Source organism: Tribolium madens, unplaced genomic scaffold (genome assembly GCF_015345945.1).
Source record: "Tribolium madens isolate multiple individuals breed KSU strain unplaced genomic scaffold, Tmad_KSU_1.1 Scaffold_97;HRSCAF=244;Tcas5.2_LG3a, whole genome shotgun sequence".
Lineage (NCBI taxonomy): Eukaryota > Metazoa > Arthropoda > Insecta > Coleoptera > Tenebrionidae > Tribolium > Tribolium madens.
Window position 1 is genome coordinate 8,761,244 of NW_025401069.1, and position 274,447 is coordinate 9,035,690.

The window sequence follows — 274,447 nt, forward strand, 5'->3', positions numbered from 1 at the left end:
TAAAAAAAAATCGCATAACTCAAAAACAAGACAAAATTTTGTTCTCAAAATACGATCTCATTTATTTATATTACGTTAATTTATATTAATTATTATTTTCTGAAGACAAATGATTAAAAAAAAAAACGCTTAATTCCATACTTTATATTTACCCTGTCACTTAACGTAGTAAATTTTTTTGAAGGAGTTTGTTTCCTCTATTGAGATTGTGTCAGTTGTAATCATGATGGTTTAATAAACGAAAACAAAGTTTTTAGATGAACGTCTTCAGAGGCTGCTTGTAATTGTAATTTTTGTTTTTCTCTTCGTTTCTGTGCACCAAATTTATACTTATATTTAGATTTTTCCATTATTTACGCCCACTACTAATTAAAAAAAAATTTACTTAAATTAAGTAAAAACGATATTTTATATCGGTTGATTAAAAAATGCGTGGCATAATTTTAATTACGAATACCTCTCTACAATAGAGAATAGATAGTACAGTATTTATTGACCCACCTCAAAAAATAGAAAAATTACAACTTTCCAAAAATCGGTATGAAAAAATGATTGTCTGAAAATATTTTTGTTACCGTTTATCCGATTATTATTAAAATTTGCATGTTAAAGGACAAAAAGACACTCTTTGATTTGGTGTAAACGGAAGTCTTGTAGAAGCTATACATTTCTGGTAGCAATGAGTCCTCCCAGTTTTGGGATCATAACTTTTTTTCGGCTTATTAATTTCTGTTTTTGATACAGCCCAATCATTTTTTTTATAAAAAAGGTAGCTTCATATCGCCAAAATGTACCGTTCTCGAGTTATTTGAGTTTAAACTAAATTCTACACCGCGCTGCAAAATCAGAATTTATAAATTTTGAGCGTACCTTGGAAATAATCCCCTACGAATGAAATCGCAGTCAATGCTGTCATATTTAATGTAAATTTCATTAAATCCAAAGGAATATTTGTTTATTTCTTGATGATTATAAAAGCTCTAATTATTCTATTGCTTGACGAGTTGGATTAATAAATACCGTGCTATCTATGCTTATTTGTAGAGGAGTATTTGTGATTAAAATAATGACACACTTGTATAAATCCACGCGGAATTTTTCTTACATGCGTGTAAGACCTTATAAACATAATTGAGCTAAAATCATTGAAATTATAGTTTTATTTCTTATGATGGCAATTTTTTAATTCCCTTAAACTAAACACACTTAGGAAAGTTTATTTACAGATTTAAAATTATTGATATTATTTCAATGAGCTCTTGACATAATAAGTCTACCATAATTGGGGGCCCGTAAGACTCGAGTGCCCGGGGTGCTATGGCACCCCGGCACCCCTGGCCAGTCCGCCCCTGTAAACTTGTCTTGTGATGATTGGTCCCGAAATGAATTGGTTTGCAGATCAGCAGCCCTACGCAGTACTTCTGGTACCGCACGACTTTAATGATCTCTGAGGACATTAACAGTCCGGAAGTTTTCAACTGGAAGATTGCTCTAGCTCTGGTCGTGGCTTGGATTCTAGTTTACATGTGTATGATTAAAGGAATTGCCTCTTCAGGGAAGGTCGTTTACGTGACGGCGACCTTTCCTTACATCGTCCTTATAATTTTCTTTTTTCGTGGGATAACGCTGAAGGGTGCTGGTGATGGGTTAAGACATCTGTTTACGCCCTCGTGGCACAAGATTTTGGAACCGGTGGTTTGGTTGGAGGCTGGCACCCAAATTTTTTTCTCGTTAGGACTTGCATTTGGAGGCCTTATCGCGTTTTCTTCGTATAATCCTGTTAATAATAATTGTTATAGAGACGCCTTGATGGTGTCTCTAACGAATTGTTTTACTTCGATGTTTGCTGGAATTGTCGTTTTTTCGATTATTGGGTTTAAAGCTACGATGGTTTATGAGAAGTGCATGAGCACAAGGAATAGCACCCTTGCCGCATTGATAGGCAACAACGATTTTGATGAAAGTAGACTACCTCCGAAAGGAACCGTTTTCAATATTTCGAACGACGACGGTTCGATTATTAGCGTTGTGATGCCTTTACTGCCAGAATGTGACTTAGACAAAGAACTGGACAATGTAAGCATTTTTTTCTTTGTTTTGTTTTTAATTTTCGTCAACACGATTAAAAGGGAGAAGGCATCTGCATAAATTTAGCGTCAAATCAGGACCGGATGTCCTTTAAACTTTACGTATTTTGAGTTGCATTTACATTATCGATCCTCCGGATTGCAAACAGAATAATGTTTTGTGTCTTTTTTCAGTCAGCTTCTGGTACAGGATTAGCTTTTATAATATTTACAGAAGCAATAAACCAATTTCCCGGAGCCCAATTCTGGTCTGTTCTTTTCTTCCTTATGCTTTTTACTTTGGGAATTGATTCACAATTTGGGACGTTGGAAGGAGTTGTCACGTCCATTGTGGATTTGAAACTATTTCCCAACTTACCGAAAGAGATACTAACGGGAGGAATTTGTTTAACCTGTTGCCTTATTTCAATGGCGTTTGCTCATGGAGCCGGAAGCTACATATTTGTGCTTTTTGATGGCTACAGCGGAAATTTTCCGCTACTAATCATAGCTTTGTTTGAATGTATTGGAGTCGCTTATGTATATGGGTTAAAAAGGTATATAGAAAATAACTTGTCAACAGAGTAGGACAATTCCCTGACCAAACTCTAATTTTAGATTTGCCGACGACATTGAAATGATGACAGGACAACGTCCGGGCCTTTATTGGCTATTATGTTGGAAATATTTATCGCCTTTGGCAATGATGTCAATTCTTGTGTCCAGTTTTATCGAGATTGCTGTTGACGGTTCGAAATATGATGCGTGGGTTGCTTCTAAGGGAGAAACAGAAAAACATGATTGGCCTATTTGGTCTGTTATTCTTATTTTGGTTCTAGTTTTTAGTTCTATTGCCTGGATTCCAGGTGCAGCTATTGCTAGGTATTTCTGTTTCAAAACGGATTAAACACACTAAAAATTTGTTTTTACAGATTATTTGGAACAGTTATAATTGATGATAACGAAAAGGCATGGTTTCCAGCAAACGATTTGAAAGAATTTCATGGTATTATGCCTCATGAAGTGTCAAAAGCTGAAACTCTTTTGTTTTGCATACACGCGGATGGAACCGAAGGGCTATGTTGTCCAACGAAATATACAAATGATGATGAAGAAGACATTGACTAAATTTAGAAAAATTAGGATACAACAATATTTATAACCATTCCATATCATGTATTTGTATACTCATATCATTTTTCCTTGGGAAGCATACTGGATTAAAGTTCAGGCGCTGCTCCTAAAAGAGAAATATCACGTAGATTGATATTGGTCCGATTTATTTTTCAAATAAATTTCATCAATTTCAGCCGAAAAGAGACAATAAATTTTAGAAAGACAATACTTAACAAAAATAAGACTAGATGATTTTCTAAAAGAAAATAAACGACGTGTTCACTACGAAACCATCATATTTTTATTTGTTCGAACTAAAATGTGATATATTTGCACAAATATTTGTTTTTGTCCAAGCAGATTGACAGACTCGTCTTTGTTAATAATTGGCTCTTTGTTTTTTTTTTTAATCATTTCTTTTATCCATAGTGTTGTTACTAGTGTTGCTACTCTCTAACATATCCATCTAACGACATATCCTTCAATAACAAATAATACCTAAATCAGTATCAAAAATTCCACGCCATTTAGAGTCTGTCCTAAGTCTAGTCAATTTGAAATATACAATTAAACAATAATAGTTGGTAAGAATATCGGTGTTTAGCTTAGCAATTTAATGTAATTAGTTAATTTGTTGCTCTTTGTTGTTAAATAGTGCAAATTTGTTTCGAGTGTTGTCCATTCAAAAACTCTTAAATTGAACTGTTTTAAAAACTTCAGATGAAGTGTCTTTGATTGGATTCAACCATCGGGTTATAAAGTAATGTATGACAATAATTACACTTATGACGCGTGAATATCTGTGTTACGAAATAAAATATTTTATTTATTGCTATGCCGCTAGTCCTTGTTGAATACGTAATCATGATGAACTGTATAAATGTATAAAAGTATGTAAATACAAAATCTGTTAAAATGTGGAAAATAAAAATCTCAACTGTAAATCAAGCAACAAATTGTGTCTTATTTCATATCACTTCTGACAGCAAGTGTAAATTTTTGTGACAATGCCAAGTATCAAGGAACAATTGGAAAAGCAACCTCCTTTGAGAGTTCAAACAGACACTGAAATTCCAATCGTTACACTGTTAGCAGGTAGTTGGGAATTCCCTAGAATTTCAAGTATTACTGCGTAATTTTAGGTACTGTCGGAATTACGTTACTTCTTGTTTGTTGCTGTTGTGGCGGTGGTGGAGGCCGAAATCCATAAACTTTGTCTTTTCATTGTGTTAAAAATGTGGTTATACGTAATTGTGTAGTTATTTAGTTAATAAAACGTCCAAGAAAAATGTTTTTATTGTTTTTTTCTTGAAAAAAATACTTTAATCGTAGCTTTTATTCATTTTTTAGTTACATCATCCTTTTGTTTCATAGTACCAGTAGGTATTTTCTCATCTTTCTAAAGCAAAGATTTTTTAAAAATCAATCAAGCTACAAACTATCATTTCCGTGCTGTTATGTGACGTGAAACTCAAAATTTATTTGTTTTTGTGTTTTTTGTCCAAATTTCGTCATGAAGGAATTTTTTCTTTCGTGTAAAAAACATTCCAAGGCGGCGGACAGCGGCGGCGGCGACCAATCCGGCGACAATAAGTTGCTCATAATTTCACTCATAGCAGGTAATATTAGACTTTGAAAACTAAAAAAACCTTATAAATAACTTTAATTGTAAAGCTGCGGCTGTTGCTACTTTACTTCTTGCATACTGTTGCCTAGGAGGGAATGAAGGAGGTGGATCATCGTCACGAAGAGAAGAACCTCCTCCACCCCCAGCTGGTGGAGGTGAAACAGAACAAGCCTAATGTATGTTTATTTATTGTCAAAAATTATGTTTTGTGAACTAGAATATAAAAAATGTAGAATGTCTTTGCAATTAACTATTAATAATTCATTTATTTAGAAGCGTAAGGGACAACAATCTATGAAAATTGCTAATATAATAATATAGAATACAAAAAAAATTACTTCAAAACAACCTTCAAAACAATTAAATCAGAGATGATAAAAATAAAACAAATACGAAATGATAAGTTTATTAAAAAGTAATATTGTTTTCTTACAAAGTAATGTTGCAAACAATAGATGATGTAATGAACACATCCTTTACAGCACCTAACATTAATCCTTTAACTTTCGTTTGGCTTCTAGGATCAGGTTTCTTTCAAGCTTTAGTTAAATAAAAAGTTGTTTAAAAAATTAGGTCAGTAAAAACGTTTTTTACCATTACATTAATAAAATATTAATAATATTTTGGTTTAACTAAAGTTGTTGCATAGAAACCGGGTGCATTTGGTCACTGAACTGAGGTCAAGAACCCAGGAACTGACCTCATAATAAATCAATATATCAAACACAAAGTTTTTAAGATAGAAAAATACTGTCACAACTATTCACATTTCAAATGGAAAACTTTAATATTTATATCACAACACGGGAAAAACACGAATTGATTGTTTTGTGATTTTGCTGTAAACATTACGTTTCCGGGCTAAAAAACTATGTCAAATTTAATAAATAGGTATTTGTTATATCCATATATCGTTTAAAGCTACTTTTATCTGATTCGATGACATATCAATCTTGAAAACATTTCTGCAACTTATGCTTCTCTTTTATGAAGCTTTAAAAATATATAAAAATAAATACAGATAATAATAAGGTGACAAAGTTATTAAAAACTGTATTGAGTGAGTTGTTACAATACAACAAAAAAGTCCTAAAGAAATGTAAATGTTGGATTTGGAGTCGGAAAACCGACAACACATAAAAGTTTTGTGCTGTTCGGAGAACATCCATTTTTAAAATATATTCTCGAATGTCTGTGCCTGAATAAAAAAGAGTATCAACCTTGGATCTACATTGCTTGTTTTTGTAATAAAAGATGTAAGAGAATGGCATATATGCATGAGTTGTTAAATTCTATTCAATCATTACTCATTAAGGTACTCATGACGAAGAACAAATCAAATGGCTTTATTGTTCAAAAACATTTGTAATATTGATGCATAATGTCTTTATTAATGATTTGTAATGGTAATGGTAAAAAATAACATTTGTTGGAAAGAAAAAGAAGGCATTCCTAATTAACGGTTTTCTGGAATATTCAATTCTTTGGGGACTCTGCGTCAAGTGACATACCTGATACGTTATCTTTGAATGGCGGTTTTCTGTAATTTGAAAGTTGAATACTTGTGCCTTCTTTATCAGTTGTCACACCTTCGTTATTAGCCCTTACGTTTTTCTTATTTTTAATAATATTCAGATACTTTCTTGGAATCATTTGTGTAGTGAAAACACAAGCAGTCCACATGGGAAATTCTTCTGTTTCCAATGAATATCCATTTAAAATTTGTTCGGGAAATTCATAATTATCCTTCGAGGATAAAATTAAGTCTGCACTCTTTTTCAAATTATTGCATGAACCGAAAACGAATGTCTGGTGAAGCGAACGTATTCGTTTCACAAAAGCATACCTAATAAAATAAAATTTCATTAGAAGGAAAAGGAACAAAGTTTATTTATGCTTTAAAACCTGTTATTAATAAAGAAGTGGTTTGGTAGCTGCTTACGCCGCTTATGTAGTGCAGGACAATCACTTCCTTTGACGAAAATCTTGGCTGAAACTAAATATCCTTTCGGTAAATTTGCTGGCGTTGGCATACATGTGATGTTGTATTTCTGAAATTAGATATTTATAGAGCGGTATATAAAACTTGTTAGAGTTTTACCACGGGTTTAATTGTTCCATGACATATACCAAAATTGTCTCTGTGGAATTTTTCATTGTCTGGGTCCTCAAAGAAGTGCTTAGGGCCAGAAATCAAGGAGTTATGTTTGCAAACAATTCCATAGTGGTCACAAATACACAAATGTTTTTTGTTATTAGGATGTCTGTATCTCGGCCAATACGGCGATCGCAATACAATCGCCGATGGAAAAATTTGATCAAAAATCTCTTGAAACTAAAGAGAAAATTAGTTATTATAATCGATTTGGCAACGAAATGAAAACTTTGCTTTTAAAGTAGAAAGAGAGTTATCGACGATACAGTCTAATATTGTCTTGAGTTTGAACAACTTTTATCTAGTTGTTTCGATGGATTTGTAATTAATTAGGTTAACAACTGGGTGTAAAATGTTACCTTTCTTGGTCCGTAATTGCTGCGATATGCCCAATCGCATAAAACAAACGTAGCATCCAAACACTGAGAGAACAATTTTTTAAAAATATCTATATTTAAAATATTATTTTCATCAGCTTCCATTCTTGAATCACGAATGACCACTCTTTACGCTTACAGAGTTGCCAAAGAAATGAACTAAAAATCCTTTCGACCGTTAAAAGGGCGGAAAACGTCTTTGTCATTGATGCAGTTCCGCGAATTAGAATTCGATAGAACCGGTGTCATCAGAGCCTAATTATTTTTTGTGCAGAAATTTCCAATAGAACACGTGTGTGTTTCTTACAACGGATGTTTCTAAATCCAAATTCGCGGAATAACTTTATGATACATTACTATTTTTTTATGATACAGAAAGCATGAGACCGAAGTTACAAAAATCTATCAATATTAATGTTATAAGCAGACATGGGGGTTTCAAATTTGCACATTTGATCCTATAACTATTTATTTCTATTTCTTGTTACCGGCAGTTTTTTTAAATAAAAGCTGAAATAGGCATCCTCCTTTTTGCACCCTGTGCTTAATTCCCTATTTCCAAGTAAATGGTGAATAAAAATTGAAATAAATAATAATTAAATCATTTAACAACAATAATGTATTTCGCTTAACGTACCTAAGTAAATAATTAATGCCACTTTCAGTCCAAAAAGCGAGCTGAGATATGAATAAAATGAATTCTATTTTGCTGTGACATTCATGAGTCCTCTGTATAACGCAGCTTAACAGCCACAATTACAATTTAACTATGAAGATCTGAGTAAATGGAATGTATGCATTAAACCGTAGAGATATCTACATCTAGTATAATCAGAAACACATAAACATGTGCCCTGCTATTGCAATTTTGTTTGAAGTCAGATTTATTCAGATTTATGTATGTATTAAAATCGAAAAGAGATATAAAAGAAATTTAACACACAGCGAGAAACGTGCTTTAATTCTCGACTGTGATAATCAAACGAAAATGATTTAAAATTCTGAAAATGCCTTAAAAGGCTGTAGTTTCATGAAAACAAAATAACTTGGCAAAAACTGCTGCTAGGGAGCGAACTGAAATAGGTCGTAGCAAAAGTAATTTACTAAAAAACTGCTCTGTTTTAATAGGCAAATATGCAAAGAGCAATTGTAATAAATTAGAGCCGTAGCTATTCTAGTTAGTAAATGTAAACATTTTAGTAAGAATCGACCGCACTGCGGTCCAGTAGCTGATAATTTTCCCTCCGTAACTGCGTTGTTCATTAATTAATTGTTGTGTTTATCTTCCCTGGTTCAACGGCTGAAGAAACAACGCGAAATGTTCGCTAAGCATTAGCTGAACAAATGTTACAAATGCGTTCTGGTAAATACTATGAGATTATTAAATTAATTATTTACAGTAGAGTTAGAAACAAGTATCGGAAAAGCAATAAGTAAACAAAATTTTGTTGTTGATTTTGGTGCAAAAGGTTACAACTTGAAACTTAGTACCTAAATTATTATTATTATTGTCGCTATATATTTTTCGTTGAATGTAATACGAAGTGAATTGTTGCGTGTTAACCGGTGTCAGCTTACCTTTCCCTCGTAAGAGTAAATGTCACTGAAACAACATAACGAAGGGAAAATTCTCAGTATGCCAATGTCTTAATAAATTTCGATGTTTGAAACATTATAATGAATAGAAAACGTTATTAAATTTGTTTCGTGTTTATCGATTTGTGTTCTAACAAACAATTTTAGGAAAAAATTGAGGAAATCACAAAATACATATTTTCTTTGCGACAGCTTTATTTTCAATGCATTTTTTATAATAAATATTTTATTTAACAAAATACAAACAATTTGTAATAGAGGAAGTATCGTTAACAAACACTAAACTGTGCTAAATAACGTCGGGGCTAAAGCTAATTGATTCCAATTAATAAGCTTTTGGTTAATGAGCGTGTAAATTGGTTGTAGCACTAAAAGATGCAAGCTGAAACAAAAATATCTGAAACATTTATCGGTGTGCTTTACGTTTTATTAGTAAATAATAATTTTTGTATTATTATTTATAGTTAACATAGTTGTAAGTTTAGTACAAATAATTTAGGTTGTTTTCAGATAGAATGATGATTGTCGACAATTTTTGCTACTTCGACACAAGTAACTAAGACATAACGAGTTCTATTGATAACTACATCGACTCTTGAAAAGATCTAAATTGTGACTTGTGTTGCTGTCGTTACTTTAGAAAATTTCAGTGTATTATATTTTAATCAGACACAGATTATGTATTTGTTCAATAGGATTTGTCCTTAACCTTTTAATTATTAAAATTTCCATAGCAAATTATTTTTTAATCAGCAACTGGATTAACCTTTTCATGAAAAACATGTTCACGGAGGCTTGTTTTAAAATGAAAACAAATTAAAATTTACTTTCCCATAAAAAAATTAACGATACTACAACATTTACATTTTCATAAAGTCTGAAAACCGATCAATATCCTTGCGAGGACATCCACTGTCATTCTTTCAGGCTTTGAAAGTGAAATAATGATTAAACTGATTTATGATCAAGCTACATGTCATTACTTCGAGGTTTCCATCACAAACAAGAAAGCTGTTACTTTAAATCACGTAAAAAGTGCAGATTTTCGAGGGTTGCGTGGACTAAATTTAGATCACCATGTTTCTGCTTTCGCACAAATTAATGCAGTCATGCAATGAATTCCAAACGTCCACAATAAGACGATGAAAGCATTTTCTTTATCGGTGACATATTATTTCCAGAGTACGTTTGCTCGAATCGACAACCGCAAAGAATTGATTTCGTTCGGAAAGCTCGATTTAATCGCTTCCATTTTTCATAATATTTTTTCAATATAAGAGCTTGGAGCAATGCTGAGTATCTAATGTTTAAATTTTTTTTAATTTTAAATTTTTTCAACGAAAAACAAAAAGGTGCGGTTAAAGGTTAAAAGGAAGACGTTAGATTGGTGCTCGAACTACAATTGCTCAAAAATAACTTGTTTCAAAGGAAAAAAATTTATTTGCCTTCTACACACTTAACTAATAAGTAATAATATTATCTTCAAAGGTATTTCTTGCAGCTAAATTTATTTCCCTTTTGTGGTCCTCAAACAGGCCTAATGTAAAATTACAAACAATAATTACATTATCCAGAATATGAAAAGTTATTCTACGAAAAATATTTCTACACATAAGTTTGCACTGTTTGGAGCTTGATAATTTTTTTTCAAAAAAAAAATTAATTATGTAGCTTACCCCGTATGAAGGTTAAACTGTTGGTTAGTTCTATTGTACAATGCAATTTCCAAAAAAAAATTATAAAATAATAGGATTCATAATAAAGTTTTCTAAAATTTTATAACAAAATATGTTTCACGTACTATACAAGGTAAAGTATGGAACCAAGCGTTTTTAAATCACATAAAAAATGTGATCGTATTTTGAAAACGAGATTTTGTTTTGTTTTTGAGTTATGCGATTTTTTTTGTCAAAATTGCAATTTATGTAAAAAAAATTTTTTAGAAATTTAAATACAGGTGCGCCAGAACTCGCGCCACAGAGAAAAATTTCAAGTAAAATAAGATACCAGGAACATGGAAAAGTGTTTAAAAAATTTTAAAAATCTATAAAAAAAATTTGACATTTATTTTTTGATATTTGACATTTTTTTGTCTATTTAATGATACTGATGATCTTGTATACAGTATGTTCCCGGATTGAGTTTACAAGAGGAAAAAAAAATCTTTGATTTTACGCCAAAACTGCAAAGGAAAAAAAGTTTTTGCTTTACAGCAAATCTGTAATTAAAACTTCATTATTCTAACTCAGTATTTTGGACTTATAAATTGTAATAAATTAAATTAATTAATTAATTGTCAAAGTGGCATATAGTTGTCAAATAATTAAAACCGCTAATGTAATAAGATTTAAAAAGCAGAGAAAAATAAACTTTTCCTTCTACTGAGTTAGAATAATGAAGTTTTAATTACAGATTTGTTGGTTTCAAGTAAAGCAAAAACTTTTTTTCCTTTGCAGTTTTGGCGTAAAATCAAAGATAAATATTTTTTTTCCTCTTGTAAACTCAATCTGGAGACATACTGTATGTTTTTTTACAATTATTTAGGAAAGGTATAAAAATTTTGCCAATAAAAGCCACAAATAACATTAAACAGAGTTACAATGTAGGATACAGCTTCCTTGTTTCCTCTTCTAAAAGCCTGTAGTAAAAACATTTTAAAAATTATTTTTCCAACAGAAATAAATAGAGTCAAAGTGCCAAATTTAAACTCTCATAACTGCGAAATTTTTATAGATAAAATTTTTTTAACATTTTTTCCACGTTCCTGATATGGCATTTTTCTCTGGAGCGCGAGTTCTGGCTCATCCTGTATAAAGTAGATAGTTGTAATCCTTAGATCATAACCTTCATGATATAAATGGTTTTATAGTGGATTACCATTAAAAAAAAAATTGTAGAAAAAGAAAATTTTGAAAAATTTTATTTTTGATAACACTTCACATTTTTATAGTACTTTACCATTCATCAATTAGTTTTTCCAAAAAATAAATAGTTTAAGCAAAAACGTTTGGTTCCATACTTTTTATTCACCTGGTATGATTAAACTTATAGACAAGATATGTAAAAAATTTTGTGCTATGTTTTTCCATAGAATATGGTTTAGCAAGAGGTAAATACCTCACAGTTCCTTTACATTGGGGTGTGTTTGTTTTATTATACCCACTAACCCACTGAACTGAACTTAATCTTCATTCATAATATTTTTGCATCATTAAAATGTAGGTAGAAATGAGCGTTGATTGGAGTAAAATAAGAGTTTCCGCCAATGAGACTAATTTGTTTGTCGGACTAGGAAAATTCGCAGGAAAAAAATGGAAAAATGTGGCTCATAGCCGAAGAGCAAGAGCGGCGGTGGTAACGCTGAGCTAGCAATAAGCGTCTAGGTATGTGTACGGTTCAGGTGGTTCAGCAATTTTATGTCTGAGTATTAAATCGATCGGACAAAGCGCACGGGGTTGTACTCGTCGGTTGTAGACCGACTCAGTTTGTGTGCGTCCGGCTTCCCAGAAACTCGCTTTGCACCCTCTGTGTGTATCACTGTTCTACTACAACTACGTGAAAGCTTGCGGAATGCGTCCGAACGGTTTTTACGCGGATGTTAGTCGCTTCTTGTAATATTATTTTCGAGTTTAGATGTTTCGAGCTTTTTGTTGTTGTCCGGACTTGCGTTGCAATTTTTCGTTTATGTGTGCGGAATGGTGAGAGTGACCATGTTGCTATTTACGGCACTTTTTTTCTTGGAAATGTGCTGGTTCTGTACTTGTCTTGTGATTAATCCGGCTAGTTCCGGAGGCTTGACCAGCGGTGATCCCGCGCCGGGACGGTCGCCGGGGCCCCCGGATATTGAGCTCACCACTTTGCTTCTGCCCCAAGAAGTGAACGAGTGCGGACTTCAAGGGGATGTTAAAGTTCCAACGGAAAATTTTATCAACCTCACGTTGGGGCATAGACTTTTTATTACAGACCATTTAGTCGCAGGAATTGAGTACCAAGGTATGGAGACGGCAACATAAAGAAACAAATTTTACAGACCTAGTTTCATATCTTTTATTATTTATAAAGTAGGAGCTGTCTAAAATGCTTACAAATTCAGAATGCTTGGTGAAGTACTTCTCTATTTAGCATTTTTGACAAAAACATAAAACAAAAATATACTTATTTTATTTACATGTTAAACACGTTAAGTTTATAAACAAATACATTAACAAAGCTTGTAAAATTACTAAATATTATGGAAATTCTGAGGTTGCATTCGTTTGTTGTTAAAAAAGACAAGATAAAGAGAATAGCTCGTTGTCAAATACGACATGTCAGAAGAGACTCAATGAATAAAAGGCGAAAGCGTGCAATATATGGATCAACTCTGGAGCCAAACGAAGACTTTTTTATATTTATGATTTTGTTTTCGTTTTTTGTGGGTCTATTTCTGCACCCCACAGCCACTTTTGATACTCAAACTAGTCTAATTTAGAAACTTTAATTAATACAAAGCAAAAAAATGCAATTGTTACATTTTGTCAGAAATTAATTAATTAATTAATTATTCCGGCGCATCCACCATATTTTGCTCTCGCATTTAACACAAATTTTAAAGTGAAATCTATTACACTACTACTTACAATTTATATAACTTTATTGTCACAAATTTATTAACAAACAATGTTTTAGCTTATTTTGAAACAGACTGAAAAACAAATCAATATACCAGGTAGTGTCAACATATATAAGTTTTTACTCATTTTCGTTCTAATTATTATCAAAATAAGAAAATGAAACCAAAAATCGTTTTGTTTAATCAACAAAACAAAAGTCAGTAAATTTTCTTCGAAATTATTTAAAAATTTTGAAATGTTTTCAAATGCTTTAAATCATATAACACACAAAACATTAAGTGTTATTGTAAAAAAAAACAAATCATTTTGGAAACTAAGCACAATGGACTAATAAAAATTGAGCTTAAAAATATTAACGTTTAAAAGGCATTTTAAACGATGAAAAGGCTTTTTCTAAAAAAACATCATTTTTGGATTATAACTCATTTCAAAAAAAAATTCATGAGAAACGTTACTTTTTTATAGTATTTATTATCTTATTACATCGTTCATCAATTAGATAAAAAAACTAATAGTTTAAACAAAAATGTTTGTTTCCATATATGGAAAGTATACTTTCTGTTCACCTGGTATCTAAAAAGTCGATATTAGAAAATTTTTATTACTGAAGATAGTTTTTTGTAATCCCTTTTTATTTACATTGTTGAATTGACAAATATTTAAAGTGATATGCAAATATAGGGTGGGCCATCTGTTGGTTTCTTTTTAAGATTGTTATTAAAACTACACTGTTGAATATTTTTGAATGATTGTTGCTTTGTTCAAGAGCTTTGTTCCGATTATTTATGAAGAACTATTTCAGTTATTAAATGGCTGCCGCGGCTGGCTTGGCAGTAGCCCATTCTCTTAACCCAATTTTGCAATACATTGTCGATTATTTGTCTCTATTTCAGCAATAGCTCAATCGATGTTTTTTCTGAGTGCGTCAATGGTTTGAAGATCCTTGAAGTAGCAACGGTCTTTAACAATTTTTCCATAAAAAATAGTCCGACGGCGTCATATTGCATTTCGACCAAAAAATTTTTCTCAACTTTCGCACAGTTTTTGCAACATAGCTTTCCCTTTAAAAATAATTTTTCAATATTTCTCAACGTTATTCAACCGTAAAACAATTTTTTTTTAAACCGGAGGTTTGACACTATACCTGTCAATGTGTCAGGCGCGTCAGTGTTGCTAATGTGAACATAACACGCACTTCAAAAAGAAACTTACAAATGGCCCACCTATTATTAGAACTTTTTGCTAAATTAATTTGATAAACATCGGGTTTATGTTTGTGCATAAGTTCATTAAACATGAATGTGCAAATTTGTACAAATGAATTTTAATAAAATTGCACAAATAAAATCATTGGACAATCGTAAATCGTCTTTAAAGTAAACAAAAACAGTTATCTCGATATGAGTGTAACGTTTTTGTTGATACACCTATTATTTGTACCTATTACATTCTGCTTTAAAAACAAAGTTTTTACGGTATTCTCTGTTAAATAAACACATATACTTTTAAACATTTGATCAAGTAAATACTAATTTTTCTAAAAAATATGTGTTACTTATATAAAGTTCACAAAAGTCTCGCTAATTCAAACCTCGCTAATCCGGACTTCCGGTTAATCCGGACAAAACAAACTTAGCTCAAAAATTAAATAAGTTTATTGTCGGCATACAACCTGTTTTACAGACATTGTAAGGCTCATTCTGTTTAACCCGGACTTTCGTTGATCTGGACAGGGACCGATCCCGTCAAGTGCCGATTAGCGAGACTATAATAATGATTTATCATTATAATCTGTATATCAATATCTTAAAATAATTTGAAAAGTAAAATACTGGATATCGTAACTCATTTTAATGAGCCAAAAAAGTAAGTACCTAACTGATTTCTCTATGCAAAGGTAAATGCTAAAATTTTTATAAAAATAAACGAGGTTTGCCCGTCTACGAGTCCAAGATAGGTAGTCAAACCGCATAAAATATTTCTTGAATAAAACATTAAAGAAGTAGTGGAGAGTCCATCGTAAAAACGTGTTTGTTAAAAACTCAAACATTTCTCCTAACAAAATTCTAATGAGTTTCCTGCGACAGAAGAAAGCAGCTTTAACTAAAATTATCTTTTTCCAGCTTGTTTCAGCTTTCGATCTGCGAATTAAATTTCCATAAAGACAGTAGCGCAAGAGAAAGAGATAATGGTGACATGTTTTTCTTCAGTTATTGGTATTAGACGCCCTTCACTTCATTCTACAAAGAAAGCAAAAGCGCTTCATCTACATCCGAACAGATTTTGTTCTTTTTTATATCCGTAGGAGCTTAGCATTTAAGATGATGCTTTCAGACCCGATTTTTACTCTTTATTGTATTTTACATGAGTTGGAGCTATTGAGGTCTAATTAGCATTCCTGGTATGACTTTTTTTTATTCTGAACCAGTCACAAATTCATTAAATTTTCATCGATAAAGTCAAACTCGAATTAAAACCTCGATTAAAACGACGGACACAAGCGGATTTGGACTGCGCTACGTCACGTCATAACTGGCATGCTTTTGCGACGCGTATTTGTCACAGCCGACACTGTGTTAAACTTTTCCAAATGTTAGGATTATCGGAAAGCTATATTTGCATTCATTTAAAATTCTATTACCTTGAATTGTAGTCTTAAAGAATTTTTGGTTTATTTTGTTGAAAGTTGGCAAGTTTCGGGTTCGGATGTCCCAATTTAACAGGAAATTCGTTTGATTTTAGAACGGATATCTAGATTAACAGCAGTATTGGGAAAACTTCAAATTAGTTTTCCATGCAGGACCTCCACCATAATTTATCATTTAGACGTCTGATTAATTTACGGTATAGTTGAACTACTAATTGAAAGTGTATTTGGCAAATTGAATAAAATATGGTCTAAAACTTTTGGTAGCCACTTCGAACGATTAAGCAATTCATAAAACATCTTTTACATGTTCAATCTGTTCTTTAGTCATCTCATTCTTAATAATAATATTACCGCCACTTTAGTAGCTGTTGAATCATAATAATAGTTAGTGTTTTGGTACTGCACAAAAGTTTACCACTGTGTACTGCCATAACATTCCAACTTTTAAACTATTTAAGCAAAGAAGGATGCTTGGGATTTTTCCCCAAGAATATTTTTAAAGATTCGATATAACTAATTCAATCTTTTACTGGAGTGAGCCTTAAGATGAAACTTTGGTAGCATTAATTAGTTGGAAACGAGACCAGTTTAATAGACGGAAAAAGAGTGTATTTCAGTTTCCTCAAATCTTGAGTAGGTATTATAATAAAGTTTTATTAATATATTCAATTTACCACTTAAACGTTAGCACCTGTTACAGTGCTGTAATGTGCACAAWTCTCTAACCTGCTAAAATAAAATGTYAAYCAGTTTGWTCATTCCTTTTTTATACATAGAAAATTGTTTCTATAGATAAAAACCATTAAACAAAGCAAAAATATTATTTAATAAGTATAAACTTAACTTTTAACGATATTAAAGCTTAGTGCATGACATACTTGTAATATAAAACATTAGACATCCAAATTAACATTAAAGCAACATGAGCTCATACCAAGTTTCCTCCCTAGTCGCTTTGGCTTTGTGATTCTCTTTTGAAAGCAGTGCTGTTTCAATCCTGAAACCATAATATTTCACTTTTTATTAAAGTAATTATTCATGTTATAAAACAGCAGCGTCTTAGACCTTTGACGTTCCTTTTTGACACTTACATAAAATTAACTTGAGAAACAGAAATTCAGGATATGTAATATCACGTCCTGAATTTTAAACACTAATCTAAATTCACCAAATGCTCAACAAAACATAGCGTCTSTTCTCATAATCTGATTTGTGTMGTATGCAAAGAGATAACGTAAAAACTGTCTCAAATGAATTAGTTAACAGAACATTCCTGAAATTACATCTGTGCAATCAGAAAGGGGATGAACCGACCCTGTTTTACTTTAATTTATGACTTAATAACACAGTTCATTGCTGGTCACAAGAGATAATTTGTCGATCAGAAAACTGGGCGACAGGTGTTGGTGATTGTTTCTTATGTTATTTTGTTTCCTTCTTTTGTTCATACAAAGTTAAACCTATATTATCATGAAGCTTATTTCGGTGTTAACTAGTTCCCGTCAATTATCCCTCTCTGTCTTTCCACCCCTTACAATCAATGGAAAGTTCATTAAGTGTTGTTAGTGTTTTAAAAAACACGAACCATATGAACATTCGTACACTGACTAAGCCATCTTATCAAATTTATATCTGACCTAGCTTTTGAACAGGTAATACGAAACGAGGACAATTCCTAAACATGCAAAGACTTTTTTAAATATTGAATTTTAACGTCGTTTGAGTGCTCTCCACTAAACATTTCTTTATTCGGGTTGTTCATTGATTGAAATAAAATTTCTGGTATGTCGGTGAAGTGGAAAAATAAGCCGAGATATTTTTCCATGCCGTGTTTGCGGCTCTGAAAATAAACTGATGCGTTTTATGAGAATAATAAACCGTCATCTTTTATTGGAGAAAAATATTCACGAAACTTTGCAAAGTGGCACATATTAGCTTTGTTTAGAAATATACAAAAATTACAACTAGAAATAGACACGCGAGTTATTTTATTCAGAGTAGAAAACCGTTTTACTCAATATTCCAGACAGTTTTTTACTATAAATGGTACAAAAGTTTTGTAGCTGACAGTATGTTACAATGAAAGCTCGTTACCGGCTTGTAATTGTTTTATACAGCCGAGTTAAAAACTCGTAAATGTTGAATATCGCCACCCTGTTGAAACAAAGAATTTCACCAAATTATTATAACTTTATTAGCTACCACAATAATAATATTCAAGCTAACATGAGCTAATTAAATTGTTCTTCAATTATGCGATGGCTGAAACTGGGTTTTATGTATTGAGTCAGAGGTCTGCTTCCACTAAAAACTTTTGAGATAGAGCCAAAATTTATGATTCGGAATTTATTACAATAATGTATGCGAGCGTCTAGAATAAAAACAAAGGGTTGATATGTTGGCAAAAACAATTCTTTCTGCTAGTTTCGTGAGATTTTCTAGCTGAAAAAAAGGACACTTCTAAGCAGTTGATTGTGTTAAGTTTATTGGATTTCTTGATATCTATTGTGAGAGGTAAAAAAATCATAACAGTTAAGATTGTCGAACATTTATCCAACACGACACAGCGGAAAGTTATCATCCACAGCACATTATCCGACTCGGCAAGGACAGTAATCAACAGACCATCACAAAGCTTTTGTCTGGTGTGTTTTGTTTTCCAAATAATTAGCAATCTGTTTAAAAGATGGGGAGAAAAGAAAAAGAACAAAAGTGCTGTGTTGTCTAGATGTCTATTGATTTTGCTCATTTTCTAATAACTAATTTCCATGATTCACGTTTTAGTGAAAATGAGGATTTTTATTTAAAAAATATGTATGTATTTGACAATTCAAAATAGATATCTTAGTAAGATACGTTTTTCTATAGCATGTTTTTAAAACAAATCAAAACAAAATTTTCACAACAAATATGTTATAGCTAGTTACGTTCAAAAGAATTGTTTATAAAAATAAACACCTTGAAAAAAAACTCAACATTTCCTAGGTAACTTGTTATAAATGAAAATCTGTCTATAATAAATGCCGGCTATCACTATAACGGGCTGTGACTGTTGAGAAAGAATTACAAGACTTTTGAAAATATTATATCGCTGGTCTCAGCAACGTTATGGCATTACAAAAAAAAAACAAAACAAATAGAATGAATATTTAGATGTATTCCCACTTTTCATTTTATCGCACATTTTTAATTAAATTTGAAGAAAGTTTTTTCTTATTCTCTTGTTAATACTCAGCATAAAATTTATGAAAATAAAGAAATTTCATGTTCCATTTAAATATGCATGAACGTTCATTAGAACAAAAAGCGGTTGTAAATGTCAAAGTTTGTTTATGCATAAACTGAATTGTAGAAATTTATAAAGTTTAAGACCAAACATATTGATTCGAAACAACCGCAAGTCGTTTCATGCGAATTTTACTGATAAAAAATACTTGGCAAAGCTATGTATTTACTTTTAAGACGTAAATAGGATTTCTTTTCTACCAATATTGAAACACTTTTACCAATATTAAAACTTTTGCTCTCTGTTTGCACTAAAAGTAATCTTAGTAAAATTATTTTGAGCGAACAATTTAATTAGTAAACAACGTTCACCTACCTATTCCTCAGAGGACTATATTTAATGAAAATTCTGTTGATGCGTATTATCATTGTTTATCGCGTACAAAACGTTCAATAGAGAAAGGTCGGGCAAATTTCGTACAGTGAGATATTTTCAAAAGGTGATGCTCAATTGATTACTGTTTCAGTATATGTACATACATCAGAAGTTTCTCAGTGTTACTATTCATGATAACTGAAATTAGTTTACAATTAATTTTAAGTGACCTCAAATGAAAAGCTTCCACAAAAGTTATTTGGTTTTACGCTCACTATAATTTCGGAAATGAACGTTACGCATTTATGATTAGACACAACTGTGGTATAAATTCAATATAAATATATATATAAATATAAATATATAAATATATAAATTCCATGCCGTGCTAGTTATGAATGTTATGATAAAAACCCAACAATTCCGATTTGATAATTTCGCAGGATATTTACAGGGCGTTGTTATTTGACTAATAATAGAAAGTGCTCTATTAGCATGCAAAATATTAGTTTGGCCATTTCGAGTGAAAGCGAAGTCATTGAATGTAAACATCATCTAGATATTGATGTCACATTTGCTATTATTTACATATTTTGTAACGAAAATAGGGTAGCGTGTGGTAATTTCAATTTTTATATACATCCTTTTTAGATCGATATTGACTTTGCATTTTCGTTTCGTGATGACACAACCGTGTATTTACGACCTAAAAGCCATCACAGCCCGTTATTAGATTCGGTACCATAATCGTAAAACACCTAGGTCAGGTATATGGGAATCAAGTTTATTAGAAAATTCTTTGGTAAATTAATTTGAGGAAAAAAAAGCTAAAAAATTCATGGATCAATAATTTTCTGTCGTAAACAATTCAATTTCAAGAGAATTTATACAAATAACTGATATTTAAGCAAGCAACAAGTCTGTATGTTTAATAATTCAATATTAATTTGTGTGACTTTAAGAAGCACAATGTATTGGATTATTACGCAAAGGAAATGAAACTTAATTAGTACATTTACAAATTAATGAGTCAATTATCGTTTGCGAAAGTAATTGACGTATGAAAAACATTTTATATTCTGAATTCCACCGTGTATAAAAGCTGATCGTTTTTCCACTTTACCGAGCCTTCTGTTGTTCCCTTTCATTCTCTTATTATACTCAAAATTCCAATTTACGACATTTTTAACAAAATCACCAAGAATTCAATAAATTTTACCTTTGTAACAACTTAAAATATATTATACATGTGCAGAACGTTTGATAGATTGCTGATAAAAAGTTAGTTGAAGAAACAAATTTTTTGGTATATTATTACATTATAAATAAAAATTTAGATTGATTTATGTTTTTTTTTTTGCTTTTTTTAATCATTATTAAGCTTTTTAGGTAGTCTAACCACATTTAAAATACATTGAGTAAGGTCAGCACTAAAAAATAAGAAACTTGATGACTGTGCCCAAATTTTCATGAGTTTCTTCTTTATGGTTTAATTTGTTCAGAGCAATACAAGCTCTGTAGTGTTTACACTAAAGTGGTCTTTTTATTTTTACTACAATATCGTTTCTTTATAGCTGCTAGTTTTTTTTTATAAAGCAAGGAGTGTTTTTGTAACAAAATAATTAATGTGATTTTATAGCTTATTAAAATCAATAATGACTTAACATTTTATCACTACTTCCCGAAACTGTCAGAAGAGTTAGGTAAATCGGCTAAATTCAAACTTGTTTATTACGTTCGACCCAATTGACGGACTCCGATTCATATTTAGAAAGGAATAATTTATTAATGTGCCCACAGTAAACAACATTTTGTATGTACGTCACAAAATAATATTCATTCAATGTGAAGCAAAAATGGTGGATGCGCCGGGATAGCTTTTAGCAATCCTCACAAAAAGCGAAACGTGAAACTTTTTCAGTTAGCCACACATTCTCAAATATCGTAGCACTCCGTTTTCAATAATCCAATTTGCCAGGTGAAAGAATGACGTCACAAGTATTGACCAGCTCCAGCTACTAATCTACTCAATTATTTGTGGTGCTCATGCGTGACGTAATTGTAAAATATCGCGTCACGTTAAAATGAAATACTAGCGCAAATCAGATTTTGTAAGAAAAAGCGTTGAGGTCGACACTATTGTCCTGGTTTTAAATCCATTTTCGAACGACCGGAAGCAATAAATTACTCACAGGATTATGGCTCTTGCTTCAAACCCAACCTTTCCTGAAGTCGATCTGCTATGCAGAAACATTAGTTGGTAGAAAAAGCTTTCTGGGAACAAACACCGTGACGTTGTTACGTAAGAATATTGATCGATGGAATTATGAAGTCGTTTAACTTCAACCACCAGTAATTTTGGGGGCGATTTTGATCGAAAAATAAACGCGCGTTGTATTCACAAAAAGCTGGTTTTGACAGAGGATTTACCCGGCCCAAAAATTCACTTGCAAAAATTTTGAATATCTTTTGCAGACGCCTAAAAACGTGTTTCAAATTTTCTAAGGTGCTATGTATTTGTGCTTTCTTTGTTCCAACTTAAAAATAGGTTTTTCAAGAGGAAAAATTTAGTTGTTCTGGAATTGCATTTAACCCTTCGGGCTGTTGTCTATATATAGGTCAAGAGCTGCACTTTTGCCATTTGCATTCCGATTTTCGGATAATCGATTTAAAGAATGACGTCACGTGCTTTACTCTTAGTTCAGCGACCTGCCACAGGGGATTCCAAGTTTATTTTATTTGTATTGAATTCTGAAGAAGCTTTTTAAGAGCCTGAATATATATCTCCGAATCTCAGTTTCGACATTTATTGGTATGAAAAGAAAAAATCAAACTTGCGATTACTAATAAAATAACTTACTAAAAACATTGAGCCAATGTTTTAGTATTTTTTTTCGTGTAAATAGTTTTTTCGCTTGAGAATTTTCGTAATAAGACCTTTTAAAAATGATCCGCACCGTTTAATTTCGATCCATTTAAAACAATGGTTTCATTTCCTCATGTCTAAACAATGACATAAAAACAAATTTCCTAAACAATATCAGTTTACACAGAGCACAAATGTTTGTTAATATGGCAATAATTTTGCTTTTATTGTCGTCACGTCGGCCTCTAATTAAATTATTAGCTAGTACAGCATATAAATGAACGTATTTACAGGCTTGTATATTTAATACTATAAAACTCCCTAACATTGTCATTAAATTAAAAGTCTGATTTAAATATTATTGTATCAGACGGAATTCGTTGACCTTTCTCCACTCCAAGAACCCAACTAAAGCAGAACTAGGTCAAAAATAACCCAAAAATACTTCTCACGGTGCTTATATGACATATTTGTTGATTTGTTGACGCCATAGATACAAGTTTGGAAGCTCATAAAACTAAAAGCTTCAAGTTGAAATTGACACTATATTTCAAAAACTATTAAGGAAAGAGGGATATAACCGAATTCACGCGTCATTTATTTTAGGAAATTCTTAAGTTATGCAAAAAATTCGTTTCTCAAAGTTTCAAAGTTTAGCGATTTGTGCAAAAGATAAGTTTTAAGCTTTATTTAGATATTTCGTGCAGTATGTTACATGCAAGTGGGTGCATGATGAAGCGTGCAACATCAAGCACATTGAAGTGTGCGTGAGAAATTGCACACTCAGTGAAACAGAGAAGCAATTTGAGTCTTGTCCTAAAACAACTTTGATGTCTTATTATCAATAAATATAAAAATTAAAAATGATCAGCTTTATTTTTAATTTATACAAAAATGAAAAATGACAACAAATTCTAAAAGGCGCCCCACAGGTTGAGAATCGCTGATTTAAAGTCCCCCTATGATACGCCTTCTTTCCAGACCGTAGAAATCAATATAAAGATTAAACTTTTATCTCAAGTGTACCAAATGTGTGTGTTTTACATTAATTAGTTTAATGTGACAAACAAAAAAATTATGTTGTTTTCTAATAAAGCCTGCTTTTTGGTCACGTTATCGCAAATCGTAAATTTTAGTAGAAATTATATCACATTAATAAATTAATGTTAACTTATATGGAGCATTTATATTTATGATGCTCTCAGTTGATATATGATCTGCATCATTATTTTTCTAAAATGACAACAAATATGACATTACATCGGAAATATCTTTGAGTCTACTCTATTAAAGTTCATGTCATATAGTTGGGAATTTTTTTTCTCTTATATTTGCACTCAAATATTCAATAAAAAACAACTTGAGGAGCAGACACGATGTTTTATATTTACGTGCAAGCCCGAATTTTGAATAGAAACTCATTAAACTTTTCCACATCAGGCGTAGAGAATGGTTTGCACCATCTAAATCGAATATTTTAACCCAGATATGCTAAACGTAAACAAAGTAGCAAAAAAATTTTGATTAATGAGATCCATTACTGTTTACGAAAAGCCATGCATAAAATCCATCTACATTACTTAAGCTAAAACGCTTTTAAAAAACATTGTTTTGAAATAGCATCGATGTCTCATATAGAGCAAATTTCTATTATTCTTCGAATTCTCAAAGCTGTTCGGTAAATCCTAATCAGGGATTGTTTAGCAGCTCATTCAAGGTACTCCAGATCAAGTCGAGATTAATGGGCATACCCCAAACACCATCTATTCTGACATCTCACATTACTTAAAGTATTAGAGAATTTAACCGCCCAACAAAGAAAATTAATCAACGTTTTGGTTTATGACATTTGAGATTAACTTAAAAACAGACAAATGTAATTAAATAGAATAATTTTGCCATAAATGATAATCCAAAAATGGAATGCTGCAACAATTGTGGTGTGGAAAAATGAAGATAGAAAGAAATTTCAATTGCAAAACAGAATTTTGCGTTAACCTTGCGTTAACGCTTGAGGAAAGTTTAAATTACGATTAACTCAACTTATGTCGTTTTCATGTGGTTTAACTTTGTTTTCAAATAAAAGTGTTTACCACTTTACCATTTTGGCTTCTAAAAAGTTTTCGCTTTCATTTTGTTATGGCTTTTTTTACGAAGGTAACGTTGTTTCAGAGTTGAAACAAACAACCTAGATTTCAAAAAGTTAGATAAATTTGCCAATTGCCTAGAATTTAGCAACTCTAATAATCGTATTGATCTAAACTTTGCTTCCCTGATAGTGTTCTTGATGTAGAGCTTGTGTTTTAGCTTGTTTAATGAATTTAACAGGTTTGAGTTTACGTGGGTTCTTAGTTATCTGCAAAGCGATTTTACATATGATTTAAATACAGTTATCTCTAAAATTAAACTGCAAGAAATTTCTTAAATTAACTTAAATTGTTTCCGGTGCTTTAGGCAATGAAATATTTCAAACTTGTCTTGTTTAGATATAAATAATTAATAACACAATTAATATAAAATTTTCATTTTGCTGGTTATAATTGGCTCTTAGTGTGCAGAATTAATTTAATATTATTGATTAGAAATGTTTCAGAAATATTCTATTTAGGAGTAAAACTCACGCAAACTTTTCAAGCTTCGTGTCAAATTAACAAAGTTTGTTATAATTGTGATATCTTAATTAATACAAACTTTGTCTACCGTCACAGACACTCAAATCAATCTGGTATCTGTTATTATAAACTTATTTAATATTAAATTACTTTTTTAACAAATAAATACTACGCTAAATGAAAATTAACAAAATTCAAAATGTTACAACAACCATTTAACATATCACACAGATATATTGATCCTAATTACATTATTAAAACGCCCATTAAAGTCGTCCTTAATGAATAATATATTTTAATAACGGTAGAAAATTTGAAATGATTTGTTGGAAAAATTATTTAAAATAACAGCACTCCATAGGGTACTTTGGAATTTTTAACTATTTAAACTTAGATTTATTACAGGTAAAGTCTTTTCGGCTTCTTAAGTAAATCTTTATTCACTCTAAAAATGGCTCCGTAATCCCATGAACCAACTTTTCCGCTTCATGGTGAAAAAATTGGTGTCAAAAAGTATTTCACTGGCTTTAAATGTGACAAAGGATTACGTTTTGAGGCAAAGCTTTTTAAATTGGGTACAAATTACTCACATTTTTAAATATAAACTTTCAACAACATGCCTAAGTAGCTACTTAAACTTAATAATTTTATAAGATAAAGTCTCTCTCAACATATAATTTACGACAAAAGTTACTTTGAAGTGTTTCTGATCCCCCGAGTGTTAATTTGAAGAGCTATAAATCGATTTTATTTTCGTTGCAGTTAACTTGAAGAGGATACGAGAAGGACCTGTCATAACATTCACGATAAAATCAACAGTTGATGACGTTCCAAAGGGAAAATTTATCAACACAATCGACGAATTAAACTGTTGGCCTAACGTCTTTAAAAGTCACTTGAATGGGTCGGCATTAACGCTCAAGTGGACGATGGAAGACAGCGAGCAGTTCATGAAAACGAATTTAACTTTCGAGTAAGTGCCAGAATAAGTTCTACAAATACGAATTACGTGCCATTCCACCTGAGATGTTTAAAAAATAAGCTAAATGGAATTATCCAGTAGTTCAGTGTTTCAATATTTGCATATTTAGGCCATGAAACCGCTGGTTAACCGAAATTTAACAAGGATCTCGATTAGTGCTTTGGTTTAACTAATATGTCACGGAACGGTTTTCGGAGGCAGCGCCCGAAGAGATATGGAAATTGTTTCTGTTCTAAATTGTCAAGAACCGCATAACCAAACACCTTCCGTCAGAATTGTAGTTGGAACTAAACGATCTTAGTTAATCACTTAAATCTGATTTTAAATTTGTTAAATAACTTCATATTAATGTTTGATGAGATCTCAGGGTACTAAATAATGTATGCATATCTTCATTCTTGTTTCTTTACGTATTCAACATAAAATAAAAACATCTACGAGCATCCTCTCGCTGCACTTAATTTATGTAACTTCAGCTCGAAAGCTTCAGAGTTGTTTGCATAAAATTATAAATTACGCAAAACATTCAACTGTAAACAAGCTACTTTATATTTTTTGAAACGCTGGCAATTTCTATATTTTTGTGTCGATTACCTACTCTCGATAAATATTGTGCAATTAAAATGAAAGCTCACCGATTATATGTTGTGGTGATATCTATTCAATTTCCCATTTCTGTTATATTGGTATTAAAAGACAAGTTACACTGTTGGTTCTATCGGAGCAGCCAAACCCAAATATCGGTTACTCTGCTGACGCTTTTGTGTGAACATGAAAATTGTGTACCCACAACGTAGACCATTAAATATTTATATTTTCCTTTGTTTAATCTCAGAAGCATCCAAGATTTGCGAATCATCTCGAGTGTTCAGTAGCAAATTTCACAAATGTTTGGCAGAGAGTGCAGAGACATCTTGTCTTGTTTACCAAACATTAAGTTCCGCGAATAACTTTGCTCAACTAGAAGCCCCATTCTCAAATTCTCTGGAATGTCTTAGAAAACCATTAAGAGAAACTGTTGCAAAGAATTTTTGTTGTCATATTTTTTGGTAAAAAAAATAATAAATAAAGAAATTCAATTAAAGTTCTATGGATTCTGTGAGATATACTCATAACTTCGGCTGCTCTAAAATGTAGTACAACGTGGGACTGTAATAAAATACTCTACAATACACGTGCTGTTTCTATGGTTTATTAAGTTGTCACAATGTTAATGTTTTTATTAAAAAAATTATTAAAAGTTTTATTTTTAAAAATACACATATTTATGCAATCAATTACTAATTATTATAATTATAACTCTCAATTGAATTTCTAATTTTTAAGTTTTCTACACAAATTACAAAATATTTATTGTTTAAATACGAAGTTATTATTATTTATTTATTCATTCAAGTTACGATTGATTTGTATATCTTAACATGAAATATTATATTTCCTCTATGGTAGTGACACAGTTTTCTACATACCTAGCAATCAAAATTATTGACATAGATATGTGTCACATCAAGATCATGTTAGTTTTTTGTCGTTTGAGGACATTTCGAATTCAAGGAAAAAAAGTGGCAATCCCTTTGATTTAAAATTAATAACTTAAATTTTGCAAACGCGACAAAAGCCAAGTTATCTGTGGGAATGTATTTTCGGTTGCGTCTAAAAATCGATTAGGGTCTTTATTATAAATGATTCACCCTGTATATGTATAAGCGTTCACGTTCCACCATATTGTCGCCTACCTTCGATTATAAAATTTTACGTTCTATAACACTTTTATGATAGGTGACAGCCATTAAGGTTTAATGTATTCAGACCACTTCAAAATTCTAAAAAATGTATAGAGATGAACGGTTCCTACTTCAGAGAAATATTACAAAAAAATTTATTTCAAACATCTAAAGAACTAATTACATATTTTTTTTATAGAGTTGTGAAAGAAAACATTTGTAAACAAAATATTTGCTTGCTTTTTGCTTAGATAAACATCAGAGTGGACGACCATTTGATATTGAGTACTTACCTTGTTTAGCTTAAAATTGTAATCAAATAAATTTCATTTACAATAAACAACGAAAAGTTGTTTATAGCCACTTGGCAAGAAGAAAATGTTAGAAGTTTCTTTACATTTTTGCCTTCAAACGACTCTGTATATTAGTTAGCTCAGTATTGATATAAAGATTAGTTAAAGTGCATTCAAAGCATCTTAGAAATGTATGAAACCACTTTTGCCTAGTCTATGAATGTTCTTCTAACTACCCTCTATTTTTCAGAGTGAATTACCAAGTGTCAGACGATCCATCTGTCTACAGAGTGATATATTCTTTTCCAATAAGTCAAGGTACGAACGAATGAATCTTTCCCTTTCAAGATAAAATTCACTAAAGAATTTCATTAAAAGAGTGACCATCTGTGTAATTGCAACCCGCCTGTATGCGTTCAAATAAATTTATGATCAATGTGACGTGTGATGTAGAGGCAGAAGATATGAAGAAGAAGATATGAATACTTGATAATTTTTTGATCTTCTGTCACATTTTATTCAGCATATTTTTTAAAGTCACAGACCACATTGATAAGGAATTTATCTGAAAGCAACGTATTATTAAATCATCACCGGCGTTATTTCAACCACACGTGCCATAATAAAGGTTTTATTAACGCCGTTTCCGTCTTGATTAACGCTAAAACAGTATTTTATTATTCATTTTAATGCACCCTTCCCAATTGCAAATCAAGGACTTGTGTAAATTTACTCCACAAAATTTGGATGTTTCAGATTGCCAAGTCCGTTTGAAAAAAGAGGAAGCAGTGATAAGTTGGAGAGATTTTCCTCACTCTGTCAGCGACTGTCAAGTGTGGTTTCCCAGTCACGATACAGGCCACAGTCTCGTCATCGAACTCACTCGTCTCAACGTCCCCTGTTCCAAAGGCTACATCCACTTTTCCGGCCTCAACATCACGCTACATCAGCAGTTCCGCAGCCACCGGCAGGCGCGTCTCTGCGGAAAGCTCGAGGAACTCCCGGAGAGCGACCGGCATGTCTACTTCCCGTTTTCCCACACTCCTCCGGTTATGCACACTCATGGTAATCCGGTCTTCGCGCTCTCATACCATCTGGTCGATTATTGTTACAACGTCACCTTCGTGGCGCGAAACGGCTCCTTCGAACTCAAGCCCACGGAGGAGCTACAGTGCACTTTCAAAATATATTTGCCTTATGGGAACAGAGTGGCGCTAAATCTGCAGATCGGGGACAGCACTTCCACAGGTAGGGATATTCGCAGAAAAAGTTTTGTAAAAGTTCAGTCGAAAAGTTCATATCAAAGTTTTTTTTAATAAGATTTTTAAGCAAATAAAATATAGGAATACAAAAACTGTAAACGTAATAGAGTAATTCCATGTCAAAACAATCGCTTTTAAAACTCATTGTTTCTGATTTTTGTAAATTTGAGATATGTTATAGAACGTGTAAAAATAAGTGACACGTTTCTACCGTTTTTTATTTTTTCAATGTATGTTGAAAAAACAAGGATGTACAAAATTAAGTACTCTGTAACAAAAAGAATTTGTATCTAAAGAACAAATCAACATATTGAAACGATTTTTTTTTAATTATAGATATACGTAAGTAGGTACACTACGGACATAATAACACATGAATTCTAAAAATTTGTCATTAACAAATCATTTAAAACTATATTGTTTAAACAAAAAAATAAACAATTATGTAGGTTTTTAAAATTCTCAAAAAATTTATGTAAAAGTTTTCATATTTTTACTATGTCTTTACATAAGTTTCAAAACGGACGTTTTAAAAGTGGCTGAAAAAAAATTATTTGAGAGCGCTGCATAGTGCATGATCGCCTAAGATCGCGTTTCCTTGGAAATTAAATAGAAAAATTACCAATTACCGTCACTAATAAACTGTTCTAAAGAAGACACATAATTTCCAATAACTTATTAACATTTATTTTTCAAAAAATATCAATAATAAATCCAAATTCCTCGGTTGAGGAAGAGTACTCTCTATGTTTTTTTTAGTCTATTTTCTGATATTAAAATAAAAGTATGTAGATTTCGGGTACCTTTTATGAGCTTCGCTCGACTAAAATGATCATTTAAAAAATCGCAGTCTTTCAACTTGTCGATTAGATTATACAGGGTGTGTCAAAAGTCTCGAACTAATGTAACATGCCATGTAAAGTAAGATACTAGGAGCATGGAAAAAATGTAAAAAAAATAATCTATAAAAATTTCGAAGTTGTGAGAGTTTATTTTGCACTTTGACTCTATTTGTTTCTGTTGGAAAAATAATTTTCCATGTTATTTTTGCTACAGGCTATTAGAAGAGGAAACAAGGAAGCTGTATCCCAAATTGTAACTCTGTCTAATGTTATTTGTGGCTTTTATTGGCAAAATTATTGTACCTTTATTAAATAATTATAAAAAAAACATACTTACAAGATCATCAATATCATTAAATAGACATAAAAAATGTCACTTTTCTAAAAATAAATGTACAAATTTTTTGACAGATTTTTGTAACATGTTTTTCATGTTCCTGGTAAGATTACCTTACATGATATGTCATGTTGGTCCGGCAATTTTGAGACAGCCTGTATAGCCAAACGTAATATGTAAAATACTTGCGAAATATTTACTCAACCAAGAATTTGTATCTTATTATTGATACGTTTTGAATAATAAATGTTAATAAATTATTGGAAATTATTTGTTATCATTAGAACAGTTTATTAGTGAGGGTAATTGGTAATTTTTCTATTTAATTTGCAAGGAAACTCCACTTTCAGGCGATCTTAGAGGAAATTTTTTTCAGGCATTTTTAAAACGTCCGTCTTGAAACTTATGTAAAGACATAGTAAAAATGTGAGAGTTTTTACTTAATGTTTTTGAGAATTTTAAAAACCTGCGTAATTGTTTATTTTTTTGTTTAAACATGTTTTTAAATTAATTGTTAATAACAAATTTTTAGAATACATATATTATCACGTCCGTAATGTACCTATTTATAACTATTATTTAAAAAAAAAAACTTCGTTTCAATATGTTGATTTGTTCTTTAGATAAAAATTCTTTTTGAGGTACTTAATTTTGTACATCCCTGTTTTTTCAACATACATTGAAAAAATAAAAAAAGGTGAAATAAATACGTGTCACTTATTTTTACACGTTCTATAACATATCTCAAATTTACGAAAATCAGAAACAATGAGTTTTAAAAGTGATGGTTTTGGCATGGAATTACTCAATAAAAACTTTCGTGAAAGAGTTTCGAGTTTAAACAACATGAGTTTAGTTTATTTTCTAATCATGACTTCTCATTTACTTTCCATTTTTCATGCAAGAGTATTTTTAAAACTAAAAATTTTATCTTCTGGCCTAGTTCTGTTATATCCTCCAGAAAATTTGAATAAAGCTTTTTTCATGAACTTCCAATTTTAAAGTTTCACAAAACCAATTTACTTTTTGGCGTATTTTCGCAAGTTCTTAAAAGGCCGCTCACGTTTCAGGGACTCCCGCGACGGACGCCCTTTTGCAGGATCCAAAAAGCGGCGAGAAATGTGATGGTTTACTGACGCAACTCCACGACGGAGACAACACTTGGTCCCACTGCACTAAGCCCGGAGACGCCGAGCGCCGGATCGAAATCGTATCAAGGGGGAATAAGGTAGTGCTGCGGGTAAATGTGCGTAGTTCTAATGGGGGTTCTTTGGGATTACGGATGATGTATCATGCCGCGCCGATTGAAGAGATCGTGGGTGCGTGCGGATTTGGGTGGGTGACTCTTAAACAGTTTTGTGTGACGGCTGTGGAGGAGTTTAAACTGCCGTGGGCTCAAGCCGAAATGGAGTGCATAAGAAGAGGAGGACATCTCGCGAGCATCAGAAGCGACTACGCGCAGAACATCATAAATAATCTGCTGCTAAACAGGTAGGTTATCGATTTTAACTCACTCAGCTTAATGACAAATTATGTATTTCAATAAAAAAATCTGGTATTAAATTGTTTAATTAAAGTTATCATTGCATAAAGCATCATTAAAAAATTTAGAATTGGTTTTAGATAGTCAGTCTGATAGCTCCTAAATACAAAATCACGTATMATTGGTTTAYGTTATTATAAACTTGTAATGACGTTGTAAAAGTTAATGGTGTCTGAAAATGTTTTTGTTCCGGTCATACGTCATAAACATAAAACTAAATGCCAAAACAAGAATTTCATTAAAATGTTAATTTTTAATTAATTCTATTTGCAGTTGTAACAGCAATTTTGTAACAGACTGTATACATCATTGTAGCTAATATTATAGTCTGGCAAAGTTCACGCTCTTTCAGATATTATCCTAAACCTGAAACCTCAATTATGATGGAAGTTAAATTCCGGTTCCGCTTTCCGGACTAGTCCCAAATGCCGAAATTTAATGTCTTTAATCATAGTAACTGTCCTATCGTGTTTATCATTTGATATCCCATACCTATTATCTATAAGGTTACTAATAGGATACAAGGTAATAGTTATATTTCCGGAAATGTAATCAAAGGACCTCACGTCACGTTATTACTGTTAGTTATGATAAAATAATAAAAATATGAATCCAAAAAAGTTCAGACAAAGTTGTAAAGAATCGAAAATATGCTTATCACGGCAAAATATGGAATACTCTTTTTTATGTATTAAAACTGAAAATATTTTGTTTTGACAATAATGCTCGAACAGGTCAATTTTCTTATTAAAAAATACAAAATTCTCAACTTGATTTAAGATTGTACAGTTGGAGACAGAATACTTTGGTCGTCACTTTTCTGACACTTAAATGTGATTCAAGCTTTAATGAATGACAATTTCAAATTAATGACAGCTATTATATCTTTCTATCAAAAATATGTACAACTTGTCAACTATGATTGACAGTAGCTAAAAATAAGGTTAACAGTCCTAAAGCATGCTTTACAATTTAATGTCACTCAAGTGACATTGACGACCAAAGTATTTTGTCTCCAACTGTATGTTTGTTTTTTGTTGACATTATTATACTTTTTGTATGATTTTTTTTTCGAAAACTTTATGTAATTTTAATATTTTGGTGTTGTCATTTCGACAATGAAAACATCTATCGAATTGGCTAAAAAGATTAAGAGTCTTCATTTAAAAAAAAAGTGAAAAATTTAAATCAAGTTAAAAATTGAAATTTTTTAAGAAGAAAATTGACCTGTTCGGACATTTTTGCAAAAACAAAATATTTTCAGTTTTAATAAGATTATTCCATAACTTTGACGCTCACTGTATATTGGACTAGTTAGTTATAAACTTGATTAATTTTGCCGGGGTCTTGTAATAACGCTGCGGTTAGCAATGTAATAAAATTTAGGAGAAAAACCTGTGTGTCTAGAGTATTACAACTTCCGATAAATAAGTAGGTAGGTACTTCCAATTTTTTTGACAAGATGTTACACGTGCTATAAAAAATTGTTACTTAATTAGAGTTGAGTTTTGTTTAATTTCTTTGCTAATTCACATTCACATGCATTAAATTGTTAAAGTCGAATATTTTGTGCTTTCAATGCATACATGAATATAAAATTGTTGTTATCATTTTGAGATGTATATTACCATTACTCTTAGGCATGATAAATCACTTCTGAAAGTATTTTGCATTTAATTATAAGCCACCATTTTTTAAGGCAACCTAAACATTATATTACCGTTCCATTTTTTTAATATTCTACAAACATTTTGATTTGATTTATGATGTTTACCATTAACTTCCCTTAAAAGACCCTAAATGGAAATTTATTACGTTTATATACACGAAATAAGATTAATTTGCTTATTTTAAATGAGCTTTCGTCTAAACTGGTTGACTTTTTGCAATTTAAAATTAAAATAATTCAGGTCTAATCTAATTGCATTTTAAAATTGTTGAAATAATTCAAATGTGTCTCTGTTTGTGTCTTTTTGACTGATTATATGACAAACATTCAACTATGACCTTTACCTCGAAACATCAATTATCGAATATCCTGAGCTTTTCTTCACATTTGCGACATTTAACCATTCTACAAGCGAAAATGCTTTTAAGCAGTCCAAGTGCTTGCAAAGTGTTCTAACAAATCATACTCCCTAACTCTGACTCGCAACCTGAAGCCTTTAACTAAAAGCACATTTAACTGCTCCCATTTATTCTCCTCGATTTTTTATGAAGACAGTGAAATAAAATAGGTGCGGATAAGTCGCAATCTTGACCGCTTTTTCAGCCTGACAAATATTTTACATTTTTCCACATCCAATTGCCATCCTTTGTTTGCACCACAAAGCCTTTTATTTTTTTATGTTTCTAAAGGTTATGACCGAAGACAACCATTTCACGAATAAGAGGAGAAAGCAATGTGGAAAGAAATGGATCAATTTATAAAGTAACCGTATCCTCCACGCCCGTGAGGACTTAGACGCGACTACGACTCTTTTAAGCCCGCATTTTAACTATTACACTCACGTATTAAGGATTCTGAGATGCGATCAATTTTACTCAAAATAATTATTTCGTCATATCTTACTTTTGAGAACATTCATTCTGCTTCAACTCAGTGATGAGATAATTCATTTAAAAACATCAAACTCGGATCTCTGTTCACTTGCGGAAGTTTTTACAGTTGAATTTAAGAAAATTAGATTGTTCCGTTTGTCAAACTTTGTGAACAGTTCTCAAAATGATTCAAGACGAATTTACAGAAACATTACGCCCGTTAGAATTAGTTCAGGTAACAAAACATTAAAGAATCACGTGCTGGATTTTGTGTCATTCTATTTTATTTATCCTGTTAATAGTTAATAAAGTCGGAAAGTCCTAGGCGGACTTTGAATTAAGAAATCATATTCTAACTATTCCACTCATTTATTACAGCAGCGATACTTTGGTTGCCTATAGTAAAGAAATAAAAATGCTTTTTTTACAATTAACATTAAATTAATATAAGTTATTATAAATATCTCATTATTTACCTATCAAAAATATGCTGAAATCTTTTAAAAGACGCTCATCCTAAAGATAGATCGCTTTTATCTTCAAATTCTTTTGTTTACTTGGTCACAATAGCGTAGCCAAAAATAAAAAAATGACCTAGTTTCTAGATTTGCCAAAAGATTGAAACATATTCTCGCAATATCAACCACTAGTGATGATAAAGTATATGTGAAATTCTGATTTCAATTTCTAAATTTTGAGTCATAATAAGTAATTTTTTTGTTCTGCAGTGGAGACAAAAGCAATTCAAACGTCTCAGTTGGGTATCAAGTAAAACAAAGCTAAATTATGTTCTAAAAAATCGATKATAATGTGCATTCGGCAAGCATTATGTGGAATGGAAACATTTCGCAATACGGCAATACGCTAATAGCATGTTGTTGCGGTAGTTTCTTTCAAAATAGGTAACGTAAAAAAACAATAAGTAATTAACACAATTTTAGTATTTTATTCAGTTCATAAAAACTCATAAATTTTCCAAATTTCGTAAAATATTGTGTTCAAATTTGTAAAGTATACCAATTTATTTGAATTTAATTAAGAATTATTACAATAGGATTTATTCGCCGAAACTATTACAGACATCCCAAAGTGCCCAACACGTAATCGGCGTAAAACAAATCTCAAGTCGAATACCTCGAAAGTAGAGCTAGAGAAGGTTTTTTATTAGCGTCAAAATCTATCAGATAATATACGTTGATAAGAATTGATCAAAAAAGCCTATTTTGTTCAAAACTTTATTTTTTTTTATACAAAAATGGCAATGTTTTGAACCATGTAAATGTAAAATGTTCCGAAGAGTCGATTGGCGTTGAAACAATGACAAAATTCGAGATAGTTTTTAGATGTTATCGACTTCAGATTTTAGGTTTTGCATTAACTAATTATCACAGGACAATGACCTTAGCTTCAAAGTTATTAGCAAATACATATAAATGCTCCGAGTACCAAACATCGCCCAAAATTTTGACTAAAACTTTGGAAAACTTCAAAATTGATTGAAATGCGTCTAAAAAAACAAAAAAAAATGCATAAAACGCTGTAACATCTAAATTATAAAAAATGTGTTTAAATGAAGATATTGGATTAGAGCATAAACACTGGTCTCAAATTCTAATAAAATAAAAGAGCATAAGCGTAAAAGCATAAGCATGAGAGCTTTTTTATCGTAAAATTACTTTTCTTAATTTTTTTAAAATACAGTAAATTATCGATTTTCTTTCGACTAAATAACCCGTTTCTTAATGGCGTTACAGTATTTAATACCCTCGCCAGCTCACCACAAATGTCCAAATTATTATTATTAATAACAACTCGTTCATTAAATGGTTTTAATTTAATTTTTGTTTAAATTTATGTTCTTTATTAAGAGTTGAACTTATCTATGACGCGACGTAGGAAATTTGCTAGGTCTAACATTCTATTTGCTATGCACAAAAATACACCCCAATTAAATAATAATCTCTACCTATAATAAATTTAAAAATTTCGAAGTTTTCTATCTTCTATGACAACCAATAAACTTGCTAAAAAAATTGACGGTAGGGAAATATAAATATTAATATTTGATTTTAATATTACTATAATAACTACCTACTAATTACATTTACAAACAAAATGAAATATTTTAAAAGGAATTTAAAAGAAAAAAAATATTTGTGTAAATATTGGGGAAAATTTCAAAAAAATATTTAATTATTGTTTATTCCAGCCCTGGGTATCGGGACCACAACGCCTATTGGATCGGTGCGTCTGATAAAATGGTCGAGGGTGACTTCCGGTGGTCCGACGGCCTCCCCTTTTCGTTCACGAGTGAGTATATCGAAGATGAGCTTTTCTCAACTGCTKCTCCTAAATAAATCGTATTCTAAGAATAATGTAATTAACGCCCCACCCAAACGACGAACCAACACAACTCCTCTACTTATATAGTAAAATATGTTTGTGGTTATATTTAAACACCATCCGCTGGCCCGTCGGAAAGAAAATAGAATAAACTAACGTTCCCGTTTGATTCAAACTCGCAAAGCTTATTTTTGAACTAAATTCAACAACTTTAAGTAAAAAAAAAGAGATTTCAAAGTGATAGTAAAAGGCTTAGACGGAGAGATACGTTCTTTTTTGGCTTGGCTGCTAATGTAAATATTACCGAATACTGACAGATGTTGGCACGATTCCGTGCATCCGACTATTTCCAGCATGCGAGTATAAATACTTGGTGACGTATTTTTGTGTACATTCTTTAGTTACCTCCTGCTCTGGGAGATGTACTTATTAAGTAATATGTATTTTAGTACACAAATAAAACAATTTGTAGGGAGATGCTATCTTTAGAAAAGAACGAAAATAGAACGTTAGAGGGATTCTCTTTTAAGGCAGTTGGAAGAGTTTTTTGTTCCTATTGAAGGAATTTGATGCTTTAATGTGATTTTAATTATTTGAGAAAATAAAAGACAATTTGATTGAAAATCTTTTATAGAAATAATGCCGAAAGTTTATTTAAGTTAAAAAAACAATAGACATATTATAATATACTGAAAACATCAATTTTCCTTTTGAATTCTAAAAAAAATCAAAAATAATAGGCAGGTCTGTTACTAGATAGGGATTTATTTACCTGCCCAGTCACATGGTATAGTTACAATTAAGTAAATGATAACAAATTATAAATAAATATATTCAAAGATGTTAATTGACAAGATGTTCATATAAAGTCTGTCTGGCAGTACAACCACGGTCGCAACAATAATAAATCTGTAGATGTATTGATACAGGTATAACAACTTATAGCAAATAAAAATGCAAAACAGCTTAGAAGCACTTGCGGTGGACAATTCCAGGGCCGGATTCGTCGTATTCTTGCTTGGAGATCCACATCTGTTGGAAGGTGGAGAGGGAAGCCAAGATGGATCCACCGATCCATACGGAGTACTTCCTTTCTGGGGGAGCAATGATCTTGATCTTGATGGTCGATGGAGCGAGGGCAGTGATTTCCTTTTGCATACGGTCAGCAATACCAGGGTACATGGTGGTGCCTCCAGAGAGGACAGTGTTGGCGTACAAGTCCTTACGGATGTCGACGTCGCATTTCATGATGGAGTTGTAGACGGTTTCATGGATACCGCAAGATTCCATACCCAAGAAGGAAGGTTGGAAGAGGGCTTCAGGGCAGCGGAATCTTTCGTTGCCGATGGTGATGACTTGGCCATCAGGAAGTTCGTAGCTCTTTTCGAGGGAGGTGGAAGCGGCAGCGGTGGCCATTTCCTGTTCGAAGTCGAGGGCGACATAGCAAAGTTTCTCCTTGATGTCACGGACGATTTCTCGCTCAGCGGTGGTTGTGAATGAATAACCACGTTCGGTGAGGATTTTCATGAGGTAGTCGGTCAAGTCGCGACCAGCCAAGTCCAAACGGAGGATGGCGTGGGGAAGGGCATAACCTTCATAGATGGGGACGGTGTGGGTGACACCATCTCCAGAGTCCAAGACAATACCAGTGGTACGACCGGAGGCGTACAAGGAAAGGACGGCCTGGATGGCAACATACATAGCGGGGGTGTTGAAGGTTTCAAACATGATTTGGGTCATCTTTTCGCGGTTAGCCTTGGGGTTCAAGGGGGCTTCAGTAAGCAAAACGGGGTGTTCTTCTGGAGCAACGCGGAGTTCATTGTAGAAGGTGTGATGCCAGATCTTTTCCATATCATCCCAGTTGGTGATGATGCCGTGTTCAATGGGGTATTTCAAGGTGAGGATACCTCTTTTGCTTTGGGCTTCATCTCCTACATAGGAGTCTTTTTGACCCATACCGACCATGACGCCCTGATGTCTTGGGCGACCGACGATGGATGGGAAGACGGCACGGGGGGCGTCATCACCGGCGAAGCCAGCTTTGCACATACCGGAGCCATTGTCAACGACAAGAGCCGCAACATCGTCGTCACACATGTTTGATGTGGTTGATCACTGCTCACTAGACAGAAAGAACACAGCTAAGAGCTTGTTGCGATGCGACTGGATGCTGGGAACACAACGAATCACTTTTATAGGCTACACCGTCAGCGGCGGGGTCCAGAAATTCTATTTTTTCATTACGCTACCTACGTCCACATCTTACTATATTAGTTCCAACGATTCTAACCGTCTAACGATACTTATTTGAGAATTTACACTATCACGCCCAGCGAAAAATTCGCTCAAACCCTACATGCACATAGGTACTCAAACACATTCCTCTCATTACTCATTCAAACAATAACTGCACTTAGTACATTTTACAATTCAAATCATCCATTAGGAACCGAATTAAGAAAAAAAATCTTTAAAACCTTAAATCAAACAATGTTTATTCATCCGAAAAAAGCAACATACGCTTGAAAATTCCTTTGGTTTGCGAATTTTCCAAACAGGGAGTTATATTAAAGCATAGTCGCCGCCACTGGCTGAAGACGGTTCCCAAAATAATTCGTACCGTCCATGTATGGCTCGCTTCATACAGCGACGCAGTCGCATGGCGTCGCCCAAATAAGACATCCTTGTTGTTAGTGGGAGGCGCGTCGTCCGACGACGAATTTCATAAATGTGCTCGGTATATGAGCCATCCAAAATAGTACCGCGACCAAAAATGCATCTCCCTACAAAAATCTCGTATTCATCCCTTAAACCGATCTTAGAAAAGATAGAGATTATTTTATTTCAGGTGCCAAAATAAAAATTAAAATTTTATTTAATAAAAATAAGTTCATATTAAAACAAATTAGTTCTGCACCATTTTTGGCAAATTTTACGGTTCATTGCACAGTTAATTATCATGTCCAAAATAGCCTCGTTGGCATGACTTAAGTAAATTCCGGTTGAAAGTAATTACAAGTATTTAGACTTCAGTATTTTGGCATGCTTGAATTTTTCTAAAATGACTAATCCTGTTAAAATATAGAAAATAAAGCAATTTTTGGTTTCGTGGGTGTCAATATTTTGACTCAAACTATATGTTTGAAAATGTACACAATGGAAATATATTTATTTATTTGTTCGTTTATTTATAAATACAGGATGAGTCAATTAGTGTACAAAAATTAAATGTGTGCACACTCGAAAAGTACAAAAATGATTTATCTTGGCCTCAAAACAACTCTGTTTTGAACTAATTTCAACTAATTAAGAAAGAAGCTAACGATGCATAAACTCTTTCATTATTGTTTCATTTAGATATAATTAACTTTCCTTTATAGCAGTGGCACTTTAGAGGCTCTCTTATATAAAATAATTATGTAGGGTATCCTCGAGGGGGGACCAATTTGTTCAATAAAACCATACTTACAAATATTATATTGTAGTAAAAAAAATTAAATACACTTTAAAGTCCAAAAATTGAATTTTGTATTATTTTTTATTTCGCTGTATTTTACAAAATACTGATTATGTGTATAACCATTACACAAAAAAATCGCCCTAATTTGTCCTACACTTAAATAAATTTAATTTTGATTTGATTTTTTGAACAATTTACATTAACGCTTTTTTATCCCTTTATCACACAGACAAAGCATTTACATTTGTAATTGTTGTATAATTACACTTCCCAACGAAGATAAATAATTATTTTTTATGAAACTTTAATTGTTTTCCTCACTACAAAGTAACTTCAAAGAGATTTTAGATCCTTCCCTACGCTTCAAAAGTTTTTAACCTGCATCCATGAGCTTGTAGATACGTGTACTGTTACTGTCTAAATTTAATTTAATCTTCGTTAAAAGAATTGTACTTTTGTATGCAATAAAGTAAAAATTGAACTGACCATGTTTTGAATCTTATGTGAATCGATCAGTAGGAAATATTTTATTTTTTATGACTAAGCGGGCTATAAATTTTGTGCCGTGGAATTTTCTCCTCTGCCTACATATGTTAACTTGCGAGAGCAACATCACCCCTACAAGTTACCACGTTATAACATTCATCAGCCATGTACTCGAGGCGTTATCAGTCAAAAGTTGTGAGAGTTTTGGAAAACACATCGCAAATAAAATGTGCTAAACACATCTGCTTGAATATTACTAATCGACGCTGTTATATTAATAAATTCAATCCGAAATATTGCGCCAAATAAAAATTTACAGGCCAAGGTTGTACTCTCTCCCGGGTTTATGTTTCATTATTTTTAAATAAACCCTTGAGCAAGTTCCTTTATAAAAAGGAGGATGGTGCAGTGTCAATACGAAAGCTTCGCTAAAAGCTCTAAAGCAGTCGATAGGATGGCGGTTAGCATTTATCTGATTTAAGACTTTTTCTCTGCTTGTTTTTCTTTTAGTCATTTTTTATGTTCTAGATTGGTTTCTCGGATGGCCTCAGCATGGACACTACAATCGACAGCCTAACGACGACGGACTCAGCGAACAAGACTGTGTGGAAGTTAGAAGGATCTATTCTCTCCCTTCGGCCTCGGCTAGTGTGGCGTCGGCTTTTATGTGGAATGACAGAGATTGTGCTACGCCTAATTACTTCATCTGCGAAAGATTAATTAATGATGGTGGGTAGATTCATTAAGAAGCTGTTGTTTGTTGGTAAAACAAGTCACAACAACAAGCTGCAAAAAATTTAACAAAGTATCTTTACTTTCACTGAGAGAAAGAATGTCAAGCATTTTATGCTTCACCAAAAATTCAATTTTGAGAGTCGGATTTTGAGTCGGGACAATTGAACTTCATTTAAATCATTAATGATTCAACGAGAACACTTCTCCGAGGTATAACCTCAACCCCATTGGAATCAGTCGGTAATTAACCCGTCATTCCAAACATTCAAGAATAGGCCAGATCAAAGTTCTTAACTTCTTGGCTGCAGCACGTACTGCAATAAGTGAAGTGTTAAAACACGCAACTGCAAAGCACTCCCGTAATCAAATTACGAGAAAATGTTCCAGTTATCATCATTTCCAACATCTACGAAAATGGAAATTCAATTATTCATTTTTAATTGAAGTACGGTTCAACTTAGAACTTTCTTGAACGTCCATTTACTTTTTATGTATTTTGTCGTTTTCATAACAAAAAGATAAAAGAGACGTTTATTCGAATAACTCATGTGAGTAATGCGCATTGCAATTATTCTCTCGCTCTTTTAATTAATTAACAAGAATTGCGGAAAAAGAAAATGAATTTTGAGGTACAAAACATAATATTAAACTCCAAAATAATATATCAGCGTAGAGAAATTTACTTGTTTGGGGTGTCCTTCGACTAAATGAAACTACTCATTTTAATGCAACGCTTCGGAAACGTTTATTCCTTCTTCAGGCGTTTAATTAATTTAACACTTTGCATGATGGCAGTATGAACAGTACGAAGTGAAGAAAGTGTTAATTAATTTTTTCTTTAAGTAACACTCTTACACTAAAATTTTCTAATTCGTAACTACCCTAACAGAACAAATAAGTATTACACTTGTCACAAGTTTTAAGTAGATATATTTCATTAACGGGTAAATTCATCCTTTTCTCAAATTCAAATATTTATAGATATAACCACTCAGAGTGTTGATGACGATAATAAATTTGAATTAATTTAAACCGAGAGCACATATTCAATGAGATAATTGATATAATTAAAAATCTACTTATAAAATTAATTACTTCAGTTACAAAAACAGAAGATAAAACAATTAGGGCTTCATTTAAATTTCGATATTTCACAGTCAAAAGAAGAAATTATAATGACGTTTCTCAGAATACGATTATATTTTTTATAAATTCTTTATTCTGTAATAAAATGTTCAAAGCCATGCGTTGCCACGTTCACCAGTTATTTTCAGTTCAAAGCTTCGCTGAAAAAATATCTGAGATAGGCAGGCAATAATACGTTGAAGTAAGAATTGAAGAAACTAAAGATACAGGAGTATTTATGACACCAAAGTTGCTTTTATTATAAACAATTATTACAACTGAAGATTATATTTGAACTACGGCAATCTTAACTTTAGATTTCATTGTTTTAATCGGCCTTTATACCGTAATGCAAAAAAATTGAAACTTAGAAAAAACGTAAAAAAATACTAAAAAACAATAAAAATGCAATAAATGTAAAATATTTATGAGTACTTCTTTATTATTTTGATTTGATTTTAAATGAAATTACGGAAATCCAAATTTGAATGGAAGTACATTGTGTTTCTGTTAAAAAGTGATAAAAATATTGAAAACATGTTGTATGCAAATATACCAATCTTGTCATATTTATGTTTTCAAAAACAGAGCGTTTTCTATATTTAACTTATCTGCCAGTACCAGTGAAAACGTGATTGTTTCATATGCCCCTTTTCACAGCGTTGATGTTGATAAATGATGTACAATGGATCAAAAATAAAAAATATATTTAAGATCCATAAATTTCTAACCTCCATCTTCTATAGCCCGTTCCTTTCCCGAATACATTTCCTGCCATGAATCTTCAATGCGCTCAAGTCCGGATTCGCTCCGGACGCTAGTCTAAATTTAAACCTGGCACATATGGACGAAAACAAATCACGCCTAAGCCCGAATATGATTTACAGAGCCGTTGGAGGACAATTGGCCGCCAGATTGCAATAGATCGGTGGAACTATCCAGACAGCAGCCCCGAGCCGTTGTCTCTAGTCCCGGATTTCCACGTCATTATCCAGACAACACAGATTGTGACACCGACATCACAGCGCCTCCTGGTTATCGACTCGTTTTGGATTTCGAGGAGTTAGTTCTCGAAAATGAACCTTCGTAAGTATTCTTGTACTTCGTTTCCTTTTTTTATTAAAGCGAAGAGCGTATTGTTAATAAATTGATCGAGTGCTTTGAGAGGATGACCTTTTAGTGCTAACTCTCACTTTGCAGTTTATGATAGAGTGGAAAGGATTTTCATAGATCTATCAAAATGTTGAATACTTAACTTTTTTGTGGAAACATTTTCAATTGGCGGCTTAAAACCGTATAAGAAGTACGAGTAAAATCTTGAAATTCTTGTAATTTTACTACTTAATTAAAAGTTAGATTTTCTGAATAAGATAAGTACAAAAAATTAGCTGTTCACAGACAAATTTATTACAGCCACTAGTATGATTAAAAAGCGAAAACACATCGTTGGGGCTGTCATATAATTGATATTTATGATATCGGAAAAGGATATTACTCAAAACTCGCAAAACTCTTTTCAATAATAACACTTTTTTTCTAAGCGATAATTCATTTTCATTTTAAGAAGAACATATAACTTTCAATAAATCTGTACCTCAGCAATACTGATACCCAAAAAACAATGTGTAAATTTTAGTAAAGTTAAACAAACGAAAAGATATTTAAATAATTTTTTAAAGAAACTTTCTATTGCTCTGGTGCTTGAGTTTTCCCGACCATAGAAGCCCCTTGGGAATTCAGACCGTCTTTAAAATCCCTCAAAGACTGACACTAAAAATTGTCTATTTCTAAAACATGCTTTAAATATTTTTCTCTTAAAGGCAAAATGTAACGTTTTTGAAAACCCATCGCTATAATTCAAAGTTTTTTCACTTTAATAATTACAATCAGCATTAATATCGTAATAACGGCATCATAAATGTCATAATACTAATAATAGTATAAATAATGCAAATACATAACCATTTTTAAGCTAATTTTAAAATTGAGTATCCATTGATTTGTAATGATTGTAATTTCCATTAATTTAAATTTTGTTAAACTAGGATAGTTTTGTAAATATAATTTACAAACTACCCGTCCTAGGCCTAGATAATATTTTAGTTCGATTCAAGAGTCTAAAAATGGTGGATGCGCCGGGTTGTTTTTTACAAATATATTCACAACTACTGAAAACCGTGTTAGGTATTCTAAAATTCTAAAATGTAAAATGGGATGGATGTTATAAAAATTAAAACGTATAGTTTGTATTGTAGATAGTATTGTATTCACAAAAAGTACAAGTCAAAATCTGTGGTCATAATTTTTCAGTTAGAGATTTATAATTTACACTAATCACAGTCACAGTCACAAATAATCTTTCACTTAATACAATACACAAAAATAAACTAATCTCTTAAACTTAAAACCTTAAGATTGAAGAAAAATAAAATTGTGAAAAAATTATTTAAATTTAATTTGTTGTATTATTATTTATTTATTCAAAGTCAATAGTTCTCAACTAAGGCTGAAATTACAAAAAAAGTAATACAATATTTATTTATAACCATCTATTTTAAAAAGAATATTAAACCCGTAAAAGTTATGTTTATTTTGAGATATTTAAATATTTTCACATTAAAATCATTTATTAATAATCTACTGAGGCTGTCGCCTTTTATATGCATTTCATAATTAACGAGTAGCTTGTAATAATCCAGATGAAACGCGACTGTGGGCATTTGCATACATAACACAAAATACAAAATATTGCAATTTGTAAAGAAAATGTCGAATTTTATTAAATTAATAAACTAATTAAAATCAATCACTCAAACAAAAGGTGCTGTGAATACTTTTGGGTCCTCAGAAAAAGCATCAGTTACAAGCCAATGCAAATTAAGCTTTAACCCAAAAAATAATTCCCCATTGAGCATGTCAAAACATCTAAATCCCACAAAAAATTCTATCGCGCGGTCGATAAAGTTTCTGTTGATTTAATTTAAATGGAAATCCAGTCTGGTCCAGCGAGATGTTTTTAATTTTCTCCTTCGTTCCCCGCGGCAATAGTAATGTCCATTTTATGCAAAGTATTTTTTGTTACTTTGTTGAAAATTATGTATGACCATTTTCATGCACATTTATCATGTCGCAAAATTGCGGGCCATTAAAACACAATCAATGTGTGAAAGCTTTCAGCACAACAATCCAAACTTATGCTATCACGTTACATTGAAGTTAAATTTAGCCTCGTTTACATATCAACACAGAACACTTTATTCACACTCCCTTCTTTAAGTAGCAGCACTTATAAATTTTAATTTTTGCCAATTGATTTGCAGTTGCAGCTACGACTATTTGGAGATTTTAGAAAATAACAACGTTTCTTCGTCCATAAATTCAACTTCTGCGCGGCGTCTGTGTGGCGACTGGAGTTCCAAACTAAAATTGCTTCGATACGTCAGTAATGGGTCGAAACTGAAATTAAGATTCAGCTCAGATTATTCGCATCATTTCGGGGGGTATAAGGCGCGTGTCTCTATGGAAAGTGGTAAGTCAACTTTGAAAGTGAGACGTTTGAAAACGGCGTACAAACCCTCAAAAACCCCTGCGTTGCAGGTGGTTGATTAAACCGAATCGAACTAGATAATAATCTCAAATTAGTGTTAAGGCTCTTATTGCACGTTTCCTACGCAAAGAAGTTTCTCTGATGTGGGCTTCGCCGTTGGCAGTAGTTAACAGAATTAAATGCCCGCTGCTGTTTCCATTAGTTTACCCACAGCGTTACCTTCCATTTGGAGCAATTACAATCACATCCCCATTGTAAAGGGATTAATAACAGCAATTAATCCATGAGTAGGCGTACTTCTACAACTACCAGTAAATAAACAGACAAAAATTTTAATAATACCACGTAATGTGATCCATGATGCTAAAAAACGTGTGTTCTATATTCTAGAGTTGCATTAAAAATTACAAATCCTTACTATTTCGAAAAGCAGAGATAAAACCTCTGTAATATTTATTTCAATTTTCACTAATCGATATTTGCTGAGCAACATTTTTGATCCAAACAAACTGAAATCCAGGACCTTTGTCTGGACGTTTTCGTCGCCTCTAGCTGCACTTTATTAGAAAAAGCGTAGCTCGACATAAGCTAGATGTTCTACAACTCTCGCGGCAACAATTTCTTGCCTTCAGGAAAGTCGTTTTCTTTTAATAGTGCTTTTGCTCGTAATGCTCAAACTTATGCAATCAAGTTATCTCTTCAAAAGTTTGTTTTATGTTTAAACATATAATTAACCACTTACGTTCCGATACTTAGAGAGTTACATAAACCACTTAATAAGACTTTTGCAACTTGTGCGAGATATAAATCCAAGTCATTGCAAAAATCTTTTGAGCACAAATTTATTTTCAAAGTTTGGCGCTTCTCAAGCATTGTTATTACGGACAAAAGACGAACAGTTTTACTAACTCTCCCTTAAAACCTTGAATTTCAACACCAAAATAGATAGTAAACCAATATTTCAACAGTTTTTAATTTAATACTTGCTTATTAGTTAATCTTTTTTATTTTTTTTTACTAAACAGCAATTTTGTATTATTATTCCATTTATTGTAATTATATTTTGTTTCTCTCCGTATACACAGTGCCAAACAGTTAAAAAATTGTTCACAATCAAAAGTTGCATACACTTTTCTTAGGTATGACATTTTTTATTAATTTTGTTCTTAGTTTTCATTCTTGAAGTTTACTTTAATACCACTATTGTCCCTTTTACTAGTAGTCTTCCTACATAGCGATTACGGAGTAAACATTAACTTTACGGCGAACGGCGGTATGCTTTGGAGTGAAAAGTTCATTAATACACATTTTTTTCATGAAGCCAATTATCGCCACATTGCTTTAACATCTTTTGTAAATTTAAACGCCAAGATAATTTTAAACCACAAAAATTGAATTACTTTTGCCTGTTTTTTTCTGGTAGAAGTGGTCTGTAGAGCGCTCATGTTTAAATTTAATTAGTAGAATTGAAAAATCGGTTTAAAGTTTTGAAACAACAGACACAAAATTACGTATATACACGTTACAAAGACTGGATCTCGTAAACATTTAAATAATTTAAGGATTATAATAAAAAAAAACTGATTAGCAACAATGAAAAAATGTGTTTCTTTGCTAGCAACGCAATGCTCTGATGATCGCTTACAAATGTTCAACAACTCTTGCTACCTATTCGTAAGTTACCCTGAAGTGACTTGGTCGACGGCACAAGAAATTTGCAAGGGCAAAAAAAGCCAACTAGCGTCAATTCTAAGTACTGAAGAAGAGCGTTTCATCACAACGAACATTCGTAAATCTATCGATTATCGTACTAGTGCGCTTTATTGGCTCGGAGGTAAGTCCGAGACCGATTCTGGCTTTAAATGGACAGACGGAAATCCGATGCAATATATGGGTTGGCTGCCAGGACAGAAACCAGCTGACGATACAAACGTCAGGTACACTACAACAATCCAAAGAAAAAGATCGTCGAAATTGATATTATTTTCCAGATGTCTCGGAATTCAGTGGACTCCATCTCCAACACCGATGCTCCCTAGTGGATTTTACTGGAAGTCGCGTCGGTGTAGCACCCACGGTGGCTATGTGTGCAAAAAACCAAGTCAAATCTCAGGAGTCGGGATTAACTTTAACAAAACTGTAAACGGTTCAGAGGGTACTCTAACAAGTCCTCATTATCCAGACCACTACTATAACCATTTGGACTTCTCGGTGAGGATTATTGGCCCGGATAGGACCCGTCTCGTGGTGAAATTTTTGAAAATTGATATCGAGCACCAATTGGAATGTCTGTACGACTTCGTCCAGCTGTCAAGCGGAGGACAAATCGGCGACGCTGTGAAGTTTTGTGGGACCCATGACACCGACATGCATCGGTTCAACTTTGTGTCGGAGGGCAACGAAGCGGAATTGAGGTTCCATTCCGATTACTCAATATCAGGAAGTGGATTTTCACTGACGTGGCATGCCGTCGACGTTTCCGCATGTCCTTTGCAAACTCTCACGGCCAAGGAAGGAGTTTTAACTAGTCCCAACTACCCGGACTTTATACTGGCCCATTTAAATTGTTCCGTGACTATTTTAGCGCCAATGGGGAAACGAGTTTGGTTGGAGTTTCATGATTATGACATCGAAAGGACAGCGTTACGAGGTGAATTATTATTAGAAGAGTGATGAATGAATTTTCTTGTGATTTTTCTAGGAAGGGGCAAAAATGCGTTGCTCGAAGTGACCTTAGGGAGGGAGTCCCGACCCTTCGAACCCTTCGAATCAGAAACCTTACTCACCGAAGGCACTTTCCTCTCGGACGAAGAAAGATTAAAAATTAGTCTCCGCACCGGCGATCGACCCTTGGGTAAGGGATTCCGAGCAATTTACAAAATCATTACCTCGGCTCAAGAAGAGAAAATTATCAATCTCAAGCAAAATTCATCAGGATTGCTACTCCACCTTAATTATCCAAATAACCCTTCAATTAATATTAATTTCCTCCAACACTTTATCGCACCCTTGGGATGTACAATATCCTTGGAGTTTTTTCGTGTCAAACTCAGCGACAAGGAATGTCTGGATGGAAATGGCGCCATTGAAGTGTACGACAATTATTACGACACGAACGGAACCTCCTGGAAATTATGTTATGACGCAGATACGGAAGACGCTATCGCTCCCGTGACTCCAATATCGATCACTTCGTTCCTAAATACATTACATGTACGCCAGAAGAGTGGAGTTGTCGGTGTTGCCTTAAACGGAAGTCTTCGAGTTCAACCCGATCCAGAATTTAAAGCCAAACTCCTAAAACATAAAGATGATGAAGTGGAGTCATGTAGCCCAAATCCGTGCCAAAACCAAGGAAAATGTGTCACGAAAGAGCATCAGAATTTCTGCCAATGCACCGGCCATTTCATCGGTAATAAAAACACAAAATAAAAGACATCTACGTATTAAAAATCGATTTTTCCAGGACTCTTCTGCGCCTTAACCAAATGCGAATTGGAACCGTGTGTTTTCGGAACATGTCATTTGACCAACTCAAGTTACTCCTGCCAATGCAAAACTGGCTACATAGGACCAAACTGTGAACAAAAACGGAAACCCTGTGAAGGAAATCCTTGCGAAAGCCGCGGCGTCTGCATCGAACGCGGAGACAGCTTCCAGTGCCGATGCCATGCCTGGTGGGAGGGTTCTCGCTGCGAGAAACGAATGCTGCACATCCCATACAAACCTCTAAGTGAAAGAATGTTTCATGAGCCGTTTTGGCTAGGTCTAATGACCGTCTGCGTTGTGATGGGTGTTATCGGATTAGTTTGGTGTGCCAAGAGACACTTCCCCGAAAAAATTGAAAAACTATTGGCCGAAGAAAACGACCGAAATAGAAGCACAAGTACGATTTGTCGTCTTGTTTGCATAAAGGTTTTGAGTGATTTTTGTTTCAGTATCTTCACTGAGGAGTTCTTCGGTTCGCGAACAGCTAGCAGCAGCTTCAGGAGCGGCTTCCGTGACGGTGACCCCCAGCCCAGGTCCGACTGCGCCTCGATCCCTATTTGGCCGCCTGGGTATCCGCAAGCCATCCATCCTCAGCCTGACCAGTCCACACGCCAGCGGCTACGTTCCTGCCACCGCCCGAACGTTTAGTTTGGACGATTTGCTAAAACCTCTCCCGAGACGTAAGGCCTGGTGCCTGAGCTGTTAATGTCAACACACCTCTGTACTCTTATACTCGCTCACTCTCTATTTTTCTCTACTTCTTCTCTGTTGTCGTAGACCAGAATGCCATGTTCCTTTATCCTCACTATCTTGCGTGTGGCTGGTAGGTTGCACAGTATAATTCGTAAAACCGTGATTTCCGTCGCACCGACGACAGCTATTGTACATATAGCACAATACATGACTATTGTACATACATAAACTGCTTAAAAACACTGCAAAAATATTTAACTGACTTTACATGGGAAACAAACCAAACACAATTTACTCAAAGTAATCTTTTATTATAGCGCCTTAAATAAAAGTTTAGTACAGTCAATTAATTAACAATATTTTGCAATGTTTTGGCTTCTCGACGTTGAACTTGGTTACTGCTGGTGGCCAGAGCTTTATACAATAGTATGTGGCTTGTGTGACGATCACAACAAATATTCAAATTTTGCTGTTTCTAATTACTTATGTTGGAATGCGCGTAGGTACACCATCTCCTAAGAAAAAAAGGAACAACTCAACGCCAACCAAAAAGAATGCGGCTGAGAAGAAACAGATTCTCCAGCAATTAATATCGCCTGGTAATAAGCAATTGTCTCGCAAAGTAAGCCTCGGTGAACTAATGCAGATGAGCGAGAAAAAGATGAAAGACAGTGGCGAACACAAGCTAGACGCAGAGTCGCGAATGAAAGAGACGAAATTTGGCGAAGGTGACAGTGTTCAGAGTGCTTTGAACGATCCAAAACTAGAGAAAAAAGTAACGTTCGCGCGCTTATTAAATAAAGTCTCTGCTGAAATGAGCTCCGGTTCGGAGATGGAGCTTGGTATAATGCAGAGCAATCGATTAGGTTGCGTTTTCGCGCGTCCTTCGAGCACCCCTCCTTCGCCAAACGTTGATGCAAGATCTCCTAACAGTACGTCAAGTAACCAAGGTAGTGATTCGTTCACTAGCTCTGATCTCGCGATCCCGAGTGCTTTGAGTTCAAGTATTTCAGATTTTTTGAACACCCGAAAGAACAGTAGATTGCCCAACGGCAGACAAAAACCTGCAAGCGCCGATTCTATCCTTGCTATGTTCCGAAATTTCTCGGTGAGTTCAGCCGGGGCCAATTTACCTTCTTCGCTGAAGGTTTCCCCTTCTACGACACCCACCGCTTCGAGTCCTCAAGACGACATCGTCGGCGATGACGAATCGTCCACTTCGTCGATTCATACGCCGGTTTCGTTCTCAAGCGGGCCTCCTGAGAGTCCCGTCTTGCACCGACAAAGCCAGAGCACAATAGAAGTACCCGTTCTTGACCCTCTGAGCGCACACAAATCGTCTAGCAGCGGCAGTAACTTCCTGCATCCGCCCACGATACTCTTAGAGATACCGAGCACAATCAACAAGTGCCTTTCGCCCATTCGGGAGATGCCTACGCCGTTACCTTCACCGATACCATCGCCAGCTCTCACCCCCATTATGAGACGCAGTCACATCTCCTCCTCTCTGGAGGATGCTGCCGAAATGAGCGACGACAGAATGTCAGTAGAGCTTCCCAACATTTCCATCAGCGACGGCGATGACGAAGATATGCCGTGCACACAAGACATTGCTATCGATCCCCAAGCAGAAGACGGACTCATCTTGGAAGAAGCCGCAGCCATGCAACAGAACTCAACTCGAAAAGCAAAAGTAACTTCCCCAAAACACAAATCCTCAAATATAACAAAATTTCTTTTGCAGCATCGTCCTCCGCCTCTTAGTGAACCTACCGATTCTGATACCTCCCAATCACAACCTCTAGTGATTCCCTTACTCACAATCCAAACACCTTCTCCAACTCACTCAAAAGCGCCCTCACTTCTCTTCCCCGGCTCTCCTCCACCTCAAAAACCCCACCATCATGAACCTTCATTTCAGTTTCCTCCTTCAAAGCAAAATCGCAAACTCTACAAAGATTTGGACAAACCTAATTCTCTAGACCTGCCTTGTGCACCTCCCATGATTACAATAACATGCAATATGAGTGAAGCAGAATCAGATGCCGAGTCTATGTCTCCTGCTGCTAAAGCCGCAGGACATTTGGGAGGTGCATCAGCAGGAATGACATATTTAAGCCCTTTTTCCATTGCACGGGGCGAACACAACGCCTCAGAATCTAATTTAAGTTCTTCCGGGTATAGCTCAATGGCAAGTCCAGGTCCTTCTAGATGCGGTTCTAGCAATCCTTTGTGTCCCTCCGAAATGGAAGATCAAGGGCCTCCCGGATCGGGACCTTCTCATCGAAGACCTTCTCCAGTATTAAAAAACAATTCCAATCCTTCTGAACGGTCAGACATGGATAAGAAAACGGAAGAGCAAAGAAGAGGACGTTCTGATTCTGAAACACTTTCCGATGACCCTCTTTTAGAATCAAACGATGAAGGGATCGGAACTGATCATATCGAGGAGAAAATCGAAGAAGGTGATGTTAAAAGTGCGAAAGAACTCGAAGTCTTCATGGTTAGTGAAAGCGAAAATACTAAAACTCTTCTAGATTTGCCGCTGATTCCACCACCCACAAGACCAGGAAAGAGTATAGAAGACAACATGGAGAGGCTCCTCCCGCCTCCCCCTGCACCAGCTGGGAAAAAAACACTACAATTGCCATCAATAGTTGTACAGTGCGACGGCTCCGGATGTGAAAAACTGCTAAGTCCGATGAGTTCGCGTAGTGAAAGTCCTTTGAGTGATCGTAGCGGTTTAGATCGATTCTCCCCGCACTTCTACGGCAGACACAAAGATTTACTACCTTTCACGGATTCGGATGGACTTTACGACTTCTCCAGTACCGATAAAATGAACGTAATGAAAATGACGCAACATAAAAAGACGAGCAGGAAACGCGATAAAAAACTGGTGAGGCATTGTAAGACACCGAGTCCTACTAAACCCACAAACCCTCTTTTACCGCACAACCATCTAGACGTTCCCAGTAAAGACACCTTTTACAAAGTTCCGCCACCACGTAAATTGAGCCCGAAAAGAAGGGCGACGCGATCACAAATTGTTAGCTCAAGTTCTAGTTCCGATAGTATTCATTCGAATCGCGAAATTCGGATGTCTTCTTCTAGTCCTAGTCCTGATACTATAAGGTGGTCTTCGCCGATTGATTGGCTGGATGAAAAATGTCAACAAAAAGTACAAGAGGAAGACAATTACGACGTAATTTGAAATAATTGTCTTTTTTTGAGTGCATGATATTTTTTTCAGGATGCCAGTAGTGCGATGATACCAAAGCCGGCCGATGTTTCCAGGCATCAAAAGATAAGCAGATTAAGGGCAATTAGTCATCAAATAAGGTAATCAATTACACACAACTGACCCATTTACAGCAATGTCATTTGAAAAGTAAAATTTATAATTTTTTTCACTCTCAAAGATATTTAATATCTTTGAATCAAAATTTTTTAAACGAAAAATGCAAAATTAGTTTTTTTTTAAATAAACTCCTTTGTTTTCCAGATTTTTAAGAAGATTAGAACTTAGTTTAAAACGAAGAGAACGTACGGTCAGCCCGTCGGACAGTTTAGATAGCGGCGGCGACGACGATTCTCCCCGAGCGACGTCTCCTTTACTACAACAATCGAAAAGTGGAAAAGTTGAGATCCAAAAAAGTAGTAGCATAGGAAAACTTCATAGTAGTCAGAGTAGCAAAACAAAGCGAGGAAAATACAAGCGCGGTGAACTTTTACTTCCACAGCACGAAGAAAAATCGTGGAAAAGAATAGTTATAACAGGAAATGGTCATTCTGACTAAGTGTTTTAAGAAATGACACTAAAAAGAAAAATGTACTGATAGCTAATTAACGAAAAACGAATAAATCAATATATTCTAAAACATCGAACAATCATAAATGTACATTTTAACCTATGATCGCAATATTTTAAAAAGTGAATAAATCCTGAAGCTTGTTATACTTATAAACCATTTATCGAATTTACATATAAGTATGATTAATAATTTAATGCTCAAAAGCGCGTTGTTGTTAAATGTTGCACATTGTTTAGGTTTCATTCAGGCCCTAAAATTACAAAACGGCTAAACATGGCATTGATCGATAAACTGAAGCAATATTTTTTTAAATAAATTTGCTGTAAAAACCCCACTTCGAATTGTTATTGCTTTGGTTTCTCAATGAGTGCGTAACACGTTATAAAATTGTAATAAATGTAAATAATGTCGTCCATAACTTTCAATGATTCCAGCGAGGAATAACCACGGAAATCAAGCTAACCTGGTTCAAGACGAACACATAGAACGGCTTGTAAATGAGACTGATTTTCTACTATATTTAAATTTTAGCCACGGTTTCGTTCGTTACATTTGCACTATTCATGTCCAGTCCCACCCCCTACACGTTATTGTCATACGGGTATCGTTGTTTGTTGGTACCACTGTGATAGAACCATTACACTGTATGTAACTTCTACAGCAATATTTTGAAGGGAGCAAGAAGTCTTTTGGCACAAACGAGCAATTATGTAGTATTGCACACTACTACCTATTAATACTTTCTTTGTAACTTACTATAACTTTAAGAAAATGTCTTTCATTACGCCATGCGTCTACTCTATATATTTTCTATGTTGTTTATTTGCTGTATTCATCGAAATTTTAATAAATTGCTTGTTTTCTTAACAAAACATCTTTTTTCTCATAAATTCCTAACCCACTAAAACAATCTTCACAACAGTATATTTTTTATTCATAAATAAACATTTAACAACTTTAATAAAATAATAAAAAAGGTAACCAAATAAAAATAGTATACATAAATACTTTGGTTTTGAGAGAATAAACATTGATAGTTTTTGATTTTTGCCCATTCCCCAAAATTTTGTAACTTAAGTTGGTTTTGGTAAGTGTAATGTGACGCCACTTTTTTACTGAGATAAAATTTTGCGTCACAGCCAAAACAAAACTTTAATTACATTTTTTTTAGTTTAGATTCCACGTAAGTAATGAAGTCAGAGAATGAGTTTCGCCGTAATTTGTTGGGAACTGACAATACACACCGGTTGAATGGAGAAAATGCTTATCACACGTATGATTATTTCGATTATATGCAATATACGTTAAGTACATGTAATAACGAGAAACATCTCATGACGGTTAAAGGAATGATCATAATAGCTAATCTATTATAGAAAAATACGTTCTTTGCAGTAGATAAAAATAAAAACAAATTCACTAGAAATTGACTAAATAAATCTTCAATTGTCTTCGTCTGAACTCAACAACATAGTTTTTTCGGTGTAATTTTGCGATATTGTTGAAACACGAGGTCCTGCCGTTATGGGTGGTCTTGAGGGGTTATCTAAACTGTTGTAACACTGAGGCACCGTTCCTCCGCTAGGACTCATGGGATCGTCGGGGTCGTAAGTAGATAATCTCATACCACGCCCACTTTTTCCCCCTGAAAAGCCCAAATGTCATCACTTGTTTAGCTACAAAAACTGGACTAAGCATGCGAATGGGAAAACAGAACAGGTGCACACCAAACCATTTATTTAATAAAAAATAATACGTACAATGATAAAAGTTAAATAACTACAACTAATAAAAAGTAAATCAATAAGAATACAATACATATATACATTTTTAATACATAAGTACGTGAATTAGCACGGATTATAAATACAAGGTTAAGAAACTTAACGCGTAAAGGGGTAACGGTAAGCCTCAAGATCAACAACTAAAAATTATTCAACGATGGTGTCACTTTAAATTCGGCATGAATCCAATTCTTCACTCACAGTATGTACAAAATATTGAGTAAAGATTCTTCACTTCACTAGAGTCGTATTATTTAAAGAATAACTTTCACCTTACTGCAAATACATACTCGTAGTTCTAAATAAAAATATCACAACGTAACGTACAATTCTTTCGTACTAAAAATAAGGTCTTTTTTAATTTTGCACTCAACTGGATACATTTATAACTTTTTCTCAGAAAAGTATTTGTAATAGGAAAATTTACAAAGTGTTGTGCAGTTACAGTACAGAAATTACATCATCAAAAGCATTAACGATAAAATCCTTTATCTGAAGAACCCTGAGAGTATGAAATAGTGTATGGTGGGTACATCAGTGAGATGATATAGCTAGCTTAGCACCAGAGGCAGTCATGCAGCGGCATGCTAGCAACGTCACAGTCTCTCATATGGTTGGTGTGAGATGACCTCTGTAAAAAGCATTCATTACATGCAGCACATCTATTTACACATTCATGCGTCTATAAAAAATAACTCGTCAAAAAAACCTTTTAATTTGATAACAATTCATTTTTTTAATTGTAATATAATTCCAGAATACTTAACATTTTGACTACATTTTACATGCTATTTATGCAAAGTCAGTATTTACCTGAGCTATACTGTGTATATTGTTGGTACTGTGGATGGAAATTATGAATGGCATCGGTCATAATATCCTTGGGATTCATTGTTTCCTGAAGCACGAATATCAGAGTTAGACAAGTTCGAAATTGGAGTATTTAAACTTACTTTTAGGCTACTGGAAATACTTTGCATGGTGACTGATCGACCACGCGAATCGGTGACGCATCCTTGTGCATACACCCGATACGGAAAAGCGTACCTTAAAGCAATAGCGGCGCAAAACATTTCAATGCAGATCAAGAAATTTTGATAACCAGCTGAAACAGTACCGGCTGATGTTCGAGTACCGTTACTATCAATAATCGGAGAGATCACATTGGCTTTTTCCAAAATGGCTAAACCAACCCCTAAAAACAAACAAAAATTGAAAACAACTCTAATAAACATACATTGTTATTGTTTACCTTGCCAAAACGACAAGAAAATCACAGACTTGACTGTACAAAACTTCAAAACGGGCTCAAACGGCGTCAGAAGGTCTCTAGTGGCGAAGTAAAATAAAAACAGTCCATAGAGGGCAAGAGACACGGAAATATTATAAATAATTGTTACGTAAATATAGCCGCCGTCTGGACTCCAATCGCCGTCGTGATAGTGTCCCATACCTTGCAGGATTATTATAACGAAAGCCATTACTGGTTTTACTAGGCAGAATTGCAAAGTCGCTTGTTTGCAAAATCGGAGAAAACCGATCGTGTATGTCTTGCCGTTCAAACAACACGTTCCGTAAAGGCAACTAGAGCGAATAGGTTTGCCCCGAATTTCCGACATGATGTTGCCTTCACCTCCTAAGTATTCATAGCAAAGCGACAGGAAATTGTATATTACGAAAGCTGAAACGAGAAAACATTGCATCAAGAGAAGACAGATCACGTTTTTAGTTACCTTCATAACAGTCTCTCACGGTGAAAAAGTAGACATAATAGCTCTCCGAGTTGAAGAACAAAAGACTGATCCATGAGTACGTCGCGTAGATAGGTACTATAAATAAAATTCTCACTATCCATCGCTGTTCTGTTGGATTCGTGTACCATCGCAAATGTTGATAAATCTGAAAGTGTTCATTTTAAGTATACCAATTTATTTGAAAAAAAAAAAAATCATTTAAAAACAAATAAAAATAACAAAATGAGAAATATAAAAATCGAAGAGCGTGCCACGTCAACTAATAACAGAAACGCTCCAGAATTTTTGCTCACAAAATCAATAGTTATGAATACCTTCTACATCACGTACATGTTTCAAATTAAAATAAAATGAAGCACATGAAAACGATCCCAAACATTAACTTCCTTATTTACCAAAGCGTAACTGTCAAGGGCATTGCCAATGACGAACCAAAAAAGTGAGCCAACTCAAAATGGAATAAACAAGCTTTCAGTTTTCTCCTAGTTTCCAATAGAAAATGGTCTGAGGTAAAAAGAATTGTACAAAAAGAAGCATTTTATCCAACAAATGTGTGATATTTACTAGTAAATGATGCTGTTTTTTATTAAAATGATGAACTTTTTTATGCACAAAGTTCAAAGTTCAAATAGAGGTATAAATAACTTTTTCAACGCATTTCTTTATAAACTGCTTATTCAGTTAATATTTCATCACATCATGCGAGACATTACTCCTAAATGATTGGAAATACGTCTTATGTCATAGTTTCACTTTTCCCTTCATGTAGTCAAATTTCTTATATAACATTTTACTTCTGAACAAACACAGGAAATCCATGTCCGTTAACATAATCACCAAAACTGTGCGCCGTTAGTGGTTCTAAAATCGTGTTGCAAAAAACGACTCAAGTTTACTATTTCGAATAAAAAGAATACAAGGCGTTTGCTAAATAACTATATGAAATCCATTAACTAAATGTAAATATTTTGTTATACAACTTACCTGTGTACAAGTAACCAACAGAGCAGCCCATACAAATACTCCCGCAACGCCCTGAGCTAATTTAGTTTGAAGAAATATGGGTTCCGAAGGTGCCGAATGGACGTGATCTGTAGCCATAACGGCCCCTGCGGAATTTGTCACTAAACTAGCTAATGAAGATGTCGTGGTACTAGTAGTAGAAGTTGATGACGACATGCTGAAAATAAACAAAAAATCTCAACACACAAGAAATACTCGTAATGTACTCCTATAATAAATTGTTCAATTAAAATTTCGTTAATACTTTGCAGTAATTGTATAATAAAAGAAAGAAAAAAATTAAAAAGTATATCAAAACTGAAATACAACTTCGATAATAAATTATATACAAGGTGTTCTACACAATTTTATAAGACCCGTAATGGCAATAATTAATGTCAACATTCTTAGTGATTAGGACAGAAAGATTAGAATCATGCTTACACTTTCGTAGATTGAATACACAACATCTGTTTTTTTGAAAACTCATTAATGAAGTAATAATTAATTACAACCTTGACAACCATTGTCAAGGGTTTCTAAAAATAAGAAAAATAAATGTTTTTTTTTGCATATGTATATGTAGTGTTTTGTAACCATTGTAGTTTAGGGTGCATTAGCCACAGATCTTGTAAAATTATGTGAAACACCTTATATTATTACACAGGGTGACTCAGGAGTGTCAGTCTATAACTTTTTTGTGTATTGACATACCGTTTCCAACATCCGGGAGATCTACTTAAAGTGCACATTTTAAAAATACTTTTATTATACGCCGGGTGGTTAACCAATGTTATATTTTTTAAATAGTACATTCAATATATTTTCTGCTTAAAAAAACAATGAAACTTTGTGTAAACTATTATAGATCTATCTCTTTCCGATTCGAAATTATTCAACTTGTAATTTCAGTGGAAGCATCCTTTTTCTCAAATTGGGGAAAGGTAAATAAAAATTCTAAGTCAATCCCACAGGTTTTTAGTATTATTATTTATTCTTGGTAATTCATATTCACCTTTGTCATAAAAAAAACCGACCGATTAAAAAATCAATACTAAGTGGGCTATAATTATTTTTCCGACAAATTTGCGAAAGAAAAACTTGTAATTTTAGCAAATAGCCATGGCCCATAACGCACTTTCATAATCGAATTAAAGGAGCTTTAAATTAAATTTTGTTTAAATAGACTAACAAATTTTCTTGTAAATAAAAAGAACTTTTTTCTATTTCAGTGTCTAAATGAGCATTTTATGTAACTGAAAACAATTTCATAAAATGCAATTTTGTCACACTGTTTTTTGGTGACATTTCATTTTATGCATAACTTTGGCCATCATTGGCGTTGTTGTTCAACGTATTTCATCGAAACTAATAGGTCAAACGTCAAGAATTTTAACTCTCAAATATGTATAATAATAAATTTAAAAAGCGGTCAATAGCAAAAAATAGTATAAAAAACGCGTGTCACAATCTATCATTGTGAAACTTGTGCATTTGTAACACTCGCCACTGCGTACTCGTATCACAATGAAAGTGTTTGTAACACTTTTTTAATATACTATTTTTGTAAATCTCAAGAAATATTCTAAATTTACTATACAAACCGCATATCGTTAAAGAGCTTGTCAAAAATGCTATAGATACGTGAAAACAAATACACGGTGTTCTATTTTAAAAATAGTTATTCAACTTTTTGCGTGTTGGCACACCCTCTAAGGGTCTTGAATTGAAAGTTATGGACCGATTACGCACCCATTAAAAAAATTGCAGCAAGCGGACGTCTGCCAGTCGTACATAAGTTTTAATAATCTGTCATCTTGACAAGTGGATCAATGAATTAATCAAAGACATACAAAATATCAGTCTTAAAGCACTCTTAAGTGTTTTTTTTTATAAAGACATGTTAATTGAAAAAAATTTTGCCGAGCCACCCTGTACGTTTAGTAAATGTTTCATTATTGTTTTCGCATTTAATATGATTTGTGTTTATCGTTTATCTTTTGATATCACTAGAAAATCCCTAATCAAAATCGATGTAGTTTCTCTGAAAATGTTGCAATAAGGGTGTCTTCCTGTACATAAGTGTTCTGAGTTTATTATCATCTTAAAACTTCAAATTAAAGTTTAAAATATCATCTAATTTTAAACCTCAGAATTTTTGAAAAAATTAAAAGAAAGAGACAAAATCACGTTATGTAGAATCGAATTCATCCAATTCGAATAAATCGTCTGATTTACTAACAAACATAAAATACGTCTTTGCCTCTTAAAAAATTACATTAACTAACTCCCATTTTACTAATATTACTAACTAATTTGTATTTATAAATATAAAGAAATGAGTACTGCTGCTGGCTTTTTTTTCACATAATGTCATAATAATAATAATAATAATCTGTACGACATTCAAATGCTATCACTGACAATATTTAGGGACTGACCTCGCTTATATTAAGTCATTGCTGCTATAAATAAAACATAAATATGGTAATTGAACTTCTTTAATGTTGCACCGAATCAAATAATTATGACAAAAAAGTGCACTCTACCTAAACATTCTTTCAAATATCAATGAAATAACAATAAATTGTTAGACTGTAAGTAATGATAAACAAATGAAATCTTAAATAAATAATTTATTATAAATGAACCAATTACATAAACGTAAATGCATTGTAAATATTTATATTTCTAATGTTATGTCTAAATTCCATTATTACTTTAAAAAGTAGTTTAAAAGTACTATTCATTGACTTATAATACTAATTTAATAATAATAATAATAATAATAGTAATAGCTGATATCGTGCTTATAAATCTAGCAGAATTTTCAAAATCAAGTGACATGACTGTCAAGGACCTGTCAACAACAATGCATCATATGACGTTATTAATTTTAGTGAGAACGCTTCAGGAAAACGACTTTGGGTATTTCATTTACGTAAATAAAATGTCAGGCTGAGAATTCGTAATCCGAGACATTTCAATGATGGTTTTTCTGAAGGATATGAAATTCGAGGTTACGCCAATGGTCAACGATCTAATATCACTGTGTGAAAGGTGTGCCTTCACAAGATTTGCTGAAGTGTTCACATAATTCTTCCGTGTACGTATCATAATTACATCAAAAACGTTACAATCGAAATGCTTTGTTGTTACTTATCTATTTGTCAAATTTTATCTCTACTTAGTCACAACATAAATGACAAATTGAGGCACCTGTATTCAAAATAACGATTATTTAAGATAAATCTGCGTGCCACAAAAATAAATCACAAGGTCAAAGTTTTTATGTCGATTTAAAGGGTGCAATTACCGTAGCAAAGTTTGGCATATGGTTTACTTACCTGTACAAATTTCCAAACTGTCAAAAAGAAAATCTTGATGTCTGACAATTCTTACGATTTTCACCAATGTTTCTTTGACTCACGTTCAAATATATTATAACACCAAGAACACAAACATTGTGATATTAATTTAAGCCCTATAAAGGGCAATTTACTTCAAATCACAAATAACCAACACACTGCACACAACAGATTCCGCCATATTTTGCGATGCGATGACCTCTTTTTTTGCGCATGCGTTGCGCCAGCTCTTGTCAATACAAAGAAGGAAAATAAAAATTTAAAAATAATTTTTCTCATTCAATTAATTATTAGGCGTTTTCAGGTGCAACATTTACCTAAAAGATTCAAGCCAGAATTACAAAAAAAAAAACAGTCATCAGTCAACACTTTTGTGAAATATGGCATCTTTGATTGGGATCATTTCTGAAAATTAATGTCATGGTCATTTTGGTTTATGGTGGTCTAAAGGACATGTTTTCTGGTTTCATTTTTACACCACAAGGAAAGGTATATATTTTTTATTGTTAGCAAGGTAAATTGGTAAATTTTACATTGGTTTTAACATCTGTGCTCTTATTTATTGTGACTGTAGTACCTAGAGTCAAATTCAAAAAAAAAAGATCGGCAATGTCATTTCAAAAATTAATAATTGACAACAAAATTGATTTGATGACAAATTACCAAATTACCTAAAGCTACACTGGCGGACACAGAATTTGGACATCAAATTTATGTCAGTTCAAAAAATGTCAATGTAAGTCACGCTTTATTGTCATTATGATTGACGTTTGAAACTAAAATTTGAAAATCTTAGTTGTTTGGCATCGATTTTCCGAAACAATAATGCTAGCAATTTATATAAGTTTCAATAAATTATTTTGATTTATTTTTTTACATTTATGTCACTCGAATGAGAAATCGTCCAAAATTCCGTGTCCGCCAGTGTAAATAATTTATTTTTGTAAATTTAAAAGTACGCCCCTTTATTACATAGGAATAATTAATTTTATGAAAAAATGTCGCATTAACGAAATTTAAAGAGAATAGAAATATTGGGACCATGTTTTGGTGGTAATATGTACAATGGCGAGCATAAAATTTTGGTAGGTAATGTCATTTTGAAACTTCATCTTTTTGTCAAAAAAGTAGTTTCCCTGTGTAATTTTGTCAAGAGGGTAGGGAATGACATTGACTACTAAAATTTAATGCTCGCCAATGTGGAAAAATAAAAAACGACTTTAGAAATGAAATGGTAAATAAAGCATGGGTTTATGAATAAATTGTGTAACATCTTGTTTCTTTAAAAGTGATGTATGTAATAAAAAAGTTCTTGTTGAAGTATGAATACTTTATTTTCAATTATTACAAAGAAGTTTAAATCTTAATTTAAGTATCAAACAGAAATTTCTAATTCTAAAAAAAACGGTAACTCAAACTGGGTCACACCTGAAGTACGCGCCCCATTGGTTGGAATCTATGAACAGAAAATTGATATTTAAAACAATGTAAAAAAATTAAAACAAACATAGTAATTACAAAATCACACTATTTTTTTTATTGATAATAACGGCAATCACTGTTGGTGATTCGGAATGATTGAAGAATCCGCACTTCAAGTTTAAATTAGTTTTAAAATTTCCAAGGCACTTTTTTATAATTTAAAATTAGTCCTAAAAARGGAACTATAACAAAAATTTAACACACACTCTGCTAGAACAATRACACACTATTTATATTATTAAGGCACCTCTAGTTAAATCACAAAACATCTACACACGTACACATTCACATACATAATTACAATTAAGCACTTTCATACTGCCCGAAACACTTCTTTGCTAATTTCAATTTTAAAAAAAGTACTTTTAAAAAAGCTCCGTATGTAATATACACTTGTTAACTGTAAAACTGTTTATTTATAAAAAAAAAAATTGGTTGCTTTAACACCCAATTTAATTTCAAGTCAAAAAATCTACTGTATTACCAAAACTTATTATATTATTTTAAAGGTATTAACTATGCTGTGTAACAATTTCCTAGCTTTTTTAACATATTCGTGCCAGGTAATATTATTAATACGTTGTAGATTGTTGTTTCACATTGTTTCAGAAACCGTGGAATCCTGAAGTATAAATGAATCCATTATAATTCATCATGTTCATTGTTTGACTCCCAATGCATACTCCTTGAAGTTGTGACCTCATTTTCCGATAACCAGTAATATAACGACCAAATTTCCAAACTCATCAATTCCATAAGTACTTCACCGTGAAAAATTTCTTCGATCCCCAAGTCAATAACTGTTCCAATATTCCATGAAGGATGTTGATCAGAATCAATATTAAATTAGCCACATTCCAAAGTGACCATTTGTAAAAAAAAATATAATTTTCTGATGGTGAGTAATCCAATACTATTCAAATTAACAAATTTGCCATCTTCTTATATAAAAAAAAAGATTATGCGCCCCATATTTACGCAAAACCAAATTTCCAATTTAAAAAACCTTACTTCTGAATTAAGAAGACACCACTTTAGTAGCTAATAAAAGAAATTAAGAAGTTTTAATAGTCAGAATTTTTCAGGGTAATCAATGCAGTTCCACTAAACTTAATGTGTAGATCCAAAACAAGATTAGAGATCCACATTCACAAATATTGATTCGGAAGTCCAGGTGAAAATGAAAAATCCAAGTGAATTACTCTTCCTGCACCAAACATATAAAATGTTGAAATCTTATTCCTACAGGCAGTTGTCCCACCAAGTACAACAAAATTCTAACGAATCCAAGATGTCCTCGCTTTTAATATCAATTCCTTTTAGCAAATATTACCATTCCAATCTTCATGCAATACATCGTCGAATTGGTATGAAACACTAGAGTTCAAAGTTGTTTATCACTTTTATATTATTTGATTGCAATTCTATTTATTTTGCAAGTTATCAAATTTACGAAAATAACATCCTTGCGATTTGTTTTACCACATTTAAAACACAGCCAGCCTTTTGTTACTTTTTCAATAAAATACAACTGCTACTTTTTAACACTTACCATACACCAAATTAAAAGTTAATCTGTTAGTTTACAGAATGGCTCATAAATTTTTAGCGTGTTATTTTGTAATAACACGCATACATTCTTCTGGTTAAGGAAACTTTGTCCAACGATGACAGAAACCTCTTGTGCGTCGTTTGGTACAACAATCGCCTTTACACGAGCCTGAACAGAATCCACCTTCAGTACCACTTCTGTTTCCCCCAAAATCCGAACTGATCCTCCACCGAACGTTTGAATCCAATCTTCACTAGAATTCACGAGTAGTTTTAAGCTCCGTGCCTTTTCTTCTGTTACAGTCACAGTAGTGCATCCGGTATCGATAAAAGAATCCAATTCTTGACCATTAACCAGACAATTTTTAAAAAAACATCCATTGAAACCCTCATGGGACAAATGAGAATATAATACTTTATCCACCTTTCTTCTACAATTCCTCGCAATGTGTCCTCGATTCATACAAATAGAACACACCTTAGCAGCCAATGGAACTTTACCCTGGTGTTTGAATTCATTCCGCCTGATGAACCTTTTATCAAGTCTTGAGTGAACAGGAACAGGGTGCTTTGAGGGTGACTTTACGGATCGAGTCTCATCAAAACTTGCATTTCCTACATCGCGATAGTTGAATTCTTCAGTCCTTTCATCGTTCTCATACTCAAACATTTGTTCCTGAGTATTATTTCCTTCTTCATTGGCATCCTGCACACTTGGGGTCTCCTCTTGATAGTACCAATTGGTCAAAACGGCGTCCGAAGGAATTCCAGAGGGTGCGTAGTCGATGGAGTACTCAGGTAAAGCCATCAAAAATTGGGAATACAGCGTTTCTGGAGTAAGAAAATTTAGCGCTTTTGCTTGTTCTTGTATCGCCTGGTTGTTCAATCCGTCGATCAAACAGGAAACTGCGTCCTCTCCTGTGATTTTGCAGGCTTCAATGAGATACATCTTGCTAAAGTAGTAGGTCGTCATGCTTTCATCGGCTTGCTTCAGTCTTGTTACTAATCTCTTCAAAGTGGTCACAAAATCGGTATTGTCGGGAAACACTTTGCAAATTAAAATTTTCCATTCAGGCCATGTGTAGTCGTAATTGGGTAAACTGTTATACCACGCCTTTATAATCCCCGACATTTGAGACGCCATATATTGGATTGTAGTCTTCTCATCCCAGTTATTCTGAAATGACATCTCCTGTATCTTGTTAATCCACATGGAGGTTGTAAAACTGTGACGGCGTGGTTCCAAATAAAACTGCTTGTCAAGTCTTTCACTGGGTCCTTTTTCAGAAACACTTGGTGGTTCCACGTAAAACGGCCTGTCGCGTCTTTCACCAGATCCTTTTTCAGGGACACCTGGTGGTTCCACATAAAACCGCCTGTCGCGTCTTTCACTGGGTCCTTTCTCAGGGACACTGGGTAGAGCCTCTGGTGCACTGGTAGTGCTGGTACGTTTCATAAACTCCTCCAACATGGTCTCAAGACGCTCAAGTCGTTCCGCCGTGGCGTCGGAATTATTACTACTGACGCGGGGTTGCGTTTTGGACTCCTTTTGGTGATAGGCCTCGCTGTTTTTCTCATTTTTGCTCGACTTGTTTCCCGAGTCGCATTTCGAATTGTAAAAATTTGATTTCTTGTCCCTGTGCGTATGGTGTAAATACGATTCTTCGTCGGAGTTTATAGAACTCAAGGAGTCATCTTGATATTCGATTCCTCTTGATTGCTCCCGGTCTCGATCTCGCGGATGTTGACTGAAGCGATCGTAATCATAGGGCTGGATGTTATGGTGGTGGTGCTTCCGACTCATTTTAAATTGCAATCTCGGACTAATTCCTCAGTTTTTATTTGTTACATCAAAAAATATTTGCCACACTTACACAACTACACATCAACTTGACATTTAAGAAACTGAAAATTAAATTTCAAAACTGCCAATAGCAAAACGGTAATTCCCCATCAGCCTTAACATTTATTTTGTGACGTAATTGTAAAATTATGTCGAATAAATGTTAGCGGTTAGTAAAGTCGAGAATGTAATTTTATTGTGAATAATTTGCTTTATCATTAAACTTTTTTTTCTCTTCTTAAGAATGATAATTCTTTTCAATCATTGTGACCAACATCAAGTAGGAATTTCCCAAGTCAATAATTTGATAATGGGGGCTATTTTGACATAACTAATTAATATTGTTTTGTAAATAATCGTAGTAAAATTTCTTAAAATTGTTATATTTATTAAGTATTACAATAACTAAGACAATTTAGGTGCAATATTAGTGTCACGTGGTTTGCGCAGTCATATCTTCGTGGTGCTTCAAGTATTTTTACTCAGCAAATGCCAATTACTAACTGCCAGTTTAATGTGTATTTTTTTTATTTGAAGTGATATATCATATTTAGTCTAACAACAATGGCTCTTTTAAATTTAGGGGAGGATCCTTGGTAAGCCCTATAAAGTTATGAGACCCAACTGTAATCCAAAAACATTACTTTGTAGGTTGGTTGAATATGAGTCTTGTGAGAAATTATACAGAGATATCATGGAACAGCTAATGCAGCGTCAGAAGCTTTCCAGAACCAGTGATAAATATTCACATCTATCTGCAACAATTCGCTTGAGACTAAAACAATACAATAATGAAGTGGGACAATTAAAGCAAAAATTAGACATAACAACGAGAAGTGACTCTATGTAAAAGTGATGGTTTTGTTTTTGCCAAAAATTTTTGTTTTATTTTTTATAGAACCGCTGCTGAATCTGAAAGAAGAACAAGACAATTAGAAATATTACATTCAAATTCCATAAAAATGCAAAATTTATTTCAAAATCAGGCGTCAAGTAAAGCGCAAGAAGATAGAATAAGACTTATGGGAGATGCTGGGGCTTCTGCTTGGGGAGATAGTCAAACTCGTGATGAATTATCTAATTATTCAGCTGATCAGTTGAAAACGGATCAAAAACGAATGCTGGATGGTAATTGGACTAGAAATCAATAGGAAATAATGTTCTTAAAATTCCATTTCAGAACAAGAACAAGGTCTTGATAATTTGGCGCAAATAATATCACGTCAAAAAAATATCGCGCATACAATTTCAAATGAAGTTGACTTACATAATGGTATTTTTATATTTCTTTAAGTCGGGTGTCAAATTTGTTGTTTTTTTTTTAGAAATACTAGATGATTTGGGGACCCACATTGATAGAACCGATAACAGAGTTAGGACTGAAACTCAACATATTTCAGTCGTTGAAGCCAAAGATAAAACTTGCATTTATTGGGTTGTCATTATTTTATTATTTATAAGTATAATCGCAGTTGCAGCAATTTGACGCTTGAATACATTTTATAACCAGTTTTACTTACAATGTGATTTATATTTTATTAAACAAATACATATTCTAGAATGTATCAGTTTAGATTAAAACAGAATTTATACAACATAATTTATTATGGTTTTAACACAGCTGACTTAAGTTTACTTTAATTCATCTAAAAATGGTACAGTGCGCAGTTGGCCAACGGAAGCTATTGACAGTTTACCAGAAACAACTTTCTTGAGGGCCTAAAAATGAAACCATGATTATTACAACAAATATATCTAGAGTATAAACTTACAGCATTGACATCTGCTGTTGTGATAGAATCAATCTCTGCAACCACTTGACTTGGCGATTTCGCCGACCCCAAAACAGCCGCCTGACTTCCGAGAAAATCAATGGCGTTTGATCCAGACTCATTCTTCAAAAGGAGTGCTGATTTCAATTGATTCTTTCCTCTGTTAACATCAGCATCAGTCAAACTTCCGGCTTTCAACAATTTCACTGCAGCTTGAACAATTTTACCGGCAGTGGCCTCTGGTGCTGCGATCAACACACCAAAAATTCCAGCATCGCTGTAGCACGCATTAAACGTATTCAGTGCGTGTTTGCCATCTCCATCGCTACCAACAACCTTGCTCAACGCTCCGTTATCTACAGATCCCCATTTAACTTTGGGACCTCCACCCAGAGCTTTCTGTAGTACAGAAATTGCGAGGGCTTCCTTGGAGTTTTTCCAAGCAGCACCTTGACCAGCAATAGCAACGTACGCAAAGTCGCCCCCTTTATCTGATCTAATTTCGCCGCCAAAGTAAGGAGAGGCGTTGGTTGTACCTTCTCCACTTTCAAGGGCTAGCCCTTGGGCGTATTTAACAAGTTGTGAGTGGTCTACACCTAGACCGACAACTGCAGCGCGACCAGTAAGGAAGTTGCTGGCGACATAGTGTTGGAGGGTTTCAGATGAAACGTTTCCTAGATTGTATTTCGCGCTGTAGAGGGAGTTTCCAAGACCGCGACGGAAAGCGGCTTTGTGGACCAAATCAATTGCTCTTAACTAAAAATTAGGTATATTTTTTTTCGTAAATTCGTTTATGACGCAAAAACCTGTGGTGGTCGAATCGCAAGTTCAAGTCTTTGGCGACCCACATTGTCTGCCACTTCCCAAGGCTTGAAAACCTGTTGAGTTGCAACTTCTGTCAGGAAAGGTAATGTTTTTTCAACAGCCTTTCTGGTGKCTTCCAAAGTGTAGGAAACTATTTCGCGATCAGAAGTGGCTGTTAAACTGGCACCAGCTTGTTGAATATTACGCGTAATGGCAAACTGTGAGGCATTTTTCGTTGACAAGCCTGCACAAATGCGAAGAGTGTGAGTAACGCCAGAATTTTCATGGGTTTCATTGCGGGAACCAGCCCTAAAAGATACAAATTAAAAAATAAAGAAAATAAATAAGTGGACTAAACCTGAAAACGATGGAAATTCGCGAAATAGGGCACTCATTTTCGGCCGAAGCAACGACTAAATTGTTCGGTAAAGTGGTATTTTTTACTTCGTAATCGTGGATTCCTCCAATGGGAGCTGGTGGGCAGGTAGCGTAGCCACGTGCCTGCAAAAATCATAATTTTTAGGTAAAAATTAAAATGTTGTAGCGAGGGCAGTTTACATAACAGGTCAGGTAATTTTATAAGAGTAACATACGTACCGCTACAGCTCGAAGTATGGGAACTTTTGTGATATTTGCAGCCATTGAAATATGAGAGCAAATTGTTTAAATAAGAGTTTCGGGAAAAATATCTTATTAAATTTCGATTCCGAACATCAGCTAGACAGCGGCCACAACTGTCAAATGTCAGTTACGTAATAAAACAAAAAAATCCCTAACTTTCCAGATATATTTCACATTACAGATTTCTATTATGGCATTAAAGAGATATCTACATAATTTAAAAAAGAATCATGGATTGTTCAAGGAAAAGGTAGAATATTAAAAAATCTTAAATACATGCAAAAGGAAAATAAATTTAATATGTTGATAAGTAAATAACTAGTGAATTCAATTTCGTGCCGACAAAACGCTACTTGTGCCTGGCGCCACTGTTACTTCTCCAGACTGGCCAGACGTGTCCCTTTGAGGGCTCTAAAACAAAATATCAATAAACTGTGATAAAAATGTTGCTCCTATCATACCTTCACATGTATCTTGCTTTTTAAAACAGCCGCTCTTAAAATCAACATCCTAGTCCTCCTCTGATACTCCTTCCCCATCAATAAACTCCGCTCAAATGTAGTACTTCTTTGGTCAACATCCTTTGCAAATAAAATTTTATTATGTGAATCAATTCTAGCTTGAATTTGTCCATCCAATATCAACTGCATCAGTTCATCTTCCAGGGCAGGCACAGTTCTGTTAAACGCAATGGCCATCTTATGCATATCCGCGGACAAATAAGGACTAAAATACTGGATCAAAGCGCGGTTTCGTATTTGCGTATACAAAGTATTAATGTGTGGGGCGATATACATATCCAACAGCAAATTATCCTTAATTTCATCAAGCAATTTCAAACAAGACGCATACTTAGATTCGTAGAATTTAAAGATAATGTCTCGTAATTGAGGCTCCAACTCCAAAAATAATTTAAAAGAACTGCTAAAAATCACGTTCTTTTGCAACTCATGGCGATCAAACGTGGCCAAAGCGCACAATCCACCATACATTGCGACATTATTAGGTGAGAGTAATTCGGGAAAATCACAATGGTCCAAATTGGCTTGCAAAAAATGTTTAGCAGCTGATTTGTATTTTTTCGTGGCGAGTTCAGCCAGTCCTGCCGCACATTTCAGTTTGGTTACTATGACTTGATTAGAGTCTTTTGTCTGAGCTTCAGTAAAATCGGGTGTACTTTCAGCTTTGGACACATAACTCAGGACATGAGACCAGTTTTGCAAATAAACTGAAACTTTGATGACATTGAGACACATGTTCACTACATGTTTGCCACTAGTGCAGTAATCTCTAGCACGGGAGAAGCATTTTAAAGCGTTTGATAAGTCGCCGCAGTCCAAGTAGTGTTCTCCCAAGTCATCATGACCTCTCCTAATACTCTCTTTGATTGAGTTGGATTTATAACTCTTTAAGTCATTGTCTAGTTTTTCCAATTTGAGGGCGGCTTTCTTTGAACGTGTCTCCATCCAGAGGTTGTCTATCACGGGGATATCTTGAGAAGTGGAAGTGGCAGCAACATCAGGCACACTCATTGATGTTGTCACTTCTGCCAACTTCTGGTGCAGAACTTGGTACAAGTTGACATTATATGTGGTCATAACGTATGAAATGGCCATTTTTAAAGCTTCCAAACGCAAAGAAGGGCAATGATCGATAATGAAAATTAGGCGGTAGAGTTTGGCCAAACCGGAATAGCTATTAGCATAAACTTCAAGATCAAGAGAAGGGTTTTCGACAATGTAGCTTTCTTCTTCATTGTTGTCGTTATCTTCAGGGGGAGCATCCACTTGCATGGGCTCCACAGCGTTCTAAAAAAAATGTGTTATTTTGAAAAGTTCATTGACAATAAAGAATCTGGAGTTATTTATACTAAAGAGAAACATTTACCAGTGCCACAATGGTCTGCATTTGTAGAGGCATCTGCGTATTATTAATAAAATTTTCACCCGTCAAAATGTTTTATTTTTGCCTTCTTTCACATCGACATTCTCCGGTTTGGCGATCGGAACTACTTAACTTTGTAATTGGTACTTACGAACTAAACTTAAATTGATTACCAACTGTCAAAACTAAATATTTACTAGCTAAAATTACATTCGGCCAAGCTGATAACGTAATTGTTTGTATTGTTTTATATACATATCTCGACATAACCAGCTCTGTTTTTAATAATATATAAAAACTACGCCCAAATGGCCTAAATTTTATATCCGCATGAGTTGTAGTTCTTTTACGTCATTTAAATAAAGTGATGTGTAGAAGTGGAGACGTGAAATTATTAACTTTTTAATTAATATTAAAAAATGAGTACAAAAGTTAAAACTGTTGAAAGAAATGGAACCTCGAGGAGTGTAGAACTGAGATCGGTATTTACTCGAGCGATAACAGCGAATTCAGAATGGCCTGACAAAGTAAATTTTCACGTTTTTGAAAACTTTTTCTCTTATTTCACTGTTTTCAGGATGAGTTTCTAGATGTGATATATTGGGCGAGACAAGCAATAGGATTAATCCTTGGTATTGTTTGGGGCTTAATTCCATTGAAGGGATTTCTAGGTTTATTACTGTTGGTCTAAAAATTGCCTTAGATGGTTGTTTACTTAACTTATTTAACTTTTAGATTTGTAATAGTTAATGCTGCTGTTATATACTTCTACTTTAGTAGTTTTCAATGTGTTGATGAAGAGGAGTATGGGGGTGCATGGGAGTTGACTAAAGAAGGTTTTATGACCTCATTTGCAGGATTTTTGGTACAATATTTTAGTTTTTATATCAGCATTTGATGGTGGCTTTTTTAGGTTACGTGGATCATAATATACTCAGGTTTATACCACGATAGTGAACATTTATGAGGCGAGTTGTTTTTCCAAATATATTTTGTATCATTTTAAGCAAGAAACAACGCCATTTATTTTGTTTCTATCATCTTTGTTTTTAAGAAAAGGTAAATAAACAATGTTTTCAATAATAAACTTTTATTGACAGTATAAAAAAGATTAATACAGGAATGGAAGCAAACTTCATGTTACAAATTCATTAAAAAATACATAACACACATTAAAAACAGAATATAGAATATAATAGAATATAAAAGGGACTGCACTTTATAAAAGCTTACATAAATTGTAGGGCATAATTTTATTTACAATCATGGAATACAATACTTGCAATTAAAACGATAAGTAATGGAATGCCTCTCCATTTCAAATTAATTAATTTAGAATTTTTCACTTTAAATGAGATCTATTTTATTTTTGTAAATTACTGACCAATGTGATGTACTTGTGATTAAGACTGGGAATATAACTTTAAAATGACTAAATTAACTATTAAATAGAGTAAAGAGTAAATACTATAATCACACAATTATAAAATAATCCTTTGAGCTTAAATATTTAAAATTAACACTTACGTAACACAGGAAGCACATAATCCTATGTAGAACTTGACTGAAACTAGTTTGTTTTTTTTTCTCTTAATTTCAATAGATTGGTTTCAAAAAACCATTAATACTAGTAAAAGCTTATGTAATAAACTCGAAGTGGAAAACATTTGTGAAAGGTTTTTTTTTTTTCATAATTTTACAGAAGTTACTCTAATTTTTGTTCTAAGTGAATATTTTTTGAGGCTAAACGTTAGTTAATCATCTACTTATGTGTGCATCTTGAGTTTCACTACAATTATGATTGCTGTCTCTTCCTCTAGTAACTTCATTTGATGACCCTCCCGGCTTATCAAACGTTGTCGCCTGAAAACAATTACTATTTGCGTAAAAAACATTTTTGGATTCATTTATTTAAAAAAAGTAAAAACAATGGAAAAGTACCTTATAACGTTGCAAAAACTTGATATCAGCACGCTCAAAATTCTGTAAAATGCCTTCCAAACACAAGCGATAAAAACACAGGAGGTGCAACACAAAACGGAAATTGAAAAAAAAAGTATAAGCAATAAATTAAGAACAACAAAGTGGGAACACTCACCACCACGCTTCAGCTTAATTTCTTTGGTGACGCGTTTTTCAAGTGACGATTCTGAACTGTCTAATGTGTCTGCTGAGTCAGGTGTATTACCTGTTGAATTTATTGGAGAAGAACCATCACTTAAAAGACTTAAATCGGCAGTTTTAGCTTCGGAATTAACCATAGACCATGGTCGGGGTTTTGGAGCGACTGAAGGGCCCTTCGATTTTAAATGTTTCAAAGAATCATGTTCGTCTGTAATTTACCAAAGTGAAAAAATTCCTATTGTAATTATAATAAGTCACCTGTTTCACCCAACGTATGTTCCATGACGATATTCTCTCCCGCAATACTCCCATCGCTACTATCATGCGACATCATACTCTCCCCTGTAAACCTCCTCGATAGTGGCGACGCATTATCGGTATTTTTCCTTCCAAAACCCGGCGAAAACTTCTCCAAATTATCCGTCGATCTAGACCGCGGCGTCGGCGTCATCAAACCCCTCAACAATGGCGAGTTTCTGCTCAACTTTGGAGTTTTACGATCATCACTCAAAATCGGGGACGCGAAATCATGATTTGGACTTCCGTCAGCCTGAAATGAGTTGCAATCGTCCGAAGTTGGGGTTACCGAACCTGGACGGAAGAAAGTATCAAGACCCTCAACCAAATCTTGCGATAGGGGATCGGCCACGTCGGGGGGCTTCACTAGAGGGCGTGTGGGGGCACGGGTTTTAGCCCGACGAGGACGACCTAAGTAACAACAAAATTGTAAGTTTAGGAGGAGTTTTGGATATTTAGGTTGGGTTACCTTTGACTAAGTGTTGGAGTTGGTGTGTTGCACTAGGAAGTTCTGTAACGGAATCATCTTCTTCCGAATTACGACTGGAAGACGGTAAAAGACTGGGAATGTCGTCCGCTGAGAGGCCTTCGACGCTATCGACCACTGACTTTGGTCGGAGTTTTCGCCCGTGAAGGCTCTTTCGTTTGATTGACAGGTGAGGAGTTGCCTAAGTTTTGGTTCAATTACAATATTATGTAAGACTAGAATCAAAGCTACCAAAAATGTACATCGTGCGTTAAAATAAAAAAATACCCATAATAAATCAGATGATCAAGCATTGTTTAAACTTAACTACAGTGACCCTAAAGCATAAGGTTCACAGTTTCGTTAAAAAAATAGAATTATTTTACAAACCTTATACTTTAGTATCTAGAAATTCTAGTGCAATTTTACTGCAGTCAAAAAATCACATTATGAAGCCCCAAATCAGTACTTACTAGATTTAAGTATTCCAACATCTGCGTGTGTGATAAAAATATAATTAGAATATATGAAAAATGTGTAAAAAGCCGCATATCGATTCGTAAGTAACAAATGCATATAGGTATATTTCTTTCAAATTCACTTACAAATCGATTACCAAAATAATAAATTAGAAAAAAGCTAACCAAAGGCGAGTGATCCGACTGGTGACTACTATCTGTGATCGAGATGTCACTAGCACCGTGTCTAGAGCTACCTGAGCTGCTCAATCTGGATCGTCTGGGGGGCGAATCAATTCGAATAGCACTAGCATCCCCTACTAGAATTTTATAACTCCTCATTAACGCCTCGTAAACCTCATCAGCAATTTGTTCAGAAAGCTGACCCGCCGTAAGCAAATTTAATTCCCTAGAAACCCAAAAGAAATATCAATTAAAAAAATTAATAAAAATTCAGGTGTTTTATTGGGATGAAATAAAGGCTAGATATGTGCCGCTCGCTAGCAAATGAGTTCGCATTATGTGTATGTGCCGCACGCCTATATGTCACATGTCAAACTTTGAGGTTATGTTACATTTTACATTTCATAGAAGAAAATGGCAAATCCTGCACAAATAAAGCGACAAGCCCCTAATATATTAGTCACAGGCACTCCAGGTGTTGGAAAATCAACATTGTGTCAAAAACTGAGTGAAATCACCGGTTTACAATGGTTGGAAATATCGAAAATCGCGAAAGACAATAACTGTCTTGAAGAATACGATGAAGTTTACCAGTGTCCAATTTTGGACGAAGACAAGCTTTTAGACGGTCTGGAAGAAGTGATGTGTAAAGGTGGAAATATAGTTGATTATCACAGTTGTGATTTTTTTCCGGAACGATGGTTTGATGTTGTTTTTGTGTTGCGTACTGATAATACAACTTTATATGATAGACTTGTTAGTAGGGGATACACCGGCAAAAAATTAGAAGATAATATTGATTGCGAGATTTTCCAAGTGTTATTAGATGAGGCTAAAGCGTCCTACAATGTTAACATAGTTCATGAGCTAAATAACGTGACACCTCAAGAATTAGAAGACAATGTAAATAGGATATGTTTGTGGCTCCAACAATGGTTTCAAGACAACCAACAATAAATTTTTCAAGTTACCTGAGTCTATTCATTATGTCAACCCCCGCTTGTTGTTTAACACAAGTCATAACAAAATCCAAGGGAATTTGTTTCTTGTTCTTGCAGCTCTTTTTGATCTCTTGAATCACTTGTTCGTCATGAAGAATGTAGGGACATTGTTCTTTACAACACTTCAACATTTTATCCGTTGTAATCTAAAAAATGACTCGTTTAACCACCAAAAATTAAATTCTGTAAAAACTTTTACTTGCAAATAATCACAGATTGCATTGTGTATATCGCACGCCGCTTGTTGCAACTTTGTTTCAACTGGATGTCCATCATCTCTGTGTTTTGCAACTTCCTGCAACCTCACCAGCAACTGTTTAGAGTTTTCAGCGTCTTGTATCACACCTGATGCGTGATTTATATCGTTATTTGAAGTAATGGAATCAATTGCTGAATAACTTTTAATAGCCTCTTGTGTCTGTGCCACCAACCGTTCCAAAGCTTGTTGTTTGGAAGTCAAGAGAAAGCCCGGTTGTAACGGGAACGATTTCAACGAATTTCGTCGTAGCGTCACATTTCTGTTTAACAAATCTTGAATCTTTTTCATAATGACATCAGTTCGTTCGGCATTAGCTTTCATACACGGAGTCACATCGAAAATCGGAAAGGGTATATAATGCAGAGTTCGGTTGCTCTCCAGTGCATAGGCGATGTCGTGGTAACCTTGCAGCGTAATATTGTTACGATCCAAAATAATCGTTTTGAGTTTATTATTGATTTGCAACGCTTTGGCGAGTAGGCGGGCCCCCGAATCGCCAATCAAATTTCCGCTTATGTCTAAAGTCTCTAACGATTTGTTATCGCCGAGTGCATTAAGAAGATTAAATGTGTCGGATCGGAGCCGACAATCTGGAATTATTAAAGACTGGAGAAGACATTCGTCGTCTTGGAGGATCTGGACAACGGCGTCCATTATGGTAGACATATGCTTTTTCATACTTCGACCCATATGGAGGTGTCGCAAAGATCTATTTTTACTTATTGCTAAAACTACATTTGATAAATCACCGTCCATATCTGTAAAAATTGATTTAGTAAAAAATTCTAGTAAAAATAACGAGTTGTACTATTATCGGATATATCTAGACTAGAGATGCATCGAACACCATGAACACATGATTCTAAAACGTGAGCACCCTGACTTCCTAATCCGTTATTACTTATATCTAAACACATTTCTTTGGTAAATTCATTACAAGCCAATCCTAACAGCAGGTTTCTGAAAAAGAGTGTAACTGGYTTGGACTTTTAATTTTTAATTACTTACTTTAGKGCTTCTTGTGGAAGCTTGCAGTGCGACATATTAAGYTATTTAAGATTAAGTGTTGTGCTAAAAAACTGCTTGAAAGATATTGGAGCTTCTTTGCTTTTTTTACTACTAAAAGGATTCTTAGAAATATTTAAATGAACTAGATTTGTTGTACAGCCACGAACTAGAGCACCAAACAACTAAAAATTTTTTTAGAAAATGATTCGCAATTATAAGACATTTCAAACACTTACACTCTCCAGTATTACATCAGTGCTTGATATATCTACATGCTGAAGTGCATTTGGATGGGATAAAAAAGTGTGTAAATTCTAAAACAAAGCCTCGATATTTATGAAAAAAGAAATAATTAAATACTTACACTTATGTCATCTTTGAGACTATTGCCACTGAGGTTGAGATACGTGAGTGTACTCAATACACTTGTGTTGCTGTTAAGAGCCGCCGCTAGATGATTGACTCCTTTAGAACTGAGCCCACAATGAGCTAAATTTAAATGAACAAGTCCTTTATTGAGCCGAGAAACACAACCCGATAAATAATTAGCACCTAACAAACAAACAATGAGTTTTAGAAACCATGAATGTGGACTTACCTTTATCTTCAATGGCATTGTAAGATAAATCTATAGTGTGGAGGGCAGTTGCTGGATTCACTTTCAAAACATTCGCAAATTTGTTAACAAAATCGGCTTTTAATGTCAAGTTATCCAAATAGATTTCTTCCAAATTGAGAGACTTCCTTAAAACGTGCAAAATTCGATCCATGTTGTCATGGGACAACTTCACTTGATTTGCCCTTAACTTAGTAAACCACGTGTTGTATTCCAGCGCACTTATAATCGGAATCAAATCTCTGCAAGAGAAATTTGTGTGATGTTTACTTAAAAAATGAGAAACTGACTTTTGGTCCAAGTAATCGAAATCTTTAAGGCATAATTCTCTCGTGTTGAGGGATACGTAGATGTTATCGACATCCCAGGCAACTTCTTCCCGATAAGTCATGCCGTGAAAATCGCACATGCAAGCATATTGTGTTGAAAAGCCCCCGCAAGGCCCCACTTCGCGTCTACTACTGGCTATCGCTTCTAAATCCCTCAATTGTTGCAATCTGGTGTTTGGTATTACATCAATCTAGAAATTTTGCGTTGTGTAGTGTGCTAATTGATAGAAATAAGTTACTTTTTTGATGATGTGCTGCAGAGGGACGGTCGGAAAAATGTTCCTTATAGCGTTGTTTAATGCTGATATCATATTGTCTACTTCTGCACTGCATGTCGAATCGTCACCGGTTAAAAACGAGTAAACTTTATCATTAATCGTCAAGCTTAACTGATTGCCTCGTTTACTTTCCAACGCTTGTATTTCCAAGTAGTGGAAATGACAGTCAATCTTTAAAAATGTCGCACAATGAAAAATATTTAAACTCTCCTCCAGTACTTACTTTAGTTGGCACTTTAGCTGTGAGCAGAAGAATTCGACATGGGGAAAATACCTAATAAAACAAAACACTCGTAGAAAACTTTAAATAACAAGAACAAAAAATGCCAGATAATCGTGATATTTAGCTAAATTAATTTAAAAGATTTGATTTAATTTAGGTTAAAAAAAAAACAAGAAAAATAAAATAAAATTATATTTAATAACTTTTGTTACATACATAAGTAGGTATTTTACAAAAAATGCTTATAAACTAAATCATTGTTCCTCATTAAGTTTACAAATATCCTCATACTGAACCCCTGACAACGTTCGCCCCATTAACAACCCTGATGCGATTTTAATTTCAGCACAATATTTTTTTTCATCAATAGAAAGCAAAGTCGCTGTTTCTCCCCTATATGCCCCATTCACCACTTTGACTAACTTTCCAATAGCTGGAATGACAGTTTCTAAATGTTCTTGATCTAATTTTAATTTACGTCCACTATCAAACAATTTCACTATTGCTATGTATTTGTTGTGCACTTCTCTTATGACACCTTTCTGTTTATAATACTCGTCACCCAATGATTTTGTCATAACTTTAACTACTATATCTTCTGTAATCCAGTAATCTTTCCTGTTGGACTTTTCTTTCTTGATCTCTTCAATTTCTTTAATTTCATCCAAAGCTGTCTTTTTCCGGTTTTCAGTTTTATTTTTCTTAACGGTGCTTTTTGAAGTTCCTTCATCTAATGAACGTTTTAATTGTGTGAAAACAACTGGTTTAACTTCCTTTTTCGGTGGTGGTTCAAGCTTAAGATCTAATTTCAATTTTTCTTCTTCATTTTCTCTTACTAGCTCTGTGTATACCGGTTCATTTTTCGTTTGACCACGCTCCTGAGCTAATTGCACTTGCTTCTGCACAAATTCCAGAGTTCTTTCCTCATCATCCTTGTCCATTTTCATTTTTTTATTTTTCTTTTCTTCGCGTGCTATCGTTTCGGGATCACGATCAACGTATGTGATAAACCATCCTTTTTCCGTCTCATCCACCAAACATTTGCCAGTTCTCCCCAGCCACTTCACAAACCCAGTTAAAGTGACCCACCTTGTCGCATTCATGTGTAAGTGATTTCTATCAGAGATATACTCCTGATACACCCGATTTGCATTTACACGTTTTGTACCAAACTGACGTCGCAAAATTTGCAAATACTCCTTCGCAAATTCGTATGAAAAGTCATCAATGATTCTCTTGGAATTGTCAGCAAATAGAAGAAGTTGTCGCTGATGAGACTCGGACATGGTATGGCATTTAAAACCATTTTCGTCTCGGCATTGTTTCTGACACATCTGGCAGTACCATCGCAGTTTTTGAAGACCTTTTGCCTTCATCTTGTTGGCGATGTATTTGGGGGTACCGAACTCTGCTCGCGGCATTTTGAATAAAGTTGCAACACTTCAAACGCTAACACTAAAGTTGGTTGGTATATTTATACGTTCAATCACTTATTTATAAGACCACAAATTCACAAAATTTCCAAAAATTGAAAACAATTTGTGACAAAACGTCAATGTCAAATTGACAGATGCGAGAAAAAGTGGTGGGAGGAGATGTGGCGCCCCCAGTTATGCGTCAAATAAAGTAACAAAATTGGAGCGCAATTTAAAAAATAAACAAAACTCTAGATGTCTAGAATATCAAATAGGGTTAATTTTTTCACAGTGTTTGGTAATACAAACAAGAATATTGCAACACTACCACTAAAAATGTTAAATTTCTGGCAAAAATTTCATTAAAAAATAGTATCTAATCATATGTTTATTTTTGAAAACTGATATAATCAAACAGTAACAAAAAAAATCGAAATTATTATTTACAATCGACAATAATAAAGTGCAGAAAACAATAAAAATAAAAAATAACTACTTACCAAAACCCTATTCTCAGTCTTATCTCCTTTTGTTTCCAAACGGACAACATTTTTGAAAAGAATCTTAACCTTGTTTCCTACAGATGATTTTATACTCTCTGCAAAAAACGTTGGAAATAAATTTAAAACGGTACTGACAATTTTTGTAGGTTTCCATTGAATCAATTTATTAAACTTAATTTGAATAATTAAAGTAGGAGGTCAGTGGATCAACTAAATCAAAAATTGCAATAAAAACCTAAAATAAACATTAACATTCACATTTGTAAAGTTTATTAGGTTCAATATAATTAGTGGGGTTTTTCGACAAATTAAATCATAATCTAACCGTGAAATGTATGCAGAAAACTTCCTTAACATATTATTAATCATCAATATTGACACTCCCCTTTCAAGTTATTGTAAACATTGCTTTTTTCAATTTTTTAAAGAATTACTTCTTACCATTCAGGTCCTTAGTTAGTTGGGATCGTGTCGACATAATTTAAAAGCTTTAGACACGAGCACTTCATTTAAAAACCCTTTGCATTCCTCCTTATACTAAACTGCCAAAATAAAAAGATTTTTATTTAACTGTCACACCACTACTGTCACTGTCATTGTCATTATCGGGATTTTGCGTTATTTTGGGTGGTGTTAGTGGTTATCGCCAAATGCTGTTGACAAATTTACGTCTTTTAATTTGGCAATCCTGGAATTTATTGAAATCCATACATTTATGCATTTTTTATTTAAAAGATGGTTTTTCAATCCCTATAAAAATATACCGTATATTTTAGCATATTAACTGTTACAAAAAAACAAATTTTTATTAACAATCTTTCAAAATTGTTAGGGATTTTAGTCGCGGCGTTGCAAATAAGAGAACCAGAAAGTCACTAAACCTTTTATCCCGATGGAAAATCAGAAATTTTAAAAGATTGCATCAAATGTGAAAAGAAATGTCTTTGCTTGGCTTATTAACGACGGTTAGAACTAATATAAGATGTAAGTATTTTTCTAATTAAGTTTTTAGATTAGTTAACATAACCCCATATTTTATTCAACATGTGAAAACAACTGTCACACAAAATTTACGCTAATAATTCTACTGTAATTTAATTAAAGTTATAATTGAAAACAATGAGTGCCGAATTGGGTGATAATAGTTTCCCCAGCACAATTTCCAACTTGTTGAAAGAGGGTAACACAGTTCAAGCTGTGACTCTTTTCACTGACAACAAAAACAGTGAAGAGGTTCGTAACAATTCCTGGGACCTGGTGCCCATAGTTGCACATTATTTAACTGATGAATGTGAAACGAACAACATTGAAGTGTTTAAATGTTGTCAAAAACTCATCACAGTTATAGCAGAAAATTCAAAGCCAGAGGAAGTTTTGCTGCAGTTTATAGAAGAATTGGAAACAGCAGAAGATGATACCAAGTTTTTAATGTTGTTGAAACCATTGGAAATAGTGTTGTTGAGGGTCCCTGATAAAAGAATTACGTCGCTAGGGTGGTGTTTTAATGCTATTGTGGATTACTTGAAGAAGCTTGAAGTTCCTGAAGACTTGAATTTAGTAGGAGAGGAGCGGCTGCTTTTAGACTCTAACGAAATCGTCAACCGTATTGTTTATTTATATAACGAGTTGTTAAGTTTCTGTGATACATTTGTAAAGGAGTTGAAAAATGTAACTTCAAGTCAGAATATTGTTGAAAGAAAGCAAGTAGTTGGGAGATTTTTTGTGGAGTTACTCGGGAGACCATTGGCATTTTTAGATATGGTCGTTTATAAAAATACTAAATCAAAGGCTAGGCTGCTAGCTGAGGAATTAGTTACCCAATTTTGTTACTTAAATTTGGACCCTTATAAATTCTTAGAAATGTATAATGATAGCGAATTAGTCAAACCAAGTGAGTTATCTCTAGGTGTGTTTTACTATTTAATCTTATCAGAGGAAATTTGTCACAACTATCTCCCAAAAGTATACAATCCTGCGTACATTTTAAATTACTCCTTATGTTTTGTTAATAGTCTCTTGTCGCAGGATGGCCAGTTTGTTGTTGAAAAAGGAATAGATTTAGCAACAGCATTATTGAAAACTGTAGATCAGCTCGAGTTACCATACGTGTTACTAGACTCAGAATGTTATAGTAAATTTTGTAAAATTATCTCAAATATAATTGTACATAATGAATGTGTGGAGCTCCGCAAAAATGCCTTGCAAGTCTTGCACACATTTTTGTGGTCATTTGAACATCAGGGACGGTACTTGTTGGTGAAAAACTTGATCCGTAATATTACCCACAGCGGATTGAAAGGAAATCTTATAACAACTTATAAAGAAATGATTACACAGGAAATTAAAACAAGTGGCATCAAAAACTTGTCCCAATATTATGTCACTTACAAATTGTACAATATACTGGATGAATTTACGTTTCTGAAACAGAAGGAGGAAACAGATCTTGTGAATGAATCCGATCGTATCATCGCCAGTTTGAATTTCTTGCGTTATTTGGTCTTAGTTGACYTATCAGGCGACATCGGAATTGATTRTTATTTAGAAACTCTAGAAGATGCTTATTTTAAATTTTTGAAGACAGGGATTAACATGTCACAGGAACATTACCGTTTGAGAATTAAGGAAGTGACTGAAGAGGATGCAAAAGTCGGAAAAGAGGATTCCGATTGTAAAGTTTCAGTGACGGTGTCTGGAAAGGATTTAATTGAAATGCCAACCGAAAAAAAGATTGAAGTTATGCAGATGTCTTTAACCACCTTAGATGTTATTGATAGTATACTGAGCCGTCTAATAGAATGTATTAAAATTAAAAAATCAAATTAGAAGTTAAGTTGTGAAATAAATGCAATAAAAACAGTTTTAATCATGTGTTTGCATTGATTTGGTAACCTATTGTTACTTTCATTTATTGTAAATTGAACAACAGACTCTTTACTTTTTTATCGCAGAGGAATTTTTGCTGTAAAACAATGTGAAAAATGATTTTAAAAAATTGATTTAAGTCCTTGGTAATGAAAACAATGATCCTTTTAATTTTGTTTAATATAACTTAGATACGTACGCTGCTTGGACAACATGTAGGAAATCCTCTTCGCAATCATCGAGCTCGAGTCATACCGATTGTTACGAAGACGATATCAAAGAAAAAATTTTAGCTGCTTCCTTGCCCTTCGTAGTCGAACTAGGATGGTCTCGAAGCGCTCTGGGCGCTGGCGCCCAAGCCGTCGGCTACCCTGGAGTTACCCATGGCCTTTTTCCCCGCGGAGGCGCCGACTTAGTCCTGTATTTCCAAAGAACTTCCAACTTAAATCTAGTTGAAATTCTAAAAGAGGTACTTCTTCTAACGCTTATTTTCAAATATCCAATTGTAGTCTATTTTAGATGGAAATCAAACAACGCGAGTCGCCGATCCCTCCAGCCCTTTTTGTGGAAAATGCTCTCCAAAGCCGTTTGAAGATGATTATTCCTTATCTCAATCGGTGGCCACAAGCCATTGCCATAATGTCGCTGCCACCAAACGTACCTAAGGCTTTAGCGACAATTTTGACTACGGTCGATGATATTTGTTACTACGCCGGTGACCGGTCGGTAGATGTAATGACAATTATTTTAAAATTATTTCTCAATGCTTCCTAACGCCGATTCGTCCTAGTTCAACTGGTATGCAAGAAGATTAGGTGTGGCTGGTGTATATAAAGCGACTGAATTGTACCTGATACAAGACACTTCGCCTGAGTACGAAGCTACGTGGAAGTTCCTGAATAGGAGGTTAGCCGAAGCAGTGCAAATTCACGAAACTTTGTGTAAAATGGATTTGGGAAGCGCGGGACCCAAGGATGCAGTCACGTCTGCTTTTGTAACGGTGGGTCAGTGGAACGTTTTTAATTGGTTATTTAATTGTGTGATTGCAGGCGAGAAATATTCTAGGTTTGAACTGGAGTAGGTAGTATTTCAAATTTAGCTAAGAAATTAATTGTTCTAATTACTGTTGTTGGTATCTGTGAAAGTAGTTTTATATAAAAAATTACAATTTCAAACATTTGCTATGTTTTATTTATATTACAAATTTAAATATCTTAGTTAAATCTATAACAAATATTTTGACTCATTGATCATGTATTTTCAGTTCACGTATTACTCCGTGATTCGCAAAATACCAAAATATAATTAAATATACCTATTTGACAAAATTATAACATGTATATTTTCTCTCTAATATATACATTTGAGAAGGTTATTGGCAAATCATGTGAGTAATAGGAATAACAACGATTATAAATTCAGTCAAATAAAAAATTTCAAACAAACCTAATCATTATTTAACACAATAATAACTAAATTAATACAAAAGATAATGTACAAACGGTTCAAAAACTAAAACCTATGTAACAAGAAGCTTTGTGCAAGCTTAAACGTTTCAAATTTCCGAGTAATTTTTTTTTTGTTTTCTCAAACTAATCAACAATTTACTTGCAAAAATGATTCATTATTTAATTCTGATAACTGCAGTTGATACTTGCACAATACTGGATAAAATACAAACGGTTTTATCAGATTGATAAAAATAATTTCTCACAATAAGCTGTTCGCTAGTGATGATATATAAGTTAAAAACGTACAAGGTTTGATTGAACTTGGACATTTGTCCTTATAACAGTTCTGTACATCGTACGTTTCTGCTTCACTACAACAGATTTTTAATATATTGTGCAATAAAACAATTAAAAAAAACAATATTTTTAAATACGTCAAAAATATAATAGCAGGTCAGGTTATTTCGGTATAATTTAAAAAAGCTTTCTACTAACCGGAGGGCTTTTAATGCCTAATAATGCCCGTGGTACATACGATGGATTATTTCATATCGGCCTAGAAGAACAAAAATCTTTGAATTCAATTTTTTGCTAGCTATTTTAAATAATTTTAATCCTTTCTCTGACTAACTGATTTCTGCCGTACAATTGAAACATTTGTTCACTTATAATAAAATATAGGAGATTTGTAATTGATCTATTTTTTTCTCCTTGTTAATTTATTCCCCAAACGACAAAATTATATAAAAAAATAATGTACTTAGATAAGTTTCTTTAAATAATTAAGCAATAATTAAAGTCTAGGTATACTTTAGTACTTTTTCATCCATGTTCATTACATAAAGTGATTGTATTTTATTATGTGTTGGAAACAAATGAGCTATTTTGTTTATTATTACTCAGAAATTTTTAGTAGTGAAAAATAACTTGGATATCTTTTAATTTTTCTGACTAAGTAATAATCATATTCTAGATATACTTTACATAGAATAGACATTTCTCCTGATGATAAATATTTGAAATACTTTTGAACCACTTGTACATGTTTATAAACGGATATCTACAACTATTTTAATTATATTTTATTCACAGGACTAGCCAAACCGTAAAAATGTACTACCTGTCCGAAAATTTAATTATAAAAAAAAATTGTAAACGACGAATACAAAATTGCGGAAAAGTAATTATGTTTGAATTAATGACCTCTAAAAATATAAATAATAAAAATAACACGTACATAGATGGTTGAATGTTTGAATTAAAGTTTTTTAGAAAATTGCACTAATAAATGTACTGTAAGGTGTTGCAGTGTAATAAAGAAGGTGTGTCATTAATAACATCATTTATTTCACAGGAATTGTAAATGTATACCACATTTTCGGAGATAAGCAGTCCCTACGAAGTGATCCAGAAAGACTGAGTCTGTTGTTAACAGATTTGAAAGGATTTTTGTTAATAATTTAAAACACTGCAACAGGATACGGTTTTGCTTCTATTCGTACTAAAAAACAAACGTCATAAAAATGCAGCTGATAAAATTCTTAAATAATTTGTTTATAACTAAAAATTGGTTGGTTTTATTACATTAGAGCGGACGGAGCAATATCGCGATATAAATGTAAAAAGCCGCTCAGCGGTTAAAACCAAGAAAAATAGAAAACATCTGAATAAAATCTGAATTACACAATAAGTACATTTGCATGAAATTAAAAATACGGTTTTTCCAACAAATAGCCATGAAGCACAGTCGGCAAAGGCAATTTCGGTATATCATTCATATTAGTATATTGCCTTATAACAAATTTGCACAAATGTTTAAGGGACCTCACTTCTTCATACCTTGAAATTGGTTTGGTCAGTCTAACAGGAAACTCGGATGCTTGTTCACCTCTTCGCGAGTAACAATAAATTCCATTTTCGGACGTTTTCATCGCATCTTGTATTAACTCCGTCACAGTTGTAAATCCCTCAGCATAGGTACCGCACAAGTTGTACCTGCCGCGACTATACTCAATCCTAGCATGCATTGTCTTTCCTACACTGCGAAAACTAATACTAAACAAATAATTGGTTGATGCCGAATCGCGGACTAGAAACGTGCCATCGGGCTTAAATTGCAACTTTTCTTCGGCCTCGGCGGTGGGCATGGGCCCCCAGTACCAGTAACAGTTTGAAAGACTTATTATTTCGTCAGTGGGTATTCGGTGGGTGCGCAATTCGACAGGAGACGACTCGCGAGGCGAATCGGGTTGGGGCTCTTCCACAGGCCGCGTACGTTCGGGAATCGGCGGTGGCGTAGAACTTCTCAGAAGTGCACAATTTGAATGTTCGTAGATTTCAGCAACGGGAATTGTGGGTTCTAGAATTCTTGAGGTGCAGGGAAGTTCACTAATGGTCATTGGACGTTTTGCAGTTGTACTTTCCTGAGAAAACATGCAGCTTTTCACTCGGGTATGCATCTTTTTGAGACTTCTCCGAAAACTGTTCCTGTGGGATTTCGACTCAGAGTTTTCGAATCCCTGTTTTTTATAAACGTCAGAGTCAAAGTCTGACATTGATGATCGCTCCTGGAAGCGATTTTTTATCTTTAGGAAGCGGTGTAACCAATTTTTGGCCTTTGTCTTATTGCTCCCCTGTCGATCCATGTTTTGGATTAATCACAGACAACAGAATCACTACTTCAATAAAAATCTTATAAACCACTTTGTTAACAACAATCACCCATTATTGAAATAGACATAATTACGCCAGGGATAATTTAATAGTACTATTTTCGTTATCATTTATAAAGATTATTGCAAATTATAAGCTGTCAAAATCACGTCAAAATGCTGTCAATCTGAAACCTTTACCACTTCCAATACATATAATTTTAAATTCAATAATGATTAATACTAAAATAACGTTAATGAGTGAATTTTGCAATTACAAGAAAGCTTTATTGTGATTAGTAAATTTTTGTTTATTAGAACAAGTCTTAAGTATCTGACAGTTTTGTCAAAATTTGCCGTAGCCTGATCCACAAGTTTCAGTCAACAATGAAAGAAAAAATACCGAAAGAATTTTATTTGGATGAAAACCTCAGTTTTTTAAAATAATGTGAACCAGTTTTAAGGTGGAAAAATCAAGAATTGATGCTTTTTTAACCTCCTTTGCACCATGGAAGTGCAGGCAGCAAATCACGTCAAAAACAGAGAATGGACCCAGGCATTAGAAATTTATAATAAATTATTACAAAAACACAGTAACGGTGAAGAACAACTATTTTCTTATTGCTTGGACCGTTCAGAATGTTTTTACCAATTGGGCCACCATGAAAGGGTCATAAACGATTGCAAGCACATTTTGAAGTCTTTCAATGGCAAATACAACAGTACAAATGAACCTCGAACAAGAATCCAACTTATTCGTTCCTTATTTGCACTAAATCGTCTTGCAGGTGGGCATCTGAGTGGGCCATTGCTGTTTTCTTATCCCAAATTTGACTTTCAGAAGCAGAAATGGTCATCAAAGACTGGTTAATGATAGTCAAACAGTTGAATGAAATTGGAGATGAGCGAATCTTTCTTGAAAACGCACTGGAACGTTTCTTCACTCTGAATTCAAAGCAAAGTCTCGAACCTTGGCTAAGTAACTTAAACAAAAGTGTTTCCAAAAGTCAGTCTCAAAAGAAACTGGACAAAAATCAAGCGGTTTTTTGCATTTATTGCAATCTTTCTTTTAAAGATAGAGCAGAACTGACGGCACATTGCTTGACTCAGGAACATGAAACTATGATTATGTCGGATGAAGGTCATGATTGGTATTGGAGAGCTCCACCAAGAGGCTTTAAGTCAGATGCTTACACTCTTTGCGAAAATTGGAAGGAGTTAGGGACTTGTAGGTTTGGGCTGCAGTGTGTTGAAGCCCATGGAGAAGGTGAACTGTATGAGTGGAAGGAACGATTCCAGTATAGGGAGATGAAAATGTTGAGGGCGAAAGAAAAAGAACTCTATGGTAAGTTGTTTTGTTATGACTATTACAGAATAATAGCAAAACATGCTAGCAAGAATATTTTTTAGGCAAATCTTACACAGAAAATCTCCTTGAAAAGTGGGTCCAGACTCCAAACAGCAACGCCGTTATGTCCGAAAAAATCGTCAATGTTGAAGATGCTTGTTCTTGTCCTCTCTCAGCGACAGTCTCCTCTAAAAACAGCAATTATTCTTGGAAATTTACAATGAAAACCAACCAACCTTTGAAAGCTGTAGCTCTCCTTCAAGACACTCACCGGAACCACTTTAACTTATTCCAAATAATCATAGGAAGCGTGGAACAAGACATAAAAAATAACCAAGAATTTTTAGCAAACGAACAGGAAGCTGTCGCCGAGTACCACATCGTTGTTGCTTTCCAAACAACCATTTTTGGTACTTTCCGACAGTCAGTTGTTTTTGATTTTGGTTCAGAACCGGTTTTGGTGAAACACTTGTGCGTAGATGTGGTACCTGATTCAGATATCGACAAAATTAACGAAATAAGAAAAGAGATAACGCTTTCCATGTCTGAGAGGTGGACAAAAGCCAATTCTGAAATAGTCCCGTTTTTTTCGACTTTAGTTTCAATCGGATCTAACCATCAATGGGAGAAAAATCTTTTGATAATGTATCCCTACCCTCAAATTGAGAATTTTGTTTTATCCAATGCTACCGTTTCCGAGAAAAAGTTAACGAGGAATAATTATCGGGAAAGAATGCACGAATTGCTTTTCGTTGAAGAGATCGCAAGAACGAATTTAATATCTCAGTATAATTTGACTACAAGACTCCAAATAGCACATAGTTATCTGTTGTCCCCAAATAGCATGGCCGCAAGTACGGCTAAATATTCAGGAAATGGGGAATTATTCGCTTCTGTTTGTTTAGGAAAAGAGTTGTCCGAGGATACGGCGGAGGGTCGCTTGATCCTAATGTATTGCAACTCCGTTTATTTGCTTCCAAACCCTTCGGAAAATCGATCTGTGCGTAGAATCTATGAAGCCATCATCGAAGATAAAGGAAAAGATATGATTTATTTAAGGCTTTCCGCTGATACTGTTAAAGAACTAAATTTAACAACTGACACAGACTTGGAAGTTCAAATTCAATTCCAATTAAACCGCGTTCCGTACTGCGAGTGGCACTACACAATCGATAAAATTCGAAATTATAAATTAATCTTTCCTGATATTTTTGTTGAACCAAATATCCCATGGTCGCCGTCAAGACAGTGGTCATCGTCGTTGGATAGCCGTTTGAATTTGAAGCAGAAGGAGGCTGTGGTTGCGATAACGACACCGATTCATGTTAAAATCCCCCCGATTTTGGTGATTGGGCCTTTCGGTACTGGCAAAACGTTCACTTTGGCTCAAGCGGTTAAGGAATTGATTAAGGATGAGAGCAACAAGATTTTGTTGTGTACGCATTCGAATAGCGCCGCTGATTTGTATATTAAGGATTATTTGGATGTTTGGGTCGAGAGTGGGATTGAGAATGCGAGACCGTTGAGAATCTACTACCAGAAGAGATGGGTGGCGACTGTCAGTCCGGTGGTTCAGAAGGTTTGTGGAATTTTAATTCATTCAGAGAATAGAAATTATCAATTTCTGCAAAAATTTTTAAATTTATTTAAGTGTAAAATATTTTTGAAACAAGACCATAATTGACCATCTCTTTTAATAACAATGTTTATGCATTGTTATTATTAAAATTATTTTTAATGATAATATTAGTAATACTATTATTACTAAAATTACTTATGGGAATATTTCAAAACTTTTTTTTTGAATTCGGATATTCCTTATAATTAATGATTAATTAGTTCTTTAGTCAAATTGAAAAAAAAAACTAAAAATAGCTACTTGAAGAATAAAAATCGTCAGCGAATTATAAGAAAATAAATTAACGGAAAATTTTGAAATGAATTGAATCATTTTTTTTAAATCACAAAATAATAGTCTGCTTTTTGTGAAAAAATAGGAATTGACTTTTACGCATTTGCGTAATGTACTTATTATTTTCAGTACTGCAGTATAAAAACCATCGGTAATTCCCGCGAATTCCAACTTCCAACACTCGAAGACGTGGAAAAACACAAAATCGTCGTAGTAACCCTCTCAACATCCGTCTATTTATCAACGATGGGATTATTACCCGGCAGCTTCACGCACATTTTATTAGACGAAGCGGCCCAAGCACTCGAATGCGAAACGATAACTCCTCTAGCATTAGCAACAGAAAATACACGAATCGTTCTAGCCGGCGATCACATGCAATTAGGACCCGACATCTTCTCGAATTTCGCAAAAGAACGCAATTTGCATATTTCTCTTCTCGAGCGATTATATGATCACTATCCCGCCCAATTTCCATGTAAAATACTACTCTGTGAAAATTACAGAGCCCACGAAGTCATAATCCAGTTCACTTCCGAATCCTTCTACGACCAAAAACTAGTTTCAAGTAGCAAACAACCGAAACATTTTCGTTTTTATCCTCTTACGTTCTTTACAACACGGGGCGAGGACGTCCAAGATAAAAACTCAACGGCGTTTTATAACAATTCGGAGGTTTATGAAGTAGTAGAGAGAGTCGCCGAGCTTAAACGGAATTGGCCTCCAGAGTGGGGCGAAATCAACGAGCAATCGGTTGGGATAGTCACCCCGTATTCAGATCAAGTGTTCAGGATACGTTCCGAGTTGAGAAAACGGAAAATCGATGTTTGTGTGGAACGAGTTTTGAACGTTCAAGGGAAACAGTTTAGGGCCATTATCTTATCCACGGTACGGACGAGAAGGACTTGTACCAACAACAAGGGGGACAGTGAGGTGGATTATGGATTCTTATCAAACTCAAAACTGCTGAATACTGCGATTACGAGAGCTCAAAGTTTGGTCGCAGTAGTAGGCGACCCGATTGCCTTATGTTCCCTGGGGAGATGTAGCAAAGTTTGGGAGCGTTTCTTACAGATCTGTAACGATAACGGGAGTCTTTACGGCATCACGTGGACACAACTCAAATTCCAATTGGACGGAATCGAACTGAAAAAAGTCTATACTCTGAACCCTCTAGCCCCCGAGTTTATTCCCAGAAAATACAAAGAAATGATGCAAGAAAACGTCCGAATAACGAATTTTAATTTGCCCCACCCTAAAATAGTACCGACCTTTCCCAATGTCCAAAATAATATAAGGGTGGTACCTATGTTGTATCAACAGAGGCCTGCAATGACTCTTTCAGCCCCCTATGTCCTAAATTTACCAACGACACAGTCGATACCTGTCGCAAATGGTTATCGACCATTACGAATTATTAACCCACACGAAGTCCCACTAGTGGCTACGCCAAGACAAGTACCAGTAACTCATATTAACGTACCAACTCCTCCGGTACCAACAATCCAGAAAAATTCAGCATCTAGCACAAAACTGATACAATTTATGAATAATGTTCACTTCCCTGAAGCCCAAATGTTGAATGATTGTATAAGTTTGCTACCCCAACATATGTCACTGACTGATATGATTTTGCAGCCCCCTAGTGTACAGGAACGGTGGTACAATTACTTGAGGGTCTCTGCGGGTCTCGAGGCTGCAGAAAAATTTAAGTATTTGCTTCATACTATCAATCAGAAGGGGACTAGAATTGCTGATAATAATGTGTTAGGGAGGACAACTCCACACTCATCTTCAGATTCGCCGACTTTTAATTGGTACGATAGCCCTTCCAATCAGATTAATTTTAATAAACCGATTTATATGAAAGAAGTTGAGACTAGTAATTGGCCAGATTGTAACAAGTCAAATCCGTTGTATAAGCGACAGAGTCAACAAAATCGTGTTAAGGACTCCTCAAGTCAAAATGGGGTGAACAAAATGAAGGAAACTGATGTTCAGAGACATGTCAATGAAGATTTTGCCAATATGAGTATTACTACCACCAGTAATGATGACTGGTATGAAGTCTTTAAAGCATTTAGTGTTGAACAAAGCCGTACTAGCAGACCACTCAATAATTCGTCAAATACGACCGGATTTTACAATTATTTTTAGTAAAATCTTTTGTATATTGTACATATAGCTAATTGTCGTTGTTACGTGTTTCATTGTAGATACAGTTTAAGAAAGAGCTTTTTTTACGATATTTATAAGGATTCTATAAAATAATAGTATTGGTTCTACAAGTGTTTTATTCATTTCATAAAAGGTAACTACAGATCTATACTTCTTTACTCATAAAAAATAAGAATTTTATCACAGCAACCACTTATAATACTATTATAAACATGTATAACAAGAAATTCCTACAGCTAACACTTTAGATCGAAACGTCGCGACAAATTTAATGGTTTTTATTTCCCTTTGTCCTATATACCATCTTCCACGAACTCAGGTTAACATATTTCAAGGACAAGAAACACAAAATAGAGAATTTCTTATAGTTAAAGTTTTACGGTTATCAAAATAAATAAAATGGGACGACATTGAGCTGTTTTGTAGGATTTTCTTGCTTAATATTTGCGTTCTATATAATTTTAAAAATGTGGCAAACAGACCTTCCCTGCAAACAGTTCTGAAATAACTGTGATCCAAAGTGCCAAAACAAATAAAATATATGAAATGCCGACTTGATGGCTGTTTGGTAATTGGTACGGTTGGCCCCCAATTTCGTCAACATGGAATCCCATTGGAAATATAACAGCAGCCAAGCAAAACAAAACCACTGCAAAAATATCTTTCAATGTTACATTATGACCTTGAGGATTTTTTCTTACTTGCTGTAAAACCAACCCATCTTGCATACGGGATAACATTACGGTCCCATTGGGAAGAGGCGAGCAGAATAATAGTGGTCGTAATACAAATGCAACCCACAAAAATACAGACAAGAGCCAGCAACCACTCTGGTTGAAGATCTGGAGTAAAACAAACTTGTGGTCGGTTGTAAAGTGTCATACAAGTCCACATTAAACCCAGACGGGTGTCTCCTAAAGTAAATAAGGTGTGTGAAAACATATTAGAAATATTTTTTTATATTTACCTCCAACATCAGTGATAATCCAATCTGGCATCGCCAAACTCACAATCGCAAAAATGTCGGCTGCCATAAATAATGTTCCGGAAATTAGAGTCAACTTATCCATCGCTGGTAAATATGAACGCAAGGTAGCGTCCCAGTTAAAAAAAAATTCGGTATAAGTTTGTTGACGCAAAAAGTATTATTATTATTATTATTTTGTTGGTCTTGGTGATCACCTGATCACAGCATCACCAATATTACAACACGAAAATTCCTGTAAAATGTCAATAGACCTAACCTGTCATCACCTGTCAGTTGCCATATTTTCAAATAAAAATGCAAAACAGAAACATCATTTTGCTGGTTTTCATCGTAATAGTTTTGTGTTTTAAAGTAAATCAGTGCACGCACCTAAAAGGAACATTTAAGAGTAATGAATTTTTCAAATTTTTGGTTAAATTCGGTTTTCAAAAAACGGACAGACATCAGGCAGATGCGACGCATGGATACATTTTCGGAAATATTACATCTGACCAAAATTTTCCGGTCCCTGTCACATTTGCAGTACTGCAGAGACCGTATTTCTTAAAATATTATCAAAACAGAGTTTTGTACGACAAGGAGGAAGCATGTAAACGCATGTTTAGTAAAATAAGCACACATGCCTATGAAGGAAAATGTAAACCCAGGGGGCAAGATTATCTACGGAGAATTCCGTGTCCAAAGGGAAAACTCTGTCTCGACGAGGATAAAGCGTGGCGTGTGGTGAAAGGACATCAATTTACTTATGTGATAGAAGACTTCAAACAACCTTCGTAACTCCATTTTTTTTGTATTTTCACGGGTTAATTTGTAAAATTCTAGTTTTTGGTATGTCTCTATGGTGGCCTGTTATCTCAATATGACCACTTGTGAGTGGCATCACTATGAACCTCCATCAAGGCAATACACAATACATTATGACTTGTGGCTAGTAAATGGAAATCCAAATATCTCGTCTTATAATACTTTAACTTACCAGTTTTCGTTTGACCGTCAAAATACATTAGAACTCTACCTTCTGTTCTGGTTGTGTTATATGGTTTTAGTTCCTTTACAATGTCATGCTGTTAAAACACAAAAACACCCAGTTACCAAACTGTTCACTGCCAGTTTGCTCTTAGATTTTATAGCTCTTTGTTTAATTTTAATCCACACTTTAAAATTTGCTCTTGATGGAGAGGGATACCCAAAACTAGCAATGGCGGGAGACATTTTCGACATTCTTTCAAGGGTTGGTAAATACTTTATCGCAAACATTTTATCTCATTTTATAAAAATTTTAGACATCATTCATGCTGCTTTTGTTGTTACTTGCCAAAGGATGGGCTGTTACACGCCTGGAATTGTCATGGAAGCCCTTAGTTTTTGCAATTTGGTTGTGTTATGGAATAGTACACATACTTTTATATGTGTGGAATTTGGTAAGGCCGTTGTTATATCTATAATTCATAATCAAAACTGACTTGTTTTATAAAGACTGAAGTAGACATAATAGAAGATATTGACGAATACCAAACTTGGCCAGGATGGCTGATAATAGTATTTAGATCTTTAATCATGGTTTGGTTTTTATATGAATTGCGCACAACGATGTTGTATGAACACAACATGCAAAAATTAAATTTTTTATTACACTTTGGAGCGTCTAGTCTAGTCTGGTTCATATATTTGCCAATCTTAGCTCTAATAGCCCTGCATGTGTCAGCTCTGTGGCGATTTAAGCTCCTATTGGGTACGTTAAAAGTGGTATTAAGTCGAAATGTGTAATTTTGAGAGGAAATATTTGTAGGGATCACGTATTCTGCCGATTGCTTCGCATATTGCGTGATGGCGCATTTACTGTGGCCTACACGCTCCGAACAGTACTTTTTACTAAAAGGCCCTTCATCGGCGGATATTGAAGAATTGGACGAATTTAACGAAGCTCCACACATTGTGAACAATTCCTACTCATCACTAAGTACAATGAGTTCAATAGAAATTTGCCGATTTGATGAAGCACCTAAAAATAAAGCCGTCAGTGCGTAAAACTTTGTGATTTAATTTAATATGTTAGCACGACTAACTTGGAAATTATCGTCAATTTGTCTGTACATAGAATTGTTGAAAATTTTGACGTGCAGTTTGCGTATGTGTGCAAATATTGATTTATATTTACATGTTGTTGAGCGTATACAAATGTTTTTAATGATCTTATGATGAATATGATGATTGCCAAAGACTGTTATGTTAAATATTTACAAAAATTTATCATCTCATGTAGCACCTGTATATAGTCAAAGTTTAATGTGTTTTTACATTGTGGATATTATTTTTATTGCTCAATCTTTCGTTTGTAATGTTAATTAAGGAGTAGAAGTTGTGTATGTTTGTGTTTGTGTACACAATAGTGCAAAATTTACATTCTTTTATTGATCATTTGATCACGATTTATTGGAATTACGCTTGAAATTGTGTGTAGCACATGAAAAATTATTATTTTTTCTTCACTCACTGCGGTTGTAACTAACTAGTAATTTCTAGTGCCAAGTGTTTTTACAGAATGGTTACTATTTATGTTTAATATTTTCAATTACCTTTTAGTATTGGATTTTTGTACTGCCGTGTGAAACAAGTTATTTTAGTGCGTGATACATTGCAATTTCCTTTTATGTAGATTGTCAATTTGAAACATCGATCAATTTAATGTAAAATATTCTTATAACACAAATAAATAATTGCAATAACTGAAACATTTTTTGGTAAAGATGTTTGTGAGATAAAGTAAAGATTTTTTTTATTTCAAAGATTTATTAACTAGAAAATTCTTATTTTCTATTACTTATCAGAATCAGTTCATTGATCATAAAAATCCTACTAATTAAGTGACTAATCCTTGTTTCCTCTTTTCTTCATACTCTGACATACATTTTCTAAAATCAGAAACTTGCCGTTGGCATTTCCTCCAGTCTTGTGTTTCTGCTATGCATTCCTAAATAAATTTATATCAGAATAATTGGTGTAACTAATTAATTAAATATTAATTTAAACCTGGACTTTGTAATGATGATTAATACATCCGGTTTTCTTTAACATTTCTTCAACAGGATCAGTGATTTCTTGTTTTCCATGTGGAACACTCATAGTGGAGAAATTTTGATTTTATTTAACAACAATGAGGGATTATTTAATGCTAAATTATATGGGTAATTCGTAACTCACTTTTTATTTAGGTTATTATGTCTACAAAAAAAATTATATTTTAAAAAACTATTTCCTACTGCAATTTTAAAGCCTTAAAATAGGAACTAAAGAACAAAGCTAAATAGGTTGCTGTTGCTCAGTCATCAGCAGGCTTATTCTACGATTTCTATTATTTCTATGGCATTAGGTTATGTAATACAAGGAACAGAAGGCGGGAATGTCAAGCAAATTAAATATTTTCTTACTAATATTAAGATAGTAAGAAATAATAAATTTTGAAAACTCGTTTCGTTTACTGCTTTAAGTAAATTCAGTAATCAACACCTCTTATTTTTAGTGCCTAACTTATTTTACACCCCGTGCCCCATTACTGCCATTTCAAATTTCTCAATCTCCATGCCGACGGGCAACCATAAACTGGCAACGAAACAATTGTGTTTTTTTAATAAAATGGGTCACAAATATTTGATTTTTGTGTAAAAGAAAAATTTGTGTATAACAACTGGACCCCACTGATAAATTTAGAGCTAAAATACTCCACATTATCATACAGAAAAAACATGAAAAGTGGCTGATTGGCAATTGAGGTGGCATATGACATATATACGCCTAGTTGTTACACAGAAATCAGATGTTTGTGACCTAAACTCGCGGGCAAAATTATAGCATCACATGGGAAAAGTGATTTTTTATTGAAATAGCGCTTGAAAAAAAAATAAATGCATCCAAAAATTAATTAATTAACTAATTAACGTTAAAGCTTGTCGCCTCACTGGCAACGTCTATATTATACCACTTTATATTTTCTGTTCTCTGTACAACCTGTATTAGCTCTAAATAGGTATATCAATAAAGTCTAGTTATAGCAGATTTTTTTTTATATAAAGAACAAAAGAATTTCACTGTTTGATTAAAAAAAATGTGCAGTCCAAAATTAAGAGAAACTACTGAGTTAGAATAATGAAGTTTTAATTACAGATTTGCTCATTTTAGGAGGTAAAGCAAAAAATGTTTATCCTTTCCAGTTTTGGCGCAAAATCAAAGATTTTTTTTTCTCCTCTTGTAAACTCACTCCGGAGACATTCTGTATAAGTGTATATGCGCAACATAATATGTACTATTATAAAATGAATTACTCTTTCTAAAAATGTAGGTAAAGTAACACTGCGAGTTAAATGTGTTTTAGTACATGTAGGTATTATGTATGTGGTTTATGTGGTATAACGCATAACCCAAAAAGTAATTAAATTAATATCAACTAATCACGTGTATGTGCACACATTGGGTCATAAAAAGAACACGACATAATTGTTATACATATTACTGTATTTACGTAATTATAAGTTGAAATTGTCAAAATACTGATGACCTTCTCTCAAAAAAATAACTACAAATCATGTTTTATAAAACCATTAAGATAGATATCATCACCAGTCTTTCAACATTTGGTTCTTTAATTTTTTTTTTAAATTCCACATAATTATAAATGTGAAATTATAATACGAAATGCATTACTACTTTCTCTTGGTCCATTTTTAATTTAAAAATGGCGCATATTTCAAATTTCTTCTTATTGCCAACATAGAAAATTACGCAATTCCTGTTACACCCCTTTGGCAGTTGTCAAAAATTTCCGAAATGTTATCACTGTTATCAGCAATTTCTACTCCTATGAAAAATAAATGATCACACATTAAACCAATAAAATTCTTATCTAATCACAAATGGAGACTAGCGCCAGTTTATTTCGAATTGTTCACATGGTAAAGTGACGTAGTGGAGGTGTGTGCTTGCGGTTAACAGTTTTGAAGGTTATATACGAGAGGTAAGTCACAAAAATACACATTTAAAAATATACGCGATTCAAATCGTAATGTCGATTTAATTAATAAGCTACTAGTCTACCTATAGTTTTTTACTCCACTCGTGTCATTCAAACATTACACATTTAAGTTTACTAATAAAATTTTTATTTTATTTTGCAAAAGTTATAAAATTAAAGTGTTTTAAATAGTGTAAGCATTGCGAAAGGTTTGGGTGAGTAATAATTAATTCATTTTCCATTTTGCAATTCAAGTCGTAGTAGAAATATCGAGGGCAGCATGAATATATGAATCGAAAAAATTATAATTTTCGCGCCAAATATTTCGAAAAACACGCACCTATTTTTTGTGTGTGCTCGGAAATCAGAGGCTAAAGTTCAAATTCAATTGTAGTGATAGTTGACTTTAGATTTGTGGGTGTGGAAAAGAAGTTTTTTCTTTGTGTATAGAAATGGTTTCTTCAGATGAGGTTCCTCTAATTGGAGTAATAGACGCCGGCACTAGAACGGTCCAATTTTGTGTTTTTCGTAGTCAGCATACTCAGGAAATAGCCGGTCATGCCATAGATATAACTCAACATACACCTCAAGAAGGATGGTTTGAGGAAGACCCAAATGAAATACTTCAGGCGGTGAAAACCTGCATGAAGAACGTGGTGAACCAGATAGGAGATAAAGGTAATAATGATATTAAAATTGGGATTACGATGTTGGGTTAACAATTATCTCGAACATTAATATATTATCGTTTCGGCTTGTTAAGTTTTGTTATTAAAATGACAATCACGCTTTGTAGCCTGTAAAAACATTACAACTATTGGCATTACCAACCAGCGAGAAACGACAGTTGTTTGGGATAAAACAACAGGGCAGCCTCTATATAACGCAATCGGTAATAATTTACCACAGCCTTTTTGAAAAATAAAATCATAATGCTTTTCTAGTTTGGAATGATATCAGGACAGATTCCACCGTAGACATAATTCTAGCAAAAGTACCTGAAAATAATAAAAATTACTTTAAGCCACTTTGCGGACTTCCAATTTCGCCGTATTTTAGCGCGTTTAAATTGAAATGGCTAATGCACCACGTGCCTGAAGTAAAGAAAGCGATAAAGGCGAAAAAGTGCCTTTTTGGTACGGTTGATACCTGGCTATTATGGAACTTAACGGGAGGTCCAAATGGTGGACTGCACATAACAGATGTCACAAATGCCTCAAGAACATTCCTAATGAACATAGAGACTTTTCACTGGGATCCTTTGCTTTTACACACCTTCAAAATTCCAGAAGAAATACTACCGGAAATTCGCAGCAGTTCGGAAATCTATGGGAAAATTTGTGGGGAAGATTTTCCCCTGCAAGAAGTTCCGATTTCAGGAGTAAGTGCCATTATTTTTTTAAATCTTTCTGTTAACTAATTCCATTTGAGTGTCACATTTGAATGTCCAGTGGACCCAATAAAATTTCGACCTTCGATTTTGAAACGTTATAAAATTAACCTTTTAGACTGAACTTTACATTATCTTTATCGTGATAGTAGCCAGAAATGATTGTTGAAGACACAAGATATGCGATAAATGATCTTATCTGATTTCATTGTTTATTAACAATGTATGTGTAATATACTCTTCAAACCAAGTATCAAAATATTTTTAGCAGAGTGTAAACATTTAAACTTTAAAGTATTGTTGTTGACTAATGTACTTTGGGAGTTACTTTGATTGGGTATTGTTTTATTTAAGAGAATAGCCTTATACAAATAAAGCGAAATCCTCAATAAAAATGTTTCAAATAATTTTAGAAAAAAGCTCTAAATAATTTAGCACCTGGGTGATAAATAGTTCAGTGGTTAAATGTTTACAAAAGGCAAATACATATTCTTTATAGCTCTATTTTCATAGTTTGTTGTTTATTGTGGTTGTTTTCCATAACTTGCACGAATACCAAAAAAAAACTAATGATATCTTGATAATTTTTACAAACGAATGATATAAAAACTCTAATGCCTTTTTAAATGTTTATTTATTTTGCTACTAATTTGTTATTTTCCTACCTGACCCTGAAACTGATATAATTGCATATAATGATGTACTCTTGTAATAAATTCTATTGTCAGTACGAGTAGTTTTTGTAATAGATTTTAGGTAACCAACAATCGGCGCTAGTAGGCCAAAATTGTTTCAAAGAAGGTCAAGCAAAAAATACTTACCGTAGCGGATGTTTCCTTCTATATAATACAGGAACAAATGTGAGTCTTCTATGAGAATAAAACAAAAAATTCATTAAATTTTTATTTAGAGAGTACAATCTAGTCATGGTTTGGTCACGACAGTTGCGTATAAATTCGGAGATTCTTCACCCGTATATGCCTTAGAAGGTACGTTTGATTACATACGAGTAATTGGGGAAACAAAGTATTAATAAATACACTTTAGGTAGCCTTGCCGTTGCCGGTTCTGCCCTATCTTGGCTCAGAGACAATATGGGTTTCCTGAAAGACGTCCATCAAGACACCGAACATCTCGCCAAAGAAGTGTTCAACACTGGTGACGTTTATTTCGTCCCAGCTTTTACAGGCCTTTATGCACCTTACTGGCGGAAAGATGCTAGAGGGTGTGTAAGTTTCTTTATTTTCCGAAATTTGCCAACATTAATATTTTCTCGGTGAAAATAGGATAATATGCGGGTTGACGGCGTTTTCAACAAAGCAGCACATCATCAGAGCAGCTTTAGAGGCGATCTGTTTCCAAACTAGGGATATTTTAGAAGCCATGAATAAAGATTGTGGTATTCCATTAACGAAGTTAAACGTGGACGGGAGATTAACGAGAAACGATTTATTGATGCAGTTACAAGCTGATATTAGTGGTATTCCTGTAATTAGAGCTCAGAGTCAGGATATTACGGCTTTGGGAGTCGCTATTGCGGCTGGACAAGCGAAAGGGATCGAAGTATGGGATTTGAATGCAGAAGACCGAGAGGTAATTCCGAGTGATACATTCCTCCCTACAACGACAGAAGATGGTGGGTTTTGTTAAAACGTTTTTTCCATTTGTTTTATTGACATTGTTTCTAGAAAGAGACTCGAGATATACGAAATGGAAGATGGCAGTCCAGAGGTCACTAGGTTGGGCAGTTCCTAAGAAAACATTCACCATGACCGGTAAATTTTCATATTTCTATGTAAACTTTACATTTGAGTAAGTTTTTAATTAGTATCATAAGATTCTGTAAAAAATTAATCCAGTGATGGATTGTTTATGAAAATTCTTTGCGCATTATTATTATTATTGGTAAATATCACGATTTCTCGTAACATTTGGGCTATAACTTAATTAGTAGGAAATTTAACACTAACAAAGTCGCAAAACTTTCGCAAAAAGTTGTAACATCATTAGGTTTTGAAAAATTTTAATAAAATGGCATGGTTTTTAAATTCATTTATTTACTTTTATAAGAATAAATTGATAAGAACATGCGTCTTTTCGCTTTAAATTATTAAAGTGAAAACAATTTTAAGAATTAATTAAATTAATCTCAATTCCAGTTATCACAAAAATTTTAGTCAATTATGTCTTCCAATGTTTTCTTTAGAAAATAATTCATTAATTATCAATGTTTTCCCAATTTATTTTCCAATTAAATCATTGTTTTTCAGAGGAAAGATACCGACTTTTGGCTAGCATTCCAGGGAGTTTATACATTATCGGCAGTTTTGGCCTTTTGGCCTTGTCAGAATATCTCGCAATTAAAAATTTGACCTAAGTAACAAAATTGGCGTTTTGTAGCTATTTAATTTTTAAATAATGGCAAAGGACACAGTAGGTTATTTGTTGATATTTTATCTTTATTGTTGTGTACTTAATTTGCTTTGTTTGGTTAAAATAAATCTATTAGTAAATATTGTGTTTTATTAAATTGACATAAACTCTGCCCATTGTGATGAATGAGAGTTTTAATAAAAGTTTGTTGAAATGGTTATTATAATTTATTTTTAATTATACATAAGAATTACATGGCGAAATATTTACATGAATAAAAAACATATAATAATTCATTTCAATCATCTATATACAGACTTTGGTTTGACGCTTTCCTGAGGAAACAATAATATTTACACGTTTTATATAGTAAAAAAACACCGGTTTCGGAATTAATCAGTAATTATTACTGTAGAAGTTTTACGAAGGTAAAATATGTAATAATTATACGTCGTAAGTTGTACTATTCAGTATCAAATAAATTGATCAGACTTATGTTCGCGCCTTAAATTGTTAGTAAAAATAAAATCGAAGCGTATATTTTTCATAAAATGACTAAATACATAGATATGTTAAAATACTTTTTAAAGCATAGCAAAATATTGCATCATATTGGCTAGTCAACTGGTATGACATTAACCCATAGGAATAACAACATCCAATGTCCTTAACAAAAATATTTTTCAAGATCGCTAAAAGGACTATAAAAATAACAGTTCCAGATCACGATTTTTCGAAAAACAATTTCGCAAACCACCGAAACAAAATGTTTTTAAGGTACTGTGTGAACTATTTCCTGTCAAAACACAGTAACATTGACGATCAGAAAACTGATTTGCCTAACATCGATTTAGAATTAGGACTGGACATTAATCACATTATTAGCAAATTGAAGTCGCGAGAACAATTATTTTAAACGATATTTGCTAATAACTGTAACACTGATCGGCACTAATTACCATGTTGCTATCCTAACTTCGTCCCAAATTCGTGCAAAATATCACAAGCCATATCGACATTATTCCTCGTAATCCCCAGCGCTTTTATAACAGCATCTTTCGAATAACCCTCACTAACTAACTTTTTAATGTAATCCATATTTAAATTTTCGTACGACACGGTACTGTCTCTCTCAAGCGGGTTCACCCTGTCTCTATGCTTCGGCGGCAGCTCCAAATCAACATTTTCGTAGACGGGATTCCCCGTTTGATTGCTGCTCGAATGACTAAAATTCGGAGTTGTGCTCGATTTCACCGGCTGATTGCTCATCGGTTTATTTCTCGATGTGGGACAACTCAAATGTCTCGTTTGACTCTTAGTGCTATCTATAATATTATCACAATTTGATATAACTACACCATAAATCGTTTCGGGTGAGCTTAGTTCTACATTATCGTTTTCGGAACTTGGATTTCTATGCATCTCTAACATAGAATTACTTTTCGCTATTTGAGGTATCTCGATCATGTTTTGTGTTAGATTGGTAACTGATTGCGCTTCATTCATACCGTTATTAGTAAATTTGTGCCCGTTTGTGCTATGTAAACCGTTTCGCAGCGAGATATTCGAAGTCGTTGGCAGAATCGTTTGCTCGTGAGTGGGCGAATTTTTCCGAGGAGGCAGCGGGGGCGGGAGTGTGCCTATCGTCCCGGGGGTGATGTTCCGACGCACGCAGCGGGGGCTGCTCCCCGGCGATATCATCGGACTCGCCGACGCCTAAACAAATATTTAATACCATTTAAACAAGGAAAAACGCTCTTTCTTCTTTTTTTAAAGTATGGATTAAATTAAAATATGCATTTTTTTTCGTTATTTCTGTCGAATTCTTGTAATTAACGATTTTTAAAATTGTCAAAAAAAACTAAAAGATTATTGTTAGGAAACTCAACTTGATAAGAAAAATTCTAATTATATTATTTAATTGAGAAGTGCACAAATGTGATAAAAGTTGTAACTTACTGAAATTTCGCTACGAGGTGACAGTGCTAGAGCGTGTAAACTACTTCCAGCGCAAGTCCACAACTCTCCAACATCCTAAAACATGTGCGATTAAAACCCCTTGCTATTTTAAAGAACAATTTATTTCTCTTTTTCGCCATTACACAAATGAAATTGCAGTGCTTGGCTACACATGCTGTTATCATTTTTTTAGGAGGGTTAGACTTTGTTTTACAAAAGATGTACAAACTTTAAGCAAATGTGAATAATCACTTACCTATTTTATTCCTAATATCTAATGATAAAGCCATAACACAACACATAAAACAACCAATTTTTTGCACTACTAAGAAGGCCCCTTCAGAATACTTTCTTTAAGCATTTTGTCTTGTTTTCAGAACGTGTATATAATGTTTGGATTTATTTTGTTTCTGATCCGAAGGGACTACAATACATCCAATTCGATTTGGATATTTAAAACAACCCAAAACATGAGTGTTTGAATAAGTTTTATTGAGCTTCAATTTTGGTTAAATAACTTAAATGTATAAGAAATATACTTTTATTTTAAATTTACTCATAAAAGGTAATTACAAATCTATCAGACATGATCAACTCAGATAGAAGTATCTGCAAGCAATATTAATCCTTTTCGCTGTTAATTAATAACGAATCAACTAGCAACTATAATTAATTATTATTAATACATAATTAATTATTCAAAAAATCACAGGGACGTTAATTGAGTTGCCTATCTCGCATCCTGAATGCTGGTTGTGCTTGTGTGTATGCGCAAAATACCGTGCGATCAAAAAAATAAATTAGAGTAAGCGGTGATTAAAGTCCTTCAGATGGCAATCCTGATTTTTGACATCAAATGTCAGCGGAAACTTTGACAAGTTTGCGTTTTATTCCTTTTGAGTGAAATGATGTTCACTTTAGAGCAGAAAATTTTTATTGCTGTACAAGAGGAAAACGGTGGATGGTCATTTTCACTTTCAGTTTGTGTGAAAAATTTCCAGTCCAGATTCACAGCCAATGTGTTGCCAACTGTAGAATTTAATGGACGCCTACTCTATTTTTTTTTGTTTGATCGCACGGTATCTATCTACTGAGTACTGACATCCATATTAACATTTGGTAATGGAAAAGAATTCTTTTATTTATTCGATGATTTTATTTAAGGCTAAGAATGTAATACCATTATTTATAAATAAAATATCCAAAAATTCATGGAAGCATGATATTTATCCAATTTATAAATTTTCTTAATAAACACTGAAACAACAGGTAAATAATGGGCAACTTTTTTGTATATCTTTATCATTTACAGACAGCACAAAAATGGAACAAAAACGTTTTGGTGTGAAGATAAGCCTCTTAAACGAGTTAAGAACTTTTCAGTCAATGTTAAAGAAAAGAAAAATCTTGTATATGGTAGATTTAACGTCAAGCACTGGGACACATCCCGACATTGAAATACAGACAGCGGGAAATCATGTGTGTATACCACTCCCAGGATTTGCAATTTTTCCAGTCACAAGAGCAAATTACGTAAATATAGATAGTCAAACTGTTTCTCTGGCGGTCAATACAGTAGTTGAAATTACAATCAAATTTCAATGCGAACAAGAAAAAGAGGCGTTTAAGCGAGATATGTTAGTAAAAGCAATCAATAGGTGAATAAATGAATAATAACATTAATTTTACCAATTTCTTTTTATAGATCTGCTAACTGGACCCCAAGCCTTGCGCGGGAAGGATGATGCCATTAAGGCTTTGTTTAATTTTGCATTAATGTTTGTATTTAAATACACATTAATTATGTATGACCTATTGTAATAAATAATATTGTCATAAATTTTTATGCAAACTTAAAAACAGACCGAAAAACCTTGAAACTCAACATAGCAATCTCATGATGAGCCAAAGGCGAATTTAAACTTTTTTAATAGGCTTTAAAATCAGGGAAAGTCTTTGGGAAATGTTGCTTTTTAAAACAGGGGTAAAATCCTTAAATTTTAAGTGTTTTCAAAGGTGAATTCGCTTCGCTCATGAGGAATTTGTTTGGCTGATGAAATCGTTATTTATATGTGTGCTGAAGTGGCCCAATAGAAAAACAGGTCAAAACGCAAATCTTAACTTTTAACAAAGGTACTTTGAAAAACGGGGTAGATTTGATAAAAGAATGGTGTGCTGAAGGGGCCTACTAGTACAAAATTCAAAACGGTAAAATCGCATATAATCCTAATTCATTAATAAATACAGTTTTACATCAATTTTAGAGACAGGGTGTTTTATTCGTCGGCAAAATCTATCATTTTTTTTTTTTAAAGCGTTATCTGCATACATGAGTTTGTAGAGCATAGCTTCTACCTTATAAAATTAGGACTAAATCATTCGAGTATTTGCTTTTTAAATAGACCTTTAAAAACAAGGCAAAATCCTTAAAAAAGCAAAGTGTTCTGAAGGGACCTTACTAGTACAAAATTCAAAACAGGGTAAAGTCTTTGAAAAATGTTAATTTGAAAATATACCTTAAAGTGTTCTGAAGGGAACTTCTTAGTAGTTTTTGCATCTAAACAGCTACAAAAATAAACACAACCAATACAAAAATATTTCTATTAGTAATTGTATACTGTTACGCATAGAAATGTATTCTTAAAGTAACAAAATTTTCGACAAATTTTGGAAAAGTACATAAACTGGAATCCTCATAAAAAATAAATGATTGCTAGATAATAATACTTTTTTGGTACTAAGTACAAAAGTCAAATAAAAAAACACCACCTCTTGATTACCCAATATTTCCGTAGATATGCATGGGTACATGTATACGTAATATAAAAATTAACATAATAAAAGAAAATAATTTAGAAAAAATACAACTATATTTCACGAGAGCTTTAAAGTGACATGCACAAGACCCACCGCAAAACCCAAAATTTTGCGATGGTAATCTCAAAAGACGAGACAAACCCAGTGTTTAAATAAAGCTTAAAAACAAGCACACACGAAAAACAAGATTCTATTTTGAAGCACAGCCAAACAGAAAGGGATTTGCTCATTCAACATAATCATTCAAGCTAAGAGGCTCGTTCACTACCTCAAACTCTATATCGTCGTCGTCGAAGTTTGTTGCGTTCGGAGAGCTAGCTGACGATGTTTTGGGTCTATTATGGGATTTTTTAGGGTCGAAGGGGTCTACAACTATCTGTTCGGTGCCTTTGATCTCGGCTCTGCAGAACGGACAGCCTTGGCCGTCGGAATCCTGAAACATTTTCCTTTAGACGGCCACAGGTAATTTAAAACTTTCCTCTTACGATCTGCCACGCAGTCAGGCAGGGGGTGCACAACAAATGTCCGCAGGGCTCAATTCTAACATCCTTATCGTTTTCAGCACAGATTTTACAGAGTTGGAATGTGCTTCCCATCTCGCAGTACAGTTCGTATTGTTCCTGAGTAACGGCAATGTGGTCTTCGGGGGTGGGTTGCACCGCCCACGACAAGTCTGGGTTCACCGATCGTCCGTCGGGAAACAAATAACTGGAATTTTATCATTTAGAGAGTTTCATTTGAAAATGGGGAAAACTTACAAGCCTTCACGATGCCCGTCGAGAAGTGCCTGAATCAGACTTTTATTTTGGGGTATCGTTTGGAGGATTTCTCCGTCTGCTGTGACGTAGCCGATGGCCCACTGACCTAATCGCGTGCAAGAGAGTCTAAATACGTAGCTTCCAGCTTTGTGAATGTACCGCTGCAGTCTTAATTTGACTTCATCGTAAGTCAGGAATGCAACATAACCCGGATGAGTAACCGCCAATATTTGCCAATTTCGCAATAACGTCGCCCAGGGTTGAAACAATCTGGAAGTTTTTACCCATTTTATTTCACAAGGTTCGTTTCATAAGCTGTGATTATTAAAACTAACAAAGCAGCTTTTTTCTGTTAGGAAGAATCGTTACATAAAGAGAATTTTTAATTAACTTATGTACAGTTCCGGAATTAAAATTTCGGGCAGTATTGTCATTTTCATAATGTAAACTCTAAAACAACCTTTACATTAATAACCTCATTTTTTTACTCGTCTTGTTTGTCACTTTGACTTATTGACTTTCAAAAATAGTGATTTATTTGTGGCATTGAATAGGCAGATCAAAGCGATGATTTTATTTTATCTCTGCGACATTCCATTTTCAGTGTTATCAGTTATCACCCTTACTTTATTGAAAAGAGTAACTCTTGGTATATTTTTGGCTTTGCGAAAAATTCAAACTGACTGCGTCGCCGACAAAAGTTTAATTGTCAAATGTCAGTCATGATGACAGCAAAAGGTAGTTTACAGTGATCTTTTTGAAGTGACAGAAAAATACTGCTCAAAATTTTAATTCCACAGTCTAGTCTTAATTGTTATGAGAACATTTTCTCCAATTTCGTCACGATATGAAACCACACTATAAAAGTATTGTTTAAACAAATGAAATACGTTTTACTGCAAGCTTTTTTCCCGAAGTAAAATTAACAATGGTAAACAAATAAAACATACTGTCAAATTAATTCAAAAGTCTACTTTTTATACAAACCTCGTGAATACATCAAATTCAAAATTTGATATGTAATCGTTACAAGTGAGGTCTATGGTGGATTTCAAAGCCATGGCTTCTAGGCCGGAGCTGATCGGATGGACGTTGTTCAGTTCCTGACGAAAAAGTTTCCAAGGTACCAAGGTGCTGTAACAAAACATTTTTAACTTGTCAAATTTTACGAGTATGTAATGAATATTAAAACAGCCCAGACCACTAACTTGGAAATTGGGTTAAACCAGGTCGTGGTCAAAACACTTTAATATTTGCACAACATTGTTTAGAGGGATTTGTTAGTAATACCCAAAAACATAATCTACATTTTTTCAGTTCATGAACAATAAGATAGAGCTGATAAAATAATAACAAACTAATTCCATAAAAAATAATAAAAAATACAAATAGGGGATTTTAAGCCCAAAAATTTTTTTTGCGTTTCACAAACATTTTAAATGTATCGTGAATCTAAATAAAAACGTGTTGTAAAAATTCCCTGAACGTACGTCTCCAATAGTAACTTCAATTCCTGTCGGTTATCTTTCAGATTTATCAATCATAAAAAATCAGCTGAGTATTTTATAAAGACAGATTTATCTATAGTTAAACTGTCTTGTCATTTTACTAAATACATAGGGTTTGTTCCAAATCTGGTGGCGAACTAACGTTGTCAAAAATGACTGAATTTAAAAATATTGTTCATAGGCGTCGTATTAAATAATATTTCAAAACCACTGTTATTCTTTAAAAAAATATAATACGTAGGTACTCATACATACGATGAAGAATGATGAACAAATTATTAATTTGTTAACGCATGAAAATAATTTTTATCTATGATATTTTTAGCAATCCTCGTCCTCAAAATTACTAAAGCAAAATTCGTTTTCGTTGCTGCTATCGTTAGTTATGATACATACCTGATTACAAACTCTTGCAAAATGACAGCTAAGAAAATTTTAGAGAAAAAATGCACGCCCATGTATTTCATTACCTTAACCAATTGTCTTTTCTGCCACTGTCAGTTCGCCACCAGATATAAAATAAGCTCTAACAATCTATGCAATTTAGATAAGACATACTGCTTTAGTTTTCTAATAAAAACATAAGTGAAAAGAAAATAATTCTCCTTTAATTTTTTTGTATGATTCAAATAAACAATATTTTTTTAAAATCAGATTAGATAACATTACAGTTAGTGCACATTTCTCATTTTCATGTTATTATGATAGTGTATCACAAAAATGTTTCCCCTTTAGATTAGATTTTTGTTTGTCCTCCCCAAACTCAAAGCTCTGTTTTCTTCCGCATTAACTTATTTCCGTTTTGGTGGGCAATATTAGAATAAAATTTTTATCTCTCGTGATGCCGTGACAAACACCACCTTCCCGCACATCCGGGATGCGTGCGTTGATTAGAAAACGTGTTTCCTACTGTACGGAAGTTGAATCATGTCAATATATTTTTAAGGAGACACACGTGGGCGATACGTAGGGATTCGTGCGAGCTGACATAATTCAGCCAGGTTTTGCGTCGAAAAATTTCAGGAAAAACAAATTGAATCGGGCGATGATGCCTGAATGAAACTCGACGCCATCACTGCGAATTAATTTTTTTGGCGTGGTGAAAATAAACACGCCAATTATCCGAACGTCTGAAAAGCTGGGTGATGGGCCGAGGCATGAATGAGTAAGCAAGACGGCCGTCCTACTATGTCTAAATTGGAGTGAAATTGTATTTTCGGTCCGTGCACGTAATCAATATTTCATTGATGCCCACGCCAAGTCGGCCCGCTTACACAGCCACGCGTTGGGACGACACAATTAAAAATGAATGAAGTGCTTTTTTTGTAATTTACCATCTCTTTTAATAGAGGCGACGAGTGGTCCTTTTTATAAACAATAAATGAGCGAATTTCGCCTAAAATCGGTTCCAGAGGTCATTCTAATTCTCCTAATTGACCCCACATTTAGGGCTTCTTAGGAATTATCCTTTTCATTTTCATTAGGATTTATCACGAATAACTCGTATTTAATAATGAAATAACTTACTCCACGATGACTTTGTTGTTACTTGGAACTTGTAGGTGTCTACATTTCAAAGTGACGTCGATGGGTCGATAGTTTATTAATTCTGAATGGGTAGGCAGTCAGGTAATTGAAAGTTAGCATGTTGATGATGTGTTTCTAATTATTCAATAAAACTCGTAATACAATGGGAATGTGTAGTGAATAATTGAAGCACTAGGTACAAAGACTGGTCAACTCCATTTTAAGGCGAAATTGTTTGAAGACAAACATTCTCTTGACAATAAAATGAGTTTTGGTTAAAACAGCAATATAGTCTACATACTCCCAACTACTTTTGTAAAATTTTCTTGTCATATTATTAACAAAAAAGTTTGTAGATACAGTAACCGGTTTTTGTACCTAGCCCTTCAATTATTGTACAATTTGGATCAAATATCGTAATTCTCTGTACCTAATTCATGAATATGCAACACTGTTGATTAAGTGGGAGTAAATTGTTTGTATACTGTTTCTCATGATTCAGAAAACGTTCTCACGATAAGTGGAGTGTTATTTACCTGTTACCAAAGTTGGTCTTCCAGAATTCAGCCGCGTCCGCTTTGGTGATCCGGAATTGGTCTCCAGCAAACACCCCGTTTGGGAATAAGGCTTTCAATTCACTTAACATATGACTAAACACTAAACTGAGCTTTGTTAAGTTCCTTCTATAATGCGAATTTTCATCGAACATCTTCTCTTTACCCTCTTTAAACAATTTGATTGCTTGTTTACACTTCCGCATCAAATTTATGATAAATATATGAAAATGTTCGTTATTGTGTAAAGCAATCATATTGTCTTCGTATTTCGAGCATATGAATCGCAATCTTTGATAAGTGTCTGGTAAAATATCTAGTATAAAAGGCGGTGAGTTCTTCAAGTTCATTTTTTGATGTTGGCACAGTTTCACTACTTTGTCCATTAACTTGGACGTTTTTTCTAAAGTCCTTTTGTCCGTTACATACTTCTGGTGAGTCACTGCTTCCGAAAAAGCACCCTGTAACTTGGTGAATATTGTACAAAAGTTTTTGTGTTGGACTGGACGATTTCGGCCTGCCATTTTGAACTGTGGCGATGACCTCACATCTCAAACTTTAACGCACTATTGCAAGCGGTTTTTTCACTGACATTTTCTTAATCATTTTTAATTTAAAACACTTGATTAATTATCTTCGAGAGTAAACATTCACAACTACTGTCGACACACATCACTGACATTCTTATTGCATACCGACGTGAAGTTGCCGACGATGCATCCAGGACCGGGTGCGTTGCAAATAACGGTACATTTCACAAACTTTTTTTACACCTTATTTCACTTTTAAATTCGAAAATTCTATTCACCTGCGAACATTTCTCATTAATATGAAGCAATTTTACAAAATCATTGGTGATTTCTCACCACAGAAACAGACACCCTTACATTTAATTCAATTGTTGTCGCTTTAGAAACTTCACAAACCAAAATATCAATTATAAATTAAAGCAAAAATATTAAATTGCAAATGCTATAAACCCGACTCTGATAATTTTAAAGTAACTAACTTAACGACTATGAACAATGCCACCAACATACACTTCTGTCAAAGTATAGTGATAAAATGTAGCCAACCGCTAAACACAGAACTTCCTATTATTAAATTTAACTGTCGTATAATTGGTTGCCTACCCAACTGAATAAAAATCTAAAATTCTGTTTGGAAAATTGTGGAAATGTTTTCTACATTTTATATACAGTATGTCCCCAGATTGGGTTTAAAAAAGGAAACATTTTTTTATCTTTGATTTTACGCTAAAACCACAAAGGAAAAAAAGTTTTTGCTTTACTTGAAACCAGCAAATCTGTAATTAAAACTTCATTATTCCAACTCAGTAGAAAAAAAAAGTTCATTTTTCTCTTAATTTTGGACTTTTATGTCAGTTCAAAAAATGTCAATGTAAGCCACGATTTATTGTCATTATGACTGATGTTTGAAACTAAAATTTTAAAGTTTTACTTGAAATTTATTTTTGGTGTCGATTTTCCGAAACAATAATGCCAACAATACGTGTGATACAGGGTGATTCATCTCAGCTTCGGTCTTCTGTTGCTCAGTTATTATTTAAGTCGGATTTTTTGTATTTTGTATTTTGTAGATTTTATTTATATTCTACAGCGCATTTCAGCAAAATAAGTTACAATACAAACTTATGTTTCTTTAAATAAAACATCATATATTTCTTGGCATTTTTGAATGTAGCTTTTAATTTCAATGTTTTTAAGCAAAACATATATTAGTCGGTTTTGCTTAGTTTTTGACGAAAACATCCTCATTTATTACATAAAAAGTTAAGACAGTTGGAATTTTTTTTTTCCCACTGTAAAAAAGGAAAGTACAAACTTTAAGACTGTAACATTGCAGTCGAAATGTTATAAAAATGTCGAAGTTTGTTAAAAGTTAAATAACTTTAAAATATTTAATGGAATAGCGAATAGCTGTCAGAATAAAAATTACAAAAACCTAAAGTAAGGTTAGTTGCCTAAAGCCCGTTTTTCATTTTTATGCCAGTCGAATGCCGAATCGTCCAAAATTCCGTGTCTGCAATTGTATTGTTTTTTTTTTATAAAACTTATTTATATGTTATATTTTATAAAAAAAATTAAAATAATTACTTAATTTTTTTTATAGTAATGCAATGTAAGAAAATTTTTATTTATTATAAAAAAAGATTATAAATAATTGTTGCAGAGAATGCGTTGAGTTGACCAACATTCAAAGTATCAAAGTATAATAATGATCAAATGATCCCTACTCGAAGACAATTTTTTAATAATAAAATTAAAAAAATGTTAACAAGTAAAGATTTTACTATTCAGATATAAGTACCTATCTTGTTTTTAATCAATCAAAAATTAGATCGATTTTCTTTTTCAATTTTACTCTTAAATAGCGAAGTTTCTTGGCAGTTTGACACTCTGTACCTACAATATTTTTGCAATATGTTGCAATTTTTTGGTAGATTATTAATTTATTACATATTCGATAGTATACAGGTTATTTTATTAATAAATGTTCAAAATTACCCACATATTATGTAAATCATAAATGTTATTATTAGGTAAATAAAAATCTACACATTAACTTTTTAATCTTAGTGTAGATAGAAAAATTATAGGCATCATTAACATATTTTGAATGATTTTAATCCAAATGTTTTATTTATGATGCAATACATATAATTGTGTTAAAGGGTCAAGGTCAAAATATGTTGATATGTATAGGCAACTGAGAATGTAAATTTTCTTCTTCTTCATCGCTAAATCATAGTAAAACTACTCAGTTGCTATAATTACAGCAAATTATACCTAAGCGTATTTTGATGTAGGTACAGTAAAAATTTTGAATTCAGACATTCCATGTTGTACAGATAGCGCGAGGACCACTAATAGCCACCAGTTAGCGAATAACGACCGCAATCATTGAAGCAAATTATTCAGTAAAATGATATGATGCTCGATTGCTCGTTGTCAAACAATCTGATATAACCTTGACCCAAATTATCGATCAATAATTTTGATTTGTATGCACCAAGCCTGTGTCATTTTAAATCTGAGTGTAATATTATATTGCGAATAAGAAAAAGGCAAGTGTTGACGTAAGACCATAGCCATGAGCTGATCGATTTATTTGCAAAGAAGCCACTAGCGCCGCCCTTTATATGTGAAATGAATGAAAGCGAGAGACAGGAAACTTAATGTTTGCAGAAATAAATTACAATGAATGAATAAAATCATTTCAGAGAGTCGGGTGAGTTGCAGGATCAAATTATTCAAGGTTTAACGTCATTTTCCGTCAGGTGTTAAAAACATATTTCACATATTTACGCAAAATCATCAGAATTTTTACATATAAAAAGTAAATTATTAATTCTATTATAAACTAAATGAAAAAAATCGTTAAAGCCTCATAGGACTCCCCGTGGATTTGCCCTTGATTTGTAATTTGTTCTGTGTAGACATTGAAAGTAAAAGACGAAATGATAACAAATTAATAACTGGTTTCGCCTTTGATTTAGCTGATTTTTTTCTGATAAATTGTAGTGTTTCCAATAAAAAACTTGAATTTGCCCTGAATATACAGTAGCAAACATAAGTCAAAATTTTGTTCTATAAATCTTTATTATAACGGATATTTTTTTAAAATCCTGAACACTTAGTAGTTTCGTTTATGAAGGATTTGGGAGGGATCTGGAGTTTGACTTGATTTACAACCGTTTCTGGTGCGATGGCTCAGAATAAGAGACCGGGGTGTTATTTTCTCCACTCAGTTACGTATGAGAGATTTAATACAAGGCCAAAATGGTTCTAAACTCAATAAGCCATAATAGAGATTTACATTGTTTTTGCATAATTGTTTTACAATTTACCAAAAAAAATCCACATTTGCAATGCAAAATTCTCACAATTGCGTTTCGAGATGGATAAAAAGTGTGTCTGTTTATGTCACTTGTTTTTTCCGATCAATTTTTATGTTTATTTTTAATCACAGCTAAACGAATTTCGTGCTGAGTTTAAAATGAATTCATAATGAACACAAAGCGCAGTTCCTAATAGAATTTCCACACTAAATTTTACAATGATAACAACTTATCTTGACTTTTTAAACATTTGGTTGTAAATTTACTTAAATTTATTTTTATTTTTACTGGATACGTGAGCTATTTTTATTTTATACATTTTTACACATTTTTAATACGATACTTCACACAATGAAGTTTTATAAAGAACATATTATTGTTTTTTACCAGAAATATTTCCCATTCTGCACATGTACACTTACATTGTTTTAAAATTTATCATTAAGGCTCGGATTATATGCAAAATGCATATTTGTTATTAAGAGGTATATCAACAAAATTGTAAGTTTTCTATGCATGTCTAATGTTTTTTGATTAAAATAAGCCAATTAAAATTGCATATTTTGCATATTTTGGCAACTTCGTGCATATTTTAGGAAATAATGCATATTTGTGAATATTTTCTTCAAATCACAAATTTCCGATTAAAAATTTCAGTTCAAGTTAAAAATTGGCCAGTTTAAGAAAAATGATCCGATTACAAAATATGTTAAAGAGAAAATAACCAGTAAGCCGGACTCAAAGAATTAGTATCCTGCTAAGTGTTTCCTCTTTAAATTCATTTTATACAGGATGAATATGAAGTTTCGAACCAAACGGTTTTTTTTTTTATTATTTGCCTGTGGAAAATAATAATTAATATAAAATAAAGTAATATAAAAAATCTGATCGTATTTGCAAAACGAAATTTTGTTTTGCTTTGAGTTAATGCGATTTTTTTTGTCAAAATTGTAATTTATGTATTTTTTTTTTAATTAATAAAAAGTAGATAGTCTTTAACAAAGTTGTTTTTGGGAGAGTATACAAAACATTGTTTTTAGTGGGTTGCCATTAAAAAAAAAAAAATTTGTGTAGAACTCAAAAACAAAAAAATCGAAAAATTTTATTCTTGATAAAACATTTAATTCATCAATTACTTTTTTTAAAAATAAATAGTTTAAGATAAAAATGTTTCCATACTTTTTATTCACCTGGTATAAAACGAATAAATCTTTCTATGTGGATAAGTAGTTGCCTGCAAATGAATTTTAGCAAAATTGTTTAAGGTGATGTAATAGTAACTTTATTTTGACAGATGATGTCATCTGAAAAGTACAGATTTCTTAGAAAGGCTTAATTACTAGGTTATATAAATGGCTTGTCTGAAGCAAAACCAATTTACTTATTCTCTTTCGTTCATTGTGTGCGGTTCAAGATGATCAAAAAAACAAACTTTAGTGTACTCGAGGATAAAAATTTATTCCAACTTTGATTTTTTATTGTTAAAAGTTTTGCATATCGATGCATATTTGGCATATATTCGAGCATATTTCTTAATATTTTGTGCATATTTTTGTGAAAATACGTGCGCATATATGCGCATATTTTACGGATTTTTCGTGCATACAATCCGAGCCTTATTTATCATCAATTATTTTCTCATTTTTATACTATTATTTGCTTTTTAGATATACCTAAAAAGTAAATTTGTTTTTTTTTCAGTATCAAAAAATCAATAATTGAATTTTTAATAAATTTTCTTTATAACTTTTTATCTTCTGTAACAAAAACTAAAAAGTCATCAGATTTACAAAAATGTAAGATTTTAAAACTTTGCAATTGTTGTTAGGCAACTTTTTTTCCTAATTGATTTAATTAACAGGTCATTATGATGTTTCTTACACAATTACTACACTTTATACAAGTCGATACTTTTCTAAAAGCCGGTTTCATAATTAGAATTATTAAATTAAAAATATATTGATCGGAATGTGTTGGTTGATACTGATCAGGTGACAAAAATCTCAAATATTAAGACAATATTTATTTAAGAGTACTTTTATTTTATTGATTTTATGTTTCTTTAATTTTGTCACATTAAAAAATCTGTTTTCCTGCTGACAATTAACATGTGCATGTGCCAAACTCTTAAATTAAAGAAAAAGTATAAAAAAACGTTTAATTCGATTATCTTTTAAACAATGATTATGTGTTAACTTAAAGATACAAATGAGAAATTTTGAAACTGTTATGAAAAGTTTCAAATAATGTTACGTTTCCAAATTTTTTGGTTACATTTACAATTATTTAAGTTAAAATTTTACCATTTATAAAATGTAGTAAATACTAAAGTTATAAAATAAAAAAGAGTACACAAGAAAAATGTCTTGAAAGATTAATTGTATACTTGGTGCAAAAATGGTGGATGCGCCGGGCAACACCTATTAAATAAACTCAAGCGTAGACTTGGAGAAATTAATCACTCTAAATTTTATCCACAAAATACAAAGCCTTAGAGTATACAATACAGAACCACGTTGCTGCTGCAGATAAAAAAATTTGTGACTCGGTTTTTGTATTTTTCAAGTTTTTGTTTAAATAGGTATTGTTTGTAAATATTAAATACCTATAGTTACTACTAGGTGAATTATGAATGTTTAAATACTAGTAACATAAAACTGATTTCTTTTAAAGAGATTACTTCTAACTATTTACATACTGTGAAACCCCGTCTTTCTTGTTTATGGTCTGAACGTGATTTAAAGTTAACTTAAAACAGTTAGAATTTTTTATTTTCCCATTTTTTCCGTAAATGGCGGTTATTACTTACGATAATTTGGTTCTGAGCTACCGAACCTCATTCCCATACGGCGACATGCGTTAAGTTAACTGCAGGATGTGCGACAGTGAACTTCGTAGGGTAAAGGCGCAAGCGTAACTTCTATCTACCCTGTACAGTAGGAGTTTGAGTATTACCCTTTAGTATTGTGCGATCGGTAGAATTTCGTACGTTGTTCTTGTAAGTTGGAAACGAAACACTCCAACATGGGTAAAAAAAATTCCAAGCTAAAGCAAGACACAATCGACAGACTTACCACCGCCACATACTGTGAGTTTTCTTGTGCAACTTTATGTTTGTTTTCAACTTGTTTACAAAATGTGTCACACCAGCTTGAGACACCAACTTTCCTTTTATTAATAAAATACAACCAATTTTGTGTGAAGACAACTTATGTACCAGATTAAAACGGTGTTTCGGGTTAAATTGCTTTAACAGCTCGACTGTAATTCATCTTAACTGACTGCTTATTAAATTTTCTTGGGGGTGGCATGACAAGACTAACTCATTTTCTTTGGTTGTCGAGCTTCCACACTTAAAGTTTTTCTAGATACTAGAAAATAATACATCCGTGTATTTTTCGTCTTAAATGGATCATCGAACGTTTAAACTTTGTTTGCTCTATAAACACCATTTAAGAGAACAAACAGTGCGTAATGCGTTTAGACTTGGATATTACGACAGTTAGAAATAAATGATACAGCTTTTAAATTTGTTTGGGCGAACAAATATCTACACTCATCAAGACAAATAATGCACAAATGCAAGTTTATAGAGAAAATTGATTAGAAAACATGTGCACAGTTTTCTTTATCTTTTTCTCAATACAATAGTTACTGTGTTACCAACTTATAAATCCCTTAAAACTTTTTTTTTGCTTTTAATAATTAATGCTCCCGCACTTATTACGGGACCTGTTAAACGTTTCACCTAATCTATAATTACCTGGTCGTTTTGTTTCCTCTTTTTGGTTTAAGCTTGCAGGCTTTACATTTGAGGATATGAATTTAAACATAACATTTATTTAAAACATAAATATTTTATTTCTGTAGTTAATTTCGCTTCTTCAGCGTAAACAGCCATCATGAAAAGCGAAATGGCTTTTATTTATGATTATTATTTATCGTTTCGTAATATATCTCAAAACTAATTTCCGTTCCGTCCCGAACTGTCCTAGTTATTTTATTATTTATCAATAACGTATTATTGATCAACAAGTGTCTCCAATTGGTTTTCGTGCAATAAATATATTTTTTAATAAATCTAAAAACCTTCAACTTTTATAACCTGTCTGGTTAAGCTCGACGCTCTAAAATAAAATCCTCCAAAAATAACATTTCCTTAATATTGAAGCTAATAAAATTCGACATTTTTCGCATTACCATTTTCCTAGTTTGTCCGGAAACTTTTGCACAGAGGCCATATGCTGACTTTTAAAGCTTTTATTTGTTGTTGAAATTTAAAAGCTCTCTGTGCTAACAAAAAAATCTTTAAAAATTTAAATTGTGGAACTTTTGTAATAAAATTACTGCTCCGTTTACATCGACATTTTAATGCTAGCTTACGCAAATAGTTTTACTTCGCCAGTTGGCTGCATGTGTTTTAATCCAACCGCAAGTAAACACAACTTCTTGTTGACACTTTTTAGCAGTGTGTGCATTTAACCACAATCCTTTGCGTTTTTTTGCCTGTATTCAAATACTTAGTGATTTTTGTTCATTATTTTTATAAGCCGTTGAAATGATAACAGGAAAATGAAGTAATGCCAAAATTATGTTATAAATTACAAGATATGTGAAAGGAGACATACGTTTTACTCGTAAGATAAATGATTTCATTTCCGTACTTGTTGCATAAATAACTATTACTTATGACGGACACCTAATGACTGTAATTTCGCATTTATCTGAATAATGTTGTGACACTTGTGTGGAGTTTTATTTTATAACGAACGCTCCCACTATTGAAAAACAGAAAAATCAAAAAAAACTAGTCATGTGTTTGAACATAATTAATAATAACAAATACTACTAAATAAAATAATAACAAATCATATTGTGAGTCAAAATAAAAGTCTGGTGAAGGGTGTCCTGAAAATTTTATGAACGTATGTTGCGTATATATTGTTATACAGGGTGAGTCTTAACTTATACGCATAAACTTAGGGAATGATAGTTTTTGCACAATAATAACAAATAGTGAAAAAAAGTTCTTGTTATAGTTATATATATACAACACGATAAAGAAATTGTTTATCTACGAGTGAAAAGGTTAAGTTTACGAGTGACGAAGTAAATATTTCGTTTTATTTTTTACTCACCTACCAGAATTTCTTGAATATAAACAGTAGATAAAAATTACTTTATTTTACTAGACGATAAAAGATTAGACTAGACTTTAACATTGAGTACAAAATAAAAGTTATCGAAATATTGCATTATTAAAATACTATTCAACTTTTAAATTTTAATTAAATAATACCAAGATTATTATTATTTCGACCAAGCTTGGTATACTGCTAGATATTGACCTCTTTCTTATGACATTTTATAGTGACAAAAAAAAGTTATGATAATAGTTATTTATTAAACAAGACGAAAAAATTGAATTTTATATGAATATGAATTTTATATTATAAGATAATGAAAATTTTATCGTCGTGTACAATATAAAATTTTATTCAATCTTCACTAATTTTATAATCAATTTGGTCGATATTTATAAATATCAAAGTAAAATTCAACAATGAAATCTAATGTCAAAGATCGTTAGCAACTAACAACCGCAGATATACAACATTGGATGTATTTTTTTATCATCTAGACGATAAAATTTGATTTTAACATGAAGAAAAAAGTAGATAAAATCCAATTTTAACATAGAGGAATGAATAAATAAAATAAATAAAATAAAACTTTTTTGTTTTTCGGAGATATAAAAGCAAAAAATATAAACAAAATAAAAAAATTTCTCAAGTCACAATTTTTCTGTGCTCCTCTTTTTGCAAAATTTTTGTATATTTAGAAAAAAATCTGTTATACTAGAACAAAGCACGTTACGTGTAACTACGTAAAAGTGTTTCAGACGATTAAAATCGCGTTGCATGTTGCATGCGGGGGGTTGATGGGTTGATATATGCTTATGTCCTGAGCAACCCATCCTTAGTATCACGTGAGTTGAAGGATGAACTTTGTACAATCGCATGTTGGTGGCAGATTGAGACCGATGTGCAAATATGCCCTTTAGGTAATCAAATAATGGTGCGCAACACGCACGTCTTCTGATCGATTCGATTAGTTATGAGAAACAAGCTCTGCAAAAAGCATAAAGAAAGGGCGACAACCAACCAGTTAAGAACGTTATTTGAACATGTTGTGTGCACACCCGAACCAATTTCATTATTTTATCCAACTGAAATAATATTCTCGGAATATTGGAGGAGCAAGAACAAATACGCATTAGGAGTATTTGCGGATCTCAAATTTGCTCTTATAGAATTTCGGTTTTTATTTAAAACGCGGAGACATCACAGAGGAAAATTTTACACAAACTCTAACTCTCGTGACTATTTTTCCTAATGCTACTTGAATTTTTGATATAAAAATAAAATATACAAATGTATTTTGTTGATGCTCCTGGTAAATAAAATTTTCTGACCTACATCCGATAAAGAAGTTTATAAGCTACAAGCTTTTACCTACGACTCCGTTTGCATAACAGGCTAAAATCCTTTGCGTAAAGTGTGTGAAACCTAAAAACTGGTCGATATATACATGAGCACTAATATCTAAACCACCTACTTAAAAATTAAAAACCTTTTATGTTAAATAATAAAGTAAGATTACCCATAACTTTGAAACTACACAGTATCGCGAAAACAAAAAGTACTCTTGAAATAATAAAACTAAAAACTAAAAAATATGATGACATAATGTTGAAAATAGTGTTTGTTATTTGTGAAACGGTAGAGGGAAAAATATTATAATGAAAAAAGTTATCCATTTATGGAATAACTTAAAAAGTAGTTAGTTTATTACAGAAAAGTGGAAAAGTGTCAACATACTATGTATGCATATGTATCTTCTTGAAAGAGTTTAGCAACAATAAAGCTGAAATTCAAAATAAAGTAGAATTTTGGAGATAAATATATTATCAAATAATTGCATCTCTAAATTTGAAATAACTTGCATGCATATATACATGTTTTAAAGCAACAAAGTAAAATAGTTATAAGAAGAAATATCTAGTGTGGTGGTCAAGTAAAAATTGGCTGGAAAAGAGTTCAGTGCATATCTTAAACCAAAAAAATTCTAGAAATTTAATTCTCAGAGAGTGTCTTTGATTTAACTTTTATTTTTTTTAAACAAGCTGCCACTTGACTTCTTTACTAATAACCATATGTATTAAACTTAACAATTGTAAGATTATTTTTTAAACGTAGGTATTAAAGAAATTCTCATTACTTTCATATACACTGTGTCAACATTAAAACTTGCAATCGGCAATTTCTCTCAATTGAAAAAGTTACTAATAATCACTCAAAACCGTTTTGGTGGTTCCTGGAGGGAATTAAAATCACATGATAAGTGACACACCTCCACCCACTCTTGAATATAATTACAAAAATAAAAATTTAACGTCTTCGTTTTTGAATAATTGGAAAAATGGCTTTACCAATTAGTCTGTTGTATGACATTTTTGAAAAGCGCTTGTTATGGGCTTTCCAACGATGTATCGCAAGTAGGGTCGTGCCATTTAAAATTTTCAACTTAAGGTGGCTGTGGCTTGAAGGGTGGGTGGAGGAGCGTCACTTACCATGCCATTTTAATTCCCTCTAAAAACCACCGACACGGTTTTGAGTGATTGTTAGTAACTTTTTTAGTTCTAGAGAAATTGCTGATTGCAAATTTTATAATTGACACCCTGTATGTAGTTTACTGGTCTTGAAAAGAGTTACACAAAAGTTCATTTTAGTAATAAAACAATCGAGTTATTAAGTAGCAAAACTTTTACAAAATTAGGAATTGTCTCTTAAAAAAAATGTCGATGACGTCATTACTCAAAAATCAAAAGGTGTAAAATTTTAAATTAATTTGAAAATTGTGTATTTTTTAAAAAGAAAATTGACCTCTTTAGTAGGATTATTCCATAATAATGCTGCTCAGTGTATATTTACTATGTGTTACAGACAAACAAAAATCTTGTACACTTTTTGTTAATTAACGTATAAGTTGTATTTTCTGTTGTTTAAGAAGGAAATTCTTTAAAAAGTTATTATTGTGGTTAACTTCAATTTACTTAATGGGGAAATAAATAAAAATACTTTTTAGTTAATTTTAGATAATTAACATCTGAATTTAGTAAATTGACACCTTCATTTTACAATTATAAGTTTACTCATACTTTACAAAAAGATATTTGCCAAGCATATTAAAAAAAGTTCTCGAGTTGATAAGGAAAGTTGTTGATCCTTTTTAAGACTCAAACATCAAGTTTCCCCACGAAATTTGTCCATTTTACTAATTTCTTAACATTGAAGTTTTTCTTTTCCCTTAAATTAAATTTTTGTTTGTTTCAAAATTCTAAATACTAAAAAACCTTAGTTATTACGAGCACTCAAAAGTTTTATTAAAATAATGTAAAATAATAATTTCAAAAAGGTGGAAACATTGTTGGTGAAATGTTTCCCAGTAAGCATTATTTATCACTTCCTTTTTGTTTCCTTTTATTTTTGTTTCTAGAAAAACAGGAACATAATTAAACCTCTTGAGTTTAGACATTTTTTGCCCACAAGTCAATTTTATACCGATATTTGTCGACAAAGTTGAAGAGGGTACCCCATTCAGTCATCTATGCATCAAAATTCTATTTCCGCCCGCTTATATGAACCCGAATGACATTTGATCGACTATTAAAACCCCAATGTACAAATCAAGCAAAAAGTAGCCTTTTGGCGCGCCTGAATAGACATTGCTTTTTGTTTTTTATCATCAACATTTTTGATAAATCTGTAAATAATGGATTATCAATGAATGAGCGACGATGTTCTGCCTAATCTTTGACCGAATTTCCTCCACAACTGCTTTTTTGTTCTTAATGACATTTTAAATAATTCATTTTCTTACGTGAGTTGTTATCCGAACGCAAGTAACGTCTTTTGAAACTTTTTGAAATTATCTTATCATTAAGTATAACGTTCTAATCGCAACTTTCTCTTCTCCTCTTCGTATCTAATTAATTTTCGTAGTGGGCGTTCTCATAAGTCGCTCGTTGAAAGATTTTGTGATTGATCAGGTGGAAGAACACGGTGCGTTATCGTGATATAAGTTGTTTTCGTCGTCCTTGCTGCTGGAGCTCACAGATACGCAAGGCGCCCGGCAAGGCGGCGCCTGTCCAGACGCTGCCGGCGACAAACACCGAGAAATACTCATTCACAAATCTAAGAAAAAATCAGGCATACAATCTGCGTAATTCGAATTAACGGAAAAATTCGATTAGGCAAAATCGGGGAAATTTGCACCCGGACGCAAATGAGCGATCGATAAGTAATTTCATCATCCAGCCTCACGGAAAAAAAGAACCGAGAAGATAGAGTGTGAAAAAATCGGAATCTAATTAGGTAACTTATACTACGATCGGTGGATTTCTTCCAAAGGTAGATTGGTTTAAGGGCTTTTAATTAATTTGTACGTTTGTGTAAATGAAAATTTAAGTTTAAATGTTTAGGTAATTAATTTGGAATAAACTAACAAGTTGAGTGACTAAAAAGTATTGAAAACCCTTGAGAATTTTCATAGTGGGTTTTAGGAATAGCAAACAAAATGAATAAATTATTTTACCCGTCAAAAATGTTATGCAAAGGCAAACAGAAATACTTTACTTGTAATTACGACAGGTCCCAAGGTGTTAGGTGGTAGTTCAGGCTTACAAATTAATTTACATTTTAATAATATATCAAGAAATAACATGGAGAGTAATTGAATTTGAAAAGATTTTTTTATTTCATTTTGGTGGATGCGCCAGGTAACATGTTGCGAATGCTTTGATAAACTTAGTACTTAATTTACGTAGAATATTGAGCACTTAAGTAAACAGACTTTATTTTTAGTGGCAATTCAATAAGAATCTCTAGTGTGTGCCAAAAACACGAAATAATATGAAATAATGAAATTAGTACAATTTTTTTAAAGAAAAATAATAAGTTAATATGTACCTATATAAAATTTGATAGTCCTTTACAAATAAGATTTCCGTTTTTTAAATATTTAAATATTTTCTAAAAATCTCAAATTCAACTGAAAAAAACTACATTAGGGAGTGAACGTTATCTTACAAATACAATTCTAAAAATCTTTATTAGTATTATACAAGTCACTAAAATGGAACTAAAAATTAAATAAATTTGCATTTTTAATTATTTTTTTTTAGTTCTTGACATAAAAGCGATGACTTCATTCGTGTCGTTATTACTTTATGCTAATTTTGAAAAACTGTAGTAATATGAGCTTTCGTGCGGAGATTATATTTGCTTGCAAACATTTCTTGCCCATTTTGCTTAAGGTAAAACTATTACAAGTTTCATAACAAGTATATTATCTTAAATCAATACACAAAATTAATATGGGTATTCAAAGTAAAATCTACTTTGTCCAAAGTGAATTAATCACAAATTGATTCTTTTTAATCGTTTTCGTTAATTGTAAAGTAATAAACAATAGTGCTACATGCCCAAATATGCTACATAAAATTTTATCTTATTTATAGCAATAAATATATAAAAAATCTAAACATAAGCCAAAGATTGAAATATTGAACACTAAAACTGGTTGAATTAGACAAAATAAAGTCGGTTATATTATTACGAAAAATATATGATTGATTTGCTTCATTTGCATATTGGTTGATAACAGTATTGTTGGCTATAGCGGACAAAAGATGCATAATTATTTATCAATAAAATGATAAACCATTTTGTTCAATTCAATTTCTGTACAAATGGTTGTATGTGATTCTGATTACTCTGGCATTGAAACAGGGGTTGAATTAAAAAAAAATGAAGCCGATTAAATTAACAAAAGCTTGATTACATGTTTGCGTGAAAAGATTTCAAATAAACGTACGAGTTTTAAAAATTTTGATTCAACCAGAAAAATTGTTAACCGATTTTTGTTGTACGCAAAATATCTTTTATCAACAATACTTTATTATTCTCCAACTTCACATAAATTAAAAATTGCATGAAAATTTTTTTCGTAAATATTAACGTTTACGACACTTTAATAGCATTAAAGTTTCTGCAGTTAGCACGCTTTTAACTGAATAAATCGAAGTTGAAAAATCGGATCGGATAAACTGAAGTTCACAAAATCTCGACGAATAAATCACACTTGACATCATTGTTTTGTGCTATGGTTACCAGTCCCCAAGTTAGATATCTTGAAAATGACAGGTGTTCAATCTTTAGTGATTTAAAATCGCTTAAAATTTTGTTGACTCTTTTTTAAACGGTGTTTCTTATCATGTTTGCATCCAATTTTAAAATTTTGCTTTAGAGTTTCTGTACCTTTGTCAAGTTAAAAAAAACAATAATTAATCAATACCTGACCTGACTTGACTTCTATTTGGTCCGTGTTTTGCTAAAATGTTACAATATTATCGCAGATTTAACGCCGAAAGAGTAAGATGTTAGTATCTAATTTCCACAACTCAAATTCTCGAAATATGAGTTTACCAAATGATAAACATCTTCCAAATATTTTGTTTATGTTATGTTATCATTTGATTAAAATATCTTTTTAAGTGTATGTGCAGGATTAATGAACTGATTAAATCTTGCCTTTCCTCGTTATCACATTTTTCCGGCTATCGGAACTGCCACTCCCTACCACTGAGAGTTTAATACGGTTAATATAGATAGATATTCACCATAAATTTAATCCTCTCATCTTGTTGAAAGACTCGTGTTGAGCTACGCTCTACGCTTATAAATGCGTCAGAAGATTAGGGAAGGCCATAACACGGGATAATTTTTTTTTAAATAATTTGGAGCAATTTTTTCGCAGCTCGAAACGGTCGCTTCAGACGACACGCTGTGCTTTTAAAACCAAAGCACAAAGTTTTGCTAAAAGTTAAATATATTTACTATTGATTAGGGTCGAAAGCTTAGCCTTTGTGTGTAATAAATAGATTGATTAAGGCAAACAAAAGGGTTAGACTTATTTTTAGACCTCGTTTTGGCTTGATTTCCTTCAAATAAAGTTTTTGCGTGGCTTAATTTATTCTTTACGGTACAAACACTGTACTTCTTTTATTGGAACGATCTCTCTGTTCTTCCTATTTTCTTTTGTCTCTTGTTCAAGTATCTGTGACCATTCCGTTTCCATTCGCTTTACGCTCTTCTCCTTTTTCATTCGAAAATAAGCTTTAACGAACTTGCCTTTATGCAAGTGTTGTTATTAAATTTTCTCTCATAGTTGTTTTTATGTTTTTAATAAAAAGGGTTTTCATTGCGATGGGTTGGAATGGTTGAAAATTACAACTTGGGTAAATGAGAATGTAATTTGATTTGGTTTATAGTGCGGTTAATCTTTTTGTGAGTGATACCGTGAACGTCTTTAAATCGTCACGAATTGAAGAACTAGGGATTGGGTTGATACAACAAAAAGTAAATAGCATGAGGGAATGCGGCAACTTCCAGCATCAAGTGGAAATGCGGATGGGAAAGTCCTGCGCATCCCGGCGAAGCTTGAATGGAGAGAGAACAATAACGTTCTAATTTCGAACTAGTCCAAAGAAAAGGGATGGCAGAGTTGTTACATGATGAGGCAATTTTCGAATATTAAAAATTTATTTCCTGACCTGAGACAAAAGCTCAAGAAAACTTGCTAATAATTGATGAAATGTATCATTTTAAAAAGAAATGTTTTTACAAGTACCTTGTCAACCAATAGATTTTATTATCACTTTGCTGCTTTCACTAGACTCATGATTAATTTAATGGCGGATGCGGGAGTCGTAAATTCGTGAAACTAGATACAGTACACTCATCAAATTAAAGCTGAATTAGCAAACAACTGCTCGAAAGTAAAGAATAAATGTTTGCTAACGAACTACCGACGAAAAGTATCTCGATCTTGGTAAAGTAGTGGATTTGCTATCGACTTGCAAATTAACGAAGTTGCCGGATATGAGGGTATATTCAGTTTCATTCTGCTAAAATTTAACGGAACGTTAAAATTTGTAGCCATGACGACAACCAATGAAATTATCTGATTTTCAGATATTACACTCTTCTGAATTTTAACGGCCCGTTAAAAATTACAGGACCTGTTTTAAAATTAGGTCCATCCATTTAAAAAATTGGATGCTTAAAACATTTTTTCGCGTGGCGATTTTATTTTTAATTAATTGTACATTTGAAAATGCATTGAATTAATGCTGTTTCATAGGTTAACATGCAGGTCGATACAGCATTAGGTAGTGTATTAAATCACAAAATACAAGCATCAATAGGTATTTACATTAAAATACACAAATACTTGATTGCAATTAAATGTCTAAATCTCAAATTTTTATTTGAAGAAAAAATCAAAATAAGTATATGACGCCACTTCCTCTACTGAATTTTTTATGTAATAACACTATGTGAAAATAAAATGGGAAAAGAAATTCTCATCGATTGGATGCACTTTCAGCAATAAGTAATAAATATCCTAAAATGAGGGCTTCCAATTGCATGAATGTGAAGCACTTTCATTCGTGTTTATGGATATGTACAACAGAAATTCCTAATCGTTTTAACTAAACGTGTATTATAGAACACAGAAAATTTGTGATTTTAGGGCGTTTTGTGCTAGATATCAGCTAACATAAAACATTAAAACACTACTTACTCTTGTTATTGCAAGTGAAAAACAGGATATATTTCTCTAGGGTGCGAAGCTTATGTAATCCCGGGTATGACGCAGCTATTATTTCTAATCTACCCAAAATTTCAACGGCTAGAGCAAGAAAAATGTAGAAACACAAACTAACGGTGGCTTTACGAGTATCCCAATTACGAAGTTTCTGACTTTATTATATATTTGCTAAAATGTGATGAAAAGCTAACATTATGTACAATTGAGATTACTTTTCTGTCACGTAAAAATTAAACAAAAACAAATCCTGACACACCCTTATTATTTTTGTGATTTTTGGATGTAGCGTTTAATGATGGTTTTGCTTTATTTTTGAATTAATCAGACGCTATGTACCTACACTTGAGTGTAAAAAAATCGTTAATTATCAAAAACAAAATTGTCAAGTTTTTTAGAGACTTACATAGTGTGAAAAAGGTTGTTTCCAAATAGGTTAGAAAATTATCAAAAGAAATGTCTTATTGGGTGCATTGTCATCAATCAAATTAATCAAATAGAGAAATGGAAAAACATGAAAAAACTTGATAGAAATTTGGAAGATGCCTGATAATTATGAAATTGTAAATTGTGACAAAGACAACATCAAAAAACTGGCATTACATTATAAAATATCAATTTGCGTTTTTTTGCACTCAAGTGTATATTTCTCAATTCAAGTCGCAAAAAGTTGTGGTGGAATTTGCTGCAGAAGTTGCTCTTTATTGGTATTACTGACTTTATGCAGTCTACAAATGTCTGCATTTGTTTTTATTTTAAATGTATGACCTATTAATTCCAAAGTTTGAGCGCAAAAACGGGTCGCTAAATTTATTTGTCGAGCATTCATTTTGGTTAGTTAACAAATGAACACATCCCAGATTAATTTTTCGGCGAAGTTTGTATTAAAGATTTGACAGATTTTGACACAAATGATCCGTCAACTTGTTAATGAATTTTGAAATTGAATGTGCAGGTTTTCGCACGTTACATTACCATACTTGCCAAAAAATTGTGTTCCTCATTCTCAACAAAAGTGATGGATCGTGACTGATTAAGGGATTTCATGGTTACCACTAAATTTCCGCAATCAAATATTCGTGGTCTTGCATCAGCAACAGGTGTTTGTTAATTTATTTATTAGTTTAAAAAAATAGTTTACTTTTAGAAAATGGTTCATTTACAAACACTGGCTGTTTTCACTGCGGGCATAGTAGGGGGGATTTGTTTTGGAACTTATAAAGATGCATTATGGAATTTTCTTGATTTGGATTCGAAAAGAAAACAGTGGACTGACTGGGGCTCCGAATGTGAAGCACTAAAAGAGGAGGGGGAATGTACCTGCTATAACGAAGACTGATCCAATGAAACCAAATTTTTATTTGTCACATTAAAAATTAATTACAAAATGTCATAATATTTGAATTTTAATTAAGTTTATTACCTCTCTCACTTGGAACAAAGTTAATTAAGTTATAAAATTTCAGGAAGTATATTTTTAACTAAATTAAAAATGACTGAAATTTATTATAAAAGAAAAGCTATCCTAATATCGTTAGTGCGGTTTATAAACCATCAACTAAATAGAATTCGTGCAGAATCACTGGTAATTTCATCAGTATTTTTGTAAAAAAATTCAAATTGATTTTTTTTCTACCACACGTATATCTAGATAACTAAAACTGGATTCAGATGATTGATTAATTTTGGAGTTGTTAGGCAGGCCAAAGCATAATGAGATTTTAATTCCAGAATAAATAGAAGCGTAAACACAGTAATTGTGAAAGACAATTAATTTGGTGGAGATTAGTTTAAATAGTTGACTCGTATATGCGGAGGAATGTTGAAAACAGAAATGGGTTAATTTATGCAAACGTTGTAAATATCTCATTTTTATGATCATAACAGACATGACAAGTTTACGATTGTCGGGATTCTGGAATAGAGACAGAGAGGGAGTGATAAATTGGAAGAATTATGTTCAAACTTTTTGGTTGGTTTCATCACAGTGGAAACTATAAAACTGTTTTATACCTAATAATAGTCATAATTGTAAAAATAACAAAAACATTTCGCAACTATAAATAAATACAAAAATTTTACGTCTGTAAGTTTCATCCGCTTAAAGCCTCAAATTTCTTAATTCTTGTCCTGGCTAATTTATCGTATTTAAACCTCCAACAACTTTTCTTATTACTGTTTTAGAAAATCTTAAATAATAAAGATTAATTGACTGCAGTAAATCAGAATCTTAAGTTAGTAACAAACTTCAAACTCCTATTAAAAGTTAAAAAATTCAATGGAGGAAGCAAATGCTACACATGTACAATATGCCAAAACCATTGGTATTAGTCCGAGTCGCAATCAATATCAGGATTATGTTAAATTGATAATCTAGCGTACCGAAGTGACTTTTGACTTGGTCCTATTCCAAGAATCTTCTGCTTATATTAAATTTGTATTAGATATGACGTATGTTCTATTACGTATTTTATTAGGGCCGTAATGCGCTTACGAATTTTATTTGGTCTTTTGTTTTTACTTTTAACATCAAACAAGAAACAAATTAACTAATACACTTTTTTGTTTCAGTTACAGAAAAGGAAATAAGGCAATGGTAAGTTTCTTAAAGTTTACTTCTGATTAGCAACAGGCCATTGCGTGAACAAACTTTTAAATAATATAAGTTGTAAAATTAAACGTTGTATAATAAAGATATAAATAATATTTGCAAAACCTATTACCTATATTACCTGCCACTGAAAGTTTGAGTCGCTTGTAATAATAGAGTTGACGCTGATCGTTTCGTGTTGTAAAGTGATTAGCATTTTAAACCTCACAACAAGTTACACGTTGAGCAAAATATGGTTTTCACGTTTCCGTTATAATTCCGAACCGTGTTTTAAACAGTTAGGTATACCACAATCGCTATTTCTGACACTGGTGTCAACAAGTAAAAAACAGGTAATTTTTAAATGCCAGGATAATGTCAAGGATAGTACAAAAATCCTTCTTTTTAACGAATTATATCCCGCCTATTATTTTACACCTGCAATTTGGAATTAGACATATCTTGTAAATTCTAGTGGAAACCAAGGCGGATATTAGGTTTTCGCTCTAATTTATTAGCACCTAAATTAATTACAATCAAAAAGAGGGAAGGAACACGTGCTATAAATTATCAGATTTCGGCTACATATCTCGGATTGTGAAATGTGACTTGTTCTCATAAACACAGAGGTGTAATCTGATCTAAAATGAAATTTACGCGAAAACAATTTTGTTTTTTTATAACAAAAACACATTTTTCGAAATTAATTCACATCTTGATCTAAGAAGTGCATATATATTTCCATTAACTCTCCTTTTCTAATTTAGTAAGTAAAGAAATAAGGTCAGCCTGTTTTTATTGCAGAGTGGCAGCTTTTATAGGTCTTATTTACACAGTGTCTCTGCTGGGATATCCTCTTGCAACTTTGATATCCTGTAAAATATTCTCGGGGAAAAATAACTAGAGAGCAAATATACAATTTATATCTGAAAGTTGTTTAAAAAATTTTGTGGTTGTTTCAGGCATAAAGGATTTTTGAAGGACTGTCCCAACGGTCTTCTAACAGAGCAGGTAAGTGGATACTTTTTCATTTTACATTCTGTAATTTAATATTTATTTTAGGGCTTTATAAAAATTTATAAACAATTCTTCCCACAAGGAGATCCTTCCAAATTTGCCTCTTTAGTGTTTAGAGTATTCGACGAAAATAACGTAAGCCACTTTTCTGTTTTTTTTTTATACGGATAGTTAAATATTTAGTATAGTCGTTATTGTTAGTAGAAAAATATATACCTCATTATAAAAACGTCAACCCAAAACAGGTAAGTAAATATCTGGGTACACATAATGCAGATAATTGAATTTTATGTCACTCATATCGGTTTATACTTTTATAAAAGGATCGTTATAATTCTGTCAGAAAGGCAATTTTGACCTGTCTGTTACTGAGGTGCTGTCGCAAGATTCAGTTTGATTTTAATTTGATTTTTTCACATCACAATAAATAATAAAAACGTTTAGTTTTTATTTCCGACCAACTCAGGCACCAACGTTTTATCCCACTTCAGTGAAAAGCCCAACGATTGATTTTTCTTTTATTTACGGTGAGTATTTGATGGATATAAAGTTGATTTAGGAGTCACTGTACAGAACAAACATTCTCCTCTGAGCTTTTAGATGACATCAACAACTCGACGAAGTGCGAATAGTTGTCCCGTGAGTATACAGCACCATTAGAATTCTAATTACTCGTAAAATTAATGGAGTTGTTTAAAATCGTGGATTATCTACTGAATGCCAATATGCCAGTCACTTCAAGTTTAATAGGCATTAGGTCGATATTAGATCTAATGATAAGTTTAAACGTTATACAATGAAATGAAATGCATGTCGCACGCTGCACGGAATCTGTTCCACAATCTTGAATATAAGAGTGTTATTGTCATTTCGAAAAATACTCTACGCATGATATATTTTATGTTTTATGTTACAGGACGGTTCTATCGAGTTCGAAGAATTTATTAGAGCACTTTCGGTTACGTCTAGAGGAAATCTGGACGAAAAATTACATTGTGAGTATATTCACGACCCTTTGATCGTGTGAATAAACGAAGCATTTGAACCAATAAAAGAAGTAAAAATATCGTTTCTTGTAATTTTGGCAAAGCGAAATGTAGCAGAGCTTGTGGTTGGCCTTATTCACACGATACATTTTAACTTGCATTTAACTTACAATTTTTTTTATTGCTATAGTAAATTAACCAAAACGGTTTTGTCTCGATAAAATAGGACTAGGTGTACATGACAGACGTGCCCTAGTTTAAGCCGTTAAAATTGTTATGAATCAATCAGAGAGTCGAGCTTTGGTTGTTACGGACGATTTATCGCCTCATATTTTTTGTAAACAGAATGAAATATAGACATTTGTCAAAACGGGTCAACTTTTCTAGGATGATCAAAAACATTGCTGCCTGGCTGCCTGTTTTGTTGTCTCTTTTTTAATATTTATTATTTACACAAAAGTAAACAGAGAACTTGGCATAGGTATGTGCTACTAAGTCAGTTTCGATAATTTTGTTGGGTTGTTAACTTGAAGATTTTCAATTTTTTGTTTACAGATACAGTTGGTAGGTTTCAAAAACTAAAAAGGAACCAATTATGATGTGATGTTATGTTAAAAGCAAGCAAAAAGGAAATAAATGCCTTTGATAGGTTCATTATCTTTTAAAAAATTATACTCAAGTTTCGGTGTGGTTTACATGCCGCGGTAAGCCACCTTCATACAATCCAATGACACTTCGCCGCCATCGTTCCAACTGGTTGCCGCGATCAATAACACCCACCTACTTCTAATCGGACCACAGGCTATAGAAGGTCCTACATTTTTTGTTTTTGTTTACATATTACGTAATTCAAAATTTAAAAGCTTCTTTGTACTGGATAATAAATTATGCATTAAATGCATTTCCTTTTTATTAATTGCAATACATTCTTGTCATATAAATAAAACCGAGCGTTCAAAACAAATCTTAATACAAATGTGTATCATATCTTATAAAGCCTAAAATTTGCAAGATTGAAAAAACACATTATGTAATCACTAGAAAAAACCGCGATAGAGCGACAACCTACGCAAATACATACATAAATCGATTTTATTCCAAGTGTTAAAATATTGATACATTTTTTTTCTCATAAATTGTAAAGAAAAGTGCTTTGAACAAAGCTTTTTCCTGTTCTTTCAAACTATAAATCATTATTTAAAAACCTTGAAAATAAAAGTTAAGTCTAATATATTGTACCATTTAAAGGAATACTAGAACGAGTTTTGGAAGTACTGTAACACCGAAATAAAACTTCAATTTATTTTTTTCTCAAGCAGTGTATGTAAAACTGTTTATATCAAATGCACTAAAAGAAAGTGCCCATTTTTGTTTATACTAAGGTAAATTTTACTCACTCAACCTCGAGATATTCTTTAGGGGCATTTCGACTTTATGACGTGGACAACGACGGTTTTATAACAAGAGACGAAATGTACAATATTGTGGACGCCATTTATCAAATGGTGGTAAGTATCGAAATCATCAATCAGTGAGTATTAATTTAAGACACCTAATCAGCATAACAACATTTCACATTGGTCCTATTCCAGAATTCGTACTAATAGACGTTGCAAATAACAAATACCTATTTTTTAACTTTGATACCTTACATTTTTCAAAACTGAACAACATCTTGTGAAAAAAAAAGAATTTTTTACTATCGGTGATGATTGATGAAAACTTTGATTTCTCGTAATTAATATCTAAAGAAGATTTTGCGCTATCGTTTGATGTAAGTTTTATTTGTTTTAATTATACAAAGTGCTAACTAGAAGTCATCAATTTGTGAAAATTTTCAATCATAACTTTAATCCAATCTAATATTTTTTTATTTTATCATATTCTACAACTAGTTCATTTTTTCCCTCTTAGGTATATTGTAAATTTTGAAATCAATAAAATCGCAATATTCTTAATACAGGTTAAAATTAACAAAAAAGGAAAAAGAGGTAACCCAGAAAATAAAATAAGAATCATTTTGGTGTATCACAGAGTGTATCAAATTTCTAATATACATCATTCATGTGTACTCTATACATCATTCATGTGTCATTCGACACTTGTGCCCTAAAGCATCTTACGATGCACTTTGAGTTTAAACTTTAGTAGGTAGTAGTGTTCTAAAAGCATAAACGCGAAAATACGTGTTTTATCTTCTTTTTGACCTGGAGACCAATTCTTTCTTTTGTGGGAAAACAGCCACTTAGCTCACTTGTTGCATAAACAGCAATTTTCGCAATGTGATAAATTGTGATTTTTTCCCAGGGTCAACAGCCGTCCGAGGATGAAAATACTCCGCAGAAACGGGTGGACAAAATCTTCGATCAAATGGATAAAAACCACGACGACCGGCTAACTCTAGAAGAGTTCCGAGAAGGCAGCAAGGCTGATCCCAGAATTGTCCAGGCCTTAACGCTTGGTCCCGAATAGCATAAGGATGCGGGAATTTTACCCGACACACTCTGACGCAAGCAGGGGACGTTATTCGAAATCAATTTCAAATACGAATCCGATTTTTACAAAATTCTCTCGTCTTGTTGTTAAGACGGGGCAGTTTTTGGCTGTTTTTACATGTCGAATTTTGTCCCTCGTGTCAAAACTACGGCTACGACGCTCAATTATAAATATTAGGAAGTTGAATAAATCGTCTTTATTATAGTTCTGTTTTGTTGGGTAGGATGTAAAAAGACGGTTTTATTGTGTGACGTTACAAAATATACCGACAATCATCAGATTTTTTTGCCGTGCTATTTTATTGAATGACTTTCAACTTCATATCAAAACGTTTTTTTTTAGTTGACTTATTTTCGTAATAGAACCTCAGCTCTTATTTATGTGCACTTTATTCAAAGTAAAAAAAGTGTCAAATAAAAATAAGTAAGCTAAAAAATAAATTAATACATATGTCTATAAACACCACACCGTTACTGGAGGAAATTTTATACATATTTCCATGTTAGCAATATCCTTTTTACGTCCAGATTTGGAATTTTAAAAAGCGTCACTGTTAAAAATATTTGCATATAAAGTGAAGTTTTAAACTACTGGATGTTTTTTCACTTAAACTCTACAGTAGCAATAAAAAATCCTATATAGATATATTAAAATATAAATACTAATTTATTGTATTTAATAAAAGCTCAATAATTGAGATTCAGAAGTGAATTTGTTTCGACTGCGTTTTTATATCCAGTAATTTAAATTTATCACTGTTTGAATTACTCTTTACGACACTGCATGTATGATGAACGATAAAAGTTATCACAAATTTGCAATTCCATTTTCTCTATACCTAAACTATGATACTTAATATGTAGTAATAGATTACATTAATGGTAGTTTTAATCTATTCATGTACTATAATCATTTATCGACTATTTTAAACTAAAGACAAAACACTTTATGCCGAAAAGTAAAATCTTAAAATCTGTATTTTTATGAACAAAAATTTGTTAAAATGTTTGTGCCTATTTATTTTATAAAGCTTTTGCAAAGTTGTAAATGTTCAAAAACGAGTTGTACTTTACTTTTTCTGTATTGTTATCAAAAAATCGAATGGTGAAAAACTGCAAAAAATTTTGGTAGGTACCTACTCAATGTTGGTATGACAATACCCATCAATAATGATAAGCAATTAATTTCAAATAACTGTTAAGATTTTTTTAAAGACAAGAAATAGTCGTTGTCGATACGATTTATAAAATTTAAGTAAGTATTCACTATTCTTCCTTGTAGCTGTACTTTTATGTAAACAAACATTAAGTAATATTTACATAAGTGATAGTTGGCAGTGTTAGTTGTTAACTAATTTTAAAAATTTTTAGCTATTGCCATGCACAAATGTTGAGTTATTTTAAGTTTCGTTGTTATTAATAAAACACATTGTAGAATAAAGTGATTGCGCGTTGTTAAATTTTTGATTATTTGTAATGATTTAATAGCGCGGCCTAACAGTATGCATATAAATTGTTATAAGTTTACATTTTGACTGTAGCGACGCGCTATTTTTTTTTATTAACGACCTTCTGTGATAATTACAATCATTGTATCGCAATAATGAAAATGCTGTGTCTTGTATTGCCGTAGGCTGTTCTTGTTGTTTTAGGTAATTCGTAACATGATTGTTTTTTGACACTGTTTGTTGTTGTAAATTATATGAAGCAAATACATGACAAATGTGTACAAATATATGGCATAAATTACAATAATAAAATCATTAATAATGATAATAAAACGATGGAATGGACTATTTTATTGAAACTCATTTATAAACACAAAATATAGCCGTGGCGGTAACGTTTATGTCTTTTACCCTGTTTTATAGATTCTACATCCATATAATGCACGTAAAACTTCAAACAAGTGTTTCTCTACGTTTTATGGTTTGTAAATTCGGCAGGAAAGGAACTCACTCAAAAAATTACTGTTCTGAAATTGTTGCAAATTGAAAAAAATAAAATAAAATCGAAGATGTATCATCAGTCGAGGCAATTAAAAATCGCTTTCTAAGCTAAAAGCTGCAGAATTGGAAAACTATATAAATGCGGTAATTATATTTTGTGGTTAATTTAGCTGAATGCTAAGAAATGCTTATTTTGATCGCAAATACACATAATTTGCAAGTGGTAAACAGAAATTAAACAACAATTCCGTTTTAAACTTTGTAGATCAGTTTTTCTAACGTTGTTGTTTAAAATTTAAACAGTTTTTGCAGTTCTTTTAAAAAGTTACTGTATTTGAGTAACTTTAATAATCATCTATGAATTTTAAATTGAATAAATAATTCCGTATAAATCACGCAAATCCGGAAAATAACTCACAAAAAAATCCCAATTTTGCTTAAATGATTAACGATTGAGACGTAAAATCAAGTTGAATAACCTGGAAAAGAAGCCAATAAGAAACTCTATAAAATGAGAAAAAATTAAATTGACAAAAAAATCTTTCATAAATTTCATTCTTAAAAACGGTAAATTTTTCGTAGCACTTTAGCTTTCACCCAATATTTTTTTCTGAAAGTAAATAAGTATGTGCTTATATGCTGCATTTCTTTCATATAATTATTAGTATAAAAATATTAGTTAAAAAAAATTGTAGACTATTTAGTTGAAGTCTTATAAAGCATTAAACCCAAATGAATAAACTCGATTTAGGAGTTTAATGAATATTATAAGCGAATTTCAATATCTGACGAATGACCATTATAAATACAAAGTTGTTTTATTCTGAAGTCAGTTAGTTAGGTTTAATTATTCATGCATGACTCATTGATTACAGATGAAGATAAATCAAAAAGAATTGCTAATACCTCCATTGTTCCTGATCCCGAGTTCAGAGCCTAGTCAAGTCCTGAAAAATCTAATAACAAATCTGGAATACAACTACTGGAAGCAGCGATAATCGTTACACATATGTTGAACCAAAGTGTAGGTATAACAAAAAAAGCTCTAGAACCAATCTTAAAAATCTAATTTTAACAACGATGAGAGAGGAAAAGAAAGTAGTTTAGTGTCCCTTAAAAACGTCATTGTATTTGACTAATTTTCATAATTTCAAATAAAGATTTGAAATAAGTAAATAAATTATTTGAAAAAAAAAAGAATTATTGCTCCGCAAAATTTTCAGTATATATTATACTAGAAAATACAGAGAAAATGTACTTTATGATACCAAACACGGTGTATAAAACTAAAAAACTATAGGACCAAGCGTTTTTTGCTTAAACTATTCACTTTTTGAAAATAGTAGACTGCGTTATGTAAGAGGTAAAAGTGACACTTGTGTGTCTAGATAATAGAAGTAAAAGTTCTACTTTTAATTATTAATTAATTGCAAACATATAATATAAAAAGTACAAAAATTTTAATTCAACACGGCATAATCTTCTAAAGTATTAAATTAATGTATTTATTTCATTTTTATAACAAGCAGCTAACTTCTAAATCTAAATACATATATGGCTGTTCAGAACAGGAAGCTTATTGAATAAGCAATATTCTAAAAAAAGTTCGTTCTTGACAAGATGAAACTTACAAGGCTTAACTTAAAAAAATATATTTCTCCATTTTTCTGAGGTAACGTTAAATAAATAATCACGTCGTGGAGTTCTGAACAGCTTACGTGCGAATCTCATACAATAATTAATTAAACACATCAATAGTAAAGACAATTGAAACACATGTATGGCAGTAAACTTCCTTATTGGCACGCGCTACAAAAATTAATTCAAATCAATAAATTGCGATTATCTTTAATTAGAATCTCAATCATCACTATTACTAACATCCAAGTGTATCCCCATCGGCCCTAACATATTACTCGACGGTCCCGCTTCACCTAACTGCGATTTATAACTCTCCAAAATATTCTTCAACGCGTTCACATCAATATCAACAGGTTTAAAACTTTCAATATCCTCAAACCCATCCCCATTTTTCTTCTCGAAACTTTCCCCGATTGTAGTGGCCGCCAACTCTTTATCCATCTGTTCCATATACTCCTGCATTTTATTTTTAACCCCTTCGTACATCTCCTCATTGTCACAGACGTCGTCAGCGTAATCGCTCATATCAGACCCCGAATCCAAATCCCAACTGTCATCCTCGGGAATTACAAAATTCAGTATATTCTGAACAGCACACGAAAACGCATTGGGATCAAAACTGACCCTGTTATTGGCTGTTGTCTCGGTTTTTGTGCCACTTGCAAACGACACTTTGCTACGTTTTTTGACACCTCGGGGAGGCCGCGTTGGGGAATTATTGTCAACGTCGGGATGCTCCACTCCGTCGATATCTGACACATGGTTTAAAAACGAAGAAATTTTCTCAGTGAATGAAGACGCGTCTGAATTGTTATTAACAGTAACAAATTTCTTTTGACCGTATTTTTCCTCCAACATCTTATCTAGCTCTTCTGGAGTAATGTTAAGCCAAGAATCGTCATCGTCATCCAGAAGATTACTTTCTTCCTTCTTCAATTCATCGATTTTAAAATCTAAAGTCTTCATCAATTGAAGAATTTCCTGTCCTATCGCCGGTGAATAGTGCATCGAATCTCTATGATTAATGTAATACTCTTTCGCTTTATTCAGTAAATCGTTGTATTCCCTAGAATGCTCCAACAATCCCCGAAAATAATTTTTCTCTTTTAATTTTTCAAGGTAACTGACCCATCCCTTATCCTGTTCAATATCCTGGCTCGGTTTGGCTTGCGCTGCTAAAATTTCGAACCCACAAGCGATTTTAACCCCTAAATTATGTGCTTTAAATTGCGGACTGTCGGTTTTAGGTAAATTCCAACCGGTGCGTCGATCCGGAACATATTTACTGTGAGTTAACATTGCATATAAACATTTCGTGAATGTCACTCTGGCATTTACGCGGTTTTCGGGCGGAAAATATTTCATGGCTTTGCAGGTTTTGGCGTCCACAGGGTCTCGATTACAAAACACTTGGACGGCGGGGGCTATAAGCCCGGGCTTGTGTCGCAAAATTGCAGCAACACCTACTGGGAGATAAGCTGTGGCATGGTGGAGATTGGTATGAATTTTGTCAGGGTAGTCTTTTAATTTGTTAATTATGCAATTTTGGATGTCTGAGGACGCTAAAGTGTCGATCGGGTTGTTTTGGATTGTTGAAACGGCCTCGTTGACTGCCATTGGGACCATTTCGAGAAGACGATCCGAGTCGTCTAGAGGGATGATATGAATGTTGCCTTGGAAGATATATACCTGGAGAAAAAAAAAACAGACGCGATTCAGTTTTCCTAGTTTTGGTAAAAATATTATTATTTTTAATAAATAATGAGAGTGACGCTTTCTACATATGTATTTTATGAAAATTAATATTTAAAATTAAGAAAATAATAGTAAACCTTACCCTATTTTCGCAGTTGTTGGGGTCTGCCCATGAAGGCAAGTAGTCTGCTGCTTCAATTAAAATAAATTCTCCGTCAGCGTCGTGCACACGAGCTATTAAGCCATCAATGTCTTTAGTTAATAGACGTAAAAGGAAGACAATAAACCATTCATCTTCTATATTGTCTCCAAAATGAGTTACGCCATATAAATGTGGTGGTAAATACTCTGCAAAACAATTGTTCATTAATCAGGTGCTGTAAATAAATGATTAAAAGAATTTCTATACTGTGATTCATCATACATATTTATTTTAAACAAAGCATTGTCTGATTTATAACCTCAAAAAAACACTTTTTTATAAAACATAAATAATTACCTGCTTTCTTACTGTCATGAATCAGTGAATTACTAATCCAGGTTCTCACAGTTAATTTGAATTCGTCTTTATGCCATAAATACTCATCGGTGTACTTTTTTATGATTTTTTCACACTGATTTAAAATTCTAGTTAAAGCAACTTCTTGTTCTTTGTCATCCTGGGTGTCAATTGGCGGAAAAAGATAATATTCAACAAAATCATCTTCACGAACGGATTCAAGAACGTTAACTTTACTTGCCATCGTTGTTTTAAAACTAATCAATTAAAAAATTTGAATGACATTTCTTGACATTTGACAAACCATTGAAGCCAACCGCACACACAACAATTCCCTAAATTATTTAAAAACTCTCACTTGTATTAAAATCTTAAAATAACAATTATTAAATGCTGAAGTGCTTTTATTTAAAGAATATAAGTATGAACTTATATAAAATTAACAATAAAAAATTATTTAAATGGTTTAAACCACTTAGGGACCTTTTCAGTCGATTTTATGACTTTCCTTTCGTAACTGGTTGGTTGTGTACTTGGTCCAGCAGCATTCACTTCAGTCAAGGTGTCTATAGACTCGTCTTGGCCCATTTCTACAGTAGGAGATTCCGGTCTTGTTCCTTTTTGCCTCATATGTGATGCCGCTAAACTTGCTTTTGAGTTTGTTGTAAATTTATCTCTCAATGTCGATTTCAAACATACAGAACTGCCACCATCATTTGTTCCTAAATGCAATAAAGCCCCTGGTACGCAACCAATCTCTAAAAGTTTCGATTCTTCCGAAAGAATATTTTTTGGAGGTGTTGTGTCTGTAATAAATCATGTAGTAATTTAAACATATCAAGAAAAAAATCTTACAAAGATGAAAATCAACATTTGGATCTTCTAAATACGAAGTGACAAAATCTTTAATATCTTTAACGGTTTCACTGGGTTTAAAACTCCCTTGAAGAATTGACCTGTCTGGAAACTGTACCCGAATTACTGATTGTTTATATTTATGCAGTTGTCGTAATTGCTTCTTTGATTCTTCTAAGTTCCTCATAGCAGAGGTCATTAAATTAGCGTTGTCCATTTCATTCCTTTTTCGTCTAATATCACCCAAAATTCTCTTAGCATCATCAATTGTGAGTTCAAAAAAGTCGTCTGGAAGTTCCTCAGCTGGTAAAGAACGGGCCGATTCAAGAGAAAACAACATTGCTTTGCGTTCTCCAAGCTAGAAATTTGAAACATAAGTAAAACTTAACATTTTTTGATTTTCATACAAAGACAAAATCTTCCTCAAGCTGACTTGTTGGTGGGTTTGTTACTGGCTGTGCAGCAGACGCTTTTGGATGATTTGCAATTGACTCGTTTTCAGGCACATCAACATCCATCTTTTCTTCATCACTCTCAACCTTTGGTTTAATTTTAGGCAAATGTATTTCCGTTTCCGGTGTTTTAGAGGGACTGCTCAATTTTCGCTTTTCCCGTGCTAATTTCAGTAAATCCACTTCATTTTTCTTTTGTAAAGGTTTCACTTCAGGGATAGTTTTAGAATATTCAGCTTCAGTCTTTAAGATGCGATGAAAAGGTTTCTCCTCTGCCGGTTTAGTAGGTAGAGGAGCAGAGACATTTGCTTGGACTTTTAATTCATCAGGTCGTCGATACATTAATCGCATCATCGCTCTACCACCTCTAAGGCCCAAACTTCGCAAAGTAGTTTTTTGCAAATTATCACCGTAAATTTCATTTCGCATATACACCAAAACAGGATTGTCGTCGGGTTTAATGTTGGGGCATAAGTTTGTCAGTACCTTCCATAAAGTATCATCTGGCTGAAAGTTACCCATAACTCGGTCCCCGCTTTCGGAATTTATGGCTAGAATTACTTCAGAATCAGTGCGAGTCTTGGTTGCTGTTGCCAGTTCTAATTGAGCGTTATTTGGCAAACCAGAAAAACGGAAAGAAATTGTTGTATCAAGCACTTTGTTGTGATGTTTAATGTCGTAATCTTCCGGTTTAAAACCTTGTTTGCGACAAACCTCTTCAATAATCTGAAAAATAGTTGGTGCCTCTCTGTATTTTGCCAAGTTTCAATGATTTTTGTACCTGCATTATTGTCGTATTTGCTGTACATTTAACAGTCTGTCGACGACCGTTTGGGGCCAAAACTGAAACAGTACTACCCGACATTTTCAAAATGTGTTCTTAAGAAATTAACTCTGACTATTTTTGACTATTCTTAGGCAATGTTGATGATTTTTCATTTTGAAGTGACAGTTAACCTACAAATTTAACATCACTCCAGGTTTGCCACCAATAATGATTCAACTTCTTTTTATTAAAAATATTCATTACCATTAATATGATTTATAATTTAATATTTCTAATTTATACATTATTCGCATGATTATTGTTTTTTTTTCTCTGTTATGTTGATTGGCATCAATTTTTTGCTTGGCTTTTTGTTGGTAACATTTTTATTTTGACGGTATCAGTGATTTTCACATTTGACAGTAGCACTTTTTTAAGTTTGGACGCGGTTTTTGTTTTGAAATTATTTCACTAATAATATCCTTTTTTCTTTTCTTTGCATTAATAGGGCTACACTTGTAAAGGAAATGGAAGAAAAAGAAGCTAGTCTTATGCAAGCTACTGAAACAGAGGAAAGCGTGGACATCGAGGCAGAACCTTTCTTCCAGGATATTTACATGCTTTCCGATCACGGAATTTCCCTTTCTGATGTTGAAGAAATGCGAAAAATCGGCATAAACACGATTAAAGGTCTCCAAATGACCACAACAGACAAACTTTTGACTTTAAAAAGCTTTGATCAGTGTAAAGTAAGCAAGATTCAAGAAATTTGTGGAAATATTTGTCTCAGCAATCGTTTCATGACAGCCCTTGAGGTATTTGAAGAAAGCAAGCAAGTTTTTAAAATAAATATGGGAAGTGCAAATCTAAAGTAATTTTCCATATTGTAACTAATTCTTGTGCGACTTAAATTTTAAAATTTTTTAGTAATTTATTGGGCGGGGGTGTAGAGTCAATGTCTATTACTCAAGTTTTTGGAGAGTCTGGAACTGGAAAAACTCAAATTGCTCATACTCTCTGTGTCACTACGCAAATACCGACTGAAGAATTTTCCGGGGGCAAAGTTATGTTTATAGACACGGAGCATACTTTGTAAATTAATTTTTACTTAACACAGATTTAAGATTAAAATTATTTTCTTTTAAGCCGCCCCAATCGCATTCGTCAAATTGCACGTCATTTCAATTTAAGTGAAAATAGTGTTCTGGAGAATATTCTTTACGCCAGAGCTTATAATTCCGAGCATCAGTATCAGATCCTCAAAAAGTAACTTTACTTTGTTTTTTATTATTTACATTATCTTTAAATTTTAGTGTTGCCGATAAGTTTCACGAAGATACGGGTGTGTTTAAGCTTCTTATTGTCGATTCTATTATGGCTTTATTCCGCATTGACTTTCTGGGTAGAGGCGCACTTGTAAATAGGCAGCAAAAATTGACGGAAACAATGTCACTTTTGAGAAAAATCAGTGAAGAATATAATGTCGCTGTTTTAATAACCAATCAAGTTTCAACAAATATGAATAACAGTAATTTTCCATTATTGAATATTGATGATGAACTTAAACCTCTTGGAGGGAATGTTTTGGCTCATTCATCTACTACTAGAATAGCTTTGAAAAAAGTCGCGGGAAATGTGAGGATAGCGAAGATGATTGGTAGTCCTGAGCTTGAAGAAAAGCAAGAAGCTTTTATTATAACTGGTGGAGGAATACAAGATCCTAAATTAGATGCAGAATAAATTATTATAATTTAAGAGAAAAAAAAGTTAAGTTTAAGAGTATTAAATTGTTTTAGTTAGTTAAAAATAAGAGTGTATTAAATCGTTTTGTTTTAGTTGATTAAGAATTGTTTTAATCCCTAATGATGACTTTCATGTCTGTATAAAATATTATACATACATGGAATTAGAGCATGATCACTTACGCATGTTCTTCATTTAACCTCTTGCTTATATATGTTGTGTTATGATGTCTCTTTCAGTAATAATGACGTAAATTTGGGTTCATTTCATTTGTGGTTTATGAGGTCAAATCATATTTTTTCTGCGATTAATTGAATGATGGTTTATTGAAGCAATAAGTGGTGTTACTCTTATCAGGAAATAATATTCATCCAGCCTATTATTATAATACTTCAATGTACAAAATTAATCCGCGGATGTTTGTTATAAACATAATTGTATAATTTGGTGCAAGAGTTTTGATATAAGGAAAAAAAGATTGAGATAACCTCATCATGATTTCATTAAATTTGGAATTAATGTGGACATGCGGTGTACACTAAACTTGAAGTGTTTCCACAATTTAATTATTTTCAATTGATCAATTACTCTAGAAATAAACGACATTCCATATTTAAAGAAGATACTACTACTTAGTAGGGCCCATTCAGAACACTTTGTTTTTTTAACATTTTACCCCTGTTTTTAACGTATCACTAAAAAAAGTTAAAATTTTATGGAATCTATCTAGTTTTTAAATTCTTCACTTTTAACAACTAGAACTAAAAAAATGTGATAATGTCTAATGATGTATTGATTTTTCACAAAAAATAAATAAATAAAAAAAAATTCACAAAACGGAACCTAACTTTTGAAAGCGTCTGAATCTAGTAGGTCTGCATCATCGGATTTACGTATTCATTAAATTGTCTATTAATTAATTAAATTGTTACCGAATTACACTCAAGATTTTTTTTTACGAAGAAAACTTGACATTTTTAATTCGAGTTTTGTTTCCTTTAGGCATTTTAACTAATTTTTTCGTTAAATTGCCAGAAAACAAAATCCTCATCAAAATGTCAAGTTTACTTCAAAAAAAAGCTCTCGTGTGAAATGAAGTGAAAAAAATTCCGGTATTTTTGTAATTTTTAGGTTGGCTATCGGGCATGTTACCGCCCAAGAGAAGCAATATTATTACTCCTCATGAGATTTAATAATGTGTTTCCCACCCTTTAAAAGGTTACCTAGTAATCGGCATATTACATTAGTGATTGTGAATATTATTTATTATTAAATATAATATATTATCATTTATTGTTATTTATTCACAATCACTAATGTAATATGCCGATTACTAACCTTTTAAAGGTTGGGAAACACATCATTATATCTCATGAGGAGTAATAATATATTACTTCTCTTGGGCGGTAATATGCAGGTTTGCCAATGTTAAGATTACAAAAATTGTCAAGTTACGCATAATATTTTGCTAAATTAGTGTTCAATTGTTTCTGTAGCAGTTTCTCTTACTTCTGGGGGAGTACAGTGCTCCATTTCAACGATTTTAAATCAGATTTACACATTAGTTCAATATTTTCTTTAACATTCCTAAAATGTTAGGACATTGAACAAATATCGTAAACAAGAGTAAAAATTAATTTCAATTTCAATTAATAAGTATGTACCTATTTTACTTATATATAATTTACTAAATTACTGTGGTGATATAAATTTTGTATTTTGCACATTAAAAAAAATAATGATATCTAAACATAAACATGAGGAAAACTAAAATGGTTTTGCCAGGTTATTTTTGAATCAAATTATCAATTTGTTTATAGTGCAAAACACAAGGCCAATGCCAATGCAATGTCAAGATCGCAAACGAAATTGTATATCAAATTTTTCTTTTATGTTAATATTTACGTTATTTTATTTAGAACTTCTAGAAATGTATCTATTTTTTATCATATTGTAGTTCGTAAACAAAGCTTTCAAGTTTCATATTATAAATTATAATAAGCAGGTGCCACTTTGCTAACTTATTGCTAATAAGTTACCATACCCATTTTTCACATATTTATTAAGATTAGGAGTCTTGCAAAAATCATTTGTAATCACTTGTCAACAACTTAGTGAAATTATGATAAAAGAATAAATTTTCCATGAAAAAAAGACTTTAATAATCTCTGCGGGGGGTTACGCATTTAATAAAATTTTACACTTTGCAGAAATTAATCTAATCGAAACTTCACGTGAATGAAAATGATATTTGATATTTACAAACACGACCATGTGAAAAAGACATGAACACTTAAAACAACCAATAGCAACCCAGCATTAGTCAAGCCAAACGCCCAGTCGGGGAAGTTATTCTCGCCAGCGTTCCCCATAAATACATTTCCAGTGACATTTGGTTCGTAGACTGCGAAATCGACGCAACTGACGCTAGACGCCCAAAGTGTTATATAGTTTCTGAAAATACTATTTATTACATTGTGAGTTTGTATAAAGTTGTGTTTATTTTTCTGAAGCTAAGTTTTTATTTAAACTAGAGGTAAGTTTTTACACAGATGACTCAATCAATCATGTATTGGATATTTTTGTGCTCATAGTGCTCTTCCATTTTTTTCTTTTTTTTATCAATTTAGTTGTAAATTGATCGAATATGTCAATGTTAACAAAATCAAAAAAAAAATCACTTAAAATAAAAAAATAGAAAGGAAATATGTACCTACTTAAATTGGTACACGCATTTCACCTTGAATTTTTTTCTCATTCTTGATCTGCACGTGGAAAGTGTTAAAATAGCCTTGTGTAAACTGTTAACGGTACCTATACCTACTCTATATTCTCGAATCTTCCATTTTTGTATCCCCAAGCATCATCCACTTTCGTTCCATGCTTTCTCTCATATTATTTTTTAACTCTTTCTTTACTATCACAAATAATCCTTAAACTAACAACGTTATATAGTTTAATCTTTTGCAATTCAAAGTCAACCGGTATTAAAGTCTAGACTCTCGAGTACAGTTAATACTTAGGACTGTTATTATCATTAGTCAAATCTCAGTCAAAGTTCAACTGGATGGAATTTTATTGTGACTCCCCGAAAAATTCTAAACAGTTTTTATTTTAGATTTAGATCTGCTCTTACTCTTAGCTTTGTTGGAATGTTACCTGGGTAGAGACTCAGGTAGAACACTAAAAAATTCGTTTCAAGGGGATCTTGAATCCTAATTTTAACGTTACATAACGTTGACATTTATTACACCAGGATTGTAAATAATAAAAAAAACTACTTTAATATTGCAAAATGCAATCTGAGGGACCTGATTAAGTCAGTTGTACCTAATTTACGAAAAAAAAAGCTTTATTTTTTATTCTTCATTCAGTTTCAGTAATAATCATTAAGTTATTTAATTTTGATTTAAAATAAATAATATCAAAATCAAATGATACGAGAGAGAGCTTACTTTTACACTCATAGCAAACACTCCAATAATAAATTTCTATGACTTACCACAGAGTTCAATTCTTATTTTGTGAGGATTGGCATAGAATTACAACTTTAATTAGGTATGTTAAGACATACATGGAACAACTACAAAAATATTTAAACACCTTTCTTTTTATGAAGGATCACTGATGTAGATTTTACTTTTTTTTTTAGATAAGCAGACAAACTATAATAAATTAAAACGAATTTATAAGATATTATACATAAATACTCCGGAAATCCTCCAAGCGGAACGATATTTTTTATGTGCCTGACTATCCTAATTAAATTTTTTTTTAAGTTATTCTGAAAGCATGTTTTTAGAGGTTTATCAAAATATTTGCAAATATCAATCTAATTAACTTTGTTGATAACCAGGAGAATGTTGTTTTTAATTATGATTATTGTTTGTTAAAACTATACAGAAAACCAATAAAAAAATAACCTCGATAAAAATATTCTCTTCTACACTTTCTGATTCCATGTGTGTAGGTATTTGTAACGGTACCAATAAGTTATTCAAGAATAAAAGGTCATTCAACCCAACAGGATTAAACTTTTTTGATGTTTTCTTCAAATTGTTATTTTGCAAGCTATTTAATTAGTTATTTGATAACTAGGTCTTTATATCAATCAACAAAATATTTTTTTTTAAATCTGCAACGATATTTATTTATCTACTGTAATTTGTTTTTAAACACTGGCAGGCAATACGAAAATAAATTTTTGCGATTTGCTCTATTTTTCTCGGAACAATTTAATCCCAGACCCATTATCAATCATACATCATGAACACCAGATATCCAAGCATAAAGCAAATTTCATTTTAATCAGATCAGAATGCAGAATCAATAAATTGATAACCTTCTAATAAACGCAGCCACTCCTCGTAAACAATTCCACATCAATTCTCATCAACTTCCTACTTCCAACAATTAAACCAGACCTAAGTCGCCACTCAATGAAACGTACTTGACAAACATTCGACCTCAGACAAATTCAATTAAAGGTCGGCTATTTACGTAATGTCTGCATTGCAGCAAGATGATGTCTCCATCGAGCGCACAAGAAGACGCCAAATTAGACGCCATGCAACGCTCTTGGCAATCAAAAAGAAGCCGATCTTCGAGTCTTTTCGAAGACTTGACTTCCGAATCTCAACTGTTAGCAATGCCCCAGGTAATTTTTCTTATTCAATTTATATACAAATAAGGTGAAAGTAATAATTTTACAGGCATCGTGCAGCCCCAGCACCAAATCGCTTTTCTCAACCATCCAATCCAAAGGAAAGGAGGAAGATGCCGAGGTTTATTCCTTACAGGTGAGTTTAATTACGGGAAAAGAGCCAAATGCGTAATTGTACCCAAAATAGTTGACATTCGTATCCTGTGACTTTGTACCTCAATTTGGGGCAAAAATAGGCCCATGTGCATATGTTTAGACACTTATGTAAGCAACAGTTGTTTACATGACCAACTTTTATCGCATATATCAACTGCATAATTAAAAGCTTCAGTGAAATAATAATTTTTTCGTGTTTTTCTAAAAAAAATGAATTGAATTCCAAGGCAATTCTTGACGAATTTGCCGACGTTTTGTTTTTAAGTTGTAAAAATGCACGTGTTATAAATAAGATGTGACCTAGCCAAATTTTTATTTATAGGAGCAAGTTGTTCCTGAAATATTGGAACAAGTCGAACAACAACCGTCATGTACTGTCTTGGATGCGTCCACAGTCGGGGACTTCCCCGCTGTATATACCGTGTGTTCCCTAGAACGGCATCAAATGCCTGCAGTTGGGGTCTTCGTTGACAAACGCATCGTCCCTGGTTTCAAATACCGCGTGCGGCCTTTGCCCCAAATCGGTCAAGACCCCACAATGAACAAGTGTCTCTTCAATGACTCTGCCCTAACATTGAAAAGCATCGGTCGTGGTTATGCTCGAAGATTCACCTTTGAAGCCACTGACAGTCTCAACAACAACGAAAACTACTTCTGGAGCGACAACCGTCCCGAAGGTTACGCTTTCGAATTGGAGGTCATCTCCGAAGGCGACAAATTCACCATTTTCGACATGAACAAAGAAGCTCAGGGCATCGTGGAAGTGCTACAGTTAGAAGTGAGTATGCGACTTTTTTTCACTTTTTCCTTGATTTGTTTTCGCAATTTGCGCCATTTCCCTTGCATTATTTTGTTAGAAACATCCAGCAAGACTCCGGAGCCATCTCATACGTTCACACACTTAAGCAGAACCGGGCGTAAGTCTTTCATGCGACGAATGACTCGTACGGGAATGTTTTCTTATGATGCTCACTCTTTCAGGGACCTCAATTTGAAATTAGTAATGTTTACAGCAGGCAAAATATCGAAAAAAGGGCCAATGTTAGGTTCACGGGTAAGGTAGAGTTTTACGAGACCGGTGTGGCCAAACCGATGCCCCTGAGCGGACTTGCGGTGGCTGTCAAGTACAAGCACAAGGGGGCTGCCGAGATTGTTAAAGTCCAAAATGTCGTTATAAACAAACAAAGGTACACATTATTCCCAGGCATTCAAAAGATACACAGGAGGGTCACGGTGAGGGGTCGCGACATTAACGATGTGCCCACGCAGTACTCCATGCATGGATTGGAGCCCTACGAACTCCCCGTTGTCGGTAAGTAGATCAAACGTCCCGAAACTTCAAACAATAATAATTTCCCGCCTTCAGGTACTTATGTCGATCCTCGAGTCATCCCGGGATTCTACTACAAAGTCAGACCAAGCGACAGGAAAGAACACTTGTTTGGTGGGCGCGCTTTGAAACTCTTAAGTATTGGAATGGGATATGCCAAACGGTTGACTTTCGAGCCCGATTCATTGCTCACCCCTGATAACTATCTATGGTCTGATAACCATCCAGATGGTCTGGGTCTGGAAATCAGGGCTGTTCACAAAGACATGAAATTTATAATCAAAGCTAGGGACCAAATTCTCGGAGAAGCTTCGGTTTTTAGAGCTGACAAGCCACAAATTGAGGAAAAAATGGAGAAAGTAAGTCTCAAAGATATCAAGTGACTCCATTTATTATTCTCATTTTCGTTTCACAGATTAAGACGCAATCTGGCAAATATGCTATAGAGAAATATGTTCATATTGACGTCATGTGCCACATTGCCATTGCCATCCCCGGTGGTGGTTGTGTTGAAAACACTGAGACCTTGATGCGCGTTTACGGATTGGCTGTAGTGCGAAAAGAGCCCAATAGGAATGAAGCTCACGTGATTAGGGTGGAGAATGTCGGTTTGGATTCGCAACTAAACGTTTTGTTTGCACAAACTCACACCGAACTGACATTCTACCCTAAAAAATAAATCTCTTTTACTGACTTAACGCTGCACTCCATGTAGTTTCAATGTGATTTCTTAGGATAGTGTTAAGTTATTTTTTATTTGACTACTTAATGTACAATTATCAATAAATGATTTTGCAATAAATATTGATTCACTTTTTGTACTGTCTTATAGTGGATGAAAGAAAATTCCTTTTAATTCAGTATCACATAATTTTTTGATTTCTTCTGCAAAAATTAATCAAATTAATGAAAAACAAGAGGGAACAAATGCTTACCGCTTATGTCAATAAGGCTTGCGTTTTTCTGTTGCAAAGCCACGTAAAATTCCCTAGAATTCGAGTTCTTTGCAACAACCCAATAGTCGTTCATTGTTTTGACTATAGTTTCGCTTGAGTGGCCCAATAGTGATTTTTTGTTATTCAAGTCGGCCATTATTTTTAAAGATTCTTTGGTACACGCAATGTTTCCGGTTTGTTTATTATCCAAATGAGCCGTGCTTTTGTAAGCTAAATTTAACTTATTAAAATAGATAAACCTTGGAGCGTTTTCTGGGACATTTGATGGTGTAATCACTTGTTTAGAACAATATTCAGAAATATCTGACACGACTGCAGTCAATTTAGGACTAATGAACCCATCCATGTCTTTGAAATATTGTAAACTTAATTCCTTGTCAGCTACAATAAACTTTTTTAAAAAGAATAAAACCAAAGGAAAGAAATGAACCTTTCATGAATAAACAAATGGACGCACTTAGCGCCCTGTACACTACCAAGTTATACGATTCGGCCTTCCCCGAGGCAAATAAATAAACTTTGGGTATTTTTCCGACACTTTTGGCCGTCTTTAAATTTGTAGGCCCGGTAATGAACCGACCGTGATGCAGCGCTGCGAATGGTGAGGCAGAATTTCGTGGCATTGACCCCCCTTGTAGTTCAGCTTCCATGTTGGCGGGAAGTAAAGTACCGATTAAATATTGATAAACAATTTTCATGTCTTTGGGCTCAAAACCGCTCCTTAAATAATTTGCTTGCTTAAAAAGTAATCAGTTTTCATTTCTTGTAGTTACCATATTAGATGATCGTTATATAGGAAAGCTGTGTACTCAATTTCAGGATACTCGCATTCTAGCGAATTGATAAAACACTGTACTTTTAGAAAAGTTAATTTGTCAAGAGGTAAATACTGAATTCCATGAAACACATTTAGAATATCAGCATGTCCTAGTTTCAGAGTTTTGAGGTACTGTGAGAAAGAAATTAAAATTGTCGAACGCGATATAATTAACTTACAGCTTTATAAAAATTTTCAAGTCTTGTTTTAAGTGTGCCTACATCATGGTTCTCAACAGTGTGTTCAAATGTGTCCCAAAAAAGTCTGTATGTGTAATAAGCTTGCTTTAAGACAGCTTCATAAACATTGTCTTGAACATCATCCTCTAGGTATTCTATTTGATTTGAACTGTCTTTTCCTTTCACCTCAGTTGGTAAAGTTAATGTCTACAATATTTTCTATTATAAAATATTGATAAACGAGTTCTAAATACCATCACAATCCACATATTTTTTTCTGGTTGGAAATACAACTGTCGCATTTTTTGTGTATGTAATGAGTTCACTGGAGTACTCGGCTTAAAAGTGCTACAAGAACTCTTACAGTTTTTTTATATTTAGCTCAGTATACACTTTACCCTGTAAACTGGATGATCCCCTCAACTAACCCCACATTCTTTATTTGTACATCAGCATTGTCAGTTATTGGATAATAATAGAGAATTTTTTTCAGTTCCTGAAAAAGTTTGTGATTGAGTTACTTCTAAAAGGGGCATACAGTGGGGTATACGCACCTCCCCTTCCTTGGGACCATATAAGGAATTGAAAATAAAAAAGTTTTTTAATTCGACATCTTTTTTCATACTCATAATTCTGGTTAAAAGTACTAAGCTTATTTTAAATAAGCTTTTATAAAAACAAACTTTTTATGTTATACCTTTTTTTAGGTTATGTTATGACATATAGTATCCATATTATTCATTCACCATACCACACTTGGAACATTAAAAACAATTATTTAAAACTTGACATTAATAAAATATTTATTTTTTATATTATTTTTTGTAAATAGAGCATTTTGCCTTGCATGTGTAGTTTTTTATGTTTCAAAAAAAATTAAATTGTTCGGGTTTAACTTATTTCGGGAAATTGCAATTTGCAACGCATAATTAATTGACAAGAGTTTGACTTATAATTCGGCGCCAAAAAAGTCTAATTCTTTAGAGGTTATTCTTTATTCGCATTTTTTCTTTTTCATTTAAAGTGTAAAAATGGATTTCTTAAAGTGTAACCCCAATCAGTGGTACTTAAACGAAACAAAATATTTAGAATTATTACAAAATGAAGAGATCTGGAATCAGGTTAGAAAATGTTAGAATTTTGCAATTTTCCAACAACTTTTACATTATCAGATTCCATTATTAAATGCCAACGAGCTTCACGACCTCCAGGATTGGCAATTAGTTCGGTTTCGGGGCATGATTCAGGACATGCATGGCCCCGAACTCTACTTAGAAAAATTCACGGTTAGAAACACTGAAACTGCGGAAACTACGATTAAATTTGGCAAATACGTTGATGCTGCAGATTGTAAGGTGAGATTATTTTTGTAAGTTATGCAAAAGCTAAATGCAAAATATGTCTTGACAGCCTAATGAAACTATTGAAGAGTGTCCCTCAACAATTCCAAGTGAACGACATGTTTATGTCGCTGTTTCAATCCCTGGTATTAATCCATGGGTTCACAAAGTGAGTATTTTTGTAATTGAAAGCGTTGTGTAACCAAAAAATATTAGCTTGAGGAGGACAAGTACAAACTACCGTCTTCAAATCCTTCAACTTCAATGCAAAATAACTTAAAACGACCTGTTCAAGAAATGGAAGTCACTAGTGCAAAGTTATCAAACGCTGAACCACTAGACTCTAATAAGCGATCATGTACTCACCCACCACGACCTGAAGAAACAACGCCTTTTGTGTCTCAAGAGTATCTGTTAAATTTCCCAATTCCAAATCCCTCTGGTAAAGTTTGCCGGTTGAAAATATACAAAGATACGGACAAGATTAAATTGAATTCAGTTTTTGAATTTGTGGGCTTTTTGTCCCTCAATCCTATTTTGGGCACAAATAACGATGATGATATGAATGGCCTGGAGTCTCAAATTCATAATCCTCCTTCAAGTTTAATTCCCAGAATTCATTGTGTGACATTCAAATCATTGAGCCACAACAATCCATTAGTTACGCAAGAAAAACTGAGTCCTGATAAAATGCAGGTCATTAGAAAAGAACTTTTGATTCTATTAACGCAGTTAATGTGTGGAGATGAATTGGCAGCCGAGTATTTAATTTACCATTTTATTTCTCAAGTGTAAGAAAATCGGATATTTAGTTCTGTTGTTTTTTTACTTACATTCACTTTTAGTTACTTGCGAAAAGATTTTATGGCACTTGGAAAATTTTCTTTAAATATTTCCAACGTCCCAATGCTTGAAAATATTGATTACGTCCAAGAACTGTATAAGTTTATAGAGTTACTCACTACCAAAAGTCATTATTTACCAATGTTGCTCGAATACATGAATGAACTCAATTTTGTTCCAAAGTAAGTCCATTTGTATCTAATAATTTTTTCTTAAAATTTGTTTTTTTTTTAAGAAAAGATTACAATGCCGATCGTTTAACAAGCAGTGTTTTGCAATTAAGCGATAATACTCATTTGGTGTTAGATGAGACGAAACTAACTCCCGGGAAACTAAACCAAAGCGGAGTTACGGGAGTTCGCGCTCTTTCGAACACCATCAAGAACCAAAAAATAATGTACGATTTCACTTACTATCAACTCGAGTATGATTGCGACATTCCGTTTCTCGTATTATCTGAAGGCAAATCAATGCTACCGGTGTGTACTCACCTTTTTTTACGAACAGTTTTAAAAAATATATTGTAGAGTGATGTTCACGTAATTCTTGCACCAGAAACGACGCATTTAAGGACTTTTAGTGAGATTCTCGGAGCAGCAAGGCATTTTCTTAAACCTGAGTTGCTAGATGATATTCGACTTTATTTGACCAGTGCCAGATTGACTCAATATGACTTGTCAGATAATGTGTTAGAGGTAAATTGAACCTGTTTTTTTTTTTCACTTTTAACAATTAATTTTTTAGATGGTTCAAAATAAATTTGTTGAAATGAGACAATCGGGCCACGTCACGGGAGACGATCTTCATAGTCTCCTTGTTTTGGCTAGACTTGTATGCATTTCTCAAGGAAAAAACACCTTGGATGAAGGATGCTGGAAAAAAGCTTGTGCCTTGGAAGAAGCTCGGAAAGAAAGAATAAAATATCGCAGTTCTTAGGTTTCTATGTATTATATTTTTTACGAGACAACTTATTAAACTATTTAATTATTAACTTATTAAATTATTAAGACAACTAAAACACTACGGATATATAGGGTACATTTGCTTTTTCTAATGTTTGACTTCAAATGCTTGTATAATTTCCCTTCAATAATATTGCCACCAGCAACATTACGAAGTTTAAATTCTATTGTGAAGACTTTCAAAGTCTTGCAAGACTCCAATGACTTGGTTTTGCGCCTTTTTCAAATTTTGTATCCTTTCCGTTTCCTTCTGCAACATAGCCAGTCCTCTTTTTACGACGTTATTGTAACGTTGAGACAGCGACTCTTCGTTCCCTTTGACCCGGGGAATGTGTCCCGTGTATCCGGCGATTGGCGGGTAATCCGGAGAAATTTTATGATCTGCGAAATTCAATAAAAAAAATTTCACCTCGAATATTTACCTTGGAATTTGTGTTTTTCGACGTATTCATTCATAGCACGCTTAACTTCGTCCTTACTTCTAATGGGATTCAATCGGGGCACACTTTGGGCCCGAAACATTTTCTCAATTTCTTGTTCAGCCATTTGGATCCTCCTGTGTTTGTTGGTGTCGTAGTCGTAAATACAGTCATCGGCGGTTTGTCCGTATGACTTTCCATAGCGAAAGTTCATAGTGGGAATAAATCCTGTTTTTCGATTAAATTAACGAAAATAAAAATGTGTAATTACGTGCCTGTGTAACCGGTGATGTAACGAGGCGCTCTACGTTTAAAATTATCAGCGTAATCTTTAAACTGCCCTTTTATCTTAACGATCGGTTTTAAAATGGAGGTTTTATAGTCCTGCGAGCGATAATTTTCTTTTTGTTCCTCTTCAAAACTTCGTTTTGTGCGGATGTCCTAAAAATGGTTTTCAGTCTATTTATTTTGTTGGGTCGAAGGACAAACAAGGTTATTAAAATAAATTATTTCAGAGACCAATTGGTAAACACATTGTTATTGTTACTCCCTCGATCGTAATAGAATTTACGTAGCTCGGGGCTATTTGTTTTAGCACTTGTTTCGGTGGGTGATACTGAGTCATAATTTATGTGTAACAAACAAATTAAAAAAAATTCTATAGCGTGTGTGGGCATACTCACCTTGTAAATTTCTTGGGTTTCAGCTCCATAACAACGTCCGTAATGAAATTTGAGCGTTGGGCAGTGTCCTGTATACCTGTAATTAAATCACAATCAGGCTCAACTCCCCTAAGCTAATAACATCCCCCCTCCAATTCCGGTTATCAATAATGGAAGCCTGAAATATATCCTGAAAGCTACAGTACCAGGATGTTCCTGGTACGCACCCAATTCCTGAAAATTTCCACTTTCCACGCCTGCAAGCGATTAGATGTAGAATAAGCGTGTTAAATGTTATCTTCCATCGCATTGTAATCAAACGCGGTACATGTTTAGTTGAAAAAAATAATAATTAAAATATCTGGCTTATAACAATTTTGCGAATTAAAAACGGTTATTTTATTGCCGCTGTTGAATGCGTATTTAAGAGATGGTTGACTTAATGTCGAATCATCGTGGATCGATTCGGTCTAAATAGTCGGAAAGAAAGAAGCGTTCGTTGCCGTTCTTTAGTCAATAAAATAGATCGAGATGAAAGTATTGGCTTATCTGAATTGAAATCGGTGGGTAATGGCCCGAAACAGCTGTTGTCACATATATATTCGTGAAATAAATGTTCGACGACCTTAGAATGGCCTTTATTATTATTCGTATGACCCGCCAGAATTTATCTATTGCCAAGTTGGTGTTACCAAATTTTAGTAATAGTGATCCACAATGACTGAATCTGTTGGCAATCCTGACTCTAATTTTTAAAGCTTACCATTGGAGTGCGGTTTTGATAAACAACAATTCAACAATCTTTAGGGGTTGTACGTCAAGTATTTGTCAAGCAAAACCGTATCCGGTTGCAGTGTTTGAAATTATTAACAAAAATACATTCAAATCTGTTACCAACAGACTCAGTCTTTCTGGATCACTTCGTATATAAAAATTACCAACGTTAACTAACATCCGCATCTAGGGAAAAGTCAAACATAAGTCAAATGTCAATTGAAAAATCGTTTGAAGGAACACCACAGGTCTTTTGAGTATTTTTTCTTAATTTTATGTCTTCTATTAAATGTGCCACCTACCAAATTGTCAATCATTGTTTTTGTCACGACTACTTACTTACCTTTCCCCACCATGCGTGTTTACAAATCAGTGCAGTGCGAGTATTAAGTGCGCTGTTACTTAAATGAAAAAGCATTAAAGTGCAAGATTATTAATTACCCGGGGATGAAGCCGTCATTGTTTTGCGACAAGAAACCCTGTCGCTCTTCTTCACTTAATAAGCTGGAAAACATGCTGTTGCACTGAATGAGTGAACTTTAACATTCGGGAGCGCACGAAAAGTGGATACTGGATACAATGAAAGCTTTTCACGTGCAGCAGGAAACTAGAAACAATCGCACAACAATAATACTACGAACGTGGTGGTCGATTCTGCGCTGCACCTTGTTTTCAAATACAAGATCTCAAAAGAGGAAAGAGGCGAATGCATTTTTAGTGGGACAGTTAAGTACTGTCTATTACTTTCGTTTTGTTCTTGAATTTCTTAAATTGAAAAGTACTGAAGCTATTTGAAATGAAAGATCGTAAATGAAAGATTCTAAAATTCGATTGTTTATTGATGGAATCTTATAAAATATGCACGCTATGATGTGTTAGCTCTATTTTTATTTTAAGTTCATTAAAATGAAATAATCTCTACTAAATCTTATATCTTATATTATATTTTTTAAAACGTTAATTATCATTGGCATTTCACTGAATTTTTGTTTTGTCGTACTTGTTTATTATTTAAGTGTATTGTAGGTTGCGTCTGTGACGGTGTTGTGTTACTAGCGTTATATCGACAAACGATTTATCAAAGTTTACAACATTTTTTTTCAAAGTCCAGTATTATTACTATTAATAATTATTATTATTACCTTTAATAATAAAAGGTATCATTTCGGCCTCTCTCCAAACGTTTTAATTTTGCAGCTACACTTTGACTAGAAATTTATTTATTTATTTATACAATTTATTCCAAATTTAGTATCATACGATACGATAGGTACTTTTAGAAAAAATATTAAACTGAATAAAAATTGTAATATTTAAATTTTGGTGTTTTTGGGTTAAGCCGCGTTGCTTTAGGACGTTTCGTCCACTGTTGTAAGGGGCATCTTCAGGACAGCACAGGAGAAAAAGAAAGAAGAAATATTTCACAGTAACTCAACGTGTTAACCACGCCAGAGGTGAAACTAAATTTGCTTTAAATACTTATTGTGTCTTGGTACTTAAAGATTGTTTTTTTTGAAAATTAACAATAATTATAGCACATATTTATTAACATTTTTTATAACACAAAATCTTACTTTTCTGTGTCAGTTTTTAGCATTTTACCTATGTGTGTTCTCTAATATTTTGTGTTCTTTTTTATTTTTTAATACTTTAGATGGAAATACAAATTATTTCTATTACGAAATTGCTATAATTACCTACTATAAAAGTGAATTTTTTTCCCCTGTAAAAATTCAAGCTTCACATTAATCTTTGAATAATATTATGAATGTCCAAGTTGTGGTTTGAAAGTCAATGATGAAGAAAATGAGTTCCAATACTCTTTAAATTCAAAATTAGTTTTGGTTATTTGTGAGTTTAAATTCTGTACAAAGCAATTCTGCATTTCGTCTTTTCGCTTAGAAACAAATTAATTGTGAAAGTATGCAAATAATTATTATACTCTCTGGTTTTTTGTGTTGCCTAAAAGTAGTAAGGATCGGAATCCACGTATTCCTCGTCCTTTATGTATCGCCTATTGGCTATCTATGTGCCAATGTCCACTTATAAGTTATAACAAAAATTCTTTTTTTGAATACGCTCCCGAAAACATCTGTTTGAGTCCCTAAAATGAGTCTTTTCCGGACTCAATAAAATAGTACGCAAAACGATTATTTTAGGTACTTAGTCCCCAAAAACAGTTTTTGCGGACTAAAAAATAAAATTGGTCACGAAATTTTTTTAATTAGTAAGAGAATTCGTCTTTTGGGAGCTTTAACAAAAAAATCTTGTATGCACCACGTGTACGCAAAAGGTTTTAGGTGACTCCTCTCATTAAAGACTCGGCTCCTACGTCGCCTCGTCATTAATTACCATTCGTCCCCTAAATTCCTACTTTGCGTACTTGATACATAAATAGCTATTCTTTACACAGAAATCGAATTATTGTTTCATCTATTGGTGTTTTTTTTCCAAAGCACTCTTCTCAAAAACGCTTTTTCGTAATTTTGATCAGCATATAACGATGACAGATTTAGTTTTCTTGTAAAAAAATACCTTAGTCCTAGTTAAAAAAGGCTAGGTCTTTTAGTTTTCTCTTGAAAAAATAAAAACGAAAATAACAAATTTCCGTTTTTTTCCAATAATTCAAAAACAAAAAATGACATATTAAATTTTCTTTCAGATAATTGTTCAGCATAAAAAGCGCAACTTTGTCCTAATTTAACCGACCTCATGTCTCTTATAATAACTGAGATCTCCATGGTGAAGCTCGAAAAACGGACACCCTGTATACGAATAAATCTCATAAAACCATATTCATTTTCCATCCCCGTTATTCTTAAAAAATGTAGATATTTAAATAAAGAGATGTGTTTGTATCAATACTGTTTATATCAAATTTAGTTTTTTTTTTGTAATCTAAAGACAGAAACTTTCGTTTATAGGTAATAATTACATCTGTGATATACTGGTTTTAGACGAGAAATACAAGGAAATCCACAAAAAAAAGAAAAAAAAGTTTATATTCAACGTTGAAAACGGGATATAAGCAAGTTTTACACACCAGGGGAAATTTTTAAAGGTAATTTACTGTTTGATTTTTTTTGTTTTTCATCGTCATTTGCTAATAACTCGTTTTTTTTAATGACAAAGCCTATCAATCCAGTAATTTTTGAATAGGACTTTTTTAGGAATCCTAAAGGATTAAACTGATGATTGATGAAATATCGCATTATTTAAGAAACTCTTTTTAGGGAAAATTTGTTAAGCGGTCATTTTGAAACAATTGGTTGAATACGGACAATCGATATTTTTACAAAATGTAAATCTTTAATTGTCAATTTGTGATGTGTGTACTTGTGTACACCTAATTACGTAGAAGTGCATTTTGATATGAATATAAAAAATGTCTTTAAGTATAATATTAAAAACAAGACATTAATAATACCTACGACAATTATTTCGTGTTTGAATAATACAAAACACTTTCTTCTTGTTTTTAGTAGACGTCATCCTTTGGAGAACTTTTGAAATGTTAAATTAAGATTTTCTTTACACAAAATGTTGAACAAATATTGTTTGAATATTGATCTAATTCGTGAAACGTTGGAGTAGTTATTAGATGATATCCTTGAAGGAGTGCTGAATTTAAATACCGCAACTTAAAATGAAAAAACTAATTTGAAATTTATTATACTAAACAAAATGGTGCAATTTTTATTAAAAGCTATGCTTAATTTATAAATAATTTATACACTTACTTACATCAATTTAGTTTACTTTTTAATTAACTAACCTGGTGACCTTAGGAGGTATTAATTTTCGGTATCAAAATGCAATAATTCAAGGTCTACCTATCATCAATTACACTTTCGCCCTCATTTGTACATTTATTTAAGTACGCCAAAAAGCTAATTAAAAAAATAATTAAAGTAATGTCAAATAATGATAATGCTCTCCCATAAAACATGTTTTTATTATTAAGTCAAGGTTTTTGTTATAAAAATTCAAGTTTACACAACTCAACAACATAATTATTACCTAATTTTCTTTATGTCTTTTTTTTTCAAATTTTACAATCTAACAAAAATAAAACTTACTGGAAACATAAAGGAATTACTTTATGCGCAATAAATTCCCATTTAGTCAATTTCAAGTTTTTTAAATGTTCCATCAACACCAAATCCCTCATTTACGAATTTGGATTTACTAATCCTTCTCGATTCGTCCACTTTTTGCTGATCGTGCCATTTATAGAAGTCAAAGTGATCAAAAACGTTGCTTACTGTCTCTTCTGTTGAAAATAAAAATTGAAACTCGTTTAAATTCAGCACTGAAAAAAATCTTACCATTCAAGGTTTGCATTGAGGAAAGCTGGCCCCCGTATTCTTCCGGTAAACATTCTTTAGGTACATGTTTATACAAGGTTTCGGATCCTGGAGGATGGAATTGGATCTTAAAAAATTAAGCAATTACAAAAACAAGATCATATTACACATTAACAGTACCATATTGTACAGATCACCTTTTATAAAGGGTTTCAACATGGCTAAAATTTTATCAGCTAGCGGAAGGGCATTTATAACATGCACTCCTTTTATCCTAACTGGTAGGCCATCCTGAAACAAATCATTACACAAATATCCGAAAAAATATTTAAAATTGTGTACTTGAATGAAATTTAATGCATGTTTGATAACATTTAAATTTAATCTAGTTGCATGTCCCAAGCCAAAACCCTTCATATCGAAAATTGCAACAGCGCCGTTTTGGTAACCATTCTGATGCAGATACAAAGTCGCAATCATAATAATGTAATTGAGGAAAGTGGTGCAGTTGAAAACCTCAAGTTTTTCATCCAGAAGTCTCATCATTAAGACAGCATATCCTTCGGGAGTTTTTTTTGTGAGAACAGATGCAAACCTGTAAATCCCCGATAAATTTTTATTTATATTTTTTGTATATGAGTATACAAAGAATTGGAAATCCTTTTAAAAACTTCTCGATCTAAACCCTGGAATAACTCCGGACAAAGATTTCGAATTGTGAAATAATTATCAATGGTTAATTTGGCCGCTTCAATGCGATAGTAGCAACTATGAAGGGATATGATTATTTGCATTTCTAAAAATTACAAATTTGGAAAAACATAAATTGAATTTTAAAACTGACCTTCTACTGGCGGCAAATGGGGTTGTTTTTTGAGCCATTCTTGGATGATTTTGACATCTTCTCGCTTTATGTTAATATCTTTCGCGTATAATTTTTCGGGATCGATACAGGTGAGAGCCATCGTTGTTGTTAGTCGTAGGAACTACTTGAAACTGGACAAGAGAGTAAAATGTTCATCACCTTGAAGGATGAATAAAAAAAAATTGTGGTGGTTTGGTGATATCAAGTCGATCAGGTTTATATGCCGATAAAATTATCAATAAACACTTTGCCGTTTATCTTATAATTACTATCTTGTTTTTAAAAAAAAATTAAAAAAATTGTTAAAGATAATTGTGATTGATTGAAGTAAATACAAGTGAAGAGTAGAAAATGTCAAGTAATTTTTTATGGAGTTGCTAACAATAATAATTGATAAAAAAGTTGCATATTTTATTTCCCGCCTCCTTTTAAATTTAGGTATTTCAGAACATGATATTGGCACTGCTGGAAGTTTTTCTGTCAAACGTCAAGTGCAGGTTGTGTGATTTGTTATCTTTGTAGAATTCCGGCTTTAATGAATTAAAACCATGTCAATAAATTTAGATAAATACAGGGATGAGCTGGTGTCAGCTTGGAAAGATGTGCTTGATGCGAAAACATCAACCGATTGGTAATTAGATTTCCTAAATAATTTATGCGGTTTCCTTTAATGGTTGTCTCGGTTCCATTTTAGGGCTTTGTTTGCTTATGAGGGCCAAACCAACGTTTTAAAATTTGTCAGTAAGGGTTCCAACGGAATCGAGGAACTTACCGAAGACTTAAATAGCGGAAAAATAATGTACGCTTTTGTGAAAGTGAACGACCCGAAAACCTCTTTAATTAAGTATGTTTTAATCAATTGGCAAGGAGAAGGCGCCAATACGGTGCGTAAAGGCATATCCGCGAATCATTTACGCGACATTGAGAGATTTTTCACTGGGGCTCACTTAATAATCAACGCTCGTAACGAGGAAGAAGTTGAGCCTCAGCTCATCATTGATAAAGTCGCAAAATCAGGCTCGGCGTACAGTTTCAAAGCCCCCAGAGCCGAGATTATCGAACCTACAGGTCCCGTGGGGACCACTTATCAACGCGTCAATCCTATAAAAGAAATCAATGCCCGCGAAAGAGACCAGTTTTGGCGCAAAGAAGAGGAAGAAGAAAAGAAACGCGTTGAGGAAGAACGTAAACGGAGAGAGATGGAAAGAATGAAGAGCGAGGAAGAGTTAAGGAGTCGAGAATTAAAAGAGTCGGCTAAACGGGATGCGGAAATGTCCCTTAGGAATAACAACATTGATCAAATCAAACAAGCGGAAAAGGAGGCCGCGGTACAGGCGGTTTCCGTTTCTAACTACGACCAATCTGACGATTTTCCAACTAGAGTTAATCAAAGCGATGTTTTGCGAAAACAGAGAAATCAAGAGGCTCATGATTTAATAGCACAAAGGACGATTGACGCCCGGTCAGTCTTTGAACAGAATACAGCGGCCGGACAGAAAAAAGTGCCGGAAAAGCCTGTCAGAAATTCGATTTTGAAAGCACAAAATCAGTTGAGTGTGGAAAATAAATTGGAGGAGAGCGATGAGGAAGGAGACCAGTTTTCGACAATAAAGAGATCGCCAAGAGACGTGGAAAAGAAGAGTGTGACTAGTCCAACGCCACAAGAAGTCTATGAAGTCAGAAAAGAAGAACCACAAGAGCAGCGTGTGGAACAAATTACAGATCAGCAATTTGTTGATGAGTATCTCTATGAGTTTAGCACACCTGGATTGCAGGCTAGGGCGTTGTACGACTACCAAGCTGGTAAGACGATTTCAATTAATTGTTACACATTCTCTCAGCTTTTTATGTATTTTTTAGTTGATGATACTGAGATTAGTTTTGACCCAGGCGACATAATAACAAATATAGACCAGGTGGATAAGGGATGGTGGCAAGGATTAGCCCCCAATGGTACTTATGGCCTTTTTCCCGCTAATTATGTTGAATTGATTCAATAATTTTTATTTTGTTTTTTTTTACCGTCGCTTCGCTTATTCCATTGCTCATAACGCATTTATTTCATATTTTTCAAGCGCAATATTTTGTCGATAATAGGTTAAGTATACAATAAATACCAAAATTTTGTTTTTAAGGATTAACACACCGTTTGTGATTACTATTGTGCAATAAAAAATAGTTACAAATTTTGAAGCGCCAAGTATTATTTACTGTATTGTTTTAATAAATAACGAATGGTGTGTTTGATTTATTCTATATTTTTTTATTTTTAAAGCTTTTTCGCTTTTTATTTTTTGTAATTCCTAATTTGCCACACTGCCAGTTCGGGTATACTCTGTGCCAACTTCATCAAAATTAAAACCCCATGTTAATTTGTTAAAATCTGTATTTCAATGATTGTTATTATAAATTTTAATTAAAAACTCTATGGGACAGTTAACTGTTGATAAATAATTTTAAGATATCGTATGATATAATATATTTGCATCATAGCACAAATAATTACCAAGACTTATGATCATTTGCACTTCATAAATCTTTACTTTGTGATATGGTATATAACTAATGTAATCTTGTATGTATTTATGAACAATAAAAGCTACGTAATTTTTTACAATTATCTTTTTTTATTATTTTTTTTATTATCCCCCTCAGATTATGCTTATTATTAGTCATTAATTTAATATTCTTGATTTTGCTTGATATTTGAACTTAAAGCAGAGATAATTAATAAACAAATGTGCAGCAAAATAATTTATTTCAGATATGCACTCATCAATCACTCCAATTTGAAGCCAACAACAGCTTTGAAATTTCATTCATTTCCAGAGTTCAGTGGCACATAAAATTTGATGAATATATTAAAAGCGTATAAAATCTTATTGTTATTAATGAAATTTCGGTTATAATAATATTATTCATGAAATTTTGTAATATAAAAGCGTTACATTACCATTTAATGTCATTATTGGAAAATTACTTTCGGAAATATTTCCACTTCCGGAAATATAAATATTTGTTTGGCATGTCTGAACTAATGAAAGGAATTTGAAAATATTTTATTTCACCGAAGTAGTAAGAAGGCCCCTTTAGAACACTTTGTTTTCTTAAACATTTTGCTCTGGTTTTAAGGTATGTTTTAAAATTAAAATTTTTTCAAAGATTTTTTTGCCAAAAATAAGGAAAACTTGTTCACTTAAAATTAAATTTTGATTGAACAGTAAAAACAATTTTTTTCTAGTTTGAAATAAAAAACTGATAAAATAATATCAAGGGGGAACGTTCCCACTCGTTATTTCATCAATAAATCCCATAAATTCGAGCAAATGATTTGTAGAATTTTTAAAACTTGGTCATTTTTCTGAAGTGTATACCGTTTGGGCATACACCAAATTTTCCAACTCATATGATTCTTTTAAATAAATTTAATCTATTTTTGACATAAGTAGTTCTATAATTATGCTAATCCTCTATTATTACTATAACAGAGTAAAATCTTTAAAAAAAATGTTAATTTTAAAATATACCTTAAAACCAGAGCAAAATGATTAAGAAAACTAATTGTTCTATAGGGACCGAATAGTACAAACTTCAAAATAGGGTAAAATCATTGAAAAATGTTTATTTTTAAAATATACCTTAAAAACAAGGCAAAATGATTAAAAAAACAAAGTGTTCTAATGGGGCCTTCTTACTACTCACCGAAAAGAAATTTCTACTAGTCTAAGACAAAATGTTACAATGCGTTTTTAGTGAAATCGGCAAATTTGTTATTTGCAGGGGAGTTTCAATGTGTGGTCTAGATCTTATCACTCTTATCAGTAAATTGCCACTGTCTGATACGAAACAGTTTCGAGGGCAATTTATCGATTGAGCAAGTAGAATGTGCACCTTCATTTATTATTAAATTTGTCGGCTTGTTGCATTAGCAAAATCGGTCAAGATGACAATTAATATGAGGGACAAAGTGGTAGTGCATCTGAAACGCCGGTCAGTGAGTATCGCCGGAGTTGACCACCAACGCTATTTTGATTATGATTAAGTCACCATAGTTACGATAATTTTGGAATTGACAGCTCAGCAGCGGGGTACTTTTCGAGTATATTGATGACGAGCATTTTCCTCGTAAACTGTTACAGAACAAAGCCATAAAGTTGCTCGTTTCATGTATATTGTACTACATGTGCAATCGATTTCTTTATTATTTCCAGTTGAAACAGGCAACATTTTAAATTCGCAGACGAAAATGATGCACACTTTGAGAGATTATTAAAACTTCCTAATTGTGCAATTGTAGAACTGCCGCAAAACGAATGTAATTTACATTTTTTTGAATATTCCAACTCAGAATTAACTAAATTATGAGTTTTTTTTAACAAGAGGGATTCTTAGAATTGAAAGATCTTTTTACACACTGTAATTATAATCGAAATTTAACCTTTTTATTACTGTCGTAAAATTAATTTTAATTACAATAGTGCAAGTGCCTGATTTATGATCAATTGATCAAAATAATCACGATCAATATTTTAGGTGTGGAGGTCTAATCTGTTATAAGTCAATTAAATCGATAAGTTTTAGAGTGTATTTTGCGAAATTTATACTAATTCGGATACCACAGGTGCCAAATTATTTATGAATTAGGAAACTTGTCAAGGAGGCCGCTAAATTAGGCAAATTGAACTAAGTACTTTAAGATAACTAACCAAAATCTTTTGGAGATAATTGCAAAATATTGGTATAAGAAAATATACACAAAAAATGTGTGTATTTAGCTGTTTTTTTTTGAGTTTCACATCTATGAATAAATTTTGTTTAATAGCTATTAAGCCAACACTTGTATTGTCTTCAAAAAATTTTCCGACATTAACACATATTGGAACAGAAATTTTACTAAATTCAGAAAAAATTAGATTCCATAAAAAATATCGATTCTTTATTTATATTTTTTACAACAATTAATTAAATTAAAATGTGACTTTATCAAGTTGTTTTTTTAGGTTTCAAATTAGTAATAATTAATACATGTGTTTCCCAATTAGTCTGAAAATTTATGTTATTTAATTAAGAGAGGAATTTCAATAAAGTTGGCAACGTCACAACAGTGTGTTCAAATCCTCAGAGTTGACTGCTTTCGTAGAATTTTAAAACTGAACCAAATTAAGAATTATGCTGATGATAATTTTGTTTGTCGCCAAATTCTTAATGAACTTCTGGGAGATTTGAATTGTTTTGTGAATCTCAAATTTGTTTGCTCTGGAACAGAGGTGATAACAATGAAAGTTTACTCACTGAATTTGTCCAACACTCCTCAACAATTGCTTTAGATACCGTAAATTTGTTGAATGCGTAGAGCTCTCCGACCAAAAGCACATAAAGTCTTAATAAAGCACAGCGAACATAATACAGACTAAATAAAACTTGATTCCCGAGAGCAAAATAAAAAGTTATTTCTATAATAACGGTCTTTATGTATCTGGTAATGCTCGAGCTGTGGGTTCGACAATGTGTGAATATTTTTTGAGGCTTTAAACGCACATAAAAGTTCGGGTTTGTATATTATGGAAAATATGTCAAATCCTTTAGGGTGTTTTTTCTCGAGCACGAGTAAAATTCAAGTCGGCGCTCTGGAATAAGCACTGGTGATATTCTAGACAGCCGTTTTGTTTATCACGGCTTTAATTGAGTTTTTATTAAACAAACCTTGTGCTCGAGAGGCGGTCTTAAATATTTTTAGAACGTTAAAAACTTCCGTTATTACACTTCGGCATAATATTAATTTTACATCGTCTCCGTTTAGTTTGTAATTAAAATTTGGTGGAGGCGCCGGGTTAGGGTTACTATTATGATTTAATTTAAAATTTATTAGTTTCAGTCTTCATGAATAACAAAAGATGTTTGACATTTTGTCGGCAGAAATCCGTTCGACACCTCGCACGAGTGGAAGAAAGTTCCGGAATAAACTGGGAATTGACTTTGTGGGGTTTCCTCCGTGTTTCCCGTACTGATAAACCCATTCATCATCTTCGTGGAAAAATGTTCACTCACACGTCCAATTATTTCGAAACTAAAAAAAGTTTTATTTAATTATTTTTAAGGCAACTAGAGACCTGTCCCAACTTTTCAACTAATACAGATGTGATGTACTTTGTCAAAATAAGTTGAAATTTGCAGGCATGAACCTCACTAAAAGCATTTATTTATAAATATTTTATTATAAAGGCCTCAAGTTTTAAAATATTTGAGTTTGTAAGTTTATATTGCTGACGATCAGTAAAATTGAGTCTATCAAAAAGTTACTTCCGCGGGGCACGTTTAATTGTGTATTAAAACTTTCTTAAGCGGCAGCTTCTAATTTGATTGAAAGACATTTAAGGTCTTTAAATCACTTTTTAAAGTGTAATAAAATTCAGTTAAAAAACAAGAATAGTAGTACTGTTATAAACTAAGAAACGAAATGAAATTCTATTCAGGCTAATTGGACTTTTAAATTTATTATCAAAGATATTTCGCTATTAATAAAGTTTACGAATAAAAGACGAGTCTCGGGATATTAGAATTTTAATGAATTTTCTAATAACGCGTAGTTGCTTGTAATAGTTATTTTAATAATAACAAAACGTTTCTTCTTTTACTACCCAAGAAGTACAAAGTGTAAAGTTTTATGTTTTAAAATCTAATAAAAAGGATTTTACTGTCATGATTATTTATTTTTATTGTAAAATTATTACGAATGACGTTTTATAAACGCACGATATAAAAAAATTGCAGAGAAATAATAACGTACGGTTTAAAGATAAGGACGAATTCCAGTCGTAAATGTGGATAAGCTACCGTTGAAAATTTTGTGTTTGTTTAGGACCAGTTGCAAATTATGAATGTATACTATGTTTTTCTTTTGGAGATTGAGGAGGGTGTATAACTGGTGTCTACGAGATAAAAAACCAAGATTAGTTGTCAACGGCAACACTTTTTGAATTTTGCAAAGTATCAAACATCGGCTGTGCGTTTGAGTAGACAATAGCTCGAAATTAGTTGTTATAAATTCTTTTATGTGTAGACAATTAAGCGTGGAAGTAGCGAATTGTAGTAATCTGATTATCAAGAGTATTTTCTTTGGCCGATTAAAGAACTTAATATTCTTATTTGAAAGGGTTTCATGCATCCATTTGCGGCAGTGTAATGGAACGGATTTGTCCCTTGTGAATTGTCGCCCATAACGTAGGTATACTTTGAGGTTTCTCCTTCGCGACTAATTTCGCAAATACTTGCGATATTTACATAACTGTTGACGCAGTTAAACAATTCAACATTTGTCTTAAATTGTTAGTGGAAGGCCTTGTAATTAACATTTTCAAATAAAGTCACAAATTTAAAACGTTTTTATTGATTTGTTTAGTCAAATTAACTTGGTTTTGAATGTATTAAATATATAAAGTTTCAACCTGCAAAATTTGGGATTGTTTTATCAGAATATTTTGCTATATCATCGATTTGAAGTAATATTTTGGATGCTCACGTTCAAAATTAATGTCATTTGGAACATTCTATAGAACACGGTCTGGTGGTATGAGGAAAAGCCCGAACGTCATCACGACTTTCAACGACGTTAATTTTGAATATATTTTTAATAAAAGAAAATACAAAAGTTGTCATACTTTTCAGTCGACCTGAAACTATTTAGTTAATATTTCATTAAATTTCTAAGTTTCATTTTGATATTGAATGTCAGTAAACAATGACTTATTTTTAATTCGGATCCTAATAAGAGAAAAAGGAAATTATAAATAAATTATTTTTATTATTATTAAAAATCATGTTAGTGGATATATTCTTGATATTAAAATATTATCAAAAGAGCTTCAATTTACACATGCACAGCCCAGTTGATCATTAGTTGAACTTGTTAAATAATTATGTCTTTAAATTTATCAGTTCTAATAGAGATCAAATTTTTAATTATTGAGGAATGCATCTTTAACACATTCATAGACTATGAAAGCTGAAAATATTTCATAATGCAAAAAAGCGTTTAGAGCTTTAATGATGTCTGTGAAGTCTAGTGGATCTTAAAAAGACTTGTATTAATAAAGGAATGCTTGGAATACAGCGTAGCCAATAATTTTTCATTTAAGAAACAGTTACAATTTTATATTAAGAATTAATTTAGGATTATTTTGTATACGTACATTCGCAATTTAATTTCAACATTACTTCTATTCTTCTTTTTAAGTAAGTGAATGAAGCACATTTTCTCTCTATTATTTTCTCTCAATATTATTGTATTATTATAAAAGATGTATTTACGGATGTACGTATCTCAGCTAAATCTCCCCAAGCAAGTATTTGTAGATATGGACTTTTATTTTTAGTAGAACAAATTTTATAAACCCAGCATTTACATAAATTATCTTATTATGAAATTTTTTTATTACCGTCTACCTTTTCCTTATAAATTAAGAACATTGCACTCTTATCGAACACAGATTTTTCGCAACTTTTTTATATAAACTTAATTTTGAAGCACGTGTCAATAAGCAACTTGTCTTGTTTTAAAAGTGGAACATATTTTTTTGTGAATACTCTTAATTAAAAACTTAACAAAAAGTTCAAAGTTTTGTTAATAAAATTTAATAGTATTTTAGAAATTTTAAATTTGAACATTTTTTAAAGAATTTCTACCAGTGAGACATTTAAGCAATATTTATCTTTTATGTAGCTATCTTCAATATGTTAAAATTTTTAAAGGGCATAAAAAAGAAAACAGAACAATAAAAATTATACAGCATTTCTCATTATATTTTGCTTGTTTTTTTCTTTTTACTCTAAGGAGGAGAAGCAATAGAGAGGGGCCTAATACGACACTGGTTTTCAGGCTTTCGAAACCTTATATTATACAGGGTGATTCTTAAGTAGACCGACAAATTTTATCACATCTTCCTAAGGATAAATGGAGACAAACTTTACCCTTTTTATGTTCATACCTTTTAGGGGCCCCTTGATCCGTGCCACTTACGGCGTTTATGAATTGTTGCAATAATCAAGTACGTTAATACCATGGTTACCACTACCTGTGCTAACACATCAGTGGCGTACGCTTTACTTGGAAAATAACTTTAATAAATTTTATTTGAAGAACGTTTAAACAAAGAATTTTTTAAATATTTTTTCCAGCATGTTCTCATTTGATACTACCAAGGATAAAATTTTGTCGGTCTATTTAAGAATCACCCTGTATAGAGCAGTAATTTTCTGTATTTCAAAGTTTATAAATTTGGAATTTTTTTCATATAGTTGTAAGTATCCAGTACTCATATTCCAATAGTTTAATTTACTCCTTCAGAAACTCTTTAAATAAGGAAAAATGTGTTAAGTTTCAAATATTATTAATGAAAAATTAAAAATTCAAATAAGTACAATGCAAGGTTTACGACGCTGTAAAATTTCATAAATGCAAACATCTTCTTTTGCTTATGTATGCACTATGTGTAATAAAAGGCGAAACAAAAGCAAAATAATATTTTCGTAATTTATACACTTTTTTTGTATAATCAAGCGAAAAATGAAACAAAAGTGCGGAATTTATATTTAAGAAACTGGGTATTAAAATAAAATAGGTAATGTGTTTTGTTCCGATTATAAGTGAATTTTTTGCACTTGCTTGGAAAAAAGGGCACATAAACTCGTAAACGTCTTCATTTACGACCGTTCCACCCATATCCATCCATTTCAAAATAATACATATTTCCGTTTAGTTCAGTGATGAAACGTCGAGGGAAGTGTAATGGGAAATTTGTCAACGGAAATTATTGAATAGCCATCGCGAAATCTTGTGCGCATATACCATTGTAGTTATATGAAAATGGCGACTGAGGCTTCACCAGTGGTGCTTCATCTTCCTGAACGATTTTGCTGATAGAGTGATGACATTTTGATTTTTCCGTAAGGTGTATTGATTCCCTCTCAAGTCGATGCAAAGCAATTCTTTCTGTTTCGCATGGTCGCCATATCACATAGATGTTTGGCAGTAGGCAATTCACCCACTTTTCGAAAATTCTGAAGAATATTAGATAAATGGACTGTCGCTGCTGTTTGTAGTAATATTTCACTTGTCGGCGATAGACGGAGCGCCTGTGCGAGGAATATGAATGACGGCATCTCCGGAGGCTGCAAAATTGCAAACATGATTTAACAATCAAAATTACGGCGATAATTGCATCGCTCCTTGTCGAAATATCAGCATCCCCGTCTCTATCGCATAACGACGCCTCCGATGCGTGGGCATCGCGACGCTCCGATGGTCTAATTTACCTCGTGTTCAGTTTGTCGGGGCTCGCTTTTCGATTCGCACGTGTCGGTCCTCGGCCAAGAACGTAGCTTTGGTGTTATCAGGAGGCTTTAAATTTTTTAAGTTAAAATTTTTTATTTGGTTGAATGGTCACACTTAAAACACTCCTAAAAGAGAAACACAGGACAACTGTTGCTTGCTCTAACTAATCACACTGTTTAAAACCAGCGATACTCTCAAAATGTGACCACTTCAGCGAGTTTTTTTTCATTTTTGGTCACTGTTGAGGTGTGTGTGTTCCTGTCTTACATTCTTATCGACTGGTAAACAAATTTTATTATGTGCTTTGTTTATTGGATAACAAACTCAAATCTGACAAGAGATTATGTTTGCTCAGCGTGTTAATCAATTTCGAAAAACGAGACATTATTTAGCTCCGAACTTGGCTTATTTTAGATGATGGCTGTTTGGATATCAGAGCAAGTTTTGAGTTTGCGGTTCAGATTCGCCAGTAAATCCCTACACCCTTCACGATTCTGAAATGTTTTTAACAGCAAATGCAAAGAATTCGAGTGCGGGCTTAGGCCGAACACATCTGTTGCGTTAATATTAAACTGCTAACCGTCTACATTCTTTGGATTTTATTAGTTTTATTAAAAGTCATAAAACACCAGGATTAAGTTGGTAGTAGGATTATTGGTAGATTATTTTTTTAAATTTGCTATTCTATTATGGATTTAGAATTCTTTTCTTTGAATGTATAATACCTTCGGCTAAACACTTCCAATATCCGAAAGGAAATCAAAGAAGTGTTTCTTATAATCTTATACATAGAATAAAATTTGTCTGAAAAGCTTCTTAAAAATGATGCTTCTTATTCTGAAAAGAAAGACAAGAAAGGCAATTTTACTGAATGCGGAGGCTAATAACACCTTTTTCAGGTTTTCTCTGTATTTTATTCTTACTTATTTGAACTATTAAAAACAGGTGTTTTTTTCAGCTATTTTCTCATCTGTTTATTTTGATCTGATTTTAAGTAAGCAATTTGTTCAAAACTTGGCAAATTTTATATAAAATACAGGGTTATTAAAAAAGCTGAAATAAATAACCTATAAGTGGGAAGATAAAATAAATGTACGATCCTGCAGGCCATAAAAATCTCCACAATTCCCAACCCGATAGGATTTTAGGTATTCTTTTTCCCAGAGGCAAAAATCAAAAATTTATTACAATTCGATGTTATAAAACAATTTATTTTTTATCACACCAAAGCAAAGTTAAGTTATATGTTTGTACACAGTCTTAGAGTCGGTTTACAGAATATTATTTTAATCCAATTATAATAAATAAAATAATTGCAATTTTAGGTTTGATAATAGAAAATAAATGACAATCAAATTAGAATTTGTTCTGTAAATCGGTTCTAAAATTTAATTTAACGCATACAATTTTTTCTTTTGATGTAACACATGATTAAAAATAAAAATGTACAAATATGCGACATCAAATGAAACCAAAGCTGTAAAGGAATAACACAAACAAGTTAAAAAACAAACTTTTTTAACCAAAGGCCACATTTTTGAGACACACGCAAATTGCAGTGTATAAAGAAAGACAAAGACGAATCCCAAGTATTAAAACTGAAATACAATATGTATCTCAATATCCGCGAATAAAATTATTTTTAGGTTTCAATTTTATATTAAAATTCTTAATAAATTTTAATTTGGGTTCAAAACCACTGTTTGACTCTACTAAACCCTTACAAAAATTGATTCCGTGAAAATTTGAACTTGATATTGAATGATATTGTTTCTTTTTGGGTAAATTTAATTTAAAAGGATGCTTGTTTAACTAAGGTGAATTTTTTTCAGTTTTTTAGTACAAATTATTCATTTATGTAAATTCGCAATTAAAATCTTGATTTAGTCGAGCTTCCTGTCTTAGAAGATCAATTATATTGTCTTTAGTGGAGACATAACTATACAAGATTTTAAATTTCACATCTTCACTAAAAATAGGAGTTTGATTGAAAAATTGAGGTCAAAAACTGCATCTAACTTTAATTGCCTCATCACATTCTAGGAGATTAATATTTTTAAAAACACAACTAAATATTTAACAATTATGGTTTAGTTATTTTTTTTATTCTTTACATTGCTTGTTTATTTTTTCATTACATTTAGATAATTAAAAGAATAAAGCCATATTCTACGCTGATTTAATTACATCCAGTGAACTTTTTTGCCTTCGTAAAAATATTTATTTTTGTGTAACTCTTTTAATTTATTTTTTAATTTAAAGCGAATTTTATTTATGCATTCATATAAAAATGTATTTACACAGTTATAAATTCGGATTGAAAAACACAAAAAATCTATATTATGTGATACAAATGGGGGAAAAATAAACTTAAGCCCATAACTTTTCATTAAAAGTTTTTGCTCAGTTATAAAAAAGGAAAATAAATAATAGGATTAAAAAAAGAGATAATGTTATTGTAAATTTTGGTGTTGTTTTCTTTTTGAATACAAAAAAATCCTCGTCGTGTTGAAAACATCAAAACAATTATTCTCTCGAGTTGAGACTTCTTTTTAGAGCGTTACAAACAGGGCAATGAAAACAACAAGCTACTTACATAAATTTGACCAAGCTTTAACACCGTTCTGTTTTATTTTCACTGAAATTTCAGCATGTACAACTTCTCTAATTAGTGCATGCACACACGTGTCTTATTTTCCTCCCACTTTACGCATGAACAAGAGGCTTTGTACTATCCTGATGGCTTTCCACCGCCAACCAAACTTTGTTAGAGCCTCGGACTCATTCAAACAGAAGCTTTGTAAAATTTCGCAACGTGTGTTGCGTCGGACAGATTAAATTTTCTCGAAATTGTTTTACGTGGTTATAGAATCTTTTATGCAGACAGAAATAAGAATTGGGAGAATATCCGATACCGTTTTTACGGCAAAGGACCATTTGCACCGGTTGCGCTTTGCCATTTAGCAGCGGTGTAAATTTTACGACCACTTGGACTGAGAGCTCGATACTGCCTAAAATTCCACACGTTCTAATTGTTTGCTGAATATAGCGCTTGCGAAAAATTAAACTTTAATTAACATTTGGGCTTTTAAAGGCAGGTTTGCCGGAAATTTCAAAGAGCTTTCCTATCGTGAGCTCGTAATAAATCTCGAGAAACCTGCTGGGAATGTCACTGTAAAAATTTCAGCTATGCAGGAGAATACTCTTGTTCATATTTCTTTTTGTATTTTATAAATGACACCGCCGGGGGCTTAAACATAAGTCATTTGTTACAATGGAAATCGATTCTGTAAGAAATTGTTGCAGATGTCAAGTTAATCCGTTGGAAATATAAGGAAGTGGAGAGAAGGCAAAAGTAAAATCTTGAAATTAATACTTGTAGACACAAATCTTTATAGCGGACTTAAGAATTTGCCGTTAATAACGTTATTATGACAAATAACGCCTAGGTTGTTCTGATAGTTTTTGTCTCGCTATAAAATTTTATGACTGCACTTTTACGCCCTGTAAACTAAATTCTGACTTTTTTCTACTTGAAAAAGGATCAAATTCAATGCTGTAAAGGTCGTTTTCTCCAGATGCGTGATCAGCGGTCTGAAAAAGCAGAATATCAAATAAAATCTTTTTTTCTACATTGACAACAGATACACACTAGTAAGTATGTAATAATGAAAAAAATCTTTATTTTTTATTTTTGCACGGGACATGAACTTTAAAGTCACGTCTTCTCATTATTTTTTCAGTTGAAATGAGCGAATTTTTCACCTGAATTTTCTCGACAAGGAAATCATTTCTAATTATGATGAGTTACGGAGGCAGCAAATCTAGACAATGAATGCCTAATGAAGAATAAAGTAGAAAGGTTGATGCTTTTTATAATTTCGTTTGTCTTGAGTGTCTTGAATAATAAAAAATTACTGAGTTGTTTTGTTCACGGCTTCTCTATAATGCCATTTACAAATCCTCTCTAGCCATTTGAAATTAACACCTTTTACAACGATTAGATGTTATTAACTGATGGAAATGAAATTCACCCAAGGATTTAGTCTTAATTTAAAACGTCGTAATTATAAGCAAACGACTTTAATTAAGTTAGATAGAATTCAAATGAAATATGTTCTGATGAATGGAGGTTTAATTATACTTAGCTACTAGTGTAAATATCAACAAATTTCAAACTTTAACCATTCAGCAAATCAACATTTAAACAATATTGCGAATATTTTACCTCAATGCGAAATTAAAACACCGAATAATAATTTTTCATAACGATGCGTTTGATTACAATTTCATTAAACGAACATGTTGCAGTTAATTGTGGATATAACAAGGCTTGATCATGTTGTTATTATTTTGTTAAAGTGGTAATAAAATGATAAATTTTACGATTATATTGGATTAAGATTAAACTATAATGCTGCAGATGACGACCAATTATTACTACTCGCATTAATAAATTTGATGGTGATTGAACCATCAAAATGGAAAAAACTAGATTTGTTTTAACCAAACTCTAAAGATTGGTAAATGAAAAAAATAGATAACATGAAATCTCATCTTTTGATAACCAGAACTGCGAATGTTGTTTTCAATTAACACCTTCGCACTTCGAATTAAATATTTCAAACTTCGAAATAGTTTTCAGACAATACCAATTTTAATTCAGTCCTAAACTACTATTTAAATTTTGTGCACACTTATTTTTATCTAGAATAAATCAATCACTTTAAATCACTGTTTAGATGTGTCTTTGGAGCAAGGAGGAGTTTATATCTTGAAAGCCTATGTAGACTTAATTTAAACACAAATGCGTTCCTTGTGGTTATTTATAGCCGAACGTGAACTAGAACTCGCACTTAAACTTTTCAAACTGCCACACTTTTATTCATTAATTGAAGTTGAATGTAATCAACAGGTGTCTATCTTTCAGGCTAATTTGAAGATCGATCCGAATCCAAAGTAGAACTGTCGAAGGAAAAAAAGGGACAACCAGGTAGTGCTTTCGTTTATAAATTGTTATTAGCAGACGCAAATGTTTGCTCTGCTTTCGTCAAAAATGGAAAAATAACAGGCGAGAAATGTCGTAGTTAATGAAAGACAAACAAAAACTAGGTGTTTTTCTTGTTTAGATTTTCCTTACTTAAAGTTGCAGTTAGTTTGTATTTGACAAAATTTCCATTTTCTAAAATTTATTGTTAGTAAATAGCCCCTGGATGCGATTTAATTTAGGCAATTTTTTAGCGTCCACTTACCAAACTTCGATATCTTGTTGATAAATGTACATTTTTGCTAAAAATATCGTTTGTGATAAACACAGAATTTAAAATAAAATTAAAAGTGGCGTCTCGCTAACAAAACCTGATGAATAATCGATGAGAGAATACATTAATATGAAAATAGAATTGAAACTTTTGGTGTATTTTCACTTGTAGAGTATGCGTCGGAATCGAATAACAAATTTAATTATTTCGCCAATATAACTTTATCTTTGAGTTTCATCGAGTATTATCTTTAACATTCGTAACTTCATTATACGGCGCTCTAAACGGTTTTATAATAACTTTCAAATTAATGCAATACGCAATTTAAATTCAAAATGTTTTCGACCAACTTTTAGTTATCGAAGTCAAATATTCTGACCTAAACTGCTATTGCATTTGGTGTACTTTGGCTGTTAACGACTTCAGATTCCGCAAGATTCGATAACTACAAAGTTAGGTTGAATTTTTAAGTAAGTCCGTTCGTTATTACATTAGGCACTTCATTTTGATTGAAATGGCCAGGGGATTTACTTTGAAACAGATTAAAACTTGTTCAATTGAAACTGTTTAATTTCATGATTCACACGGTAAATAGAAGAGAGTCATAAATCAAATGCACAATTTATGCAGTAAAATTTATGGTACCACATATGTCAACATATAAAATTACGTATATTTATAAATTTATAAATTAGTCGTGGTTTTTAAATTTTTTTGTGAAAAACATTTTTTTAATTAATCAAAACTCTGGTAATCTTATGGTAAGCTCGCGGCAGTATACCTTATATTGTGATTAAAATATCAAAATTCTAAATATTTGTTCATCCAGAGCTTGAGTTTGCTGATAATTTTGTAAGATTACTTGCATATTTGCCAATTCTAATCTGCTTTTAAAGTTGAAAATTCGCCAACGATGTAGTAACGAAATAATTTTAAACAGGCTTTGGGTGGGCTGGTGCGTTAATAAATTTGTCTTGTAAGTCAACTTTTAATTTTATGAAATAAACTTTGAGAAAGAATGAGCTTGAACTGAGTCGAACCAAATGTGTTTTTTTGCGTGCGAAAAAGTAAAGATCAGTGGAGTTTATGGAAGTCTGTTCCTCCATTTCCTGAAGTAAAATAAAAAATACGTTGAGTTTTATGTTGCAGTTTAGTTGGTTTTGCTGAAAGATTTCAGTCGATAATAAAACTCATCCACATTGAATAATTTCTCATTTTGAAGAATGCAAGAAGAAGTAAGAACATGTTATTGATTTATTGATTTCACTTTTATTTACATCACCGCGGAGAGACTTATTTTTATTTACCCAAGAAAGCAATTATTTATGGGCAGTAAAGTAAAAGCTCGTTTATGTTCATTTAAACAGGCAGTTAACGATTTACATAACGACGAATTTTAATGAATCGTTATGTTTGTTAAAAATCCCTATCCCATTTTTCATATTAAACAAATATCTCTTCCAGTTTACGTCATCAATATCTTAAATCTTCTGCTAATGGCCACCAAACGAAACAATAATGAACGTATAAACTGTCACGCAGTGGTACACGTGTTAACACAACTGCGATATTACACGTGCTATTCTATTACGTTCGGTGTGTCAATCGAGCTGATAATTTGTTCTGGCGGTGGCTCCAGTAGACCTCTTCATTTTACATCAATTTAGCACCACTACAAAAAATAAATACATCATAAAAAGCACAGCAGTAAAGTTAAGTGGCTTTAGGACTCCATTGCAGTTTTACATTTCATCCCACTTTTATGTCATCTAGAGACATTAATCTGGCCTGAAAACTCAGTTTATCACTCGCCTAGGTCGCGCCATTCAGGATGGCCCAACCACCGAAAGGAGTTATTGCCTTTCAACATTTTTCTAAAAGGGGTAAAAATAACGTCGCTGACTGAGTGAAAATTAAATCGATTTGGAAACTACCCACTCAGAAATACATATTTTTATAAAAAAAAACAATGAACTCCCCAGTAGTAAAAATGTACGCTTGCTGTTGGTTTAATTTTTTTTAATCTTCGCACGCAAGTAATATTTAAATAAATAAATACGAGCAGATTTATTAATTTTATTGAAAATAAAAGTTTTTTAAAATGAGTTTTTATAGAACAGTTATTAGTTTATTCCTTTGTTTTTAATCACTGCATATGAAGCGAGCAAACGACAAACAATAGCGGTTTATTGCATTAATGATATGTAAATTTGTTTAAATAAATAATCATTTTAAAATTTCTGCGTTAATGCATTCGATTGTGAAGGAAATCAAATTAATTAGAGTAGATGATAATTATTGTTTTCCTTTACGTATGTGCACTAAAAGTAAATAGTACAAATTTTGAAGGTAAACATGTATATACAATTTGCGTCTACCTAATAAATGTACAATTAGTTGTGAAGAAAGTGTAATTATTTGTAATTGATGTTTTGTTCGGTAAGAAGGGAATTGTGGTCGAAATTAGGGTGAAGGTGGTATTGAGTGGGTCTCGTTGTCGACATTCAAAATAAGCTGTTAATTTGATTGTGATCCATATTATGCTTACGTGATGGAATGTTTTCCTATAATAATATTAATTATAGTTCAAACAAACTATTCCATTTTGCTAATAGACGATTCAGTAAGTGCAAGAAAATGCCGAAGGCTTACGTCTCGTTGAAGGGGTCGTAACACAATTAGCGCGCTCATAATGAATCTTGAATTGCATTTAAATTGTTAAAGTAAAATTGAAAATTTTAATTGTAAGTCTACTTAAGTCTTTTCTGAGCTCAATTTATCTCATGAATATCTATGAAATTGAATTTGTCCAAGTCGACGGTGTTAATTTCGTCGATGATGTCGATGTAATGGAAATGTCGGCAAGTCCCTACCAAACTTCTAGCCGATCAATCATTTAAAACTGCTGAAGGAATACTTACTTACTCCAAAGTGCTTACGTAGTAGTAATTTACTTTGTTTTGACGAGAAGAGTTATGACGGAATTGCCGCCAAACTTGTTCATCATCATCATCGTCAGAAGATTTTTTTTATGGTCGCTTGTGGCTACAAAAACTTTTAAGTCTACAAGTGCGAAGAAGTTTCATATAATCAAAAAAATGACAGAGAAACTTTTAGAAGAGTCATAATAAACTTGACATGGAGTAACTACTTCAAAATACTTCCAAATTACTTTGGAGAAATTTACGAGTTTGCAGGAATGAACTCACTTTCATTAGTTTTTCTCGGGATGGGTATTTTTCTTTGGAAACAAAACACTTGTTATTGGGAAAATTCTGATGGAAAAACTTCTCTTTGCATTTTATTTTATTACTGGGATTCAATAACGCCTACGATGGTAAATCAACGTAAATCTAATAATACCTAATCGGGTTGTTATTTGCGAAAATGAAAGAAATTCAGAGTAATTCGTGTTGGTGCAGTAATTGAAATTATGCCAATAATTTTACTACCACTTACTAATCTCAATCAAAGATGATTTGTTTACATAGAGTTGTATTTATAGTCTCTTAAATCGCAGTTTACTAATTTTGTGAGGCGAGTTTTTGTTTACTCTCCTAAATAGTAATTACTTGAAAGGCAAAAATTTTTGTAAGTAAATAAGGTAATGATTCGTTAAAAACTCTTTCCTAATTAGCCTAACGTAAATAAGTCATTACATGATTGATAAATGATAAAAGTAAAAAGATTGCAACGGGGACAGAAAAACAAATAATAACAGAATAATAAATACGAGAGAATAAACAAAAGCAATATTAGAAAGTGAGTAAATATTCATGAATATAGGAACGAAATGAGCAATGCAAAAAATCCAAACACCAATAATATGTCCAAATTTTTAATATAAATTCTAATTCAAAAGGAAGATTTTTTTAGGAGATTTGAGCTCCTTTGAGAAGGATATAGTCATCTTCACAAAGTAGAGGGATTTATTAAAAATTGAATGACGTTTTTGAGCGTTTTCAAGTCAATACTACATTAGAATCCTGTTTCCTTATTAAATCTCTGGAAAATTTTCTGTTTGTAGCAAGATTTGATGACAAAGACGTAAATAATCTTCCAGACAATTAATAAATTAAAAATGCAAAAGCGACCAGCCACTTTTTTATTTTTTTTTTCTATATCAACCTTTTAACTAAAACGCCAAGATTTTCGGAGGGTAAATAACGGAAATTTTTTTGTTAAAATAATATTGTAATCAAAAGCCCGCATTGAGGCTGACTATTTTTTCTTTTTGGTAAAAATTTGCAATCACAACACCAGCGTATCTGCATTTCAAATAAAATCACGTGTTGGAATAATTTTTCAACTTCATGATGAAACATTGATGAGTGACATTGTGTTGTTCTAACTGCATTTAGAATATAATTTTTGTCGCCTGTAATTACAAAAATTTAATTAAACCCAAAATTACATCAAAAAGAAAATTAAATTAAAAATTTTCAACTAGCCGTTGCTTGTTTACGCATTCAGAGCGATTGTCCTGCGTTTTAATTATTCAACTCGATTTTCCCCTAATTCCAAACATGCAGACAATGCTTCGAGTTCTTAAATTGTGATTTTCTCAGTTAAGCAGTAAACCTTGAAGCTTGGTATTTTGATTAAATAAACCCAAACCAACTGGGCAATATGGTGAATCAATAACATTCGAGGAGACTATAAATTATTTGTGTTTAGTTCTGTTGATTACTCACATTATTGGATTTTCCCTGTGACTTATTTACCGATTAAGCAATTTCCGACAGGCGGCAATTGCAAAATAAAGACATTTTACATCTCAAAACGGCAATTCTTTGCATTTGTAAGTAAACTGCCATCATTGAACTTTAAATATCTAGTTTTGTGTTTGTTTATTTCGCTTAGCTGAAATGTTACAACAAAACGGAAGTTTTGCGACACTTCCAACAGGTAACCACTTTCAGAGGGATGTTTCAAAGTAACTACTTTTATTTACAATGTAGTGACTCTGAAACCGTCCGCAGAAACCTCAGACTACATCATTTTCATGTCCATTCTTGGCATCTTTGTTCGTTCTTGTCAAATATTAAGTTTCACACAATTATAGCAGAATCAATCAAGGAGCCTGCACTACTTCTAATTACTTGAAACTGTTAATTAGAGGTCGTGTAGGTTATCCTTAGCTTCTTCATTTGGTTACTGTGATAGGATGAGGTATAGCAGTGTTTCAAAGCCACTTGCAATTTGTTCATTATTCACTAAACAATATTAATAAAGCTTTTGTACATTTTCTTGACCTTAGGAAAGAGAAGGATTTTATTTTTTGGTGTATATTTATTTTTTGGGTTATTTTTGGAAGTCCGTTATCGAATCAGTTTGTGTTTGAAGACGAAAATAAATCACAAAAATTAAATGAAAATAATGTGATGACGTAATTAGATATGACACTGAGATCGGAAAAGGTTATTTGAGAAAACACTCCGTCCTGGACATAATAATAATGACTTGGGTCTGGAAATGTTTACTTAGTTCGATTCTCGTGTGATTGTTACCCGTCTCAAAAGAAACAGATGTGTCGACCTCGTTCAGTTTATCTGTTTTTCCTTCATTCCCGATTCAAATTACTGCTTTTGTCAAAAAGTAGGTTACAAAAATCAAGAAAATATTTTCAATAAACACGTGTTTATTTTCCCTGCTTGAACGCGAATAGTTTTTTTAATTCCATTTAATTAAAAGCAATTTATAAGATACAAAAATACAAAAGTTTTATTAAAAAAGTTGGCATGTAAGCTGGTTTTGACACTGTTACTGTGTTTTGTGCTTTTGGCTAAATAATTAAGCAAGAAATTTTGTTTCAGAATAAAAGTAGTGCTTTAGACGTAAACAATAAAAAATGACAGTGTTAAACACAACCGTAGAGGCCATAAAATCAGCAAATAGTGCATCATCCCAATGTCAAGAAATCGGAATAATGAGTCATCTTCTAGTCCAAATAATCTTCTACATCCTTTACTCCGCCATATTTCTTTTAGGGTTATTCGGCAATATTCTCGTTTGTTACATTGTTTATTCAAACAAAGCCATGCAAACAGTGACGAATCTGTTTATAACAAACTTGGCTCTCTCTGATATCTTGTGCGTCCTGTGTGTGCCCTTCACTCCTTTGTACACTTTCTTAAGAAAGTGGATATTTGGCAGTTTAACTTGCCATCTAGTCGGTTACGCTCAAGCAACCAGCGTTTACATTTCAACTTTGACTCTGACTGCGATTGCTATTGATCGTTTCTTTGTCATTCTTCATCCTCTTCGACAACGAATGAAACTCTATACCTGTCTCTGGATCCTCCTGGGCATCTGGGTGTTCTCTATGTTGGTCACCCTTCCGTATGGCATTTGTATGCAGGTCGAGATACAGTCTGAAGGCTGCATCGTGTGTGAGGAGAATTGGCCTTATGAAAACTTCGAAATCGCTTTTGGCTCTTTTACACTTGTAATGCAATTTATCATTCCATTCTGCATCATTGGGTACTGCTATTCCCGGATTTCGGGCCGCCTCAATGAGAGGGCAAAGTCCAAACCAGGCACGAAAAGTGCCAGACGCGAGGAGGCCGACAAGGAGAAGAAGAAGAGGACCAACAGGATGCTCATAGCGATGGTGACGATATTCGGCATCTGTTGGTTCCCTCTCAATTTGATCAATGTGGTGCACGACTATTACGTGTTCGAGCGAGGTTCATATTTCCATCTGTTTTTCTTCTTGGCTCATTGCGTGGCCATGTCTTCTACTTGCTATAACCCCTTTTTGTACGCGTGGCTCAACGAAAATTTCCGAAAGGAGTTCAAGGTGATCCTGCCTTGTATTTTGCGAAGCGCAACGAATCGGTACTGTAATGGTGATGAACGCACTTTAGACACTCTTTTACACTCTACCGTGTACACGTCACCGGCTAAACACTTAGAACCACGTGAACCGATAGCTGAACCCATTCCTCAAACTCAAGAATATAACCTGTAATTATCCCGTCTATTTTAACTGGTTAGGATTTTTTCAATTGGTAAGATTTAGGAGAATCTGAGTGTTATTTTTCTTGAAAATATATATGTGTGAGAACTTTTGGTTTATTTCAGTTTTGTTATGGTTTGCATTTTTTAAATAATAATTAATCATGATGTGTTCTATTGACTAAATGCTTAGACTGAGGTAAATAGTACCCGAGTTTGTGTGTGAATGTTTTGTGTCAACAAGGTACTACCGAGAGCAGGTGACATTGCCTGCTCCCAGTAGTACCTGAAAGGTGCGTCAAAGTATATTTTTTCAACCCCATCAAGCAAAGATTATTATTGTTTCTCTAATAAATTGTGTTATTTCAGAATTAGTTTCAAATTAGTTTGAAAAAATTACCTATTTGACACACTCTGCATACAAGTAATAAAATTATCGATTGTGTTCTTTAGTGTGTTTGGTAATATTTATCTGGCAGCTATTTTCTTCCAATTTAAGAATAATGTATTGTTATCGTAAATATTGACTTAAGCAGTTATAAGGTACCGTCACTAATGAAAGTGTTTTTTTGCCTGTAGATTGAAGTGTGTAAACCAGTAGACTGCCGTTAACAAAATGTCGGACATTAAAGTTTAAAAGTGATATTAAAACTAAAAAAAGTGTAATGGAGAATTTCAATAACAGTACTGCAACCAACGAAGAATGGAACCAAGCAACTGTAAATAGTACCCACGACATCATCCACAACCCTTTAGTGCAGTCTATCTTCTTCATGGTGTACACCACGATCTTCGTGTTAGGCATATTCGGCAACGTTTTAGTTTGTTACGTGGTATTTAGAAGTCGTGCCATGCAAACAGTAACCAACCTCTTCATTACAAACTTGGCTTTATCCGATATTTTGCTGTGTGTCCTCGCTGTACCTTTCACTCCTCTGTACACATTTTTGGGCGAATGGGTGTTTGGAAGTGTCATTTGTCACCTGGTGTCGTACGCCCAAGGAGCCAGTGTGTATATTTCTACGCTTACTTTAATGTCAATAGCCATCGACCGGTTCTTCGTCATCATTTACCCTTTTCACCCCCGCATGAAGATCTCTACTTGCATCTTCATCATCGTCATTATTTGGGTGTTCTCGATTCTAGTGACCCTCCCATATGGGATCTACATGACATATTTTCAAGGCAACAGCACCGACACCACCACTAAAGTCAAGTACTATTGCGACGAAAATTGGCCTAGTGAAAAATGGCGCAAGCTGTTTGGGGGGTTTACAACCACCATGCAGTTTATCTTTCCCTTCTTCATCATCAAATTCTGCTACATTTGTGTTTCGATCAAACTTAACGACCGCGCAAGGAGCAAGCCCGGCTCCAAAAACTCGCGCAAGGAAGAAGCCGATCGCGAACGCAAACGAAGAACTAATCGGATGTTGATCGCTATGGTGGCCATCTTCCTCATCTCGTGGCTCCCCCTCAACTTGATCAACCTCATCAACGATTTCTACGACCAAATCGGCAACTGGGAGTACTACCTACTCAGCTTTTTCTTGGTGCACGCTTTGGCCATGTCCTCGACGTGCTACAATCCTTTCTTGTATGCCTGGTTGAATGAAAATTTTCGCAAAGAGTTTAAGCAAGTTTTACCGTGTTGTGACTCGGGTTCGATGAGAGTACCACCTGGAAGGTTGGGGAACTGGAGGTCCGAGAGGACGTGCAATGGAAATAATGAGACGCAGCAAGAGTCGCTGTTGCAGAGTGGAGTGCATAGGGCTGCGTCTATCAGAGAAAGAAAATCAACTCCGCCACCCTTGAAAACTGACAGTGTTGAGGTGGAGAATATTTTAGTGCCAAATGCAAACAGTGGGGTTCCTACCATGGGAGCGGTTTATGACTCCGCAGCGGAGACCGTCAGGTTGAGGCTAATTACAGAGGAGGAACCGCCCCCTTATGATGCTTCAATGAAAATTGGAGAGTAATTTGGTAAGTGTATGTAAATGATAGGAAGGGAAAAGCGATATTAAATAATTTAAAAAAAAATAAAGATGTTTCACTTGTAAAATAAAATCACTTTCAGTTTAATAATTTAACAAGTAACAAAAATTGAAAATCTGTTTATACAGGATGTTCCGTTTTTATTGTTACAAATTTAAACAGGTGATAGTATATTCAATTGTAAGACAAAAGTTTCCTATAAACATGTATCGAAAAATGCTTGGTAAGGGAGCTACACTCTCCCGAAGGGGGCTAATATGTTTTTGATAATATTTCAGAAACCTACTGTGTATTATTAAGATAAAATTACAATATTTGGTACAGATGATAATCTTTATACACCTAAACGGATTCAAACATCAAATGTCGAAATTTTTAATCAGGGGCGTACGAAACTGGGGGAGTTTAAGGTAAAAAAATACCCTATTTATTTTGGCTTTAGTTTCTCGGTACTTTCAGCAACAAAATCTTAAGTTCGATAGTTTATCACAGAAAAGTCTCTCTTGTGTCGATACGACTTATTGTTTTTGAATAAAATTAATTTAAAATGTATGTTACACACCAATACAACATTCAAATAAATCAGAATTTACAGAATAATAAAAGCAAGAAATTCATACTTTTTAATCAACCTCAACTAATTAACATTACATTACAGTAACAATAATAACATTAATTAAATGAATTTGCCTAAATCTAAAGAAGTTGTTCAAAGTGACTACCATGCATAACTAAAAAAACTAGAGCTAAAATAGATAGGGTATTTTTTTACCCTAAACCCCATCAGATTTGGACGGCCCTGATTAGAAATTTCGACATTTGATGTTTGCATTCGTTTAGGTGTATAAAGATTATCATCTGTACCAAATTTTGTAATTTTATCTTAAATTGTTTCTAAAATATTAGCAAAAACCTATTAGCCCCCTTTCAGAGGGTGTAGCTCCCATACCAAGCATTTTTCGATACATGTTTATAGGAAACTTTTGTCTTAGAATTGAATATCCTATCACCTGTTTAAATTTGTAACAATAAAAACGGAATATCCTGTATAACAAAAATATTGCAGGTGTCAAACTATTATCTATTTTATGAAAAAATATTCTTTTTTGAAGTACTGATCAAAATTGTCTGAATGAAATAGTTTCATCATTTTCGTGCTTTATGTAGCACTATTTTATAAAATTATGGATTAATTGACTTTCTATTTTGTATTATAAGGTTAAAGACCTGCAGATAAACATATTGTTTATCCGTGTACAATTTGCTGTTTGAACAAAAATGCAGTTTATCTTTTATCGCAATTTAGTACTTAGCTTGACGCTTAACATATTTAATTGTGTACTCAAAACAACTGTTCTTTGTTTTTGATTAACAAAAGTAATAGACAAATAAATAATTGAATTACTTTCTCGTGTGTTTCAGTTGGCAACAGTATTGCAACTTTGGACTGATGGCAATCTTCAAAGTTTCCAAACATTTCTCGAAGTATTTACATTGGATTCAACTCTGTGTCAAAGTGTTATTCGGCGTTCTTTGTGTACATAATATTTACCAATAGTGATAAAGCTTAGCCTACTGTGTATTATATTAATTTTGTATATACTATGAATATTTCTAAATAAATATCGTTATGTGACGGAAAATGCAGTTAATTTTCCTTAATCAGATCTACGAATGGATTATCTCGAATAAGTTTATAGGTTTGTATAAAATCTCTAGAAACAGCAAGTAAGCACTAAATCTGGTTTAAATTTAAGAGTGTAAGCTCTAGAGAAATTATGGCCAATGTTAGAGAGAATCCCACAATAAATATTCCGCGAATAGGATTGTGCAGACTAATTTGGGAATAAACTCTGTTAATAAAAAATGAAAAAACTGGGATATAGTAAAATTTGCTTCTGATCACTTTGCTGTTATTTTAGAATGTTCAACAATACAGTGAAGCGTCAACATGGACACAGGTAAGTATTGATTTTCAATTATTATTGAACATCATCATGTTGTATGCACTAAATGTAACTTTTTTGTTTTACCCTAATTAAAAATTCACTAGGCATATGCCAACTTTTTATCGATGAGACAAAATTGCTTTTTCAAAATCTCATAAAATAAAATATTTTAAATCCAGTTTCGACTCAAAAACTAATAATTCTCCATTTGGTCGATAAATCTCGTTAAAGTTTAAGGATTACAGTAAACGCTCTTTGACCTCATAACCATATTTATGCGATCAAATGTATTTAAAATGCAGTGAGGAAAGTGCATCGCTCTTTAGTGTAATCCGATGCATCAATTCAAATCCTGGCACATAATAAACCGTAAAAGGAATAAAAAAGAAATCAATACGCTCGCATATGAAGTAAATAACATTGTTAACATTCGTCGACAAGAAACCAAAAAAGGCAAAGAAATCGGGTCACAGATAAGGGAGAAAAAGCAAACACATTTACTAAACTTGTACCGCATGTGTCAGTTCTTTTGACGCCAGTTTCGAGTGAAGGAAGTGAACTATTTTAGCAATTTGAACTACCAATTGCTTGATGTAATCCTATTTACAGAAGTCTTAGACCAGACACAAGATTAACAAAAAATCCACCAATTTGCTGGTAAAAGGAATTGATCTTAACAGATCAAGTTCATTTTATTGCAACCCTCTTAGTGATTCAGTAAATACTCCAAGAAAGAACTAATTTTGTTTTCTAATAAAAAGTCTGAAGCAGTTGAAGTAGCTAAAACACGTAAGAATGGTTAACTTTTAACGTTTAAAACTTGCAAGGGTATATAGTATAGAAAGCAAGAAGGGAATATCTTTTACAATAAGAAAAATTAAAAAATAAATTTTGTTAGAACTAAACATTGTTCATTAAAAAAATTGCTTCAGGTGACCTTAAAATAACTTTTCCATTTAACAAAAAAGTTATCCACTTCTCCGTGATGTTGGATTAATTCGAAAGTTTTCCAATCAAATTCTATCTATTCTAGCATTAATATTTTCGTTACACAGATTCCGATTAGTAAACAAAGCACAAACAAGTATTCATTTAATGAGAACAAGAAGCCTTATGAAATGAAAAGCTATAGGTTTGCTCTTTTAAGATCCATTATGTAAGTTCTTTGTTGCAAGAAACTAGTCAAGAGCTTTTCCATTATTGACCGAGCCCTCTGGCCTTTTTCAATCTTTTACTCATCTTGCACAACTGAAAGCTTATAATTTAGCATACAAGCACCGTAAAAACCCAACAATAAAACACTAAAGCCTTTTCTGCAAGCAATATATCTCTGATGCATTTTAAGAGAAGCCAAGGTAGAGTCGTTTTGGTTTTGTTTATGTTTGCTTGAATCAATAACCAGTATCTATTGTTGCCAAGACGTTACTTGGTTACTTAGATATATATTTTCGTAAACTCGAGACAAAGAATTATTATTAATTCAAAAGGAAACTACCTATTTTGAGTAACATCAATGTAATCCTTCGAATGCAGTTTCTCGTAGTTTTCGGAAGTCCTAATTCCTCGAATCAACTCTATAATACCGGCGCTTCCAGAAAGTTTGGACAAAATCTGTTCTGTTCTGATTGAATAAGTTTAGACAGTAATCCTTAATACACACCTATATTTTCTTTGCATATTTTAAATAAAAATAAAAATAAAATTTAAAGTTTGATTATTATTTAAGTGGGTTTCATTTATTTTGATTTGTTTAAATAATAAGAGCACTTAAGACTATATGAATCAAATTATTATTTTTATGTAATCTGCTGAGAAGGCTGTAATAAAGGAATGAATATTTATGAAGCAAAAATGTATAATTTTAACAAAGAAAATGAAAATGTATAATCTTGAGCCAGGAATTATGCATTCAATCTGGAAGGACAGTAATACCTTCTCCAAAACTTGTAAATAAGTTTATTAAAGCTTAAAACTTCGCTTTACTGATTAGATTATTAATTTTCAGTCAGCATACATTACAGGGGAGTCAAAACTATCGTTTATAATTAAATTTTCAAAAAGTAAGTAGAAAACTTTATTCACATTGGTGTGTTTTATTATGCAATACACAATATAGTAGGTGGATTTAATAACGGAATATTTTTCAAGGTGCTTGTTTTCCAGATACTCTTGTTTTATGAAAACGTAGCAAATAAAAATAACTTTGTATTGCTAACATCCCAACGCAGTAATTTTTAAATATTGAATTTGAAAAAAAAACTGTATAGGAAGGAACCATTTTATATCTATACATGCACCCTTGTTTATGTATATCTGACATAAATATAAAGTTAATTTTGGCTTATAATAATAATAAGGCAAAAATATCTAAATATTAAACTGGCTTACAACTAATTAAACTTTGGCATTTTCAACAAAATATAGGAAATGTTACCTCGAAAGTTATGAAACGTTTCGTTACACATAAAATATCAACAAAATATATTAAAATATATTTATTTCAAACCCCAGTTACCAGTCAGATGTGAAATATAAAGGATATATCAGAAGTTAATTTTAACATGTAATACATCTCGATAAATAATACATTTTTTCAATTTGTAATTTTTCATTAAAAGTTTTCAAATTTGATTTAAAATTAACATATCAAAACCTATACCCGCCTATGGGTATCAAATTAAAAATTTCGAATTATTTTCGTTGTGATAGAAACGGAACTACATTAAAACAACTGCATTGTTGTAATTATTTATTGACATTAAAAGGCTCGTTTACACAAAATTATGGGGGAAAGCAATAAAAGCAAATAATAAGAATTTTGCAAAATGTTATATAGAAAAGTTGTTTTACTTAATGAGTTCTTTCACGTGTTAAAATTAACAAACGTATTTCTGATACATCTGTATAAAATTTGTTTGATTTTAATATGTGATGTTTTTCAATGCGGATTGTGTTCTGAAAACGTATTTTTTAGGATTAGTCAGGATTCAAAATACACAGAAATAAATGAAAGGAAATTCGTTTATTTTTTCAAAAGAATCGTCCAGCTGTTGCACACATCTGATGCAAATATCTTAACTAAGTTTACACTTCAATTCAGCCCCATCTGTCTTAGTAAATGATCGAACATCATTACTCGAAATTTAATTTGTGAAAATCCGTATGAGATTGTTTACCTTAACTTTTCCAAGTCTATGTGCAGACAAAAAACAAGAACATGCTGGTAGCAAAAATTGAATGCTAAACGACTTGTTATAAAATTGATATTTGACGATGTGTGAAATTGTAAAGTCGTAAATTGAAAATGTAGGCATCGACTTGTTGGTGCAATTTTAGAGATAATCATGGACCACACGTTTCCCTCTTTTCTGAAATCAATATTTATCAAACATTGTTGTTGAGATAAGTCTACTCCTTCAGCCTTGAGGCGAATTTATGTGAGAGAGCTTAAAAAAGTTGTCACGTGTTTTATCTCGCAAAAATTCAGCAATAAACGACATGTACGCATCAGGTATATGTGTGACAATGAGACAAATGTTGGACTTGACACATATTCAATTTTAAAGATGTTTACTTGAGTGGCGTGTGGCGAACTGTAATGAAAGTTGACGCAAGCGAATCGTTCTCGAAATATGAAACATTTCTTTCGACAGGAGCTTTTTATAAACAAGTTGCGATTACGTTACTTTATTACAAACATAGACAACTTGGCAGTAGAACGCACGTTACATCCTATTTTTTCGATTGGTTATCGAAGAGTTTCTTGCAAGAATTTCAAGTTACGAGATATGTGAGAAAGTTTCGCATGTGCAAACTGTCACTTTCAGTGTGTGTGTTTCAAGTGTTTTTCTTTATAAATCGATTAAGTTAAGTGTAAGATGTAGCTTAGAACGACTAGATTTGCGAGTGAAGAGGAACACAAACAACATCAAGCCCAAGTGTATAACCATAGTTACGTTAATCCTGAAACTTTCATCCCCCTGTACAATTTTTGCATGCATACATAACAACATAAAGTGTTTACATAGTAAAGAAAGTCCGACAGTTGATTTTTTCAATTAAGTGCTTTTAAGCTCGCAAATAATTTACTTTCGGTGCAGCTGTATCATGTGTTGTATACATCACCGAAATAACTTTTTGAATGTTAATATCGTGGATGCAGCAAACGCTTTGCAAACTCATATTTGTTACATGCAGATTAAATCCCATTTATATGCGCGAAACGTATTTACATAAACCATTTCAGCTCAGTAAACTGGGCTCAGTCAAGTGGCGTTTTTTATTGCACATTGTTTAATTTTATAATGCAGAAAGGAGGTAAAAAATGACGCTTCAACATCGTCATAGGTTATCCATATTCATAATTAGATCAGTGTTTGCGTTTGTGGTTGGTCTTGCATTAAGCACTCGAGGAGACCGACGACGGTTTTGTTAGCACAGCACTCAAGGAGGTCGAGTAATTTTCAGTTCGGGATGATACCGTCAAAAAAGCTCCGCTTATGTTTTATTTTTAATATCATTGATTTTCCGGCATAATTGAATTATTTGGAATTCATAAAGGTTGCCTGATCAAACGAGCTTTGATTTTCTACAAGTTCCATCGCTTTGTTTGGATAAGGACCGTATTTTGTATGTACTCTGGACGATAGACAATAAATCAAAAAATCGGAATATATCGCACAAACAAACCAGTAAAGCGGAATTTTATGCGACTCTGACCTTTCAACCGTCAATTAATTCAATCGGAGCTTAACCGATTACCCTAATTATTTAAACGTAAAAAACCTTTTTATTTTAGTAATAGGTACTCGATATCTTGAGTAATTAATGAGGAGAAAAAAGTGCCTTAATTACAAGGTCAACATTAATTGAAAAGCCAAATCACATTTGAGCTTTGTTCGAAATTACTATAATGATAGTCATAAAACAACGTCAAAACACACATAAAACGCCTCTTGGGAGCAATTACTTTCCTGCTATTTGCATTAAATAATATAAATTACGTGTCAATAGTGCGGCTATGCTAGTAAGCCAAAGCGCCTATGATAAATCGTTTAGGGTGTCATGATGTATACGCCAAAATGCTAAGATTACTCCCAAAAATTTCACAAAATTAGTCTTGTTTTAGAGAGAAGAAAACTGCCGGATTTGTCTTGCACAGAAACAAAAAATTAGTGAAAAATTTTCTAAGGGAAAAAGAAACGTTCAGTAATAATTAAAAAAAGAGTAGTATGCGTTATCCGTTATTTGTGGCTAAAGAAAAGCTCTAATTTAACAAAAACAGAAAGCACTTTTTAGCTTTCTTTTTCTATGATAAATTCCATCGACACAAAGAGTTTCATTAAACTGCTGCCTGGTAAAACTTCAAGCGTGATTTAAAATTCTAATTTGTTTGATTTTATCCAGCAGGTTTAGTTGGAGAAAAATCTGCGTCGTAAAAAGAGAATGAAATATAAGAAACATCTACAAATTACATAATTTACATATCCCACATTTACATAAATTCTATACACCTGTAGGATATTACCAAAAGTGTAAACAACTCGCTATTTGCTCTTCTATTTTGGAGTAGATACTGTTAAAGTTCTCCTCTGGATATAAAGACTAAACATTTATCATATTCAAAGCCACATGGGGCCTTGTCTCTTATTTATTGTTTACAATGTGCTATACATTTTAATACAAGTGAAAGAAATTCGTATTTCTATTCTCTTTCCTGGTTTTCGGTTTGCGAAAATGTGTCAGTGGCATCAATCTCCAGAGTGGCATCCCAACTAACACCCATTTTAGATGCACTTTCATGCATCTTGTTTAAACTTTCCATTCTTCAACGTCAGCTTACGATGTGCGAGAGGAGATTACAAGGATTGAACTGTCACTGCTGTGAATATTGTGTTATGATAACGTGGCTGATACAAATGTGCGCATATAAACATTGTAAAGTGCGAAGAATAAATGCAGGACTGTGGAAAGCATTTGGATAAGAATAAGTGTTTTTATATGAAGGTGTAGATTGAATTGGAATGTTTCTGGCGAGAACAAGTGTCAGAATTTAAGCGACGAAAATTTTATTGTAGCATTGTGAAAATTGGGCTTAGCGTTTTTCCTTTCGCGAGGGTGACAGTGAAAACAGGAGTTGGTGTGTGCCGCGTCAGTTTACACTCTGCGACTTATTAGAAATTCTGTTCTTGGAACTTTGGAAATAATCTCTTTTGATGAGGGATTTTTATTCTTTGTGAAAAGCGCATCAATTACGTGCCATTAAATTCCATTTAGTACTTAAGTCCACAATAGTAATCTAATTTCATAAAAATTAATTTCTTTATTTATTCTCATCATTTAGAGTCTATTCGAGCACGTATAATGACTCCGAAATAAGAAGTCCGTTTTTTCGGAGAGTTGCGAGCTATAGAAAAATTCAATTTAACTCTAACAAAGAGCTGAAATGTTTATTAACGTTGGGAATGACATTTCCAGTGAAAAACCAGGTCTCGATGTTGTCACGATGCTGAAACCTTCGACTGAAACCCCACAAAATTTTCACAATTGTTTTTTAAAGATAGCCAAGTATGAAAAGGTAAAGCAATTAAAAATTGAAAAAGAGGTGAAAGAAAAGCAAGTTTTTGTTTATATTTCTATGGTATATTCACTGTCGATGTCGCTTCCATGCGGCTCTATTAATTGACAAGAAAGTAATTTGCTTTCATTAAAACTTAATTCTAAATGAAGTTAGTAATTGCTTTGTTTAGTAATCGCTCTCTACTGAGATTAATCAAGAAACCAAGGTAACAAATTACTTTCAAGAATTTAGGTCGCCGTGTAATAATTATCCCATGTTTTTGGCCATACAAAGAATTCACCTCTTCTTTAAGCAAACGCTCATTAATTTATTCCTGATCACACCGCAGTGTGAGTTTTCCTCAATTTTCATGTCTTTGATGGTTGGTTAGCTCCAACTAAGTTTGTTCGAGCAACAAGCCCTAGAATCGCTCGTTAAATTGGGACGTTAGATGAATTTGGCTTGGCCCTTTAAGTTTTGACGCTTTCAAATAATTATTCTATTACGTGCCCACCTTGGACCTTGTTAGTGCTAAACGAATATAAACAGTTGATTGCCGAACTCGCTTTATCACCTTCGAGAGCTCTAAAACGACTTTGGGGAACTTCCACGATAAAAATTGGCGGAGTTTTTGAACTTTTGTTTGAAGGGCGCCTCGGTCACAAATTCAATTGATTAAAAGTGTGATTAGAAAAAGTTATTGGAACTTTAAACGTGCACATCGAATGCAATTTTCAACTTTTCAATGAAGCGCTTGTCGGTTAGATGGGAAACGACAATGGGCGTCTTCTCCAGATTAGCATTGCAAAATTTACTTTGTAGACGTCTGCCTTACATTGTATTGGAAGCCAATGAATTTATACTAGGTCTCCATTGCTTTTGTGACAGTATCATTGTCATAACATAACGAGATTTTAACAGATAGCTCAAGAACAGGTTCGCCTATTATGAAATTGTCTATTGCTGACAAAAAATTACGCTCTAGATGCCAAGAGAAACTTCAAAGTAAAGCTGTTCTTTTCAAGTTCAATAATGTGAAATAATATTTACGAACTCACAAGTCGATATCATAAAAAGTTTTAGCATTTATACAGTTCTTTGAAATTTTTATTCACGATTATTGTTAAAATTTTCAAAACCTATTATACCCCTCAAAACTTCAATGTAATGGGTAAACGTTACCATCCGAGGTTTATTACGAGAACTATTTTTTCAGGGGCAAATTAACTCGCTAATTTAGAGAGTTGATGATAACAAAAATCTTTTATACAAAAAAGTGGCAACAACTTTTTTGTACACAATATCACCAAATGATTCAGATCTTTATCAACATTTGAGAAGATTCTTTTTTGGATCATCCAGCGTATAATATGGATTTGGCATCTCGTACTCGTACTAGTAGACAGAGAGGTGGTTCCAAATAAAAGAACAATACTTATTCAGAAAAACAATAAAAAGTGATTAAACGGACTAATGAATACCAGGGGAATAAAAAGTATGAAACCAAACGTTTTGTGAAAAATTAATTAATAAATGATAAGGTATTATAAAAATGTGATGTTTTATCAAGAATAAAATTCTTCAAAATTTTTTGAGTTCTACAATTTTTTTATTTTTTAAAATGGCAACCCACTATAAAACCATTTTTCTCATGAAGGTTATAATTTAAAGATTACAACTATCTACTTTATATTTAATTAAAAAAATAATAATAATTCTAAAATAAAACAAAATTTCGTTCTTAAAATAGAAACACATTTTTTTATATTACTTTAATTTATATTAATTATTATTTTCTGGATGCAAATGGTTTACAAAAAACCGCTTGGTCCCATACTTTATATTCACTCCGTATAATAGAAGAAAAATGAAGAAATTTGTATTGACTATTGACTTGTATAACTCAATGGTTTTAATCACTATGTGGGAAAATAGTCTAAAGTTGTCACTACCTTTGTGTACATTTTTTTATTGATACAGCTATTTGTGGAGATTTGCAAGCCAATCGTATTAAAAAAATAACCCTCCCTTTCTTATTAGAAAAATATTGCTTTAAACAAAATATTAGTATAGGTAATAATAAAATAAGACAACATCAAATTATATCTAGCTGTAATGAATTTCATATTTATCATCTACGCACATACCTTCAGGAAGTGTAGGTTATAAACCTACTTTTAAATAAAAAAACTAACTAACAAACTAACTTTTTTATAAAAAAGTGCATCAAGTTTCTTCTAGTTATATTTTGTACTTTCTTTTAACAATACATTTTTACAAAACAGGTGTGTTTGTGGAGATAACAATGTCACTATTCTTACATTTCAAACGTAATTGTTTTTTTAGAACATAAAAATTATTTTAAACATATGAAAATTGTGTCTTATTTGCGACTTGTTATGTTGGTAACCTTTCGGCTTAATATTATAAGAAAAATAAGCGAAAAAATATTTGTAGTTCTGTTTATTTTTGATGTTTTTATGATATTTAAGATGTTCAGTTCAATATTGAAAAAACTAAGTAAAATAAACAATTTTTTATTAAGTACACATCATACCGTTAAAATATAAAAATTAATGCTCCACACATAGAGAAATCATTTCAAAATATTTTATTATCATACCATCAATTATGAAAATAAAGTCTTGCAAAAGCTTTATGACTTTAAAACTGAAAGTTTCTGAAGTTGTTCTTATTGACCTCCACCTAAGATTTGCATAAGTACATTAATAAACCGTTAAGCCGCTGTTCTTGCTCGTTAGAGGTAGCGCTCCTTGCTTATTTATAGGCAATAATCTCCCATCTCGTTAAGGAGATGATGAGGGTTAAGCATGTGGTTTCCGCATATTCAAACCCCCAAACTGGAAGACAATTTAGCCATGCTGCTGTCATTTTTATTATAATGGTAGTCCATGCACAACTTCCACCAAACCCAAATTCAGTCCATTAAAAAGCTTCGGAAAGCTCGCTCTCGTAAAGTATAGTGACCCGAAAGTAGCTTTTCGAAGTCGACGAACTCTTTATTCGAATAGATTATGTCTTTCGCCTACATTTGGGAATTTATTAGCAATGCTATTTGATTGCAGTCCCAACATTATTCGCGAATTTTTAGGAGAGCAGGAACCGATGTAGCAACCTGAATTTGCGACGCCAGTCAGGGTATATTGCTGTCGGAGGAGAAAAAGAAAGTTTGTATCATTTCCTTGTAATTCATTAGCGTCAGCAAAAGTTGTGACGCCCGTGGCACCGCCGATATCGGCGGCGTAATAAAGAGATTCCTGTCATAATGATGTTTAATAACATGGCATTTCCATTATTAATTGCTGGATCCAGTATGAAACCTAATAAGAAAAATAATGGTACCAGCGAAAACGTCCGCGCGGAGAATTATATAACGTGGAAAGCCCTAATTAAAAACTCTAAGGCGATCGCTTGAACACAAAAAAGTCATTTCCAAAGTCGATATTCTCAAAGAATCGCCCATTCCCCAAGTAATTACAACGAAAATCAATTTATTTTAATATTGACAAACTATAAATAACAACTACCTCGCCAAGAAGAGAATTAAATCGCCGGAATGGATTTTCTTTAAAAAAAAAACATGAAAACGCCTCGACCATAACATAAATTTATCGGCTTGACTTCATCACCTTCGATGCAATAGAGGTTCGTAAAGAATGAGATGCCCGGGCAAAAAGGCCGAGTCGGGGTCAAACAAACAGATTGGGATCACCAAAAATGAATAAAGCGTCGAGGATGTTTATTTGAGGAAGACCCCTTTAAAATATCTTGTCAGATAACTTTGAACTCAATGAAAAATCTTCGCAATAAAGTTTCAGAACTCAATGAATTTGATTAGTTTTATTAAAAAAGCTTCAAAAGTTTTTATATTAATAATACATCAATTTGGGACACTGAAATATTCCAAAAGAAAGTAAATTGCTTGGGAAAGTCAAGGTTGGGGTTTTAAATGGGTTGTTATGTTATTCTGTACCAATCTTGAAAATTTATTGCAAGCGGAGACGTGAACATTTTACAAAAACTTCAATTGTAAACTGCGAAAGATAAGAAAAAATAAATCTCGTAGACGCATTTAATAGCCTCATAAAAAATAAACAAATTACATTTTGCTTAACAAATCTGAAAGCCTTTTGATGATCTTCCCCTTTGTGGTCTACCATTAATTATATTACAAGTTTGATACTACAAAAACAATATTACGATTAATATCAAGATACCACGTTTTATTTGCTGATTTTAGAAATCACAATTCAAACAGGCAAACAAAAAAAATCATTTTCCACATAACACCAAACCATTATTTAAACAAACAACTCATATTTTGGTTCAGTTAATATTTAACCAGGCATGGAATTTGCCTCGTGGAATTGTGTAACTATTTTTTTAGTGATGTTGGTAAAGCCGAACGCAACAACCAGAGATCCAACATAAAAACGTAAAACCAGCGTTCATGCAAGTATACAGATAAGTATAGGTATACATTTCAAATTATTATTTTATACGTAGCAAACTAACATTTCAACATTTTGACTAATTTTGATGAAGGTATGCGAAGACTACGTAGATTTAGACTACGTTCAGAAAAGCGGAAATTAACCCCAATGTTATAATAATTCTATTTTTGTTAAATGATTTCAAACAAATTGTGCTTTTTACCTATTTTTCTGTATTTTTTGAAAGGTTTCACGTCGTACGTTTTTAAATGCAAAACAGAGTGTCGGCTTATTGATTTTTTAACTACTTACGAGCAGGTACATATTTGAATAATGTACAAGATTGGACAGACAATTTCCGGTGGAATTTTAATGCAAATTTATAACTCATAATATTAATTTTGAAAAATATATTTCCAAGAAAGAGCAAAACATAGTTATTTACCCATAAAAACACAGTTATTTTTTTAAAACAACATTTTATTTTTATTTTTTTATTAATAACTTCAAACCGATAATTTCAAATTATCAAAATGCCATTTATTTACAAATACAATTTAAATAAAATCAATAAACATTAATTTATTTCGACTATTAATCTTTGTCACTAAAGTTTTTACTTTATCTTTCGGTTATAAATAAACATTTCAGTCCTATACAGGCGCCTTGGATAAGGTATAAATTTTTTTCTTGATTTCGTTTTAAGAGTGAGATTAAACCATTGTTTAAAACTTGGCACAAACTTTAATCCTTGGGGGTGGGCGGCTGAAAAAGTGCGTTTTTTTCGTTTCATGAAACTAATATCTGTGTCATACCAAACCGTCCATCACAATGAGTTCTGTTAAACATAATGAGAATTCGCATCGATCAAGGTTTAAAAACTTGTGTCAGTAATCAATCAAGCGAGGACGATGCCATCACGGGGGTAGTTATAATGGCATTTCCATCAGTTATATTTGAAAGATAAAGTATATATAAACAACGTCTGTTTTCGACAAGAGGACTGGTGATTGTGAGATTAACGAGATTATTTATTTAGTTATGATGCATTACTGGACCATCTTCGCTGAATAACAAACCCTCGCACATTATGCAAATTTTCGATAATAACGTTTAGACTTTACACCTGGCCGTTTAAAAGAACGTCATCACAAACTCGCTTATCAAATATGGTAAATTTGCCTTTTGCCGTGTAAAAGCATTTGAATAGGTACGCTTTCAAAAGACTCGTAAATAAATTTGTATGCATAATTTATAGTTGATGGCATGCCGTCTTGCATATTTACACCGGATTTTAAGATCAAACCGCTTTTTTAGGAGTGCTTGCACAAGACGGCAGGTATGAATATTTAGCGAAAATTATACAAAACATACACAAACATTGCCCCATTATGCAAATCAAGAAATAAAAAGTACGGTCCTTCTGATTTGTCATAATATCAGAAGCAGCTGTGACCTGTGACACGTCAAATTAATAATAATTGTTTATTTGCATAAAATCGATGTTTATACACCTACAGATTTATTTTTAATTTCAAATGCTTTTGATTTGGTGGTGAGGCAATAGCACGACTTCAATAATAAGCAGCAACTGAAATTGCTCTCACATGAGATATTTTGACTCAAAGTAATTCAAATAAAAACTATGAAATAAAATGTAATTACAATATGTAAACAAAAAATATTTTTAACATATGTAGTTTTTTTGAAAATTTCCAAAGCATATTTGTTTTTTCAAAACTAAAATTATGTTAGAAGTGTATCTTTAACTAGCAGAGCTAAACCACAAAAGATAAAAATTTAATCCATGCAGGCATTTTCTGGTGATCAGCAAAGACCAGCGAAATGTCCTATCACATGGCTAGCAACAACCCGACAACCACACAATTACAAACATTGTTACAATAATTAAATTAAATTTTATTGTTGCAGTCAAACTGTTTTAGATTTGCTACAATAATTACTCTTTCAGTGTATAGAGAAACTTTGTGTGTAAATTCTCTGTATTTGTCAATGAAAAATATTATTTATTTACAATATTTTTATAAAGCTATTAAAACTCAAATTATAAAAACACACTAAAGAGGAAATACTCAACATTTTAGAACAATTTGAGACAATATGCAAGAGGAAATTTAAAAGATGTTTAAGAAATAATTTCTTTTAGAACATGCGCATACCATGAGTAGGTTGTATAGGAAAATTTTACTGTAGAAACCCGATTTCAGTTAAAACCTTAATTTTAACTAGTTTTAACATTCTTTTTTAGTCAATTATAAGTTGAACAAATTAACACCAAAATATTCTCAGTTGATTCTGATTTTACAAAATGGGTGCGCTAGAACTTGTACCCCAGAGAAAAATGCCATAAACATGGAAAAAATGTTAAAAAAATTCTACCTATAAAAATTTCGAAGTTATAAGTTATAATTGCACTTTGACTCTATTTTGCTACAGGCTATTAGGAGAAGAAACAAGGAAGTTATGTATCCCAAATTTTAACTCTCTTTAATGTTATTTGTGGGTTTGGAATCTTTACTTTAAATGGCTAAATTTTTTAAACACTTTTTCCATGTTCTAACTAATCTTTACTAATACGAGCCTTTGTGGGTTTGCCTACTAAACTATTATGACTTTCCATATGTAGTTACATGTGAGTAGTATTATTAACATGCGCGACAGATAACAACAATAATAATTTGTACCTATTTGTGTTTCAATTGTGTAACAATTCTAAAATCGCGATAATATTTTACTGAAATTAAATCGTTGCCTAAATGGGACCTAAAGCGTCTAAGTAGATATTAAAAAATATAAGCAAAAGCCATTTTCCTCGATGAAACTACACCTATTAAGTACAAACTTTTTGTTAAAGTGTTTTTTAATAGGAGGGCCTCTAAATAAACAATGAAATGAGGATCTTTATGTTATGTTATGTTTTTATGTTAAATTCATAAGGTGCTAACTTTTATGTTATTTATTAGTAATTACGTTTATCTTGTGAAATCTGACTGCGTAACTACAATAGTAACTAATCAGTTATAAAAGTTCAATATTGGTCTTTTCTTTACGACAGAAGTTTTTAGTTTGAAAATCCTGTATGAAAAATTAGAAATAATTATCGAGAATTAAACAAAATTTAACTTTAACTGCTCAGAACCTGCTTCTGTTTAAATTTCTGAAATTACTCTAAATTTAATAACTTTCTAGAGGTGACAAACTGAGATAACGAGTGAAGTTATCAACTCTATTGTTCAATTGGAATCGCAGTGGCATCTTGTTCAATTTGATGAGTAACGAGGTGTGACCCATTTTGCAACATCCTATAAAGTTTTATCTCTCTGCACCTAAAATGAGCGGAAGTTAAGGTGTAATATTTTAGCGTTTTGTCCAATTAACGTTTCCTCATGTCGCGATATTTAACTTTTGTGGCGGTGGGAGACCATCTAAGCAACAAAACAGAGCTTTTGCTTAAATACACCGGAATTCACGACTTGGGTGTAAAAAGGTATTTGCTTTTTATCACATTTTAGCGTCTCTTCTAATTTATTAACTTAGGTTTGAAAACAACGTCCAAAGCATTATAGTGGATCGAGTGCGCTGGATGGTGCATTTTGTCGATACTGAATGTGACGACGACTACGAAATTTTGCGAAGACGGGCTTATGATGAGGTACGAATCGGGAAAAACGTGCTGATGATAAATGAATGACTTTCAGGCTGATTGTATTCTGCTTTGTTACTCGGTTAGGGTAAAATCGACTTTTAAGAATGTGTATAAGAAGTGGTGTTTGGAAGTTCGTAAATGTGCCCCTCTTGTTCCTATTATCTTGATAGGTATCCCAAGTTCTTTAATAACGGAAACTTAAACAAAAAGTACACTAATTGTGTTTATTGCAGGTACCGATATTGAAGCTCGTGTCGACAATAATAGCTCAATATCGACAGAACAAGGAGAAAATTTGAAATTACTTATTGGAGCTTACGCCTTTGTCGAATGTTCAATTCAACATTTTCTCGGCATTGATGACATATTTATTGAGGCAGTGCGGAGCACCAATCACCGAAAAAAATTCTGAAACACTTCCGTCACTTCATTTCCTTCCTTCACGCTATTCTTTATTTTAATCAATTCAAATGTTAAGTTTGCTGTCAGCGTTTCAATAGAAGAGAATAAGTTAATAAAAAATCCGTTAAATAAGTAACGAAAAATCTCTTTACTACCTTGCTGTTACAAAGTCTCAACGTAATGGATTTTTTATAAAAGGTATACGCATCCTGCCTTAAGGCCTTTCGTTCTTATTGAATAAATACCGGTCGGTTACAACTATTGTAGCATTATTCCTCGCAGCTATGTTACAGCAAACTCGGTTGGATCATTTACTGAGACAGAAGGTCCCAAAGCTGTCGGAAATCTTAAAGCATTGCGCCCTTGTTAAGGAAAATGTCAAAATTCTAGTCTTGTACCGCCGAGGATGGAAATTGTAATTATCAATGTTTTAACACGACTAACAGAAGCGTACGTGAAAGGTTAACCGGGGAACCACCGGTGACAATTTTCGGGTGCTCGTAGTTCTATTAACAACTGTCGAGTTAGCTACAAGTCAAAGCAACAATAACATTGCTCAAGTTTGCGACAAAAATGAATTTGATTTGGAAAGTTCTTAAAAGATCACAATGTTTTACGATTCACTTTGTAATATTTTAAAACTATTCAATGACAATTTCTACTAATTTTGTATTTATTTTAATTCTAATGAAGAAGCTAGAGAAGAGTTAACGACTGTTTGTTGTTTTCAGTTTGAGTTGTTATTTGAAAACTGCTGCAGGTATACAAAATTGAAAGTAGCATTTCATTATTAAGACATATATTTTACTTTTATTAATGGGTTTTTTCTATATTTTTGTATATTTTCATTATTTATTTACGTAGTTCCATCATTGTCGATAGATGGGTTCTAAAACTTTTCGATTCTATGCATAACAAGTCTTTCGAGTCAAACGAAGCTTTGTGTAAATTTACTAGTTGTTATAAAGTTGTGTTGCGTAAAAATTATTATTTTATTGCATCTACAAATTTATTATTAAAGTTAGTCCACTTATTTTTGAGTTGCTATAAGAACTAGCTCATTTTATGAAACAAAACTGTTTCCAAAATTAGCATTTTATTGATCAAAGAGTAACAAATTTTCTTTCAAATTTTAATTAACTTTGCTGTTTCTATTATTAGCATGGAATAGTAATGGAATAAGAAAAACTAATCATTTCGTTTTTCTTTAATAAATTGAAGTAAATTGGCTTTTGAATGTCATCAGAATCAACAACTTCTATGTAATTTCAATACTGTTTCCAAATTTAGCTTGTATTTACGTGTTTCTTTGATATCGTGTCGTTAGAAGAAGAGATCAAAAGTAGCTCTGGATAGGTTACTAACCGAGCTGAATTACATCTCCTTAATTACACAAAAACATGCGGTTCAGCTAGAATACATGAAAGATTTGTGCTGAATCAAAGTAAAATGTTGAGTTTAACTAAGGGAACAAAGCTTTCAAGAAATCTTTCCAAGTGTGGACTTGTAACAAACACTGTATTTCAGTCATTCGTTTCACACAAAGGAAACTTCAAAAAAACCCAACAAAGACAATTTGGCAAGTAAAGTTTTCAGAAATTGAAGAATAAATTAGTGCAAATTTCGAACATTAATTTAATTTATTAGCTCGTTGCAGATGACGTTAACATAGCTGAAGAGCACTTAGTTGGTCTTAATGTCATGACAATACAACTTGCAAAAGGAAAAAATGAATTCGGGAGGAAAATCCTCGTATTTTCTAAGTTTACACTTGTTTGGGGTCCATCACACGTTATCGAATTTTAAGCGTCTGACTTCACTTCTAGGTCAAACGATTTCGATCGTAAAAAATATTAGGCAGGAAAATCTCTTATTTGCAAGAGATTCTCGGAAGGAAAAACTAATTTAAAATAAAACTTTTACGGTCTTTTAAACGCTTTTAGCACTGTCGTAGATGCAAAGATGAATTCATTAATCATGTAATGTATTGCCAAAACGAAATCCACTTTAAGGATGTAAGTACTAACTTGAGTTCACTGTTGCATTATTGATGTATCCTCCAAGCCGGAAAAATTCTTAAAAAGTCGCAGGCTGTATTAAAATCATATTGAATCGAATCGCTCTTGTCGATAGAAAGTTTTTAATGGAAAAGTTACTCTAAAAGCTTTGTTTTGCAAAAATATATATATTTCAGTTAATTATACATATGTAACTCACCCGATCATCGACAAATCACAGGGAAAGTAGAATTTACGAAAATAACTGAGCTTCGTTTTTCATTTTGATTGATTATGCTCTGATGTACAAGATCGATTCTGAAGATGCAAATTTTTGTGTCGGGGATGGCACAAAATACACTTTATCATAATGGCGGCATTAATAAATCTTACTTCCATTATCGTATCACAGACACAATATGTTAACGACAAAAACGAGGCATTAATTTAAATAAAAACAAACCAGAGATTGAAAACATGTAAATGCTGAGGTACCCAAATAAATATCATGTGTGTTCATTAGGCACAGTTGAATGTATTAAAAATAGGTCAATTTCTATGTAACACAGTTATTTTTTTTACTCGACAAGTTATTCAACTTTTAAATTTTCAATTCTTCAATAGTTTAGTGTTTGGTTTGTAGACACGCAACGACCGATATAAACAAAAACGTTTTCGTTACGAAACAATCACTCACCGGCAAAATTATCGCATTACATTAGAAAAGTGATTTTTTATTGAAATAATGCTTAAAAATAAATAAATGAATCAAAAATTAATTAAGTATCTTATTAACATTAAGTTAAACTAAAATTACGACTTAAACTTCAACAATTAAACTACAATTTAATGATTTAATGATTTACACCATTTTTTTAAATCCATAGTCGACTGAGTTACTTGATAATCCTATATCATCAATTTTAGTATTATTTTTAGAATCCTTTAGCCATTAAACCCTAAAATTTAAGTGATGCAATAATTATGCCGGTGAGTGTATATGATTTCGAGAATTACTTTTTTATACCAACAATTCGAATCTACTCAACATGCTTTTTTGTCAATTAGAATAGGACAAAAAAAGTTTTCAAGTAGTTTCAAAATCCTTACTTTTTTTAAGATTTTGAGTTTCGATTACACGCGCACTGAAATTGTGGTGTAATGTCAATTATATTTGGGAGACGCTTTATGTATGTACCTATTTAAGTTAATTGAATACAAAAAATACCACAGTAAGTCGATATCATTTACAGTAATTAATCGAAATGAGTCATAATAAAAAAAACTTGACTTATTAGAACCTAATTAATGTAAAATTAAACAGTTATAAACACATGTTTTATAGTATAAACCTCTGGTCACAAACATTTGATTTCTGTGTAAAAGAAGAATCTGCGATACAACTGAACCTAACTGACAAATTTAAAGCTAAGAGCCACTTTTTCATACAAAATAAATACTGTGGAAAGTAACAAAATGGCAATAAAAAAATCTCGAGATGTAGCTAAGCCTAATTAATAATTAGCCATGACAAGTACAAAATATAAAACCCATATATTTTCTTTTTTTTCCTAAAACTTATACATATAATTGTATACATAATTTTAATCAGCATATAAAATTTGATCATATCGTGTGATACATCGTTGTAATCAGGAGCAAAAAGACTTTTCAAAAGTATAGAAATAGAATATGGCGTCCGTAAGAAAATTCAAAGTTGATGACAGATTTAGATTCCTTGTAAAAAAGTGCCTTAAAAACGTCCAAGTTAAAAACGCCTAGGTCTTTTAGTTTTTGCTTGAAAAAATAAAAACGGAAATTACAAATTTCCGGTTTTTTTTCCAATAATTCAAAAACTAAAAATGAGACAATAAATTTTCTTCCAGATTATTGTTCAGCATAAAAATGCGCAACTTTGTCCTAATTTAACCGACCTCATATCTCTTATAATAACTGAGATCCCCATGGTGGAGCTCGAAAAACGAACATCCTGTATGCGTGTACCTTTTTTTATTCAACAACTGTTAGATTAAAAAACAAAAATACTGGATTTTTAAAATTCTGAATTTCGCCACGAAAGTTATTAGGTTGTTAGTGTCGTCACAGCATTCTGGATTGTTACTCCATCTACACGTTCATTAAATAACTATTTTTTCTATTACAAACTGTGATTACAAATAATAATTTGTCTTCCAAGTGGCCAAAATAGAGATTTAAATTCCACTGTTAGGCTGTTAGGAGTAAAGTAGTCTTTTTAAAATAAGAGAGATAAATAACTCAACTCCTAACCTCACAATCAAAGTTGTCAAACGTCAAAATGATCGAAGCGTAAGGTTATGTTGTGGCCCCAAAATGCTCTATAAAGACATTTTTAACATTGTGACTCTAATCGCTAACGACAAGTACAGCCGTTTTGCGGCCCTTGCTATAACAATATTCTCCGCATTTGTAACAATATTTGTTAGGTTAGATTTTCATTCTTTTTATTCATTTACTTTAACCACTGTTTGTAGTTTCTTAGCCGGTGTTATAATTTACGGAGGCTACATATTAGGATGTTTAGTGTCTTGGTGTTTTTTAAAATACCAGAACACAGCTTCAGCGTATCTTTCGAGTTTGGTCAGTTTTTGTTATGGGAGTCATTCCTCTAAAAAGAAACTGAAGCAGTCATGCAGCATTTGTGATGATTTGTCTTGTAAGAGGCACCAACAAAATAAAGTTGTAACACCGTGGAACGATTTGTACATTCCCAAAGAACTTAATACTGTGATTGAAAACGTGAGTTTTTTCTATTAAAAATCCGTTTTGAGTCAACGTCTTACATTTATAGTTTTATAATAAAATATTGGAGTCGTTCATAATTTCGTGGTACGGGCAATTTACTTCAGATGTGGATTTCATAAATGAGTTGCGTTATTGTTTACAATACGCTAGTGCAGCTGTAATAAACCAGTTTCTAAATCTAGACCATGCAAATGTAATATCCAGAAAACTGCTCCCCTGTGTTGTCAAACATATTGATGATTACATGTATATGCAACAGATAATTAAATTGAAAAAAACAAGACTAAACGATGTTATTGTCGAATATTTGGGTACGAGACTTCATGCAGCAACAGTTAACAGAAAATGTGAATTAAAGTATCTCCAACATTTATCATCTTCTCTAATTCCTCATATTTTACCCGACAAATATTTAAAATGCCAGAATTATGTAGTTTTAATTCGTGAAATATTAGCAGGGTGGGTTTTCTTACCCTTGATGGATGTCCTAGCTGACCCAAACATAATAAATTCTCTCGTAATACTCGCAGCGACATACCGTTCAAATCAAACGAGACATAAACATACCCCCGAAAAAGTGAAATTTTTAGAGAACTTTGTCGTAAATAACCAGCAGAAATCGTCATTTGCTACTGACTTAAACACAATAAAAGGAAACACAGAGTTATTGTACGCTTTTATGCAGTTTTTGAAACGAGAAGAGCATGTCCATCTGTTGCAATTCTGTTTGGACGTTGATGAATTTAACAATAAATTGCTCACTCCGGATCTGACTAAAAAACAACTTGAAGAACTCCATTCCGAAGCTTTGACGCTGTATAAAGAGTATTTGAACAGAAATACGATCAATTTTATCGGTTGTTCCGATGAAATTATTGAAAATTATTATTCACTTCTCAAAGATGGGGTGTACAACGTTGCTAAATTAAGAACCTCGAAACCCTTATACCAGGCCTATGAACACACATTCACTGTTCTGGAAAAGGTTTGGTTACCGTCGTTTTTTCACAGCAATGAGGTGAGATATTTTCATTCGTATCATAATTTGTTACTGTTGTAAAAGTTTTATAGTTTCATCTGCGGTGCGAAAGTCACAGCTGTTTACAGTAAGGGGGCTGCCACAAAGTGAGTATTAATTACTAAAGAGGTATTTTTTCACTCTTTACTAAAACTATTAAATCGGGTTTTAATAAAATCTAACAGATCTCTAGTTAACTTTGGCTCACCTTTAAAGTCTCGGTGAGTTTTGGTGTTTGTGTTTGTTTGTGCATTTCAGTTTTTTTTTGTAATTGTTTGTTTTTTTTTTTCAGGAGGAAATATTACGAAACACCTAGTCAAGGCACTGTTGCTAAAATCAGTAGTGGTATTGGTAAATTAAGAGGAGCTTTGAAGGTAGCTCAACCGATAGATGGCGCCATACATCCTCCCGAAACTCAGGGAATTGAAAATGGGGCTGTGGAAGATATCATTATTTCTGAATGCGGAAATATTTTTCGAGATTTGAGTTCTTGGAGAGTCTCAATATTGTCATATCAGGTTTTATTTGTGTGCGAGTTTTTACCACCAAGTGATTAAAAACATTGTAGATAAATAACAAAGTTGTAAGTTTCTGCATAAACGTACAAAGGCTAGACGTTGTCGAAGATGTTACCAAACGACATTGGATAGTTTTAAGAAAAGATCAAGATTTTTACACGCTTAAAGCAAAACTTGTTGAATTTCATGGAGAAAATGAAATTTCGGATACTCCACTTCCTTCTAGAAAGTATACATTTACGTAGTTTGTTTAATTGAAATAAATTTATTATGTGATAGGGCTGGGAGTGCTATTGAGGTTCGAATGAAGAAATATGAAGAATTCCTTACCAAACTGCTCCAGAAACCTTTACTAAGGGGTAGCGATTTGTTATTTTCGTTTCTAACAGCAGAAGAAGATTTTACAGTTTTGATTGCAACAAGTACGCAAAATGCCCAAGATTTTGGAAACATTTATCAATCAGTTGCTCATAAATTAAGGAAAGAGAAAGGACAACATTTGGATCCTTTTATGGGAACGTTTTTACTGTCAACGGGAAAAACAAAATCTGGGTAAGTTTAATTATTACCACCGCTTCAAAATATACAATTAAATAATATATTACAATTAATTAATAATTAATAATTATTACAATTTTTAGAAAATTTGAGTGGGCCGAAATTGGTGATGAAGTGAGTACCAAAATAATTGAAAAAACGACACCCTTGCCCAAAACATTTAGAAATCATGTTTTTAATGACAACTTTGGCACTACTTTTAAAGATCTCAAAGAGTCTTGTAATACTTCGTTTAATCCGATTGGAATGATCCAGTGTATTTTTTACTTACGTATGTTTATAATTAGTTTTTTATTGTTAATATATTTCCCATATTATAGTGAAGTATGTGTTTAAATTGCCACATTATTTATTAAGATTTTATGCTGCCATATGTAGCGTAGCACAGGAAGCGGTAGAGGCATTTTCCAGTGTTTACATTGAACGAAGATTGAAACATAGTTTGTCCCCCTCAAATTTAACATATTTGGTCCAATTATTGGAAGGTATTATTTTCGTAATACTATTGCAGTTTTAAAAATAATCTTATTTCAGATGTAATTTTTAATTCGCGAACTTCACCCACTAAAGAAGAACTAATTGAACGGCGAAACAGAGCTTTTGCACTGTTAAATAATGTTGTACCCTCATACTTAGAGTGTATTATTGGCAAGGATGTCAATGAAGGCTTAAAAATGTTTCTCGAAATTTTGCAACATCCACATTACAACAAACATCTTGTGTATAATCTATTGGACTTAATATTGTGTGAAATGTATCCTACTTTACAAAATATTGGAACAAAGTAGTTTTTAATTTGTTTTATTACGTCATATAATGTGATTATTTCTGTGATTAAATTTTTAAAACAAAATAGGGCTTTTTCACTCATAGTAAAGCTTGTAAACAATCAATATAAATAAAGCAAAGAAAGCAATAATTTGACTTACAAATACTCCTCTTCCTGTATAAAAAGTAGATACACGATAATGATCTAGTTTTTAACATCGTTGGAGTTGAGATCTGGGTTTCCCCCTCGTGGATGTGTTTAACGTTACATTGATTCGAGGTTCTGGAACCTTATATACGCTTCAATTTTTTTGGTGATTACGTGAAATGCGTTAAAATTAAAAGTAATTGTACTAAACAACCATAAAAACTGGAATCATCTTTATGGTTCATAAAAAGAATATCCGATTTTTTTCTGCTTTAGTGGATTTAGCGCGCATGGGATGGTAAATTAGACGCGCATGGGATGGTAAATTCGACGCGCATGCGTCGAGAGACGCAGTGAAAATGGCCTCCGTTTTTTAAAGCTGTCAAAGTGACAAAATACTCTCATTAATTTTAGTGTTTAGTTTATAAAAATCGTTTTAATAATGCCAGTTTGTTCAAAATTTCCTTATTTTCCTTTCTAATGTCGACAAGAAATGCTAAAGGTTGGTTGCAAAAACGAAAATCAAATATTAAAACCATCGTACGGAAATGAATCAAATGAAGTGACCAGTTTGATAATAGATAAGAAAGAGAGTACAAGTTTAATTTTATCAAACGGCGATGTAGCGAACAAAACTCCAGAAGACGGACCATCGATGGGTCACAAAGGCCATTACAAACGGGTTTTGCTAAAAAACAACGTAACTCAGGATCTGAGGACTCAAAGTCTGCCCAACTGCTTAGTAGATGACAAAGAGAAATTCCACGACGATGTAGACACTGTTGATAGTTGTGATATTCACAATAAATTGTTGGTAGAAAGTGGTAGTCCCCCACAATCGCCATGGTTCAAAACGTGGCCTGAAAGATGTGACAAAGTCAAAAGCAATGAAAACGCTACTCATTCTTCACAGAATACTCAAATAAAATTGCGAAATTGTGATATTGTAGAAAATGGTAATGTAAAAAATAAAGTATCATTAAGTGAAGCATTGCAAAACATATCATTAGCATATAGTCCAGTGACAAAACAGTTACACTTGGTAGAAACAAACAATGAGGAAAAAAATTGTAATGTAATAGTAGAAGACACCAGTGATAAACTTCCAGAACATACATCTACAGAGAAGAAAGGCCACAAAAGGAACCAAGCTGGCTCTTTCTCTAGCACAGTTTCTAGTTTAAGTGAACCATCACCATCAAGAAGTTTGTTAGATGCTGATGAAAAATCATTGACTAGCTTAGATGATAGTGGGGACCAGGCAGGAAAAAAGGGCCTAAGCAACTTTTTTAGCAGGTAATTCTTCTTAAAGAACATTTCCTTTATTTTTATTGGTTATTATAGAAATGTTTTTTCTTCATGGAAGTCTGGATCTGGTACAAATGCAAGTTCCACTGTTTGGAAATTGTTTAGCAAAACTGCCAAGAATAGTTCTTCAAGTTCGCCACTTCACGGTGTAGTTAGTTCGACTGCACTTATACAACATCCAAGGTATAATCAATTATTACAAATATATTAATATATTGGTGCTTGTATTATGCGCAAATTTACATCTGAAATCAATATTTTTATTAACAGACCGTCCAACTTGCCTGCAAAGACCCAAGAAGAAGAACAGCGACATCGCGAAGAATACAAAGCTATGGTTGCTGCTGCAAGGAAAAAAGAAGCTCAAAATACAGCTGCTAGACAAAAATTGCAGAAATTGCAGTTGCAACAAGAAGAACATCAGGCCACTGCCGCTAAACATTTCATCAAACATGTCTTGCCTAACTGGGAACAAATGTACGTTTTTTCTTTATTTTAAATACCCAAAATAGATTACTTATTTTTTTTAGGTATATGAACAAAAAAACCAGGGACCTCTGGTGGCAAGGTCTTCCGTCCAGCGTCCGCGGAAAAGTGTGGCGTTTGGCCATCGGCAACGAACTAAATCTAACACCTCAACTTTACGAAATATGTCTTTCTCGCGCTCAAAACCGTCTCAACAGCCCTGAACCGTCTCACTGTGAAAACCACATCGACCAAGAGAGCAGCATGGACGTGATCCAATTAGATATCTCACGGACGTTTCCTCATTTGTGCATATTTCAAGAAGGGGGCCCGTATTCTGACATTTTACATTCGCTTTTGGCCGCGTATGTGTGCTACAGACCTGATGTCGGATACGTTCAAGGCATGTCCTACATCGCCGCTATTCTCATTTTAAATATGGATCCTTTTGACGCATTCATTTGTTTCGCGAATTTGTTGAATCAGCCGTTGCATTTGTCGGCGTTCACTTTGAATCAGGAGCAGATGGAGGCGTATTATAGCGCTTATAACGAAGTGTTCAGTTACAATTTACCAAAACTATATGCACATTTCGAGGAAGCTAAATTGACGCCCGATTTGTATCTTTTGGATTGGATTTACACGATTTTTGCCAAGGCAATGCCTTTAGATGTGGCTTGTAGAGTGTGGGATATTTTTTTAAGGGATGGATTCGAATTTATATTCAGAACTGCGTTAGGTGAGTTGTGTTGGTTCTTAAGGTGAAACTTTGTGATTTTTCATTGTTGGTTTTTGTTGTAGGTATTCTTCATTTAAATCAAGATATTTTAATAACTATGGATTTTTTGCACGGAGCACAGTTCCTTACGCGTTTACCTGACGATTTATCGTCAGACCAGTTATTCAGAAGCATACAAGCGGTTACGACAAGTATAGGAAAGCAAAGTTTTTGCCAAATTGTTGAAAAATATAGTCTTTCTGTCAGGTAATAAAATTCCACTTGTTTTTATAAGAGATATTTAGGTGTTGGTTTTTCGACAAAACTCGTTTAATTAAGAATTGAAATAGTAAAGTTAAAAACATTTTTGTGTTAGTTTTTAGTTTGATATGCAGTGAAATGTAGTGTAATTAATAATTATATTGTATTTATTTCCGTCCAGTTACATAATTAGAGAATCTCGTTAAAAATGCTTTATGCATTTACTGATTTTCAGGTAAATACTTTTTATCAAACGATGTAATTCAGTTTGAAAGTATCTGTTTACACTTTACCTTTTCTAACTTGCCATTGTCTTTGTTTTGATATTATGTGTAATTATGACATTTTAAAAAATATACATATTTTTGTCATTTTAAAAAATTGTTTTAATATTTTTTTCGATGTAATGTGTATATTTAAGAGAGTTACGTTTTAGTCAAAGGCTGTGTAAAATTACTAATAATAATCATTGTGGTGTTGTAAAACATTTTTTTATCGGCTGTCTGAATTGAAGTTTTACAAGTACATAAATGTGATTTTTAAGGTTTTCAAAAGGAAGTTTACAGTAAATTTTTGTTGTATGTGCATCATTGTGGCAATAAAATAGTTCTTTATCAATTACAATATAAGGAATTTAAGAATTTAATACAAACTTTTTGATTCATTTCAGCAATGGTATGTATGTATATAAGAATACTACAACAATTTATATCTATGAAAATGCTTTATCTATTTTTTTGTAATTTAAGGATATATCTATACTCGTGAAATAAAATGGTTGGCGATCTGGATATGGTTTTTATTTTTGACAAGTTGTGTACGATAACTTTTATTACCAACATTAACTAACATCTGGTGAAAAAGAGAAAAGGTCAATTGTGAAATTAATTATTTCCAATGAACCATCGTTGCAATAGTTAAATATTTTGTTAATTTTGTTTCTTCTAGTAAATATTTGTTACTTTTTTGTACCAGCTTTTATTTTAAAATTTACTATTGTATTAATTCAAATGTAAAAACTTAAATTTACCACATACTTAAAGCTTAGTGCGTTGATGTTTTTTTTCACGAGAGTACATCATTTATTTAATATTTTATTTATATAAAGTGGCTTAAATGATATGACATTTGTAAAATTACATTTTTCTTCTCTTACGCATATTGTAGATACATACAGTCGCATGCAATATATTTTAAATTTCAGTGTCATTAAGAAAATATTCTTTTTTGTCAAAAATTTTGTAGTCTACTCTTTGTGATTGAGTTCTCTGTGGTCGAAAAGTCAAAAATAATTAAAATGTTGATTGACCTTCTATTATTGCTGACATTTTGGCAAGAATTTAAAATGATACAAAAAATATTCAGCAAAAAAAGACATTGACGATCAAAATATATTGCATGCGACTGTATGTTCCCTATCGGACAAGAAAAAGAGACATCAAATTTTTGATATCTTTTGAAAATTAACTGTAAAGTAGATTTCAACGTCAGATTTGACAAAACCTCAAAGACGTTAAAACGCTAGGAACATCATTAACAACTTTCAAGGGCGGTTTCACATTCAATGATCTGTCCTATTTCTTTGTCCGGTATAGTATTTGCTTCTTTTAAAGATATAGATATATATTTAATTCATATATACAGTTGGGGACAAAATACTTTGGTCGTCACTTTTCTGACACTTTAATATAATTCAAGCTTTAATGAATGACAATTTCAAATTAATGACAGCGATTATATCCATCTATCAAAAATATGTACAACTTGTCAACTATGATTGACAGTAGCTAAAAATAAGGTTAAGAGCCCTAAAGCATGCTTTACAATGTAATGTCACTCAAGTGACATTGACGACCAAAGTATTTTGTCTCCAACTGTACATTGGTAAATATTGAATAATTGAATTGATATGTACATTTTATAAAAAAAATAAAACAGGAAATGAGTATAGACAGTACTTTATTTGTGGTGTGACCAAATAAAAAAATAAATGTGTGATCGAAGTCGTTGTCTTTGCTTGATTCAAAAAATTGTACTGTATTGTTACAATTTATCAAACTCAAAATAATGCTGCCAAAACGAAGACTTTTTTGTGAATTAAACAAGGACTTTTTGTTTTTGACTTCAACTACACATTTATTTGATAATACGACGATATTAGATCACCCAATATTTTCCAGAATCATTTCAAAACTTGGACGTTTAAGTTTTTAATGTTGGTAGTTCCCGTTCCGTTACCATGGTAGCTGCCTAGTTGTTATGTCAATAATGTTAACCTAACTCCTTAGATTTAATTGATTTTTTAAAATACAAACAAATCTTCTAGAATGAATTGGGATGAAGACATAGACTTACTTCCAAATAAAAAAGTAAGTTTTCTGATTTTGAAAAGTGATTTTTATTTTCAAGGTTAGTCTGCTACTAAACATGGAAGACGAGCGAGCAATGCTCCTGGAAGTCCAGAAGATCAGCCAGAAAGTTCTAAAAAGACAACTCCACCAGAAGTGCCTATAAGAACTAGAAAAACTGGGGGATGGGCCGATGAAGGCGTTAAATCTGCAAAGTATTTTTTTATTAAGTACAGTTGCGGAATTAAAATGTCGGGCAGTATTGTCATTTACACTATGTAAACAAACAACCTTTACATTAACCTCATTTTTTACTTTTGTTTTTTTTATGTCATTTTAACTTACCTATTTACTTTCAAAAATAGCGTCACCGACAGAAAAATTAAATTGTCAAATGTCAGTCATGATGACAGTAAAAGGTTGTTTATGGTGAACTTATTGAAGTGACAGAAAAATACTGCCCGAAATTTTAATTCCGGAACTGTACTTTATAAAAATACATCTTTTACATATCTCGTGAATTGTAGGGTAAAAGGATCAAATATAATTGAACAGTAAGTATACAGTTTGCATTTATGTAATGTTTTGATAACAATATTATAAAATAATGTTAGAGAACGTTTTCAAAATGAGAAACCACAAGAATCTGAAGATGATATTCCAGTAATACCTGATATTGACGACATCGCTGATGATCTACTCAATTTGCCTGATGTAAAGGTTCCTAAGTGAGTTGATTGAATTGTAATGTTTGTTTTTTTATTATTCTTATGTAGTATAACGGTAAAAGAATCAACTTATAAAGAATTAGATAGTCAGTTTGAGACTGGACAACCAAATTTTGGAAATATTGGTGATATAGACTTGTCTATTTTAACAACTAGACTTTATTCAGAGAAAGATGTTCAAAGATGTACTGAAGTATGGACTATGGAATCATTGTATCAAGACCTTGCAAAACAGTGATTATCATGAAAGAGATTTAATTAAATTTTTACTGGTTTAGTAATTAAAGAGATTCAATTGGATTTATGCACCATGAATTGTTTTTATCCAGAAATGCAATTTTTAATAAAAAAAAATTGTTTTTGATAAATTGTTTTTTATTAAGGAAAAGAGTTCTCTCCCATAAAACATTTGTTTATTTATTACACAAAGTAATTATAAATGCATGTGGTAAAACATACTTTGGTCAGTATTTCTACAATAAACATTACAAAACTGACGATAAGACCATAAGCTAGAACGTAGAAAACGTGTTTGAGATGGTGGAATTTTAAAATGCTTTCATTGTTATCAAAAGAAAAACTGTTATAATTATGATCCGAATAATCTTCCTTAACCACTTTATATTGCTTTTCTCGTAACAAACATTCGCTGATTTTTTCTAAATATGGAGAATGTTTTTGAAAAATATACGTATTATGACTTGGTACCAAAACTTCTTTCATTACATAAAAGACAATTCGCTTATGTTCATTTATCAACATCTGTTCTATGCTTTTTGCTGAAGCCCAAGACATGGTATAGGCTCCGGAGGTGTTCAAATCCTTATAAATCATTTCGGTTCTTTTATTTTTATTATCGAGATAAATAAAATGTGTGCGAAGATCGTTCTTTTCTGAAATTCTATCAGCCAAAGAATGAGAAATATAAATTTTTATTTGGCTTTGCTTTAATTCCGTAACAGTATTTATTTTATTACTCGGATTTGATGTCAAAAAATTACTAATCAAGAAACACTGAAATGCTGTTCTGAAAATGATTGAAGCGTAAATGAAAATACAAATTTGAATTTTTCCACTGATACGTTTTTTATTCAGGTTCGGAAAAGGATAACCCAAAAGGCTTGAATAAATGTATAACACTGTCTGAAAAAATATTTTTTTTAAATTAGTTTCGCCAAGTAGTGCAGTAATTGAAACTGTAACAATTATTACAAAAAGTAGAATCATTGGAATCATTTCGAACAGCATGATAGATTCAGAATTGTTAGACATTTTGTTAAACGGTAATAAAACAGCTAAACCGTTGGTGTCATGAGGATAAGTAAATTCAGCATTTTCATAGGCATCAGTTCCTCTAAAGTGACTAACAAAACAAAAATCTGTGATGTCATTTAAAACATCGTTGTAACATCCTTTGAAATATGTATTTTCCGGAGGTTCAATAATTTGAAACGTTGAGTTTAGCATGTTTGTAATTACTTTTAAAACATTATAATCTTTACCTACCCATTTGTCGTTTGATTTGCCTACTAATGGGAAGTTTTTAAAAAAACTTACTCGGAGTTTATAACCATGCAAATCTTGTAATTTGTTTGGAAAATATCCCATGCTGAGGGTGAGATTGAGAATTCTATCAATAAATGGATTGTAAGAAAAAATTTGCAACGTGTCGTGGACAAACACAACAACAAAATTTAGGATGTGGTTTTTCCATATAATTTTCACAAAATCTTGTACAAGTCCAATAGAATCGATTCGTCTACAGATTATGAAATGTGTTTCTCCTCTTCCATTCCAAAATGTGTAATTCTGTATCCGATGTATATCTTTTTCGACTTCACTAAGATCTTCAATAAAGATAAAGGCAGCTTGCGTTTTGGACATGGCGCTTGATTCAATAAAAGAATCACTTATGGTGAACGATGGACACAAATTACGGTTGAGGAAATCGTCAGAAATATGTCTTGTGGATGGTAAATTAACATTGAAGTAGCTGCAGGATGTGTAATTTCCAAACAGTGAATATTTTTTTAGATGGTTTTTTACAATATCATTTTGGAAAATAGTTTCAGAGGGATGAAGTAGGACTAAAAAGAACAATAATGTTACACACATAACGCTCATTTGTTGTATATTAAAAAACGTGTTAAACCTAATGGTTAGTGCTATATTGTCTGTTAAAAGGATAAAGGGATCACGTATTCGGAGGCTATTATTTTTATTATACCTATAAGTAATAAAATTACAGTTTTATAAAATCAATAGTTGTACAATAGTTGGGCATTTTAGTGAAATTTTATGTTATTTTATTAATTACTACAATTATGTTAATTTTCGGCAATTTAGACATTAGTTCAGAATTTGTATATACAACTGCATACAATTTCGATTAAAAACACTAATGTGCTACCACATAATCCCATTAAATATAAATAAAATATACTTTGTAGATGCTGCATTCCTAATACTACCTGACTGTCACTTATTTCTTTTACATTTCGCTGAGATTTCCTCATTTTTGATAAACCATATTGCACTTGCCTCAATAAACATTCACTCAGTTTTCTCATATAAGGCGAATGTCGCTGCAAAATGTAAGTGTTGATGCTAGGAACTAACTTCTCTTTCATGACGTAAAACGGTGGTTTTGCATATTTGCTTCCTAAGGTTTCCATAAAAGTGTCTGCAAAGGTTGTAATAATAATGTAAGCTGTCCTTGTGTCTAAACTGTACAATTTTTTTATCCTTTCCGCAGGAGTGATAATGGAAATTTTATCACACAAACCGTAATCTTGAGGAAGAATACCTGCCAATGACTGTGACGTAAGGATGTTCAGTTTGGTGTTACGCAGTTCTGCAATTGTTTCAATTTCTTCAAAGGGTTTTGGGGTTACAAAAGAACTGACAAGGAAACATTGAAAAGCTGTTCTAAAAATTATACATCCAAAGAAAAATATGATGAGTTGTATTTTTATGATGAATTTTTGATAGTCAAAATTAACGAACGGGTTTCCAAAAACACTGTTGATACATCGAAGAAGAGTCACAAAGTAAGTTTCTTTCTTTGGAAGTCTTGCCAGATTTGTTACTAAAGAAATTGTTACAATAGTTGTAAAAAATAAAATGCGAAGCCAGAAATCAAAATCGGATAAGTATTTTTGGAGATTAAATTCATCTTCTGTAACAGGAATAACCACTGATAGTTGGTTTGTTTCGTGAGGGTAAGAGTATTCAGCATCTTGGTACAAATTATTCATGTAATAATGGCTTATGAAACAGAAATCTGTAACATCATTCATGGCATCTTCGTAAGCTCCGGTATAGTATGTGTGTTCCGGAGGTTCAATTATTTTGTATGTTGCATTTATCATAGATGTGACCAATTTTAAGCGAACGATATCATTACCAACCCATTTACCATTTTCTTTCTTATTTAGGGGAAAGTCATTGAATAAAGACACTCTTAGTTGATACCCATACAAATTTGATAATTTGTCGTGAAATAAATTACAACCAACACATGAGTTTTGTGTTAGATTTATGACTTCATTTTTGAAGCCATTATAAGTGAAAACTTCCAACTGCTGAAAAACTAGTACCACTACAAAGTTGAAAATATGTCGACTCCATATAGTTTGCATAAATTTGGTCAAAAAATTTAAATCTGTGATCGTTTCACAAATTATGAAGTGATTTTCTAGACGAGGCTCCCAAAAAGGAAACTTTCGAAGTTGATCAATTGTCACGTTAATGTTTTTGGTATCTTCAACGAAAATAAACGTTGCATGCATTTTTGGAACATATCTGGAAGCATTGAAGAAGTTGCTTGCTATGACGGCTGGGCAAGCGTTATATCTGATGAAAACATTTGAAATGTCTTTTGTATTTTCGTTATTCACATTAACATAACTGCAAAAAGCCAGTTGTTTGGGAGACTGATGTTTTCGGATGTATTCTTCAAAATATTGGTTTTTGGGTAGTTCTCTCGGAGCGTTTATTAAAGTTTGACATGCATTTATAATTATTAAATTAACGTAAAGTTTTGATAAACTCCATGTCGACATTGTTGTTTTGTAAAGTAAATGAATTGTCTGCTGATATTCTTGAAAATAAAATCGATTTCTGATTGAAAAAACACATTTCAATGAATAAAAAATGGATCAGACTAATTACAGTTATAGCGTAATTTCTGATGTGTTTTCATTTTCTTACTGAATATACGAGGTGTTTTGTTAAAAATAGTCCAAAATTCTTTATGGTATATTATTTGTGTCCAGAAAAACGTTAGGGATTAGGAAAGGTAATGTATTCACTATACCGATATTATGACTACATGTCAGGTATATAGTAATTGATTTTTTCTTTTATAATTTTACTCTATTTCATAATTTTCGTTATTAATAGATAATAGTATTCGTGTCTCTGGGTATTTAATATGTAAGCTTATGATGATTGATTGCGTGTATTATCTACGAAACATCTGCATTACGTGTGAAAGTAACAATAAATAACTAGTATTTTATAAATAATACAGGGTGTTTCCGGATTACGAGCAAATATTCTAACCACTAAAATAATTCGTTATGAAAAGGCAATTTGAAGACCAAACAAATTTCGCATTCAATTTTTTTTTTCGGAATCTTTTCTTTCATGATTTCTAACAGCCGTTCAGTGTGCCTGTTTTTGTTATGTGAAAGTAAGATTTCAAAGAAAATTATTTTTATTGAATGTCGACTGTGAAAGTTTTTATGCACAATAAAGGGATAATTTTGTCACAAAAAATTATAAGGTGTTTGTTTACACGCGTCGGTTTAGTTATTTGTAAACGCCCTTTCGGGTGATTTGTGCACATCGATTTGAAATCAAATTGTAAATTAAGTCGTTATGGCCACCGAATTGACTATTGTGTAGGTACGGGCATCACTTAGTGCTCTTCTCGTAGTATTTCTTAGTTTTTACTAAACTATATTGTACTTGCTTTTGTATCATTTCCTAAGTTTTTCCATATAAGGTAAATGTTTTTGCAAACAGTACCTAGTTTTAAGATTGATAATAATTGATCAGGAAATAAATGATATTTGTTTTGCATGAGACCGATTTCTTTATGATTTCTGAAGTCATTGTATGCGAAAACCGGTGGAAAACCAGCATTATCACAAAATTAATAGCATGTCTTTACCATACAGTGCTCGCAAATTCGTGTAAAAAATTTAGATTTTTACAAATTAGAAAATGAGAAGAAATACTTTCGAAAGTTGGTCAGTCATTGATATTGTCAACATAAATAAATGTTACTTGCATTTGTGCAACGTATCCGGAAGCATTAAAGAAGTTTTTTGCTATTACTGCTAGACATGTATTAAGTTTGTTAAAAAATTGGAAACTTCTTGTGTGTTTTCCAGATTCAAGAAAAAAGTTTTCTTGACCATTGGTATGTATTAAAATACTCATCAAAATAATAGTCGGAGTACAATTTTGTAGGAGCATTTATAAGGTTTCGCTAAAATTTAGAATTAATTAATTAATTAAGAGTTAAAGTACCTAGTTAACCGCCGCAACATTGTCTTTTGTCACGGTTTGTGGTTTTTTAATACTTTTAATAAGAAAATCGATTTTGTATTACAAAAACAGGTTTAAGCTAAATAGAAAAATGATTATACCAATTACAGTTATGATATAATTTGCTTTGCATTTTGTTTTTTTTTCTTGCATGTTTGATGTATAATGTTTTTTGTTACTGTTTATAAAAACTTTTTTTGTATATCAAAAGTTAAATGAAGAAAATGTACATAATGAACATAATTATTACCTTACATACAGCTTGTCCCAGTGAGTTGGTAGTCTTATTGATTTGTTATACAAGATGTCTCAAAAATAAATTACAATGCAAACTTAGGTATGTTTTTTTTAATGATACACCTTATATTTGTTTGCATTTTTTGATATAGCTTTTAATGCTGATGTATTGATTGTATTTATAACAAATGCAATTAAAAATTACATCAAATTTTGGAAGAAAGCTTTTTTTTTGAAAAGTGCAAATTTTACTTTTCTATTGTTAATCCTAATGGTGCTAGAAAAAATAAAAGAAAACAAATAAGATTATAAACACATTGTACACACCAAACATTTTATTAAAATAAACGTCATATTAACACTTACAAGTCATGGTATAATACTAATTATAAAATCTACCTTATGATATTCATCGTCTATTTAACAAAGATTTTCTTTTCTATCACACTAGTATTGTTTTACTCACAAAGACAAAAGTTATTTTAAAGGTTTTTTTTAACATTTAATGTTTTATTATAAAACTTGATAGGTATCCACAAAAACAAGAAGTTCAGATTCTGATAACTTAACATTAGATACATTTTTTAAATGAAAATAATTCAATGATGAAAAACATAAAACTTGCCAGCAGTCCTCCAATCAAAAGACAGAAAACTGAAAACAGATGTTCCATCGATAATATAACAAAACTGTCGCTATCTGTTTCGTTATTTAGTTTGAAAATGTTTTTTTGATATTCGTATTGATCCGAAAGCATTACTTCATGATTTCTCAACAGAAGCATATCTACCTTTCTTACAAAGGGTGAAAATTTTTGAAAAATATACGTGTCGTACCCAACAGTTAACGATTCTTTTAGTAAGTAAAATAATTCTGTATTTTGTTTTCTTTTTAATCGCATAATGTACACCTCTGCTGTTGTGCTTCTGATGACATAAGCATTTGTTGTATTTAGATTGTAAAGGTTGTCTGCACATTCTATTGATTTTACAAAAGTAGTTCTTTTAAGAATGTTTTCAGGAATATAATTTTTAAACATTTCAGCAGTACAAAGTGAAACATGGCTGTTGTCTAATTCTTTAATTGTTTTGATCTTATCGAAAGTATAAGGATCAACAAAACTACTTATAAGAAAGCAATTAAAAGCAGTACGAAATATGATTGCTCCTAAAATAAAGATTATTAACTGAATTTTAATATAATCTTTTGTTTTTTTAAATCCTTGAAAACTATATCCTAGGAGACTACCTAAACTGTAAAGCAGAAATAAAGAAAAAGGCTTTTTATTTTTGTTTGCTATAACTAAAATCAGAGAAGTGAAAATACATAGAATTACTATGGAGATCCACACACTAAAATTGAAGATGGATATTAGATTATGAGCCTTTTTTTTCGACTCATTTTGTGTTACAGGCATTAAAATAACGATATTGTTGAATGTATGTGGATAAGTTTGATCAAATCTTTTTAAAAATTTATTGCTTAATACAAACATGCTGTTGAAACAAAAATCTACTTGGCCGTCGAGTAAACTCTGAAAGGCATCTTGAAAACTCAATTCTACTATTTGATAAGTTGCATTTAAGCTGGCTGCTATTAATTGTAACATTTTATAGTCTTTGCCATACCACTTGTCTTTATATTTCACTAACAAAGGGTTGTCTTCCATTAAAGCTACTCTAAACTTGTACCCATACATATTTGATAGTTTATCAATGAAAAGTCTTTTGTAACAATTTGGTTCATTTCTTAAATTAATAACTTCATTGTTTTTAAAAGGATTGTACGTGTAAATTTGTAATCGATTTGAAACTAAAATCAGAACAAAATTGAGAATGTGTCTCTTCCAGATCAAGTCGAGTATGTTAGGCACAACACTTGTGTTGTTTTTAAATCTACAAAAAATGAAATGATTTTCGGTTAAAGAGCTCCAGAAAGGTGTCTTTCGAAGCTGCTTGATGGATTCTTCGATGTTGATAATTTTGTCAATAAAAATGAAAGTTGCATCAGTAAAACGAAATCCTTTTATATCGAAAGCCAAGTTTGTCGATGTGACAGAAGGACATGAATTAAATTTTATGAACCAGTTTGATATGTCTTTTGTCGAATTGTCATTTACGTTGATGTAATTGCATAAAGAATAATTTTTGTCTGCCGAATTTTTGTAATTAATAAGATATTCTTGAAGTTGTTGTTCCACAAAAGGCAGGGAAGGTGGTTGTAAGCGACATTCACTTGTAACAAAAAACACTACACTTAAACACATGGTTAACATTTTTTTCCAAGATGATGAAAACTCGACTAACGATATTTAAACTCGAAAGAAAAAAAATTAAGTTATGTTGGTAGTATGTATAATTATCGTTTTATTGAATTTCGTTGCAATAGGTAGTAAGCATGATAATTATTGTCATTAATAATTCTATAATTTCTGTATCCATTTATCACAACAAAGAGACTTTTTAACAAAATTTATATTACACAAGCGTACCATAATAATTCAAGTCATCCGAAAAATAATTAAACAACATAATCAGTTTTAAGTAAAAAGTCGTTTGCTTAAAAATGGTATAATAAAAGTTGTTGTTTGACAAAAATGCTAGAACAGTTCAATTTTCTTTTAAAAAAATACAAAATTCTCAACTTAATTTAAAATTGTTGTATCTTTGTTTTTTGTTGATATTATTTCACATTTTTGGTAATTTTGTTTCAAAAACTATGTAATATTTAATATTTTGGTTTTGTCATTTCAACAATTATTAAACGACTATCGAATTGTCTAAAAAAAATTAGGGGTTCTTATTAAAAAATGCCGATGACGTTATTACTAAAAACCAAAAGGTGTAGAATTTTAAATAAACGTGAAAATTGTGTATTTTTAAAAAGAAAATTGACCTGTTTGAGCATTGTTGCCAAAACAAAATATTATTAGTTTTAATAAGATTATTCCATAATTTTACCACTGTATATTAAAATGCAAAACGAACTTCTGTACAAAAATCGTAGATATACTAACCCACTGCATCACTTGAAATTATTATTTTTAAATATGCACATGTGTTTTAGGAATGAGTTATTACACTACAATCTTATGTTTTTTGAATAATAAATGTTATATTTTTGAATTTTTTATGTATATTTCTGTTAGGGCTATAACGTTTTTGAACAAAACATAATGTTTATTAAACAGAACTTTTATTTGTAGGTCTTCCTTAGTTTTTTTCCACAAGTTCACCAGTTTTATTTTTTTGTATAAGCAGGACAGATTTTATTAATAAAAAATTGGTAAATAGTTTGGTTTGCTCTATATTTATGCACTGAATTGTTTACAATATAATTCTACAAAAAACACTAAAAAGCTAATAAGGAGACCAACAGCAAGCAAGTAAAACACTAATTGTAGATGTTGCAAATTCAAAACAATGTTTTCTTCTGTTGTACTATTAGTTTGAGGATAGTAAGAATTCGATGGAACATAATTGCCCCAAAAGCCAAACTGTGTTTCTTTCGTCAAACACTCGTTAATTTTGTGGATATAAGGAGAGTGTTTTTGAAAAATATAATTATCCAGTCCTGGTATTAAAGGTTCCTTCAATATGTAATAAGGCACTTTCTTTCTGACACTTCTTAGTTTGACTAAAATTGCTTCGGCATAAGTGGCTGTCAATAGATAGGCTACATCTGGGACAAATTCATAAAGTTTTTTATAACGCTCCTTTCTCGAAACATACACTAATTTGTCCTGAAGTTCTGAAGATGGTGGAACCATTTTACCAAAAGATCTACTTGTGTAGATCATTAAATCTGTATCTTTTATATCAGAAATATTAGTTATCTTATCAAGGTAACTAGGACTAATGTAAGAACCAATAAGAGATGTATGAAAGGCGGTTCTAAAAACCAAACACATGAAAATAAATAAAAGTAACTGATGTTGAACAATCGACGGTTTGCTTTTGAAATGCGGTATAGAAATACCAAGAAATGCAGCCCAAACGTGCATCAAACCCACCCACGACGAGTCTTGACTTTTATATTTTTTGTTTGCAATTTTCATACTTATGAAAATTGCAATAATTAAAATTACAATGAGAACCCATGTGGTTGTAGCAAATATTGAAAATAAGTTTCGTTTTTTCTTAATGTCTTGTGTAACGGGCATTAGAAGCACCAAAGCATCATTTTGATGAGGATAAGTGTATTCCACACCAGTAAACGGAGTCACTTCTTGAAAATGGCTTACAAAACAAAAATCTGTTTTATTGTTTAAAACTTCGTCATAAGCTCTCTCGAAGTGATAACTGTCATTTCCCGCTAGTTCATAGAGGGTGAAAGTGGCATTTATCATCGATGTGACCATTTTTAAGTTTTGGTAATCCTTGCCATACCATTGATTATCAAATTTTTCCATTGTGGGGGGATAGTCAAATATGCTTACTCGTAAACTGTGACCGTTCAAGTTATTTGTTTTGTCTGGGAAAAAATCTTCATATGGAAATCTGGTTAAGTTTAGAATTTTCTCATCACTAAAGGGATTATACGAGAAGATTTCTAAATGTTTGTACACAAATACTAGCACGAAATTTAAAATTTTATACTCCCAAATGACTTTCAAAAGGTAAGTTATTGATTCAGTTTGGCTAATTGCAGTACAGATTATGAAATGATTTTCATATCGGTTTTTCCAAAATGGATGTTTCTGTAATTGAGTTATAGTTTTATTAACATCGGTATCCGTTTCCAAAAAAATAAAATTTCCTTCAGTTGAAATATACTCCGGCATATCAAAAAATCGTGTCGCTACCATTGAAGGACACTGAATGTAGCTCATAACCCAATTAGCTATGTCTTCAGTTAAAGGAAGATGGGGATTAATATAGCTGCATGACGTATAATTTCTTCGCATGTAGTACGTAAAGTACTTCTTTAATTGGTCTAAAATGGTTTTCCGTGGTGTTAATTGTAAGTCGCAGTATGTTGAGGAAAAGTATAGGGTCATTACAAGCAAACAACGCCACGTTTTGAAATGTTTTCTGTCAGAGTTACTCATGGTGAATGACGAAATTCGTTTAAGTATAGTAAAAATGTTTTTTTAAGTAAATTCAATTGGAATTATCGGAAGTAATAGTTCTTTTATTATGCGATGTCCACTTTGCTTGAAAATTTCCATTAATTTTGTAAGTGTGAAATATGGAGAACGATTTAGGAGGAATAATTACGGTTATTGTGGAAAAACCCGTTAAACATTCAATGTAGGAATGTAACTTTAATTAAAAATTCTTTTGATGGTACAAAACAATACATCTGACCGTAATTTCTAAAACGCTTATTGTTTCATTTTATGTACCTATATAATAGTAGAATGTCCCAGAAATAAATGAAAAAAAAACTAGTTTTATAGTCTTATCAATAAAAACTCAAACGTTCAAATTTTTTTTAGGCAATTTTATAATTTTATTTGAAAACCCTATACGAGTTTTTTTGTACGAGTAGATTTTTATTGTAATGAGAGATGTAATGAAGGGATTATACATAAGTAATCATGGTGAGAAAAAATTACAAAAATTAAGGACACTTCACTAACAATAGACAATTCAGTCCATTTTTTGATATTTTTTTTGGATGTGCCGAGAGTTTAAATAACTACTTACGTGGTTAAGAATTCTCTATTTTTATGAAGATAAATCTTGAATACTTAGTAACATCAATATCTTTTAGTTATCTGTTAAATTTTTAACATCTATCTTGTGTTAAATATTATTTTAAACAATTTAAAAAAATGTTTTTTACAATTAAGATAATGGAAATATTTACACGTCATTTAGATAAATGGATAACACTAATACTGCTTATACACTTCAGACAACCATTACATTTCAATCAATAATCGTTCCCGCAATAATCGTGCATTGTGTATTTGTCCAATCATTTCAATTTATTTGCTCTAACAATTATGTATTTATCATTGGTTCTAGTTCCGTCCATTGACATGAAAAACAAACAGCCTGTGTATTTGACAAATTGTTACAGTATTACTTAAAAAACAAAAAAAAAACTTAAAACATCAGTCGAATATTAGGTATGTCTTTTTTTAGTTAATTCAACAATTAAATGTGTTCAAGGAAAATAGGTTGACCCAATACACTGAAGTCGTAGTCAATGAAAGTAAAATTAGAAGCAGCTGTATAGTCATTGTGAGTTTGACTCTCTTTTTCTCCTTTCCCCGTATCCGAGTTATTAAACAAAAAAATACTCAAGAGTTCTATATTTTTTATATTTTTACATTACAAAAGAGTTCAAATTGCCACTTTAGCTCCAGAATAAATTATTTCCGATTGCGCTCGCTAATGATGGTAAAACACAGCATCGGCAACAAAGAAAATCTCCTTATCTGGGTAAAAGTGAACCGCCGCAGCGAACCTCTCTCTATATTTATGCGGCCCTCCGGAGGCAACATCATTATCTATGCAGATGGGCCCCCGGGATTAGAACTCGGGACTCTTTGTCTATGTTGGTGCGCCCAGTACACAAAACTACCCCCGGGCCCAGATCAATAGGTCACAACCTAACGTGCTTTAGCATTCTTCCATGCAGAACATCTGACGCCTCTAGGCCAAGGGATGGAAAGCGTTCCAAGACCTCGAGCGGGACCGGAGGACCGGACTCTCCTCATCAACCACAGTTTCAAAACCGGGCCGAAGCCAAAGAATTCTCTAATATTTTACTCGGAAAGGGTATTGCTGCGGCGAGCTTTCTTTGGGAGAATTGCACACGAAACTGACCCAAAGAGCTTTTATTAACATGACACAATTATATTTTCGCTTTTATTTCTCATTCTCAAATATTAAGAATTTTATCTAACACTTTTTAAATTTTTTGAAGCTTTTAGATATACATTGTGAATCTGTCTAAAAACTCGCGCCCCAGAGAAAAATGCCATGTAAGGTAAAATGGAAAAAATGTTAAAAAAATTCTGTCAAAAAAAACTATTTTTACGTCTATTTAATAAATATACAAAAATTTTGCTGATAAAAGCTACAAATAAGATTAAACAACGTTACAATTTAGAATACAGCTTCCTTGTTTTCTCATAGCCTGTTGTAAAAAAAATAGTAAAATTATTTTTCTAACAGAAATAAAAAGAGTCAAAGTGGAAAATTTAAACTCTCATAACTTCAAAATTTTTATAGATAGAATTTTTTAAACATTTTTTTTTATGTTCCTGGTATCAAATCTCACATTAAATTTTTCTCTGGGGCGCGAGTTCTGGCGCACCCTGTATAATAAAGACCTTAACCGATTTTTAGAAGCAATCCAAAATCATATCAGCAACGATTTTGATGTAAATTTAATAACCTAAGTTTTCAAACATAACCAATAATGCCAAGTTGTCTATGGGAATATATATTATTTTAGATTGCGTCGGAAAATTTGTTAGGGTCTTTATTATAAAAATTCACATGTGGGTGAGAGGATATTTTATACATTAAATTAAGTCAAGGTTATAAACTTTTTATTTGTACGTATAGGATAATAAAAAACAACAATATCAGATATACATTATTAGAGACTCCGTTGTTCCGTTTTTATTGTTACAAACTTAACCAGGTGATAGAATATTTAATTTTAAGATAAAAGTTTCCTATAAACATGTATCGAAAAAGTTTATGTAAGGGAGCTACATCCCCTGAAAGGGGTGCATCTTTTAATGGATTTTTTCTAATAATTTCAGAAACCATTGTAGATAAAATTACAAAATTTGGTACAACTAATAACCTTTATACATCTAAACGAATTCAAATATACAATGTCGAAATTTTTGCTCAGGGGCGTGTTAAACTGGGGGAGTTTAGGGTAAAAAGTACTCTAACTATTTTGTCTGTTGATTGTTGCCACTTTCAGCCACACAATTCTAAAATTCATAGTTTTTCACAAAAAATAGGTCTCTTGCGTTTTTTTCGATACAACTTACCGTTTTTGAGTAAAATTAGTTTACACTTTGTCTTACAGACCATAAAGAGGATAAAAATGAAAAATTAAATTTGTTTTACCGTTTAAGACGCCAGTGTTTAAAAATTTCGACAACTGATCTTTGAATTCGTTTAGGTGTTTAAAAGTTATTAGCCGTACCAACTTTTGTAATTTTATCTATTCTACAATAGTGGGAAAACCCCATTAAAAAATGCATCTCTTTTAGGGGGTGTAGCTCGCTTACGTAACATTTTTTGACACATGTTCATAGGAAACTTTTGTCTTAAAATTGAATGTTCTATCACCTGTTTAAATTTGTAACAATAAAAACGGAACACCCTGTATATAAAAAATAAAAATATTTGTGGAATTTGACCACTGCTAGTTATAAAGCTTAGTTTTACAATTATAAATATGAATTTTTTGATAAAACATGTAAACCTAAAGTATTTACTAATATTTTTATGTAATTTAAGTACAATTTTAAATTGCATTGTAGCGGTTGTGCAAATTTGCAAAAGTGGTCACGAAAAAAATCTGCTCGGCATCTGCATCGCTGGAGGCTTCTCGGTAACGAAGGGCCCTTGAACAGCGGAGAGCCGAAGGCTTTTGCGGCTGATTATATTCGACGGACACTTCGGGCTGTGAATAAGAATGCCATAATAATGAGTGGACCTACAAACAAGCGAGCCGGCGAGTGGGAGTAATGCTCGAGGCGGTAGCGGCGTCGATTGTCTGGCCGCCCGCGGCCCCCGTCTCCAGCGCCCCGGGAGTCCCGGCTGAAGAGCCTGAGGCGCTCGCACAGCCGTGCTCGCTGCTGCCCCAGGCGACCCGGCCCCAATTGGTTCTTTGTCGATGATATTGAGTTCACAGTCACCATGGTAACTCACTCGGGGAAACTTGTCCTGTCCTTACACTCCACCAGGTTTTGCATACCTCGGGGTCGAGCCCGAGGCCTAACGCGCAATTATCCTCCAGATGACATACGAAATACAGCAATCGGGTAGGCGGGTGGCCGGGACGGGGGAGCATGAGGCCACGGAATTTATTAACGAATGTGCAACAAGATTTGTTTGTATCTAGAAAATATTTTCTTTCAGCTTTTACTTACTTTTCAGGACTTTAAAAAATTCCCATAGCAAATGGTGTTTTTATGAATAGTGTAAAATGTTCCTATAACTTTTTTTTTAAATTTTACATATTAGATTCTTTAAACCTTAATAAAATAGATAATTAGGAAAAGTCAAGTCAACTTTGAAAATTGATTGAATAATTGTTGTAAATTGTTATTTTCAATTTTTTTCTCTTTTTTTTATTTAATGGTTTCCAAAAATGCAGTTATAATTATTTATTATCTGAAAAGGAACCTCATTTGACATTGACTAAACTAACTGTTTATTTTCTTTCAATAACAGAAAGGGGTACGTATATTAGGCTTGAAAATTTATTTTAAATTACGAGTATATTAAAAAAATATTTTACACAAAATAACGTCAAAACTTGATTTTTACGTCGTAAAATTGCAATTCATTGGGAAATGAAAAAAAAAATGTAGTCGATTAATGTTCGCTCCACAGTTTTAAATTTATAAGCGCCTGTATTAAGTGAAATATAAACGAAAACAATTTGAAGAAGTACAAAGTAGGTCATAACTTTTGGCAAACGTAACTCACAAGCAATTAAACAGATGGAATAACAGGTGACACAATACATTAAATGAATTTATTCTTGCTGCATGTTATATTTTACCTTTATTTGCAACTTAAAAAATATACTTGTATAATAAAGTTAATTGCACACAAATCAGAAAAACTGTTGATATAAGAATTTAATAGAAATAAGTTCTGTTATTACGAGATCCTAACTAATAATTTGAATGTTATCCAGAACATAAATAACTGAATAAATAGAATTTATACAACGGACAATCAACGCGTGAATTTCGACAGAATTTTAAAACGAAAATAAGTATTTTCAAGTGTCACTTTTGCTGTTTGGCACTATTATTATCAAGTGTCTGGAAGTCATTTATTCTATTAGTTTTTTTTATTTCAATAAAAAATCATAAATAATTATTATGTTCCTGTAAATACTGATTGTATATTTCACATCTACATAGAAACATTTTTGGTCATCTTCTCCTCATACGCGAAGGTACTCGTAAAAATTCCCGAATTAGAGTTTAAATATTTGTAATAAATAATACGAGTATCTAATAACATTTGATAATTTATCATATTTTATTGTAGATAAACCTGGCACTAGGTACACACGTTCAGCATTAGGTGTTTCTCTCTCTAAACTAAGTACTCGTTATTGTTTATTTTTTATCTGTTCATAACTTTGTAATTAAAAAATTCTTTGTTAACAGTAGAAGTTAATTTGCATAATTAACAACGTTAGTGCAAGTTGTTTGAAAGAGTTTTCAGGCCACTTAACTTTATGGAATATTCCGGTTTTCGCCTGTACGAACATTGTGTTATTTTTATTTTATTGTTACAAAGAAATAAACGCGTTAATAGTTAATATTTATTGTGAAGTAGTACACTTTACAACAGTATATAATGGTCGATCCGCCAGCTGCCGCAGCATCCAGTCGTCACTGTTTTCTTAAACGGATCACAGCCGAATAGATCTAATGAGATCAGCGAAAAAAATGCTCAACCCATGAACAAGAAAAAATACAATATTAATAAAATTATTTACATAGTTTTAATCTTAACCACTAGCAAACAAACGTATTAACAATTAGATCATTCTCCAAACTAAAGTAAGGCATGTCTTGACAATAGGATGATAAATTACAACTAACGAGAACATAAATTAATGAATAGTTGCGTCACGAACGCTGATTGTCGATTTGCCGGATCGAGTCCGATCAACCCGGCAAGATCTTCCTTATGAACAGGTACTCAGAGAACTGCTGGCCTTCGACGCCGCCGCCGTTGCTCGCCGCCAGTTTGAAGCCGGCGTTCAGCAGCCTCGTTATCACCTGCACTGAGTTCAGTTTGCAGTAGCCATTGAGCGGGAAGCGGATCACGTGGTGGACGTCCTGCTGGTTCCAGGCTACCCCGGACCGGGCGTCCATCACGGCTTGATTGGTCTCGGGGAACACCTCGTCGAGGAGCGAGCGGTCGCCGGAGAGCATGATGCGCTCCCCCAAGTCGGGGCTTACGTGGAGGGCTACACATTCGTAAAGTTCTTGTCCAAGTTGCCGGGAGTTTTCAGAACTCACGCCGTGGGGGCGGCCGAAACTGCCCCCGGATTTCAACGAGTTGTTGGGGAGGGAAATAACGCCGTTGTTCTTTATTCGTTCTTTCTTCAACTGCTCCAGTTGTCGGATCATCGCTGAAATAATGGTGATTGTTAAATACTTAATTTGTATGGTGTTTTCTAACTACACTGGTCGCCAAAATTAACCGGACAACTAAAATTTTGCTATTTTTTACACTGAAATATTTTTTTTATTCTTTGTCGGATTTCGACGAATTTTTGTTTGGCTTAAAGAAAAAAAAAAGTAGATCATTGTAATTTAATTTAATAACATTTCTAGTTTTGTCTTTTAAATGTGATACTGAAAAGACGAAGGCACTGTTTTTTTAGTTATTTTTATACCGAGCTGTGGTTTGCGACAGAGACAAACTAAGTTTTTACTGATTTCAGATTATTGCCCATTCTTTTCAGAATTATGTACCACATTTTCTATAATTTTAATTCTTGTGACATGAGAGATATAAATTTTCAAAAAAAGCATTACATTTTCCATTTCAATGAATATTTGTATTAAGTAGGCCAAGTGTGCCAAAACGTCAAAATAGGCGCACGGAAGCTCCCAATAATTAACCGTTTTACTTGTTGTAATCTCTTGGAGTTCCATGTTTTTCAGATTTTTTTGTGTTCAAAGACGTACCTAATTGTGCTTTTTGGTTTAACTACCTTTTTATGTAGCCTACTTTCTGAACAAATATTTAGTAACATTAGAAAAGCAACGTTTTTTCAATGCTTTGTGCAGTTGGAGACAAAATACTTTGGTCGTCAGTTTTCTGGCACTTTAATGTAATTCAACTTTAACGTTAAAATAAATGACAATTTAATTAATAATTTAAATTAATGACAGCTATTATATTTTCCTATCAAAAATGTGTACAACTTTTCAACTATGATAATCTGAAATAAGTAAAAACTTAATTTTGTCTCTGTTGCACACTACAGCTCAGTATAAAAAAGACAAAACTAAAATGTTATTGAATTAAATTACAATGTTCTGCAAAGTGCGTTCTTTAAGCCAAACAAAACTTTGTCGAAATCCAACAAAGAATAACAAAGACATTGCAATGTAAAAAATCGCAAAATTTAACTAATTTACACTTTATACATATTTGAGTTTCTTACATATGCAGGACGTCCAAGGAACGTCGGGCTAATATACTGTACTCAAACTTGTAAAAATCCCAAAGTACATTAATTTTTCAAGCTGTTAAAAGTTCAGTTATTTAAAAAAAAATGGGAATCCCGCAACAAGTTATTTAACATAAGCTCGATGTCGAAGTTCTAAACTCTTCTTTAGCTTTAATTTCAAATTTGTCAGTTTTCCAACCTCTTCCTCAATAAATTATTTTCTTTTATCTTTTCCATTTTTCAATCATAACTTTGAAAACTTGTTAATCTCTTACGAAAATTAAATGCAAATTTGCATTACAACATGCGTTTAAATTTTGAAGGAGATTTTATTTATCAATTTGATCATATGTATTAGATTTATATAATACTATTGTGATAATTTGGATTAAAACTAATTTCAAATAATAAACATTTAGTTAAAAATAAAAATAATTAATTTTTGCATGATAATAATAAAATTGCCAGAATTCATTATTTTGTTTTTAATTTTGTTTAATTTTTTTGATTAAAAAAGCATATTTTGAATAATTTGAATTACTTACGTCCAATGTCAAAATATCTGGCTTCCTCTAGAAGCAAGTCCAGATCAGTGAAATTGTCTGGTATAAGCAGTCTTGAGTTCCTCATGAAGTTCAAAATATGCCTGAACATGCCTCCATCTCGGTCAATGAAGTAGTGTTGTTTGAGTGAGTCGAGTACTATGGGTATGCTTCCATTGAACAACTTGGCCAGCCTCGATTCTGGATATCTGCCAAGAGAAACGAATGGATTTAATAATGACAGTGAATATGGCTAACACGGTTGATAAAACCGCCATATAAAAGCCGTAAAAGGCGTCAGTTGTGGTCTATACATAATCTCAACGCATTATATTCGACATGTCGATAAGTCCTAAGAGAATTAATTTTAATGCTCATAGGATTATCGCCGTATGATGATTAATAAACAACGGCCAGGTGTTATAGTGTTAAGGCCGATCTTGTTAAGCATACACCGCACCTGGCGTGTCCAAATGATGAGACAAGTTGACAATAAATTCCAAAGCATGCCGAGAACCTATTCACAAGATGCCAGCTTCTTGAGTAGTTAATAGCTGGGATTTATAAGAAAAGCGATGGAACGTCGAAGCAAATGCCTCGATGTCTTGTTAGTTGAGTTTATTGGAAAATTTATGTCGAAGCAGAATTTGCCACATTTGTCGCGATCATAAGGTTTTGAAGGCTGAGAAATACCTACCAATTTAGGACATACGTAACTAACCTAATCCTTCAAATCTCTGATGGAATAATTCCCAACACGGCTATCTCAGAAGTTTGCAAATGCAGCGATAACTTTGTCTAACTATCCCCATTCACATTCCCACCGTCATCTTGTAAAGTTAAAAAAATTTGAAAAATATTCTTCGACGAACACGGAGTTCGACCCTGACCTGCTTTAATGAGCGAAACTTTTCGCCATAAAAGCACACTCGACTTTGCTCACGTGAACTTTTTGCACGAATCTCAACATGTAGAGTGGTCTCACTACTCTAGCACATACAGTTTTATAGTTTTTTAATTAAATAATGTAACTGTTGTTACATCAGTGATCAGTCAGAAAAATCCTTTTCCATTAATTTCGTTATTGAGCTTATTTTGTCTTTGTTCTGTGTGCGAGTCATCGCTGCCCACACCGGCGGCCAAATATGGGTATTCGGTGTGATCACCTCCGGGGCCAAGTCCGTATATTCTTGAGATAAGGCCGTGTCTGCATTTAGCTATCCGCCGCCTGTTGTATCCCCTATTTGCACTCGACGCACGTCTATGCCCACCACAACCTGCCTGCACTTTTGTATTCTTTCCCTTCGAGCGAAATCCAAAACAATGGTATAGTTTGTTACGATAATAATTTCGTTACGTTGCTGTACAAGCGTCAGTTTATTGTGCAGTCGACTATTGTTTATAAGCACTGCACTCTATTCAATACAGCTCTGGTTCGGATTTGTGCAACATGCAAAGATTGTGGTTATAGGGGAGGTAGGCGTTGGGCTGATTTTGAGTATTTCGTTACAATACAAACACAATAATATGCCGCTAAATGCCTATTATGTATTTATCAAATTTAAATTAGTTTTTCCTCAAATTACATTACAACATAAAGATGTTCCAGAATTTGCTTGTTTTATGTTTTTATTTTAAATTTTTTGATGTGATTTGGCAATTGAGTCACTGATTAGATTAAATTTTACGATTAAGGTGTCTGTGTTTACTTATAAACACCATGTGTACCTACGTTCATTTATGTAGATTTACAAGATTCGCCAAAAAAGTGTTATAAGTTACATGTACTTGTAAAAAATTAAGAGCATAATCAGGAGAATATAGCCTCAGGAAATGTTTAAAGCCCGACTGAAGATAAGGCTTCTATTTTTTTGAGGGCAATTTAGGCTCGTGTATATATTATACATACACCGTCTTTCGTCTTATTATATCTTGGTTTCTAAAACATTCAAAAGTAAATATTTACTGTTTCCGACAAGAGTTGTCCCGATTCTAATTTTAATCGGCTATTTTGATGTGTTAAATACTTTTATTCTTCGACACTGTCAAAATTTACGGTTTTTCTCCTGTGTAATGAAGTTTTGACAACTGTTTGGCATTTCTCAATACGAAACGTCAAATTATTTTTAACAGATTTAAGCAAGTTTAAGCCTTGTTGAGTCTAATTCGAAGAATAAAATGTTGTATTCAACTCGTTTGAGTGTAAATCGGACGCTTTATTACACCTCGTTACACTCGTGGTTTAAAAATCCACTCGGTCAAATAAAGCGTCCGATTTACACTCAAACTCGTCGAATAAATAACTATTATATAGGATACCACATTTTCGATTTCTTTCAATAGATTATATCCAAAATAACATAAAAGTTGAACTCGTATAACTAATTGAAATTATCGAAAACAGATGGTTCCGTAAGCCTTAAGATATTCTGAAAAATATTCGCCTAAGGACATAAAGTGATTGCGAGCAGTCAAAAAGTCAAATTCACTTATATCTGCAGCCAAATTATCGGGAACTACGTGAAGCACATAAACGAAGTCAAAAAATTAACTCATTTTTTCTAAACAATTACGAACAAGATGTATAGGTGTCCCACGAGTAATAATGAGTCTGAAAAATTTTTTGGAGCAACCAACATTACATGTCAAAGATAACGTGGATATTAAAATATTTAGTTTTAATAAATTAAACATAGTGACCAAACAGCACTTCAACTTTAATTTATAAAATGTCAAACCTTGGAGAATTTGGTGACAATTACTAAAATGTTGCCGTAAAGACCAACAAGATTCTCATTTATGAAGAATGTTTGAAAAATACTTCGCAGATTGCACGTTTCTATCCAGCGATTGATATCCAAATAGACGGACTGGGGTAAAGTCATTTTGACTGATAGAAATTTGTCAAAAATAAAAATACGATTACTTTGTTTAACTAATTAAAACGAAATATTTTAATATGCACGTTATCTATGAAATGTAATATTGGTTGCATCAAAAACAAATTTGTGGCTCATTATTACTCGTGGGACACCTTGTGTATACAGTTGAAATTTTGCAATAACGTTTCTACGTTAAAACATCAAACTAAACGCAGTTTTTCTAAATTATAAATTATTGATGATCATCAAACATGGGCCAAGACAGACTTTCTGTTTTAGCAATCTTAAGCATCGAAAATGAAATTGCCGGGAAAATAAATTTCGAAGGAATTAGAGATAAGTTTGCAGAAACAAAAGCATGAAAGCATAGTATTATTACATCGATTACATCAATGGCGCGTGTTTTTATTTTTATGTATTTTTCGCAATGTTTTTTGTAATTGTTATTAGGTAAAGTTTTTATTTAATACCTAAGCAAATATATTTAGAAAACATTAGATTTTAAAGATCTTCTGGTTTCAGAACGACTATACTTAAAGTCTGTTTTTTTTTTAATGGAAATTACAAAGTCAAAATTTTGGTGAAAAAATTGGTAGCAGCTTGTCTTTGAAGAAAAAGGATGTATATACAGAAAAAATTATTTAGCAAAAGATACAAGTAGGTATTATGATGATTGGTAATAAATTTTGTGTAATTTATTGAAATGAGCTGAGTTGATGCATTTTATAAATTCTTCTTTAGCTTTAGTTTCAAAATTGTTACTTTTTCAACTCGTTTCTCAAAAGCGATGCATAAGACACTAATTTAGTTGCATTTTTTCCGTGATTCTTTCTCATTCATATTTATTTTGTATTCTTGTCAATTACTTGCTAAAAATTGAGAATATTTAGCAAACCTGCGTTACAAATTGCGTCTACATTTTAACGGGCCCTTTTTCTAACTTCCTGCTTGCGAACTATTCGTTTCCAAATATCGAAAAACTGTTAGTGTACCGAATTTGTTTCTTTTTTGGTGTTTCATCTCTAAATTTTCTTAGACGATTTTTTATGTTTAATGACATTGTTTTCAAATTAATTCAAAAAACCGGAACTGCCAACTTCCTTTATTAAAATTACCATGAATGAATTTACTAGTGATGCCAACGTTAAGACTGTTTGGCATTTCCATTTAAAAAAAAAAACAGACCTTATGTGACAAATTTTTTTTTTCATTTTTTATTTTTTTATACTTTAAAGGCCTCAATTAATCTGCCATTGTGATTTCCAGATAAAGAGCCACCCATCGCATTATCAATTTATTAGTTTTTCCGCTCTAATGATGTTCCCGGCACGTCCCATGAGAAATTTATTTATTTCCCACCATAATTTATGGCCCATTACTACGACATTAGCCGCAATATATCCTCCGCGTTTATCAGCATCAATATTCACCATGCTGAATGTTGAATTATTTAGTTATTTGCTATGAGCTATATGTACACAATATTTTATTCTTTTATCTGTGCGGCATGTGCTAGAGCTCCGCGGCCGGTATCACGCTGATTTATGGGGGGCTCGATCGAGATGCCCGATATTGTAAACACTTTAATGCTATATGATTTAACCTTTAACAGTTTTAGAGCATGCTTTGGCCGGATTTATGTGCATGAGATGGCGCGATGGCGGGGGACACCCCCGGGCCGTCACGGCACCCCCGACTTACTTGGTGAGTGTCTCGAGCGATGAGGTGTAGATGGTGCCGCCGACGTCGATGTGCACGGGGGCGGTATACCGGGAGGCGGCGGCCACGCACGGAATTCCTGTAATTTTGTTGTAGTTGACGGCTGGAGGGGTCGGCGATGACGAATTTGACATCGTCGGAGAGGTAGCGGGGGAACTGCTAGGCGACATCAGCCTGAAACGGAGAGACTTTAATGACCACGCAGAAGAGCAACCCCCATTAAAAATTTCACACTTTGTATTACTCCAAAACAGGCATTTTTTTCTAATAATTTGAGATTATAGTTCTAGACGTGGGAAAATTTAAATATTTTACAAACTGCTTTTGCAGAATTGTATTGTAACAAATTTGTTTGTATAAAGACCAAGAAAAACTAAGTAAGATTTGGTAATTGGGTTAATTATAGTTAGATCCTTTTGTGTTTAGAGTGTCCAAAAATCGCAAGTTTCTGTAATCACTCTATACCTACATGTAGCCTCTAGGCGGTCGACTTGCCCGTGTCTTCGTATTTTTAGCCACACATATCTAAAACAATGAAGCTTAAGAGGCGGAGCAGGTGTGAACATTTAACATAATGTGCTGTGTTTTACTGCGTGGTAATAATGTAAAATAATTATACGTTAGAATAGTGATCATCTTTCTTACTTGGAACATTAGCTTGTCTTGCACAGAAACCATAAATTTTAATAGTATGCCTGGACAACTCTATAAGGCGGAAAGCAATTGTGTTAACATATCCTTTAACAACACAATAGTGTCCTTCCTAGAAATGTTCTTATTTACTGAACTCGTTAAAAAATATGTTAATAAGCTACATGTCCATTTGAGGCAATCTGTAAAAATTTTTATTATATGAATTACTACTTCCGAGAAGAATTTTGGACAAAGCTCCTACTGTGAAACAAGACCATCACGAGTTTGTTCTTACCTCATTTTAATCTGAGCCGTAGGAAACATTGTTCTGTTGGTCAAGTCTTTTGGTTCCTTGTCCACGTCATTTCGAATGTCGTTCTTTTTTCTGAAATTAAATAAAGCAATTCATTAATTTAAATTAGCGAGAAGTCTTCAAATCGAGTTCAATTTTAACAATAGAAGAAACCCGCGTGAGTTTTATCAAGTGATTGATATTTAAGGTTGTCTAGACAGCGCCTATCACAATAAAATTACTGGTTGTTGACTTAAGTACGCTCAGAAAAGGTCAATTGAAGTGAGAAGAAATATTTATAGCGCAATTCTCAAGAACATAAATTAGAAATGACTTGATTCTCGAACAGATACGAGATTTTAAGATAAGAAAATCACTAATTTGTTTCTCATTCACAAATTTATTGTAACTGAGTAAGTAGACTTGAGATTCTTGTTAGCAGGTATATTGAAGTAATGTTGGTTGCAAATTTATAATAATCAAATGCAAAAGATTAAAACCTGTTCTATACATATCATATGAGCTTACAAACAGGGGTCACAATTTTTTAGATTTTATCAGAGATCTTTCTAAAACAATTACAGAATTTTTTTACCTACAAAATACAGTAATAGCCAATATTATGAATGTACAATAATAATTATTATTTCAAGAAAATTATAAGTAACAATGATACTTTTAAGTTATTCAAATGTTTTTCTAAAGATGTTAACGCAAGAAGCAGTAGCACCGAGTCTCATATGTCGCGTAATGTTTACAGCACAATTGTGAATTCCAAACATAATTTATGACAGTGTTATTTCGTATATTAGCTACTTAAGAACAAATTAAATTTGTAAATGCAAATGCTAATCGCATAAAATTTTTCATTGTTAAATTAATCGTTTACAAATTAAAATTGAATGAATGAATGAAATTTTAATGCAGTTATAAATATATATACATAAAGTTGTGTTTCTTGAGTAATAAGAAACGTCAATCATTTCCGGCTATATTTATGGAGATTTTAAAGGTGGGCGTTTTGTAATAATAATAATAATATTAGGAAAGTATTTGTTTAATAAAACGAAGTTTTTGAAGTTTGGTCAATTTCCATTATTTTCATTCTCTTTCGACCACCGGTTACGTGATATTTGTGTAAGCTAATTGAAACCAAAATGAGGGAGATCTCCAGAATTAGGAATTACACAGTACGCTTCCTTTGCTCCAGAAAGCTAATATTTATTTTACCAAATGACGAAATACCGCCTCCATTGTTTTGTAAGAAGCTTTTGTTAACAGCGACTTTGCGAATCGTACATCTATACAATACGTTTGATTATTGGAGAACATTTAAGGGGGCTATTGTGGCGGCGACGTTGACGCGCGCTCTAGGCCCGGAGGAAAGACCACAACCACTCGCCAGAGTAAACATGACGTTGTTAATTGGACGTACATGTTGAGAACGCAATTGCCACTGGAAGCGGGCCACGTGTAAACACGTGCCAAAGCCGTACCGAATTGCTTCTGATGTTAGGAACCGACGCGGAAAAAGACATTGCTGCACACTGGACAAATTAACCCGTTTCTCTTGTTTTTTTCTAATTTGCCAACGCTGGGAACTAACGTTTCTCCTTGCCGCTTCTTTTGCCAAGGTAAAAGAATCAAGTTACGGAGGATGTACGGTGAGTGAATGGTAAATGCACTTGATAGATTGAGGCAGTATTTAGTTTTTTTTTTAATAAATGTGTATCGACATGCAAAAATAAAGAAATCGAGGTTTATTCAAACGCCTAATGAAACAGACACCGAGAAGAAGAAAAACGGAAAAACAAACATTTACAGGTTTTTTACCAAAAAGAAACAATAAGTTTTTAATTAAAACTATTTTTCCTTATTACCAAACAACAGTTTAGGAAGCTTTTAAAAGAAAAATTGATTCATCGTGACTGTCAGGTTTAATATAGAAGGTCCATAAGAATCAAAGGAGTACGATTGGAGTTAAATTATTGCTAAAACTCCTAATTAGGAGCTCGTAGATAACAATAAAACCCACTTTTAATCTGACAGTTACCTGAAGCAATTTTGGAGCGGGCTTTTGTCTCGAACGCCCATTTCGTGCATTCCGAAAATTCCCTTGGCTTTCGCTTGATGACACGTCAAAGTGATAAATATTTCATAAGCTCAATTCATCAATAATGCTTTGCATTTGAATAAAGAACTCGTTTTATTGTCAAAGTGTTCGGCACCAGTCGAGTTTCGCTTTTGAATTTCTTATTTAAATACTGTTAAACAATCGCCGAAGTTGACGGTGCTTTCGTGAAGAAACCGAGTGCAAACGACACTTTTTAAACTAGTTGGAATTTAGTGATTAATTTTGTATCTGAGAGCCTCCAGCGTTTCTAATTAGGTTTTAGCGAGCTTCATTTATTCCGAGTATGTTTTCAAATAAACCCTACGAGCGGGATGAGATCTTTTGTTGTTAAGAAAATACGCTCCGGGCACGCCAAACCGCCCGGAGTGTTTTACCCGTGACTTTCGGATATTTCCGAGCGTTTGATTACAGGAATAGTCTCACGGGCAATTTACTACGATATAATTGCGACTGAAATTTTGCAGAAAGTTGGGAGAGGGTTTTCCGAAATACAAACCTTTTTTGTCAAAGATACCCTCGGAACGACATTTTTCTTTCTCAGCGTCGAGTTGTATAGGTCGAGAGATTGTAAATTATAGGCGCAAAAGGTCGGTGATTAATGGCACATGCTTTGCCATGATACACAATTTTTTGTAATATATGAGACTGTAAATATTTAGCTTGAAGGATTGGCAAATGACAGACGATAACATCGCTATGAAAATCTGCGCAATTTACACACAAATTTATTTGTGCAATGTTTTAAAAGTTTAATTTTAATTTTATAGCAAAATAAACCCAAACAAGAGCTACTTAAGTATTCAAGGGGCCTCTCACAATCGCTTTTTTTACTGAACCACTTTGATGTTGTTTAAAATATTTCAAATGCTTTCACAACATTTCACATAATGAGCTTTGGTGATCTCATTAGTTTCATTGTGTTTCCCAGCCGACTAACGATCTACATTAAAAATTGACTTGATCAACTCTAAAACTTGTAATTCTACTAAACTGAAAAAATTATGTGAATAACTTGTTGATGGACAAATATTTTCCAAATAAATTTCTTAGTTTGAGATACTTTGAATACTAATGACCGATTCTTTGATCTTCAATTATGTTGACATATTGATTAATGATGATAAGGTAAAATTAGAACTATATGAAATTACAGTAATTTGTATAAATTAAATTAATTAGCAATGAGACTAATTAGGATTTAACATCAGATATTGGAGCTGAATGAAACCGACTTTAGTCTGATAGCTTGAGATTTTCTTCCTGAAATTTTTCTTACGAAAATAAAAATGCTAATATGTGATGAGACCGTCTATACTGTGGAAATTGTATTGTATGAATTAAATATTAATTAGTAAGGGAATTAATTGGGTTTTAATTAATTAGAGGTATTTAAGCAAAACGAGACCGATTTGATTCTGATATCTCGAGATTTCCTTCCTGAAACTTTCTCCTGAAAGTTAAAATTAGGCCAAAATGTTTATATTTGATGAGAGTGTTTTTGAGTAAAAACTTCTCATTTTGCGTAAAAATTTAAGAGTTATGTTCTCGGCCTGAAATTGCTGATCCTTGAGGTGGCGCCCGAGGCTTTTCGTGTCGGTCATACGAAACAACTTAGTCGAAGAAGAGCGGCGACTTCCCTGAGAGTAGCAATACATCAATCCGCTTTATCTCCAAGTCACGACCGAGATATTCGCTAAAATATCGGCCGCCTCCTCGCCGGCGGTATCGCCTGGGGTCTAAAAGAGTTTCTCTGAAGTAATAAGCCTATCAATCGATAGACATATCTAATGCATCGGTCGCTCGATTTAAAATCCTTCAAAGTTTCGGCGTATGGCTTTTTAGTATTAATGATACCCGGAGAGAATAAGATTTAAAATTAATGTTTTAATGGAAGTGCGCTTTTTATTCTTAATTACCTTCGGCTTCAGTTGGGAAAGGTGAACATACTGAAAATTGCCCCAAACTGAAAATCTTTAATTAAAGCTCGCTTCTGATTGTTAAGGCGCAGCTTCGGCATTTCTTCACCTGAAATATGCTCTAGCCTCCAGTGGGTACTTTGTTTAATCATCGTTTATACTTAAGTCAAAGAGGTACTTTAGTGCGGTGCCCAGTAGCTGTGCGTGTTGTGGTCTGAAGGACGTCACACGAGTATAGTGATTTCTAATACATATTAAGAACTGTTCTTAAACTTTTACGTGTTTTGTTACAAGCTTTTTGAATGTCATTGGCATATGAAAAAAATAGAAATTTTGAAAAAAAAACAAGTTTAACTGCGAAATAAACATATTTGGTTTAATTCCCAGTTATTATTTACTTTATCTAATTCCTATTTCTTTACGTGTGCCTAATTATAACTTGTAACAGATCAGCCATCAAAGCATAGTAATGATTAGATTGCTTTACATATTTTGAGAAACATTTTAAAAATTCAATGTATAAATGTTCTGAAGTTAAAAACCAACTTGACGATGCAAATGGCTATAACAACCTCCAAATTCTACAAATTTAATTAATTAATTAGCCCAAATATAAAAATTGGCCTGTAAAAATTTTAATAAATCGAACATTAAAAATACTTAACATTTTATAGAAATACAATTAAGGAGGGTTAGATTCTTACATGGGCGGAGTAAACGGGAAAAAAACGGTTTTAAATCTTATTTAATTAAATCAATTTAGGAGAAATCGCAGACAAAAATATATTTTTTGTATACGCTCTTAAAAGTAGCTATTTTACGGACTTATACCTATTAGTGTCCCCAAAATGAGTTTTTTTTGGACTCAATAAAATAGTACCCACGCAAAATAGTAGTAGTTCCTAAAATACAGTTTTGCCGGACGAAAAAACAATTTGATCACTATGGTGATTAAAATCCTAAGCTCACTATTTTCGATAAATTTTGCTTTAATGACATTAAAATAAACAATAAGAGGTTGTTGTTGTTTTTGGGAGTTTTAACAAAAAAATGTTGTTTGTAATATTGTTTTTGTGGGTTTAAAAACAGCAACAATTCGTTCGCAAAAAGTGTACTTGTAACAAAAATATCTATTTTGTTTTATTTGATTTTTTTTTGGATTGTGTAATAAATAACTCTGTGCTTTCTAAATTACTACCTCCATCTAAAAACATTTTTATAAAAAATGTTCTTAAACGTTTCTCACAACAAGCTCGTAAATGCTTTAGTTTTTTGTTATTAGAAATAATTTGGACAATTTCACGTGACCGCTGGTAAATTGTTTAAAATATTCATTTTGAAAATGGAAATTTTCTTATGAAAAAAGTAGCAGTAGGTACATAAATTCTGTTTCGATGCTACTCGTATACAAAAAATTGCAACATCGCAAAGTGAGCATTTTCAAAAAGATCTGATTTTACTCGATATTCACGTTATTTAGAAGTAATTTTCTTTTAGCTTTTGATCTACACCAGGTTCTAAATATGTACCATTTTATTCATTTAAATAATAATCACTTAGGTTACCTAGTTTCATTTTCTTCTAAGAGGATTTCTCGTTCAAATAAAACCTTCTTGATTACTAGATAAATATAGCAGAATCATCTTTGTTTTATATAATTTATAACTGACGGCGGAATAAACGTCATGATATTGCATCGCTCTCAAATCATTAGTTGCCAGTTATAAGGTCGCATAATATCTTACAAAACATTTCAGGAAAATTTTAAGAGACCGAATTACAATGATAGTTAGAAAAAGTTAAATGTTTTAAAAGTGAATTTAAATTCTTGTAAACAAATTTTTGTACAAAGTCGCAAAAACTGTTAATTACTGCCACTAAAATCCGCAATTTGCTGTTTTGATCTCGGTACTTCTTCGCCTCCTTCCGGCGCATCAGCGCCTGTCCATCGTGACCTAGTGCACCGTTCTCACACAACTCGACAAAAAGGATAAAACTGCTAAACGGTATAACCTCAACGGCGTCTCCTAAAACCCTGGGAACCTCAGCTCGGCTCCAGAGCTGTGGGAGCTCAGCAGGCGGACATTTGAAAGTCGCCTCCAGAAGGGTCGCCGGAGCCCTCCGGGTGTCGCCTGGTCGGCGCCAGACCGGTCGCTCTGTCGCAGTTTCGCCTCGGGAAATTCACGTGCAAAAGATAACATCGTGCCATGGACCACTACAGATTAGTCATCTTTGCTTGTGATAACTTTTTGACCATTTATAAGCATTGGGGTTGCCTTATGCGAAGACAAGACGAGACGAGACCTTGATTGCTCTGGGCGTTTGCCGTACACGGGCCATACGACACAACAGCACAATATAATAATGTCTTTATGCAATTGTACTGCCGTCACGCCTTCTGTTAACATAATCGAGCAGATAGGAGCGGATTTATCGGTGTCGGAGCCGAATTTAACAACTGCATAAATTACAGTGATAGAATCAAATGGTCGTATAGCTCACACATGGATATTTTTAGTTGTTAATTTTGTCGAATCGAGGCTCGATGACAGGTAGGACTTTATGCTAACCTTTGACATCTCTTTAACATTTTTATGTGGTAAAAATTCTATTCCTAACCCATTGGTGGTTGAAAAATATATCTTTGCATCCCTTAGTCGGGAAATCGACCTAGTACTTTATAAATACATAGGTATATACAGGGTGTTCTGTCGAAGTCGCCCCGGCTGATAACACCTAAACTTACTTCTTTTTTTCAAAAAGTAGATATTTAAGTAATAATATTCATTCTTGGCTTTCTTAATAAATGTATCAAATTTTTTTAGCACATCCGGTGTTGCCGGAAATGCTACCAAATTTATTGTTTCAAATGGAACACTTATGTTTTTTTCCTCCAAACAATAATAATTGACATGAAAAATACTGTAAACCACTATCTATTTATTACATTTTGCGAACACAATGCAATTGAAAAACATCTTAAATCTTAGAATTTTATAAGGAAATTGATCGCGTAGCCTGATTTTTAATTTTAAAGGAAAGGTGTTAATTAAAAAAAATGCTTGGATACAGTTTAATTGTTGGTTTGACAAATCTAATTTGTCAGTTGATGAACGAGTTCTCTTATGGAAACTCTTGGATTTTCTTCGACTGATAACAGAGCATTCAGATTTCTATTTTCTTGTTCTTCACAAAGAACCACAGGTTTTTAGTTTTTAGAAGCGAACCTATTCGTCTCAGTTGTTTTTCAATTCGACTAAATTTGCAACGATTTGGGTAAACTCTATTTGAGTTTTTTTCTCTACACTGTCTTTCAGCTTCCGCCCTATTTTTATTGCACTTAAATAACACTTCAAGCTGATCTACCAATTCGTCGTAATTAAGATCATCCATTATTAAAAATCTCAATAAGATTTATTGACAAATTAGGCTTTGTCAAACTAACAATTAAACGGTATCCAAGCATATTGCTTTTTGCATGAATACCTTGACAAGTAAAATCCACCTATGTTGCTAAATTTGCAATAAAATTCAAAAATTTAAATTGTTTTCTGAGTGCATTATGTAAAGTAAAATTAATAAATAGTGGTTTACCGTATTTTTCCTGCCAATTATTATTGTTTCTAACAAAAAAAAAAGGTGTTCCATTTGAAAAACTAAATTTTATAGCATTTCCGGCTACACCGGATGTGCCAAAAAAATTTAATGCATTTACTAAAAAAACGAGGAATTAATAGTACTATTTGAAAAATTAGTTTTTGAAAAAAAAGTAAGTTTAGGTGTTATCGACAGGGGCGACTTGGACCGAACACCCTGTATACTCGTTTTCAAATTAATGTGCATCGAAGTAGTCGCTGAAAGAGATCATTTTAAGGTCGCACTCATGCAAAAATTCAAACAATCCTGACCTCAATTTTCCCTAACAATTATTTTTTTAAATAAATGTAAACCTCAGGTAGCAAAAAAAAATTGTCATTACTGATGTGATTAGATTTGTTCTGAATAACATTAATGACACTATTTGTTAAATTGAAGATGCATTTAGACTTCTACAACCTACTTGATGCACATTAATATCAAAAAGAGTATAGTTATTCATATAAACATATTTTCAATGTGAAAAGGTCACTTTTGTGTTTTTTTCGAAAATTATGCAATGACAAATGTTACCATCCAAATATAGGTAACCGGGCAAAGAAAACACGTGTCAGTTCGGGCGCCAAACTAATTACTACTTTCACAAAATGTCAAGACAACTTTATTCGCTTTTTCTTAGTGGTTATTATTTAAATATTTACAGGTTTTTGATTTATCGTTCACACTTAATTATTGGCATTAAAATATTAAGTGGTCACTTGCAAAATGTCAAAACAGTTGTTATCATTTATCACAAAACCGGAACTTGCAAACAAACGTGGAATAGTTTCTTTTCTTTCGAAGAAAATTATTTACTTAAAAATATCTTATTGTTTTTCCTGGTTACAAAATCGGTTATATTGTATGAACTAGTGGCTTTTCTCAGTGGCAATTTTCTTAGGGGCACAATTATTTTTTTAACAATAAATAAAATAAAACATGTGGTTGAAGCAGCGACGCAAAAATCTGGTTTGACAGATGTAAGACGTAAATAATCCTTAGGCGCAAAGAACGAGGCTAGTTACATATGTTATAGAATTTAATTCTACACTCCATGTAAGATTGATTTATCCCTGATCCCATCATATGTCCAGTCCTTGAATCCTTGAAAGCTCAGTCACATTGCTTCCGAAAGTCAAAATCTCGTATGATAAATCATTTCTATTGAGAGCTCCTCCCATTGTGTGGCTTTAAATGAATTCTTCTTTGACCCGGTGGTCTTGAGGTGGTGGCAAGGCCTTAAATTCCTTGTCCCCCAGCCGTAAAAATCTCGAAGTATCTAAAGGTTAATCGTGAAAGTGACATTGGACAAATAAAACAAACCGCCACAAAAATCAGGCAGGTAGGCGAGCTGTTTGGCCGCAGGCAGCGCAACCGGCGACATCGGAGATTTCGATGCTAGAGCGAGCGACCGTCGCCCACTTCTTCATCCCTCGAACGGCCCCGAGACTAGGGGAGCGGCAGCGTGGGCGACGGCTCGAGGCGGCGGCAGTGCGGGTGGATGTGCCCACTTACGAAACAGCTGGCTATTTGTAAGATTAAGGTGTAGGTGGTGACCGAAAGTTCGGGCCAACAATGGTGACAGCGATATGCAGAAACCGGAGCAAAGGTTGCGCAGGGACGTCGACCTCGGACTGATCGATGGTGGCAGAATATGACTTTTTGAAAAAATAGTCTTTTGTTATGATCTAACAGCCGGGGAATGTTGTATGGGAGATAATTTTTACTTCAAACAGTGATAGTGGGAGTGGTGCGCTGTTGGAGAGGTCAGTGTTTAGTTTATACATATTTTGACACTGGAAAAATAATAACCACAGATTTCCGAGGTTGTTTTGAATATCATATTTTTGTATTTTTTTGACCACCATAATATTTAATTTATTCAAGTAAACACAAAACTGTTAAACGTCTTTCAATTGTATTTCAATTTCGAATTCAACAAACAACTTTTGTGTCAAGTGCCTATTGTAACGTCAAACTTCGCAAAACAACACTTTTAATCCTTGGAAAGCCCCACCTCGAGCCGAAAGTCAGATTCCTCGCTCAAGTTCTTGCACTCTGGTTGGAATTATGGCAAAATGATAAATCATGTCAGTGTAAAAAGCCAAATTTGCAACCGTATCAAAGTACCGCGTTTCTGGAACATTCTCGATTATGTGTTTTTCAAAAAATAAAAACTAAAAATTGTATAGTCACACTAAATTTAGCCACAACGGGGTCAGGTCAACATTGGAACGCTAATAAATCGACAAAACGATGGTTCTTGTTCTAAATTAATAGCATGGATACAAATGTTTATACATATTCGATGAGCCTCCACAGAATTTTTAAAATAGTTTGCAAGTTTTAACATCGAAATCTCCAAAAAAATTTTAAGTACCTAATTGATGTTTTTGACAACAATTAGGAAACCCAAAACTAAAACTAAAACCTGTTCAAGTTGAGTGAGTTTTGAATTTACAATAAAGAAGAATATTTCTGGATAATTGTGAAAAATGAGTGTTAGCTGCACAAAATGATCCCTATAAATATTTAATAGAACTCCTAAGTGAGCTATTCAGTATGTAGAGATTCATTAAAGATATTTTAACACTGACTTTACAGCAATAAATCTTTTTTATTGCCATAATGAATAATGGAAAAACATATAATCGTGAATTTAGAGGTAGATAGAAGTTTATAAGGAATGGAAAAAAATGGTAATGTTTGTCATGTCAGAGGTCTAGTACAAGTTTACTTTACCATTCATATTGCTTTATAGATAATTTATTATAGGAATAGGTCATTATCTGCCTAAACTGACAATGTACAAGTTGTTGAAGACTAAATAAACGGCCACAGAATGAAAAATGTAGATGTTTCTTAGAACGAAATCAAGAATTTTAAAATTGACAAAAAATAGATAAAATATGTATTTCATTTACATGATAATATAATCTAGAGACAAAAATAAAATACTTTGATAATGAAATTAAAATTGCAAACTAGTCGAAAAAGGATAAAATAATCAGATCAATGACTTTTTGTATTAATCAATAGTACTGCATTTAATTTAACAAGTTCTTATATCAATCTATCTAAACATTGATTAGTACTTTGTGTATAGTATTAGAAAATGATGAATTTCATATCAACAGAAACGGTCTAACAAATGATGAAATCATTATGAAGTCGTGGAGCATTAATGGATATTGTAGCGTCACATTTTTTACGTATACAACTATGGTTAGATATATTAAAAATGTAGTGATAGCAGCTTAAAAGCACACAAAAACCGGAATTAATTAATTATGATAGAGATCATAAACTGGATGGAAAACACATAACATACTAATTACAAGAAACAAATATAGCTCTAATCTTTCAGACAAGATCAAGAAAACTGATAATTAACAGCTTAAAGTGACAATTTAATTAATTTTTTAAACAGCCAACATTAAAGAAGTGGCTACAACGTGTTAGTTTATAAACAAAAATAAATAGAGTGAAAAGTGTTCATTTTATATAAAGAACTTGTTGCAGATAAAAAGTCTTTAGTTCAAAATAATAATTTAATTATAACAAATACGGAAGCAGTGATAGAAAATGATTGTGAAGTATTATTGTTTCACATTTCAGGTTCCCGCTTATTGTCGGTGAAATTTATAGTCGCACAACAAAAATTCTTTCCTATTTCTTTTCTCCAAACCGATAATTATCTTAATTGGCACTTTATTTATTTGGCCACGTGTTCAAAAAACGATCTAATCCGATCGTAGCTTCTTATTAAATTTTCCGTAATCGATTCTCTTAATTGATCTATAATTAAATCGGTACTTATCGTCTATCTCCCGTCACTTTTTTTTTCTTTTCATCCAAAAACCCATGCTTCACACGTGACTCTCGTAATGATACAAGGTATGCCTGATGTTCACATAACAATACGATTAGTTAATAGATGATAGAAGAAGATTACTTTCTGCTGGGAATACTTGAGATTTCGTGGCCTTAGGCCTTTTGGTGGTCACGATGATGGACGGTCGATCACGAGCACGAGCATCATCGAAACGAAATACACCACGGTGTTATATTTTAACCGGCGGCGGCTCTGAATACGATCCAACTTGTTTGGGATGGAATTTACCCTTCGAACGTTCATAAATAATAAAAATAAAATTTTAAACGATGGAGTAAGATTGCCTCGAGGAGCAGCACACCTACGTAAATACACGGGCGGCAAAAACGACGGTTTTTATTTTTTGCAAAAAATAAATACAATTTTTGATCCTTAGGTTCAACAGATTGCTCCACATCTGTCGCCAGAGTCTCATATTAATTGCAGACATGGTCGACAAAACTAAACCGATGATCCGAATCGATCGGGTTCATCGGGCTTGTGTTTTGTCTTGTGCAAAAAATTACGAACAAGAAATATTACCGTGGGTTGACTGTTCTGTGAACTTTAGATCACTATATAAATACTTGTTTATTTAGAAAAACTTGCAGTTCTGCAAAGTTCAGATATTTTTTTTAAGAGCTTGCCAATAATTTTTGTAGGATTTTGAAATCTGGTGCTTGTGGTGTTTTGTAAGTAAACTATTTAAAAGTTGTCTCAAGATTTAAACAATACAGAACAATGTTCCACCTTTCAAAACTTTAATTAAAGAATCATAAATTACAAAAGCTTTTGTAATAGTATCCTACATCTCAAGAAAAATGCCTTATTTATTAAGAAAAAAAAGTTAGTAAAAAACATAAGTATAAAATTCTATTATTCGGTCTTTTTAAGAAGCTATGGTTGAGAGTATTTCATATCTTCTAGCCATAATAAATAACTCCGCTTAAAGTAAACAAATTAAAGCTAAATAACTATATTACTGTTAATATGAGATAATAAACTTTCTTCGCCCTTTTAAAAACATTTCAACGGCTTTAGAGCTATTAATCTCAAGAAAGAAAATTAAAATAAAATTGGCCCCCCAGCTGTTTTGCTGCAATTTCCTATGCACGTATTGAAACCTTTCATTAATTCGCCGATAAGTAATACAAATCCGCTATTATTGGAGTCATGATCATTTTTGTAAAGATTATTTATCTAACACAAATGTCTTTCCCGGAAGCTTTCAGTGAAGTGTCGATGGCTCTCAATGTGTTTATTTAATTGTGTTTGAATCCTTCCTCCATCTGCCACATTGTAACTGGAGCATAATCACAACATTTTTCCAGATAACGTCAATTCTCACTGAGCACCAGATGGGTTATAGCAGGGTCGTGATTAAAAAAATCATAAAGCACTGCATCATTAACCACTGCTGACTCACGGCTTTTAATGGCATTCTTCGCTTCTTTCGGTGAGCTACCGTGCAAGCCGACAAAAACAAATACGTTTATTTTAAGTTGCCCACCGTGGATAACGCAATAACAGCGGTCACGGTGGAGTTTTTGGGCACTGCCACCCAAAACGAAAAAGCACTGTGAAATCCGGAAATGCAGGAATAATGTTGTTAGCAGGAATGTAATGACTTAACAGCAGCTGGTATTATAGGCGTGTATTAACACGTAACCCCTTATCTCTCGCACATACACACAAATCCTAATACTGGGCGTGGAAGTGCTACCGTCCACATGCGAGCCTCGGCTCACTACCTGACCTGGCAATACTCGGCGTGGGCCAGTAATCACTATAATCTACTGTAAATGAGTCAGGCAGCCTTCACTCACAGAAGCTGACTGAACTAACAGCCTCTTGATCGTATATATCAACCCAAGTTCGGAATTAGTACGCGCACCCGCCGTCTACTTATCCCTCATTATCCCATTATTTGCTACTCGTTATTTATGTGCACCAATCTCGTAATTAATTCCTCCATCGAGATAGACACATTAACGAACACTTCACGCCGGTCCTATTTATTGTTTCCGCGTGCTCAAGCCACCCAGCCTCGTATAATTTATACCAATTGCTCTTTAAGATAATTGGATTTGTTGAATGCTTCCGATGACGAAAACATGCTCACTCGACTGGAAAAGGAGGGTTCGTCACCTCATCGCCTGTTGAAGTCTCCGCGAAAAATGGGTGTTAATGGGTGTGTTTGTTAACTAAGTGATGAGGTCGCCAATTATTTGAGATTTTAAGTTTAGTTGTGACGGTAGTGATGTTCAGAACTTCATTAACATTATTATCAAATAAAATCTGACTTTTATAACTTTATTGCCAAAACCGGACCGGATAATGTACGTGTCCACAGAAATGGTTTCTGCGGTCACCTTGCAGGCCATTGTTTTATCTTGTTTAGATGACATCCTGTCATTGACACGTGTGTTATTTAAAAGAAAACAAAAAATATTGTTGCGACTGATTATTATTAATAAATGATTTTTATTTGGTTATACATATTAGATTGGTTTTAATTAAAATTAAAAAACATGTAATTTGAATTTTAATTGAGGATTCTTATCATTGACCGATAGATATCTAAAAAAATTTATTACTAATGATGGTATAATGACACGAAAAAACTTGACTTTCCCAAAGGGGATAGGTATTGAGTAAAGACAATTTCTAAACAGTTATAGCAGAAATCTCCAAATTTGACAAAATAAAAGACGCTTTTATTGTACACATTATACTGCTCTAAATATAAAAGACTATTATATTTATTAGTTGCATTTTTGTTAATAATAATTAATAAATGCAAGTTTTTAGCTTTTCAGTTTTTTAATAAAAAATCATTAACAAATTACGAATTTCAAAAGAGTACTCGAGCGTTAATTTTGTTCAATGTTTCATTATTGTCTAAACCGTTTTTCATGTTTTTGGTTTCTTAAGAACCGTTACAATTCTTCTTTGTAATTACTCCTCTTTTCTGCAATCACGAACTTATTTTTGTTTTTATTGGCATCTTTTCTTCTTCAATCATCAAATATGTTTCTTCAGTTACGTGTGTATTCAGTAGCCAAAGTTGAATAGTTTCGTCGTCGATAAAAGAGCTGGTAATAACTCTACAAATAAAAATCCAGTACCATCGCAAGATTAACATGTAATTAGTGTTAGATGTGTCTTGTCGTAAGGAAATTTGTGCGCCTTCGAGGCTCCATTCATCCTTTGTTGCTATTATTAGAATAAGGAGACGTCATTTCGCTAGATTTTTATATCCATTCAGTTGTCATTAATAAAGTAACAGTAGTTAAAAATTGTTATTCCTTTTCACGAGCATTCAAATTAGACAAAAATAGCATATAATCAAAGGTTGAATAACAGAGACCATGTCTTCGTAAAAAACCTACCAGTTAACACCTTCTCCCGGTGTAATAACCGTGCTTAGACGTACAGAACCGTCTATTCATCGTCTAATATTAGGACATCGTTTTTTCCCAGTCACGTTTGTGTACGGTCTGATAGTCCGTAACAGCAAACAAAACAGTAATTATATGCCTCTTATGCAAAAAGTTTGACAAAGACACGGCTTTTTGGACAAATTCTCGCCGACGTCTCAATCAGTTTCACATCATGTGAAAGATGATCCGCTTTACGGTATCTATCGTGACAAGAGATCGTTACAGAAATAATGATGTTATTATTGCGATGTTGCTTGAGGGCGAGTGTGATTTACCGAATATTCCGGTCTTATTTTGCCGGAAGACTCTAATATTGACGTAAAAGACCAAAAGTTACCAACGTTAATCGATACTTTAACATGCCACTATTTGCGCAACAACTAGATTTACTAATAAACTAATTATGAAATTTAATATCATTTCTCATAGTTTTCGGTTAATTTATGTTTCGATTCCTCCAAAGATATTTGTTTATTTTTCAACTGCAAGTTTACCAACTATCAATCACTCTCCAAACATCTACGAGCAAAAACCTTTATTGTGGATAGTCCTATACGCCCGTTAAGGTGCGTCCTCGCTTGCGCAAACTTTGATCGCCTTCTCTTTTAATTGGTTACATATAGGGTAGAGAAATAGCGTCGACTTTTTTCGTTTTCCCATCAATTTTCTCGGAAGTGTCCCATTACGGTGTCGTAGACATCAGTCGGCAAGTCATTAGATCAACAGGTTTCTCCCGTCCGGACTCATCCTTTTACGATGTTAAAAACAACACAAATTAAACTAAAATTCGGCCGGATTTAATAAATGTCGATAGGTGCTTTGGCACACCCTTGAGTCGCTCCTACTTGGCTAAAAGGGAAATACACAAGCTCCAGGCGATACAATGAATTCCAGCAGAAGACTCATAATTAACTGCCCTCGTAATTCTGTTTGATTAACAGAACCTAGAAATTAATAAGCGAGCGCTGCAGATTTAATACCGACTCTTTATTTGACTTGGGCTTTCTACAATTTCAGCAATTGTTCACAGAGCAGGGATTAATTTCGCGAAACTCGTATGCGAACGGGTGTACCTAGGGGCTCATCAAAATAGCAATATGATCACGACGAAGCTTTTTAGAGCAAGTTCAGTTTCAATAAAATTTGTTACGTGTCTACAAATACAGCAAGATGAAGGTAGAAAGTTTGTAAAGATGTGTATAAATTTTTGCCATATTTGGCAAAAATGTTACGTCTATTAAGCAAACAGTAGAGTGTAACATCTTTACGACGCGTGCTTCTCGGAATACAATACTAAACATAATTTTATAATAAAGGCCAATCAATCAGACTATTATGTAATTTAGCAGCAAAGGCTTTAGTAGTAGCATATGGTTGCTACCTAGCAGCGGATAATGAGTGGTCACAGATGTAATTTTACGAAATGTAAATTAGCAAATAATACCGATGGTATAGGAAACAATTAAACAATTCCTAGTTCCGTTCGCACATTTTTAAAAAGGTTTTTTTATGTCGTATCTTCTTCTTTTCCACTTTTAATAAATAAACATCGTGGAGTTTAGTGAAATTAATATTGACAAGATGTTTAAATGCTAGAATCAGATAAACGTCATAATATCCACTTACAAGTCTGATTGGCTGAATTCAAGATAGTGAGGATCAATCAATAGGATGCTTGTTGATTATACCAACGGAATGTACTCAAACAAGTGGGAGTTTATGCTCAAATATAATAATTGGATGTTTTAAGGAAACAGTTAGAAATTCTCAAAGCGTGGAAGTTCGAAAAAAGCGTAACCGATACAAAAGCCAGATGGAAAAAAAAATAATATCACTTTCCCGTAAGTCTCTAATCCATCAAGCTAGCAACAGAACATCCATGAAATTTGAGGTGATACGATAAAAAAATCTTAAGCAGTGTGAAATTGGAGTGAAAAGACGAATCGAACCGAATCGTACAAACGATATTAAAATATTCGAAACGTATTTATTCTCGTAATTGAAAAAACGTCGTGAGAGCCATTAACTTGAGATATCTCGAATACCGCTAATGGCACTTTTATCCTCAACCTTACACAAAACATTTCGTAGCGTAAATAAGACAGCGTGGACGTTTATTGCCCGCGTGAAATCAAGCTTTTTTTGAGCAAGGGACAGTCTACTACATAACAAGATCGTTTAGTACAAATGGTTGATGTTGCAAAAGATTTTTATCGAAGAATTGCATTCCGGTAGCGAGATCATCAGCCTTGTTCATTAGATGGAGTTATTGAAGTGGCACCGCGTGCGTTATTCCTCTGCGGACGCCATCTGTTGCTCGCTGATGCCCTCCAGGTGGCCTTGGCAGGATCTTGGGGAGACTTTCTACGAGATGAAAATTGTCCCAACGACCTTCAGACGGCAGCAGCAGGAATTTCGGCTCATTCTGTTTACCCAAACTTTCTTTAAATATATTCGAAGTTTTTAAACCACCCGTCACCAGCATCTGACTGGTATTTAAACCAATAATTCTCAGCTTTTGTAGAGCTGTTTTTTGAGTTTTGCAAGTCACATTAATATGAAACAAATATATATATTTGGAAAATAATAGAAAAATAAGAGAATAGTGTTTGTCAACGATTTTTGTTCGTCTTTGATGGGTGGAAGAAGGTAAAAGGATTAAGGTGGGTTTTAAAGGCGTGCATTTCTAGGATAGATTGATTACGTTCTGGAGGTTGTGGGAGTTTCAGAAAAAATCTGCAAACTTTGATTAATTTTCTTTATGACGTAGTTGATGAAAGGTGTCAGTCATTTTCAATGTCATGGCTATTGTGAATCATCTATATTAATTTACAACAAACTGAACAGTGAAATGGAAAAAGTTTTTACTGAAAAACATCTTCCTTTTGATTCTGGTACAGAAGCTATTATAATGAATATGTAAAACCGGTTAAGACACAATTGTCTTTGATAAAAAATCTTGTGAGTTATAGCCTCATAAAGTTGATTGATTTATTCACCTGGTCATTTAAATCAAATATGATTGATAGCTTTTACTTGAAACTTCTTAATTAGTAATTAAGAAGGCATCAGAAAAACAAATTTAAATCACTCAACAAATGCACATCGTTAAGTCGAATCGAATTAATGCAAGAGCTCCTGTGTTACGCACAACAGCTTCAAGTATGTACAGTTTCGCAGCAGGAATCGCATTGCACATGCTGAAATTATTCCTGCAGTTGCCATATTTATTTGCATAAATTAAATTTACCGTTTTTTGTTGAATTTTAAGTGACGATTATGTCGAACAGTTAGAACGATAATGTAATGTTCAACTATTTCTGTTTTTCAATGTTTAACCTGATTGAGCTATTACATTTGTGTAAACTTGATATACGTAATGATATCTGATTCTATGAAATACCACCCGACGCGTTCTTTCGAATCGTCCCATAATAATTGCCTTTACGGCCGTAACGACCGTCACCATAGCGGATGCAGAAAATTTCCACGTGTTTTGTTTCAATTGAAATTCCGGAGTGTACCACATTTTTAACGGTCTTCCGCAATCGGAGCTTAAAATTTACAATAAAAGAAAAATACAGCAACTTGCATATTTCAATTTGTTCGATGCAATAAATTCTATAAACTTGTCATTGCAAGCTTAGTATTTACGCTCAATTTGTAACTGAATGAAAGCACAGACATAAGCATAAAAGCATGAGAGCTTTTTTATCGTAAAATATCAAAACATCAAGAAACATTTTGTACTTATCATAAGTTTTAATTTTATTAGATGCTTGTTATAGTAACAGAGCACAAATTTTTGAAGTTTAAGGATTTTTTTTTTGTGTAAATTGCGGCAAAACTATACCTTAAAAGTTATAATACTTATATTTATGTATACTTCCGGGAAGTCTACAAAATTAGCAATAGTTTAGAAGTTATAATCGAAGTTATATTTTGGATATTTTTGACTTTATCAACAATTTTCTCGATAACTATTTAACATATGATAGAGACTCAAAAAATGCATAAAACGATATTGGGTCGAATTTAAATTACAAATTTCCTGAGTTCAAAGTGAGTAGGTAGGTAGGTATCGTAAATATGATTGATTAATTTTAAGTTGCAAAAAGGCTTGAAATATGGTCTTCTAAACGTAAAATCACACACTGCATGCATCAAGTTAAAATGCTCTTCGATGGATAGTTTTTGAGAGGTTTGTAGAGAACTTTTAATTTACCGTCTCACCGTCTACTTTTTCGGTCCAAAGTATTACTAACTCAAAATCGATGATTATTTTTTAAAAACAATAATTAATTATTGAATTAATTAAACACTAATTAGTTTTAAGAATTTAATTACAAATTCGCAAAAATATTTTTTGTAACTCTTGCTTTCAGACGCTCAGCATCTAGAAGTTTATTTTGTCATTTTGACCAATAAGCAATAAAAACCGATTTGTTCTCACGACAGTGGTAATTACTTGAATTAAAATTAACAAATGTGTCCACCCAAATTCAAAGTTTTGCAAAAATCTCACTGATTATCCATAAAAAAAATGTTTTAATTCAATTCAAATTTGCTTTGAAAAAGACACAAAATTAATGAATTTAAATTAATTTTTCCAATTAATCACGATAAATTAATGTCAATTTTTTATCGGTGGATTTGAAAAAAAAGCAGATTAAAGCTTTCATATGATTTTTAAAATTGATAAATTTGTTTCCTCAATTAGCTTTGAAAAATTCATAAGATTCTCCCGTTTAGCATAAAGAAATCGCAAACTTTTTGCATTGAAAAGTGTGTTCTCGGTTGACAATAAAAAATTACTATTACCAACAAATTGACAATATTTGAACAATTTGTACAAATGAACGCAGAAATGGGTTTAAATTTAATTAGTCGGCATCTCTACTATTTCTAATCATGAATCAATAATAACTCCGTGGTCACAATTTTATAAATATTGGCTTGACTCTTTTGCTAAGAGTAAATTAAAGAAAATATTTTCGTAGATGTGGCACAATATCTAAAACTGATATAGTAAAATGTTTTCCATTTACTTATTTGTTACTTATCACTCATGAAAAATGCAAAAACGTTTGCTACCCGCAGAATACTTGTACCTCCAAATTTTGAGAATTTGAACTATCTGTTACTGCATATGAAAAATGTATCATTAATTTGTGTTTGTATTACTCAAATACATTGGGTGACAATGAAGTTATGACATATACTTACCTACATTTCATAGATATAAATTTACAAACAAGTAACTTTTTCTTTTCAATATCATACATATTAACGAGTTATGACGCAGATGAAACTGAAGACATCTTTAACTCTCTTTTAATGTTTTAATTTGAATACATTTTCTACAGTGACTTTCAGTTTTAATTTGATAAGAATTAAAACAAAAAAATCTTTAAGGTATGAAACAAAATACAGTAAGAATATTTTTCAAGACTATAATTAGAAGATGTATTAAATTTAGACAAGGTGCCAAAGTTAATTTCTCGTCGTTAAAAAATACATATAGTACTCTAGTTAGCTACATAATATAATAGTTATTAGTTTTTGTGGTTTTTAATTTTGTAATGAAGAATTTATGCATTTCAGTACCTTCTGTAACCCGCTTAACTCGCAAAATCTGTCTAGGATTGCAAACTTAATCCCCCAGCTTCAGATTCCAATCTTTCGATTTCGCGTTAATCAGAATCAGCAGTGTTTTGACTATTCTGATGCAAATCACGTTGAACCCAATCCGGGAGCGGCACGTCTGCTTTATATACGTGGTAAATATAAAGCCCGGAGGAATGTTGGGTCATGCCCCGAGCAGGGCAAGCTGAGGGCAGCAGGTAAGGAATGCGATCCGTGTGTGTGCATTCAAGTGTCGTTGTCTGAACTGCAGTCGTCGGTTCAAGAGCTTCGTCTGCCACTCCTGCCGCCTCCGCAGACGTCACTCAAAACCCAGACATAACAAATATATGCGTATTGAAGGCGATCGCGAGACGCCCTCTTTTGTGCGATTGAAGGATAAGTGGGTAATTTGTTTGGGGAGTTGATGACGGGCAAACCTCCACGAGGCTACTTGAAAGAGGCGGCGACAACAACTAATCACCTGGAGGAGAACTAAGTTAAGATTTCTGGTGGAATATGAAAGAGCTGGACCGCACCCTCAACTAGCGTGAGGAATGGGGGATCCAATCAAAACGGAATTTTCTAACGGGAGGATATAAATCGACGTGAACAGTTGTGAGTGGTTGTGTGTTTCTAATATGTTATTACCGTGCCTACAAATTACCATTATTCCATGAAAATGACAATCTGGCTATTTTCTCATGAAAATATTTGAGGCTGCATTTACATATTTTTGTAAATGCGAGAAATGAGGAAGTTTGAGAAGATTTCTATTCACAATTTGAAGACGGCTTTTAAAGGATAAAAAAACTGTGGCCTTGGGCAAACAATGTCATTTAAATATTAATAATATTCAGGTTGTAGGTTTGAACTTAAAGTCTTGTATGGTAGCGTCGTCACAGGATTAAATTTATCAGCGCTTGTAAAGGGAATTGAAAGGTGCACATTAAGTTAATGAACGTGTAAGATAAGTATTTGTAAAGTTTCTTATTGAAATATAATGGAAGGGGAGAGAGTTGAATGCAGTTAATCAAGACGATAATGCAAGATACAGCATCAACAATGCATCAATATCGGAAAATTAGAGTCGATCACGACTTAAAAGGATTCCACGCTCGAAGAAGTCTTCTGTATGTAAATAGCAATCATCAGCAGACATACGTTCACTAAGAACAGTAATGTTAAAATATGCCCGCACTTAACGTAATGGGATAACACGAGGTCTCTGTGTATTATTGATGTTAATTACAAATTTCAACAAGTTTTCGTGTACCTACGGCTGCCTTAACGTGTGTATAATTCACGATTACATCAACATAACATAGACCATGATCGAGATAATTTAATTTATGGCCCTAAACGGAGCTACTGGAATAAAAAATAAGACGAGTGGTCAAAAATGGGAAAACCTCGCTCACTGACATAATTTATCGCTCAACCTTTAGAGAAAGAAAGTGTGATAATTGCACACCTGCTCCAAATAACTGCAGTAATTAAAATCGTGGTGTTATAACATCGCGATTTTTCGCATTGTGATAGAGGAACTAATGGTGGGTCCCTAGGGCGAAGCGTGGTTTGAGGGTAAATAAGTGAAACAAGCGTGAAATAGAGCGAGGTGTCCAATAGTCCGTGACATATTGCAGTCTATCACTAGTTGCGCACTTTTATTAAGGCGTGATTGGTCATATCACTCAATTTTATTGCTGCCCCGGGACACGAAGCCATTCGATTATAAGTGTGTAAAAACCAAAGTGTGGGTGACTTTTTTGCACCAAAATAGCCACATATTCCCGGCAAAATGCAAGAAAATGTTAGTACATCAGTGCATACCAAAAATGTTGAAACATTCCCCTAGTAAAATAACACACTTACAATAATAGCAATTCTGCCCACGGCGGAACATTATGATGAAAAAGCGCCTACAGGCAATGAAAAAGTATTCTGCTTTTATTAAATCCAAAATGGGAACTTTTCTCAAGTAAATATTTGAAGCATTCGTTAAGTTGTTGAATGGGGAGGCAACAGAACTTGTTTTACAGGGTATTTCAACACACATTATCTCTTTGGCTAAAAATCTTTTTAAAAATTGTTGAAATGCTTAGAGAAAATTGTTATTCATTATTCTTGACGATGTTATCAAAAGACATTTTAAAATTTCTCTTAGACTGGTTCAACGGGAACTGTTTTAGCGACAGAATTCGCGGTTCTTGTGGCCACAGCTTAGTTTAAACCGTTTAGAATTTCGTGAGGTGAAATTTCGACCCGCTAACGTTTCTCAACATCGATTTCATCTTTCAAAGGTCGTGATCTAATTCCCGTCTTTCCCATTGAATCCGCACCCTCACAAACCCAATTGCAAGAATCTTTGCACCATAAAAGGGGCGTTAAAACCGCTATCAGTTACCCGCACGCCAAAAACTTCCAAATTAAATAAAGCCATCGACCTAAATGATTGTAAGCCTCGATCATAATTAATCTGTCCAGTTTGTTAAGACTTTCAATTTAAAATGTTAAATTTTGCATATTTGGATGGGTCAAATAAAACTTGCTTTTTAAGAGATCTTTTAATTTTGACCCAGGAAACTCTTTTTATGGTAAGGATCGCAGTGAAAGAAGTGGGAGAGGTTCAGTTACAATTGGCACAAATATAAAGTGTCAGGATAATTCCTGCATGTCATGGTGACGCATAATTAGTCGCAATGGCTCTAATTAAAGGTAATTATTGGTGACAAACTAATTAAAGGTGCATTACGCACTTGAAGAAGAAGTGTCAAGTATGTCACACAAAAATAGTTTTGTATTGGAAAACCGAATTTAAAATTTAAAGAGCGCCTTTTTTGACTATTGCTTGTGATAGTAACTATCGTCTTAATCTACTACCAAGAAGGTGTCAAATGAAGGCTTAAAATGATTAATGAACTTTGCGACTTAAAGATATTATAATTAAAAATGCCTTGAGGTGAAGACTAAAATTACGTTAGAACATTTCAATCATTTTGAAAGTCTTACCAAAAATGGATAACAAAATTAAATGTTTAAAATGGAACATAATCGAATTAATTGGTAAAAATCTCTTCTATAGGTGGCGCTGTTCTGCTTAGAACGAGGAGAATATTACTTATAAATATCGCTGTGACATTTATTCAGGTCATGTCACGACGCATATGACACTTTTTTCAAATCCTTTAAATATAAAGTTGTACGTGGCTGAAGGCAGGTCGGGACTAATTTCGATTCTTCATTTTGTGGTCGCTTGAGGCCGATACCTACATCACTTTATATAAATTCGGAAATGCTGATTTTTATCTCAACAGATCAAACAAGACGTACTGTTTCACTCATCATTTATATGACCCAATTACATGCCAGAAAAAAAATTAAATTATTACCCTCATCTGGCTGTAAGACAATAGTTTTTTTCAAATATCTAGTTTCACATCTATTTAAATTAGAATCTACTTCTGCCTCGGGTTCTTTAAGATATCTTAAAAACTTGTACTTTCACAACATTTCTAAATAAAGCTGCGATATGTTATTTTTCTGGCTTGAATTATTTCACACGTGGTGAACGAGTCTTTAGGTTTTTACCTGTGCTATTTAAGATGGTGAAGAATCGCTTATACTTGGGTTGGTGACAGTAATGGTCTTGCTTGAGTGGAATATGACGATTTTTTTATCAACTTGGCGTGAACTGGAAAGTTTGTTTATATGTGAATACAAATCGAGGAAGAATTATTATTTAATAATAATTCGCTAGGAAAACATACAATAATAGCAATCATTCCTCAGGCATTTGCTGTTAAATAGAGAACACTATGATGAAAAAGCGCCTCCAGCAGATAAAAATGTATTCTGCTTTTATTAAATCCAAAATGGAAATTCGCTCATGTAAATATTCGAAATAATATTTTTCGTTGGATTTTGGATGAACAAAAAATTAGTTGCATATTATCAATAATCTCTTTGTTTACAAAGGGACTATTATTTATTAATAGAGAATAGAATAGATTGAATACGAAACACTATTGCATATATTTTATATACACTGTGTCAATTTTAAAACTTGCAATCGGCAATTTCTCTCAACTGAAAAAGTTATTAATAATCACTCAAAACCGTTTTGGTGGTTCCTAGGGGGAATTAAAATGACATGATAAGTGATACACCTCCACCCACCCTTGAATATAGTAAAAAAAATGAAAATTTAACGTCTTCGTTTTCGAATAATTGGAAAAATAACTTTACCAAATAGGCTGTTGTATGACATTTTTGAAAAGCGCTTTTTATGGGCTTTCCAACGATGTCTCGCAAGTAGGGTCGTGCCATTTAAAATTTTCAACTTAAGGTGGCTGTGGCTTGAAGGGTGGGCGGAGGGGCGTCACTTATCATGCCATTTTGATTCCCCCTAAAAACTACCGAAACGGTTTTGAGTGATTCTCAATAACTTTTTTAGTTCTAGAGATATTGGCGATTGCAAGTTTTAAAATTGACACCCTGTATATATTTTCAACTAGAGAAAACACGATGCTATTTTTTTTTGACATGATCTTAAAAATTTACTACAAAATAGAAACATCTTTATTTTTGTAAGTTATGTTTTATTTACTTTTTTGTTAGCGCAAAAATGATGGTTCTAACCTCAGCTGTTTTATAAAAATAAGGACGTGAAAGTGCATTTACAGGTTGAAGAGACACCGAAGAGGCCAGAAGCAATTTTTCTAGCTACTGCATTGGAAAAAGTTAGCTTCCGGTCGTAACATTTCCCATAGCCATTTCCCTTGGCATAATGAGCTTAAAATTAGTTAATTGGTGTAAAACGGCGCTTATTTAGTCTAGACTAGTGCATACTAATCTTCTTGGCCTCAAAATAAAAACCGCGCCTCTACTAATCGACCACTAGACAACCGGAGGCGAAGTATGGCGCAGTTCAGACCCGCCAGAGTGCACCGCTTAGAATTCAAATTCAAGAATTTTGCCTGTGGTTTCATATATCGTCGGAATTCATTATGCAAACCACCCTCTCAACGACAATTACCAAAGCAAGTATTTTATTTATTTCCTGTCTGTGCGGATGAAGCCGTTAAAACAGCAAACAAGTTTGTTTGATTTTGAAATTCCGTCATTACCATTTACTCTCCGGGTCGATAAGACAGACAATGCAGTTTATACCAAACACAGCCTGAAGTCGAGTTGGAATTTTAGTGTGCTTAGGCTTGACAACTGAGTGACGGCAAGGATGCACCTTCACATGTTTTGTTTCTTGTTGCATCGCCGACTTCCCAACTTCGTCGAACGTCAAACTGTCGGTAGTTCGAGCACAAATTAATGAGACGTTTTAACTAATTACATAACTGATCAAGCCAATGGCATTTCATTATCACCAATATTCTGGTTTTTAGCTCAAAAATACACAATGGGACAATGCTAACGAGCCTCCTTGAGTCGACACCCACCACAGACTGACTCACAGATCTTTTATGTAACATGACATTTTACTACATACATAACGTACAAGCATTAATTTTATAATGAAATAATTTCTTATACAGCAAAAATTTAGAGTTGCCAAAGAAAGCTGAACCAGAAAACCACTAATGGTGATTATAATGCGACAATTTTTGAAAACAATTCATTTGCTACAAAAGGTAAAGCTGTTAAAATTGCAATAGAAGGCTGAAAGCGTTCTTGCCAATTATGCTCGTGGAAAAAAGCTCATTATTACCCTGCTAGGGCATGACTTATTGCGGTTAATGAAAATTAATTTGTATACATCGCCATGCATCGTGAACCACACGAGGACTACGCTTACATAATAAAGCTTTAGTGGCATGCAATAATTTGTGCAGTAAATACGAAATAACTTAAATTGAAATAGAAATTTCTAGTGGAAGTAAATCCGCGAAAAATTACATTAGGTAAGTACAAAAGCTTGACTGACTGGCAATAATAAAAGTTTGAAAACTTTAATTAGTGAGAATAAAGTTCCTGGACGGGTCTGGATTGTTAATTAAAACTTAACATTTTAATTAAAAATCTAATTGTTTTTATGTAATTCGTTAAATTTGATTTAACTTGTTACTGAAGCGATGTCGAAAACTTTGTTAAAACACTTGCGTTATTTATAATGGTCATTTTTCAGGGAGAATAGAGATTATTGGATAACTGGATCGGTGACAGTTGTCTTGACGAATGTCAAGATGTGATGGAGACGGATTGGAACGTTTGCATTTATGGAAAACTCACAATAATAAATTAACTGAAGTCTAGATCACTTCAGCGGCTGATGTTTGATGTATATTGGATAATTCTGATTTATTTACAGTCATTGAATGGTATACGTATTTACTCCATATGGATGGATGTCTTCTGCCAGCAAATGAGAAAGCTTCGAATTGAATTTAAAACTTCAATGACTTATTTTTAAATCAAGAAATGCAAGTATAAAGTCATCACACAACTTGGCAAATCGCTCCCATTTACTCTAAAACATATAGAAAAAAACATATAAAACATATACCGTTTTATATTTTTGAACAAAAACACGATATTAATCGTGTTTTTGTTCATCGTTTCCATACCAAGAAGATCCAAGAAGAAGAATTTTATATTTTTGTTTAATTTTTATTAAAACTTAGATTTTCAAAAATTTGTTTACGACATCTAAGTATATAAATAAACAAAGTTTATGTAGCAATAAAAGTTGATTTCATTTATAACTTTTTTTATTATTTTTGAGCTTTAGAAGTTAACTGTTCCCAATTCCCCCACTCTTCCCTAAACTCACTAATTTTGGGTCCCGTAAAGATTTTTTAACAAAATAACTTAAGATGTTATTAAAAGATTCTGCCGATTAGTGTGTTGTTCTAAAGTCTTTAAGAATAGAGACTAATTACTACGAAAATGCATAATTTGAAACAACAAAATAAATATGCAACTATGAATAAAATGTAATGTGTATGTTTATAACAAAATTAAATTATATTCAAAGCCATCGGTACTTGAACCTTGTTTTGACTATTCCAAATTTGGTTTAATTTTAATCCAATTTCTAGTATTTTCTTAGTATTATTAGAAGTGTACTCATTAGTGATTAAAAAAGATGATAAAAAGCGTTGTAACACGATAATTTTAATTGCAAGCTTTCTATTCTAATACACACCATATTTGTAGACTTTAGAACCATTTCTTTTTTTATAGTATTAGTATTTTGGAGAGAAAAAATAGTGTCATGACGACTTTGTCCTTTTTATTTATAGTCAAAAATCCTGTGATAAAGGAAAACAACCAATCAGAAAAGAATTCTCTGGTTTAAGTTTTGCAAAAACAGAGTCTTTGAACCTGTGTTTAGAACTTTGACATTAACACATTAAAATCTAATCTGCTTACCATTCTGCTATAAAAACAAAGAAAAAATGTGTTTTACTGTTTTACTCATATAACACAATTTCATTAATTCAAAGACAATGGCAGTGGAAATATCATTACAGTGATAGAAAGTCAAAAAAATAAACAGAAGAAGAAGATGAACTTGGTCAGAGGAAATAAAAATAAAAACAAACTTTATTGCTTTAAGTACGATATTTTCACTGGTTAGAGATATGACGACCAGAAGTATAAAAGTAAAATTTGCATTAAGTGTCTTTCTAAAGTTAAATCGCTTATCTTTAATGTGGTCAAGAGTGTAAAGATGTTGGAGACTGATACTTTCTCACATTCTGGTTATTATTTTTGAGTAGTTACACGCAAATTTATTCTGACAAAATGTGATTAAATTCCTTCAACAGCCCACCTGAAGGGATGATCGATTTGAATCTCCCTTATTTCGGTTATGACAAGGTTTCCCAAAAACCCAACAATGACATCACATTTTTTACTAACCAATTTTACACCCAACGAATCCACAAAACAAACAACGAACCTTAAGCCATACCTGATCTATTCAAAATGGGAATCGTTTACCTGCCTCTGATGGATTCTCAGATAGAAAGTTTTAGCCTGAACCGGACGATTTTACTCAAGCTATTTAGCCAAAGGGTAGAAACCAAAACATTTATTTCGATAACTCACACTTTTCGTTAAATCAGTCCTGAAGAAACGACACCCACGTGGTGCCGATCCATTATGTAAACAATTAAAGGCAATTAGCGTTGAGCCAGTTTCGCCAATTGGGAATTCCAAAACGGGAGAAGCTAATTTGCAAAATTTGTTTTTGTAAACAAAGGCCAACAAGTTACTGAATTTTTGACTTCAGTTTGGTCGCTTGCGTCTTTTTTCTTCTTGTCTTTGGCAAAATAACTCCGCTGGAGCGTTGTTTACGATCTCAATTTCGAAAATAATTTGCGAAATCTCATTTGCGGCTCTTCTTTGGTTCCTCCGGCGTCGAAAAATACCGTTAGCGAAAAAATCAACAACAACGTCCGGAAAGTAACCCACCCCGTGGCAATAGCAACTTTATACAGAACTCACCGCTTGGGGCACGAGGGCTCCAGTGTGACGGGTCCTCGATTCTCCACGGTGGGGACGCGTATCAACTCCTGGGGGAAAATGTTGGCGACGGTTCCCACCCTTAGCACGTGACCGTGACTTAACACACGCGATCTTCGCCGGCCTCGTCGACAACATGCACCTCTCACGAAGGTCCTCCTCGAACTGCCGATCGCGTCTAACTGACTGTTGGTCGGAGCGACGGCCGCCTCAGGCTTCCAACCGGAGCGTTTCTATGCCACGGTCTTTTTGTTGCAGGCGAGTTGGGTTAATAATCCTGCGGGCTGCAGGCACAGTCCAAACCGAACCGGTGCTACGTTGCGGGTATCAGGTTCAGGAGGAACGCGAACCCTTTTATGTTTGAGAAGAGCGCAAACAAGATGGGAAGGATACCTGGGGCAGACGCTGAAAGCGCTCTCTAGGAGGTCATGCAGAAGGGCGAACCGGTTGTGTAAAGAAACTTTTTGTGGGAGTACATGGCAAAAATCATTCGTTTCCATATTGGTCTGAAATTTTGATAAAAAAATTGTTAAATGAATGGAAG

General features: G+C 32.9%; 39 protein-coding genes and 2 long non-coding RNA genes across 62 annotated transcripts in view; 23 read left to right on the top strand and 18 right to left on the bottom strand.

The window, feature by feature from the left end:
- LOC123015095 (sodium-dependent neutral amino acid transporter B(0)AT3) overlaps positions 1-4,476 on the top strand; it is a 27,482-nt gene extending 23,006 nt beyond the window's left edge. For 2 of the 3 annotated variants that reach the window (XM_044414568.1, XM_044414567.1), the window contains exons 5-9: positions 1,399-2,076; positions 2,262-2,623; positions 2,685-2,948; positions 2,999-4,277; positions 4,325-4,476. In XM_044414568.1, the coding sequence (XP_044270503.1) occupies positions 1,399-2,076; positions 2,262-2,623; positions 2,685-2,948; positions 2,999-3,194 (1,500 nt within the window). In that variant the 3' untranslated portion in view covers positions 3,195-4,277; positions 4,325-4,476. Of the gene's footprint in view, positions 1-1,398; positions 2,077-2,261; positions 2,624-2,684; positions 2,949-2,998; positions 4,281-4,324 lie in introns of all 3 variants that reach the window. The other variant, XM_044414570.1, reaches the window with a different exon arrangement.
- Positions 4,477-5,329: 853 nt separating this feature from the next.
- Positions 5,330-7,478, bottom strand: LOC123014748. Its single transcript, XM_044414006.1, has 4 exons — positions 7,324-7,478; positions 6,911-7,144; positions 6,715-6,860; positions 5,330-6,655 (listed from the first exon to the last, which is right to left on the bottom strand). The coding sequence occupies exons 1-4, from the start codon at positions 7,444-7,446 to the stop codon at positions 6,286-6,288; spliced, it is 873 nt and encodes a 290-aa protein (XP_044269941.1). The 5' UTR covers positions 7,447-7,478; the 3' UTR covers positions 5,330-6,285.
- A 4,974-nt stretch (positions 7,479-12,452) lies between these two features.
- On the top strand, positions 12,453-55,363 carry LOC123014203. Of its 5 annotated transcripts, none has more exons than XM_044413172.1 (19): positions 12,453-12,930; positions 26,042-26,252; positions 28,529-28,596; positions 29,035-29,526; positions 31,790-32,210; positions 37,013-37,113; positions 41,621-41,821; positions 43,840-44,038; positions 46,273-46,481; positions 48,118-48,436; positions 48,491-49,149; positions 49,201-49,911; positions 49,966-50,385; positions 50,438-50,668; positions 51,185-52,374; positions 52,426-53,158; positions 53,219-53,886; positions 53,935-54,023; positions 54,187-55,363. In XM_044413172.1, exons 1-19 carry the CDS (start codon positions 12,633-12,635, stop codon positions 54,479-54,481), a joined length of 7,515 nt encoding a protein of 2,504 aa, XP_044269107.1. In that variant the 5' UTR covers positions 12,453-12,632; the 3' UTR covers positions 54,482-55,363. The 5 variants fall into 5 exon arrangements, with proteins under 5 accessions (XP_044269107.1, XP_044269109.1, XP_044269108.1 ...); XM_044413174.1 differs by having other exon boundaries at positions 52,426-53,146; XM_044413173.1 differs by having other exon boundaries at positions 51,185-51,631; positions 51,695-52,374; positions 52,426-53,886.
- On the bottom strand, positions 37,894-39,329 carry LOC123014205 (actin, muscle). Its single transcript, XM_044413176.1, has one exon. The coding sequence runs from the start codon at positions 39,241-39,243 to the stop codon at positions 38,113-38,115; it is 1,131 nt and encodes a 376-aa protein (XP_044269111.1). The 5' UTR covers positions 39,244-39,329; the 3' UTR covers positions 37,894-38,112.
- A 64-nt stretch (positions 55,364-55,427) lies between the features above and the next one.
- LOC123014821 (transmembrane protein 184B) lies at positions 55,428-62,618 on the bottom strand. 2 transcript variants are annotated; one of them, XM_044414101.1, is made up of 7 exons: positions 62,384-62,618; positions 59,019-59,214; positions 58,014-58,179; positions 57,533-57,961; positions 57,234-57,475; positions 57,094-57,178; positions 55,428-56,141 (listed from the first exon to the last, which is right to left on the bottom strand). In XM_044414101.1, the coding sequence occupies exons 2-7, from the start codon at positions 59,211-59,213 to the stop codon at positions 55,939-55,941; spliced, it is 1,320 nt and encodes a 439-aa protein (XP_044270036.1). In that variant the 5' UTR covers position 59,214; positions 62,384-62,618; the 3' UTR covers positions 55,428-55,938. The 2 variants fall into 2 exon arrangements, with proteins under 2 accessions (XP_044270036.1, XP_044270037.1); XM_044414102.1 differs by lacking the exon at positions 55,428-56,141 and adding an exon at positions 56,217-56,911 and having other exon boundaries at positions 62,384-62,611.
- Positions 61,932-66,084, top strand: LOC123014826. Its single transcript, XR_006413342.1, has 4 exons — positions 61,932-62,142; positions 62,709-62,893; positions 64,496-64,784; positions 64,972-66,084. It is a non-coding gene; the product is annotated as an uncharacterized LOC123014826 (long non-coding RNA).
- On the bottom strand, positions 63,722-67,447 carry LOC123014818. The gene is made up of 2 exons (XM_044414098.1): positions 65,439-67,447; positions 63,722-63,860 (listed from the first exon to the last, which is right to left on the bottom strand). Exon 1 carries the CDS (start codon positions 67,239-67,241, stop codon positions 65,457-65,459), a length of 1,785 nt encoding a protein of 594 aa, XP_044270033.1. The 5' UTR covers positions 67,242-67,447; the 3' UTR covers positions 63,722-63,860; positions 65,439-65,456.
- Positions 67,403-68,877, top strand: LOC123014823 (syntaxin-8). Its single transcript, XM_044414105.1, has 5 exons — positions 67,403-67,876; positions 67,932-68,126; positions 68,179-68,408; positions 68,461-68,553; positions 68,606-68,877. The coding sequence occupies exons 1-5, from the start codon at positions 67,845-67,847 to the stop codon at positions 68,764-68,766; spliced, it is 711 nt and encodes a 236-aa protein (XP_044270040.1). The 5' UTR covers positions 67,403-67,844; the 3' UTR covers positions 68,767-68,877.
- Positions 68,712-70,598, bottom strand: LOC123014820 (cytochrome b-c1 complex subunit 2, mitochondrial). The gene is made up of 5 exons (XM_044414100.1): positions 70,454-70,598; positions 70,215-70,357; positions 69,859-70,165; positions 69,053-69,808; positions 68,712-68,999 (listed from the first exon to the last, which is right to left on the bottom strand). The coding sequence occupies exons 1-5, from the start codon at positions 70,496-70,498 to the stop codon at positions 68,913-68,915; spliced, it is 1,338 nt and encodes a 445-aa protein (XP_044270035.1). The 5' UTR covers positions 70,499-70,598; the 3' UTR covers positions 68,712-68,912.
- Positions 70,599-70,750: 152 nt separating this feature from the next.
- LOC123014819 (COP9 signalosome complex subunit 1) lies at positions 70,751-72,486 on the bottom strand. The gene is made up of 3 exons (XM_044414099.1): positions 72,365-72,486; positions 70,939-72,285; positions 70,751-70,888 (listed from the first exon to the last, which is right to left on the bottom strand). The coding sequence occupies exons 1-3, from the start codon at positions 72,395-72,397 to the stop codon at positions 70,805-70,807; spliced, it is 1,464 nt and encodes a 487-aa protein (XP_044270034.1). The 5' UTR covers positions 72,398-72,486; the 3' UTR covers positions 70,751-70,804.
- A 212-nt stretch (positions 72,487-72,698) lies between these two features.
- On the top strand, positions 72,699-73,448 carry LOC123014825 (respirasome Complex Assembly Factor 1). The gene is made up of 4 exons (XM_044414107.1): positions 72,699-72,888; positions 72,939-73,042; positions 73,097-73,226; positions 73,275-73,448. Exons 1-4 carry the CDS (start codon positions 72,781-72,783, stop codon positions 73,326-73,328), a joined length of 396 nt encoding a protein of 131 aa, XP_044270042.1. The 5' UTR covers positions 72,699-72,780; the 3' UTR covers positions 73,329-73,448.
- Positions 73,449-74,023: 575 nt separating this feature from the next.
- LOC123014817 (F-actin-uncapping protein LRRC16A) lies at positions 74,024-82,102 on the bottom strand. Of its 2 annotated transcripts, XM_044414097.1 has the most exon segments (19): positions 74,024-74,224; positions 74,303-74,355; positions 74,460-74,693; positions 74,744-75,193; positions 75,252-75,450; positions 75,722-75,742; positions 75,893-76,115; positions 76,861-77,036; positions 77,090-77,907; positions 77,958-78,109; positions 78,158-78,339; positions 78,394-78,471; positions 78,522-78,709; positions 78,756-79,015; positions 79,064-79,293; positions 79,342-79,551; positions 79,604-79,654; positions 81,519-81,616; positions 81,963-82,102. In XM_044414097.1, coding segments are annotated over 19 exon segments (3,765 nt in total). In that variant the 5' UTR covers positions 82,000-82,102; the 3' UTR covers positions 74,024-74,119.
- On the top strand, positions 76,237-76,859 carry LOC123014824 (adenylate kinase isoenzyme 6). Its single transcript, XM_044414106.1, has one exon. The coding sequence runs from the start codon at positions 76,304-76,306 to the stop codon at positions 76,844-76,846; it is 543 nt and encodes a 180-aa protein (XP_044270041.1). The 5' UTR covers positions 76,237-76,303; the 3' UTR covers positions 76,847-76,859.
- On the bottom strand, positions 79,782-81,175 carry LOC123014822 (DNA/RNA-binding protein KIN17). Its single transcript, XM_044414104.1, has one exon. The coding sequence runs from the start codon at positions 81,022-81,024 to the stop codon at positions 79,858-79,860; it is 1,167 nt and encodes a 388-aa protein (XP_044270039.1). The 5' UTR covers positions 81,025-81,175; the 3' UTR covers positions 79,782-79,857.
- A 251-nt stretch (positions 82,103-82,353) lies between the features above and the next one.
- LOC123014578 (ubiquinone biosynthesis protein COQ9, mitochondrial) lies at positions 82,354-85,566 on the top strand. Its single transcript, XM_044413768.1, has 5 exons — positions 82,354-82,505; positions 84,578-84,855; positions 84,906-85,118; positions 85,177-85,386; positions 85,436-85,566. The coding sequence occupies exons 1-5, from the start codon at positions 82,460-82,462 to the stop codon at positions 85,469-85,471; spliced, it is 783 nt and encodes a 260-aa protein (XP_044269703.1). The 5' UTR covers positions 82,354-82,459; the 3' UTR covers positions 85,472-85,566.
- LOC123014576 (glomulin) lies at positions 82,517-84,387 on the top strand. The gene has a single exon (XM_044413766.1). The coding sequence runs from the start codon at positions 82,641-82,643 to the stop codon at positions 84,345-84,347; it is 1,707 nt and encodes a 568-aa protein (XP_044269701.1). The 5' UTR covers positions 82,517-82,640; the 3' UTR covers positions 84,348-84,387.
- LOC123014577 (suppressor of cytokine signaling 6) lies at positions 85,560-88,653 on the bottom strand. Its single transcript, XM_044413767.1, has one exon. It carries the CDS (start codon positions 88,480-88,482, stop codon positions 87,544-87,546), a length of 939 nt encoding a protein of 312 aa, XP_044269702.1. The 5' UTR covers positions 88,483-88,653; the 3' UTR covers positions 85,560-87,543.
- A 98-nt stretch (positions 88,654-88,751) lies between these two features.
- LOC123014918 (probable helicase with zinc finger domain) lies at positions 88,752-94,033 on the top strand. Of its 2 annotated transcripts, XM_044414226.1 has the most exons (5): positions 88,752-89,276; positions 89,330-89,833; positions 89,899-91,415; positions 91,878-93,336; positions 93,387-93,529. In XM_044414226.1, exons 1-5 carry the CDS (start codon positions 88,997-88,999, stop codon positions 93,392-93,394), a joined length of 3,768 nt encoding a protein of 1,255 aa, XP_044270161.1. In that variant the 5' UTR covers positions 88,752-88,996; the 3' UTR covers positions 93,395-93,529. The 2 variants fall into 2 exon arrangements, with proteins under 2 accessions (XP_044270161.1, XP_044270160.1); XM_044414225.1 differs by having other exon boundaries at positions 88,754-89,276; positions 91,878-94,033.
- On the bottom strand, positions 94,025-95,144 carry LOC123014922 (uncharacterized protein C16orf52 homolog A). Its single transcript, XM_044414234.1, has 3 exons — positions 94,894-95,144; positions 94,628-94,840; positions 94,025-94,575 (listed from the first exon to the last, which is right to left on the bottom strand). The coding sequence occupies exons 1-3, from the start codon at positions 94,994-94,996 to the stop codon at positions 94,388-94,390; spliced, it is 504 nt and encodes a 167-aa protein (XP_044270169.1). The 5' UTR covers positions 94,997-95,144; the 3' UTR covers positions 94,025-94,387.
- On the top strand, positions 94,761-98,967 carry LOC123014921 (integral membrane protein GPR180). Its single transcript, XM_044414233.1, has 5 exons — positions 94,761-95,687; positions 95,737-96,145; positions 96,198-96,335; positions 96,391-96,646; positions 96,704-98,967. Exons 1-5 carry the CDS (start codon positions 95,209-95,211, stop codon positions 96,940-96,942), a joined length of 1,521 nt encoding a protein of 506 aa, XP_044270168.1. The 5' UTR covers positions 94,761-95,208; the 3' UTR covers positions 96,943-98,967.
- On the bottom strand, positions 97,695-98,439 carry LOC123014923 (cytochrome c oxidase assembly factor 4 homolog, mitochondrial). Of its 2 annotated transcripts, XM_044414236.1 has the most exons (3): positions 98,116-98,439; positions 97,945-98,066; positions 97,695-97,885 (listed from the first exon to the last, which is right to left on the bottom strand). In XM_044414236.1, exons 2-3 carry the CDS (start codon positions 98,035-98,037, stop codon positions 97,775-97,777), a joined length of 204 nt encoding a protein of 67 aa, XP_044270171.1. In that variant the 5' UTR covers positions 98,038-98,066; positions 98,116-98,439; the 3' UTR covers positions 97,695-97,774. The 2 variants fall into 2 exon arrangements, with proteins under 2 accessions (XP_044270171.1, XP_044270170.1); XM_044414235.1 differs by having other exon boundaries at positions 97,945-98,401.
- A 722-nt stretch (positions 98,968-99,689) lies between the features above and the next one.
- LOC123014920 (glycerol kinase-like) lies at positions 99,690-103,818 on the top strand. 2 transcript variants are annotated; one of them, XM_044414231.1, is made up of 10 exons: positions 99,690-99,922; positions 100,370-100,597; positions 100,716-100,811; positions 100,864-101,300; positions 102,059-102,169; positions 102,220-102,298; positions 102,357-102,534; positions 102,596-102,945; positions 102,998-103,084; positions 103,580-103,818. In XM_044414231.1, exons 2-10 carry the CDS (start codon positions 100,372-100,374, stop codon positions 103,684-103,686), a joined length of 1,671 nt encoding a protein of 556 aa, XP_044270166.1. In that variant the 5' UTR covers positions 99,690-99,922; positions 100,370-100,371; the 3' UTR covers positions 103,687-103,818. The 2 variants fall into 2 exon arrangements, with proteins under 2 accessions (XP_044270166.1, XP_044270167.1); XM_044414232.1 differs by lacking the exon at positions 99,690-99,922 and adding an exon at positions 99,964-100,134.
- Positions 103,819-103,833: 15 nt separating this feature from the next.
- On the bottom strand, positions 103,834-113,838 carry LOC123014919 (E3 ubiquitin-protein ligase CBL-B-B). 3 transcript variants are annotated; one of them, XM_044414229.1, is made up of 8 exons: positions 113,693-113,838; positions 112,788-113,613; positions 110,204-110,350; positions 109,217-109,486; positions 108,944-109,166; positions 108,727-108,891; positions 105,642-105,716; positions 103,834-105,398 (listed from the first exon to the last, which is right to left on the bottom strand). In XM_044414229.1, the coding sequence occupies exons 2-8, from the start codon at positions 113,327-113,329 to the stop codon at positions 104,649-104,651; spliced, it is 2,172 nt and encodes a 723-aa protein (XP_044270164.1). In that variant the 5' UTR covers positions 113,330-113,613; positions 113,693-113,838; the 3' UTR covers positions 103,834-104,648. The 3 variants fall into 3 exon arrangements, with proteins under 3 accessions (XP_044270164.1, XP_044270163.1, XP_044270162.1); XM_044414228.1 differs by having other exon boundaries at positions 113,672-113,838; XM_044414227.1 differs by having other exon boundaries at positions 112,788-113,838.
- A 5,793-nt stretch (positions 113,839-119,631) lies between these two features.
- On the top strand, positions 119,632-139,249 carry LOC123014157 (frequenin-1). Its single transcript, XM_044413091.1, has 7 exons — positions 119,632-119,755; positions 132,973-132,997; positions 133,954-134,002; positions 134,054-134,143; positions 134,925-135,003; positions 136,414-136,502; positions 137,302-139,249. Exons 1-7 carry the CDS (start codon positions 119,692-119,694, stop codon positions 137,464-137,466), a joined length of 561 nt encoding a protein of 186 aa, XP_044269026.1. The 5' UTR covers positions 119,632-119,691; the 3' UTR covers positions 137,467-139,249.
- On the top strand, positions 131,107-131,805 carry LOC123014158. Its single transcript, XR_006413305.1, has 2 exons — positions 131,107-131,501; positions 131,549-131,805. It is a non-coding gene; the product is annotated as an uncharacterized LOC123014158 (long non-coding RNA).
- A 1,587-nt stretch (positions 139,250-140,836) lies between the features above and the next one.
- Positions 140,837-143,557, bottom strand: LOC123014342 (protein ecdysoneless). The gene is made up of 3 exons (XM_044413401.1): positions 143,274-143,557; positions 142,917-143,122; positions 140,837-142,768 (listed from the first exon to the last, which is right to left on the bottom strand). Exons 1-3 carry the CDS (start codon positions 143,515-143,517, stop codon positions 141,299-141,301), a joined length of 1,920 nt encoding a protein of 639 aa, XP_044269336.1. The 5' UTR covers positions 143,518-143,557; the 3' UTR covers positions 140,837-141,298.
- Positions 143,558-143,659: 102 nt separating this feature from the next.
- On the bottom strand, positions 143,660-145,671 carry LOC123014298 (tether containing UBX domain for GLUT4). The gene is made up of 5 exons (XM_044413346.1): positions 145,611-145,671; positions 145,362-145,537; positions 144,536-145,306; positions 144,129-144,486; positions 143,660-144,079 (listed from the first exon to the last, which is right to left on the bottom strand). The coding sequence occupies exons 2-5, from the start codon at positions 145,443-145,445 to the stop codon at positions 143,727-143,729; spliced, it is 1,566 nt and encodes a 521-aa protein (XP_044269281.1). The 5' UTR covers positions 145,446-145,537; positions 145,611-145,671; the 3' UTR covers positions 143,660-143,726.
- LOC123014299 (meiotic recombination protein DMC1/LIM15 homolog) lies at positions 145,254-147,186 on the top strand. The gene is made up of 5 exons (XM_044413347.1): positions 145,254-145,560; positions 145,855-146,217; positions 146,274-146,438; positions 146,493-146,612; positions 146,660-147,186. Exons 2-5 carry the CDS (start codon positions 145,874-145,876, stop codon positions 147,084-147,086), a joined length of 1,056 nt encoding a protein of 351 aa, XP_044269282.1. The 5' UTR covers positions 145,254-145,560; positions 145,855-145,873; the 3' UTR covers positions 147,087-147,186.
- A 2,280-nt stretch (positions 147,187-149,466) lies between these two features.
- On the top strand, positions 149,467-154,055 carry LOC123014691. Its single transcript, XM_044413924.1, has 7 exons — positions 149,467-149,625; positions 151,608-151,746; positions 151,802-151,888; positions 152,231-152,686; positions 152,890-153,220; positions 153,275-153,597; positions 153,654-154,055. The coding sequence occupies exons 2-7, from the start codon at positions 151,612-151,614 to the stop codon at positions 153,915-153,917; spliced, it is 1,596 nt and encodes a 531-aa protein (XP_044269859.1). The 5' UTR covers positions 149,467-149,625; positions 151,608-151,611; the 3' UTR covers positions 153,918-154,055.
- On the bottom strand, positions 153,975-155,932 carry LOC123014692 (vacuolar fusion protein CCZ1 homolog). The gene is made up of 8 exons (XM_044413925.1): positions 155,745-155,932; positions 155,589-155,686; positions 155,445-155,538; positions 155,191-155,397; positions 154,968-155,143; positions 154,625-154,914; positions 154,174-154,575; positions 153,975-154,123 (listed from the first exon to the last, which is right to left on the bottom strand). Exons 1-8 carry the CDS (start codon positions 155,817-155,819, stop codon positions 154,065-154,067), a joined length of 1,401 nt encoding a protein of 466 aa, XP_044269860.1. The 5' UTR covers positions 155,820-155,932; the 3' UTR covers positions 153,975-154,064.
- Positions 155,933-156,138: 206 nt separating this feature from the next.
- Positions 156,139-158,364, top strand: LOC123014112 (mini-chromosome maintenance complex-binding protein). Its single transcript, XM_044413006.1, has 8 exons — positions 156,139-156,311; positions 156,363-156,545; positions 156,601-156,699; positions 156,747-157,321; positions 157,376-157,555; positions 157,609-157,852; positions 157,901-158,068; positions 158,118-158,364. Exons 1-8 carry the CDS (start codon positions 156,222-156,224, stop codon positions 158,307-158,309), a joined length of 1,731 nt encoding a protein of 576 aa, XP_044268941.1. The 5' UTR covers positions 156,139-156,221; the 3' UTR covers positions 158,310-158,364.
- LOC123014113 (protein FAM166B-like) lies at positions 158,306-160,849 on the bottom strand. Of its 2 annotated transcripts, none has more exons than XM_044413010.1 (5): positions 160,632-160,849; positions 159,438-159,513; positions 159,030-159,195; positions 158,815-158,982; positions 158,306-158,716 (listed from the first exon to the last, which is right to left on the bottom strand). In XM_044413010.1, the coding sequence occupies exons 1-5, from the start codon at positions 160,703-160,705 to the stop codon at positions 158,493-158,495; spliced, it is 708 nt and encodes a 235-aa protein (XP_044268945.1). In that variant the 5' UTR covers positions 160,706-160,849; the 3' UTR covers positions 158,306-158,492. The 2 variants fall into 2 exon arrangements, with proteins under 2 accessions (XP_044268945.1, XP_044268944.1); XM_044413009.1 differs by having other exon boundaries at positions 158,758-158,982.
- Positions 160,850-164,126: 3,277 nt separating this feature from the next.
- LOC123014130 (alpha-tocopherol transfer protein-like) lies at positions 164,127-165,582 on the bottom strand. Its single transcript, XM_044413036.1, has 6 exons — positions 165,342-165,582; positions 165,143-165,293; positions 164,840-165,092; positions 164,678-164,788; positions 164,519-164,624; positions 164,127-164,463 (listed from the first exon to the last, which is right to left on the bottom strand). The coding sequence occupies exons 1-6, from the start codon at positions 165,460-165,462 to the stop codon at positions 164,312-164,314; spliced, it is 894 nt and encodes a 297-aa protein (XP_044268971.1). The 5' UTR covers positions 165,463-165,582; the 3' UTR covers positions 164,127-164,311.
- A 166-nt stretch (positions 165,583-165,748) lies between these two features.
- Positions 165,749-167,555, top strand: LOC123014129 (drebrin-like protein). The gene is made up of 3 exons (XM_044413035.1): positions 165,749-165,993; positions 166,057-167,165; positions 167,223-167,555. Exons 1-3 carry the CDS (start codon positions 165,911-165,913, stop codon positions 167,360-167,362), a joined length of 1,332 nt encoding a protein of 443 aa, XP_044268970.1. The 5' UTR covers positions 165,749-165,910; the 3' UTR covers positions 167,363-167,555.
- Positions 167,556-169,225: 1,670 nt separating this feature from the next.
- Positions 169,226-191,545, top strand: LOC123014243 (prolactin-releasing peptide receptor-like). 4 transcript variants are annotated; one of them, XM_044413261.1, is made up of 3 exons: positions 169,226-169,352; positions 188,493-189,896; positions 191,331-191,545. In XM_044413261.1, the coding sequence occupies exon 2, from the start codon at positions 188,579-188,581 to the stop codon at positions 189,890-189,892; it is 1,314 nt and encodes a 437-aa protein (XP_044269196.1). In that variant the 5' UTR covers positions 169,226-169,352; positions 188,493-188,578; the 3' UTR covers positions 189,893-189,896; positions 191,331-191,545. The 4 variants fall into 4 exon arrangements, with proteins under 4 accessions (XP_044269196.1, XP_044269195.1, XP_044269194.1 ...); XM_044413260.1 differs by lacking the exon at positions 169,226-169,352 and adding an exon at positions 175,834-175,973; XM_044413259.1 differs by lacking the exon at positions 169,226-169,352 and adding an exon at positions 187,833-187,966.
- On the top strand, positions 175,867-187,926 carry LOC123014244 (prolactin-releasing peptide receptor-like). 2 transcript variants are annotated; one of them, XM_044413263.1, is made up of 3 exons: positions 183,110-185,754; positions 185,817-185,861; positions 186,770-187,926. In XM_044413263.1, exon 3 carries the CDS (start codon positions 186,805-186,807, stop codon positions 187,924-187,926), a length of 1,122 nt encoding a protein of 373 aa, XP_044269198.1. In that variant the 5' UTR covers positions 183,110-185,754; positions 185,817-185,861; positions 186,770-186,804. The 2 variants fall into 2 exon arrangements, with proteins under 2 accessions (XP_044269197.1, XP_044269198.1); XM_044413262.1 differs by lacking the exons at positions 183,110-185,754; positions 185,817-185,861 and adding an exon at positions 175,867-175,973.
- A 14,544-nt stretch (positions 191,546-206,089) lies between the features above and the next one.
- On the top strand, positions 206,090-207,057 carry LOC123014297 (ras-like GTP-binding protein RhoL). 2 transcript variants are annotated; one of them, XM_044413345.1, is made up of 5 exons: positions 206,123-206,200; positions 206,253-206,378; positions 206,429-206,543; positions 206,590-206,707; positions 206,771-207,057. In XM_044413345.1, the coding sequence occupies exons 2-5, from the start codon at positions 206,278-206,280 to the stop codon at positions 206,947-206,949; spliced, it is 513 nt and encodes a 170-aa protein (XP_044269280.1). In that variant the 5' UTR covers positions 206,123-206,200; positions 206,253-206,277; the 3' UTR covers positions 206,950-207,057. The 2 variants fall into 2 exon arrangements, with proteins under 2 accessions (XP_044269279.1, XP_044269280.1); XM_044413344.1 differs by having other exon boundaries at positions 206,090-206,378.
- A 4,006-nt stretch (positions 207,058-211,063) lies between these two features.
- LOC123014296 (sorting nexin-14-like) lies at positions 211,064-214,729 on the top strand. Of its 2 annotated transcripts, XM_044413341.1 has the most exons (11): positions 211,064-211,401; positions 211,450-211,714; positions 211,767-212,738; positions 212,784-212,845; positions 212,924-212,959; positions 213,031-213,256; positions 213,307-213,485; positions 213,536-213,808; positions 213,898-214,085; positions 214,135-214,299; positions 214,349-214,729. In XM_044413341.1, the coding sequence occupies exons 1-11, from the start codon at positions 211,289-211,291 to the stop codon at positions 214,600-214,602; spliced, it is 2,733 nt and encodes a 910-aa protein (XP_044269276.1). In that variant the 5' UTR covers positions 211,064-211,288; the 3' UTR covers positions 214,603-214,729. The 2 variants fall into 2 exon arrangements, with proteins under 2 accessions (XP_044269276.1, XP_044269277.1); XM_044413342.1 differs by lacking the exon at positions 212,924-212,959.
- A 338-nt stretch (positions 214,730-215,067) lies between these two features.
- On the top strand, positions 215,068-218,273 carry LOC123014096 (TBC1 domain family member 12-like). Of its 2 annotated transcripts, XM_044412980.1 has the most exons (6): positions 215,068-215,686; positions 215,741-216,026; positions 216,075-216,221; positions 216,309-216,515; positions 216,569-217,242; positions 217,305-218,273. In XM_044412980.1, the coding sequence occupies exons 1-6, from the start codon at positions 215,224-215,226 to the stop codon at positions 217,490-217,492; spliced, it is 1,965 nt and encodes a 654-aa protein (XP_044268915.1). In that variant the 5' UTR covers positions 215,068-215,223; the 3' UTR covers positions 217,493-218,273. The 2 variants fall into 2 exon arrangements, with proteins under 2 accessions (XP_044268915.1, XP_044268914.1); XM_044412979.1 differs by having other exon boundaries at positions 215,068-216,026.
- Positions 218,274-219,690: 1,417 nt separating this feature from the next.
- On the top strand, positions 219,691-220,920 carry LOC123014670 (intraflagellar transport protein 43 homolog). Its single transcript, XM_044413893.1, has 5 exons — positions 219,691-219,851; positions 219,897-220,045; positions 220,358-220,384; positions 220,445-220,558; positions 220,607-220,920. Exons 1-5 carry the CDS (start codon positions 219,810-219,812, stop codon positions 220,794-220,796), a joined length of 522 nt encoding a protein of 173 aa, XP_044269828.1. The 5' UTR covers positions 219,691-219,809; the 3' UTR covers positions 220,797-220,920.
- Positions 220,921-236,840: 15,920 nt separating this feature from the next.
- On the bottom strand, positions 236,841-274,157 carry LOC123014492 (BTB/POZ domain-containing protein KCTD1). Its single transcript, XM_044413637.1, has 5 exons — positions 273,886-274,157; positions 244,795-244,884; positions 243,849-244,040; positions 239,269-239,474; positions 236,841-237,673 (listed from the first exon to the last, which is right to left on the bottom strand). Exons 2-5 carry the CDS (start codon positions 244,821-244,823, stop codon positions 237,204-237,206), a joined length of 897 nt encoding a protein of 298 aa, XP_044269572.1. The 5' UTR covers positions 244,824-244,884; positions 273,886-274,157; the 3' UTR covers positions 236,841-237,203.
- Positions 274,158-274,447: the final 290 nt, after the last annotated feature.

Bases quoted from the DNA above. Each gene is read 5' to 3' on its own strand.
- LOC123014748 (XM_044414006.1), bottom strand. From the start codon at position 7,446: ATGGAAGCTGATGAAAATAATATTTTAAATATAGATATTTTTAAAAAA. The intron at 6,861-6,910 runs GTAAAACTCTAA...ATCTAATTTCAG, and splicing joins ATGGAACAATTAAACCCGTG to AAATACAACATCACATGTAT. The intron at 6,656-6,714 runs GTTTTAAAGCAT...TTATTTTATTAG, and splicing joins CACTTCTTTATTAATAACAG to GTATGCTTTTGTGAAACGAA.
- LOC123014203 (XM_044413171.1), top strand. From the start codon at position 12,633: ATGGTGAGAGTGACCATGTTGCTATTTACGGCACTTTTTTTCTTGGAA. The intron at 29,527-31,789 runs GTAGGGATATTC...CTCACGTTTCAG, and splicing joins CGGGGACAGCACTTCCACAG to GGACTCCCGCGACGGACGCC. The intron at 37,114-41,620 runs GTGAGTATATCG...TTTATGTTCTAG, and splicing joins CCTCCCCTTTTCGTTCACGA to ATTGGTTTCTCGGATGGCCT.
- LOC123014205 (XM_044413176.1), bottom strand. From the start codon at position 39,243: ATGTGTGACGACGATGTTGCGGCTCTTGTCGTTGACAATGGCTCCGGT.
- LOC123014821 (XM_044414101.1), bottom strand. From the start codon at position 59,213: ATGTCGTCATCAACTTCTACTACTAGTACCACGACATCTTCATTAGCT. The intron at 58,180-59,018 runs GTAAGTTGTATA...GAACACTTTCAG, and splicing joins TGTTGGTTACTTGTACACAG to ATTTATCAACATTTGCGATG. The intron at 57,476-57,532 runs GTAAACAATAAC...GTTTGTTTTTAG, and splicing joins TTTCTTGTCGTTTTGGCAAG to GGGTTGGTTTAGCCATTTTG.
- LOC123014818 (XM_044414098.1), bottom strand. From the start codon at position 67,241: ATGAGTCGGAAGCACCACCACCATAACATCCAGCCCTATGATTACGAT.
- LOC123014823 (XM_044414105.1), top strand. From the start codon at position 67,845: ATGGCTCTTTTAAATTTAGGGGAGGATCCTTG. The intron at 67,877-67,931 runs GTAAGCCCTATA...ATTACTTTGTAG, and splicing joins AATTTAGGGGAGGATCCTTG to GTTGGTTGAATATGAGTCTT. The intron at 68,554-68,605 runs GTATTTTTATAT...TTTTTTTTTTAG, and splicing joins TGAAGTTGACTTACATAATG to AAATACTAGATGATTTGGGG.
- LOC123014819 (XM_044414099.1), bottom strand. From the start codon at position 72,397: ATGCCTCTACAAATGCAGACCATTGTGGCACTG. The intron at 72,286-72,364 runs GTAAATGTTTCT...CATTTTTTTTAG, and splicing joins TGCAGACCATTGTGGCACTG to AACGCTGTGGAGCCCATGCA. The intron at 70,889-70,938 runs GTATGATAGGAG...ATTTTGTTTTAG, and splicing joins AAAGCAAGATACATGTGAAG to AGCCCTCAAAGGGACACGTC.
- LOC123014825 (XM_044414107.1), top strand. From the start codon at position 72,781: ATGAGTACAAAAGTTAAAACTGTTGAAAGAAATGGAACCTCGAGGAGT. The intron at 73,043-73,096 runs GTTGGTCTAAAA...TTTAACTTTTAG, and splicing joins GGATTTCTAGGTTTATTACT to ATTTGTAATAGTTAATGCTG. The intron at 73,227-73,274 runs GTACAATATTTT...TGGCTTTTTTAG, and splicing joins CCTCATTTGCAGGATTTTTG to GTTACGTGGATCATAATATA.
- LOC123014824 (XM_044414106.1), top strand. From the start codon at position 76,304: ATGGCAAATCCTGCACAAATAAAGCGACAAGCCCCTAATATATTAGTC.
- LOC123014822 (XM_044414104.1), bottom strand. From the start codon at position 81,024: ATGCCGCGAGCAGAGTTCGGTACCCCCAAATACATCGCCAACAAGATG.
- LOC123014578 (XM_044413768.1), top strand. From the start codon at position 82,460: ATGTCTTTGCTTGGCTTATTAACGACGGTTAGAACTAATATAAGAT. The intron at 84,856-84,905 runs GTACTTCTTCTA...AGTCTATTTTAG, and splicing joins TAGTTGAAATTCTAAAAGAG to ATGGAAATCAAACAACGCGA. The intron at 85,119-85,176 runs GTAATGACAATT...GATTCGTCCTAG, and splicing joins CCGGTGACCGGTCGGTAGAT to TTCAACTGGTATGCAAGAAG.
- LOC123014577 (XM_044413767.1), bottom strand. From the start codon at position 88,482: ATGGATCGACAGGGGAGCAATAAGACAAAGGCCAAAAATTGGTTACAC.
- LOC123014918 (XM_044414225.1), top strand. From the start codon at position 88,997: ATGGAAGTGCAGGCAGCAAATCACGTCAAAAACAGAGAATGGACCCAG. The intron at 89,277-89,329 runs GTGGGCATCTGA...TTTGACTTTCAG, and splicing joins TGCACTAAATCGTCTTGCAG to AAGCAGAAATGGTCATCAAA. The intron at 89,834-89,898 runs GTAAGTTGTTTT...AATATTTTTTAG, and splicing joins GAAAGAAAAAGAACTCTATG to GCAAATCTTACACAGAAAAT.
- LOC123014922 (XM_044414234.1), bottom strand. From the start codon at position 94,996: ATGGATAAGTTGACTCTAATTTCCGGAACATTATTTATGGCAGCCGAC. The intron at 94,841-94,893 runs GTAAATATAAAA...TATTTACTTTAG, and splicing joins GATTATCACTGATGTTGGAG to GAGACACCCGTCTGGGTTTA. The intron at 94,576-94,627 runs GTAAGAAAAAAT...ATATTTTTGCAG, and splicing joins ATGGGTTGGTTTTACAGCAA to TGGTTTTGTTTTGCTTGGCT.
- LOC123014921 (XM_044414233.1), top strand. From the start codon at position 95,209: ATGCAAAACAGAAACATCATTTTGCTGGTTTTCATCGTAATAGTTTTG. The intron at 96,146-96,197 runs GTTGGTAAATAC...TAAAAATTTTAG, and splicing joins TTTTCGACATTCTTTCAAGG to ACATCATTCATGCTGCTTTT. The intron at 96,647-96,703 runs GTACGTTAAAAG...AAATATTTGTAG, and splicing joins GCGATTTAAGCTCCTATTGG to GGATCACGTATTCTGCCGAT.
- LOC123014923 (XM_044414236.1), bottom strand. From the start codon at position 98,037: ATGAGTGTTCCACATGGAAAACAAGAAATCACTGATCCTGTTGAAGAA. The intron at 97,886-97,944 runs GTTTAAATTAAT...AAATTTATTTAG, and splicing joins ATCATCATTACAAAGTCCAG to GAATGCATAGCAGAAACACA.
- LOC123014920 (XM_044414231.1), top strand. From the start codon at position 100,372: ATGGTTTCTTCAGATGAGGTTCCTCTAATTGGAGTAATAGACGCCGGC. The intron at 102,170-102,219 runs GTGAGTCTTCTA...ATTTTTATTTAG, and splicing joins TATATAATACAGGAACAAAT to AGAGTACAATCTAGTCATGG. The intron at 102,946-102,997 runs GTGGGTTTTGTT...CATTGTTTCTAG, and splicing joins CCCTACAACGACAGAAGATG to AAAGAGACTCGAGATATACG.
- LOC123014919 (XM_044414229.1), bottom strand. From the start codon at position 113,329: ATGGCAGGCCGAAATCGTCCAGTCCAACACAAAAACTTTTGTACAATA. The intron at 110,351-112,787 runs GTAAATAACACT...GTTTTGTTACAG, and splicing joins AAGACCAACTTTGGTAACAG to CACCTTGGTACCTTGGAAAC. The intron at 109,487-110,203 runs GTTTGTATAAAA...AAAAACTTCCAG, and splicing joins GAATTTGATGTATTCACGAG to ATTGTTTCAACCCTGGGCGA.
- LOC123014157 (XM_044413091.1), top strand. From the start codon at position 119,692: ATGGGTAAAAAAAATTCCAAGCTAAAGCAAGACACAATCGACAGACTT. The intron at 132,998-133,953 runs GTAAGTTTCTTA...TGGTTGTTTCAG, and splicing joins GAAAAGGAAATAAGGCAATG to GCATAAAGGATTTTTGAAGG. The intron at 135,004-136,413 runs GTGAGTATATTC...GATATTCTTTAG, and splicing joins TCTGGACGAAAAATTACATT to GGGCATTTCGACTTTATGAC.
- LOC123014342 (XM_044413401.1), bottom strand. From the start codon at position 143,517: ATGGCAAGTAAAGTTAACGTTCTTGAATCCGTTCGTGAAGATGATTTT. The intron at 143,123-143,273 runs GTAATTATTTAT...ATTGTTTTGCAG, and splicing joins TCATGACAGTAAGAAAGCAG to AGTATTTACCACCACATTTA. The intron at 142,769-142,916 runs GTAAGGTTTACT...TTTTTTCTCCAG, and splicing joins CCAACAACTGCGAAAATAGG to GTATATATCTTCCAAGGCAA.
- LOC123014298 (XM_044413346.1), bottom strand. From the start codon at position 145,445: ATGTCGGGTAGTACTGTTTCAGTTTTGGCCCCAAACGGTCGTCGACAG. The intron at 144,487-144,535 runs GTATGAAAATCA...TCAAATTTCTAG, and splicing joins TTGAGGAAGATTTTGTCTTT to CTTGGAGAACGCAAAGCAAT. The intron at 144,080-144,128 runs GTAAGATTTTTT...GATTTATTACAG, and splicing joins AAATGTTGATTTTCATCTTT to ACACAACACCTCCAAAAAAT.
- LOC123014299 (XM_044413347.1), top strand. From the start codon at position 145,874: ATGGAAGAAAAAGAAGCTAGTCTTATGCAAGCTACTGAAACAGAGGAA. The intron at 146,439-146,492 runs GTAAATTAATTT...TTTTCTTTTAAG, and splicing joins ATAGACACGGAGCATACTTT to CCGCCCCAATCGCATTCGTC. The intron at 146,613-146,659 runs GTAACTTTACTT...TTTAAATTTTAG, and splicing joins CAGTATCAGATCCTCAAAAA to TGTTGCCGATAAGTTTCACG.
- LOC123014691 (XM_044413924.1), top strand. From the start codon at position 151,612: ATGATGTCTCCATCGAGCGCACAAGAAGACGCCAAATTAGACGCCATG. The intron at 151,889-152,230 runs GTGAGTTTAATT...TTTTATTTATAG, and splicing joins CCGAGGTTTATTCCTTACAG to GAGCAAGTTGTTCCTGAAAT. The intron at 153,598-153,653 runs GTAAGTCTCAAA...TTCGTTTCACAG, and splicing joins TTGAGGAAAAAATGGAGAAA to ATTAAGACGCAATCTGGCAA.
- LOC123014692 (XM_044413925.1), bottom strand. From the start codon at position 155,819: ATGAGTATGAAAAAAGATGTCGAATTAAAAAACTTTTTTATTTTCAAT. The intron at 155,144-155,190 runs GTAAGTTAATTA...TCTTTCTCACAG, and splicing joins TTGAAAATTTTTATAAAGCT to TACCTCAAAACTCTGAAACT. The intron at 154,124-154,173 runs GTAAGCATTTGT...TAATTTTTGCAG, and splicing joins AAGCCTTATTGACATAAGCG to AAGAAATCAAAAAATTATGT.
- LOC123014112 (XM_044413006.1), top strand. From the start codon at position 156,222: ATGGATTTCTTAAAGTGTAACCCCAATCAGTGGTACTTAAACGAAACA. The intron at 156,546-156,600 runs GTGAGATTATTT...ATGTCTTGACAG, and splicing joins TTGATGCTGCAGATTGTAAG to CCTAATGAAACTATTGAAGA. The intron at 157,322-157,375 runs GTAAGAAAATCG...ATTCACTTTTAG, and splicing joins TACCATTTTATTTCTCAAGT to TTACTTGCGAAAAGATTTTA.
- LOC123014113 (XM_044413009.1), bottom strand. From the start codon at position 160,705: ATGTTTTCCAGCTTATTAAGTGAAGAAGAGCGACAGGGTTTCTTGTCG. The intron at 159,514-160,631 runs GTAATTAATAAT...ATTTAATTACAG, and splicing joins AATGACGGCTTCATCCCCGG to GTATACAGGACACTGCCCAA. The intron at 158,983-159,029 runs GCACGTAATTAC...ATCGAAAAACAG, and splicing joins TTACATCACCGGTTACACAG to GATTTATTCCCACTATGAAC.
- LOC123014130 (XM_044413036.1), bottom strand. From the start codon at position 165,462: ATGGCTCTCACCTGTATCGATCCCGAAAAATTATACGCGAAAGATATT. The intron at 164,625-164,677 runs GTACTGTTAATG...TAATTTTTTAAG, and splicing joins AAGGTGATCTGTACAATATG to ATCCAATTCCATCCTCCAGG. The intron at 164,464-164,518 runs GTAAGATTTTTT...TATTTTCAACAG, and splicing joins CTCAATGCAAACCTTGAATG to AAGAGACAGTAAGCAACGTT.
- LOC123014129 (XM_044413035.1), top strand. From the start codon at position 165,911: ATGTCAATAAATTTAGATAAATACAGGGATGAGCTGGTGTCAGCTTGG. The intron at 165,994-166,056 runs GTAATTAGATTT...GTTCCATTTTAG, and splicing joins GCGAAAACATCAACCGATTG to GGCTTTGTTTGCTTATGAGG. The intron at 167,166-167,222 runs GTAAGACGATTT...TGTATTTTTTAG, and splicing joins GTTGTACGACTACCAAGCTG to TTGATGATACTGAGATTAGT.
- LOC123014244 (XM_044413262.1), top strand. From the start codon at position 186,805: ATGACAGTGTTAAACACAACCGTAGAGGCCATAAAATCAGCAAATAGT.
- LOC123014243 (XM_044413261.1), top strand. From the start codon at position 188,579: ATGGAGAATTTCAATAACAGTACTGCAACCAACGAAGAATGGAACCAA.
- LOC123014297 (XM_044413344.1), top strand. From the start codon at position 206,278: ATGTCGCGATATTTAACTTTTGTGGCGGTGGGAGACCATCTAAGCAAC. The intron at 206,379-206,428 runs GTATTTGCTTTT...TTATTAACTTAG, and splicing joins CACGACTTGGGTGTAAAAAG to GTTTGAAAACAACGTCCAAA. The intron at 206,544-206,589 runs GTACGAATCGGG...AATGACTTTCAG, and splicing joins GAAGACGGGCTTATGATGAG to GCTGATTGTATTCTGCTTTG.
- LOC123014296 (XM_044413341.1), top strand. From the start codon at position 211,289: ATGCTCTATAAAGACATTTTTAACATTGTGACTCTAATCGCTAACGAC. The intron at 213,809-213,897 runs GTAAGTTTAATT...TACAATTTTTAG, and splicing joins ACGGGAAAAACAAAATCTGG to AAAATTTGAGTGGGCCGAAA. The intron at 214,300-214,348 runs GTATTATTTTCG...ATCTTATTTCAG, and splicing joins TTTGGTCCAATTATTGGAAG to ATGTAATTTTTAATTCGCGA.
- LOC123014096 (XM_044412979.1), top strand. From the start codon at position 215,224: ATGCTAAAGGTTGGTTGCAAAAACGAAAATCAAATATTAAAACCATCG. The intron at 216,027-216,074 runs GTAATTCTTCTT...TGGTTATTATAG, and splicing joins CTAAGCAACTTTTTTAGCAG to AAATGTTTTTTCTTCATGGA. The intron at 216,222-216,308 runs GTATAATCAATT...TTTTATTAACAG, and splicing joins GCACTTATACAACATCCAAG to ACCGTCCAACTTGCCTGCAA.
- LOC123014670 (XM_044413893.1), top strand. From the start codon at position 219,810: ATGAATTGGGATGAAGACATAGACTTACTTCCAAATAAAAAA. The intron at 219,852-219,896 runs GTAAGTTTTCTG...TTTCAAGGTTAG, and splicing joins ACTTACTTCCAAATAAAAAA to TCTGCTACTAAACATGGAAG. The intron at 220,046-220,357 runs GTATTTTTTTAT...CGTGAATTGTAG, and splicing joins GAAGGCGTTAAATCTGCAAA to GGTAAAAGGATCAAATATAA.
- LOC123014492 (XM_044413637.1), bottom strand. From the start codon at position 244,823: ATGTTTCCTACGGCTCAGATTAAAATGAG. The intron at 244,041-244,794 runs GTAAGAACAAAC...TCTCCGTTTCAG, and splicing joins ACGGCTCAGATTAAAATGAG to GCTGATGTCGCCTAGCAGTT. The intron at 239,475-243,848 runs GTAAGTCGGGGG...TTCTCTTGGCAG, and splicing joins TCGCTCGAGACACTCACCAA to ATATCCAGAATCGAGGCTGG.